The sequence below is a fragment of the Erpetoichthys calabaricus genome, chromosome 11, assembly GCF_900747795.2.
Source record: "Erpetoichthys calabaricus chromosome 11, fErpCal1.3, whole genome shotgun sequence".
Lineage (NCBI taxonomy): Eukaryota > Metazoa > Chordata > Cladistia > Polypteriformes > Polypteridae > Erpetoichthys > Erpetoichthys calabaricus.
In genome coordinates this window covers 13,218,806-13,455,219 of record NC_041404.2, presented here as the reverse complement: position 1 = coordinate 13,455,219, position 236,414 = coordinate 13,218,806, and the positions used below count along the sequence as shown (strand labels likewise).

The window sequence follows — 236,414 nt, the reverse complement described above, 5'->3', positions numbered from 1 at the left end:
ATAAAACTCTTGCACACTTCCATCAAAACAAAGTCAAGTTTAACAGCAGAACTCCCAGTGTATCATCCACTATCTCTGGTCACTTCAATCAAACGTTCAGCTTAACCTCCATTGTTTCAGTTCATTGTTTCCACCCAAGTGAGAGTTCAAGAGGATAGTGTTCATCCATTAACTCAAAGCCAACAGACCTTCTTCTGAGATACATGTACATGTATATACTGTACCAATAAGCTACAAGTAGAATAACGATTCTTCATTTCATCACTGACTCCCCTAACAGTGCCAAGCATGAAGGCACCACAGGGGCACCTTTTGTCTCCTAACCTTAGAAAGTACTTCTATGACTTTGTTAAAATGTGTAATTACAATAATCCAAATGTCATGGCGTTATGTGGCTTAATTAGTTTTGTACATGATGGTTCAAATCCATTGATCAGTATCTGCCAAGTGGCAGCTAAACCTTACAACAGACATTGCTGAATATCAAAGCACAGAGCATCACTTACCCAGGTCTGGGTGGAGACAGAGGTGGGTGTTCTCCTTAGTGTTTTCTACAGAATGCTGGTAGCGACTTTATACAGATGAATCGTTATCATCCTACTTTATGAAGGAACAAAGATGGATGTGTATGAGGAATTAATTTGATTGGATGTGAAATTTTGATCTGCTGCCCATTCATTTCAGATCTGATTGAAAGGCACCATCCATCCATCCATTTTCCAACCCGCTGAATCCAAACACAGGGTCACGGGGGTCTGCTGGAGCCAATCCCAGCCAACACAGGGCACAAGGCAGGAAACAATCCTGGGCAGGGTGCCAACCCACCGCAGGACACACACAAACACACCCACACACCAAGCACACACTAGGGCCAATTTAGAATCGCCAATCCACCTAACCTGCATGTCTTTGGACTGTGGGAGGAAACCGGAGCGCCCGGAGGAAACCCACGCAGACACGGGGAGAACATGCAAACTCCACGCAGGGAGGACCCGGGAAGTGAACCCGGGTCCCCAGATCACCCAACTGCGAGGCAGCAGCGCTACCCACTGTGCCACCGTGCCGCCTGAAAGGCACCATGCTCAATCCATTTTTACAAATACTGTTGCCTTGAAATAAAAATGAAAATGAATGGAATTCGAATGTATCACTTAATTCACATGAGCACATTATGGCCAGTTGAAAACGATAGAGATTACAATCATACAAGAGAATGTCAAAAATAAAGTCACAGTGCTGATGACCTTGCCCAACTGATTACCTACCCACTCCTGGGTTTTCTATAGTGGAGTCTGTACTGGTTGTCCAATCTGATGAGAGAATCTTACTATCCATTGATTTCAAGGCTCCCACGATTTCAGATGGCTTTTCATGGGCAGAAGGATCACTAAGCAGTAGAGCAGTGACATCAAACGCTGCATCCAAATACCATGAAGAGAACACAGAACAGAGGAGTCTTATTTACAGTTTAAACTATTGTGATACTTATATATCTGTACAAATGACTAACAAACAGAAATGCAGTATGTACAACTAATCAGCAGCTCTATCCAGACTAAAGTAGTACAGTTTCAGCACTGGATTTAAATGTTGAGACAGAAAGGGCATCTATTCTATTAGAAGGAATATCATCCCACTACTATTTTAATAGTAATCTGATTTCTCTTCCTTCTATTCCTTCAATTTCGTTGTTCCTCTTCAATTTCGTTGTTCCTTTGTAAAAGTGACAATGACAATAAAGATCTATCTATCTATCTATCTATCTATCTATCTATCTATCTATCTATCTATCTATCTATCTATCTATCTATCTATCTATCTATCTATCTATCAGTTGCATTATTGCCATCCCTAATGCCTTCCCTTCACAGTACCAAGACACAACTTCTTAATATGACTCAAAATATATTGTAAATAGATGATTGAAATGATACTTAAAGGTTGGAAACCTTTAAAATAAAACTGAAGGTTGACAATCTTTCCTTTATCCCAATCAATTACTGAAGTAAAACAATTGGACTGTAAATTAAAAGCTAACCCAGGGTGATTGAAAATACTAATTTCTGGACTAAAGTGGATGAATTGTATTTCAGCAAACCTCAAAGAAGGGATCCTGCAGGCATGGCACTTGAATTTTACTGTACAGTTTCCACAGAAAAAAAAATATTTGTACTTAGTTTGTAGAAGCTAGACAACTTAACTTGTTGATTATTTAATATTGTAGTCAGTGTGAACGTTTTTGAGGGAATTTTTTCTCTCTGTCAGATCTATGTGGTCTGACCTTCTTTCATTATCTAAAAAAAAGGTCATTAAGATTTTAATTTTCTATTTTTCACATAAATACTTTAATATCTACTGGAATTTTTCCTTCCCTTTGCACAAATAGTGTTCAGATGAAGAATCCATATTACACACGCCTAAATAGTAAAAGGCTAGCATGAAATAAAAAGCAGTTGTAATGAATACATATGCCTTGCAGCAACAGTGCTACTTGCTGGAAAATCCAGACTCATTCATGTTGTCATCAGTATGACACTTTAAGAATTCAATGCGAACAAATAATGACAATAATAAAAATAGTAATGATATGTTTTACTTATGTAGCAGCTTACCCAAGTTCATTATGCTTAACAATATACTCGTATGACCACTGTAAACATTCAAACAACCAACACTAAACACAAACAAATATTAAACGTTAAATACTTGATAAAATATAAATAAAGACAAAGTTCAAGAATTAGAATAAGAAACAATACACAGAAATAAAAGCACTAAAATTAAAATTAAAAGTGCTGGAGGAAAACCATGAAAAACTGTTTATACCATGTACCATCATGAGCTCCTGGACAAACAGAATTAACTGAAAGGGTAGAAATGTCAGTGTAAGTTAAATGTTGTCCTCAACAGATGTGTTTTAAGTTGCCTTTTAAAAGAGTGAAATGAGTTAGCAAAGTCTAGGTGCAATAGCAGGTAAGGCTCTGTGACCCACAGAGCACAGATTAGTTTGGGGCACAACAAGATTGACGGCATCATTGGACGAGAGTAGGCAAATAGGACTGTAGAGCGGCAGGAGGTTACTGATGTAGGCCATTTTTACTTGTATAGGTTAGTAAATGAATCACATATTCATTTCTGTAAGACACAGGCAGCAACTGAAGGTGGAACAGATCAGGCATTCTATTCTCAAAGTTACATTTTTAAGTGAAGATTCTTGAAGAAGAGTTTTGAAGGAGCTAAGATAATAGATTTAGAAGGAGCACCTGTCAACAAGGCATTACTGCCGTCAAAGCAGGATGTGGTAAAAGCATAGTAAATCCTCTTAGTATCAGAAAAGAAAATACACAATTCTAATGTATAAGAAAATCACATAAACAAAATGAAACATAGTACCAGAACAAGTACTTGAGACAGTCAGGGATAACTGAAAAGTTAAAAGTGGGTGGTTGTATGAAAAATGACAATTTGAAAGAAATGCAGCATAAGGAACGAATATAATGTTGGAACTTGTCCAGAGACATTTGCACTCAGTGACTACTTCATTTGATTCCCCTGCTCATTATCATTAATATCAGGCTTCTGCAAACAGCAAATCATGTTGCTTGAATTCAGTATATACAGCATGCACACATGATCAAGAGGTTTAGTTGTTGTTTGACCAAACGATACAATAGGAAAACAATTGATCCAAGTGACTTTGAGCGTAGAATGAACAGTGGAGATGGATGCTATGGTTCCAGCATTTCTGAAACAGCAGACTATCTTGGATTTCCACACAGTAGAAACTTTAGAGTTTACAGAGAGTGGTACTGTTTTAGGAGTACTACTTAAAATGTCCCACATCTAATAACAGTCCTGGTGGTATAACACTATTGGACAGTTTTGGTGGGCACAGAGGCTGCTGGGAAGAAGACAGAGCAGGCGGTCCCTTTAAAAAGGAACCTAAAAGATGCCTGGGGGATTGCGATCATCAGTCTGTTTGGTAACGCACCTCATACTCACAACTGGATTATGACTTGACCACCATAAATATGTGCTGTACTGTGCCTGCCTGTCTGTGTGAGTTCGTACAGACTGGATGTGTCTTCGTCTGAGGGAGCGTCCCAATCACTTCAAACCCCACACAGAATCAGGAACCTGGTACAATAAAACTTTAAATTGCTTTCAGAAAGCTGTTCACAAGGTGTTTCAATCACACATCCATCATCAACTGCCCTTGCTATACTGGATGTTGTTGTCAGTAGTTATGTTTGCTGTTAGTGTTGTATTCGATTAATATAATTCATTGTTAATTATCCATTCTTTGTGCCACTAATGGTGTCTCTGTGTGCAAGTGTGTACGTGCTGGGTCAAGGATGGGTGTGTTCCTGGGGTCCCCTTAATAAAATAAACAAATCACCATCTTCGAACAGTATGAATCTTAGTGTCCCCACAACCACTACAGTACAGTAAACAAAAAATATTGATTGAGTGTCCATTCTGTCAGTGAAAGCACTTTATTAAGGAGAGAGGCCAGAGGAGAAGAGAGGCCAGACTCATTCAATCTAGTATTGTGGTGCCAGACATGATGTCTGAAGGGCTGCATGTACTCAAATAACAGCTTTTTACAACAACAGTGTACAGAAAGGTATCCTTGAACACACAGTACTTTGGACCTTGCAGAGAATGGACTACAGTGGCAGAAGACCAAGCTGGGATCCCCTCATGTCAGTTAAGAACAGGAGGATGAGACTACAGTAGAACTCTGATCACATACACTGGACAACTAAAGACTGAAAAAATGTCATCTGGTCTGTTGACTCTGTTTCGGCTACAATTTACAGATGCTTTGATTAGAATCGGATGTAAATGGGATGAATCCATGGATCTGTCCTGCCTTTTCTCAGATGTACATGCTGGCAGTGATAGTATAATGATGTTTAAATGAGACAAACATTTTGCCTCCTAATATCATTTGTAGGGTGGCATGGTGGCGCAGTGGTAGTACTGCCGCCTCGCAGTTAGGAGACCTGGGTTCGCTTCCCAGGTTCGCCCTGCGTGGAGTTTGCTTGTTCTCCCTGTGTCTGTGTGGGTTTCCTCCATGTACTCCGGTTTCCTCCCACAGTCCAAAGACATGCAGTTTAGGTGCATTGGCGATTCTAAATTGGCCCTAGTGTGTGCTTGGTGTTTGTGTGTGTCCTGCGGTGGATTGGCACCCTGCCCGGGATTGGTTCCTGTCTTGTGTCCTGTGTTGGCTGGGATTGGCTCCAGCAGACCCCCGTGACCGTGTGTTCAGATTCAGCGGCTTGGAAAATGGATGGATGGATGGATCATTTGCACATCACTTGAATGTCACTGAGAATCTAAGCATTTTTGCTGAACATGTGTGTCCCTTTATTTCAATGTGCTACCCATCTAAGACAAATTGAAGTCTACATAATCAAAATACACCTCAGTGTTAATATCTGCAGAGCACCATGCAATGCATACATCTCTGTAATATGCCATTTGGAAAAAGATTCATAAAACCAGTGTTAATGTTTTTGATGCAGTACTATATCTATTGGAACAACAAAATGCAATGCATTTTGTTAATAAAAATGTTTGTGATACACCATTAATAAAGAACATCCATATCAAAATCTTTTGGAATGACAGAGATACAGCAACCGGACAGGCACACATCAGACACAGAGATGCTTAGTGTTTATTAAGGTGGACTCTCCCGTTTTGCAAATTGATACTTCCAGCATAATCATGCACAATGTCACAAATCCCAGTCTCACATCATCCGAAGCTGGTTCTATAAACATGGCGGTGATCTCAGTTTACTCCAATAGTCTTCACAGTTCTCAGAACACAAACCAAAAGGACACTTTGAATAGAGGCAGAAAGGGAGGTTTGTAGAAAAAAGGCTTAGAAATATGTCATGCTCTTGAATATCAGCAGAGCCTAAAATTCCTAAGGGATATTTCATGCACCTTACTGAATCCATGCATGTATTATTTTGATAATTTACATTAATAGTGTCAGAAGATTCATCTCAAATGTATGCATACAATAGAGGCGTAAATTAGCTGCTTAAGATTAATGTGATTCCTTAAAAATTTATATTACACTAAGCATTCTGATAATAAAATCAGATTCAAACAATATGTGTTTGCCTCATTAAACAGATGCCTATTTAAGGTTGTGATCAAAAAGATCACTCATCTTTCTTTCCATAATTAATACTGTTTCTACATTGCTAAATTTATTCTAGTCCTCTTTCTTTCTTTCTTTCTTTCTTTCTTTCTTTCTTTCTTTCTTTCTTTCTTTCTTTCTTTCTTTCTTTCTTTCTTTCTTTTAATACAGGCCATGTTTTTCTTTTACTAGGTTTCATGGTTTCTCTTTTATATTGCATTTTGTGCCACTTGCTTTTGCTTTAAAGTTGTATTTACAAAGTACATTTTACTGTTTATCTTGTTGTCCAAATTACTTCACAAGCTTAATTAAATAAAACAGCTCCATCAAATACTGGATCATTCTGAAGGGTTCCTAGGACATCCAATAAATGTACCTCCTACATATCCCGCTGTGGTAGCCTACAAATTATTTGACTTCCCGCTCATCCTTGACTGCAACGCAAATCAGGTTAGACTGTGTCCCCCTAAAGGCCTTCTCCTAATCATGCAGTATTCTCTTAAAAATAAAGGTGTGAAAATGTATCTTCAGAGTGATGCCATAGGGGAACCATTTTTAGTTTCCAATATAACCATCTACAGTACATGAAGGTTCTAGAAGAAATCTTTATTTCTTAAATCTATAACTGGTTCCATATATAGCCATGATGAGATGATAACAGATTTGTAAAATACAAATAGGTTCCTAATTTTTAAAGAACTCTTTACTGCATATGATACCAAGGGTAAGTTCAGGATTTTTTGATCTGTTAGTATCCTGTTAGGTAGCCTACAAGAAATTAAAGATTTCTGTTTTGTGCACATATTAGTCACATTTTCAAAGTCCAAAGAACCCATTTCAAATGTAAAGAACCCTTCCCAAAATGACAAATGCAAAGAACCACACAACTCCTTAAAGTGCAATTAATTCACTGTTATTTTTAAGAATGTACATAAATGAGTAAGTGGATTACCACTACCCAATGTGCTTCATTTTGTGTTATCATTTCATACCAGCATCCATTAGCATTCATTACTTTTCATTTGCTGCCTCCACCAAAACCCTTTATCTTAGTGATTAGCCATTAAAGTCCCAGGCTTTGCCCTTTATATTTTTTAAACTCATCTCTTACTGGGGGCGGCACGATGGCGCAGTGGGTAGCGCTGCTGCCTCGCAGTTGGGAGACCTGAGGACCTAGGTTCACTTCCCAGGTCCTCCCTGCGTGGAGTTTGCATGTTCTCCCTGTGTTTGAGTGGGTTTCCTCCCACAGTCCAAAGACATGCAGGTTAGGTGGATTGGTGATTCTAAATTGGCCCTAGTGTGTGTCTGGTGTGTGGGTGTGTTTGTGTGTGTCCTGCGGTGGGTTGGCACCCTGCCCAGGATTGTTTCCTGCCTTGTGCCCTGTGTTGGCTGGGATTGGCTCCAGCAGACCCCCGTGACCCTGTGTTCGGATTCAGCGGGTTGGATAATGGATGGATGGATGGATCTCTTACTGGTTTGGACTGTCCTGAGAGCAACGGCCTTGGAACCACCCTAAAAACGTGCATCTGTCCAAAGTTGCCAGGCCATCTCATACCAGGTCAATTTAGAGTCCTTAATCTTTGAAGATATATTAAGATTATTCAGAAGAAACAACTCAACAAATATCCAGTCAGTTCAGACCCTGTGATGTGGCAATGCCACCCCTCTGTGCCAACCATGCCTAACAATACAATGGCTTCATTTTGCCAATGAACTGGAAGGTTTAAGAGAATCGTGATACTGCATTTGTAGCACAAATTGCTTCACTTCCAGATTCAGATTCCTTTTACTGTCATTTCACTTAGTACAACGAAATTGCAGCAATCCTAAAGGTGCATTCACAAATAAAGGACATAATTAAATTATACTACAGTACAATATAATGCAATAAAACTGGATAATTTAATATTGCCCTTAGGTATAAAGCACATATTAATTGAGCACAATAATAGAAATAGATAATAATATAACTTGCAAAGAATTTAAACATGTACTTGTAGTGCAAAAAGTGACTGTTGTTATCCTGGTCATTGTCAATCATTATAAGTGCTTAGTAGTATTCACTTCTCATATGGCTCTGGGGTAGAAACTGTTCTTAAATCTGTTTGTCTGTGATTAGATGGACCTGAATCATCTACCAGTGGGCAGCAACTCAGACAGGTGATGTCCAGGGAGGGAAGGGTCTTTCATGATGTTGGCAGCTCTGTTGAGTTCTGGGCAGAGTTTATAATCTTCTGAAAGGCTTTCCTCTCTGCCAATGAGCTGCTGTCATACCACAAAGAAATGCATTATGAACTCTCAGTGGAAGCAGCGGTAAAATGACACCAGCAGCTTCTCCTTCAGGTTGTTTTACTGCACTGATAAAAGAAATAAAGTGCTATAATCTCTGACTGAGTGCTAAGGAACCTGAAGATGAACACCATGACTAGAGTTAACCGAGTCTGAACTGATGTGCTGTATGTCGTACTTTTGCATTACACCCATTGAAATGAGAACAATATCGAGGCCTGTGTATGTGAGGGGTTGCTCCAAGCTACAAGTGATTACTCAGCTCAAGCTTCTTGCCTTTGGCGCTGCTCCTGAAAGTTATCATTAGAATAAATCCCAGAGAGGAAAACATCTGCAGATAACAAGTTGGAGACTAACAGATTGCCTCATCTCTGAATTCTGAGAATTCAGGAATAAGTCCCAAGAGTACAGTCACGATTTCCAATTACTCATTTCATTTTCGCCACCAGATGGGGACATTGCGCTTCACCATCATGCCAGTGTTGTAAGATCAGTAAATTAAGTTTAGAATTGTTTACACTCACATGACAGTTTGGCGGAATAGTATAGGGTAAAAAATCAATTAGTTGAAATCTTTCTGAGGATTTGTTAAAATGGTGTTACTGGTTACCCATTTGTGCACTGCCTGCATTCAAATAAGTCACAAACTATAAGTATCAAGGGAATGATGCCTTACTGCACTTGGACAATTTCTGGGGCCCCAAATACATGATGCCACATTTGAGTGAAGGAGTCCCATGCAGGATTTGTTCTTGTCTTGCCTTTCCACCTCAGCCACTCTAAAAATATACAGCACTGCTAAGCACAAATCAATGTCTTTGTAGCCTTGTAGCAACTTTATCGTAATTATCTCTGTCTCTCTCAAATAATATGCATGGAAAAGTCCAATTAGTACTCCCCTGTAAATTATTCTTTACTGATACCACAGAAATATTCTCAATGGCAGATTTTATGATACAATAGAAGCAATTGTACCGTACAATAATATACAACTAAGCATGTCAACTTGTATAATATTTTTATGTACACAAATAAATATAATATAAAATGAACAAGAAATGGAATCAATATTCAATATTCATTTGAAATCAAATACATTGGGTCAGTAAACAGGCTACAGAAATAATAATGTCTCTCCATATTCACCTTGAATAATCTAGATGTGTGTGTGTTCATTTCTTTCTTTTCATCATTCAGCATGTGCTCTGGTAGTGCAAAGAAGCTGTCAGTTATGTTCACCTATTAATTTCTTTGTGTGCGTGTGTGTGTTTATGTGTGTGGGTGGGTGTAAGCATGCGCACAACCCACCCATGTATTGTATATGATGAATCATAAATAATACTTATGTAAAAAGTTTGCAGTCAATAGACCTGGTATCATGATTAAACAGAGCAGACAAAAAAAAACCCAGTTATATTAACATAGTTCAAAATGATTTTGAAAGATATGGAGAGGCAGCTGACCGGAGCTGTGGCCGTAAGGTGGTCGGTGCCTGTCGTGGCGGCAATCCCCGAACCCGCTGGTGGACACCGGCGGTGAAGGATGCCGTCAAGCTGAACAAGGAGTCCTACAGGACCCTTTTGTCCTGTGGGACCCCGGAGGCAGCTGATAGGTACCGGCAGGCCAAGCGGAATGCGGCTTTGGTGGTTGCTGAGGCAAAAACTCGGGCGTGGGAGGAGTTTGGGGAGGCCATGGAGAATGACTTTCGGACGGCTTCGAGGAGATTCTGGTCCACCATCCGGCGTCTCAGGAAGGGGAAGCAGTGCAGTGTCAACACTGTATATGGTGGGGATGGTGCGCTGCTGACCTCGACTCGGGATGTTGTGGGTCGGTGGGGGGAATACTTCGAAGACCTCCTCAATCCCATTAACATGCCTTCCAATGAGGAAGCAGAGCCTGGGGACTCAGAGGTGGGCTCCCCCATCTCTGGGACTGAGGTCACCGAGGTGGTCAAAAAACTCCTTGGTGGTAGGGCCCCGGGGGGTGGATGAGATACGCCCGGAGTTCCTCAAGGCTCTGGATGTTGTAGGACTGTCTTGGCTGACACGCCTCTGCAACATCGCATGGACATCAGGGACAGTGCCTCTGGATTGGCAGACCGGGGTGGTGGTCCCCCTCTTTAAGAAGGGGGATCGGAGGGTGTGTTCCAACTACAGAGGGATCACACTCCTCAGCCTCCCTGGAAAAGTCTATTCAGGGGTCCTGGAGAGGAGGGTCCGTCGGATAGTCGAGCCTCGGATTCAGGAGGAACAGTGTGGTTTTCGTCCTGGTCGCGGAACAGTGGACCAGCTCTATACCCTTAGCAGGGTCCTGGAGGGTGCATGGGAGTTTGCCCAACCAGTCTACATGTGTTTTGTGGACTTAGAAAAGGCATTCGACCGTGTCCCTCGGGGAATCCTGTGGGGGGTACTCCGAGAGTATGGGGTACCGGCCCCCCCTGATAAGGGCTGTTCAGTCCCTGTACGATCGGTGCCAGAGCTTGGTCCGCATTGCCGGCAGTAAGTCGAACCCGTTTCCAGTGAGAGTTGGACTCCGCCAGGGCTGCCCTTTGTCACCGATTCTGTTCATATCTTTTATGGACAGAATTTCTAGGCGCAGCCAGGGTGTTGAGAGGGTCCAGTTTGGTGGGCTCAGGATTGGGTCACTGCTTTTTGCAGATGATGTTGTCCTGTTTGCTTCATCAGGCCGTGATCTTCAGCTCTCTCTGGATCGGTTCGCAGCCGAGTGTGAAGCGGCTGGGATGAGAATCAGCACCTCCAAATCCGAGACCATGGTCCTCAGCCGGAAAAGGGTGGAGTGCCCTCTCAGGGTTGGTAGCGAGATCCTGCCCCAAGTGGAGGAGTTCAAGTATCTCGGGGTCTTGTTCACGAGTGAGGGAAGAATGGAGCGTGAGATCGACAGGCGGATCGGTGCGGCATCCGCAGTAATGCGGGCATTGCATCGGTCTGTCGTGGTGAAAAAGGAGCTGAGCCGCAAGGCGAAGCTCTCAATTTACCAGTCGATCTATGTTCCTACCCTCACCTATGGTCATGAGCTATGGGTAGTGACCGAAAGAACGAGATCGCGAATACAAGCGGCTGAAATGAGTTTCCTCCGCAGGGTGTCTGGGCTTTCCCTTAAAGATAGGGTGAGAAGCTCAGTCATCCAGGAGGGGCTCAGAGTAGAGCCGCTGCTCCTCCGCATCGAGAGGAGTCAGATGAGGTGGCTCGGGCATCTGATCAGGATGCCTCCTGGACGCCTCCCTGGTGAGGTGTTCCGGGCACGTCCAACCGGGAGGAGGCCCCGGGGAAGACCCAGGACACGCTGGAGGGACTATGTCTCTCGACTGGCCTGGGAGCGCCTTGGGATTCTCCCGGAAGAGCTAGAAGAAGTGGCCGGGGAGAGGGAAGTCTGGGCATCTCTGCTCAAGCTGCTGCCCCCGCGACCCGACCTCGGATAAGCGGGAGACAATGGATGGATGAAGATATGGAGAAGGACCAAACTGGACCAAAACCAATAGGCCTGAAGCCTGTTAAAAATATATGATAATTAATGTTTGAAAGAGATAGGTCTATTTTTTTCAGAAGTAATCGTTGTACATAGATCTCAGTGTCCGGTGTGGATATCTCAGAACCTGATTGTTCTAAAGTGTTCAATCTTTGCAGGAATATAGTCATCCAGGAGCTTGCACAAAACAAAAAGTGCATAATTTTCCAATAAAAACTTATATTTCAGACGTACAAATCAATGTTGATTTTACACACACACAAACACGAACATCATAGAATAAGAATCTGAACTTAACTCAATAGCAATTGTTTTGATTCCATCACCAAACTTTAATTTACATGGAAGTAAAACCAAAAAAGCAGTTATCAAAGCTCATTCCTGGTTACAGTATGCAATGTGGTGAGGTCAATAAATATGTTTTTTTATTTTTTAAACTCATGCCTTACTGGTTTGGACCGAAAGAACACAAGGTCCATCCTGATAGCAACAGCCTAGGAACCACCCTAAAATGTGCCATCTGTCCAAATTTGCCATGCCAGCTGAAGCACACACTCATACCAGGTCAATTTAGAGTCCCTAATCTTATTATGATAAGATATATTAGGATTATCCATAAGAAACATCTCAAAGTTCCAGTCAGTTCAGGCCCTGTGACATGGCAATGCGACCCCTCTGTGCCAACAATGCCTAACAGTACAATGGCTTTCCTTCAGTACAATGTTTTCCTTCATTCCTATAACCTGGTGCTCTGTTATATTGGTCCATCTGTCTGATCTTCCCATTCATGTGTGGTTTTCTTCTTAGATTAGTTTTACCACTCACAAATAATGTGAGCAGAAAAATAAACAAAGAAGAAACCAGCGAAATTGGCAACATATTGACTTGTCACCTCTGTTCTCTACTCACCACTTATATGACAACAAACTTTTATTAAATCAGTTTCATAGCAACATGAACATTTTAAAAAAAGAGACCATTCCGTCCATCAGTCTTATTTGTTTAGTGAATAGCTAGGCTGCCCCAATATTTTATTCAGATTCTTCTTAAAGGTTGTCAAGGTTTCAGCTTCAACTACATGTTTTGATAGATTGTTCCAGATTCTGCCAACTCTATATGTAAAGAAGTGCTTCCTGGCTTTGTTTTCAATGCACTTCCCTTAGTTTTCCACTGATGTCCTCAAGTATGCGATTCACCCACATTTAATGATTGAGGTTGATTTCTATTTAAATTATTGTTTACTTTTTGATATGTGTGTTTCTGCATGCAAAAGTTGTGGTAACACTTTAGAACTGGGGCCTTAAGGTCATGCTGCTGTGTATCTAATGGTTATCTGTTGCTGTGTAACACAAACAAAGCCTTTGTTAAGGTCTTGTTAAGTAGAAGTACACATACTTGAGACAACCCATAGTCCAAAGCGTCAGTGACTGGTGCTCTGTCAGTCTTACTAAGACCAAATAACATGATAGTTATCATCTCCTTCCATTACAGCCACTATCGGTTGTGCCTGTGTAGCCTTATTCTAAGACATTGACTGAAGTCTCGAGATTTTTGCAGCATCATATTTATAAATGGAACTGCCCTGAGGCTGTACTCAGAGAACAATACTATAGAAGAATAAACAGAATTACTAGCAAACCTAAACTGTGTATTTGTTACTAGCCTTTTCCCAGACTTTCACAGAAAAGTTAGTGCTGCACAATATTTATAAAGTATATAGTTTTACTAAATTTACAAATTACTGTTAGGGCAGCATTGTGGTGCAATAGTAGTGCTATTGCATTGCAAACAAGGAGACCAGGAACCATTCTCCAGATGTTCCATATGTGTATTCAGCATGTTCTCTCCATGTCTATGTTGATTTCCCCCAGATGATCTGGTTTCCTTCCACAATTTAAAGAAATGCAGGTTAAGTAAACTGGCATTGCTAAATTAGCCCCAATGTGTGTGTTTGTGTGTATGTGTATGTGTGTGTGTGTTTTTTCCTTGTGATTGACTGGGGCTTTCTCCAGCAGTTGTTCCTGCCTTGTTCCCAATGACTGCTGGGACAGGTTCAGTCTGTATAGTGACCTTTCCCTTAAAAACACAATTAGAAAAATGGATGGATGAGATGGAATTTACTGATACATTCTAGGGGGCTCAGAGTTAGTGATGTTCCCTCATGGATCCAGCATTCCGGATTCATCTCATTGACTGTGAGAGTTTGCATGTTCTCCATTTGTCTACATGGAAATTCCTTATATCTCACCAAGACATGCAGTCGGTCAGTCAGTCATCATCCAACCTGCTATATCCTAACACAGGGTCATGGGCGTCTGGTGGAGCCAATCCCAGCCAACACAGGGCACAAGGCAGGAACAAATCCCAGTCAGGGTGCCAGCCCACCGCAGGGCCCACACACACCCACACACCAAGCACACACTAGGGACAATTTAGGATCGTCAATACACCTAACCTGCATGTCTTTGGACTGTGGGAGGAAACCAGAGTACCCGGAGGAAACCCACACAGCCAGGGGGAGAACATGCAAACTCCATGCAGGGAGGACCCAGGAAGCAAACCCAGGCCAAGACATGCAGTTTTTTCCAAACTGACCATTAATATGTGTGTAGACCCTTGCATGGACTGGTACCATATCTTGAGCTGTTTCTGGCCTTGGATTCAGTGCTAACAAGATACTGTCTGGCCCCAATGACCCTAAATGTTATTCATTGTACTGATGTCCCACCTGCACTGCATCCTAATAACTACTAAATACTGTCACAAGGGACTCTGATCTACTGTACATTGGATAGTAAAGGCTCATGGAATGGATGGATGGATCTTATACATTTTTTCAAAAATCAGCAATTTTCAATTTTGATACTTTAATCCTAAAGTAGAGAGCTGTAAAGTCAGAACAAAGAAGTCTAAGTTAGCTAAGCAATGGGGCTGGATGATACTGAAGTGGGTCAAGTTTGACGTCTGGCTGAAGGTCATCATGATGAAAAAAGTTTGATAACACTTTAGAACAGGAACTCCTTAGGTCCATCTATCAGTCACATACTGAAGTACAACAAGCGCTAAACTAAGACTTTATTAGTGTTACCTAGCAGTAAGTGGCTAACAGATGTACAATAGTAAGAGTTTAACATTCCTACCAGCGGTTCCAATCCAAAACTCCTCACAATCTCCATAAAAGTTCCCAGTTTTAAGCCAATCACCTTTGCAACATGAGCTTAGCTTGTCTGCATTGGAAATTTATTTTGGGTGTTTTCTCTTGTTATATCATCTGCCTCTTGTGAATCACCTCTTAAATGAACTTATGGCAAAAGTAAGGTCTGTCTGCTTGATACACACTGAGCTTCTCACCAGTCATCACAATAATTCAGTTCTTAGCTTTTGTGTAGCCTTGCGATGAACTGGCACTTGTCCAGGGGATTGTTCTTGCATTGCACCATATGCTTTTTAAGATGGGCTCCAGCTTACCCACAGCTCTGCTCAGAATAAAGCAGGTTTAGAAGATGGATGGATGGGTGGATGTTTCATCAGCATACTGGGTATTATAATTGTTAAAAAGAATTCAAAAATATTACTAGCCGTCCCCCATGGCTCCGCCCATGTATTAGTGAAATAGGGCAATCTTTAAAAATCAATAAACAAACAGATATCGCTAGCTAAGCGGAGGCAGGCTACACTCCAAAATGCAGAGGTAGAGTGACTCAAATGGAGGCTGGCGTGTGAATGAGAAGGGCCCTGCCCAGCTCCCTACTCCTGACGTCACGCTTCCTCCTCCTCTCGGCTTGCAGCCTCTGTCTCGGAATAGCACAAATATATTGCTAATGCAAGTGAACTAGTGAATGCAAGGCTCTATCCTGGGTCCGCTGCTCTTCTCAATCTACATGCTTCCATTAGGTCAGATTATCTCGGGACATAACGTGAGCTACCACAGCTATGCTGATGACACACAGCTGTATGTATCAATAGCACCTGATGACCCTAAATCTCTTGATTCGCTAACACAATGTCTAACCTGTATCTCAGAATGGATGAATAGTAACTTTCTCAAATTAAATAAAGAAAAAACCGAAATCTTAGTGATTGGCAATAATGGATACAGTGAGGCTATTAGAAATAAACTGGATGCATTAGGATTAAAAGTCAAATCGGAGGTAAAAAGCTTAGGGGTAACCGTTGATTGTAATCTGAATTTTAAATCGCATATTAATAAAATCACTAGGACAGCATTTTTTCACCTAAGGAACATAGCAAAAGTTAGACCTCTTATATCATCGAAAGATGCAGAGAAATTAGTTCATGCGTTTGTCTTTAGTCGACTAGATTACTGTAATGCACTCCTCTCAGGACTACCCAAAAAAGACATCAATCGTTTGCAGTTAGTGCAGAATGCAGCTGCTAGAATCCTTACCAGGAAAAGAAAATCCGAACACATTTCTCCAGTTTTGATGTCACTACACTGGTTACCTGTGTCATTCAGAATTGACTTTAAAATTCTGCTTATGGTTTTTAAAGCTTTAAATAATCTCGCCCCGTCTTATATATCGGAATGTCTGACACCTTATATTCCAAATCGCAACCTCAGATCCTCAACTGAGTGTCTCCTTAGAATTCCAAGAGCAAACTTAAAAGAAGTGGTGAGGCGGCCTTCTGCTGTTATGCACCTAAAATCTGGAATAGCCTGCCAGTAGCAATTCGCCAGGCTAATACAGTGGAGCACTTTAAAAAACTACTGAAAACACATTACTTTAACATGGCCTTCTCATAACTTCACTGTAATTTAATCCTGACACTCTGTATATCCAATTCATTATAATAACCATTCAAAATCTGTACTAACCCCTACTCTCTCTTCTGTTTCCTTTTCCGGTGTCCTATTGGTGGTGGCTTGTGCCACCACCATCTACCCAAAGCACCATGATGTTCCAACAATGATGGATGGATTAAAAGCCAGAAGTCTGTATAACCATCAGCATCAAGTGACTCCGTGAGAACCCTAACTACAAAGAGGACTATTTCATTTATGTTAGGTAGAATGCCCAAAGGGGACTGGGCGGTCTCGTGGCCTGGAACCCCTACAGATTTTATTTTTTTCTCCAGCCTTCTGGAGTTTTTTTTTGTTTTTTCTGTCCACTCTGGCCATCGGACCTTACTCCTTCTTATGTTAACTAAGGTTGTCTTATTTTAATTTCTTATTTGTCTTTTATTCTTCTTTTCTTCATTATGTAAAGCACTTTGAGCTACTTTTTGTATGAAAATGTGCTATATAAATAAATGTTGTTGTTGTTGTTGTTGAACTATGATTCTTAACGCGATGAGAGAAGTCGCAAAATCAACCGGAATGTTCAAGAAAATGATAGAAAAAAACCTGATTTAAATCCTTTAAGTAGTTCTCTCGTTCGCTAGCTAAGTGGAGGTAAGGTACACTACCAACACAAAACACCTATATACTGCAGTTCTGTTTTGGACTCAGTCTTGTGAACAATTCGCTATCTTTAGTAATATCTTTTTGCAGCTAAGGCACATTATACGGGTGGCTGCCCCAAACCTTTATGATGTCTTATTGTTGTTCTTGTGACACAGTCTTTTCAGCAGGAAGAGGTGGGTCCAGGTGGACAGATATCAGAAGAGACATCAGAGGTGTTTATAGCCATAATCGTCCAGTCTGCACAGGGAGGAAGAAAAAAGGCATTAGGACACTCTGGCAACCCCTTCAGTCGTGGTGGAATTTCAGTTACTAGAGCTCTACAGCTGTCCCCTATGCGCATTTGCGTGACAAAAGATAAAATCAAAATTCCCCTTGTACTGTTCTCAAGAGAAAAATAAGCAACGTCCACAATGAAAGCTATGAGCCTCTGTAGCCCTTCAAAACCAATTTGTCCACCTCTGCATCTCTGGAAATTTTATTTCTGTTACTGAGTCTCTTTTTGACTTTGAGTAGACCACTGAAACCTGCCAGTAATGTTGTGAAATTCATATACGTAATGTTGTGTATCTGTGGAGATTGGAAATGAGATTTTAAAGGAGCTCTGCATCAGGAGATCATGAGTTTCCTATGGGTAAATGACCAGCGACCCGATGAGAGAGTAAAAGGATCTTTGTGTTGTTTTTAAATAAACTCAGAGAGACGGTAGGTGTGGAGTAATGCAGTAGATATAGCCCTTGAATTTGAAATATTATGGGATAGTCTGGGGAAGATACAGGTGGCTCAGGAGAAGAGAATACAGGTGGTAGCAACATATGTGATAACCAGTTGTTCAATAAGTTAGAACGAGGTGTGTTTCTCTATTAGAGAGCATCGATTGCAAACACCTCACTAGGTTTATTATGTCTTAGTATTTTGATTTGTAATGCTCTTTCCATCATTACCTATCCCTGTGTCTTTTAGTTTGTTCTAATACATGTATTTGTTCTCATAGAGAGTAATTCCTAGCCCACAATATATCTGCAGAGCTTCTAGCCAAACAGTCTTCCATTTTGTACAGAATTGTGTATGCATGTCCTACCTTAGTGAATGGACAGATATGCTGATGTTGCCCCCCTCTGTAATCAAATAAATAAAAAAGTTGTACATTATATTATGACTACCCACTTTTTGTGATTCAAAGTTAACTCAACTGCTTGTTTTATACAGTATATATATATATTTACACATACTTACAGTATATCTGTAAAGTGATAATGACTTTTGACATCATATGTCACGTGAAGATATCTTGTGTCACGTGCTACTGCCATCTTTATATATAATACACTGCAGTGGCTGTTTGTTTGTCTGTCCACGATTTTAAATCACCTTTAGCTTGCAAACCTTTTGACCTATTGACCTGAAATTTGGTACACCTATACTACGTGACGTCTACTATCCATTTGCGGGGTGATGATTGACCTCCAAGGTTATCCATCCATCCATTTTCCAACCCGCTGAATCCGAACACAGGGTCACGGGGGTCTGCTGGAGCCAATCCCAGCCAACACAGGGCACAAGGCAGGAACCAATCCCGGGCAGGGTGCCAACCAACCGCAGGACACACACAAACACACCCACACACCAAGCACACACTAAGGCCAATTTAGAATCGCCAATCCACCTAACCAGCATGTCTTTGGACTGTGGGAGGAAACCGAGCGCCCGGAGGAAACCCACGCAGACACGGGGAGAACATGCAAACTCCACGCAGGGAGGACCTGGGAAGCGAACCCAGGTCCCCAGGTCTCCCAACTGCGAGGCAGCAGCACTACCGACTGCGCCACCGTGTCGCCCTCCAAGGTTATTCCTCTTTTTATTTTTATTTTATTTTATTGTAGAATCAACTCTCGGCAGCGGCCAGCAGGGCTCTACCACCTTCACCGTCACTTCCTCTACCTCTTCATATCTTAAATCAGGGGTAGGCAATCTCGGTCCTGGAGTGCCACAGTATGTGCAGGTTTTTGTTCCAACCCAGTTCCTTAACGAGAACTCAATTATTGCTGATGAAGCACATATTGCTTAAGTGACATTTTAATGCTTCATTTTAGTGGTCTCGCTTGTTAAGGTTCTCCAACCTTAATTGCTTATTTCAATCTTAAACTGCTGCATTCAGTGTTTTAATTGCTCCTTATTAGCAATAAGATGTAAAAGACAAAGCAGCCAGCAGTTCTTCAGCTAGCTTTTTTCCAATTCCATCTGTGTGTGTTCATCATGCACGGTTTGATTTAATAAAACACTTAATAGAAAAATGTGACAGACTGAAAATGATCTGTTTTAGGCTTCAAATCATTTGGATGATATCCTTGGAAAGGAAAAAAATCTACGATATAAAAGCCTTACATTGCACAGACTAACAAGCCATAAAATTAAATAAGGTCTGAGATTGGCAATGATTGGTTTCTAATTAAGCAATTGGTTTGGAATGAAAACCTGTAGCCACTGCGGCTCACCAGGACCGACATTGCCTACCCCTGTTTTACATCTTATTGCTAATAAGGAGCAATTAAAACACTGAATGCAGTTTAAGATTGAAATAAGCAATTAAGGTTGGAGAACCTTAACAAGCGAGACCACTAAAATGAAGCATCAAAATGTCACTTAAGCAATATGTGCTTCATCAGCAATAATTGAGTTCTCGTTAAGGAACTGGGTTGGAACAAAAACCTGCACATACTGTGGCACTCCAGGACCGAGATTGCCTACCCCTGTCTTAAATCATTCTTAAGGCAGATTGAAGACTTAAGTGACAGCTTAAGTGAAAAATTAAAGAAAACATACTAAGTAATTGCAACACAAACACTGACTTAATCGGCTTTAACACGAAAAGATACTGACAAAAGAATAGAAGAAGTGGGCTGCTAGGGCGGTGAACATAAGAGCTGCTCAGGAAGCAGCAAGCGCATCAACCTTCTGAGCAAACGAATGCTAAATGTACAGAGAAAGAGTATTAAAACTATAAATGCTCAAGTCAAGTGCGCCGTTACTGGTACAATAAATAAGTAGTTTCCTTGGAGTCACTGTGAATTTGGTGACCACCTGTGAGTGGCCCCTTCAGTCTGTACTATACTATGAACTTCTTATTCAGAGCGGCAGGTGGTACAGTGGTTATTCCTACTGCTCACTGTCTTGAAACACAGGTTTAAGCCTGGTCACTGTGCATGTTTATACTGGACTATGTCTTTTTTATATATTTAATTTTAAAAATGTGCATGCTATATTATTTTGAGAATTAAAATTGGCCCAGAGTGTGCCCCATTATGGGTAGGCCTATACAGGACTGGTTGTAGCCTTATGCCCAGCTTTTCTCCTATTTGAATTAAGCAGGGCTTGACAATGGTTGGACCATGATTTATAATCACTTTGGATAAAACAAACTGCTGAATACAATTGTATGCATTTTAATAACTGTGCAAGTTTAATTCCTAATAGGTTTTCCATTTTAATTGATTGATTACTCTCTATTTGTTCACAGCATCATTAACAGAATGCATCTTCACAAAATGCTTTAAAGATCTAACAAGATTACCATACATCCATCCATCCATCCATTTTCCAACCTGCTGAATCCGAACACAGGGTCACGGGGGTCTGCTGGAGCCAATCCCAGCCAACACAGGGCACAAGGCAGGGAACCAATCCTGGGCAGGGTGCCAACCCACCGCAGGACACACACAAACACACCCACACACCAAGCACACACTAGGGCCAATTTAGAATCGCCAATCCACCTCAACCTGCATGTCTTTGGACTGTGGGAGGAAACCGGAGCGCCCGGAGGAAACCCACGCAGACACGGGGAGAACATGCAAACTCCACGCAGGGTGGACCCGGGAAGCAAACCCGGGTCTCCTAACTGCGAGGCAGCAGCGCTACCACTGCACCACCGAGCTGCCCGATTACCATACAGTATCTAGCAAATAAATGATGAGTGCTATAAAATGAAAAATCAAATTCAAATCAGAAGATAAATATACTATTGTATCCCTGGCAGACACCAAGAGGAGCTTTCTGGAACAAAGCACTCGATGCTTTCTTGTTTCTTTCTGTGTGAGACACACAGGTCTCATTTTCTACATGCTGTTTAAGAATCTCAGCTGTAGACATTATTTTTATTCTCAAGGCTGAACAATTGATTTTTTTTCCAGTAGTATTCTAATTAACTACAATGAAGGAATTTCCCTGGGGTTTTTAAGAGGAATTCAGCAGAGATAAAACTACTCATCATTCTTTCAGTTGTATGAATACTTTTATTTTTCCTTGTACGCTAAATTATTTTATCTTCATTAATTATTGAGATGTCTCCTTGATATCTTTTTACCTTGGGGTGGTAAAAGTGATGGTGGGCTGGCATGGTCCATAGAGTTGTGTTGTTAAAAGCCCTGAGGTTGTGATGAAGATATGCATGGAAAATTAGTCTAAGATGAGCAAGTGTTGTGATTGCATGCTTATTCCGTATATTGTGGGTGATGGATTGCACTTTAGCAGAGTCTCTTCTCCTCTCAGGCCTGCAGTTAGACACTAGACCAGGATGTAGCTGCAGCTTGAAGACTCACATGTTTGGGATCCTAAGGGTAGTATCCCTGTTGTTGTCCTCTTCGTGTCATTAACTGTGATAAGAATTAAGACCTCCATGTATAAGGTCATGGTTCTATCTTGACATAAAGTTTTTATTTTCTACAAGTAATAATAAAAGAGCTGGTCTTAGTGGAGATGTTCAAGTAACGTGAGGTCTTGTTCATGACTGAGTGTTGTGGGGATACTGAGCAGTAGCTTTAATTTTGCAAATGACATACCAGACTGATGTTGTGAAGCAGAAGCTAATTCACCAGATAAAGGTTTTTATTTACAGTGTACATATCAATGTGCCTCAGAAAATCCAGTTAGGTAAACACCTCTATTGGGAATGGTTTTACTGTTCCAAGTGTCTGTCATTTTTCTTTCCTTCTTAGCTTTTGTAAAATGCCTTTTTGAATAAAAATGTAAGTTGCTGGAATTTGGTGTACTCTCATGTCCAATCTGACTCTGACTTGTGCCCTCAGGTATCTCTTTGCTAAAACCTTACAGATTAGCTCACTTTGCAGAGGCCCCCTAAGCTCCTCTTCAATGTTGTGTATGCCTTTCCTCACTTATGACCACTACCTCTGGATAACTGCTCACAAAAATGAGGTAGCAAAACAAGTAGCTGAAAGGAGAATCTTTCAATAGGTTGCTGGGATCAGTTTCCATGATAAGGTGAGGAGTTTGGCTAAACAGACAGATTCGGAGTATAGAAACACTGCTAACTTGTGAAAGAGAGATGTTAACTGAAGAGATTCAGACATAGGATAACCAACTGGATACATCCCTGTTGGAGGAAGACACACATTATGCCAGATGGATAGTCGGCCTGGCAAAACAAGAAGTTGCTGGGGTAGAGCTGAGCACTGTTCTCGGGGAGAAGGTGGTGTGATCTACTCACCTCAGTGTCTTCCCACTCAGACCCTCACAATAATTGTTCTTTAATGGTTCTTCACTGGTTTTGTGGTACCTAGTACAATTCCTTGACAAAGCACCACTTCATTCTGGGATGAGTTTTTTACATATGATGTTGATTCTTTCTGCTTTAAAAAATGCCCTAATATGTAGAGGCAAAAAATTGAAATGTTCAACATGTGATAGGCTACCTAGCATGAGACTAACAGATTAAGAAAACCTGGACTTGGCATGCGTTATGGCATACACTGAGACTCCTTTTAAAATCATGAACCACTGGTATTTCACAAATCTGCTCCGATCTATTCATGGCTATTTACTGTAAGGAACCTGTTACTGATCTAAATAAATAAATCTTCTTTCTGGAACCTTCATGTGGTTGGGTCTTTTGGGAACCAATAATGAATCCCCTCTAGCAATGCTATGAAGAAGCACTCTGGCAGCTTTATTTTTAAGAGCGTATAAAAGCAGATGGACAAATTGAGGAATGATAGTAATATGACTTCCTTAGTTTACATTAAGCTTAACATATAATGACTCAAATAACTGAAATTGTTAACAAGAAATAATACTCAGTCACAAAATCAGATTACATATGTTATGAACTCACCAGAACTTATGAATCACAATCACTGATTATTAGGCTTCTTGCTGCCTACCCAAACATCCAAACCTGATTTTTTTTTTTTTTTTTAATACAAGACCACAGGGACCTGAAAAGGATTCTGTTCTATTAGGATGAAGACGAAATAACCCCAGATGTTTTGCCCACCCATCATACACACTCAAATAAGCACACTCGTACTTACTGACTAGAGCTTCCAATTAACTTTATCTGCCTTGCTTTAGGATGTGGAAGGGAACAAGTGTCCCAGTATTCACTTATGAAAATGTGAAATAATAGCCAACAATCCTAAAACTCGGAGCTGGCAGTTGTACTTGACAGAGTCTGGTAGAATAAACGGACGGAATAGACAAAATGTATAGTTACTCCTGCAATAAATCGAATTTATGCAAATTTACAATGACTTTAAAGATCATGCTGTATTCCTATTACTATTTGCATGTCGTGCTAATAGCAACAGATCTTTGCAAGATAACAAGTACGGTGAGAAACGTGGATACAATTTAGAGGCTTGAAGAAATGGTTTTGTCTCTATTCCTTTGGTATTTCGTTTCCTCGATTGTCTTTAAATCATAACCCATCGAACTTAAGGACGAATCCAGCCCCGGACAGGGCACAGTTCATCTCCGGACACGCTCAGTCATACTAGCCGATTAAAAGTCATCAATAAACTTGTCATGCGTGTCTGCGTACCAGGGGAGGCCGTACAAACTTAGCACAGAATTAGAGGCTCTTGATATTTCAGACGACAGCGCTAACCACCGCACCACCAAGTCTCTCTTTAAATCATAAATACGGCAAAATGTAAGGTTACTGGCGTCAGCCGTTTATCACCAGTATATAAAGTGTTTGGGCGCTCATTGTATTTGTAAATGGGTATATCTAGCATCGTTCCTCGCTTATTAAATAGGTTTTGTTTTGAGTGTAACACTTCTTTTGGTTTTTTTTCGAGGATGCGATTTAATTCTTTATAAGTCACTTTTTCATTTCATGTTTGGCAATGATTTGCACTTTATCTATTTAATTCTCTCTGTCTGTTTGACATACGTTTTAATAATAGGTGACACGATTCTATCTTGTCGTTCTAAATTCTGCCACAGCGGCTGGTAGCAGCTAAATCCTTAGTGGCTGTGTGAGCGAAACATTGCCTGCCTTGGCGGATGCCTGCTCTCGCTATTTAGACGTGTTTTAGCTGATGTGGTGACATGCTTTTTTTACCCTTGCATTAAGCGAATTGTATACTATAAGAAACACATTATGAACTAACAAACTGCAACCAGATCGGCATTCCTTTCTCGTGTACCATTTGAAATACCGAGACTCGTATATCTCTGTATTTACAGAGAAAGGGGAATTCTCGAAAGAAGCGCCTGAGCGAGTGGCGCTGATTGACAGAAAATCAACTGCTAGCGATTATCCTGGTAATTGATGTGATTAAATCTTGCCGTGGACATTTTGTCTGAAATAATGGAAAATTATTTTTACGATTGTGTAAATGTGAATTTCCCATCGGGATTAATAAAGTATCTATCTATCTATCTATCTATCTATCTATCTATCTATCTATCTATCTATCTATCTATCTATCTATCATAATTTAGTTTTTAAATCCGTGCTCAGCGAGACGATCTATCAGTCATGTGGTGGTCACTGGGACTTTATGTGATTGCAAGTTTAAACAAGAACATCGTGTACTTTAATAGTTTTAGAACTGCATCCAGTGGCATAGTGCTGATCCAAAGAGCTGTCCCTGGTCGCGACGCCAGTTCATTGCGGAGAACTCACACTCTGCAGAGCCGGAGCCTGAGCCTTTGAATCTACGATCCATTTTTTGGGCGGTTGGAAAGCCAGAGCATTATTAGAAAAATGGGCATAAAGAATGTGTGAATACTACACTGAAGGCGACACCTAAAGGTATACGTATACTTAACGTGGGGTGGAAACCCAGGAGTAAGGCAGCTGCGTGGAATAGCTGATTGGCAATTGCCAGATAAATGGATGGATGGATGGATGGATGGATGGATGGATGGATGGATGGATGGATGGATGGATGGATGGATGGATGGATGGATGGATGGATACACAGCAATTAAAGTTGTATTGTAAATCTGTACATAACTTCAGACTTTAAACGCTACTAGAAACTTCCATGCAAACTCCAGCGGGTGCCATTCAGTTTAAAATTAAAATCAAACTTGAATCAATGTTCAAAAGAGTTTCATTGATTTATTTACCAAATCTGCTTATATTCCTCGGTCATGGCGGTCGTATCTCCGCCTCAGCAGCAACAGGATGCCAGTCAATGTACACTCACAAAGCTTCTGTCCAGCTTACAAATGGCAATTTCTCTTTCTCTTTTCTTTTATTTAGAATCTAATTGAGTTTGTGTAATTCACATACACATTTACATAAATAATAATTACATTCACACAAAACATTTCACATTTCAAATGTAATACACAATAATATTTTTAAATCACTATTATTTTTGTATGCCACATATCCATCCACTTAAATAATTGGACAAATGTCTGTGTGGCTGTGTATCTGTGTGCCCATCCAGTTGTTATGTCTCTGTCATTCCAACAGATGGCAAACATTTTGAAAACATGTGTAATAATAAAATGTGCTACATTTGCCATTCCAACAGAAGGCACATCACATTAATTAAAAATGCTTTTACAAATTCCATACCATAACAGAACCATCCAATAGAGATTGTCTGCAGATCTCCAGTGGCAGACAACTATAGCTGCTCCAGCTGCAGTACCCTGTGATGTCATTCAGGGGTCTGTGACTGGAAATGGAAGTAATGGAGATTTGATGATGGGGGATCACAAACATCCATCCATCCATCCATTTTCCAACCCGCTGAATCCGAACACAGGGTCACGGGGGTCTGCTGGAGCCAATCCCAGCCAACACAGGGCACAAGGCAGGGAACCAATCCTGGGCAGGGTGCCAACCCACCGCAGGACACACACAAACACACCCACACACCAAGCACACACTAGGGCCAATTTAGAATCGCCAATCCACCTAACCTGCATGTCTTCGGACTGTGGGAGGAAACCGGAGCGCCTGGAGGAAACCCACGTAGACACGGGGAGAACATGCAAACTCCACGCAGGGAGGACCCGGGAAGTGAACCCAGGTCCCCAGATCTCCCAACTGCGAGGCAGCAGCGCTACCCACTGCGCCACCGTGCCGCCCGGATCACAAACATTTGTACTAATAAAATGCTTCCCATTAGTCATTCCAACAGATGGAGCAGCACAGACATTAACACTGCTATGACAAATATCATACTAAATGGCATATAGCAGAGACATATGCAATGTATTTGTCATTTAATAATAATAATAATAATTCTTTGCATTTATATAGCGCTTTTCTCACTACTCAAAGCGCTCAGCAATTGTAGGTTAATGGCCTTACTGAAGGGCCCAACAGAGCAGAGTCCCTTTTGGCATTTACGGGATTCAAACCAGCAACCTTCCCATTGCCAGTGCATATCCCTAGCCTCAGAGCCTCCACTCCATTTCAGCAGATGGTGCATCACACACATTTGTAGTAATCCATTTTATTACTACTAATGTTTGTGATGTGGCATCTGTTGGAATGACAAATGCAATTCATTTTATTATTTACATGCATTATAAAATACATTCCAATAGGTGGTGCGCTACAAACATTAACACTGAGGTCTACATCAATTATTTAGATTCCAACCTGTCTTAGACATATAGCAGTTAGTCACTAAATGCTTTTATTAAAGACATTTCTCATGTTATGGTGTAGTTTTTTGTATAAATGGATATGAATATGTATAGCTCTGCAAAAACTAAAGTGCAGGGTTTTTTTATGTTGATAATATATCAAACAGCTGGCTGCTTTATAATTCGCCTTTATACTCAAGTTCATTTCATAATCAACACTATGGAGGAATATTTTGGACAAACTTAAATAAATAAATATGAAAATGAATAAAAGTGTAGGGTGACTGGTTAACCACAAAGCAAAAAAAAAAAAAAAAAAAATTTGGAAACTGTATTTGTTAATATGTGGATGGGGTGAATAGTCTCCTTTCTTTTCATCCATCCATCCATCCATCCATTTTCCAACCCGCTGAATCCGAACACAGGGTCACGGGGGTCTGCTGGAGCCAATCCCAGCCAACACAGGGCACAAGGCAGGAACCAATCCCGGGCAGGGTGCCAACCCACCGCAGCTTTCTTTTCGTAATTTTGTATTTAAGTTCTTACATTTTCTATAAGCATCACGGTGATGCAGTGGTAGTGCTGCTGCCTTGCAGGAATTCTGGGTCATCTCTGCATGGAGTTTGCATGTGCTCCCCATGTCCGCATGTGTGCGTTTCCTCCCACTGTCCAAAGAACTGGTGACTCTAAATCGGCCCAAGTGTGTGTTTGATATGTGTGTGTGTGTGTGTGTGTGTGTGTGTGAGAAAGAGAGAGTGCATTTGCCCTGCGAAGGATCTGGCATCCTGTCCAGGGTTTGTTCCTACCTTGTACCCTATGCTGGCTGGGACAGGCTCCAGCACCCCTCTTGACCCTGATCTGGATTAAGCAGGTTAGAAAATGACATGACATATTGTGTACACATTATGGGTGATGTACTAGGGGTAATATCAGTCAGTCTTCATTTTCTATTGGGCCTCTAAGAGTATATGCCAGCTCAATTACAATACACTATCACAATCTGAATGTAATTAGCAATACAAATTAAACATAAATTAAATATTAGAATTAGTGCTCTGCCAGACCCCAGAGGGGCCTTGGAACAGTATGTACTGTTTAATATTTGCCCATCCTGGGTTGATTCCTGCCTTGTGCTTCATTGTGCCAAAGATAAGCTTTAGTCTCCATTAAACTCATTTTCTTTTATGCAGGCTGGAAAATAAATAAATGAATGAATAAAACATAATATCTTCTTTTTCTTCTTTCGGCTGCTCCCATTAGGGGTTGCAACAGCAGATCATCTTCTTCCATATCTTTCTGTCCTCTGCATCTTTTTCTGTTACACCCATCACCTGCATGTCCTCTCTCACCACATCCATAATCCTTCTCTTTTCCTCTTCTCTTGTAACTCTATCCTTAGCATCCTTCTCCCAATAAATATAATATAATATATTATGCATTCAACAAGAAAAAAGAGGACAAGGTGCCCTGTCTCATATTTATTTCAGTTTGTTTTGCAAATTCCTGTAAAGTAGCTACTGTAGAAAGTATGGACTTTATAGAGTAGAAAAACACTGACAGTTGCAAGAGGACACTCTCTATTAATTCATGGGGTGCCAAATATAAACACATTTCTCTGTGGGGATTTCCAAGCTAAAATTATGCTTAGTTCCCTCTTCAGATTCTACAAGAAATAGTAAGACATATAAATATGCCTTGTTTATGATATCAATGAACAGGCACTCTTTGTGCTCTGTGTTGTCATGAAAATATTCCCAGAGCTTTTTCCCTGGTGAGCGTAGAATCGAAAGGACCTGGCGTTTGATGGCTGTGAGCTGATCACGTGATATTCCTGTTCACCAGACTCCCGAGTGACTTCTGAATGAGTATCTGTAAGGTATGGCTCTCTTCAGGAAATGCTGTGTCAGTGCCATCCAAAGAGGAGAAGAAAAAAAACCAACGTTCTCCTGATCATTTCTTTGTGTATGTGTACACACTGCTAACTGACAAATGTGATCAGTTCATTCAGCACGGCTAGAACAGGCTTGACAGGTTACACGTGCAAACACCTGGTTGAGAATTTGTCCTGAGAACTAGCAGTGGCTAGCAGGCAAATACCATTTTGAATCCAGTGTCTGCTTGCGGTGCAAGTTCTAACCTTGAAACTGTCAGCAGAAAGAAGGTGGAATGCTGTTGGTCTGAAACAAAACACTTCTTATAAACACTGAGAAAGATCATGCAAAAACTGCATTATTCTAGTTTAGGTGTTAGTTCAAGGATGAGGAATGCAGGAAGAAATGCAGTTTATGTTCAATACTGTTAATCCTGATTTTTATAAAGTGTTTGATACTGAACCCCATGAGAGGTAAATGGATATAACTAAAATAGGCTTTCAAGGTTCACCGTGCAGAAGGGTAGAAAGTTGACTCAAACACTGAAATAATGGGTTATGACTCAAAGAATCTTTCTCAGTGATGTTACTTGTAGAATGTGGCTACAACTCCTTTTAATTTATGCACATAATCTACGTAAGTGACTAAAATGGTCTTTAACACCAAAACTATGTGGTATGGCAGACACCTTAAACTCATCATTACAGGGTGGAAGTCAAATTTGGGCAGATATGTAGCAAATGCAGCTTAATGTAAATGCAACGTCTTACACATGAAAAGTAAAAGAGTAAGACAGAATCACTATTGGGAGATCTGAAATGTGCTAGTTTGTCTCATGAGAAAGACTTGGAAGACAGAATAGACTCATCACTGTCCACAAGCAGGCTGTGTATAGAAGCGTTTAAGAGGGATACCTGGTTTTAGAGCTATAATGCCGTGTGGTGTAAAAAGTTAAGGAAGTTTGTGGTTTTGCATTGCAATGTGCTTGTGAGGCTTTATTTGTTATACTTTGTGCAAGTCTGGCCTTCATTTTACAAAAATGATACCTCTGCACTAGAAAAAGTCCAGAGAAGACTGACCAGAGTGAGACCTGTGAGAAAATATGGAAGGAGCGGAATTTTTTCCGTACATACAGGTAAAGACTGATTGGAGATATGATTGAAGCACTTAAATTTACAGTATGAAAGAAACAGGTGTATAGCGATTACTTTCAAAGGAATCCATTAACAAGAGTACAGGGACATACATTAGGTGGTAGCTAGCTAAGGTCAGGCAGAAAAGAAACAGACACATGGAATAATTTTCTAAGTAGTGAAGTAAAGAAGTAAAGAAGTAAATAACAGTTCTTTGGAGATCCTCAGCTCTTGGTTTGAAATCAGGTGAATACACTATAGAAAACACTGGTTCTGTAATGACACTTTTACTGGGTTGTGTGGTCTTGACAATGAACTGTTTCATTCTAAGGGTTCTTTGCATATGAATTTGGTTGTTTGGATTTTGAAATATGGTGGCGCAGTGTTAGCGCTGCTGCTTCGCAGTAAGGAGACCTGGGTTCGCTTCCCGGGTCCTCCCAGTGTGGAGTTTGCATGTTGTCTGCGTGGGTTTCCTCCGGGCACTCCAGTTTCCTCCCACAGTCCAAAGACATGCAGGTTAGGTGGATTGGCGATTCTAAATTGTGCTTGGTGTGTGTGTGCTTGCCTTGTGGTGGGCTGGCGCCCTGCCTGGGGTTTGTTTCCTGCCTTGCGCCCTGTGTTGACTGGGATTGGCTCCAGCAGACCACCGTGACCCTGTAGTTAGGATATAGCAGGTTGGATAATGGATGGATGGATTTTGAAATAGTTCCTAATATGTCGACAAAACATAATTTTAATATCTACTAGGCTACCTAGCAGCATACTGACAGATCAAGAAAACCTGAACTTATTATGTTATGCAATAAAATCAATAACCCATTAGTATTTCAAAATTGTGCTAGCATTCCATTCATTGCTATTTATGGAACCTGTTACACGTCTAAATAAATAAAAGTTCTTTCTTGAACCTTCTTATGGTTGGTTCTTTTGGAGACCAAAAATGGTTCCCCTAAAGGCATCATCACTCTGAAGAACCACTTTGGCACCTTTATTTTTAAGAGTGTAGGAAGTGATTAGCTATGTTGGGCTAAGTGACCCGTTCTTGTCAAAATGTTTCTTATGTTCTAAATGATACTGTTTGATGATACTAACATGATTTCTTATATAACATAAATTATACATATATATATTACTACTGTTATTAACAGTGAAGATTTTCATGATGATCTATTCATTCATCTGTATGTTCTACCCTGCTTTTCCATTGTAATGATGTGGAAGTCAAAGCTTATTCAAATAATGTGGGGCACCAGATAGGAGTAAGCTCTTTATGAGATACTCATCCATCACCTGCATGGCAGTATCACATGTACAGTACACCCACATCCACTCTCTTAGGCATTTGACTTGAACATAACAGCTATGTATTTTAGGTGTGGTAGACTTCTGATGTATCCACAGAAAACCATTGCAAACATGGGGACAATTTACAAGCACACAACACAAGTGACTGGGCCAAGATTGGTTTTACAGTTTGGAGACAAAAGCGATAATCACTGGAGTGCTGTGACACTGTAGTAATAATTATTAGCCAGCTTTCTGTTACCAGTATCCATTGGAAATAATAGGGTAGGGAAGAAATGTCTTCCTTCACCAGTCTCAAAAACATCACTGTTCTAAAATGGGATTTATAAAGTTGAATGTTTAGTTCAATAATCATTATCAATTACGGACAGAGGTAGAAATATATGTAATACATATGTTGAAAAGTTGATTGCATGTGGTGCATTGTATAATTGGATTATTTTAAAAAGGGCTATGCGTTCTCTAAATATAGTATTACTGTTACTATTACTTCTGTTACCGACGAAAGAACATCAATAACTATAATAATAATAATAATATTATCTCGAGCATCAAGTAACACTTTCAGTTATAATAATAAAGTCGGGGTTCCTTCAGTATCTTTATAAAGACTTCTGCGCCTATAATAAGTAGCATTGAAGAATCGTGTCTGTTTTTGAATATGTCACGGTATACAAACATTTTCTGATACTAAATGTATTACACGTTACTTTGTATTATTATTATTATTATTATTATTATTATTATTATTTTGTTGCTTACTTTGGCATCATTGCACTTTCTTAATGACATAAAGACAAGGCATGTGAAGAGACCGCATCGGACCTTATTGTTTCTATCGTGAATGATGCGCCCAGGTGACTTTCGCTCGTCACGTGACGCGGATGCCCGGCGGCCCACCGGGTTTTTCACGTTTAGCACCTTTATTCCACATGAGCCCGGAAGATGGCGATAAGATGCCAGCTACGTCGCAAGAACCCTATTTTAAATCAAACCACACACACACAAACACACACGCACACAAAAAGAGCGAAATTCAGCCCTGGCGCTGGAGGAGCGCAGCGCATCTCCCTGTCCCAGGAGCTCCGGACCTCAAGTGCATGTCTTGGATCGGCCTGGCTGCAGAGTCGCGCTTGGGGCTTTTCTGACGTTTCTGGAGGTGACTTGGCTGTCTCCGAAACTGAGAGGATCTCTCGGGGGTGTTTCCTCCGGCTGTCAGGGAGGAATGCGCCTCTGCTGCAGCTCACCGCTTCGCAAAACCGCACCTCCATTGCGATCGCCAGCAGCCTGCGCTGCGACCCGCCTTTGCGTTTTTGATTTTTTAGACAGCCCCCGTGTGTTAAATTCGAATGCTTTGACCTTGCTGGAAGTAGAGTGGCCGGGTTTCGGAAAGCAAAGAAGACAACAAAAGGCAAGAATGGGAGCAGATCAGTGCATTCTTCAATCAATACAGTGATCATCGCCGTCATTAAAAGAACATATTAGGAAGGATTTGCACTGCATGTTTTTGCATTATATCGGATATTTTCAAGGGATAATATACACCAAAGACTCGGAATTACATAGGACAAGACGTCGCCTTTTTCCTCCTGCGAAGGCATTTTTCCAATTTCTCTGCCGGATAACATCAAGAGCTCCATACCATGAGCACGAGTGGTAAGTGCATCCCCCTTATGGACATTTAATAATCATTGCATTACAAGTGCACGCAACAAAGGAGAATCGCGTAGTGAGCTGCGCAATGCAATGTCCAAATCATTAACTAAATTAAATTTGAGATTCGTGACTGACCAAAGGAAAAGATTATTGAGGTTAGTTTAGGTCCTTAAACCAGGCCCATACAGAACATATGATTCAGGGCGACTTCTTTCGATCCATCCATCTTCTCAACTTGCTTAATCAGCCCCAGGTTCGCAGCGCGCTGAAAACTGTCCAGGCAAAATATCAGGCGCTGGACAGGAAGCAACACTGGACGGGACGCAGGACACAAACACGCACGTAGATAGGTCCACTTCAGATTGAATAAAAGCCTTCTGTCACTTTGAACCATCACGGAGAGCGAATATGTAATAAAACCCGGGTCCGAGCACAGCTGAATAATAACCGACTTTGACTCAGTGTTCTTAAGTTGCGAATTATAATTTTAGTAGAGCAAACAAACTTCAAGACAGCCTTATGTGCAAACATGCGGGTATATAAACCTATTCGTACACTAAATTGTTATGAGCACTATACTATGCTCAAGTTTGGTTTGGGTAACGCTTTGCAGTTACACTTTTGGGGATCTCTGCATTTCTCATTGAAGACTGGGTTTGATTTGTGTTTCCACTTATTTTTCCCTGGCGCTTTCATTCACAAGTCGTATATAATATGAAGTCTCCAGAGTAGATCGGTATTAATGAGTCGTGAGTGCACTTTAAACAGGAAGCCGCACGGCAGCGGGAAATTAAAGCGCTTCGAGTTCATTTGGAAGCTACAGAAATACTGCTATTCGCCAATTTTTATTTCGGCAAAACGTGAAAATGTAACTCGAAAATAAATCATAAAAAATGTGAAAAGATAATAACTACCAAGTGGGTTGAAGAGTACCCTTTCAAATTACACTTTCCTTTGCACTTACTATTTGGTTCTACCCTTTCTTTCCAACGCCGCTTTTCCACTCGTTAATTTACTCTCCATTCCATTGTGAGACTGTACACTGCATTACTTTGAAATGTAGTTTTTATTAGCTTTGCAGAACGCTCTGTAACAACGCCTGCTATGAAAAGGCGGTTATTTACTGGCAAGCATGAAATGTGAGCTGGAAAAAAAATTACACTTTGCGTGTTTGTGTTTGTGTAAATATTCTAAGTGTGAGTCGTTTGTGGCAGTGCACACCCAATCACGTGCTCGTGTGCGTATTTATTTGTGGTTGTTATGAATTTATGTTAACAAGCCGCGAGTATAGCAGGAACGTATTATGTGTCAGAATCGATCTGTCTGCTAGAGTACTCCTGCTGGCGTGGGGAAGGTACCTGTGAAACAGGCAATGATAGATGACGCTTTCTTAGCTCTCTTTCTTTCTTAGCTTCTACCGATCTGTTTAATTGTTGCTGTGGTTTTTCGGAATTTTTCATTGTGCAGTTAAACCCGTTTAGGTGAACCGAGACAGCACTAGTATTTTCATTCCTCAGCTTTTCCTCATTCCCTTTTACAAGCGTTTACACCCACAGTAGTTTAGATTTTCTTTGATTCTCCTCAATATCTATCCCCTGTGCAGATACCTCTCCATACATGCCCATCCCTGCATTATACATCTCTTCAAGAAAACTTCACATGTTCTTAGACAATAAGTCAAGGCGCTTGATGTACACGCTCATAGCCCTAATCCTAGGGAGTGGTACAAACCATCCGTTCATTTTTGGAGCACACATTTTTCCTTAGAACAGCGTTTATCAGCTAAATAAAATAATGAACACTGTTGGTTACAAGGGGGTAAAAAAGGGTTTAATTTCAACACTAACTACACAGCTTCATGCTTCTTCCCGATCGATACCTTTTGCAGGCTGCCTCCCAGCTCCAATCTTGTTGTGCTGCAGAGGTGGCATTTCCACAGGTCACCTCCTTATTTCTGGAGTGTCTTTCTAGATTACATGTTTTGATTACAGGCTTGGCTGATTTAAAAAGAAAATGGTATAAGTGTTAACTATACATTTTGACAATTTTAAAAAGATTTTTGCTTTATCGTGTCATCGTTTGCTTACTATGCTTGATTATTATGACACCAAGCAGCAAGGGCAAGCATTGCTGGAAGCTAAAGAGAAGAACTGTGTTGTTGTGCAATATGCGTGTAAGTCGTTGTATTGTCTTGTGAGGACTGCTCTTGTGAAATTGCATTAGGAGGCCCAAGAGAAGGTGGGTTACTATGAAACAACCCTCCAGGAGTTCAAGTAGTTGTCATGGATCCCCCACCCCACCTTGAAAGTAAACATGTTGTGTGATGTCAGCCATCAAGAATACAAGAAATGCTGTAGAACACAACACTACCAAAGGCAAACAAAGGTGTTTGTGTAGATCTGTGTACTTGTGTCACTGTTCGTGTGAATCCTGCTGTGTGTGTGTGTGTGTCCAGTCATATCTCTCCACATCTGTGTTGGTGTTAGTGTGTGTTTGTACACATGTTTTAGGTGTGCATTCTGGCTGTGTTTGCAGGCCACATGTGTGGGATTTCACACCTGTTTGTGTGCATGTAATCGTCTGTTTGTGTTGGTGTGCATTCATGTCACTGCTTGTCTCCACATTTATCAATGTGTGCACATGATTGGGACAGACAGTGTGGCCCAGTGGCTAAGGCCATGTGCTGTAAGCCCACTGGTTACTGGTTCAATACAGGAAAGTGAATCATTGTGCGACCTTGAGACAGTCATTTAACATTCTTGTGTTCCATTTAAAAAAAATAAGTAATAGCAGTTGTTGTATATCTCTGTATTTATCAACTGCGTGGGCATAGTATCCAGTATACTGTATAAAGATGCTATTTATAAAATTAAGACTGCTTTTTTGCTGATGTGTACTGTATGTGTATTTATGTATCTGCATATTGGTCATTGTCACTCTGTGGCATTTTGTCTACATGTACAGTCTGGTCTATAAGTATTTGGACAGTGACACAATTTTCATAATTTTGGCTTTGTACAACACTACAATTAATTTGAAATAAAGCAATCAAGATGTTATTGAGGTATAAACTTTCAACTTTAATTCAAGGGGTTTAACAAAAATATTGTATGAGCTGTTTTTATACATGGTCCCCTTATTTTCAGGAGCTCAGAAGTATTAGGACGAAATAACAATCATAACTTTAATGACCATTTTTAAACATTTGGTTGAAAATTCTTTACAGTCAATGACTGACTGAAGTCTGGAACCCATGGCCATCTCCAAGTGCTGGGTTTCCACCTTGGTGGTACTTTACCTGTCCTTTAATGCAGCTGTCTTCAACTACTGCTTGTTCGTTGGACTTTCTGCCATCAGTTTTGTCTTCATCAAGTGAAATCAATCAATCCACTTTACCATAGGTGGACTCCAGTGAAGTTCTAGATGCATCTCAAGGATTACTAAAGCAAACAGGATACAGCTGACCACAGCTTGGTGTGCCACAACAAAGGGTTTGAAAACTTACGGTACTTAAATGGGAGATTTCAGTTTTTGATTTTTGATAAAATAGCATGTCCAACTGGGCTTAGGTCAGTTGATTGACTTGGTCCTTGAAGATTATTCTACTACTTTGTGTTGAAGAGCACTTGTTCGCTTTTGTAGTATGTTTTGGCTCATTGTCCATCTATAAGGTTATGTCTCTTCCTATCAGTTTTGCAAAATTTGGCTGAATCTGAGCAGATAGAATAGCACTATACACTTCAAGATTCATCCTGCTTCTTTGGACAGCAGTCATATCATCAATAAACACTGGTGACTGACTTCCATTCACAGCCATGCATGATCAAGCCATAAAACTGCCTCCACCATGTTTCACAGATGATGTGGTATTCATCGGATCATGAGCCATTTCTTCTCTTCTCCATGCTGTTCTTTTTTCGACATTCTGTTAATGTTGATCTTAGTTTCATTTGTCCAAAGAAAATTGTTCCAGAACTGGACAGGCTTTTAAAAAATGTTTTCTGGCAAAGTCTAATCTGTCCTTCCTATGCTTGAGGTTTACCAGTGGTCTGCAGTTTGTGGTAAACCCTCTGTCTTTACTTTCATGAGGTTGTCTCTTGATTGTAGACTTTGGCAATGATAAGTCTACCTACCAGAGAGTGTTCTTGATTTGGCTAAATGTTGTGAAGGGATTCTTCTTCACCAAGGACAGAATTCTACAATCATCCAGAACTGTTGTCTTCTGTGGTTCTCCAGACCTTCTGGTGTTGCTGAGTTCACTAGTGTGTGCCTTCTTTTTAAGAACCAACCAGATGGTTTATTTGATCACTCCACATGCTTCTGCTATCTCTGTAAAGGGATTGTTTTGTATTCTCAGCCTAACTGTTACTTGCCTTGACAGCTCTTTGGACTTCATATTGAGAGTTCACAGTGACAGCTTCCAAAGGCAAATTCCACACTTTTAATCAATTCCAGACCTTTTACCTGCTTCATAGTTAATGAAATAATGAGGGAACTGCTCCAACCTGACATTCAAACAGCTTGTGAGTCAAATATCCATATACTTTTGAACACTTGGAAATGGGCGGGTATGCAGAAAAATGGCTGTCATTCCTAAACAGCTGATACAATATTTTTGGTAAACCCCTTAAATTAAAGCTGAAAGTCTACACTTCAATCACATAATGATTGCTTTATTTCCAATCTGTTGTGGAGGCATACCAAGACAAAATTATGAAAATTGTGTCACATACTTCTGGATCTGATTGTATGTGGGTATCTGTGTGTAATGAGATTGCCATGGTTTACAGTGGAGTTAGGACGTTTTCAGACCCTTTCACTTTCTGCAGATTTTACTGTGTTGTAGATTTAATTTTAAATGGAAAAAATTGCCATTTTTCTACACTCAAATAACCCATAATGGCAAAGTTAAAGCATGTTTTAAGAAAGGTTTGCAAATGTATTAAAAATCAAAAACTGAAATGTCTCATTCATATAAGGATTCAGGCCCTTAATTCGGGACTTTATAGTAGTCTCTTTGGCATGAATTACAGATACAAATCTTCTTGGGTAAGTCTCTAAAAGCTTTACATACCTGTATTTAGGCATTTTATCCTTTCTTCTTGGCAAATTCTCTCAATCTCCATTAAATCAGTCAGGAAGCATCTGTAAACTACCGCTTTCATGCTTCTCCTCAGATTGTTTTTATGCAGTTTAAGGCTTGGCTATGGCTGGGCTAGCTGGGGCAGTCAGAGTTTTGGTTCAAAGCCACTCCAGCATTATCTTGACTGTATTCTTCAGATCATTGTCATCCTGAAAGGTTGACTGTCGCCCCAGGCTGAGGTCGCACACACTCTGGAGCAGGCTTTCTTCAAGGACCTCTCTCTAATTAGCTGCATTCATCCTTTCCTTAATTCTGATTAGCCTTCCTGTCCCTGTCACTGAGAAGCACCCCTATAGCATGCGTCACTGTAGGAATGGTGGCACCATGCTTCACTGTAGGAATGGTATTAGACATAGATACAGTTTTTGGAGGTCTGCCCAGAGAGTTTAATTTTTGTCTCATCAGACCAATGAATCTTTTCTCCTCATGCTCTGAGTCTTTTAAATGCCATCATATACCTTTTATTAAGGAGTGGCTTCTGTTTAGCCACTCTACGGTAAACTCCTAATCGATGAACGGCTGCTGAGACGGTTGTTCTTCTCACATGTTCTCCAGTCTTCGCAGAGGACGCTTTGTTAGAATGACTATTTGGTTTTTGGTCATCTCCCTGACCAATGCCCTTCTTGCCAGCATATTACGGTTTGCCAGATGGAGAACTCTAGATATAGTCCTGATATTTCCAAATTTCTTCTATTTCACAATTATTGAGGCCAGTGTGCTTCTGGGAACACTCAAAGCTTTAGAAATTGTTTTATATCCTTGCCCTGATCTATGCATCTCCTCAATTTTATCCCTGAGGTCTACAGAGAGTTCCTTGGGCTTCATGGCTTGCTTTTTGTATTAACTTGCAGTGTGAATTGTGTTACCCTATACACAACACAGTTGTGTGTCTCTCTAAACCATGTCCAATCAATCCACTTTGCCATAGGTGAACTCCAGTGAAGTTCTAGATGCATCTCAAGGATACATAAAACAAACAGGATAAACCTGACCACAATCTGGAGTGCCATAACAAAGCACTTGAATACTTACGTAAATGGGAGATTTCAGTTTTTGATTTTTAACAAATTTGCAGACCTTTCTGAAAACATGTTTTCACTTGTTATTATAGATTGTTGAGGGTATATTGATAGGCAAAATGGCAAATGTGTTAATTAAAATTAATAATAATAATTCATTACATTTATATAACGCTTTTCTCAGTACTCAAAGCACTATCCACACAGGGAGGAACCGGGAAGCGAACCCACAATTTTCCACAGTCTCCTTACTGCAAAGCAGCAGCACTACCACTGCCCCACCTGTGAGGACAATTAAATATACAACACAACATAACATGCAGAAAATGAAGAGGCCTGAATACTTTATGAACCCACCGAATACGTCAGCATCTGAGCACATCACTGTGCTTTTGTTGGTTTAAGGGGTGTCAATTCTCATTTGTCAGATCCAGTTTCATTTTCCATTATTCAGACTCAATAAATTGCAGGTCAAGGCGGCCTGAGAACATATTTGTGGTTGGACCACTTTTGACAAGATGAAAGGGAAGCCTGTCTCTTGTTGTGTAATCTTGTGGGTATGGATGAGTAAAGCTCTCGCTTTATCATGTTATGACTGTTGTGTGCAGGTAGTACCAATGTAACTGTTGGAGAAATTTAAAATGTGCACACTTGCATTGTTGAGGGTGAAGCATAGTGGGTGCTTCATAGAGGGCCCTTCTTTGAACAAGTCCTGGATATGCACATTTTGGTGCTCATTGTCTTGGTAAAGTTAGCTATGTGTGTTGTGTCCTGTATTTCCACACACATGTGGAAAGCCTGAATGTCTCCATCTCTGCTCACCAACTTATACAAGTACACAGTCGGGTCCATCCTCACTAACTGCATACATCGCACGGTATGTTATTTGCTTGGCTCAAGACTACATAATTACAGTAGAGGGTGGTGAAGTTGGCTGGGACAGAGCTGCCTTCAGTCCAGAACAAATATAACACCATTCCTCTTGAAGGCAGTTTTATTGAAAACCTGTGTAGTCCATTATCGTCTTCCTCTGTTCACATCCATTAACACTTCACTACTAGTTTCTCAGGGACGTTTTTTCTCTACAGGCCTTAAGGATACTCAGTAGCCACTGTTACTGACAACATCGTGACTATTTCTTGTATATATCGTTTTAATGTTGTTTTCACTGTCAGTTGGACTACTGTCACTAGTCTGTGGCAGACATGCAAGTAATAATATTCACACATGATGATAAACTTAAGCTTATAATGCAGAGGGTTTTACATCACACCTTATATACTAAGCTGACACTTTTTCCAAAACTAACTTATTTACACATTTTGACAATGGCAGTTAGGGAGACTGCAGTGGGAGTTGAATCAGCAACCTGATAAGTTACAGTCCAATGCCTTTGCCACTTTATCAAAAAGTAGCCAAAAGGAACGTGGGGTATCTGTTCTTGTTTAACACTCTGAGGTGCAAAAACGGCACTTAAGACACACGACATGCAGTGTGGGTCGACTTAATCAACTCAAAATTAAAATCAATTATGTGCCTGTTGCCTTAAAGGTAATTTTAGTACTTCATCACTTGTGTCATGCAGTAATTGGACTCATAGCCTCGGTTCATTTGTTTCCATTTTTTCCAGAGAGAAAAGAAAGCAGCCAGAAGCCATACTGATGCATGCTTTATCCTACTAAAGCAGTCCAGCCAGTTAGTGGAAGAAGTGTATCTGCTGTGTTTTTCTGTGTCATCCGTCTTTGTGTTTCTGTGTGCCCACACACTGTTCCTGTGTGGCATTGAGTGTGTGGCTATCTGTGTGGGTGGCTGCGGGCATTGAGGGGATTCTTGCTGAGTGAGGCAACGAGCAGTATTGATTTCTCTCCCCTTGTCCCTAAACAATGTAATTGTGCAGATTAAAGCTCCTCTCTCAGGGGAGAAGACTTCCATAGAAAATGAGTTGCGCTGCCCCTTCACAATCACTATTTGAAAAAGTGTTGTACTGAAGCATGTGAATGCCGCTGGGAATGGATCACATTGTAGAACGGGAAAATGAAATGAGAAAGGCAAAAGGCTGGGCCAAGGGCATTCAGATTCCCTGGAGTGAGGAAACTTGCCTCACACACACTGTAAGCACCTCTGGGAACCCAAGACGAGCGTATTGTCCACCAGTTTAACAGCACTGACCATTCCCACCCCTTATGGCACACTTTAGTGTGACCCAGCTTTTTTTATGCCACTCCTTTTTGGGAATTTCTTATACATTTTAAATGTTCTTGGCACTTTTCTTGTCTTAACTGATTTCACAGAATTGATTTCTCCAGCTACTCTTTACCCAAAGTGACAAAAAAGACAGAGGCAAAGGAAAATGATTTTGACTGAACCTTCTGTCCCTCTTTGTATCAATGTGGGAGGATGTGTAGGGGTCATCCATATTTGCTTGATATTGTTATTTCTAATGTTAAATAGTTGGTGTCCTTAGTCTCCCCCTTAAAGAGCCTCTGGTAAGAGATTGTCAATCACCATATTCCTCAGCAGGTCTTAAGCACTCAGGCCATGAGCCATTGATGCCCACCAATACCAATGTGGATCTAAAATGTTTTTGATAGCTTTTGCACTAGGACAGAATGCCGACATAGTGGATGGCAATGCTACCTCACGGTTCTTGGGTTCAAATTCTTGCCCAGTGATTGTTTAACTCTTCTGTTTATGTTTTTTGCAAGTTTCTCCGGTTTTCCTTCATTTTCTGTAGACATGTGTTTTTGAATATGGATGTGGGTGATTGTGTCCTATGACAGAATGTCATCTCATCCAGGCTTGTTTCTTGTTTTCATACCTGTGCTGCCAGGATGGGCTAGATTTGGACTAAGCCAGTTTAATTAAGAACAGCTAGATGGATAGTTTTTACTCTGTAATGCATAAGTAAACATAAGATAGTCTTTAGAGGAGCAGGTGTGGTAACTTGTGGCAGGGATGTTTTGCATATTTCTATTTAACCAACATTGTGTTGGCAGATTCCTAGGTGAGGACTTCATTTAGGAGACAGCCACACAGCCTTATTTGCAACTGTCTTCTCTTTTCCCACACTTTGACTAACCTTTCAGGTCAAGACCCTAAACAGCTGACAATTTTCTCACAAAGTACCGTAAGTTGGTCAGTTTTAGAAAGTGCCATGCACTGCAGTGTCTTACTACACGGAGCAGCTGGTCAAACATGTTAAGCAGTCATATATGTGACACCTTACCACCTAGGAAGTATCATAAATGACTTAAAGTTAACTGTGTTATCACAGTGAGTGCAGATGTCAGCTTAAAAACCTTGGATTCTGAAGATCAAGTTATGTAGAAAGGCGTTTAAGAGCTCCACTTACAGCTAATGGGGCAGCAGTTGCTTTTTTTTCTTGTGTGGCTGTCCTTGTTAATATAACTATAATTTATACAAATACAGAAACACACTTAATCCATGGCACTATATCATCGGTGATCCCACTCATGCACATATACACACTCTCAAGCTCACACAGGGCCTATTTACAGTCAGCCACTAACCTAACATGCACATATACAGTATGAAAACAATAGCCATACAATAGCAATAGTTAGAGCGAGTAGCCATACCACATTCACTTCAGAGCAGGTCCTCCACCTGAAGCTAAGCATGTCTGAGCCGGCCAGTACCAACCAGGAAAAACTTGGGTTGCTGCTAGAAGATGTGTTGGTGAGGCCAGCAGGATGCGCTTACCCTGTGCTCTGAATGTGGATCCCAATGCCTCAGTGACAGGGACTCTGTGCTGTAAAAATGACGCCATCCTTCGGATGAGACGTAAAATCAAGGTCCTGACTACCTGTGGTCATTACAGATCCGTGGGCATCCTTTGTAAAGAGTAGGGTGTATTGTCCTGGCTAAATTGCCCACAACGGCCTAGTCATTCTGGTCACCTAATTATCCCCTGTGTCTGATTAGTTAACTGTCTCTCACCCCTTCATCATCTAACAGCTAATGCGTGGTGAGTGTACTAGAGTAAAAATGGCTGCCATCACATCATCCAGGTGGATGCTGCACATTGGTGGTGGTTGAAGTGGCTCTCCATTCACTATATAAAATGCTTTGAGTATTAAGAAAAGAAATATATAAATGTAAAGAATTATTATTATTATTATTTATTACAAGTGGCTGCGCCCTTCTACCAGTGACGTGCACATCTCAAAATAGGGATTGTGTTGGGATGGATGAGTTGGGGTACTCCTTTATGATTTTTGAGTAAAATGGAGCTCAATAAACTGTTAAGTGGCTGTTCCCCACTAAAAAGTGTGAGCAGTCAGTGCTGCTAAATGCAGCCACTGTAGTTAAACCAGCTAGAATCAATGTGACACTCAAAGAAGCGAAGAGAAGCAGCACATCAGAGCTCAATGGCATTCACATTTAGAAACAGCAATCATCTTAAAAGAATGAATTATATGTGGGAGAAAAACAAATAACAAGGCAAGGAGCAGCAATAAAAAGAATTCCTAAGGTATGAAAACTTGTTCCCTCATTGTATTTTTCTACTTTGGCGTATTAGAAAACAACACATGTATACACTGTCCATTATTTTCCAATGTTAAATGTACAACGCCAAGTACAACTATTCAATGCCCTGCACCTTCTGCTGGTTAGAACCAATACGCACCATAATTTACTTTAAGCACTCATTGAACATCCTTGCATCAGCTTGTGTGGATGTGACTGAAACCACAAGGCTTTAATTGGCGGCGCAGAACTTGACTGTGTAGGCAGTAAATTACAGCTTCACAAAACCTTTGCACTGACTTCCTCTCTCAGACGTGCATAACAAGTAGGCCCTGCAATGGTCATTTCTTTTCAAGAGGAAATATTGTGACATCAACAGATTGAAGGTAAAAGAGGAAAACAGTTCTGATTGTAGGGACAACAAGCACGTTTGTCATCAATGAGCTGCTTCTGCTGCCTGCAAATTTCAAATTGACTTTATTGAATTTTTTTAGCGTGTAAAATGTTAACCTTGTTTTTTAAATCTGTATCGTGAGACGTTGTCAGTACTGCTGGATGAACAGAATTGTTTTTCATGGTCCTTGCACACAATATTGTCTCTCTTACTGGGTCTGATTTGTTTGTGACCAGTTACATAAAACCTGCTTGGGTTAACCTTTATCTTTCTGATTGGATGGATTGTTCCTTATTTCAATTAACACTCATTAATAGAAAGCATAGTGTAAACATCTTGCAAAATGCAAGACCCGCAGTGGTGAAGCGTTCAGGATTAAAGGAGAAATGGGAATATAGCAGAATATGGTACTTCAACATTTGAGCGAAATAATAAGAGCAGGAAGGGCATTAACAAATATGAGCACAAAACCAAGCACTGAGTTGAAAACCAAGGGAGAACAGCTGGAAATATGTGCAGTGTTGCAAGCTGTGGAGTTATGGATGCAAAACAATGAACTCTCTACTTCCTTGAAAATCTCAGTGATCTTGGAAGTCACTAAACTTGTTCTCCTAAAGCCTTTGGTTAAAGGACTACATTCCTTATTATCCCTGTCAGAAGTAGCTTCAACTCCCACCTCCGGCAGAACTTCGACCACATCCCGAGGGAGGTGGGGGACATTGAGTCCGAATGGGCCATGTTCGTGCCTCTATTGTTGAGGCAGCTGACCGGAGCTGTGGCCGTAAGGTGGTCGGTGCCTGTCGTGGCGGCAATCCCCGAACCCGCTGGTGGACACCGGCGGTGAAGGATGCCGTCAAGCTGAAGAAGGAGTCCTACAGGACCCTTTTGTCCTGTGGGACCCCGGAGGCAGCTGATAGGTACCGGCAGGCCAGGCGGAATGCGGCTTTGGTGGTTGCTGAGGCAAAAACTCGGGCGTGGGTGGAGTTTGGGGAGGCCATGGAGAACGACTTTCAGATGGCTTCGAGGAGATTCTGGTCCACCATCCGGCGTCTCAGGAAGGGGAAGCAGTGCAGTGTCAACACTGTATATGGTGGGGATGGTGCGCTACTGACCTCGACTCGGGATGTTGTGGGTCGGTGGGGGGAATACTTCGAAGACCTCCTCAATCCCATTAACATGCCTTCCAATGAGGAAGCAGAGCCTGGGGACTCAGAGGTGGGCTCCCCCATCTCTGGGACTGAGGTCACCGAGGTGGTCAAAAAACTCCTTGGTGGTAGGGCCCCGGGGGTGGATGAGATACGCCCGGAGTTCCTCAAGGCTCTGGATGTTGTAGGACTGTCTTGGCTGACACGCCTCTGCAACATCGCATGGACATCAGGGACAGTGCCTCTGGATTGGCAGACCGGGGTGGTGGTCCCCCTCTTTAAGAAGGGGGATCGGAGGGTGTGTTCCAACTACAGAGGGATCACACTCCTCAGCCTCCCTGGAAAAGTCTATTCAGGGGTCCTGGAGAGGAGGGTCCGTCGGATAGTCGAGCCTCGGATTCAGGAGGAACAGTGTGGTTTTTGTCCTGGTCGCGGAACAGTGGACCAGCTCTATACCCTTAGCAGGGTCCTGGAGGGTGCATGGGAGTTTGCCCAACCAGTCTACATGTGTTTTGTGGACTTAGAAAAGGCATTCGACCGTGTCCCTCAGGGAATCCTGTGGGGGGTACTCCGAGAGTATGGGGTACCGGCCCCCCTGATAAGGGCTGTTCAGTCCCTGTACGATCAGTGCCAGAGCTTGGTCCGCATTGCCGGCAGTAAGTCGAACCCGTTTCCAGTGAGAGTTGGACTCCGCCAGGGCTGCCCTTTGTCACCGATTCTGTTCATATCTTTTATGGACAGAATTTCTAGGCGCAGCCAGGGTGTTGAGAGGGTCCAGTTTGGTGGGCTCAGGATTGGGTCACTGCTTTTTGCAGATGATGTTGTCCTGTTTGCTTCATCAGGCCGTGATCTTCAGCTCTCTCTGGATCGGTTCGCAGCCGAGTGTGAAGCGGCTGGGATGAGAATCAGCACCTCCAAATCCGAGACCATGGTCCTCAGCCGGAAAAGGGTGGAGTGCCCTCTCAGGGTTGGTAGCGAGATCCTGCCCCAAGTGGAGGAGTTCAAGTATCTCGGGGTCTTGTTCACGAGTGAGGGAAGAATGGAGCGTGAGATCGACAGGCGGATCGGTGCGGCATCCGCAGTAATGCGGGCATTGCATCGGTCTGTCGTGGTGAAAAAGGAGCTGAGCCGCAAGGCGAAGCTCTCAATTTACCAGTCGATCTATGTTCCTACCCTCACCTATGGTCATGAGCTATGGGTAGTGACCGAAAGAACGAGATCGCGACTACAAGCGGCTGAAATGAGTTTCCTCCGCAGGGTGTCTGGGCTTTCCCTTAAAGATAGGGTGAGAAGCTCAGTCATCCGGGAGGGGCTCAGAGTAGAACCGCTGCTCCTCCGCATCGAGAGGAGTCAGATGAGGTGGCTCGGGCATCTGATCAGGATGCCTCCTGGACGCCTCCCTGGTGAGGTGTTCCGGGCACGTCCAACCGGGAGGAGGCCCCGGGGAAGACCCAGGACACGCTGGAGGGACTATGTCTCTCGACTGGCCTGGGAACGCCTTGGGATTCTCCCGGAAGAGCTAGAAGAAGTGGCCGGGGAGAGGGAAGTCTGGGCATCTCTGCTCAAGCTGCTGCCCCCGCGACCCGACCTCGGATAAGCGGGAGACAATGGATGGATGGATGGATTCCTTATTATTTTAGTGAGTCATAGCTTCCGCTGTTATGGATTCTTAAGATCTCCAAGTAGTTTTTAAAGGCTTGTGACTTTCTGTGCTAGAAGTTCTTGTGGATTCTACGTCAATTGACAACTGCTGTTAAGAGTCATTGCCCTCATTGTTCAGAGTCTTGGATTTTTCTGAGTCAAGTTCTCATTCTTCTCTCGGGTCATTGCCCTCTCAGCTTTAGGATCTTGGGAACATTGGCTTAAGTGCTCATTTGTCTCTAGTTTTACTGCTGTCTGCTTGACAGTTTTAAGGTTTTTCTGTCTCTATATGGGTTCACCTACTTCCAAAGATGACTGTTAGGTTTATATAAATGAGTTTTTCAATGCTGAAAAGAATGACTTGGGCCTAGGTCAGGGGTAGGCAACGTCGGTCCTGGTGAGCCGTAGTGGCTACAGGTTTTCATGCCAACCCAATTGCTTAATTAGAAACCAATCATTGCCAATCTCAGACCTTATTTAATTTTATGGCTTGTTAGTCTGTGCAATGTAAGGCTCTTATATCGTAGATTTTTTTCCTTTCCAAGGATATCATCCAAATGATATGAAGCCTAAAACAGATCATTTTCAGTCTGTCACATTTTTCTATTAAGTGTTTTATTAAATCAAACAGTGCATGATGAACACACACAGATGTAATTGGAAAAAAGCTAGCTGGAGAACTGCTGGCTGCTTTGTCTTTTACATCTTATTGCTAATAAGGAGCAATTAAAACACTGAATGCAGCAGTTTAAGATTGAAATAAGCAATTAAGGTTGGAGAACCTTAACAAGCGAGACCACTAAAATGAAGCATTAAAATGTCACTTAAGCAATATGTGCTTCATCAGCAATAATTGAGTTCTCGTTAAGAAACTGGGTTGGAACAAAAACCTGCACATACTGCGGCTCACCAGGACCGACGTTGCCTACCCCTGGCCTAGGTCAATAATTCCTATTCTTCCCTCATAAGGAAAGGTCTGTGCTCATCCTGTTCTCTATATGGGTTCACTTACTTCCAAAGATGAGTAGGGCTGGTGATCCACATTAATGCAACAAGACTGATGACTTAAAGTTTTGCTTATGATTAAGGTGATCGCACTTAGCAGCTCTGGGATGCCTAGGCAGAGATAACCAGAGTTTCAATAACAGGGAACAATTTATGCAGAGTTTCTTTATCAATGATTGAGTGGTTGCGCACCTCTTTTTATGCCAGCTACGCAATGCGGTGTTTACGGCCTTTTTGAGCAGCCTTTTCTTGCCAGGGAGAAATTCAAATTTCCTGCTGACAAAAGGGGTTACTGACCTATGCACTGTCTAGAGAAGACTTGTATTTTCAATAATGGCCACCTGCCAAAAGACATGCCGAGTCTGATTAACATTTTCATGAGTTTCATAACAACCAAGCAGAATTTGTGTGCACCCGTTAAACCATTCTCCGGTACCCCCAACTCTGCTAGGCACTTAGCAGGCTTTTTGCCAGCTTGAGGTTCCCTTCACTCTGTAGCAGATTGAGTGCCTTCCTGTTGCCATAATGTTGGCAAGTTAAATTCAAGGTGATTGTGTGGATTTTCCAGCCATGCCAACTTATTAAAAAAAAAAAAATCTTTCCAAATAGTTAAAACCTAAAATGTGCATTTTGTAATGCTGGCCTGCATGTAAAATATTTAGTTGTAACATGACAAATGCTTAAATGAATTTCTCAATGTATTATCTGTCAATCCATTATCAGACCAGTTTAATCGTGTTTAGAGTGGTGGGCTGGGACCTAGCAAATGAAGGCAGCAGAAGCCCTGGACTGCATGGTGTGCCAGTCCATTGAAGAACCTACACAAACACGCAAACCAAACCTACTCGTGCAGGGCCAATTTAGAGTAATTTAGAGTCCCAAATGAAGTTAGATAAAGGTGTTTGGTAGAAAAGCCAGAGTACCCAGAGAGAAACTCACAAGGACTGAGGAAGAACATGCAAATTCCACACAAACAGTACCCTGACCAGTAGAGACATTTCTGCTGTTCCAAAAGTATACATTTTGAAACAATTAATAACTTTTTAATTTAATTGGAAATATGCCATATCTTATCAAACCTGAATAATGAAACTGTGTTTAATGCTAATGTTATGTTACACTGTCACATTGGTACAGTAATTAAACCTGCTGCCTCAAATCCTGGCCTGGTCCCTGTCCTTATGGAGGTCTTGTTTTCTTACAGACCTTTAGGATTTTCTTTCTGGTATGTCAGTTTCATCCATCATCAGAGAGAAATGTAAATTACATGATTTGGAGACTCTAAATATAATGGCATCAATTGGAGACTCTAAAATGGCTCTCTGTAAATGAGTGCTTGGTGTTTATGTTTCTGTTACAGTGAATTTTTTGATGGAAGGATGTTTTGGGATATGTTTCATCTCATCAGAACCTTGTAAAAGAAAAGCACAGTAAATGGATGGATGAATGGATGGATGAATCCATGTGTAGATGATAGGGCATGGGTTGATTTGTAGCCTAGTTATGTGTTGTTTAGTCCATATTGGAAATTTGGACTCACTTCTTGCCATCAAACTCAACAGTAATATTAAAAAATCAAATTTCTTTTCATTTAATACTACAGGGAAATATATACAGAATATAGTAAGATATTATAATATCACTGTATTAACTCAACACATGTTTGCCTATTCAATGTGTTGTAGTTCACTGAACTAGTTGGTTTTGCACTACACAGCCTTTATACAGTGCCTGGGCACCCATTTTGTTGAGCTTGCATGCTAACCAGTTTTTTCATGTGGATTTTCTGTCACAGTCCAAACACATGAGGTTAGGTTGAGTGATGTGTCTAAACAGAGATTATCAAGCCTTTATTCCAAGAGTCATAACATACCACATATTTTCCAAGATCAGTCATCGTACAGTAAAGCACAAGAAGAACATTTCATTGCAGTAAATCAGGGAAGCAAAATCACAGGATACAAAAACGTTCAGACCCTTTATCACTGTACATAAGTCCCAAGGAGAATGGCAGGAAGCATCTTGGTTGATACACTTCATCCTTTCCAAAACTGTTTTGGAGATGTTGCCCTTGGTCTTTGGTTTAGGGTTCCCTTTGCATTAAATCATCTCAAAAAGGTCCATTAGGCCCAAGGTTATTTTATAGTTGACAAATGCTATAAATGAAATGAGGAACCTGTTATATTTATCTAATCTCCACTAGAACTAATGTTCCTTTTTTAAATGTACTTTGATATTGAATTTAGTCATAATTGTAATACAGTATGTAGTCCTTGTGACCCTGACCTGGATTATATAGGTTCAATAGTTGGCAGTGTGCACTGTTCTGTTTTTCATGTGATTACAGCGTTTATGTTTGGGTAACACACTAACCCAATGGCTAGCTCTGCAATCCCACAGTCCAGTGAATGTGTGTTAGTAGGATAACATGGTGATGCAGCGGTTAGCACTGCTGCCTCATTGGCCAAGCATATAGAATTATGTACCCAGTGGCAGTTGTTGTGAAATTTGCACGTTCTCCTTGTGTCTGCTTGGGCTTTCCTCCCACATCCACAAAGACAAATGTGTCAAGTTATTCGACTTGCCTAGTGTGTGTGTGTGTGCTGGGCCTTCAATGGACTGGATCCAAGTTTGCTTCCAACCTTGTGCCCATTGTGGCTGGGATAGGATCTGGCTTCCCATGATCCCATGTCATGTCATGTCATGTCATGTCATGTCATGTCATGTCATGTCATGTCATGTTGGCACTTGTCTTATCTCCCACATCCCAAACACATGTGTGTTAAGTGAATGGGCTTAGTCTAAGAGAGAGAAACCCATCAAATGACTAATACAGTTTCCAGGGTTTTTTTTTTTGTTTTGCACCCAATGCTGCCTGGACAGACTCTGCTCTACCACAGCCTTGGTCTGAGTTAAACGGTTCAGTAAATTGATAGATGGATTGACCAGAGTATGTATGATTCCACTCTGTCCTTGTCAAATTCCTGCCAGCTGTCATGGATTACCTTGGGTAGGCTTTAATAGGCAGGGTTAGAAGTTGAAAAAAAGATGCATTTCAGAACTGGCTTCCTTAATGTATCATTAACTTATGAATGGAAAAGGAAGACACATTTCAATTTCTGTTCACATTAATGCATAATATTTTTTTAAATCATGAATTGGAATTGATGTGGTGGGCATGTATATTTTTCATGGATGGGGGTTCAATACAGAGACAGTTCTTGCTTTGAGACAGTATTCAGCTCCACATAACTTTGATCAAGGAAAAGTAGCTAACAAAATTAATTCATGTGATTAGAGGAGCATAACTTCCTATAATTTAACACCAAATCTTCTTCAACAAACTTGTTTACAGTTTTTCCTTGTGACATTTCCAAATGCATCTATATCTTTAAAAATCAGTCAAAGTTTGTTTTGCTGTTGGAATTTCTTCTGTCTATCTAAATTCAAATCCTCTTTGTCCAGTTCAGTGCCTATTAATGTGTTTTGACCTGTGTCTCCATATTTCCATTGAATAACTCGATTTAAGTAACAGCCTGGATCCACTATACTAATTCCTTTCATAATTTTGAAAATTTCAGTCACCACCTCTTTGTCTCCACTTGCTAAAACTAAAATGTTCTACTCCCTAATCTCTCCTCATAACTCATACCTGTCATCCCTGGAATCAACGCAATGGCTCTTTTCTGGATTTTCTCTAGCACTGCCATGTCTTTTTTATAACCTGGAGAACAAAAGTGCACACAGTACTCCAGATGGGGTCTCACTAGTAAGGCAGTGGTGCACACACTGCACCAGCCAATTCGGATCTCAATGTTGAGATAATTTTAAGAGTGTCTGATCGTAACTGTATTGAAAAAAGGTTGGTTAGGAGTCATCACATTGTAGCAATATGAAAATCTACATGTGTGGCACATAAAATGAAGTATTCTAATTTAATGGCCACAGTACACTTTTTTAACATGGTGTTGCTTCTATATATTTTTTACCAAGTGTATAGTAAGTCCACACCAGTAACTATCTTGTGTAATCTTCATATTCTTTTGAAGTTGTTTGGCACCCCAGGGTCTAATAAGTAAAGCATTAGTCTACATAATATCTTCCATAAGTTCTTTTGTTTCAATCATACATTTTTACCTCATGGATTACTTTCATGACAAACCAAGTATACAAACATTACCCTTTTACTTTATGCAGTGTATTTTAAATACCACATTTTATATAAAGTATTCAGAATTATGTCTGACCTTTTTGAAGCAGTAGAATCTGAACCTAAGGCTCATTGAGTTTGAAATGCACAAAAGAGAAAATATGAGATGCTTGTAAAATGTCTACAAAAACACCAGGAAGTTCTATGGATTGACTGCCAGTCGGGAATTTTGTCGTTTTTTTAGTAGGGATCAGTACAGGAAACTAAATTTCCAAAGTATGAAGACATAGACTTCCTCACAATCCCACTCACTTGAAACAGGAATCTGTGCCTTTTCAATAAATCCTCCAATAAAAGCTTGGGGTTGTACTCCAAAATGCCTCCTGATGCTCCATCAATGCCTTACCTTTTTCAAAATTGTAGAAGCTTTCCTTGGATATGGACACACATAATTAGTGAAGGGAGACACTAGACAATGTGATCAAGGGTTTAAGTTCTTAGGCAGTAAGCCATGAAGCTACAGGTGCAATGGGCATCACTCTGTGACCCAACATGAGTCACCTCATCTGTCAATTTTTAGACAGTAGAAATTATTGTTCAATACAGTATCTGGATGTGGTGCTTACTATAGAAATGTATTAATTGTTGGTCATTTTATACCTGAAACATATGACCTCATGGATATCTCAGAAATAGTCTGACAGCATTACATTTCTTTAATAAATTTATAAAACCGCTGGCACTGGGGCCCAGGAGCTCTGCTCTTAAACTGTCTCTCTCTCTGCTGACATCTATAATGTACAGTTTAGGAAACTAATGAGGGCTTGAGAAAGAGGAGTAGAAGGAAAAAACATGAGAATGTGATGTCTGAGAAAAATAAATCCTTCCCCTCGGCATAGAAACAGAACTGTCTGGAAAACAAGTGTCGCTCTCTGCAGAGGCAGAGACTGGTGGCATTAGCGCCACCTCAAAGGAGGAAGAAGTGAAGGGGGATGGGAGAAGACACATGTCCAAAAAAACCTCACTTGCAGTCAACCAGCCTCTCAGCAAGAGATCCCAGGAAAACACAGAGCAAGAGAAGAGGAACTCAGAGTTACAAGTATCACCTGCTCCTGGTTTTGAGAAAGCTGAGAAAATGGCTTTTCGTGGGATCAGGGGTCAGGGAGGCCTCAGCACATTTTGTGAACAGCTGGCCTCCAGCCCTATCAGCCCATGCAATAGAGCATCGTTCCAGTCACTCAACTATCTGATGGACAAGGTGCTCCATACAAAGCTATGACATTCCTGTATGAGTCTGCCACTGTCAGTCATACTTTTTAGGATAAGATGCATCCTTTTGAACCAGTAGTTGCACAAATGACTGAAAATGAAACTTGTGGCCAGGACAAGTGCAGTTGTCTAGTGGCAATGATCAGATGAGTGCATTAAACTGTTCGAAAGTATTAAACAGGGAAGTCTGTGACCCTACAAAGTATGTCTATCCATTCTTCCTTCCTTAATCCTGCATAGTATCATGGCTGCCCTGGCAATCAAGTTAGGAAGCAACCTCTGTGAGGACACAAGTCCATCACAGGGCAACCATTGTGTCCTGTACCCATACTCTGTAGCTGCTGCCGTTTTTAACATACATACATTTTCTAGATAGGAATATGAATAACGATGATTAAGTTGGCAGATGATACCAAGGTAGATGGATTGGCAGATAATCTAGAATCAAAGGAATCATGTTATATATTTACAGCATGCACATTTGCAGGTCTGAACTTGAAAGTACAACTTATGAGAAGAACCTAGGTGGACTTGTCACAGTCCTGGAAGTGTTCAGAAACCATTAAGAAAGCTAAGAGAAGGTTAGGTTATACAACATGATGTGTACAGTACTATTCAAATCAGGTTATGCTTACACTTTATAATATATTGGTGTGGCCTCATATGGAGTATTGTGTGCAGTTTTGGTCTTTGGGCTACAAAAGCAGCACTAGACAAAAAAGACAACTCAAAAAATCCGTATCATTAAAATACATTTGATTGATTTGAATGTGTAAACTTAAAAAACTCAAGGGAACAAACTTAAAGTAAAGCACAAAAGGTTGGTTAGCCCAATGACTTGAGGAAAACTAGCAGTCTAACAAAACCTCACTTGGGTGACTGCTGATGGTGTTAGCAGAGCAACAGATATCCGTAAGGAGAGGAGAAAGCTTGAAGTTTAATCAATCCCAAGATGCTTTGTAAAGAGTGGTGCTTCAAGTGGTGTCAGTAGATTGCGAGGTGTATTGATGATCAGTGGCAGCTCATTCCAAAGCTTGGGAGGAGAAACTGAGAAACTTCTTCCATTTAAGCAGTATTGGCAATAGACAGGCCAAAGCAGAATGGAGACTTCTTGACTGGACATATGTATAGACCAGAAACTAAAGGTATTCAGGAACAGAGTGATTAGCGTACATCAAGATAGGAGTTGTACGTTTAATAAGCAAAGCAGAGGAGTAATGAAGGTGAACTGAATAATCCATCAAGCTAGAAAAATCTGGACACATTGGAGAAGCCAGATAGTAGGGACTGGAAGCCCTGTCAGGGAGAAAGAGTCTGAATGAACAGATGAATAGTATAGGTGGTGAGGAAGGAATGAAACTTGTGGATGCTGTGAAAATGGAAGCAACAACTCTGGACTGATGAAGAAAAGTGTTGATTGAAAGAGAGAATCACCTAATGTCACATCAGTAGTAACATTGTCAAGGGCAATCCTCAGAGAGGGCTTTCTGGTTGGAGAAGTGTAAGACAAGTCTCACATTAACTTGATTTTGGTATTAACAGTACATTTTTACCTTTGTGTATGTTTCAATTTTGCATGCTGATTATTGTTGTTATGTGTTATGAGACAAGACTTTACATCAGAGACATAATCTGAGCATTTAACCTTGGTATACTAAATGACAGGTGAAGAAGGCATGACAAAGCCCTCCAGGGTCTCACAGAAGGAGGTTATGGATGCATACCAGTTTGATTTCATTCCTTCATACATTCATTTTATGAACTCACTTCTTTTAATGCAAGGTCATTTGAGGTTGGAGACAACACGACAGCATTGGGTACCAAAAAGGCTTCTACTTATCACAGGACATGTTTGAGCAAGCATGCAGCCCTACTAGACACAGTAACAGAAATCAGTTAACCCAGCAATTAGTTCTTTGGCAAAAGGGAGTATCCAGGGAAAAGCCCATACATGCAATAGCCAGGATTAGAATCCAGCCACCTGGAGTTATAAGGCAGCTGCACTAACATCTGTGCCACCATGCAACCCCAAAGCAAAAACTTGTGACACTTGGCATCAAATACCCACAGCTCTTTGTGTTTAAACCTGAGCAGTAATATGAGTGACCAACCATATTAACGTGGGATAACGAGGGGCCTTGTAGATTTGGCTTTTTTATATAAGTCAAAACAATTTTTCCAAGACCTGCTCCAATGGTCTGAATGCAAAGAGTTTAATGGTAAATAAGCTATTTAAATCAAAACCTGTGGGTGTTGTTAACAGTGAAAAAATAAAAAATAACTTCCTAGGTTGAACTTTGCTGCTCTGTGTAACCACTAAGAATAAGTAGTTTCATTTAGATGACAGAATATGTTGCCAGGACCGAGGTGTCTCCATCCATTGATTCTCATCTGAAAAATAGCCATAGAATATTTGTGAAAAGTCAACTTGAGGCAGATGATACTGTGCAGTCTTCATGAATACCATAAGTAGAAAGAGGCTTGTCCAGGAGCAATCATCATCTAGATCTGAAGATTATCAGCATGGATAGGGAATATAATCAATAAAAATATCATTGCAGAGGCCATGCAAACAGCTGTAGTATTGACATATTCTGTTAAATGTGTCCATACAACACAGATGAGAGAATGTGGGTCCAGTGTGCCCTTCAAGAGGTTTATGAAGTGATACGGGAGCCAATACTGCAGTGTGCAAGTTGGCGTCACATCCATCCAGAACCGGTCCCAATAAACACACACAGAAACTCACTGATGCTCTGCCTGTAGAGTATTTCGAGAGGAGTCTCGTTTGCACAGGAAGCCAGGATTGTTTCATTTAGCTACCCCCTCAGTAGGAGTGGGCTTCAAAGAGAACAAAAATTGTTTCCTGACTCGGGCAGAGCATATGCCGGCCATGTGTGTGTGTGTAAGTGCAAGTTCTGCTTACTAATCGCTTAGACTTCTTTACACAGAGAAGGCTAATTATGTATTGCCACGTGGAAGCTGTAGAGTAGACATGCCACTAAGCTCTTTGAGCGCTAACGATCCCAAAGAGTCACAAGAGGCGGCCAGCTGACGGTGCTCCGTGGCTTACCAAAGCCTATCTCCAGGAGCCAATGGAATGACAGCTTGCAGATCTGGATTCTTCATCCTGCAAGCTGCCAGGAACATAACTGTGCTGATCATATCTTACAAAAATTCTATTTCATTCTTGTGTTTGGCTATAGAGAAATATGGCAGATCTCTGTGTGACAGGCGAAATAGTGGCTTGCGGACAAGCAGAAGAGCACACAGCAGGCGTTTTATTTTTAGATATGAGAATGAGTCGGCTTTGAGTTGACTGGTTGGTGCAAAGAGTCACACAAGAGCTCTAATCCCTCCCTTCTCTACAAACCAGAGGTCTGGACCTGCTGGAGTGCCTGGTGCCGCTGCCAAAAATGTGAGTTGGCAATTAGGGTAACGAGACTCAGGGTAGAACAGAGGCTGGCAGTGCTTCATCTTTTTACCTTTCTCAATTTGCAAATCTCACTCATTTAGACTGCCACCTGCTGCTCATCATTGTCCTGATGGGCCTGAAGCCAGAATAAGGCATTTTCTTAAACTATAAGAGATCCTCAAAAGCAAGGAGCTCAAGTTTGGATCATTCCTTGAGTCTAGGAAGGATCCCCTCTTTCAGACAGTCTAGTACATGTTGCACAGATTCCATCAGAATGGCGGCTTCACAAAATAACCATGAGGAGTTGGACACTGTGGCCAGATAAAAGCAAGTTGGCACCAAATGAAAAATCCAAATTAGGGTGAGGAAGGATCAAACACATGACTTGTCACTTATGAAACTACTCTGAATTAATGTAGTTGTCTTTTGCAACTTGAGAAAAGTGCATAGGACAAATTGGTGCCAACAAAAGAGAGCTGTGACATATACATAGAGAAATAATGTGTGCAGTGACAATTATGCACAGCTAATAAAGGGTCACTGTACTGTACCGTGTGGCTTCTAATGCTATAAACACAATTTGCTCAATAAAACCTATAACATGAGGGGAAGCACAAATAAGGTGATAATAAAAACCATGTAAACTAAAGAGTAACCATACTGTGCAATTAAAGTTGACTTAATATATGCAAGCACTTGCAAAAAGTCTAAAGACAGCATCCACCCGGATGTTTCTATTGTCCTGTTGCAGGTGGTGATTAAGCTACGCATCCAGTATCTTGATTTAGACACCTCTAGCTCTGGAGAGAAAATACTGTAATGATCATGAAGATGAGAGAGACAAAGGCAGACTGGCAACACACAGGGTGTGTAGTATGAGCCCCCATATTTGTTATTTTACTTCACAACACAACAGGCAAGTCGTTAAACCCTTGCATGCCTGTGCAAACTTCCCCTTTTAAGGAACGAAACAACAAATATACACACAAGTATCACGACAAGTCACACCCACCATGGCTTATTTCCTTTCCACATGCACTTCGATCTTGTGCCATGCTCTGTTGTGTACCTGCAGACCCCAAGGCAACTTGTCACCATGTTCTCTGGCACATAAGAATCCTTAGGGCTCCTAACTCCTGCCTCCGAGACCACTCCGTTACCCGCCGTCTTTCTGAACTCCCTCTAGCTGCACATCCAACTTCTGTCATCCTCTTAATGAAAGCTGCTGCTCACACTCACCTTATGCTGGCAGAAACGAAAGACCACCAGGTAATCTTGGTGTTCCACTGTATGGTGCTCCCTACAAAGCCCTGAAAGTGATGGGGAGCTTCTAGAGAGTTTGCTGTCAATCAGGTAGCCGGCTCCACTACGCATGTAATTGCTTTTCCCTGCAGTGTTAATGTCTGCTGGTCACTACAGTATCCACAATCTCTTTGAAATCCACAATCACATCATCACAAGGCAATAAACAAAAGAATAATACCATTTTAATTTTTTTCAGGGGATTGCATATAATGTGATGCTGCAAATCACAGCATACATTATGTTTACTGTTTTATTTCATTTGATTTTGTGTTGTCTCTCCATTTGCCTATGGTGTTTCCTCCTCATGTCATGTTTTGTTTTGTGATGCTATAAAATGCAGAGTACAGTAATTTGTCACTTTAATAGCTGCACATATTTGTCACTGAATGCATTTCTTATTGCACTCTTTTGTTGGTGTGTATTTGTCAGTGTTTTTGTTTGTCGCACACATTATTTGTCAGTGCACCATGGTCATTTGTATGCTAATTCAAATAATTCAATTGTAATGCTCTTCATTATTTTTTATATTAGATAGATAGATAGATAGATAGATAGATAGATAGATAGATAGATAGATAGATAGATAGATAGATAGATAGATAGATAGATAGATAGATACTTTATTAATCCCAATGGGAAATTCACATATTTGAATTTTTCTGGTAACAGGAGCTAAGTAGGACTCAGCTGTGAAAAGGATGGCACATTTACTAACACATGCAGCCTCACTAACTCACTTACATTAGTCTAATTCAAAGTCACCAATAAAGCAGCATGTTTTTGGACTGAAGGACACCGAGTGAACAATTAAGCTGCTCATATAGCAATTGGCAGGCAAAGCTAACCTAATAGATTGATATGACAAGTTAAGGTAATAATAACAATTAATTTTTAAGAGAGCCGACTTGGGGCATTTTACATGAAAACTTACCCTGTTGCATCCAGTGCATAATATAGGAGAAATTATGTTAGAAAGAGAGAGAAGCAAATCAGTGGCAGACACAGAGGAGAGTTAAATAAAATTCTAATATAAAATGAACATGCAGTCTATGACCCTAAACAGGACACAGCATATAGGAAAATGGCAAATAGAGATGCATAAATAATCATAAAATCTCCTAAGGAATGCCTCCAGACAACAAAGAAATACCAAAAATGTCGTTCTGTCACTGGAACAAATAGCCTGTCACCATGGCAACAGGATGCACCCTTTAATTCTCATTGCTCAGCCTGAGAGTTTTCTGAAATTGGAAAAGCCTAGACAGTGAGAGAGAGATAGAAACAGAGACCGTGAGAGAGAGAGGTGTTACTCGCTCCGGAAAATTCCTCACATGCTTCATTGACACCTGCATTTTTTACTGTTACTTGGGCAGTGAGGGTTTCCACCAACTGCTGGGTTACATGAAAGAAGGAGAAAGATCTCTTATGGGCTTCCACATTCTAGGGGTGACCCAGGCTGGGGAGGTCTGGTGGAAGGGTATGGAGGCATTTAATACCTGCATTCTACACCATGGAATCTATTTTTCTTGTTCTTTATGGGACATCTTTACATTTTGTTTTTTTCCTCCTGGGCATTAAAGGCAGGGGATAAGTGGTTATGGGTACGTTCTGTTATAGACACAATGGGCATCATAATGGTCTACTCCCAGTGCAAAATGTTCAGTCCTGCTTCTGTTGTGTACGCCAGAAATGAGGAGGAGCTGTGTACCAGGTGACATGCCAGCCTCAGTCTTGGTACACTCACATACACTGTAGAAGCACATGCACACGAATAATCATTAAGGTACGGGAACATGCATAATTTCTCAGATACACCCATTCAGATTCAATTGTGAGAACGCACAGAAACACATACAGATTTAAGAACATCTGAAGTCAGACACAGGCTAAGATATACATGTACAGATTAGGTAGGCACACACTTTCCCAGTCTTAGACACACGCATACACATACAGATGTACCTGGGAATGTAAATACAGTGCATGGATTTTTATATATAGCAATATACTAACACACCCACATGCTCAGTTACTCATAAATGTGCACAGCCATTCATCCAGGCACAGATACAGCACATCCATTCGTGCGCACACACACACATGCACATCCAGCTCAGTCACAGAGTCTTATTCAAACACAAGTGCCTTCAGGTATACGGAAACTCCACCTCCCATAGGAGCTGTCTAAGACCTCGAACAGATTTATAGGGTCTGCAATTCTTATTTGCATTTGTTAATCAACATGCAACTCATTACCATTTTCCAGAACCATGATTAGTGAGTATAACAACCATACAGTCAAAATTCTGTCTCCACTGCCTGAAAAATGTCCGAATATATTTGTCATTAGTAGACAAACAGAATAAGGAAATGTTTATTATATGTATTAGTGTGTATTTCTGTTGCAATTTTATGGTATTTCAAAAGTTAATTTACGATTCACTCTCCCATTTTATCAAACAATTATTCTACAATGTGGCATCTCGGTTTAAAATGCTCCTGTATTGTTGTAAAAATCCTTTCAACAATCACACCAACAAGTAGCATCACTGAATGGTAGGAGTGGGAAAGAAAAATGAAACACAGGAGGATCAGTCACTTCATTCTGTAAAAATTAAAAGTCTGTTTGTAATTCCCCAAAACCCTAATGTGATGCCAGCTTACTTCCCCTGAGACTAACACCAGCAGCACTAAGAAAACAGTAAACACCAGTTGACTCCACTGGTTCTTGGACTTAATGAATGCTGAAGAAATGATCGACTGACCCGCTTTCCCACCAGCTGCTCTTTCTGTCTGCATTAGTGTACCTTAGACCCCATTTTCCAGTGATAGACCTACTCAGGCCACTTCTACAGACTGCTGTTAGCTAACTAAAACTCTCACTTGGTGCAGACCTATGCTTCTTTTTGGGTGGAGACAGCCAGCATATGACAACACACTCAGCTATACTGCCCACTCCAGGAAAATCCAAATACACACATGGAGATACTGTAGATGCATATTGTCACGCACGCACATCTAGAGACCACCTTCCTGTCTCCAGTGAGGTAAGCAAAACCACACCAGAACGAGAGGTGGCTCTGACGCTAACGTTAAGTCTTCTCCTTCCTCCTCCACAGCCAACAAAAGTGCTCAAAAGGGACAACTGACCCCACCCCCTGCCCGCAAAAAAACTCCTGGCCCTTCCAGTCCCCCACATATAAAGCCAGCCCTGGTTCCCGGAAGGTATTGTCAAATACTAAACTAACTAACCCAGAGGACAGAGTTCATACTGTAAATGTCTGCCATTGAACAATCCTAATTTTGTTGGAGCTGTTATCTTTTGAGATTATAATTAAATGGAGTTACCTGGGTGGTAACACAAACTTTCTTGGCTTCTCCAAGTAGTCTGCCTGCCCGTTCACTTCTTACAATATATATATAATATATACATATGCATTCTAGGTTCCAGCAGACCCCCGTGACCCTGTGTTCGGATTCAGCGGGTTGGAAAATGGATGGATGGATGGATATGCATTCTAGAATACCACATATAGATGCTCACACATATACATATCATGGCAGCAGGTAACGGAGGTGAATGGCAGAAATGCTTTGTCAATTTGGTCACTCATAAGGGGGGACAGGGAAACTTTATAGGATGAAGCCACACTATTAGATTGTAAGGCTAGACTGGATTGGATGGTGTCAACTCGACAGTGCCCGAATAACCATTCTGTTAGTCATAATGGTGATGACAAGTTTCAAGCCAGAGAGATGGAACGCAGGTCGTCACGTATCTCCCCACTTAACAAGTCGGCACAGTCAGCCAATCAATCGATCTGAGTGTTTACCGGGCGCCCCTCACTGTCGCTAATGTTAATAAGAGCTGAGAGGATCGATGATGGATGGCTCTAGTTTCCCTGGCACTCAATTATTTTCTACTTTCTCTGTTCTCCACTGAGAAATTGGCAGGCACGCTTACCCACCGCTCCCTCTTTGTATCTTCCTCTGGTATCAAATTAAAACCAACAGCTCAGATGAATTTGTAGCAATCATTAAAACCCATTTAGAAGCCCCCAGGTCTCAGAGCCATTAGGCTTGGGGGGTGGGGGGGAAGGTAGTTCCCTTCTTAAAACGCTTTTCCATCTTATGAATGTGCACCTGTGAAAAGACTCTGATGCCCTCCACACTATAAATGCTAATTTACCTGCAGCTCCACTCATGTCTTCTCTTCTGTATGTTATCTGGGGTCAGCAAGACTGTAACTGAGTGTGAGTATTTGTACAAGTATGCATGAGATGACGTCTGTATGTCTGAGGCTATGTGAACATGTGTGCAGTTGTGTGAGCAAACGTAGTCATCATGTACGTGATGGTGTTTGCATGTATGAGGTCATGTCAGAATACACATTTGAACACATTTGAAGTCATGTAGCCATGTATTTGAGAATGTCTGGTGAGTACATACTATATGCACATTTGTAAAAGGTGTCTTAGCAGGGCCATGTTGGCATTTTTATTACCATGTGACGACATAAGTATAACCTAAAGAGCAAAAGCAGTGAGGTGAGCTGCATCTTTCTGCTAGATTTAGGTTGTGAATGTTGGCAGGGGATCCAGAGAAACGTCATTAATGTTAAAACTGACCTAATTATCATGTGTCAGTCATTTGGGCATTTAATTCAGTGTGCTCAGACAGACAGAAACCTTGATTAGCTGAACCCTATATACAGAAGTGACAATCAACGATTGACCCAGTGGCCAGGTTAGGAACATAACTAGTGAAGGAAGGGTATAGAAAAGGTCACCTATAGCAAGTATATATTATTTAAAGGTCAATGAAGAGTTTGACAGACATAGTGAGGACACTGTGAAAAGGGTTTTGGTCTTCACATGGAATTGTTAAAACTCTATGGCAGGAGCATCAAACTCAATTTTATCAAGGGGCAAAATAAGAGTTTATATACCCAAAGTGGGATGACTTACCTCAGCAAACAATCACTGCCAAATTTTCTTTATAAACGAGACAGGAACTTCACTGCTCATCACAATTGTATATTCTTCCTCACATCTCTTTTGAAACAGTCTTCCCTTGTTAACAGCTTTTCTTTTCTTGGACATTGCAGCAGGTTAGATAAGCTACCAGCATGTGCAGAACTGAAATCAGCCTAGAGTTATAAAATTTTGTCAGTGCATAAAATTTAGTGAGAGCAGCAGGAGTCAGTTGAGAATTTTCAGCTGAAGCAAAGTACGTTCATTTACACCCGCATTAACACGTGTCACAATTGAATGGCACTTGACCACGTTGAAAAAACTGGTGTAAATGTGCTGATGGTACATCACATATTCACATTCAGAGCTGGTAAGGAACACATTTAACATGAGTGGAAATAAAAATGCATTTTCTATCCACATACAACTACTGAGTCAGTAGAAGAGACAAAACAATAGTGTAGGGCGAGCTGCAGAATGGTGGCCTGTCCTGACGTCTTTAAAAAGTGAGTGGACTAGCAGCAGTGGTATGGGTGAATCTGACCTATCTCATCCACTTCATGACGCTTTATGTCACATTTTTGTCAATATTCTAGAACACTAAAGTTCTTTATGTCAGCGTACCAGTTTCCATTCTAACTACAGGTTGTTAGTTGTGCTCTGTTGCACAGATAAACATGAGCATACACTAGAGACACATTTTAGTGCAATGAGTAAAGGAAATCCGGCTAAATTATATATGAGCAATCTAGGTATGTTAAAAGGGTCTTTGAGAAAAGTAATGTCATCGCAAGGCATACTGCATGTAGCATGTTTTAAATATTAATGGAGTAGATCATTTAGAATGATCCAAGTACAAGATCCAGCCTTGAGTTTGCCCCCCAGCACTCTGTGATCTTAATTATACTGTTAGTATGGCTATGAACTACATGTGGAAGTGAAAACCTGTTAGCAGAGTCAGATTTGTATGAGACCTGCATGTGTATTTGGTAATACTGGGTGTGTCAGCTGCAGGATTGTGTATGTGTGAATTTTGATGTGTACTTTTACACATGCATGTAGGTGTTCATGTCTACTTGTGTGTGTGTGTGTGTGTGTGTGTGTGTGTGTGTGTGTGTGTGTGTATACAGTACAGTAATCCCTCGCTACTTCGCGGTTCACTTTTCGCGGATTCATGACTTCGCAGATTTTATATGTAAGCATATCTAAATATATAATGCGGATTTTTCGCTGCTTCCCGGGTTTCTGCAGACAATGTGTCTTTTTACTTCTGGTATTTGCTTCCTCAGTTGGTTTGCCCAGTTGATTTCATACAAGAGATGCTATTGGTGGATGGCTGAGAAGCTACCCAATCAGAGCACGCAGTTAAGTTCCTTTGTGCTGCTGATTGGCTCAGCGACGGAGTGCTGCATTAACCAGGAAGTCTCATCTCACTCATTCAACATTAACGTGCTCTTGCTACTGCATTCAGGGGATTATCACCTTCAATCGTCATCATTTTTACTGCGCAGCATATTCATCACGTCATATATAGCTACGTGTACTTCGCTATACAGTAAGTGTAAACTTATCTACCGATTTCATATTGCTTAGCAGTTGTCCCTGTTATTAATAGAGTAAAGGGTGGGTTGTAAACAATACAGGGAGGATTTAAAAACGTCCAAATACACGTTAAATAATTAAATAAATATGGTGTCCCTACTTCGCGGAAATTCAGTTATCGCGGTCGGCCTTGGAACCTATCTCCCGCGATAAGTGAGGGATTACTGTATATATATGTGTATGTATATAGATCTACTCTATATAAATAAAATCCTAAGCCTAAAAGTGCAACGATTTTATGTTACATTTTTATGTCACGTTTTTTGTCACGCTTTAAATTGGGCTTATTTTAAAACCTACATATATATGTTTGGTATGATTCTTTTCAGAATTTATCTAACTTTAATGTGATGTTGTTAGATTTTTCAGATTCTTATTCTGTTTTTAAATTATAAACTAATAAATATCAAGAACTCGCATCCCGCAAGACAAGACTTTGTGGCAAGAAATTTAGCCATGCCTGGGGCCGGAAATAAAAGACAAAGAGTAGGACAGCTGCTGTACAGGCTTTTAAATGTTCGAAGCGCCGTGCAAGATGAAGATCACATGGCACACCATGGCACGGCACAGCAGCAGCAGCAAACCAGCAGCTGATCGAGCAAAGAGGAGGTAAAAAAAAAACTATTTGTTTCCCATTGTATCACTGTGTAAGAGGAGATTTCGGAGGAGTGACCGCATCTCCTTGGGGTGCGTTCAGCCCCCCAATTCACAACGCGAGTGGCAGAGATGTGAAGTGGCTTGCGCGTAGCACAGGGCGGGGGGGTTGGTGAGCAAAGCAAGCAGGGGGTGAAATCCCTAGTATATATATATACTATATATAATACAGGGTGAGTCAAAATTATGTTAACACTAATGGATTATTTTTATCTGGACCACACCTTTCCAGGTCAATGGATAGGTTGTGGTGGACCATTGACATGGCCTCCAAACTCTCCTGATTTGACACCCTGTGATTTCTGTTTATGGTGTATGGTGAAGGAGCATGTGTATATCAGGAAAGTTTGTGATATCTATTCCCTGCAAAATGTGTGTCCGGGCTTTAAGTGGTACTATTGCTTGTTGGTTTTTGCGTGTTGAACATGATGGCAAACAGGTTGAGACATTGCTGTAAATCATCTGGCACATATGAAGTATGTTTGTTGAATGAACTATTTCTACCATTCAAATGGTAACATAATTTTGACTAATATATATGGATATATATATCCATCCATCCATCCATTTTCTAACCCGCTGAATCCGAACACAGGGTCACGGGGGTCTGCTGGAGCCAACCCCAGCCAACACAGGGCACAAGGCAGGAAACACACACAAGGCAGGACACACACAAACACACCCACACACCAAGCACACACTAGGGCCAATTTAGAAACGGCAATCCACCTAACCTGCATGTCTTTGGACTGTGGGAGGAAACCGGAGCGCCCGGAGGAAACCCACGCAGACACGGGGAGAACATGCAAACTCCACGCAGGGAGGACCCGGGAAGCGAACCCGGGTCTCCCAACTGCGCCACCGTGCCACCCTATATATATATATATATATATATATATATATATATATATATATATATATATATATATATATATATATATATATATATAATATACGTATATATATACAGTATACTATATATATATATATATATATATATATATATATATATACCCCAGCGGATGACTGCAGGATCCTTTGCAGAGGGGCACTAAAAACATATAGTCCTCTACTTAATGTAATTTAAGCATGAGGGTCCAGCATATCCAGCATGGCCAACAGGAGAGCGAACTAGGATTAAAGGTGTTTCTGCCTGTTGACTTAGAAAGCATTAATTGGCATCTGAAGCCCAGCCTTTAACTATACAAAGGAAGCTCACCCCAGTATTATCTCCTTTGCTAGTTTTATCCTGGCTCAGTGTAGACCCCTTCCACCCTGCATACTGGTGCCCACTGGTGCTAAGAGGTTGTCACTAATGCCATGGAGTGGTTATAGCATCTGAAAGCAGGCAGACACTGTTCTTCTGCACAATTCCTGATTTAGCACCTCTTCCAGGCCTGTCACTTTCAATGTTGTCTTGTGTGCTAGGATGCTAATGAAAGTTGCCAGCTTCTCTTTCCACCTATCCTGAGGATGAGCTGGTCCAGTAGCAGATGCATACTTAATAATTTGGCTTTTTGGATCTTTCATGCTTTTGCTTTGCTCAGATGGTTAATGCATGGCAGGCAGAGAATCCAAACTGAAAGAAAAGGCAGTCCCCTTCTGCCAAAATAATTTTTTAAGGAGTTGTTGGGGCTGGCAGCTCCGTGATTCTATGAGAAAGTTTGAAATTCTAACTTCAGTAGCTCTAATCTTCTCTTTCGGTTGTATTTATGTTATCTAATGTTATTGTATTATTAAAAAAAAAAGATCATTAACCTGCAGAGCTGAGATCCTGTGTGACTTAAGCCGGATTACAGAGTAGAGCCCTTTGGACCAAATCCCAGTTTATGCTGTGCCACGTGCCCTTTTACAGTTTGCAATTCAGAGCTTTCCAGAAACAGAGATCAGCTGGTGCTCTTCAACACACAATGGTTCATATGGCAGAATGGTGCAGAACAAGGCCTGAAATTAAGTGAGTGCATCAGCAAAAATGAGCACCATTAAGAATATCACAAAAAAAAAATTCTGTCTTTAATATTTTATTGGTGGCGGTGATCTGCAATATACAGTAACAGTCAACTTCAACTGACGTAGTTCCCAGCAGTAGACCTTTGCTAAGATTTGACTGTGTGCTGCTTGTATGTAACCTTCATATTTGTCTGAATGTCTTGATGAGTACCCTTTAGATATGTCATGTGTCATTAAAGGCACCCCCTGCCCAATTCAAATCAGGTCACAGCACATTGTACATGTATCTATCATAGCTCCTTTACATGAGTACAAATACACAATGACTCTTACATTCATCTAGTGAGAAAGGTTACTAAAATGAGTTGACAGCAAATAGCAACTTGAGACACTTCTTTCTAAGCAGTTGCCAAGACGTGTGACTTACTTCCAGGTCTGCTCTCTTCACATGGGCCAGAGTGTATTCTTGTTTACTTCTGATTTCTCTTTCTTTCTTCTAACATATCAGTAGCCCTTCCTTCCTTCTGTTATGGATTTTCAGCACAACGCTGATTTTATTTATTTTGGGTAGGGTATGTTTATCTGTATGCTCTTTAACAGGCATTCATGCTGTCTTGATACTCCTGATTCCCAGATCCTTTTAAAGGGTCAGACCAACAAGAATATTCCTGATCGCTCTGTACTCTATTCCTGGACGTGCTGGGTGCAATCAGTCCAAAACCTCAATATCCTCTAATGATACCCCATCAAAGGTGCCCATATTCATAAAATAAAGACTAGATTCCCCTGGAATAATCAGTTGCCAGTTCTTATTTTCTTTTTCATATATAGACCAAAGTTTGCATAAAGAGGCTGTTCCCCACCTTGCAGTTCCCTGGTACTCCCTATTGCTCTGAAGATCTTCTGTACTTTTCCTGAAAGGAGACGCTTATTTTTCAGGGGAAAAGAAATGCCTTTTACAAGCATCTCCTAACTTTGATCAAAAATATCGGGAGGCAATTTTATAAAACAAATCACTAGGGTCATGTGTCATTTTGTGGTTGGCCCTTTCTCAGGCCGCATACTGCAAAGTTCACCTTCTCTTAACTGACCCACTTTGTTTAGCTAGACAACTGTATACCCTCTAGTGGCCGTGCCATCCGAGACTTGATTCTGAAGGCCACACTTGATTGAACTGAAACACTCCACTCCATTTACTCTGTTGAATGTCTTCTCTCATAGGGCTACACATCCTCTCTGGGCTCCTGTTTCACTTACTCATGCATTTACAGGTACAAGGTACAACGTAATCAGGTCCCTCTGGACAGAGTTCTGTAGTGGTCTAAGATACAATAGTAGCCTTGTTTCTCCTTCCAGGTTAACCACACTAAAGTGAGTACAGGGCATGGATGGAGTAAAAGTGTGCTGTCATGCAGCGTGTTTACATGTACACACACAAACAGGTTAAAATGAATAACCCAGTTAAGGCTGAAACCTGTTTTCTTTAAAACCTGTATTTACATGGGTACGTAATCTTCTGGAGTTCTCCTTTGTCAGAACGTCCCGATTTCACAAACTGTGCAAAAAAACAGTTAAGCTTCATCACTGGCTACTGTGAATTTGAAAATGAATCCTGTGATAGTTTTCTTGTGTTTTTTAAAAATATTTATTCAAACTAAGTTTTTTTATAGGTTTCTGTTGCCAGATTGCACACAGCACACTCTTTTCTACTTGGCAGTGCGACTGAGCCCTGTGAGCGGCTTGGAACGCATGCTTCTTACACCCGGCACTACTGGAGTAATAATAACACAGATATTTGTACTTTGATGAGATAAATTATTGTGTTAGGTTACTTGCTACTTTAAAAGGTAATATGACTATGTAACACGCATTATTTTTTTAAGTATTACACTTCTACTCACGAAATTGTGCTACTGAGTTTAGCAGTGTACATTCAACTCATCAGCATAAATTTAGCGATTTCTGAAATACTGTGGCAGATTATTTCAGCAAGGAGATGGAATAAAGCAATCACCTAAACATTTGCCTGTGTAACTTTATTTTTTGAATGCTTCTACTTGTGGCAGGTGATAGCATGTGCGAAGCAAATACACACGCAGGCTGACAGAGTACAACAGACACGTGCAGACTACAAAATTCAGTGAAGGGTTTACATGGTAACTCATCGGGTAATTCGTGGAGAAATCTACTTCTGTTAACCCAGTTTTCTCAGATGCCAATAACCTGGTTTCTCTAACTAGAATATGGCATTTTAAAGATCAGGTTTCTGTGACTGAACCGGGTTATTGAAGCGCATGTAAAAGCACAAATGTGTCACACATTTGAGGAGGAAAAATATAGAAATCAATGTGTTTATTATGTTTATCACAGAAAGAAGAGATAAACAAATGAATAACTCACAGTACAAAGTAAACAAGAGGAAAGGGAAACCCTGCTGCCTTCCTGTCCCTACCAAACTTTTGTGTCCCAAGTGAGATAACTTACTGAGTTTCTCACCTACAAAGTATCACCAAGCACTCATTTTTACACCCCATCTCATGCTCTTTTTCCATTTCTCCAATACTGCCTTTTACTCTCGCAAATAAGCCCTCCTGACTGTAAACTCAGTACATTTCAGCGATGATGTAGCATTAAATAGACTTCTAAGTTTACTTCTGTGCAAGCACCTGTCAAGTGCCAAGGTCAGGGTTGCTTTTTTCTAGTTACATGAACACCAGGCTGAAGCTCAGTCAGAAAGCTGTTGGTGTTCCTGTAGCCCTTGAGCCTTGAGACGTCCTCAAATAGCCTGGGTTTACCAGGTAGCTTATGGGCAACTATTCAGATAATGTGTGCTGCCACCTGATAGCCTGAACATTTGTCTGGCCCCTACACCTTTAATATGGCTGACTTTCCTCACTAGGGACTATGTGCAGCCTTCTATTACCCGAGGGCTTTTCTGAATTCCCAATAACCCTGTTTGGCATCCCTCTCACCTTATGTAAAAGGTCAAGCAATCTCAACATCTGCTATGTTTCTTGCTGTCTAAGTAATGGAGGAGCATTACATGCTTTCATCCTGTCCACATCTCTCTCTAGTCTGCACTGGTGCCTCTTACCTGATGCCATTCTGGACCAGACAGAGTTTGTCACCCTCCAGTGGTTTCTGCCTTCACACATTTAGAATGCTAAATTGATCTCACCCTGCCAGTGGGAGTCTTTCTGTCTTCTTATGGTTTCCTGAGGGACATTATCCCTTATTTTTGCCACTTTAATAATAATAATACATTTTATTTATATAGCGCCTTTCCCATGCTCAGGGCACTTCACAGAGTCTTAGAAAAAAGAAAAAAAAACTTTGATGGTGCCCCTTGCTCTTGGCAACCTCTTGCTAATCAGACCTCTTCACATACTGAATACCAGAATGCAAAATCCTTAAAGATATTTTAATATATAAAGAAGCAGCTGTATAAGAGCTCCCCATAGGCTTTTGAGCCCCAGTTGCTCATTGCCCACAATGGCCACTTCATGCCCTATGCTGCCAGGACAAGGTCCGCCTTTTTCTAACCCTGTATTGCTGAAAAAGCAAATAGGTCAATGTGTGAATTTACTTGTGCTAATTATTTTGCTTTAAAGGAAAAAAAATAAATAACACCATTCAAAAACATTATTAGGCATTAGCTGAATGCTTTAACCACAGCAGCATTTAAAATGATCAATTTGAAAAATTAGAGGCAGAGGCAGACATACAGTACATCCTTTCATTTTGTTCCATTCCTTCACCTCTCCAGCTGGTCTGGGAATTTCTCTGAGCTAAAAACATCACCTCCTACTGGCCCAATTGAGGTATTTTCATAAATAAACCAATAATGAGTACCCTGTATCCATCTAATGTAAAGCTGGGGTTATTTTTGGCGCCTGGGATAGTAACCTAGTTTCATGTCATATCTGACCTCATTTTAACCAGCATTTGGCTACTTTTGTTATTTCTGTATAAATCTGTATTAACATCTGTAAAATTGAGCTCAGCACCAGCCAATGAACATGAGGATGCTGTAGACAGTTAGTATAGTCTAGTGGCCATAGAGCTACATTTTGAAGTTGCAGTGTTGCAGGTTTTAATCTAGCTACCCTTTTACTGAGTTCCACCAGTCAAATGTAAAAGTCTATTGCTAATAATAGAATGTGTACCTGCAATAATATTCACCATGGAAGGGGAAATTTGAAAACAATTGATTGACTGATGCAGAATTACCTTTGTGAGGTCTCACCAGCAGTAGGCCTATGTATGGTGCTGTTGAAAATTAGTTTTCCTAAAACAACAATTTACATTCAATAACACGTCCCTCCTTGAACACTGAATAGACTGGACACGTACCTACCGGTCAAAACTGAGAATCACTAAAATATCAAATCAGCAATAATACACATTAAAAGTCAATGGCTCTGTGGCAAGAGAGAGGAGGGAAATAAAAACTGACCTGTAGGTATGCTGCTGTGTGTGACACCAACATATGCTGTCTGATTTCCTGATTGCCTTTCCTGGCACAGCAGCAGCAGTAGTACCAGCCTTTCTGTGATTGTGGCGTGGGTGTCAGGTGGGGTCAGGCTGGGATCCGTTGGCAGTTCAGCACCATGGACAGTGCTACTGTGCCTCACCCTGTGCCCTAACCAAATTAAAGAAAAAATGTCCAAAAGGTATTAACTTACTTCCGAGAACAAAGAGTTCCATCTTAAACCGTTCACCATCACTGAGAAATGTAATTCTCACTGCAGCACTGATTGCAAACATGTTCATGTGCCCTAGTTTTATAATCTCAAAATATACTGGGTCCTGATATCAGAACTTTTTCTAGGGTTGAATCAGTAATGAAGACAGTGGGTTTCAAGGGTCTAGAAATGAGCACATCTTCCAGGAAAAGAATTTTAATAACTAACCAAAGTCATCTTGGATGTGCATATTGGCTTGTAGCGCTGCCTGATTTTTGTTTCCTTTTCATAAAGAGGACCCACATAACAAAGGTGCCATTCCTCTTGCCTTAATAATATTCAGCTCAATTTTGTTTTTATTTCTCCCAATGTATTTGAAATCATAAATCCATCAACCAGAATAGACAATGATATCTGGATTTTACCATTATTATTAACAGCAATGATTGTGTTGGTTTGAACATGTGCAGAGGAGAGATGCTGGGTATATTGGGAAAAAGATGTTAAAGATAGAGCTGCCAGGCAAGAGGAAAAGAGGAAGGCCTAAGAGAAGATTTATGGTTGTGGTGAGAGAGGACATGCAGGTGATGGTGTGACAGAGCAAGATGTAAAGGACAGGAAGATATGGAAGAAGATGATCCGCTGTGGCAACCCCTAAGCAGCAGAAAGAAGAACATTAACAGCAATGTGTTAGGGTCTCTATTGACTGAGCACTTTAGTCATTTTTGGCAGCATTTTTTGCCATGGGTGCCACATATGACTTCAGCATCGGCAGTTTCCAGTGCTGTGGAGCTGAGGAAAATATATTTACCAAAAAGCACCCACCCTTACCTTTAAATTTTACAAGGCATACATTATTATTTTATTATATAAAATTTAGGGATGATTATTATAATTTTCCATGTATATTTTAATGATTGAATCACATGCAGCTCAGAGTCACATACTGTAGTTAGTCAGATGAAGGGACTATCCCAGCATCTATGTAGTTTACAGTTAAATGCTTCAGCCACACTGCCTGCTACGTGTTTATGAGGCATGTCTTGCCAAAGTGACAAGAAAATAAAGCACTGTCCACTGTTGTCTACATCATTCAAGCAGCCATTGCAGCACTAAGCTTCAGCAGTTGTACCAATAATTCAAATATCGCAACAATACAAGGAAAGTCGGTTGTGTATATTATATTAATTCTCTTATGAATGTGCAAGATTTCATGCTTCTGATGCCCACCAGAATAAAATAAGCCACATTTTAATAAAGTCATAAATATTACCAACACTTATCATGCAGTGCGCTTGCACAAGACAGCTTTTCATCCTTTCATTAGTACCTTCTTCTGACAATACCATCAATCCTTAACTTACAATTTTTTATACATAAAAAATAATTCTGATGCTGAAGCATGAAGCATTTTTATGGCTAGCTGATAGAGGATATATATTTCCATGGTTTATTATGGAAGGCACTTTAATGCACAGTGCTGTTGGGATTTGCCTTGGCGTCCCGCAACCTGACTATGGAGGAAAAAATGGTTTCAGAAAATAGATGAATGATTGTCGGAAATCTAGAAGCTCTGTACTCTCAGGATAGACTCCCACCTCTTAATTTTTTTTTTTCTTCAGGTGCTAAAAGATTGGTGGCTTTCCATTTCCATTTCATTGAGTTCCAGAATATATTTCATAAATGCATAAAACTTTAGCACCTGTTTTGTACGCTTCTTGCTTTTAAGTGTGCCCTTTATAATGACATACTATATAAAACATAACATTCTCCAAAACTTCTTCATTCAATTCAAGGTTGCAGGAAGTCAGACCATGAAACAACCCTGGAGGGGATTTCAGTCCATCGCAGGGCTCACTCACGTGGATTTTGAACTAATCACTGTACCAAAGTGCCTCTCACGCATTATATTAAGCAATATGACTGTAATAATAAGTAGCATAAAGCCTGTATGGTAATATTTCCATAAGATCTACAAAAAACTGAAAAAAACATGTTCAAATATCGCACGCTAAATCGAAATGAATATCTCTATTCATCATTAATCCAACCGTCCATTATCTGACTTGCTAATTCAGTTTCGAGCTGCCGGGAACCAGAACCTACTTGGCCATATCAGGCACAAAATATCATGACAGAATATTTCTATTACATTTACACATATATTTACACTCTACATCTCAGTTTTGTTCTTTCATCCATTCACTGAAGCTGCTTAGACTAATTTCAAGGTCATGGAGTGATTGTAAATATCATTTAAATAAATGTATTTGTAATCATATAATTTTTTTATATGCAAATCAGATTAATAAATCTCATCAAACACTCACATATTTGATTTGTTATCAATTAAATCACATGTATAACCAAACATATTTCACATATTGAAGTGCACAACCCTTGTCAATGTTGCGGTTTTACTTGTTTTACTCGTTTCTCTGCTATGCTTGAGTCATAATTGCTTCGTTCTGTTCTAGAGTGTGCTAAGCCAAGTCTGTGGGAGCTTCCCATCATTCAGACTGATATCCAGGGAGTGCCTGGATGTATCAAGCTTCTTCTGCATTGGTTTTGCACATCCGCTTCCATATTTCAGCACTTCCTATGCACTTTGGCACAAACAACCTAGCCATGTAATTGAAGAGGACATGAAGAACAACTTGACTAGTAGCTAACCAAACAAGACTGACAGGCTAAAGTGGGCTGCATAATTTCTTTTATTTTGGAGGCTGTGTCTGCTGCTCCTCATCTGGAAGTGATTTTACAACAGCTTTCAATGAGTAAGGGGGATACGGTTTACAGAACATGATGACAAACTGCAAAAAGATACCCCTAAGAGCAACTCCTGATAAAAACACACAGCCCCGCAACTTTAACAAAGCCCTGGCCAAATTAAAACTTGGTTCCCAAATTTAATGCACATTGCAGTTTCATTTGAAGGGTGTTGCTGTGTATGAAGGCAGGCCTTGATGCATTCAAGCTTTGCCCACCAGAGACATTCTTCAGCTTAAAAGAAGATTTTCAAACACACCAGAAACAATACAAAGTAAGTGTGTATAGTAGGGGGCACAGTGTTATCTGGTGTCATCTATCTGATGTGTGGAAGGTCCTAAATTGCTCTTTTCTTCTGAGGCACTGCCATGGATAGCCTGGATTTTTGTGCTGCCCACCAATGCAAGCAGCCAATATGCTGGCCTGTCAGCAACTACTATGCCTGCCGGCTGTTTTTCCACTAAGAAAGGATATTAGTTGATGATATTTTATGTTTAATATGAAGTAGAAAGATGAACGCAAAAATTCGATTCTGTTTCTTGTCATTTTTGAGAAGCATTAGACGGAGTAATGCCAGTCCACATGTCAATCAGACTACAAAATGCGAGATGGGCATGGGCTTGTGAGCTGAGGCCATAGCACTAAAATCTAAATAAGAGCAAATGACCGTTTATCACAAAATTTATTCTTTCCTCTTGTTTTCCAACTACTTAATCCAGTCCCATGAGCCACCAGGCTTGAAATTATAATCAAAAAATGCTAAGAGGGAGCCCAGGCATGAAAGGAAAAGTTCAGTACACTTTTCACATGATTTCTTTTGCCCAAAGCTACTGATTTAATAGGACACAGCAGGAGAGATTCCCATCATAAACCTTTGCTTCTTCAGCAAGTCAGCACTGACGACTTTAATACTTACATCACATAAGTAATTGCCGTGTGCCCGCTTGACCGAGTCTCCAGCAGCCATTCTAGGTGCTGCTGCATTTTGCTGATTGACCAAAATTCAAAGAGAATGTTGCAGGAACACTCTTCAGCTCTCTTACCTAATAATCTGTCTATAATTTGCTTTTATCACTGGCAGTACGGTCCAGTGGTTCAGGTGCTTCACAACCCACTGCTACCTCGTTGTGCGACCCTAGGAGCATCCAACAACCTTCCTATAATGAACTGTGATTTATAATATGAGAAACAACTAATATATATATATATATATACTGTATACACCTGCGGTGGGCTGGCGCCCTGCCCTGGGTTTGTTTCCTGCCTTGCGCCCTGTGTTGGCTGGGATTGGCTCCAGCAGACCCCCGTGACCCTGTAATTAGGATATAGCGGGTTGGATAATGGATGGATGGATGGATATACATACACACACAGTAAAGATGAATGAAGCATTGATGCAGGTACCATGCATAAGTGTAAAGCAGCCATAGACAGGGCTTTGATTAAATGCAGTTGATGCCAAGGGAACCTGCTGAGGCAGCTACCTTATGAGTTAGAAGCATCCATCCCACACTTAAAGGATTCCCTCATACATCGACAGCCCTGCACACTCTAATGTCTTCCAACTTATGCCTGCCATTCTTCAGTCATGTACACACTCGAGACTGTGCTTTGAGGGTGCAACAGTATGGGAGCCAATCAAGAAGAAAATAGACTTTCATGCCATGTGCAGGCATGTCCTACTGAACAGTGTCAGATAAAATGGAAGCCTGTCACTTCACCTCAGTTAGGATTTTGACATGTTAATAATCCACGTAAAAGAGCAGAAAACACCATAGTGGAGACACCGATTCCTTGCACCGCAACAGTTACATAATCATATTGAAGTAATTTAGAAATTGCTCTCCATCTCTGCTTCTCATCTTAGGGGAAGAGGAGGAGGGCAAGCATCATGAAAAAGCCTAAATGTTCACATTAAGGATATGGCAGATATAAGCAGATGTTATGAAGCAGTGCTAAGTTCCATGGGGCCAGTAGATTCATGAAGAACCCATGCACTGTTGGTTAACTGACATTGACAGTTCATTATTTTTGCTGTTAATCAGGTGTAGGTTGACATCATGAATGTATTCTAGATAATTTTCCTCAGGTGAAGCTTCATGTTTTTACCTCCATAACTCTCCCTCTCACTCACTGTGATCAAGAATGTGTTATAAATTTCTCACCAGGAGGAATTTGGGGCCTTTGGCCCACCAGAGGAGGACTGCTAGTTAGCTTCAATGCCAATAAGTACTGGTCCTTCCTCAGAAGGGATTTGTTTATGGAATTTGTTTGGGATATTTATCACACTTCCACCAAAATAACCCCACCTGAAAAAAATGAACATTTTTTTAATCCAGTTTCAAAAAACAGATTGTCTTTAACAAATGTTATTGGGCGTTTGCATTCATTTAGAATCAAATATCATTATTAGTGGTGAGTGAACGCTTGAGCAGCAGCTTCATACAGCAGTCCAGAGAATGAACTGACCAGGTATGATATGGACAAAATAGTAAATGCAGTGCTGGGTATTCTCGGAAATGGAAGTAGTTCTTTTTTGGTTTGGAAGATGAGATGTTTGAACAGAAACAGAAATAAGTCGAGGCTAAAGATAGCAAGGAATGAAAGATGTGTATTCTTGTGGCTTTCTTGTTTCTTTGTTTTTTATTATTATTCTGTTATAATGCTCATTCCTTCATTGCAAGCCTGACCACAAATGAATGGAGCAATTTGAATGCTGGCAGCAGATGGGAGCCAGAATTATAGGCTCTGTGGGTGTAATAAGAGTTATGGTGCTCTGCTAGGTTGTCTTTGGTTAAAAAAAGTAGACTTCAGTGCTGGCCTCATGTCCTAGGCTGCTGTGCATGTAGCCATGGCCATGAAGACATAGGTCAGACTTGTAGTGGTGACACTTTAGACCTGTTATTCTAGCCGAGAGTGTGCTATTGATGGGAGGTTGCACTGCATTCACATTTACCATCTAGAGAAGGTCATGCAGAGCCCAAGCAGGTCATTTAAACTTGGGAGTCACTGTGCAAACAAGCTGTTTGGCATTCTGGATGATTATAACTTCATTGTGTATATAAACCTACAAAAGGTCATGACTGATGAGAATTTTTGAGTGTAGATTCATCATCCTCAAAAAGACATTTAAACACTTCCATTCATTAATTCATTCATTCTTAACAGAGAGCCGGTCAATCATAGGCATACTTAAAAATCTGAAAATTTATTGCAGGGCACATTTGCACATCCACAAAGAATTAAATACTTTATTTTAACTGAAAAAAAGTTTTTTTGGTAAATTATTTCTGGATGGGGCACAGACATTATAATGCAATCATGACCAATGCAGTGTTTTGATTCTACATTTATACAGCATAAACTGCTTATACTTTATATTTGTCCAAGAATAAAAACAAAAATACAGATTCCAGGCTTGTATTCATTTTGTACTTTCTACTTTTTAAATTAACTTATTAATTTTTAATTAGCAATAGCAATTATTATCAATTTTATTTTCACCATGGTATTTTAGGGTTGTCATGTAATCATGATCATCACTGATTTTAACATCATTTACTTTTCTGGGATAAATATCACGGTGATTGACAAATATCCCTATGTGGATAAAGTCTGTGTTTGCAGTTAATCCTTAGTGTTAGTCGGAATCAAAGCAGTTAGTGTCAGGTATTGCTTTGGTTTTCACCGACTTCTGTCTTCAACCTTAGATTTTGCATTTTTGCCCTCTATTAATGTAGACACTTTGATTTTTGGTGCTCTTTTGACGTTGACTTTAGCACTACTTTAGACTGTTCTTTTGCCCAACACCTTGGCTATCATTTCCTGGCCATCTTTTCTCCCCAGTAATATTTTGGGCTTCATTAGTACACTCTTAACAGTCAATTTTAAAACAGTAATAGCCCAGTGATTTCCCATATTGTGTTGACATATCTAGACAGACAGCAAATGATTGACTTTCCTTATTATAATTGATTCTTCAATTAAGATCAGTGCTATGATCAGTGAATACAAAGTCTGTACAGATGATTCTTCTTGAGCAGGGATAGCCTACCGATTAACATTTTGCAATGAAAAAATGTAACTTTATTACTGGGTACAGAGCTATTCTGTTTCAGCCTTAACAGTTTAAGAAATAAGTAGTGTCACCATCAAGAATTATAGTTCTGGAGAATACAAGATACAAGAAGTTTATTGTCATATACACAGTAAAAACACATGTTAAAACCATGAAATGAAATTCTTACTTTGCTTGCTCACCTTCATATACAAAGACAGAAAAGACAAAAGAAGTATAAAAATAAATAACAATTACAGTTATAAGATTACAAAATAAGGTGCACAGTGCCTGATGACATACCATAGCAGTTAGTACATTTATGAGATTATGAGTTATGGTTTGGATTGACTTTAATTAAATACTATACAAGTGTAGTCATCCAAAAGTCATTTGGTCGCTCAGCTTTTCATTAATATACAGTACATATAAATATGTTATATATAGTATAGCAGTGCTTTTCATTTCTGCCATGCTGTTAGTTTCCTGTCAGTTGGTGGTCATCAATCTCAATTGCTGCTGCTTGACAACTGCAATTACTTTCCAGTTAAAGGAGGTTTATGTAATAGAGAAGCTTATCTTCTCTACTACTAGCTATGTGAGGGACTAGAGCCCAGCTCAGTGGTGATCCCATCTTGCCCCCTAATGCTTCTGGAATGGGCTCTAGCTCTGAAATTGAGTAGTTTTAGAGAATCAATGAATGAATTAGTGCATGCCTGTCACATTAATTAAACAGGCCCCAGACAACCACTCATTGGAGAAAGAGTTCTCATGCCTTCTTGTAGTCCCAAGTGCTTCAGTTTTCTTTTTATGTGGTGTTTTTGCTGACTGCTACCTTCCATCTTTACCAGACATTCGGCTTGCTCATTTCCTGTTTTTGTCCTTTCTTTCAACATTCATGCTTGCTCTTTTAGATATTTCCTCCCTCTTGACCAGTTTAGTGACCATTTATATTCGTCATGGTCATAACTCTTCATCCTCTTACTGTCAGACTCACCTATTTCAATCCATACATTAACAATGTCATTAACCTCCCTCATTCAACCAAAACAGACCTCCCACTGATAGAATACAGCTGTATATGCCAAGTAGGAGTTAAAAATCTATTATGGGGAAGTCTTAGCACATATACACATTCATATTTCCACATACTATCTATACTGTATACACACATAGATAGATTCAAAAACTGGTGTCAGTGGTAATAAGGAATAATTGGAAAATTCACTTTTTATACACAACCTCCTCAACCAAGCCCACAATGCACTTCTCCCAGTCAGGGTTAATGTCACAGTCTGGACTAATTTGCCCTATCAACATCATTTTTTTTTAAACTTTTATTTTATAAAATATGTCTTTTACATGATAAAAATAAACAAAATAAAAAGATTATTTAGTGAAATATGTAAAATGTGACAGTTTTTTTTTCCTGACAACAATGCACTGTGATTTTTATCACATGACTGTTGCAGAGATTCAGTTATCAGATTTTTTTCAAAATCAACTCCTCTCAAAATGCATTTTGTGGGAACACACAGAGAGCCCCCAGTGAAGCTGCAATGACATCTCAGTGTTGTCAAAGCAACAACCATAAAATGTAACCTTTGAGACAAGGATACAAAATGTCACAGGGCAAAATGTCTGGAAAGTATGTTGAATAGAGCAGCAGCATTTTTCCATGCTTTTTCAGATGCTGCTGGACAAGCAGATAGCCATGCAGAGGAGCATTATTGTATAGTAGTATCTGCTGTAACATATGTAGTGTTCCAGTTGCAGATTTATTTTAGAAAAGTGTACATTTTCACTTCCCTGATGCAGGATACTTGTTTCAGTTTCAGACCTCACTAAACCACGTCTGATCATCTTTTCTCAAGTGATTTGCTAACCCACTTAGTCCTGAACAGGGTCACGAGGAGAAGCTGGTGCCTGTCCCAACTAGTATAGGGTGGAAGGCAGGAACAAACCCTGGACAGGACAGTGCCAGTCCCTCTCAGGGCAAACACATACACACACGCACACACTCACCATATTGTACACGAGGGCCAATTCAGAGTCGCCCATCCACCTAACCTGCATGTATTTGGACTGTGAGGGGAAACTCATGCAGACAAGACATGAGGAGAACATGCAAGCTCAGCTTGTGAACATCTTTGAGCAAAACAATTGACAGAGCTGTAATTCCATTAACTTGCAACCACAACAGTGCAACACAAAGACTAGCCCTAATATATCACATAAATACTGTATTCACATTAACAGCAAGAAGGTGCAAAAGCAGACTAGACATGCTATTGCAACAGGCTTTGTTTTTTCAAGAGAAATTAATTCTTTCGAAATGTCACATTATTTTGGATCTGCAACAGCTCTTCTCAAAAGTACTCTATAATAACAGTTTAGAAGGAGTCTCTTGTCACTTACTTTCCAGTAATTAATTGATTAGCTGTTTATTGTGGAGCCTTGTATGTTCAATAGTCAGGGATGACTGTGGAATCCTCCTTAATTTTAGTTTTGGGATATGTTATGAGAAAGGCCTAGTGTGGATTTGGGTAAGACCAGATAATATTATGGTGTGGTGCAGAGAAAAAAAATAATAAATAGTTTTTTATAATTGACGTTCCAAGGGTCCACTTCATCTGAATTTCAATATTGGTGTGACCTCAAGATAAATAAGAAAGTAGCCTGAGCCTGGGAGCATTGAAGTGTGTACAGCTTTAGGTATGTTGAAAAATTACACTCTTGTCATTGTAACTTTTTCCTCCAGGCCTTTGGAGTCATTGAGCTTTTGAAGTATAATTGAGCAAGAGTTTTTTATTATTGAAAACGTTGCTTGCCTTTGGTCTGTGTACAGCAGAAAAGGAACAATGATATACAGCAATGTAATGCATTTTAAATAATGTAGCAATAGACATGGGATTAAGGCTACATCCACACTATTATATTTTCATTTAAAAACCATGTTTTAAACCAAAACAATTTCAGTCCATATTACCATTCATTTTCAGATAATTTATGAAATTATCTCTGTCCACACTAAAACAACCAAAAACACATATGACATTGATGTGCACCTACACTGGGAAAGCATGCAGTAAAGCCTTTAAGGGGTGATATCGCCATCATCATGGTATGTATCTCAAAACTGTAGCATCTAGTAAATTATATGCCGGTATCATATGTGCATCATTCAAACTGTACTCTTTGTTTTTTCAGTAGCAGTAAATGAACAGTCAGAGAGAAGGTGAAGTGTATCAGGAATAGTAAAGAGGAATTAAAAAATGCAGACAGCAAAATAACTTGCATTTTTCTGAGGTCTTCACAAGTGAAGAAGTGCATAACCTCCGAACAGTAAATGGGACTACTAAGGAGGTTCTGAGTGATTTAGAAATTGTAGAGGGAGAAGTACTGCTCAGATTAAACAGACTGAAATCAAACAAATCACCAGGACCAATTAATATTTACCCTTGAGTTCTTAAAGAGGCTAGCGAGTACATATATAAACCCTTGACCATCACTATGCACTGGGGAAATTCCGAAGGACTGGAAAATGGCAAATATTATTCTGTTATATAAAAAGGGTGACTGGGCAGATCCAAGCAACTATAGGCCAGTACACTTAACATGCATCACAGGAATTAATCGAAGGAATTATTAAGGATAGGATTGAGCAACTTAGGGCAAGAACAGGAGTTATTCTGAACAGTCAGCATGGGTTCAGAAGAGGGAGGTCGTGTTTTACTAACATGCTGGAATTCTATGAAGAAGCAAAAAAAGGATATGATCAAAGTGGAGCATATGATATTATTTATCTTGACTTTCAGAAAGCATTTGATTAGGTGCCACTTCAGAGGTTGGGCATTAAACTTAAAGAAATGGGAGTCCAGGATGTGACAGATGGGTCTAGATGGGTGCAGAATTGGCTCAGACACAGGAAGCAGAGGGTGATGGTGTGAGGAACCTTATCAATATTGGCAGATGTTAAGAGTGGTGTTCCATAGGGCTCAGTGTTAGGGCCGTTGCTATTTTTAATATTTTTAAATTATTTAGATAGGAATATAAGTAACAAGCTGGTTAAGTTTGCAGATGATACCAAGATAGGTGGATTAGCAGATAATTTTGATTCCATTAAATCATTACAGGTGGACTTGGACAGCATACAGCCTTGGGCAGATTTGTGGCAGATGAAGTTAATGTCAATAAATGTATTACACATAGGAAGTTAAAATTTTAGGTTTGAATACATAATGGGTGGTTGGAAAATCGAGAGTACACTTTATGTGAAGGATTTAGGAGTCATAGTGGACTCTAAGCTATCACCTTCTAGATAGTGTTCAGAAGCCATTAAGAAGGCAAACAGAATGTTAGGTTATATAGCACCTTGATGTGTGGAGTACAAGTCCAAGGAGGTTATGCTTAACCTTTATAATGAACTAATGAGGTGTACTGTGTGCAGTTTTGGTCTCCAGGCTACAAAAAGCACATAGCAGCACTAGAAAAGGTCCAGAGAAGAGCAACTAGGCTGATTCCAGGGCTACAGGGGATGAATCATGAGGAAAGATTAAAAGATCTGAGCCTATACAGTTTAAACAAATGAAGGTTAAGAGATGACATGAGTGAAGTGTTTAAAGTTATGAAGGGAATTAGTACAGTGGATTGAGACTATTATTTTAAAGTGAGTTCGTCAAGAACAAGGGGACACAAATGGAAACTTGTTAATGGTAAATTTCACACAAACATTTGGAAGTTTTTCTTTACACAGAGACCCATAGACACTTGGCATAGCCTACCAAGTAGTGTGGTAGACAGTAAGACTTTAGGGATTTTCCTTGTCTAGATTATTCTAATGTTCTAATGTACAAAATGTAATTTAGAAGCATGGAGGTAAGCATAAAACAAGCAACATTAAAAGCAACTCTTCTATGCCTGCTATGCTGGAATATGATTTTCTTCCATGAATGGTGATCAATCAGTGAATGAGACATTGTAATGAGCACGATTCAATTAGGGAAAGGTTATGTAATAAGCATAAACAAATCAGAGTCTGTGTTTTCATACTTCCACATTACAACACTGTGGTTGAGTTTTCAGAATTACAGTATACAGCTGCAGAGAGTGTTTTCAAAAGACTTCATTTTGAGGGGTTGAGAATGCTGGAGGAGTGTGGATGAAAGGTGAAAAAAGAGACTACTGTCTGTGTTTGTAAATGAAAATATAGTAGTGAGGCCTAAGAAATTCTGTTTGTTTGTTTTTCAATAGATCTTCAAATACCCATTGACTAGAGGTGTAGCTCGGAATTAATTTCAGCAGGAGATGAAAATGTACATGAATCATCTTTCAATGGCTGCTCCACATTGGCCTTTTCTGGTTGTAAACTCGCCTACTCAATGTAAAATTCTACTGTGGGCTCCATATAATATAACATTAATATAAAGATAAGTACAATGAGCTCCATAATGGTGCACCAGCTTTCTGCCTTGACTCTGTTCTTGTGGGAGACTAGCAACCATTAATGATGACTCAAACACTTAGTGCAGTGGTTCTCAAACTCAGTCCTGAGTGGCTATAGATTTTTCTGCCAACCAAGTTCTGTTTTTAATTGGACGCACCCTAATTAAGCAGACTGTTACACTTCCCACTTTATGTGTTTTGGGATTAATGTAAAAAATTAGAAAATCTGCTGAAAGTGTAGTCAATTTTTAATAAAATGTACAGTACCAAGCAATTGTGCATGTTACATGGGGATAATGTATTGTTTGTTAAGACTTTCAGTATCATCTAGTTCTTCATTCTGCATTTCCAGCTGTTTTGGTTATTTAAAGCATTATTTACTAATGAGTATGTTAGTGTGTCCGACATTGAAATAGTTACAGCCTTTCAGCATTCTGTATCATGTACCCAGGTATCTGTTCTACTCATTTTTAGTTGTCATTCTTAGAATATTATTAATGGAGCAAACTGCACAGAAAAGTGGTAAATAATCAGGAAAACAACAAAACAGAGTTAAACATTAAAAGTTATAATAAACATAGAAATATTTCTAAATGTGTTGTAATGGAAATTGTTGTGCTTTTCTGAATGCAGAATAAGAAAAGAGAAGAAAAAGAAGCAAATTAAATGAGATCAATTAGAGAGAAAATGACTCACTGACTGTGAAACTGTTTGGAGCCAAAACCTGCAGCCACAGTGGGTGCCCAGGCCCGAGATTGAGAGCCACTGACCTAATACATTGGGCATAGACCAGTGGTTGTCAGATTCAGTCCTGGGCTCCCAATGTGCCTGCAGGTTTTGGTTCCAACCAACTTCTGATTTTAATTGTGCCCATAGCATAATTAAGTAAGTTGTAACTTCTGAGTTGCTGTGTTTTGGGGGCAATGTAGAAATTACAGAACTAAGTTTAGTAATTTTTTATTAAAATGTACTAAGCAGGTATATACAACAACAACATTTATTTATATAGCACATTTTCATACAAAAAGTAGCTCAAAGTGCTTTACATAATGAAGAAAAGAAAAATAAAAGACAAAATAAGAAATTAAAATAAGACAACATTAGTTAACATAGAAAGGAGTAAGATCTGATGGCCAGGGTGGACAGAAAAAAACAAAAAAAAAAACTCCAGATATAGGGATATTGTATTTTTTATTATTACATTAAAACATACAGCAAACATAAAATAAATAGAAATAAATAAAAGTAAAGTACAATAAAACAAAATAAAATGACTAAGAGTAGGGAAACCATCAGTGTCAGTGAAGGTCACTGAAAGCTAGAGAATAGAAATGAGTCTTCAGTTCAGTTTTAAACAGTTCAGTTGAGGGTGACTCCTTAATGTAATGAGGTAAAGAGTTCAACAGATGAGGTACAGCAGCTGCAAAATTCCTGCCCCCCCTTAGTTTTACACTTAGTGTGAGGGACCATAAAAGACAACTGACTGGTAGATCTAAGCTCTGTGGATGGCTGCTGTAAAACACTCAATTCAGATAAACAAGCATGAGCATACCAATGTAAAGATTTAAAAACTAGCAACAAAATTTTAAAGTCAATTCTCAAACTAACAGGCAGCCAGTGTAAAGAAGATAATATTGGAGAAACAGAATCAAACTTTCTCGGTTAAACCAAAAAAGGAGCAGCAGCATTCAGAACCACTGCAACCTATGTATCAGGGATTTGCTGATCCCAGAACACAACGAGTTACAGTAATCAAGCCAATTAAAGATAAAAGCATGAGTAGCTTTCTCAAGATCCCTAGAAGATAAAAAAGGTTTGACCTTAGCTCAAAGACGAAGCTGGAAAAAGTCACTGTTGACCACAGAGTTAATCTGTTTCTCAGGAAGCAAAATTCAGCCAAAAAAAAAACAATTTGAGCTTTGGCTGAAGGACCAGCTATCAGCACTTCCATTTTATTTTGATTGAGATCAAGAAAATTTTTATTTTGATTGAGATCAAGAAAATTGTCATCCATACAGGATCTTAGTTCAAAAAGATAATTCGGCAACTGGTAATTAAAGAGTTTCACACAGGAATATAAACCTGCGTATCATCAACATAACAGTGAAAAGAAATATTACATCAATACTTAGTTGAGCCTCCTTTTGTAAATATAACAGCCTCTAGACGCCTCCTATAGCCTTTGATGAGTGTCTGGATTCTAGATGGAGGTATTTTTGACCATTCTTCCATACAAAATCTCTCCAATTCAGTTAAATTTGATGGCTGCTGAGCATGGACAGCCTGCTTCAAATCATCCCATAGATTTTCAATGATATTCAAGTCAGGGGACTGTGACGGCCATTCCAGAACATTGTACTTCTCCCTCTGCATGAATGCCTTTGTAGATTTCGAACTGTGTTTTGGGTCATTGTCTTGTCGGAATATCCAACCCCTGCGTAACTTCAACTTTGTGACTGATACTTGAACATTATCCTGAAGAATTTGTTGATATTGGGTTGAATTCATCCGACCCTTGACTTTAACAAGGGCCCCAGTCCCTGAACTGGCCACACAGCCCCACAGCATGATGGAACCTCCACCAAATTTGACAGTAGGTAGCAGGTGTTTTTCTTGGAATGCGGTGTTCTTCTTCCGCTGTGCAAAGCGCTTTTTGTTATGACCAAATAACTCAATTTTTGTCTCATCAGTCCAAAGCACTTTGTTCCAAAATTAATCTGGCTTGTCTAAATGAGCATTTGCATACAACAAGCGACTCTGTTTGTGGCGTGAGTGCAGAAAGGGCTTCTTTCTCATCACCCTGTCATACAGATGTTCTTTGTGCAAATTGCACTGAATTGTAGAACGATGTACAGATACACCATTTGCAGCAAGATGTTCTTGCAGGTGTTTGGAGGTGATCTGTGAGTTGTCTGTAACCATTCTCACAATCCTGTGCATATGCCGCTCCTGTATTTTTCTTGGCCTGCCAGACCTGGGTTTAACAGCAACTGTGCCTGTGGCCTTCCATTTCCTGATTACATTCCTTACAGTTGAAACCTCTGAGATAGCTTTTTGTAGCCTTCCCCTAAACCATGATACTGAACAATCTTTGTTTTCAGATCTTTTGAGAGTTGCTTTGAGGATCCCATGCTGTCAGTCTTCAGAGGAGAGTCAAAGGGAAGTACAACTTGCAACTGACCACCTTAAATACCTTTTCTCGTGATTGGACACACCTGTCTATGAAGTTCAAGGCTTAACGAGCTAATCCAACCAATTTGGTGTTGCAAGTAATCAGTATTGAGCAGTGACATGCATTCAAATCAGCAACATTACAAGGGGACCCAAATTTTTGCATAGCCAGTATTTCACATTTGATTTAATTTCATACAACTAAATAATGCTTCACTAAACACCTTTGTTCGGAAAACACCCCAGTACTCAGAAGTTCCTAGGAAATAAAAGACATACCACTGTTATCTTTTTTGTTGAAAGGAGAGTAAATTATTATGCAGGCTGAGAGGGGTTCCCAAACTTTTTCATATGACTGTATACTGGATAAAATGAAATGAGTCAAATAATGATAAAAAGTCATTAACCAAAGGTTTAGATTGACAATAAACGTGTATGTTAAAATCGCCTGCAATAAGTACATTATCATAGGATAGCATTTCATCAGCCAGGAGATCAGAGAATTCAGAAATTAACATATCATTAATTCCTGGAGGCCTATAAACCACAGCACACAGCAAAGAGGAAGAGGTACACACTTCGAAAAGTTGTAGTTGTAAACTGTAGTTGTAGTTGTAGTACTAAACGGACCCCTTGTAAGGCTCTGACAAAAGAACATACTTTTAAAAACAGTGGCAATGCACCCCCCAAACAACGATGATTTTCAATCTGCTATCCCATTTGTTCTTGTAATTTAATCCATCATTTACTAATTAGTGAGTCTGACGCTGAAGTAGATGCAGCCTTTCATCATTCAGCGTCATTTACTCGGGTCTCTGCTCTGCTTGTTTTTAATTGTCATGATTAGGATACAATGAAGGGAGCAAACTATGCAGAAAAAATGCACAATAATAAGAAAGCAACAAAAGAGAGATAAGCATTTAAAACTATAGCAAAAATAGAAATATTTCTGAATGACTTAAAAAATGTAAAAATCACACTGCTATGCTTTTCTGACTGCAGAATAAGAGAGGACAAAAAAAGACCAAATTATTAAATGAGATCAGTTATTATCACTAACTGTGGGCCTAATTGGAACAAAAACCTGCAGGCACATAGGGTGCCCAGGACTGTGTTTGGGAACCACTGGCTTACACTACAGAGACAGGAGTAATACCACCATCTTCTGCATTGCAGCCTTGGGTCTCTCAAACAAGCTTGCTTGCCAATTACTTGTGCTCCCTGTTTTGATTTTCTCGTCTTTAAGGTTTTCTGTCTTGTTTTGGTCTTTGATCCTGGATTTATAAATGTCTTATTTTTTACTTGCCATGTTAGCCTGGCATAGTTGTTGTCAGTTCCTTAGATTTAAATTTATTATGGTAGGAATTGTCCATTTGGGACCTATAAGGGTTTTTGAGTTTCTAGCATTCTTATTTTTTACCTTTAGTTTCTTCCTTCCTTAGTTTTCTTACATGATTTAATTTCTAATTTCATCTGAGACTTTTTAGAAGATTACTTTTTTATTAGGTTTATTAGCCTTTCTACTTTAATTCAGTTTTCTGTGGTTATGCTTATCTTAATTTTGCATTAATGTCTTATTAAGTTCCACCTTTTTGGGACCTCAAAGAATGATACCTAAATGAAAAGCCACATACTGTCGATACAGGCACGTCTCAAGCCAGGATTTGACCCCAAACCTCAGGTGCTTTAAGTCAGCGGGGTTAACTATTGTGCCATCCTGTTACTGAATAGTCTGAAGTCTGTGCAGATTGTAGGATTTCTATTTATATAATCAACATTAGAAAATTGTTTTGTTGTGTTCTAGAATAATTTGTTACTCTAATATTACTTCTACTGAGACATATTTTAACACAACACATACATATTTGTTATCTATAATTGTAAGGCTTTCACCCATTTCAAAGTCATTATATATAAATTTGGCTAGGGGGGTGGACTACACTCCTGCATCCTGCTTTCATTGTTTGGCTGTTCAATGTTGCATATTTTTGGGAAATTACAAATTTCATAGTTAAAACTGTGTGTCAGATTAATGTGATCATTGAGTAGGTGGACCATTTATTAATAAACAAATGGAGAAAATTGTCCATAACTTTCCAAAAGGTTTCTTACATAACAAATAATATTATTAGGTTGACGCCCTTATCTAAGGTGACATACAATATTTGAGATATAGTTGGTTGCATTTCTTTGGTTTTCCAATTGAGAACAGGCAGGTGAAGTGGCTTCCTCATGGTCACATAGTGTCAGTCGTGGCATCTGAACCCATAACACCAGGGCATGACATTCAAAGCCTAATCCACTACATCACACTGAAGAAAAGTGCGAAAAGTGTTAAGAACTGGCTTTTGCCTTTAAGACTTTTTCTTTTTTTTCTACATTTCCCTGCTCCTTTATATGTTTTAGCCTATATTTTTTTATATTATTGCAGTTTTGCCCCAGTCCCTTTCCCCATAAGTATGTGTCTATTATTTTCCAGGGTTACCTAAAAGCTCTCTCTATATTCCACATGTTGTTTTTGCTCTTGCCTGAGATGCTGGCTTTTTTGTTCAGCTTCATTTTTGTGTTTCTCTCTTATTCATGTAGATTTTTAAGTTTTAGTCCATTTGTAATTATTTCCTTGACCATTTTAAGTTTGGGCGTTTTTGGGTTAAAAAATTTGATTTGGAAAGTTTTGTATTACCTTTTGTCGTACTTATTTTAGCAGTTTTCCCTTCCATTTTTCATGTTTGTCTTTTCAAGCCTCACGGTTTTTTATAGTTTGTAGGCCTAAAGCCATTTTGAAGTATTCAGGCTTTTTTTTTAACCTGATATCATTACAGAGAGGACAGACAAAAAAGAAGCATTTAATATCAAGAGAAGGCTGAAAAATAATAAAGGAGAAAACAAGTTTTAAAAAAAAGTGTGAAATATGTTGACTAAAAAGAGCCATTAAATGGATTAATTTAAAAGAGGCTTAGCCATAATGCAGCTCACACGCAGAAATACTTTAATGATTTTTCATTTTCTTTCATTTTTTATTTTAATTTTACTGTTAGATGTGAGTCATCATTAACACCATTTTTTAAGATTATTGTTTCTTGTTTGCCATGTTGAGTTTCGGTTTTTCATAAGCACCACTTTTTCATGTGTCTAGTGGCTATGGCAGTATATGGTTGCTAGGTACATGCCATATGACTTGTGACATCTTCACGGTGGCCATATTAGACAAAATGGCAATACGGTTAGTTTACAAGTTTAGTTGAAAAACAAAGGAAAGAGTCAGATAAAAAACACTTTTGAGCAATCTTTTGAATAGAATTTTCTTGTTTCTAATCTCATTTTGAATCTAGCAGTTTACTTAAACTATGACACAAGATCATCTGACTTTTATTTTTTTTCAACTATGGCTTCATTTAACTTCCTTTCTGTAAAGTCTCTAAATTCTCTGCCACTTCACTAATAAATCTGGTCCATCTGCACTTTTACTTTAGGCTCCATTAACCATTACAGGTGCCAGCATACAATGTGCCATTCCTGAGTGGCAGTGTAAGAGTGCTAGAGTGAAGTAATATATGAGATGTAATCAAAAAATACGGTAAATGTTTAAATTAAAAAAAAAAAATTACAGTTAAAAGCACATTGCCATTAACCCCTTCAAAATACTCCTCCTTGCTTCTAACACACTTATTCCATTGTTCTTGCCACTTTCTGAAGCAGTCCTCTTTCGTGTCTTTAGTTCCACTGTCTCCGTATTTTTTGATCACACATTTATAAATATAAAATAGCTACACTCTTACTCATCAACAAAAATATTATTTCCAATTTAGTTAAAAAGCTCAAATTTGGCAGGATGATGCATCTGTTTCAGTAGGTATCTGCTAAGAAAGGACATTTCAATAATTTAATATGTAAGCATGACACCCTCCTACAATAGAAAATTTAAATACCCCAAAATTTCCAAAACGCTTTGACTGATTTGATTGAAATTTGTTGACTTTATAGAAAAAAGATAATTAGACGACACATGTTTCTTATTGGCGGCACGGTGGCGCAGTGGGTAGCGCTGCTGCCTCGCAGTTGGGAGATCTGGAGACCTGCGTTCGCTTCCCGGGTCCTCCCTGCGTGGAGTTTGCATGTTCTCCCCGTGTGTGCGTGGGTTTCCTCCGGGCGCTCTGGTTTCCTCCCACAGTCCAAAGACATGCAGGTTAGGTGGATTGGCGATTCTAAATTGGCCCTAGTGTGTGCTTGGTGTGTGGGTGTGTTTGTGTGTGTCCTGTGGTGGGTTGGCACCCTGCCCAGGATTGGTTCCCTGCCTTGTGCCCTGTGTTGGCTGGGATTGGCTCCAGCAGACCCCCGTGACCCTGTGTTCGGATTCAGCGGGTTGGAAAATGGATGGATGGATGTTTCTTATTTGTCAATATTTGTTAATATTATGCTAATGTACATGTTCTGCACTGTGCTTAACGGTGGCTTTATGCAAACAAAGGAAGCAGCAGAAGAGATTGACAGCACTACTAACCAATAGGGTGCATGGACAAATGAAGAAGAGGCGGTGTCCTGAACAGAAAAAAAGAGATATGGTCACGTTCCCCATGTACAGTGAGGTGTGAAATGGAAAGAAAAAGTTCGGAGAAGCTCAATGGCTAGCAAGCTTGCTATAAACCTCAAGTGGTGGTGACAAGGTATTACTTCACTAGAAGCACAAAGGGAGAGAGAGTGAGTGAGAGACAGAGAGAGAAAGAGAGGGAGAGAAGTAGAGGTGGAAGTGGTGTCCCTAGATCCAAGACAAGGGGGACAAATGACATAAATGTAACATTAAAGGGATGTCCATGAGCTATTCTGTTGAAATATACATTCACAAATAAGCACTTTGAACGAGAAACCCGTAATGGGCTTTCCCATTAGTTTATCCTCACTTCATAGAGGGGTGTTCGTTATTCGTTTACCTCATTCTAACTTTGGAAATTCAAGTTGCTGGTTTCTCTAAAGCGAGGCAGTCCTCACATGCTCAAACTTTAAGCTACGTTTAGTTAACCCTTCAGTTACCTTCAGTTTTTCTCCTTATGCATTAATAATTCATAGTTACAGCTTCATTTAAGTATATACTGTAATAATTTGTAAATCATTATACATGTATATTAACTAAAAATTCTATACTTACTCCTTTATCCAAGGTAACTTACAACATTTGCGATACAATTGGCTACATTTTGTTTGTTTTTCCAATTGTAGCACACGCAGGTGAAGTGATTTGCTTGTGGTCACACAGTGCCAGTAGCACAATTTGAACCAGCAGCTGCAGGGTTTGGGGTCATAGGTCCAAAACCTTAACCACTACACCACACTGTTGCCAAAAATATTAGCAGTTGGTTAAAAAAAAAATTACAAATATATTGTGCACAGAAAACATACATCGCACTTCTGATACATCTGATTAATTGACAGCATTATAACTAAGGCCCGTTGTCTTTTGAAATTTCATGGGCAAAGCAGGTAACATAGCTAGTCCACCTATTAAATGAGCACTCACAGTCAAAACTTTACAGGCAAGAAAGGGATGTAAACTCATGTAAAATCATGTTAACTCTTCACATGATCCAAGTTAACATCAACAGTAGTTTGAAGCTGGTCATATAAAATGAGCTTTGTTATCGTGCCATTAGAAGAAATCTCTAGAGGACACTGATCGTATAATTCAGTCAGGTAATTTGTCTTGGTTATGCAGCACAGAGTTGACAGATATGGGGAGAAAGCTTTGATAAGAAGTGAATAGTCCTATTTCACAAAATTTATATGAAACATAACATCAGCATTAAAAATCATGGACATCTGATGAGGACAGATAAATGCTGTTGTGCAGATCCAAAATAATCAGAGGAATGTGGATTTCCTCCCACAGTGCAATAGATCAGTTACCTATTCTAAATTTCCCAAGGCTGAATGTGTACATGTGATAGAATTTTGTCTTCCCTGCAATAGTCTAGTGGTGTTGCAATTACAATGAGTGTTCATGAATGAGAAGTGCTGTACTGATAGATCAGTGTTTGTTGTGAGCTTAGACGTATAGTGGTTATGGCAGTGGCGTTAAAAAGTTAGAACTTGATTTTTAGATGGAATACAAAATGCAGATTTAAATTACATAATCAAAAATTAATGTGGTCACCAAAAATGCAGGGGTCTGTGCACAAGAAAGAATCAGGCAGAGCAGTCAAAGTACAAAAACACAAAATGAGAGCAAAGTTCAACTAATGGGCAGAGATCCAAAATCCAAATAAAGCAAAGCACAAGCAGACTAAAGCGAGGCAAAAAGTCACGAGGCTTTCTGAAAAGCCTAAGGAACAGACACTCGGCCAAAGGGAAACCAGATTTAAAATGTCACAAACTTTAGGGCTCATGTTCACTTCCTACCTTGGTCTTTGCCTTTGTGGCTTTTCATTTCCTCCACATTTCAATGATATGCAGATGTATTTAATCGATTCAATGCTCTGAAATGCACTATCATCTCACCTAGGGTTGTTCTGATGCTGGTGGGACAGACTTCAGCTTCCTGGACACTGTAAATTAATGGATGAGCATTTCCATCAGTTTCTTTCATTTTAGCAAATCTGGCTCCTGTGTTTTGTGTTTCCACTTCCTGTTCATATGATGCTATTCTGTAAAGTGCACTGTGGCATTTTCATTGCCATTTGCTGTTTGCACAAATTATATATATATATATATATATATATATATATATATATATATATATATATATATATATATATGCACAATATGATATGATTACATTGTACATTAATTTTTTTGTAATTAGTGTATCGTATAATGTACAACTAATATATGCCTATACAGGGCCTATAAAAAGAATTCACCCCCTTGGTAGTTTTCACATTTTATTGTTATACCAAATTGAATCACAATTAATTTATTTTGGCTTTTGTAACACTGATCAATAGACTCTTTAATGTCAAATGAAGTGATCTAAATTAATTAATAGTATAGAACAGGGGTTTTCAAACTCAGTCCTCGGGACTCACTGTGGCTGCAGGTTTTTGTTCCAGCCAGCTTCTGTTTTTAATTGGACTCTTGGGCTAATTAAATGAACTGTTATTTCCCAGGTTCTGTGTTTTGGGAACAATATAGAAATTAGAAAACTAAGTTTGGTAAAAAAAAAAAAAAATTAAAATGTACTAAGCAATTATATGGGAATAATGTATTTTTTCCTTTTTAACAATATTTTCATCTTGATTTTCATTCTACTTTTCCATGTATTCTTATTGTATAATTAATTAATTATTTACTATTTAGCGGGTCTGACTCTAAAGTAGTTCCAGCCTTTCACAATTTAGTGTTGTTTGCCTTGGTGTCTGTTCAGCTTGTTTTTTAATTGTAATTATTATTAAGGTACAATGAAGGGAGCAAACTGCACAAAGAAAGGGCAAAATAGAATGAAATCAACAAAAGACAGTCAAGCATTTGAATATATAGCAAAAATAGAAATATTTCAAAATGTCTTAGAAAATGTAAAAATCATGTTGCTGTGCTTTTCTGAGTGTAGAATAAGAGAAAATGAAAAAAAAATACTAGCTAAGTAAATTTGATCAAGTGTTATCAGTTGTTGTCACTGATTATGAATCTGGCTGGAACAAAAACCTGCAGCCACAGTGGGTCCCCAGGACCGAGATTAAAGATTAACCCTAACCTTAACCATGATATAGAACACAAAATAATTGATTGCATGCTTATTCACCTGCTTTATGACACCCGTAAACCATCACTGGTGCAGCCAACTGGTTTTAGAAAATCATCATTAGTTCATTAGAGATTACTGGTCTGGGATTTCAATTGATTGCATTATAAATGCTCTTCATCTGGAAGTTCCAACTTCTGGTGAGTCAGTATGGTGGCCTAACCTACACGCTGAAGACTGAAGAACACAATAAACAACTCTGTAAAAAACACAAGACGGGGATGGAGAGAAGAACATATCCAAGTCACTGAATATCCTTTGAAGCCCAGTTAAATCAATCATTAAGAACTGAAAAGAGTATGGCACAGCGGTAAGTCTGCCTACAGCAGGGTGTCCACAAAAATAAAGTGATCATGCAAGAAGAAGACTAGTGGGGAGGCCACCAAGAGATCTATGAGGCTACTTTAAATGAATTACAAGCTACAGTGGATCAGTGTTGCCTGGGTGCTTCACCAATTGCAGGTTTAAGGGAGAGTGGCAAAGAAAAAGTCGTTGTTAAAAAAATGCACTTGGCTAGAGGTTGTCAGAAGGCACATGGGAGACTCTGAAGTCAGTTGGAATAAGGTTCTATGGTCTAATGAGAAACTGAGGTTTTTGGCATAAGGAGAACAGAGCACATTATTAAAAACACACCATCCCCACCATGAAGCATGTTGTTGGCAACATGTTGCTGTGGGGATGCTTCTCTGCAGCAGGAAGAAGATGCCTGAGTTGCCTCGAAAGCTTGCATATTGTAATCTTTCTAGTTAGCCAATAAAAGGTGTCATTTTGCTTGGCTTTTCTCAAAAAAATGAGAAATCCTGGAGGAAAACTTGATGCAGTAGAAAAGAAACCTGTGCCTTATAAGAAGATTTATTTTATAGCAAGACAACAACCCCAAGCATAAAGCTAAAGCTTCACTGGGATGACTTAAAAACAAAAATGTTAATGTACTGTAGCGGCTTAGTCAGAGTCTAGTGCCCATACTTATCAAACATCTCAGAATTACTCCTAGGAATTGCACAAAAAGTATGACTGAGATAAGAACACCTACTCTCAGCAAGGAGTAGGAATTCACTTTTCAAAGTGAATGACATCTCAGTAAGAGTTAAGCCCAATAACAGGCACGTTTATTTAATAATGTATGATCCATGGCCATACTTTGAGAAGAATCACCTTATTGCTGTTATGTTTATGGAAAAAGCCACATAAAGCAACAGTTAATAAAACTAGCCATGGCTATTCTGTTTCTGATGTCTCGTTCACTCTTCCAGTGTTCCCAGTCATCTTCCAGAGTCACATGCTGGGCCTCTTTCACGATATGTTCTACAAGGATGTCTCTGGGCATCGCCGCCTGCCTTCTTTAACCTTCCAAGGGTTCAAGGAATGCAGAGTACTGGTGAGGTCTCATCTGGAATACTGACTACAGTTTTGGTCTCCAGGCTACAAAAAGGACATAGCAGCACTAGAAAAGGTCCAGAGAAGAGCTACTAGGCTGATTCCAGGGCTACAGGGAAAGAATTATGAAGAAAGATTAAAAGAGCTGAGCCTTTTCACTTTAAGCAAAAGAAGATTAAGAGTAGAAATGATTGAAGTGTTAAAAATTATGAAGGGAATTAGTATAGTGGATCAAGACTGTTATTTTAAAATGAGTTCAACAAGAACACAGGGACAAAGTTGGAAACTTGCTAAGGGTAAATTTTGCACAAACATTAGGAAGTTTTTATTTACACAGAGCACCATAGATACTTGGAATAAGCTAATAAGTAGTGTGGCAGACAGTAAGAACTATCAAAACTCGACTTGATGTTTGTTTAGAAGAATTAAGTGGATAGGACTGGCAGGCTTTGTTGGGCCGAATGGCCTATTCTCATCTAGATTGTTCTAATGTTCTGTGTGACATTGCGCTGTGAATCACCCATTCAGCTCTGCCTATCTTCAGGTTAATAAGCTGACTTCTTCTTCTACAGTTTGCACCCATGGCCTCCTGTGTGATGATACTGTGTGATCACTTGTGATTCACATATGTGTGCTAATCCACACTTGGGGCAATTAGCTTTATGTGTGTGCTGTCAATTACACCAACAGCTCAAGAAATACCAGTGATTTGCATGAATACAAGGTTCAAGAATCAAAAGTTTTATTTGTCAGACACAGAGAGTTATACAGGTACAACGTGCAGTGAAATGAAAAGATAGCCTATTGTGCAAAACAAAATAAAAAAATGAAGAAAAAGATAATGGAATTAAATTGTTAAAATAGATTAAAATAAAGTTAAAATCTGACATCTGAAACAGTAAAAAGTATAAAGTGACTGTGCAGTAAGTTAAAGTGAGTGAGCCATGAGGTTTAGGTTCTAATGTTTGTTGGTATGTCAGAGTTCAGGATCCCGATGCCCTGAGGGTAGAAGCTCCTCTCGAGTCTCTCAGTCTTTGCCATTAGGTTGTGCAGCCACTTGCCTGAATTGAGCAAGCTGAGCAGTCTGTTACTGGGGTGGGTAGAGTCCATAATTATTTTAATTGCCCTTGTTTTACAGCGTTTAGTGTAGATGTCCTGCAGAGAAGATGGTACTGACCTTAAGATGCGCTCTGCTGAACTCATCACTCTCTGCAGGTGGTGATCTTGGACTGAGCAGTTCCCAAACCATAATGTGAAGCTCTGTGTTGGGATGCTTTCTATGGCGCCGGTGTTAACAGTTTTCAAAACAGGTGGGGAGACCTTGAATCTCCTTAACTGTCTCAGGTAATAAAGGTGCTGTTTTGGCTTCCTGACCTGTTTTTGTGTTTGATGGGTCCATATCAGGTCTTCGGTAATGTGCACACCTGGGTATCTGAAGCCACTCACCCTCTCAACAGGAAATCCATTTATACTGATAGGGCTGTAGATCTGCTGCTGCTTCCACCTGAAGTCCACCACTAGCTCCTTGGTCTTGCTGACATTCAGCGGGAGGTTATGACCATGGCATAACATTGCCAGATTCTTTGCCTCATCCAGATAGGTCTCCTCGTCATGTTGGAAATGAGGCCTGAGACCACTGTGTAATCAGCAGACTTAACAATGGTGTTGGAGCTGTGCTTGGCCACACAATTGTGTGTAAAGAAAGTACAGCAGAGGATGCAGTACACAGCCTTGTGGAACACCGGAGTTGACAGTGATAGTGTTGGGGAAACAGTTGCCAGCTCTCATCACCTGAGGCCTGCCCATTAGAAAATCCAGAACCCAGTCACAGACGAGGATTTTCAGTCCCAGGTCTTTAACCTTTGTGGCCAATAAGTGGGGAGAAGTGGTGTTAAAATCCAAGCTGTAGTCTATAATCAACAATCTTATATAATTTCCCTTGTTGTTGTCTTTGTGAGATGAAGAGGGGTGCAGAAAATGTGAGATAATGCCATCAGTAGACCTGTTTGCACAGTATGCAAACTGGAGTGGATCAAAGTCCCTTGGAAGGAAGTGCAGATGGAGGCTTTAATAATCCCCTCAAAGCACTACTTGACAAGAGACGTGATTGCTACAGGGTGGTAATCATTAAGGCACCTGGATTTGTTGTTCTTTGGTATGGGTACAATAACAGATTTTTTAAAATCAGGTAGAAACCACAGACTGGGCTAAACAGTTATTTAGGATGGATGTAAACACTCCAGCTAGCTGATCGGCACATAATTTAAGAATGCACCAAGAGATTCCATCTGGACCTGGTGTTTTCCTGCAGTTCACATGCCTCAGAGCACAAAGGACATCACGCTCTGAAACAGAGATCGTAACTCCACTGCTCTGAACAGAGCTAATTATTGCACTATTATCCTCACTAACTGGCTAGTTAATTCTTAGCTCTGTTAGTGTCAAACCACACATAGGAATAATTCAGGCCGTCAGCCAGACACACACAGTGGGTTTACTTCTAAAATCCATAATGGTCTGTAGTTCCTGCCACATTCGTCTGCTGCACCACAAATAAATGTTAGACTTACTCCTTGTACCACTCCTTATACTCACTATAGTCTCCAGTCCACAATCCTGCGTTGTAAGGCATGATGCTCGCGTTGACTGCATCCCAGATGGTTTTGTCTACCCACAGCTTCTGATTGGGGAAACACCGGATTGTTTTTGTTGGAATGATGGACTTTGCTATTATAGCAACAAATCTGACAGCTACATCTGCAAACTCGTTGACGTTGTTAGAGCTCAACCGGAACGCGACTCTGTTCGTATCATCAAGCTCATCCTGTAGCATGGCTTCTGACTGAGTACACCAGTGTTTGATCTCTCTCATCACTGAAACATCATTCATGATACGTTTTGTGTACACAGAAAATGGAGGCATGGTCCAACCTGCCGAAAGCCAGTTATGAAAGCGCTTTGTAGCCTGACTTGAACTGAGGGTAACAATGGTCCAGTGTGTTTCCTTCTCTGGTTGGACATGTGACGTGTTAGTGAAAGTTTGGCATGACCCATCAAAGATTAACTTTGTTAAAGTCCCCCACCACAATAAATGTTGTTTCCAGGTGCAAAGCCTTATCTACAATAGCCTGAGGGTTTATATAAACAGAGGTGATAATAACAGCAGAAAACTGATGTGGTAAGTAATGAGAGCAGCAGATGAGCTTCAGATATTCCAGACCAGCAAAGTAGAAGTGAGAAAAGTCAAGATGTTCCTAGGATCACACCATTTATTGTTTATCATAAAACAGACACCTCCACTTTTTATTTTACCAAATTCAGCCATTCTGTCCATCCAAAAGACGGAGAAATACTCAGAGAGGGGTACTGCTTGGTCTGGTATTACAGGTGAAGCCAGGTTTGAGTCAAGCAAAGAACATTGCAGTCTCTGATGTCCCGTTTGGAATTTAATCCTGGCTCTTCCAGGAGATCATCCATCTTGTTTTTGAGTGACTGGACATTTGCTAGCAAGATACTGGGCAGAGGAGGGTGATGTAGTTTATAACTCAATCCGTTCCACATGCTAGCTGTTATGCCGCATGTGTTTCTGTCTCCATCACCGTGGTTTAGTTTGTATATTGCGTTTGTTATTGTTCCCCTCATCATGTCAGATCTCATGGAGAATCTCTCTCCTGGACACAACAGGTTGATAGGTAAATTGCCTCAAAATAGATGAGTAAACTGGTCCCCAGTATTTAAAAGTGTTCCCCTGTCATAAATAATCAAAGCGGTGGTAGTTTGTGCGAGAAATTTGACAAAAAATAATCCAAAATGTTAAGCAAATGCACAATCTTAATGGAGCGACCAGGACATCAGCCGAACTCAGCAGTGCCATCTTATTCGCTGAGTGCAGTTTGCTTTAACGTTACCTTAAATGGAGTGTGGGAAAATGTATAAATCTATGTATTACCTCACACATTATAAGGGAACTCAAATCATCCCTTTTGAAAAGCTATATTTTAAATGTGGTAAACAATGTAACGTTACCAGCACATTAATTTCAGATGACGGCACATGGCTTTTTCGTGTAAATGGAGCGTTCATGTATTGTACAAGATTTGTTATGAAAATTATGCAATCTCTGTCAAATCCAGATCTTTTTACGAGTTCACCATTGTCCAGCGTTTCCAAAACATTCTGTCTTTTCCAGAATGTGCATGCTGATCACTGCCTGAACGCCATTTTCTGGCAGCTCCTACTGAGGTAGGGCAATTCACAAGCTCTCCTAAGTCCTGTTGAAGTTGAGAGTATAAAATGCTATTACTCCTACTCTGAAGAGAAAGAACACGTTTATAATCACTCTGAGATTTTTGAGTCTGTTGGGATCATGTTCCTATTTTGAGATGTTTCACAAATATGGACTCAGATGATTGAGAATTGAGAATTTGTGGCTGGTATTGAAAAAGACTTTTCACTCAAGATCACCACACACAGACTGAAGTTGTCTTGGCTGCCAATGGAGCATCTGCTTAATGGCTTGAAGGAGGTGAATCCTTATGTGATATTATTATTATTATTATTATTATTATTAAAAATAATAATAACAGCAATATTAATAATAATAATAAATTTTATTTATGTAGTGCCTTTCCCATGCTCAAGGCGATTAAGATACAAATAGTTTCTGCATAGAGCAATAAAGAAATAAATACAGAATATACAAAGCATTAAATATAATAAAAGAAAGAATAAACAAGAGTATAATTCTAAATTCAATACTAAAAGAAATGCCTGAATAAATCACAGAATTTGTGATATAACATACACACACACACACACATTATCCTAAGCATCTGGACAAAGAGGCAAACTGAAAGAAGGGGCAGAATGTTAAGTTAATTTAAAAGCCATAACAGATGAGTTTTATGTTATTTTTTAAAAGAATGAATGGAGTCAGCTGATCTAATTCATTTCGGGAGGTCATTCCAAAGTCCCTGTCACCCACAGAGTACAGGTTAGTGTGTGGCACAACACAATTGCCAGAATCAGAGGACCTTAGTGAGCAAACACCAGCATAGCGTCACTGTTGCAGTTCGGTGCCAGGCCACTGATCAGTGACAAAAAAGCCAAACTGAATAACACCAAAATGTGAAAACTTCCAAAGTGGTGAATACCTGTATAGGCACTGTAAAGGATGTTATGAAAAAATACAAAGTTTCACATTTATAAAGCAAAATAAAATAAAATAAAAGTGTTTTGCATGGCACAGGAAGTTGAAAATTATAACGTTCATCTTTTAAAGTAGTATTGGACTCGTGGCTGTTACAGCTAGACGATTCACTAAAATTGTTCAAAAGCAAAGAGAACGGTGGATTGTACACCGTATGTTAGTTTGTAAACTGTAAACCTAGACAAACTCCTCTTGAAGTATAAACTGCAACATCACATTCAGTTTTGGTTTTATTCTTAAAAGAATATAGTAGGTCCAGAGAACAGCTTATATGCTTACTTGAAGACTACAAGGCAGGAGGAGGTAAGAGGAAAAGCAGACAAAGCTGGTTTCAGCTTCAGCAAAGATTAAATAAAGATGTGGCAGAAGGTTTTAAATGATGAAGGGAGTAAGTAAGGTGGATGCCAGCTGTTGCATTAAAGGTTTGCCAACAAGAGAGGATTGTAACAGCTGGAAGCTGGTTAAAAGTAAATTTCATGCAAATGTTAGAAAACTCTTTGACATTCAGAGAATTGCAAACAGGTGGATCCAGTCAGAGAAGCTCAATCCAGGGTTGGCTCCTGCATAGCACTTTGCATACCTTTGACTGGCTTCTCCCACACAGCCTTGAACTGGACAAAGTGGGTCCAGTCACCTAGCACTTGAAAGTAGCACATTTGGGTTCTTGTAATCCCTGTTTGGAGGCTAAAGAGCAGCTATAAATTCATACTTTTACACCATTTTATATTTTGTTGTTAAAACATAAAATGTGGTTCAGATATTCTTACTCAGTACATAGCTATTGCTAATTTTACACCACAATTCTTCTAGACTCATTCCTTGTGGGTTAAAGTCCAGTTCATTATCCGTGGTGCACTAGGCAAAATATGGAAATGAGCCCATTTGACAACAATAACATCATTTATTTAAATAGCACATTTTCATACAAGCAATTTACCTCAAAGTGATTTACAAGATAAAATCTAAAGGAAGTTAATATACAGTAATCCCTCCTCCATCGCGGGGGTTGCGTTCCAGAGCCACCCGCGAAATAAGAAAATCCGCGAAGTAGAAACCATATGTTTATATGATTATTTTTATATTGTCATGCTTGGGTCACAGATTTGCGCAAAAACACAGGAGGTTGTAGAGAGACAGGAACGTTACTCAAACACTGCAAACAAACGTTTGTCTCTTTTTCAAAAGTTTAAACTGTGCTCCATGACAAGACAGAGATGACAGTTCTGTCTCACAATTAAAAGAATGCAAACATATCTTCCTCTTCAAAGGAGTGTGCGTCAGGAGCAGAGACTGTCATAAAGACAGAGAATGCAAACAAATCAATAGGGCTGTTTGGCTTTTAAGTATGCGAAGCACCGCGGCACAAAGCTGTTGAAGGCGGCAGCTCACACCCCCTCCGTCAGGAGCAGGGAGAGAGAGAGAGAGAGAGAGAGATAGAGAGAGAGAGAGACAGAGAAAAATAAACAATCGAAAATCAATACGTGCCCTTCGAGCTTTTAAGTATGCGAAGCACCGTGCAGCATGTCGCTTCACTAAGCAGCTGCACAGAAGGTAGCAACGTGAAGATAATCTTTCAGCATTTTTAGACGAGCGTCCGTATCGTCTAGGTGTGCGAACAGCCCCCCTGCTCATACCCCCTACGTCAGGATCAGAGAAAGCGCAAGAGAGAGAAAAAGAAAAGTAAGTTGGGTAACTTCTCAGCCATCTGCCAATAGCGTCCCTTGTATGAAATCAACTGGGCAAACCAACTGAGGAAGCATGTACCAGAAATTAAAAGACCCATTGTCCGCAGAAATCTGCGATATATATTTAAATATGCTTACATATAAAATCCGCGATAGAGTGAAGCCGCGAAAGGCGAAGCGCGATATAGCGAGGGATCACTGTACTGAATATAAACAAACAAGATCAGGCAATGACATTATGTAACAAAGCAAAGGTAAGATCGGATGGCCAGGAGGACAGAAAAAAAACTCCAGTTAGACTGGAGAAAAAAACAAAATCTGCAGGGATTCCAAGGCCAAAAGACCACCCAGTCCCCACTGGGCATTCTACCTGACATAGATGGTCTAAATCAGTCCTTACTGGTTTACAGGCTTCACATGGAAGAATTTGATGATGATGGTTACGTGGACATCTGGGACACCCGCCATTTAATCCATAAATGCAGGGGACAGCATGGTACCTGGATCAGGTGGTGGTGGCGCAGATTGTCACCACAGAAGAACTGGAAAAGACAGCAGCAAATAGTACAGATTAGCACAGAACTGCAGAACCAGGAGGAACATGATAATTCAATGCCCATGTAGACTAATAGGGACTAAAATGGAGCTGCAAAAAAGGCATTTTAAAATAATGGGTTTTTAGCAGTTTTAGTAATTGTTCTACAGTATTAGCCTGGCAAATTTTGAAAGTATACAGTAGAACAGAGTGGACATTACTCAATGCCTCTGCCAAAAGATTTCAGCCAGTTCAGCTATGGTACCTATAGTAGACATGCCATGGGGTACTGATATGGCATCGCTCTTAATGTTTTCTTGAGATGCCCCTTTCTTGCTTTCCACTGTTAATAGCTGGCATGTTTACTGTGTAGCACTGTGTGTGTACAAACTGAATTGTTAGCATTCACATTACTCTCCCCATTTTTACATGAGAGTGTTTGTGGATTTGTATTATAACCTGTTAATAGTCTCATGAGAAGCAAAGATGTTCATCGATTACTGCTGATGGAAGTTCAGCCAGTGGCTTTTTTAATGAATTAAATTTTCATGTTGAACTGGATTCATTTGTCTGGAAGGTTCAAAGAGTGTCTAAACTTTGAGAATAAAGGAAAGATGACACCACATAGTCACTCCTTAGTTTATTAAGTTCAAAACAAAGTAAACGTGAAGAATGATACAGTGAGATGTACTATATGTCCAGTGACAATCTGCTTCCTCAAAGTCAGCCAAAAAGAGATGGCTGAGAGAATATGCAGTCGAGTGCTCTTCTCGGCACCAGTCACTCTGACATCCTTTTCAGCAGATGTCCAGTTGGCAGGAAGAAACGGGCTGCTGTGCCAAGCACTAAGGTCATCTGTCACTGCTCTCAGATGGCTCATCTAAGTTATTGTTACACATTATGGCCCTGCAGCATGTGCTCAGACATGCGAACAAATTAAAAACAGACTTTTTTAGTGGATGCAACTCACGAGTAGATTAGCTATGCAGGGCACTACCAGTGAAGCATTAAGGGAGGCTCATGCCATCAGCCTTTATGTGTCCTTCATGAAGGGAACCTTGGCCTTTCACTAGAATTTGTTCAGTTAGATCTCTTAGCCTTATTTTCTTATCATAATGCATTGCACAGTCTCAGTGTGAGTTTTAGTTAGTGTGTGATCATAACAGTATGGCATACAATATGTTGCCTTTTTGAGAATTTATGCCTCACTCAACTAGGCTGTGTTCTTCTCAAAGTCCATTATAACTAGGCTGTGTTCTTCTCATAGTCATCCCAGTGCATGGTCATCATAGAGTTTCTATGCAAATTTTCTTCATAATTTCCATTCCTGATTGATAGAATGTCCTAGTTTGTGATCACATGTAATAAATGTAGGCTTGCAACACTGGGTTCTTATAGAGTCTTCACTTTTGCCATTCTGCAAGAGATATCAGGTTTTGGTGATCTTCTCAGAGTCTTCCAGTCTGTGATCAGATGTGTTTTCCGAAACTATCTTGTCAGAGTCACTGAACTGCTGAGAGTATCGACTTCTAGATGTGAGATCTGCTTTGGACTCTTAACTGGCAAGGTTAACAGAGTCTGCAGTATCTTTGATATAGTCCACATCTTCTCATGTGTGATCTTGTCAGATTCACAAAATATGTCTCCTGCTTTGAAATTCCTACTGAGTTTTGCCTCTTTTCCCTGTGTGTGTTCTTACCACACTGTAATACTGTGAACTTTGCACTTGGTGTGTTATGAAGGGGTAGAATGGTGGCATAGTGCTTCATCACAGCTCCAGAAGATTGAAATCTGAATCCTGGCACCCTCTGTATGAAGTCTGCATATTTCTCCCATACCTTCATTGGTTATTTTCCAAGTACAGTAAAACCTTAATTATCTGTCAGGGGTCAGGACTGAGGCTGTGATGGATAAGAGTAGATTAGCAAACAACAACAACAACTTTTATTTATATAGCACATTTTCATACAAATAATGTAGCTCAAAGTGCTTTACATGATGAAGAAAGAGAAAAAAAATGACAAAGTAAGAATTAAAATAAGAGAACACTGATTAACATAGAATAAAAGTAAGGTCCGATGGCCAGGGAGGACAGAAAAAACAAAAAAAAACTCCAGACGGCTGGAGAAAAAATAAAATCTGCAGGGGTTCCAGGCCATGAGACCACCCAGCCCCCTCTAGGCATTCTACCTAACATAAATTACCTCAATCAGTCTTCATTGTATTCAGAGTTCTCATGGAAGGACTTGATGATGATGGTCATGTGGACTTCTGGCCTTTAATCCATCAATGTAGGGACATCATGGAGCTTTGATCAGGTGGTGGAGGCGCAGATCGCCACCACAGAAAACCGGAAAAAGAACAGAAGAGAGAGTAGGGGTTAGTACGGATTTTGGAGCCACCACGAATAGTAATGATAATTAATTGAATATACAGAGCACCAGGATTAAACTAAAACGAAGCTATGAGAAAGCCATGTTAAAGTAATGTGTTTTTAGCAGTTTTTTAAAGTGCTCCACCGTATCAGCCTAGCAAATTCCTATTGTCAGGCTATTCCAGATTTTAGGTGCATAACAGCAGAAGGCCGCCACACCATGTCTTTTAAGTTTAGCTCTTGGAATTCTAAGTAGACACTCATTTGAAGATCTAAGGTTACGATTTGAAATGTAAGGTGTCAGACATTCCGAAATATAAGATGGAACAAAATTATTTAAGGCTTTGTAAACCATAAGCAGTATTTTAAAGTCAATTCTGAATGACACAGGTAACCAGTGTAGTGACATCAAAACTGGAGAGATGTGCTCGGATTTTCTTTTCCTAGTTAGGATTCTAGCAGCTGCTTTCTGCACTAGTTGCAAATGATTTACGTCTTTTTTGGGTAGTCCTGAGAGGAGTGCGTTACAGTAATCTAGTCGACTGAAAACAAAAGCGTGAACTAATTTTTCAGCATCTTTCAATGATATAAGAGGTCTAACTTTTGCTACACTTCTTAAGTGAAAAAATGCTGAAAATAAATTGTCATATTTATTTACAAAGCAAAATATAATATAGTATTAACAAAATTAATTAATTCATATAATATTGTAACGACCAGCGTAATGAGGAAACACAAATCATCCATCCATCCATCCATCCATCCATCCATCCATTTTCCAACCCGCTGAATCCGAACACAGGGTCACGGGGGTCTGCTGGAGCCAATCCCAACCAACACAGGGCACAAGGCAGGAACCAATCCCGAGCAGGGTGCCAACCCACCACAGGACACACACAAACACACCCACACACCAAGCACACACTAGGGCCAATTTAGAATCGCCAATCCACCTAACCTGCATGTCTTTGGACTGTGGGAGGAAACCGGAGCACCCGGAGGAAACCCACGCAGACACGGGGAGAACATGCAAACTCCACGCAGGGAGGATCCAGGAAGCAAACCCAGGTCCCCAGATCTCCCAACTGCGAGGCAGCAGCGCTACCCACTGTGCCACCGTGCCGCCCCCGAAACACAAATCAGAGATACATTTTACATTTTACTTGGAATCTTCATTCCATAACAAACGGTGCCCTGTCTTATACACCATTATCAGGATTACAGAACACACCTCCAAAACAATAAAAGAAAGCTTTCCCCACCAATTACTTTATTTCATGCCATTTATGTTCCTTGTTTTCTCTATTTTGCAAACACTCCTGCTTATTGTCTCCTGACTCTCTACTCTAAACTTCCTTCTGCCGCACCTTCCTTTTTCTCCTAACTTCTCCTGTTACTCATGTCCTAAGAAGCATGTCTGCCCCTTACAGAACAGAAGCCCTTCGCCCAGTCCCATCACTTACAGCATTCATTAAACACTTTCTGCTTCCGTACAGCGCGTCACAAGCTGCCTGCCCATCACAAAATATTAACAAAACATAATATAACAGAATTTAAAAAGAAAATTATAATACAGGAGAACATTATCATTAATACATTAACATTAACCGTCAGTGGTTTCCATTTTCAACACATTATTCAGATTTGTGAAAATTACTCTTTATATCGTTCACTGTTGTTGTTCCTACTCCATAAATTGAAGCAATATTTAAAGCACTTTTGCCATTTTCTAAATGTTTAATAATTTCAGTTTTTTTGCAATAATTCCAACACCACACACTTATGTTTATCAGCCATAACAATGTATATTACATTACTTATAAGCTACAAAACGATATTAAAACTGAAGATACGTAACTGACACTGTGATTTCAAAATACGGCAAGACACGTGGTGCTGGGGAATAACACTACATGCTAGCAATGTGCAGAGCTTGCAGCGTACCACACAGCAGTAGCAGTACAGTAATAGGTAGGCACTGGCATGCGCTTTTTTTTTCGGCCATGATGGTTAACAGAGATTGACAGAAAATCAAGTGACAGATAATCAAGGTTTTACTGTACTCTGCTTTACTTCCATGAGTTGTTTAATAGCTGATTACGAACTAGTGAGCCCTGCAATGAACTAGCATCCCACTTAATGTTGCCCATTACTGCCTGGATAAGCTCCAGCCCATGAAGTTGAATTGGATTAATCAGGTTCTTTAATGTATGGATGGGTGTTACAAAATGTTACTCTAAAGCAGCAGTCTCTACTTTGTGGCCAGCATAGAAATGTATTTACAGAATCAGTGGCCCATGGAGAAGACAACATAGGCAGTCTACTGAGGTGTGTCTCTTTGCCAAAGGGGGACAAACACAGTATTTGGCCTGTGCCATACTTGATCTCGAAAGCATCCCCATTCTGGTGGTAAAAAATATTATAAGATACTCACTTGTGGCGGAGATGCATGCAGTGATAGGCACTATTTATGCAGGGGGTGATGGGCATATTAAACCATGATGAAACGTTGAAAGGGTACTCCTACCCTTGTCTCCACCTGAGTTCACACTCACAGAGTGCCACATTGGGATGGTCACCCATTAATAGCTGTGCAGGAGCTATTTCTAAACTTTCTAGCTTTTTCTAAACCTATTGTGGTTAATTTCTTGGATGAGAAAACAGATATGACTTCTTGAAAAAGCCATTTCTTTCATTATCAGATATTACAACCCAAACTTCAGAGAGTGGTGACGTGTTACATATTGGTTGAACAACTTCGCCTTTCCTTTCTTAACCATCACTAAATTATGTCAGAGGTTCTTTCACTTTCTGCCTTTCTGTAAGTGTTAATCCAGTGACTTCTTTCTCTCTTTGCTTCCAGCAGTTCCCTACCAGCAGAACTCCTACAGCACATCAAGAGGTGCCTCTGTGATTCAGTGCTATCGTTGTGGAGATGTGTGCAAAGGAGAAGTGGTGAGAGTGCAGAGCACCCATTTTCATGTGAAGTGCTTCACCTGTGAAGGTAAGACTGTGGTGCTACTGCACTGCACTTACTTTATTATACCTCCTGTTACTTGTGTTTGAAGGCCATCAGACATGCATTTTTCTGAAGTTGTAGGCATATGAGGTCTTTATACTCCAGTTACATGTCTGTGGATGTTCGTCCATTTAACTTGATTGAGAGTGACATACCGTTAGGAAAACAAATGTTGCAAAATATTAAAACTGAGAAGATTAAATAGTTGGCAGAAGAGAAAGCTGAGTCATTTGCATCTCCCTGGAGTGAATCTATGCTAGACTCCAGACAGAGAGGCCTGCAGCTTTATTGGATCATATGTATGTTATACACAGCCAGACAGAGATGAAAGAAGGCACTTTGCCTTACAGCCCATATATATACAGTATGCAGCATCTTGATGGAAGGAAAAAGTGAAAGTGTTGCAGCTTTATACAGTATAGTCAAGAAATACAGGAAGTATGTGGCAGCCTGACTAGGATTGACAGAGACAGACACAACCTCATAGGCCCCTATGTATGTTGTGGCCTGACAGGAGAAATGAGAGCAAGTACTATAGATTTGAGGTTGATCATCTGTGCAGCAAACTGACAGGAAGAGAGACAAGAAGAGTAGTGCCCTTTAGACACATATCAGCAATGCACTACATTCTGACATGAGAAGTGAGGGACGGCTTCATAGTCTTAGGAGGCACTATCAATGCAGCAGCCTGACTGAGAAGGAAGGCCACAGTCTTTTAGGGCATTATGCATTCTGCAGCCAGACAGGAGGAATGAGAGAAAGTTTGACAGGCTTATGGGTGATTATCTATACAGCGGCCTGACGGGAGGAGTGTGAGGAAGGTCTACAAGCTCAGGGATCAGTATGAATGCAGCAGCTTGACAGGTAATGTGAGAGGGAGGGCCACAGCACTTTGGACATTTGTATGGTGTACACAACACTCCAGCACAGGAGAGAAAGAGTAGGCCATTGTCTTGGGGCTTATCCAAAGCAGCTTAGCTTTTTGAGTTCCAGCTGACCTTTCTGAATTACCTGCTGAGAGTGTAGATTGTGAGTAGCTGCACAGGTATGTTAAAACGGGAACTGTTGATGCTCATGTTTTTTTGGGAACTGCAATGAGAGTAAGCATGTAATAGTTCAGAAACACTGTTATCAAAAACCAAGGTGTGAAATTGTAAATGAAGTCCAAACAAGAATTGCTAAGAGTCCTTTCCTATTGTTGTGAACTGAAGTGAGTAGTGGAATCCTATGAATTATTAACCAGAAAATAAGACACTAAGAGCACAGGACTAAGGTTGCTCAAGGTTTCAATCCACAATCTCGGACAAAGAATTTGAGCATTGCATTAGGGTTTATAATTGAGCTTTTGTGTTGTGGTACATAGTGCCTCCTGGGAGACAGCCCTTTGTAACAGTGCACCATGCCCTATACTTACTAACAAAACAAAACACTGGACAGATGAATGGAGATAAGTTAGAATTATCTGAGTCAACAAAAATTACTACAATTTGTCCCAGTACTTACTATCACTGGGGCATTATGTATTCTGAAGCCTTACATAAGGAATAAGAAAGAATATCCCAACCTTATAAGTAATTATCAGACAGGAGGAATGAGAGGGAGGACCACAACTTTTGGATAAATATCTACTACACATCACTCATCAACCGGAAGAAAGAGGAGTGAGAAGTGAGAAAGAGCTCAGCTATCTTACAGGACAATATTTATGCAGCTGAGTGACGGGAGTGTAATGGAGGGCCACAACTGATGAAGTCAAGCAATTAGTAACAGTCTCTTATTCTTTGATGTATTCCTTAATTTCTCTCTGTCTCTCTCTTTCATTCCTGGGAGACAACAAAAAACAAAAAGTAGCATTTGCCCACACCAGCATCAACTGGTCCTTCTATATTGTGGTTTCCGGCACTTAATCATGTTTTTTCCAGGTCATTTGATGTCTGGGGCCCATTGGCTGTCTTCCAGCTTTCCAGTTAGACACATGTGTGTTGCAGCTTCTGGAGCTGTCTAGCTGCACCGGAGAGGAGAAGATTTAGGATCTGCAGTCATTCACCACTTCACATTTTCTCTGTTTGTTCCTTACACCATGGGTCATTAGCAAGGAGGAAATAAGACTTGATTGGCTTGGTGAAACAAAATGTGTTTGCCCAGAAAAGGACAATTGAAAAATTATAAGCAGGAGTTGTTTTGTCTGGCGAAAGAATATTCAAAAGTTCAGAGCCAGAAAGTCAGCAATCAAAAATAAGAAACCAAATCAAGATCCACAATTCAATAACTAGCACTGTAGGAGTCAAAACCAAAGCTCAAAACAGGTGTGAGCCCTGAGAACTTTTTAATTTTATTCCAATACTAAGATGCATGCTGCCCTGCTCCTCCATCTTTTATAATAAGTCATAATAGCGCAACATATCAAATGACTTCCATGTGTCACATGACTAGCAATGGGCATAGTAACTGTAAACAGTGTGGCGTAGTTTCCTGGTATCTCCTCCACACTGTTGAGACTGTGCTGGGTGACACAGCAAACCATCTTAAGAAAGCACATGTGGTTGTGCCATCCTGGTGGAACTGGACTATTTGTACAACCTGAACTGGCTACTAGTAGTGACAAGGACACTAAACACAAAACTAGAGAAGAATCAGTCAGGAAGGATAAGGAGAGAGCAGTTGTCTGTTCCCACCACCTATAGGACCACTTACATTTTGGAGATTGTCTTACTGTTGCCTGTCCAGTGTATGTGTCACTTTACATTTGCACCAAAGTAGGTAAAGTTGATTCACAATCGCTTATGCTTCGTAACTGGACATATTAATATTGCTGAAGCTTAATTGACATGGTGTTAGACTGTGATGATTAAGTGTTCCCTTAATTTTTTTGATCAGTATATTTCTTTAAGATTCAACATGGGTGTCTTGCTGCCCTCAATGGGGGACAATGGGGGAGGCATGATATTCCAAAGGACAGGAAGCCATGGCACAAATTAGATGGCACTTCTGGGGGAGTGGACAGGAAGAAGAAGTGAGCATGTGGCACTGGGTCACAGGAGCTTGCACACAAAACAGCTTAGAAACGTCACTGGAGCAGATTTCCTTCCTAAGAAAGTGGCAGGATTAGACAGGATTTAAAGGCAGCATTGCTCGCCATTTCAAGATGAGGGGGCTCGGCACTGCTAGCCTAACATATCCCAAGACCTCTTAAGCTGATGCCTCTGCACAGCACTTTGCAGTATGAATGTGGGCTGATTTTCTGACCTTAAATCTACATGTTGTGTGCAGGTGATTTGCATGTATTTTAAAATGAAGTGTTAATAAGGGTAGGAGTCAGTCCAGTTGCTGTCTCTTATGACATTTTTTTGTTGCTAAATAATACTCATGTTTGAATATAAGGCAGCACAGCCAACCCACTCTCTGCCATGCCATGCTGTTATTTGAACCATAGGCATACAGAAGAACGCATTCTCAACCAACACCGGCCAGGTTAAAAACAAATTTGCTTCATGACACTCACATTTACCTGGGAGAATGCTAGATAAATGGTGTGAAAAGAAAACAGATATGAAAATGTTAGCCATTCCAAAAAAGACAATGTCTTCCACCGATCAGTCAAGACAAGGGACAGAAGAAAAAGAAAAAACATCTGCATAGTGAACATGTACATGAAAGGAGGTGCATGTGCATTTGAGAAGCTGAGCATGTTCGTATGCAATGGTGTGTGTCATAGTGGGAGTCTTATTGTTTATTTGTTTAAAGAGAAAGTGAGGGTATGAATATAGTTATATACGGTGCATATTAATATATACTGTATTATAAAAATAGACATATACAGGAGGACTGGCAGAGTAAAGAATCCAAATACAGAATACATCACTAACTAACTACTGCACTTACCCACCACTTACTCTGCACACTCCTTTAAAACACCATCCATACCTTTTCCTACCACCTCTGGCCTCTCTTCTTCCCACCACATAATTTTCTTCCATACTCAGTGGCCTTATAGTTAGAGGGTCCTTTTAGTGCCCAACCCATAAGTATTTCTGGATTCCCTTCTGTTCCCTCTGATATCACTTATGGGTCACTTCTGCATCACTAAATTTGAACTGGGACAGCAAGTTGGAGCACAGGAGCTTGATCATAATGCAGTATTATAGCAGGGCACTATACATAAGGTATGGCTCTCTGCTGCCCCCAACTGGGCAGAACCTTGACACACGTTTACGATGCATGTCTCTGTGCACATGTGCTATCTGTATGTGTTTAGGTATTGTAGGTACTGGGATGCGGTAATGTACTTTAATGGGGTGTATGTTGGTTGACATTTTAAATATACAGTGTATGTATGTGTACAAAAGTGCATATTTAAGTATAATTTATTGTGTGTACCTCCATTAGTTAACAGATGTTACACAAGTATGGACACTTCCTTTTCTGTTCTTTTTGTACTTATCTCTGGAGAAGTAGTAGTTCCCTCACCCTTCACCCTTGAAAGGCCCATCAACACAATGACCATTTTTAACGGAGGTCAGTTTTTTCAGTTGTATTTCCACTGCATGTCAGAGTACTTCATTATGAATGTATTAAATAACTTTAACTTGCTGGCGTTCGACAGTCATAGTCCTGCGTCTCATTCTGTGAATTTGTGCACTTACTGTACTTTAGGTCTCATTGCCATTCAGGTGTTCTTTTTGGCCCCCGATATTGTTCTTGGAAATGTTTGGTATAAAAGTGAGTAATGCTTTCTTTGCGTCATAGTGTGAGAATTTAAACTGCCAGTTCTGCCTTTCCATTTCTTCCAGATGAAATTCTTCTGCTTATTCCTAAAATACATCCCACATTTGTGCCTCATCAAGAATGGCATCGCATTCAACTGGTACTTTATTTCTTGGTATTTAGTGTGGTGCAGTGTCACAGAAGGTAGCACTGCTACAGTATGTCACAACTCCAGACGTGTGGAGTTTGCACATTCTCAATGTGTCTATGTTTTTTCTTCCGAGAACTAATGAATTCTTCCCATATCAGAAAGATACACATGTTGAGACACTGTAGTTGGTTGTTCTAAACTTACCAGGTACAGGAGAGTGTGCACTCTAACACTCTGGCTCTTTATCCAAATCTGGATATCAATTTTTCCATATGCTGTCAGAGAGGCACTGGCTCACATGGCCCAAACTGAATAAGTCATTTTGAAAATGGATAGATGGATGGATATATCCCTAAATGCATTCTCTTCTTATATATAAACGTCTACGCGTGGAAGTGTGTGTGTCTGTCCGGCCCAGAAGTGAGAGGTGGAGTCGGGGTAAGGGCTCTACCTCCGAGGAAACAGAAAACTCACTTAGCCGCTAATAACACAAGCAAGGCCAGCACGTCCACAAAACGAAACCTCAGAAGAAAGACAAAATCGCTTAGCCGCTAACATTGGAAAAACGGTATCCCTTTTACTTTTCCTCCCGCCGCTAATGCGCAAGTGAGGCGAGCACGTCGGCAAAACGAATCCTCCTAGAAGAGAGATGTTCAAAGTAGTTCCTTTCAATTACATCTCTACATTTCAATTTTTTTTCTGACGATTTCAATAGTTTCTAGGACCCTCTGCTTTTTTACAGCACGGGCTTACACAGCTAGTTTTACATAAATGGTTTCATCAGGAGTGGGAAAATATAATTAAAAAGGATAGTGTGTCCTTCAACATATTATCCTGAGAGACATATATCTAGAAGGATGCCAGTGCTCCACAGGCTGAGGCCTGTTGTGGTTACTGTGGCTCAACCTACTGCTGTTTTGGAGCATTAGTAAGTCCCCTTTGTGGTTTCCACTTTGAAAACTTAACTTTTCTAATCAGAATCATAAGGAGCTGGAACCAATTATTTTTTTACAAATGTCAAACCATCAAAATCTACATTTCCTTATACTTAACTCACACTGGGTACATTTAGAATCACAATCTAGTCTTTGAATTGTGGAAGGAAACCAGAGAGAAACAAACCATCTAAACACTTGGAAGCCATGCAAGCTGCACACAGATTAGAAGGATCACACCTAAACATTGAGGGAACATGCAAATGATAAACACACCTCACTTAAAGTCAAACAGTGTTGCCAAAGCTATGAGATGTCAGCCGTTCTTGCCATAACACCATGCCACCCTACCACATTGCTTGTGTTTGAAAATGAGGACCGCAGCAAGTTTATTAAAGCTGTTGTGAGTAAAACCCACAAATCCAGAAAAGGAAGCAGTGGGCAAAACAGGACTCTTCTACACATTTCATCTGCATGTTTTCCATCTGCCTGGCAGCTGCTGCAGTTTCGCCTTTCTTTGCACTGGCAGAGCTCTTCAAAGTCCTGATCTCCTGCTGCTCGCTTGCTTTTGCTGCTTCACTTACTGATTACTTTGGATAAATGGAGCCTCAGTTTAAACAAGCTTACGTGTAAACACCAAGAGAAGAAAAATTAGTCAGAGAACTAGTAACTTGTGCACCCTAATAACATGTGTTTCTTTTTGTGGTGAGTCAAAATATCAGAACATTAGAAACAAAAAAAAAAAAACAACGGATATTAACAAAATGCAAGTTGACAAAGAAGGGAGTGTTATCTGGAAAGAGACTGGAGCACAGAGAGTTACAAAAGGTAGCAAAAGAAATGACCTGTGACCTTAGAAATGCTGCTCAGTTCTCCGGGACTGCTTGTCCATGTAAGTGTCTGTGAAGAAGGGGCAGAGGTGAGCAAGCTCATTTTGCCTGCCCCTACATACTGCAAATAAAGAAGCTAATGAATCAGAGAGCGTAGTCTATTCTTTGGTATATAGTATTTGATGACGCTGAGTTTGAGTCATCTGGGATGTCATAGTGGATTCATTTGGCATTCTGTGGAAAGGGAGAACTTTTCTTAGAGAACCCTGTTTACCCACTGACTTCAGAATTGTTGTGTTTCCTCCTATGCTGCATCCCTGGAGTGCTCAGTCAGCATACCTTGTATCCCTCACTCTGCTTAGCATTCTGGGAAAAAGGGAGAGAAAATTATACAAGTTTTTTATATTTGCAGACTGTGTAGCTTCATTATCCGATGCACACAATAATAGATTTCCATGTTCATGTGTCATGTAGAGAGCTGGCATTAAAATTTAACTGCCTGCAAATAAACGTTTCACATTGTAAACTCATCGCTTTACGTCACATTCTGATGTTCAAGGTATTTGAGGTGAAATTTAAAAGATAGCCACCATGGCGACCCAGAAAGGTCATTTGCAGCTCTTGTACTTATGGAGACCACCAGTTGCCAGGGCAACCAGTGGGGCTGCAGATTTACCATGGAAACTGCAATCAGTTACAGCGTCACCTGATATCGCAGCCAAGCGGCTTGCACACTATGAAACAGGACCAATCTGTTTTTGCTTCTGAGCACAGGCAAGTGGAAACCATGGGTCAGGGGATAAGGATGGTGCTGACAGTTTGGATATAGCCATCTTATTGTTGTGTCATCAGTAAGGACCCTCTGTCAACCCTCTGTGTAGGTGCTGATCTCACCGACTTACATGGGTTTAACTTTCTGCCTGGGAGCTGTGTGACTAATTTAATGAGCGGAGATATTCATTCCAGTGATGGGACTCAGCTTTTAATCCTCCTGATCACTTCCATGACAGCTCAACAAACGGAAGATAATTAAACTGGAAAGATCAGGGTATTATTAGTGCCGGCTCAATTTGTTTATTGCTTTTAAAAGTATTGCCATATCTACATAAATGAAGCCTTATCTTCATTCGCTAGCTTCCAGGCATGTTTTCATTGTTTCCGAATTAAAACGCTGTTAAAGAACAGAAGATGCCTTTCTCTCGTAGGCTAGAAATGTAATATATGGAAGGCTAATGAGAATCATTTCAGTGTGCTTCACTCTGGATAGCTTATTTTCGCTTTAGCTTTAATGACCTTAGACTCAGTAATGGCACAGGTGTATGAATGCTTCAAACCTTGACTCATCTTTGAAAATTTGGTGGTACCTGTTCATGTGTAAATGCTCTCCAGGTTCAAATATGTGAAAAGCTCACCCTGGAAATTGATAAAGAGAACTAGGAAAAAGTCAGTAGGAGCTAGCATATACAAAACATAGAAAGGATTTTCTGCATCAATGTAACTTTAAACAAAGTTCAGTAGAAGGAAGAGTGTTTAAAATGCTCATGAAGAGCCAGAGTGTGTACAACCACACTAGGAATCAGGCTTAGGAGAAGACCACCAGGATTAAGGGTACAAGAGAAAATCTGTGTAGCAGTTGGTGTGATGGAGAATGTGGATAAACTGACTAGGAGTTTACTGGGGTGCAGGAGACAGCTTTCAAGAAGTTAGTATGATGGGACCCCAGAGAAAACTATTTAGTGTAAAGACCAAAAGTTAACATGGTGTAGTTGGAGAGAAAACTGATTAGAGAGCAGTGTAATGGGGAGAAGGAAAACTGACCACAAGTTAATGTAATGGAGTGTGAGAAAAAGCAGACTAGAAGTTAGTGTGATGTTGGTCATGTAATGATTATTTGAGTGAACATTGATTAGGAGTTATAGTGATGAAGTGTGAGAGCAAAATGACAATGAGCTAGGATAATGGAGTATTGGAGAAAACTGAGCAGGAGTTGAAGTAATGGGACATGAGGGAAAACAGATGGGTCAATGTAATAGAGTTAGTGCAAGTGTAATGGGGTTTAAGAAAAAAATCAGTAGAAGTTAATATGATTGGGCTTAAGAAAATACTGACTATGAATTGCTGTAATGGGAGGCAGGAGAAAACTGACTAGGAATCAGTATTATGGGGTTTGAGAAAAAAAGTATCAGTTACTCTAGTATGATGAAGGATCAGTGTGATGAAGCTCGGAGAAAGCTAATTTAGTACTGTGGGTTTTGAAGGACAGCTAACTAGGAGTTACAGTAGCTTGATGGAGTATAAAAAAATTACACAGGATTTCCTTTCTATTCCTTTACATGACAGCAGGCTGTTCTTCTTTAGGAGACTGTGTTCCTTTTAATGTGGGAAATAATATCCTTCACATCTTCTACAACTCTTTAATGGCCAGTGCAAGTTTCTACACTGTGGTGCACAGGGCTTGTAACATCAATTCAAGAGTGGCCCACTGAATCAACAAGCTAATTAAAATGGCGGTCTCAGTTATGAAATGCACTCTGGACCCCCTTGAGGTAGTAGAAAAGGAGAGGGTTAAAACAAAACTGAGTGCCATTACGAATAATGCTGCACATCCTCTTTCTAACACACTAACACTCAGAACTTTTAACCAACGTGGAACTATATCAAGAAACACTTCTGGTACTTCTTTATACCAACACCCATACACTCGTATAATCCCTCACTGCAACTGTGACTGCCAAGTCAGATATTTTCTTTCTTTTTAAATATTTTTCCTTTAAAGTCATTCCAGTGTTTGTTCAGACCATATTGTGTGTGTATATGTATGTATTTAATTCTGTAAAAGCCAAATTTGCCCCTGGGGACAAATAAAATATCTATCTATCTATCTATCTATCTATCTATCTATCTATCTATCTATCTATCTATCTATCTATCTATCTGTGGCATCTTTGTATCATTCAGATGCTATATACAGTATGTCAGCTGTGGTCTCTAGGGGGTGGTACTGAGCTAAACTCAAATGTTCCCTGTGAGGCAAAAATATATAAAAAGAAACTCTTTTTATGAGTTTTACTGGGTCAGAAAGTATGTATGTCCGATGCCTCCTTATCAATCAGATACCACAGACATTCTACATGCTAGCTTACTGCTACTTGGTGTGCATTATTTATGTTGCATCTTGCATCATGCCTTAATGTTTGTATTCAAGTAGAGTGAGCACTGAGCAAATGAATGCATTATACATGTGTGTGCACTGAAGTGAACATAAGCACAAAAAAAATTAATCTGCATTAAACCAACTTAGCTGCTTCTGACAATGAGTGCAGCTCACAACAATCAGTCAGTAGTAATCACTCCACAACAATAAATTATGGCAGACACAAACAATTTTCCAGAATAACACCACCATTTTGGGCCCAGGTCTCCTGCCTTGTGTAATTCTTTGGAATTAGCTGACGATCTCTGCAATATATAACACTGGTATCAGCGTGCTTCATGTATGCTAGGGGTGCAACTAATAATGAAATGTTACAGGAAGTGGAGTAAGAGTTAATGTAATATGACATCAGAGCAAACTGATGAGTTAATGTAATAGGATTTAAGTAAAATGAGTAGAAGTTATTATGTTCAAGTCTGAGTAAAAACTGACTAGAAGTTAGTGTTAAAAAGCTTGAGAAAAAAACTGAGTAGGATCTAATTTGGTGGATCTCAGAAAAAATTGAAAGTTGCAACAGAGAAAAGTGACCAGGAGGTGAGGTTTATGGGTTTAGGGAAAAAAAGAACTAACAGAGTTTGAGAAAAAACTGATTAGGATGCACACATAATGGGATGGCGCTCAGAGAAAACTGACTACAACTTTCCATACTGGAATAGGAGTTAGCTTCATGTAATTTGAGGAAAAAAAATCGGACTTGGAATTAGTGTAATGAAGCATTATAGAAAACTGATTAAATTTAGGACAATTGGTTTTGAGATGAAACTGACCAGGAATTAATGTGATGGCATGTAAGAGAAAATTGTTTGTGGATTAGTGGCATGAAGTTTGAGAAAAAAAGGACTGGTAGTTAGTGTAATAGGTTTGAGGGAAAAACTGACTAGAAATGAATGTAATGGTGTAATGGCACATGAGAGAAAAATGACTGAGTTAGTGTAATGGAGTTTGGGAAAAATACTGACTGGGAGTTTGTATAATGGGGTGCTAGAAGCAAACCAATTTGAGTTAGTGTAGTAAGTCTTGAGAGAAATCTGAGTAGGAGTTCACGTAATGGGGCATGAGGGAAAACTGCTGAGCTAGTGTAATGGGTTTTGAGTAGGAGTTAGAATGATAGAGCACAGAGCAAGCTGGCTAAGAGTTAATGTAACGCATTGTGAGAGAAAACTGACTAGAAGGTGTTGAGATGAACTTGTAGAGAACACTGCCCAGGAATTCATATGTTAGCAATTATTTTGCATGGCCACTGCCCTGCCCTCCTGTTAAAGAGACTGCCATCCAAACAATTATAAAAAATATTCCTTTAGCTTATCTTCATGGAATTTGCAGCTCTAGCTATCTGTCATCAAGCTCACTTCACTTGAGTGCTGTTGTGCTAGGACGTGTAGAATGTAAAAAGAAAAAAAACATCTTAAGCGATTTGAAAAAATGCGTAAGGACAACGTGTGGGAAAAAAAGGTCAGCTAGAGGTGAGGCCTGTGGCAGTGTTCACAAGGTGTGTGAAAAGGTTGATGTAAGGAAAAACCTGGCAAGGAACTTGCATATGTAGAATGTCAGAAGGCCAAGATGTAAAGAAAATGTACTAGTAATGAAGGCATAAGGGTGCCCACAAGAATGAACTTCCTATTGCGATTAATAAAGTATATCGAATCTAATCTAATGTAATGTAATCTACAAAGTCCATCCATCCATCCATCCATCGTCCAACCCGCTGAATCCGAACACAGGGTCACGGGGGTCTGCTGGAGCCAATCCCAGCCAACACAGGGCACAAGGCAGGAACTAATCCCAGGCAGGGTGCCAACCCACCGCAGGACACACACAAACACACCCACACACCAAGCACACACTAGGGCCAATTTAGAATCACCAATCCACCTAACCTGCATGTCTTTGGACTGTGGGAGGAAACCGGAGTGCCCGGAGAAAACCCACGCAGACACGGGGAGAACATGCAAACTCCACGCAGGGAGGACCCGGGAAGCGAACCCAGGTCCCCAGATCTCCCAACTGCGAGGCAGCAGCGCTACCCACTGCGTCACCGTGCCGCCCATCTACAAAGTCAAAGATTACAATTAAGACTTACTTGGCGGGAGGACACTGAAGAAGAGCCACAACATGTAAGGAAGCTCAATAGGAGCCAGCTTTTTCACAGGTTAACAAATCAAAAGGCCAGAGCTTGGCAAAAACAGGATGAGTGAAAAATCACCAGGAAGTGGAGTAATGGGAGGAAAGCTCTGGGGGTGGAGTTTATGAAAATGTTCTAAAATAGCCGGGGCCTATAAGATGGCGCACACGGGGTCAGGGTATAAGGAAACACCCACAAAGTGAGAGAGTCTAACAGGTGCCAGCTTCTGAAAGCTTGTCGGAGGTAATTTGTGGGAAAGTGCTCAGTAGGATATTGTTTTGGGAAGTTGAGACGCGTGTTACTGAAATTCCTTCATTGCCCCAACTTCTGAAGCTCCATTAAGGTCATTTACCTAAATTCAGATTGAACTGGTGTTGTTATATAAGTTAGTTTATTTTTTTTACTGACGCCCGGGTTCTTTCTTAAAAGTGATTTCACCTAAGAGGCACAGACGAAGTTAGAGTTGCTACATCACAGATCACAGTCTTTAATTCACATTTCACTTCAGCGACTGTTTGTGTGAATTTTGCCTGAAGATCTCGTCATGTCTCTGTGAGGTTTTGTCTTGAATTGTCCACCCATACCTTTTGTACATGTTAGGTGAAACTAGCAACTCTAAATTGTGCTAGTCTGGAGGTGTGTATAAGTGTACTTTACAACAGACTGGTTGTCTAGTCAGGATTCATTAATGCCTTTCACTCAGTCCTGCCAGGATAGGCTCTGGTTGCTGAAATCTGAACTGGATATTGCAAGTTTGAAAACAGATGATTATCATCGCGATTTCCAGGTCTTCTGCATCTTCCTAACTTTTAAGTTTATTTTTGCCATTCTATCATTTCTTTATGCTACATTGCTCCTGAGAGTTGTACCAGTGGCCAGTATGAAAATACTGTATAAAATGAATTGGGCTGGGAGTTGAATAAAAAAAATTAACCAACTAATTAGATAAATGTATGCCATTAATCATGATTAACTGCTTCTAACATTAAAACATGTAATTATAAAATGAACACATAAATGATAAAGCAAATGCACACTGAATCACAAAATTAATGTAGAATCAACACAAAGGAATTTTAAAAAATATTAATGGCATAGTTTAAACTTAAACAATGACCTGAAGCCTGAACTTTTAAAAAATTCTACTTGAGTAAGTACAACCTGAATCTGAATGCCTTCTTGAAAGGCTAGTTGAAAGAAGGCAATAAGAAAATGAGGCCAATGTATTCATTCTCAAATTCTCAAAGTATATGTGCCAAAGTAAAAAAATAATCAAAATGACTGTTGACTTAGAATACACTGCTAAAGACTGATTTAATTGAAATAATGCAAATCTCATAATTGGGCATACGTTAAAACTTCTGTTAAAACTCCACAAATGCTATCCTCGATTGTTCATCACCATCAGTGATTGAAAATTATACTCTACACAAGTGCTGTGTCTGCGAACAGCAATCTCCAAGCTTCTTTTTGCTTCCCTCATCATTCCCCACACCCAAAGTCCCGCCTGTTTGGACAGTTTAGCACATGTATATATTTAATGCTTTTTTGGTTGGTGGAATCGTAGTGTACCTTGGAAATTTTTTGGATTACAAAATGTTTGCCACCCCACAGGAATATTTTTGGAAAACAGTGTTCTACCTACCCCTTTGCTCCTGGCACCTTAAAAAAAGATCTCCATAGCTGCTATCTCATTTAAAAACTCACACCTTGGATGTTTATCTTGTGTTCTTTGCATTAATCAGTGACGGTACTGCACACTTGAATCATGGGTAGGGATGATCTTTACACTTCTATTTCATAGAATTGTGTCATTATAATAGGACAGTTAGCACTGTAAGCTGGCTGGCAGACCAGCGAGTTAAATACAGGGATACTAGAGACTTATTTTGGTTTAAGTGCCGCTCAAAGATAACTTATTTAGCACTTACAGTATGTGATATGACATTGAATTAATCATCTTATAGGAAAATGAAATGGAAAAAAAAGCATAATTTTTACCTTCTCATTTTTTCTCTGGCATTGCACCAGGACTGCCATACCCCCCAAAAAAACGTTTCCTCCCATTCCCCTGCTCCTGAAGTGCGACTTATCACTATGACTGGCTTAATATGAAACTTTAAACCTTTACATAAAAAAATTTATTTCATAATAGTTTTAAAGGTAGTATATAAATATGCATGTAATTATTTTGGTACAAACTTAACTTTTTTGTATTATTGTTTCGTAATGTTAAAAAAAAAAAAAAAATCAGATAAAAATGCTGCCGTGACCAAAGCACTGCCTGAGGCGTTTGCCTCATGGCCAACCCTGGATGCAACAATATTTTTTAACGTGTTACATGGGCGACATTAATTGCAAAAATTAACGCATTAACTTTCCAAGGCCAAAAAACTGACCTTGACCTTTCGGGTCAAATCCTTGTCCCAACCATTGTCATTGTGGAGTTTGTATATTCTCCCCATATTTGTGTGAATTTTTTTCATTGTATTTCAGTTTCTTATCGAAGACATGCTTAGCCACTCTGAAGTGGCCCAGTATGAGTGAAGTGTGTTTGAGTACCCAAGTGATGGGCTGATTGATGATTGTGCCCAATTCAGAGGAAAATATGGATTTTTGAAAATAGTAGGCTGGACAAAGGCGTGAAAGTCCACAGGTGCTGGAACTGGCACACAGTGCCCCTCTGAAAGACCCTATTTTTGGCACCATGCTCTTCTTCTTTGTTGTTCCTCCCATTAGCTGACTGCTCCCTCTGTGCCTGGCAAGTCTCACTCACTGTTATGTAACTGAAGCCTCATTTATTTTTTCGGAGCCTGTTTGGAAATGTGTTTTGTTGCTGATGTGGCAAATGCCTTAATAAATTTGAGTAAGCAGCTGCCTTGTTTTGTTCTGATTGTGTGGATTTAGCTGATTTGTGGTATGCTCGACTGTGTACGCATGTTATCAGTGCCATTTGTGCAGTAGGCTCACTCCTCTGTTGTGTGTCATTGTGCACAAAGAGTTGCTCTGGAATGGACTGTTCAGCACACATACTGCTGCTGAGCCTGGAGGCGCTGTAGGATTGATAAAGGAGTAATGCTTTTTATCACTGCTTTGTATCATCCATCTTCCATAACCCCCTGTGAAAAATAAATGAAAAATGCTGTGCACTGTTTTTAACTCATGAAGCAAAGATGAGGCTGAAAACCCATCTGTCTTAAAGAGCACTATAAAGGAATGCTGCAGGCTTCACTTGCAAGCTGCTTTGTCAGGGCTAGAAACGCCATCTTTTCAGTCTGTGTATTAAAGATTAACATCAGATTAGCTTTGCTGTAGCCTTCTGCCTGCTTGCTATAAGAAATTAGTCAGATGGAAGGTAACTTAAATTACAATTAGCTGAGTGATGGGCTCCTAGAGTTTTAATGGCAATAACAGTGTGGTGTCGATTGTGGGCAGGCTGTAGACAGAATGCTGAGGGGATAAAAGGTCAAACACTTTGGCTAAAGCCAAAGGTTCACAAGTTGACTGGCAGAGGAGATGACCAAGACTAGAATGTGGAGGGTCTTATAAATTTTCAGATTTAAAGTAGATGGACAAATGTGAAAGTAAAGTGTAAAACTCTGGCATGTATAAAATATAGTTAGAGTGCATGATCACTTCCAGGTTCAAGGGTGTATGGTTTAGAAAGAAGTGTCCATTAGGTAAAGAATATCAAAATAGGGGAGCAGATGTGCATGTGACATGTTGTCACAATAAGTGGGCTGAGACTTAAAAGTCTACAGGACTTTGTTGGCAGTTCATGAGAAAGAGAGAGAAAGAAAAAGGGTTAAAGTGTGCAAGTACCTGTTAGAATAATGGAGGCTATTGGGATAAGGTTTTCTTCCATTCCATATGAAATATACAAATGAGGGGTTTCATTCTAGGCTGACGTGTTTATGGAGGAGGAGGTGGGGAACTGAAGGAGATGTTAAAATCCCATTCACCCTGACTCTTCCCATTCAAGCGCTAAAATGAAGAACACCAGAAATGAGAAATGCCAAGGTGATGTTCAGTGAGAAGCACTATTGACATTCAAAGATTTTAAACCAAGCCTGACAAACAGCACAGATATGAAACAAATTATGAGTAAAGGCTTCAGCAGCATTGTTTTCAAGCAAACAGCAGTATTTGCATATACACAAGTATCATGGGGTAAAATTTCCTTAAATTCTGATGTGACAGTAGAAATATTTAAAGATATCACAATGATGAGAAATGCATCCTTATATGAGTACAGGTGGTTGTAATGCAAGTACTGCAAAAGAACACTTCATCTCAACTATAAACCAGTTAAAATGTTATTATCGACGTTAAACTGTTTTTAAAAAAATAATATTCCAGCTGAGATCACCCCTATTGCCTGCCGCAGCTCTTCCACTATTTGGAAGTGATCCTCGGCCCACAATCTCCAGCATCAGTCAGAAAAATAAATGGTAAAGTCACTTGAGCCAAAAAGGTACTTCTGTAGCCCACTGCTGTTTTCGTAGCTGTAATTTGTGAAGGGTGGGCTATTCCTACTCCATAATATGATAACACAATGCCGTGATGCTCCCCTTGCTTAAATGCAGTGTTCTAACTATTGTGCCATCTCCCTTCTTGCACCACTGTAATGGAGACTTGGTTTAGACATGGCAAATATCCATGAGTTCACAGCTTGGATGACACGTAAAGCGGAGGTCTTGACTCTCTGCGGTCATTAAAGATCCCTGAGCATCTTTCAAAAGGAGTGGGGAATTTCCTGATGTCCTGGCTAAATTGCCCACCACAGCATGGCCATTCTAACCCCCTAATCATCCCTTGTCCCTGATTATCTTACTGTCCGTCCCAACCCTTTACCACCTAATGTGTGGTTAGTGCAAGAATTGCCGCTCTGGCATCATTCAGATGGATGCTGTACATTGGTGGTGGTTGAAGTGGTTCCCCATTGTCAATGTGAAGGGCTTTGAGGAGATTAGAAAAGTGCTGTATAAATGTAACTAACTAACGACAAAGACCCAGTTGGCTGTGATAAAGAGAGTCTTGTAATGCTTTGCATCACTGTTATCTCTGGGGCTGGTGGTGATATTCGTTCCCTGAATGTCAAATACCTTTCTTAAATTCAATATACTGAGCAATGGGCTCCCCATTTCTTTCAAAACAGTAGCTTACACCAGATTCATAGTTTATCTTCTACCAGATGCTGTTCACACAGACAAGTCTTCTCACCAGCTAAGTTAAAAAGAGCCTCTGTAGTCCAGGACAATTGTGCCACTGTTGTCTGAAGAAGTACAGTCCTTGCCTCCATGAAGGATCGCATGCTTAATACCACAACGCTGCCTCCTGCCTAAAATCACTGTGTGGAGGGTGTTTCCATATCCCCCATGCCACTGTAGCCATTTTCTACTCTGTGCACTTGTTTGACATCAGCGACAACAAGTCTTGCCCTTCAATTGATATCACTGAAGTCAGTTCTTGAAGCACACTACAACAAGAAAGAGCTTCAACATCTGCTAACATCTAGCTCTCTTTCCTTGGCATTATATCTCTGTTTGATGTTAATGGTTTTTGAATAATTTTGCCTGTTGAATTTTAGTTGGTGTTTCCCTGCCTCTTCTTTCCTCACTTTTACTAGTATGAGAATGGTGTTTGCCTGTAGTTTGTACCAATAATCTACATACTTCATAAGGGATTCAACGATGGCCACTCGCATCACTTCATAAGGCCTGAAGGTTTATTATTGGTGTGTTTGTTTGGTTAACTGTAGAGAAAAGCCAAGCAAAATGACACCTTTTATTGGCTAACTGTTAGCCAATAAAAGGTGTCATTTTGCTTGGCTTTTCTCTACATTCATAATGGCTAACACGGTACAACACCCTAGTACTTTGGTTAACTGGGAATTCTAAACTGGAATTTATTTGTGAGTTTAGTTGCAAACCTGAATGTGCTTTGTGATGATCTGGCGCCACATACTGAGTTAGTGCCTACCTTACTAGGACAGACTCAACCACCCGCACCCTGAACTGGATTAAGCTGGAACAATAGACAATTGGATGACTTAAACAAAGAAGAAAACAGTGAAACCTGCCATGTTAGAAAGACAAAGTACCAAATTATGGAGTATACAGCGGACTTATTTAAGATCTTTTCCTGAAGTGTTCATTATTGCCAAAGTTTCGAGGTTGTGCCTTCCTTGTTTATCTTGGCTAACTATCCTGGTATATCCACTTCTTTGATAGTGTTTCAACAGTTTTCATTATGTGTTGTTCTTAACCTAAGATTTAGATGTTTACATTCCTGGTTAATCTCTGTCAATGTTTAGCTTTAACTCCAACTAGAGTTTTCTTTTTTTTGCTAAAGGATCATGTTCCTATTATCTTAACCTAAAGGAGACTGCAATACTAATTCTTCTCAAGCAGAAAATCACAGTTTTGTGTTTGCTTTTTATCTTTGCTCTCTGTCAAAAGGTGATTCCTCCCTGTGGTCAGTGCTGCCAGGATATAGGCCCTTGCACCCTGTATCCCTGGACAAGGGAAGCACATAGATGGAAAATCAATGGACAGATGAATGGATGTTTACCTTGGCTGATGGTCCAGTCTTTCACAGTTCTCTTCTATCTTGACACAAGTTTCAGAATACTTTGTAATCTTAAGTAAAGTTTAACAGGCCCTGTAATCCATCTTCCTTTCTACTTTAGTTTTCAGGAGTACACACTGCTTCCCGTCTCTGTTAAAATGTATTATTTAATAATTACTATTAAAATTTAAAGGGTTCTGCAGAGACCAGATTTCATTGGGTAGGAGATTTTTATTTTTAAACTAGGTCCAGTTTTCATGTGCCGACCATACACAAATTTCTTGAACTTGTATAAGTCACTTTAAGGGTCTTAAGAAGCAGGAAACCTGGGCAGAGTTCCACTGCAATGTTTTAATGCCCAATTTAGACTCACCAGTTAAGCTTATTAACAAATATTTGGGAGGAAAATGTACACAAACATAAGGAGGATGGGAAGCTCTACACAGAAAGTGACAGGACTGGCATTCAGCCTTTCTCTCCAGCTGCTTTGAGATATGAGTTGTAACAATCATTCCACTAAGTTATACCTTGATTTAATGAGTACATTTTTTTAATGTTTAACGAAAGCCAGTTTTTTACCTTCCTTTACCCTTTTATCAATAATACAATTCTCTCATTCTATTACAGCCTTCCAAATGTTAAAGTGCTGCTGGGATTCTGAATGTAACATTCACAAAAGTACACTACAATATCTATTCCAAAACCATGCAAAGGCCAGTTTATAAAGGAAAGCTCACTACCAAGTTATAAACATCTGTTCAGGCCTCCCTGAAGAGATCTGCCCACTCGCTGTCTAATAATTTGGGAGGCTCTCCGGCTTTGAAACCTACCAAAACAAAACTGAACTGTGGCCTTCAGATTGCACTCAGTGTCTTGACCACTCGTTGTCCAGCCAGGGAACTGTTATGACTGCCTAAAGCACTCAGTTCAAGTTTTCATGGCAGGAAGTAGTCAGTTGCGTTCCTTCAGCCCTCTATCAGCTAACCGTTCAGACCAAATACAACTTTACTAAACTGTATGCTACTTGGAGCTCTAGGCAGAGTGAGTGCCAATCCGGATGACTCCATAAAGGAGTTCACTCACAGCATGCTACAAAGTTTACTTGTATTGCGTTCATTTTATTGAGCATTGCATGTATTAAAAATTATATGTATAAAAAATTCCGGGCGAGGAAAATATATTTGCAAATGTAGACATTTGGCTCTGTAATTATTACAATTATTATTGTTAATATATTCATAACTTGTGAAAACCACTTAGAACTGTGTGAATGTTGCTGTAGTAGCTCTAACACACTGTGTTCAAACCCAACCTGGGCACAGTCTGGATGGGATTTGCACCTTTTCCCCATTGTCGTGTTGCTTTTCTCCAAGTTCTCTGGTCTCTTGACACCTCCAGAAAAATTAACCTTATATGATATATATATTATATTGTAAATTTCCCCTTGGGATTAATAAAGTATCTGTCTATGAGTTCCCGTGGTAGTGAGCACTAGTGTGCCTATAACAGAATGATACCAAATCCAAGCTTGGGTAATACAAAATGCTGAGTGCTTCTGGGAGAGGCTCCAGCTCCATGTGAATTTTTAATGGTTGTTTTTATATTTTCACATGGAAATATAAAAAAAAAACATCTGATGCAATATAAGTCTATGGTAAGGAGCATTGGACAACAACAAACAATATCAGAACATCCATATGTGTTGTGGTTATAAATATAACTGTAATGACGGAGGGTGGGTCTACAAATCAAATGCTTGCTCCCATTTTAGTACATGAGAGCATTTTCCAGAAACGACTTATTTAACAACCAGTAATGGCGCACTGCATAATAACAGGCAGTGAATACACCTGACTTGAGCATTCCTAGATTTCTGCTCTTTCTCGGTATGTTTAGCATTCGTTTGCTCAGAGGTTGATGCGCTTGCTGCTTCCTGAGCAGCTCTTCTTTTCTCCACCCTAGCGGCCCGCTTCTTCTCTTCTTTCGTTGGCATCTTTTCGCGTTAAAACTGATTAAGTCAGTGTTTGTGTTGCAATTACTTAATACATTTTCTTTTATTTTTCACTTAAGTCCTCAATCTGCCTCAAGAATGATTTAAGATATGAAGAGGTAGGGGAAGTGACAGTGAAGGTGGTAAGGATGAGAACGGCACCCGTACGCATGCGCCACATGGCTGCCCTGCTGGCCGCTGCCAAGAGTTGATTCTACAATAAAATAAAATAAAATAAAAATAAAAAGAGGAATAAACTTGGAGGTCAATCATCACCCCGAAACCAGACAGTAGACGTCACGTAGTATATGTATACCAAATCTCAGGTCAATAGGTCAAACGGTTTGCGAACTACAGGTGATTTAAAATCCTGGACAGACAAACGAACAGCCACAGTATTATATAAGAAGATGTTTTATTCATATTTGAGACGTTGTGAGCTTATGACTTATGAAGCAATGTGAGATTTTTTTCATGGAAGTTATGTACTGTTTGCTGTTGTTCAACAGCAAATGCACCTGTTTCTAGACAGTCCAACTTGTGGTGTGTCAATATTGTGGGCTAACCTACACAATGAAGACAAAGAATACTCCAAGCAACTTTCTGAAAAGAGATGATTGAAAAGCACGATTCTGGGAATGGAGACAAGAAAAAATTTGTTAATAATAATAATTCTTTGCATTTATATAGCGCTTTTCTCACTACTCAAAGCGCTCAGCAATTGCAGGTTAAGGTTCTTATTGATGGAATATCCCTTGCAGTTCAGTTAAACCACTCATTAAGAATTGAAAAGAATATGGCAGAATTGTAAATCAGCTAGAGTAGACAGTCCATAAAAACAGATTGATCTTGCAATTAGAAGACTAGTGATGGAGGCCACCAAGAGGCCTATGAGAAAGAGTTACAAGCTACAGTGGATGAAATTGGAGAGACTGTGCTGACAACAACTTTCTCTGGGTGTCTCACCAGTCAAAGCTTTATGAGGGAGTGGCAGAGAGAAAGCTGCGGTTAAAAAAACAGATGACCCCACAGCAGAAGATGAAATGTCAATGTCACATCATCCTGTCTGTGATGTATGTTGTTAGCAGCATCTTGCTGTGGGGATGCTTCTCTGTATTAGGCTTTGTAAGTTTTATGAGGGTAGAGGGGAAAATTAATGAAGAGAATACAGGAAAATCCTGGTGGAAATCCTGAAGCAGTCTGCAAGTAACCTGCACCTTTGGAGATGATTTCTTTCTAGCCAGACAATTACACCAAGCATAAAATCAAAGCTACACTGGAATTGCTTAAAGACAACAATGTGAATGTCCCGGAGTGGCCAAGTCAGAGTCCAGATCTCAATCCAATTGTGAATTTATGGCTGCACATGAAAAAGTCTGTTCACTCACGACCCCCATGCAGCCTAAGCAGTTTTACAAAGCGAAATGGGGGAAAAATGGCAGCTTTTAGATGTGCAAAGCTGATAGAGGTCTGTGTACGCAGACTCAAGGCTGTCATGGCTGCCAAAGATGCATCTGCTAAATGCTGACGTGATCATTTATTTTTGTGTGTTATATTTATAATTAATTTAACTATCTGTTTTCACTTTGACATTTAAAGTCTCTTTCTGTTGTTCAGTGTCAAAAAAGCCAAATTAAATCCATTGTGATTCAATGTTGTATAACAATAAAATGTGGAAACGTCATAGGGAGATTTAATAAGAATTAGGGATTTGGAGTACTGATTTCAGATGCTTGCTCTGTGGTCTTGTTTCTTTAAAAAGAAATTCCTCCCACTGTACAGCTACACACCCATGGCAAAAACCTGAGAGTTTTCACTCCCCGTTCACTTGGATTGAAGAGTGTGGAGTTTGGTCTTGTTTTTTTTCCCACTAAAGCCTTACATTCAGGAGTTCATCCTCTTAATTCTGCAAAGCTTGATGATGGGGTTTCCCTTATTGCCTCCCTCCCGAGTCATAAATTTGGAACTGCTCTCAAGTGATAAGCAGTGGTTGTTTTGTCAGACCTCTTAATAACGTGTTTGAGGATGTGACAGAATTCAGTATTAGTCTCATAAACATGATCTATAGTGCTGAGAAATGCTGACAGAATTCCTTTGTGATGGAAGACCTATCCTAAATTATATCGAACATACTCCACAAAAAATAAGACTTGAAATTCTCCCATAACATGATGGAAACAAGAAGTGGATTCTGGTGTTCAGTTTGAGATTAGGCAAAACCCAAGGACTTCCATGAATTCTTCTCCAGGGTACATTGCTTGGAGAAAGCCGTCCTGCAGCCAAACCTGATGTTATCCAATCTACAGAAAACTCTTGTTTCCTGCCTGATAAGTTCTTTCCCATTTAACTGGGAGCCAGCTAGCCTGACTGGTCCCCAGCAAAACTGTCACTCTCACGTCTGGAGTGTTAATTTGTGAGGTGAATGCTGCCAAGTCTGTGGAGTTGAATGTTCCAGTATTTTTTAGACATGAATGCTAACTGCTGGAAGCCTTTTTCCCTTTTCAGCAACTGCTGTAATGTTAATGGTTATGTAATAGGATTTGCATGCAGAAAGGAATTGTCTAATGTGTGGAAATAAAGATGTTTTTAGTTATTGGATTTTTTTGGGGAGTCATGCATGCTTTACATTTATTCCTCATAATTCTAAATGGATAACACTCTGAACGCTGGAAAGCCAGCTCTGGGTATGAATGCTGTCTGTAAGGTATTTCACTGGTTATTAATTGCCAGTGATTGCTGTTTAAAAACACGTTGAGATGATGCCCAAGGTGAAAGGAGCTATATAATTAAAGCCATTTAGGCTGAAAAACCTTCAACAAAACGCAAAGCACAGTTTTTTGGTGAGTCCTGACAGCACAACATGAAAGATGGTACAGTACCTTAAATAGGGTTACAATTCAAGGTGTCACCTTCAATAAAATACAGTATGTTTTCTTCTCTGCATTTATTTAAAACAAAACAAAAAGCTGCCTTGTCCGGTGCTGTGATGGTAAATTTCCGATGATTTTGTCAAATATGTTTCCTTTTGCATTTGTCAAAACACGTCCTAACTGTAGGTGGTGCTCAGACCTCTGCATAGCTAACTAAAATGTCGGCAGCTTGGCCAAAAGAAAGAGTTCATATAGTCTGTATAATAAGTGAGTGACCGCAGAGCATGGCGGGCAGGTGCAGTGCCACGTTTCAGTGTAGCTAGTTTAGAAGAACCAGCTGAGAGTGATTAGTGAAGTCATTTTGGATGGAATAGCTAAACTTGGACAGCAGTCAAGTGTGTTTTATGCTTCAGGAGCCCACTGGCAGCTCTGCAGCACATGTGGATTATCCAAGCTGCCGAGAACTGGAGCAGCAGTGTCACCAAGTGTGTTGTGAGCTTCAGTGAAAGAGAGACAGTACATCCTGTCGCAGAGTGTCGTGATCAGACTTCAGCCTATTGTTAGTAGAGCAGTGACATTAAAACACAAAGTTTCACTGCCTCCTCTTCTCCTCATTGAGTCCTTTTCGATTGGCAAATTTTAGACAAAGAATTTTATTTAAGACAATTTTTGACCCCAATAAATTTTACCTACAGAATGCACCTCTCTGTAGCTTTGAGCCATAAGACAGCGCCAATGGATGGCAGTGGCTAATGGGTGTTTTGTGCGTTGAAAGATTAATGAGAAGGAGCACAAGTCAGACGAAAGAGTCACAGCCTGATGAGAAATACGTAGTGGCCTCCCCCAGGATATGACACAACCAAGCAGTTTCCTGAACATTTATCTTGGGCAGTGACGACAGTTGGTTGCATGACCTCTTGGCTGACACGTAGCAGCACATGGTCACTACAAGTTGGGGACCTGATGCCAAATTGTTCATTCAATTGATAGATCAACACTCTCCCCCAAATCACTAGAGGACAACATACAGCCAGAGGCGGCCTTAGGGGTGTGCGGGGCCTAGGGCTGACCAACCCCACACGGGGCCGGTTACGTCAAACGCTGTTACCAGTATGTGTGGATTGTATAAACTTGTGCGTGAATTTAATAAAAATAGTGTTAACATACACCAGATTTTCTCATTACAGTTTTCAGCTAAATGTCTGCAAGATAACACGTAGACTTTATCAAAATATAATGATATAATCTATTAAAAAAGTGCAATTCATAATTCATGACAATACCATGACAGAGTGAAATGTGATGCGGTGTCATGTGGAAATTAGCAGGGCTTCTTCTAGAAAAGAACCCAAATTGCAAGTATACTCTGAGTCTCGATATGTAGGAAGTCATAGTCATAACTCACGTTGATGTCATGTCAGCCGGTTATCATTAGTGATACATGTTTTAGTGCATTAATATTCAGACATGTTTATGGCCTACAAATAAAATATAAATTTCAGTGTTTCGACAGGAAGTGTGAAATTAATGTAGAGGTATCATCATGAAACCTCTTAGTGGTTTACAGGTTCAGAGACGAAAATCCACTTTTCTTGCCTTCCAATTGGAAAAGTCGTTGATGACATCTTCGTAGTCTAATCTGGATGCAATGTCTTTTTCTATAATGGCTAACACGGTACAACACCCTAGTTCTATAGATAGGAGAAGCCAACCCAGCGACTACTGGGCTATACCTAGTTTTAGGAAGGGATTATACTGGCAACCCTTTTCAGGCGATGAAGGTGGACTATGGAATGTTTTCAAAGACGTACATGTACGGAATTTGACCTTGAAGAGTGATTTTAAAAGGGTTCCTCTTAGAAGCATCTCAAATATATATATATATATATATATATATATATATATATATATATATATATATATATACTGGAGAATATAACTTGATAAATCCACACGAACAGAACACGCGGACCTCAAAAGTGGGACCCCCTTAGGCACGGGGCCTGGGGCATTCGCCCCACTTGCCACCCTCAAACGCTGCTCTTGCATACAGCCCATAACTTGCTGCTTCACTCCTCATACACTGCTATGGAGTGCTGGCCTTTAAGACCTACTGAATGCTCAGTGGCGCAGAGACAACAGGAATAATTAATGCCAATTCTAGCTCAATGTCCAGATCATGGCTTGAAGTCACCCCAGCAGTTGTCTCATGCCAGAGTACCCTTCGTATCTTGAATGATGAAGGCAGTTTAGGAAAAGCCTTACTGGCTAGAGGAAGAGACCTGAATGAAGTGGATAAGAACGAAAGAGAGAAGAGTGATGAGAATAGGAGTGCTTTGAGTTGGGCATGTGAGAAGAGAGGAGGTTCAAGAATTTCTTGAATGATAGTGTCATGCTTTTAGGCTTTTTATGAGTTCTCAGTTATACTCTACACTTGCCTCTGTACTATATACACATGGGTGTTCCTGAGAACCATAAGGTGAGAGCATAGCTAAAGACCAGCAGGATTCGTAACCAGGAAACGTTTGACACAAATGTTGTAACCAAATCATGAACCAGAATTCTTTGTCAAAAATATAGTGAGCCAGAGTTCAAACTACTAAGAATAGTATGAATTTAAATGCAACACAGTCTTTCAAAGCAATCTGTAATCTTGGACACCAAAAAGACACATGGTGTTGGCTTTTATGTGGCAACATACAGCTTCCTGGAACCGCATATTAAGCAATGCAATGTATACAGGCAATGAATCTCTGAAATGATGGCATCCAATAGAAACAAAATGGAGGCACAGAAAACATCAAGCATAACATTGTTTAAATTTATAATTGCTCCAGAGACAAGATAACAGTAAAACAATGTAAGCACAATGTTCTCTGGCTTAAACAACTTCCAAAACACCTGTCTGAATTGGAGAAAAAATATATTGAATGCGTAAAAAATTCCCAAAGTTATGAAGTCAATAACAGTCTTGTGTTCATACTGCATGTTCATTTTAATAAATTTATTAATTTAGCAAATCCTTCAACTGCCTTGAATTTGTGTTTGTAAATGCTGTCATTTTGTAGTTTTTTTAGCAGCAGACTGTGATTGCTACCATAACATTACCAGAAGTGTTATTGTAGGCAGCAGTGAAGATTAATCAATATTCTCTACATCATTGTGGACTGTGTTTTTAAGATTTAAACTCAAATAATTAGCCTGTTTATGAAATATATTTTATTTTTACATATTATTATTATTGTTTTTGTTATTGTTGATATTGTTGTTGTATCACAGCACTTGCTTTCATTATACATTCATGCTTTTAATTTTCATTATTATCCTGTAACCATGTGTGAGAAAGTATTTCTTAGGCTCTGCCAGGATTAATGTGTATAAAGTGTTTTTTTTGCCCCAGGGTTTTCCAGCAAAAGGGATACAAAGCTTTTAGTTAAACACACTGTTTGGTTTAGTATATCAAAGCAAAATTACCTTAAACTTCTAAATATTTTAGCACACCCCAGCATTTGACAACCCAGGAACCATTAAACTAGACATGCTTGAGAACCACAACCACTCACCTGCTCAACTCTCTTACATTTGGATTTGTGGCTTTTCATACACCTCCAAATTTGTCTGCATGCTCTGACAGCAACAGGAGAAGGTAGCATCCAAAGCACCAAGACCACCTCGGCTAACAAAGATAGAGAGAGATACAGCAAGAGAGAATGCGCTGTAGTAACATTCACTATGTTGAATTTCAAAGAATGGTCTTCCGACTGTCCTGTAACATTATTGTGCCTTTGGTATTTAAGTTAGCGGTGTCCAATTTTCTTTCTCCAAGTTTCTTGATATTGCAGAGGAATTGTAACATGCATTTACCTAGTAAAAATCATCTTAAGAAGTTAGGACTTTGTGTGGAATCAATGATTTTGCCTTTTAGTTAGTGTTTTGTCGCTTGTTGTTTTGGTTTAACAATCTTATTCACCTTTGTCCTTTGCCCAATCAAGACTACATTTCTCTCTTACATCTCCTTGCCCATGTGGTAAGTATTTTCTGCTTTGTGGCAAAGTACAGTAGATAGCATTATTTTTGTTTCCATCTTCTTACTTTATACTCTGTGTTCTCCCTTTTGTCACTTTCTTTCTTTCTGTACTACCACTGAGTAAACTTGGCAGTCAAGATACATAAGTTGGACTGAAAATAAATGTAGTCAAAAATAAAGCAAGGGTCAATATGAAAAGTAATAAAAAAATAACAAACATAAAAGTAGAAAAACTCAGATACCAGGAGTTTGTTGACAGGAAAATAACTAAGTACTGAAAAACAATCCTGGGTGATGAGTATCAGTGCTCTGCTGGTTTGATTATGATACCACTGATTACATCACACAGCTTGATTTTCAGGACCACACCCCCTAATAACCAACCGTCAAATGAGGGCAATGGAAGCCCATAATGGTGGCGCCCATAACTAAACAATATTTTATTGTGGTGTTTTCCAAGCATGAAGTTAAATTAACAAGACCAAATTCAAACTGTACATGGAAAATTAAAGTAAAAATGAAAACCCCATGATTCAAAACTTAGATAAAAAAATTAGCACAGGCTAAATAAACATTATGTCAAAGATACAGTAAATGAAAGAAAAAGAGATGAACAAAACCCTTGCATGTTTGATTCAGTAATTGTACCAACCCTGATATGTCTGTCCTCTTTGGGCTTACACAGCTAGTTGAGAATAATACAATACTGTAATAAGCCCAGGGTCCTAGAAACTATAGAAATCGTCAGAAAAAAAATTGAAATGTAGAGATGTCAGGTAATTGAAAGGAACCATTCTGGGCATCTCTCTGCTAGGAGGATTTGTTTTGCCGTTGTGCTCACATCTCTTGTGTATTAGCGGCTAAGCGAGTGACTTTCTTCAGAGGTTTCGTTTTGCTGACGTGCTGGCCTCGCTTGCGTATCCTCAGAGATGGAGCCCGTACCCTGACTCCACCTCTCACTTCCGGGACGGACAGACACACACACTTCCATGCGTAGACGTTTATATACAAGATGTTTAGCGTGTCATTGAACATTAAAGAGCCCTTCACATAATAAAACTGTACATAACTGTTCAAATATACAGTATATGTGTAATTCACTGTGCATATTTAAGTGAATACTAAAACATTCAATGTGCACTTCCTACTAGACGTCACTGAGAACAGAGCTATACATTTACTCCCGGTTTGAACTCTGTGGCAGTACCCTGTGGTGTTCATTTACTTTAATCACACAATATTCTGGAAACAGCAGTTTTATAGATCCAGGTTTCTGGGTTTAAATCCTACACGCAAATATTTTGTGTGTGGCACTTAGATGTTCTTCCTGTGTTTTTCATTAGGTTTTCTGGTTTTCCATCCATATCCCCAAGGCTTTCATGCTACCTTAATAGGCAATTCTGAAATTGCCCTCAGTGAGTGGAAGTGTTTATAAGATTGAGCCTGTGATGGACTGGCGTCCTGTCCAGGGTATTTCTTGCCTCATGCCCACTGCTGCTAGGACACTGAATTGCATTAAGTGGGGTTGTTATATTCAGGAAATACTAACCACAGTAGCATAAGCAATTCAGCTCAAAGAATTTATAAGTAGATTACATTTTTATTCTGTTATCAAGGCACAGTTGGTGACTAAATTATCTTCCCACTTTATCTTTCATTATAATAATGTGCAATATATAATAATATAACAAAAGCTTGAAATTACACATCAAAGTGGTCTTAACAGCCAATATCTTCAATGAAAGATCAAGGTTAAAATGGAGTTATGGGTTATAAAACTGAGGCCTAGATTACAGAGGTCAAAGCACTCCCTTGGCACTCATTCACAGTCCTTTTAGATTAATAACTCTTTACTGAATTCTTGTGTTGGGTTCAGCACAATACAGCCATAAATCAAAAGCAATTCCTAATTGAGGACTGGGCTGTTTCACAGAGACCATTTCTAGCTGATACCAATAGGAGGCAGTGTTTGGTCCTGTTACTAATTTACTTTACTTTGTGTGGAGACCCGGAGACCTTGACTTAGCGACTGATTCCGTTCCTGTTAATAGGATCAAGAGAAGAGTTTTTGCAGGAGCAAGAGAAAAGGTGGTCTAAAGTTAGAAGTGTGCTTTCTAATGAGGTGACATTTGTCACTTTTACACATTATTCGGTCATTCACAGGACTACATGAAGGTAATTATACAGTACTTATAAAATACTTGCAAAGTACTAACTTGTAACTGGGGGGACCCAGGTTTGTTCAAGGTACCTTGACAAATTGCTGGAAATGTCAGAGCTTTCTGCATTTATGAGAACATTGAAAGAAAAAGTTGATGATCTTATGCAGAAATCTGCAGACTACAGCCTCTAAATGAATACACATTTGCTCAAACATATTCCTTAATAGCATATGAATGCCGTGCATCATTGTCATTCACTTTAGAGGAATAAAAACAAAATGCAATTCCAGGCCCTGTTTTTTTTTTGGGGGGTTAAAATAGTTATGCCAGTCTTCTTATAAAATCTACAGATTTGGTCATTCCATTTAGTGCTCACAAAATGAACTTTGAACTCTGATCTAATCAATAAATATTCAAAAAGAAAGGGTGCATCTTGAATAGGTCTTGGTGGGATTATCTTGTCATGAGGTCATTGGTTTTGGTACTCCAGTCATAATGACCTGTGCAAAAGACTCATTGCCAGGTTTGAACCAATAGAAAGTGCAGCCCATAGGATTTCCAAATATATCACACCGTATGTTTTAGTACTACAAAGCAGGTCACAAAAGAATAAACAAAGTTCTTTATGGGCCCTTACTGTTATTTGGCACAATGAAGTGCATCATCTGTATCTACCCACAAAGCCCCTGATCCTCAACCTACTAGTGGATCCATTTTTTTAATCTGTGCATTTAGCGGGTGGGATTACATTCCTCTCCTGTGATGTCAAATACTGCTTATGAAGAAGCTAGACACACTGGCGTAGCACAACGCTCTTCAGCTCATTCAGTACCAGTCCCTAAATATATTTATTTCAAAACCGCCTCGGTCTCCACTGAAGACAGAAACTATTCAAATAAACACTTGTCCGGCGACCAAACTAAATTGAACCTGTGCTATGTATGGACAATTTGTTGCAATTTAGGGGAAACCTTCTGTGATTCTAACACAGCATACCAGCCAGCAGGTTTCCCAGAAGGTGGGTGGGGCTGGATACCTGATTGACATGAAGATGTCACACAGGTACGCAGAGTGCAACATTCCACAAGTTTCAAGAAGGTTACGGAAGGTTCACGCTACGTCTAGGAAGATTTTAGAATCTCTGAAATTGACTTTGTTGGAAAGCTGAGAGAAAGTGTGACAGTGAAGGGTCATCAGACATCCTCATTGTGCTACATAAGGAAAGGATAGTGCTAGGGAAGCCATGTCATGGGCTTGTTTGTTATTTTGTGAGGCATCTCCAGTATTCCATAACAGTGGGAAAGTTTAGGACATTAAGCTTCAAGTTAAGCTGGGGTCGTTAAGCTTCATGAGGTGTATTGCGATGGTTCGTACCTGTTATTGGGTATAACTACTATTCTGTATGTACCTCAAGTTGTTTTACTTTGGTGTTTGTTACAATAATAATAATGAGACACTTTGAGACCCCAGTTTTATTATTTACTTATTTCTGTTTAAATAGTGTTTATCATTATTTTTACATGGGGCTGGGACTAGCAGATCACTCAGTACATTCTTATTAACATAACTCTGGTGTTCTGCAATGTGAAGGTGTGGGCATTTAGTAGAAGCCCCTTCTGTCGAGCTTTCTGCCTGGCATGATCTGCCCCACGGATGACTCTAGTAACATTACGCCAGCTCTATTCACCAATAATTTAAACAGAGGTGTTATCTTTAGTAGTTTGGCAAGGCCATGTTGTGCTAATTGCTGGTGTTTCATGGCTTTGCTTATATATTTAATGGAACTCTTCATTGTGTACTGTCTAACTAATGTAGATTTCAAATATTATGACACCAACCCATCTGTTGCTTGTGATATTACGCAACACACACATCAGTTCCTGACTGTTTTTTGTACCCTAAAAATGCAAAATCATTCATATTTTCATTTTTTTTTTCTAGCTGACAGTGACTAGACGTCACTGCAGTGCTAATTAGTGCTAAAAGGAATGCAAAAATGCTGAAAAATTATTCAGAAAAGATCCACACATTGTATACGAGAACATAATCAGGCATCAGACAAACAAACTCAATCACTGATAGGTTGCCTAGATATGGATGTCTTGCATACATGGTGGCATGAAATGGGCAGAGTGGGTCTGCCACCCACCATGCTAATCTGTACTGCAACAAATACTACAATTTCAAATCACCTTCCCTTAGACAAAATGGACAAATACATGATTCCTTACAATCTCAGTATGTAAATATGCTTCTAAATATCGGCGTATTGTTATTTGGTGTGAGTGTGACCTAGTTCAACTAAATGGATCATGAAATAAAATATAGGCACAGGTGCAGGACAGAATGCCAGGACTCAAGTAGGCACGATGGCTGCCACGTAAGAGCAAAGCTATAAAAGCCACATGCAGATTGAGCTTGCCACTTCTCCATTCAGTTAACAAGCAGCTGTTTCGAAACCCACTGAGTGATGAAGTGTTTAAATGAATCCCGCGCTTTCCAGCAGCGTTTTTTTTTCCCATCAGAAGCATTTCCCTCCCTCTTTATCATGTTCATTAAATTGAATTAACCATTAAATAAATAGAAAAAATATGCCTAAAATAAAATCTTCCTTTTCTGTCCAAATTGCATGGATCTGTGCCATTTGGATTTGTAAGTAGTGGAAAATTATGCAAGTAATTACTGACATTGTTGGGGAAAATATTATCTATAAAAAGTCAATCGATCCATTTAGTTCCTAAAATGCTTTTTTTACTTCAGCATCGCTAGGTGAAGCCTAGCCTGGCCACACTGGGTGCAAAGCAGGATCCAGTCCTGGACATGACCATCAGTCCATCACATGGCACGTTCACACACTCACATGCATTCTAGAACCCACCTACTGAACTCCGTCCTTTGAGGGCTACAGTCCCCAGCACAGCCCTTGAATGCACCTAAATGTTATGTCATGCATGCATTTTCTAACATGTTGTTTTTAATATCATAAGCATGCTTCATCCCCAGGCACCTTGGAGAGTAAACAAGATTATGCAAGCAGGTCAGTACAATAAAAAACAGAGCAAATGCACTGGCAAAGGGGTTTAGCAGTATAACAAAATGAAGTATAAAAGCCCAACAACCCTACAGTGTATTAGGCTACTGTTGTATCCTGCAGGGATAGAGACATAACTATTTTTGTCATAAAAAAACATAATATAGAGTGTTAGTATTAGAAAAAAATTCCTTGTACAATCTTTTACAGACAATGGTAACCACTCATAGCCTCTGAGACAGTGCATGGCCATTCAACAGATTGCACCAGTGGCACATCACAATAGTGGTAGACAAAATCAGAGCACAGGATAAATTGATTAATTTTTGGTAGACTTTCAAAATTAGCAGACCAAGTTAACACTGTGTACACTGTAATAGTGGCAGGGCTCACCATCCCTCAGACTGAATGACGACCATTAGAGAACTGCAACTTTCAACTCCTGACATAGGAGTGATTGGACTGAGGTCTAATCTTTGAATGGCTTTTTCTATTTTTGACTCACAAAGAAGTAGGTACCTGGACAGTGTTGGACATTAGTGAACTGCAGACACCTGTACTGCTGCACCAAGAATGTTTTTTGCAGATCTTTCATCAGCTATACAAATACCTGGATGTATTTACTTTGGTTTACCCGAGAACAATGTAATGCAGAGACAGAGCTGCCAACAAGGATTGTATAATGTTGCTGACACCCAGCAGGAAGGATCTGGGAGATGAAGAGGAACAACACCCTGATAGAATAGGGGAATTTATTCAAAAGGCCATTGCAAAGAGCAAAGCTCTGCATTCCACCAAGTATATTGGGGTGCCACCCCACCAGCAATGTCTTTGATGATGAAGTTGACAATATTATAGAGATGGGATTCCTTTTTTGGCATTGGTTATTGACCAGTATCGGCAACATACAGTAAGGGTGTCCCAAAAGTCACTATACACTTCCTTTTTTCTATTTTGTTCCAGGTATCATTCGGATAGACTTAAGCTATCAGCCTATGACAACTTAGACTTTGCAGTTTTTGTAAGCGTATCATTCCCTTAACCATGCCCCTCCCCACTTTGCCAGGTTAGCCAGAGATTTCCTGAACATCAAGTTTCCTGAACGATGGATTGGTTGAATGGGTCCCCTCGAATGGGCTCCGTGCTCTCCTGACCTTACACCTTGTGACTTTTTTTTTGTGGGGCTATATCAAAAGTAAGGTGTATGCCACTAAGCCCAGTAACCTGTCACAGCCTGAGCAAAGAATCTCCACGGCCTGCAGCGAGGTTGGGGAAGAGATGCTGCAAAACGTCGGAGAGGCTTGCGTCCAGAGGTGGCTGAAAGTTGTTGAAAATGGAGGCGCTCATGTGGAGGTATACAACTAGTCTTCAAGGCGTTGGAACGTGATGGCAAACCTAGCAAGTAAAACTGCAACGATTCCTTTGTTGATGCTAGAAATATTAATAAACTCAGTTTCTTGTGTAATTTTTATGAATTTATTAAAAGTGTATAGTGACTTTTGGGACACCCTGTATATGCTGTTGTTGGAACTGAGCACTGCCAAGAACTGGCACTGGAACATCTTCGGTGACATGCTCCACTTCTCACATAGGGCTAGTGACTCCCATATCTTCACACCGAGGTGATGCAGGGAACAGTGCTATCCTGCAACACTGAATAATGGGAGCCACAGTGTGTCGTCTCCAAGCATAGTCAGCTGCTTCTTCTGCTTGTTAGGGTCATTTTAATAAGTCAAGGAAATCAATTCACCCATTTTATGATTCAACCCACATATCTTTGCTAAATGTCTTCGAATGCTTAATCACACCTTGAGGCATGTTTCAGACTCTATAGAAATTAGATATCTACTTAAAGACAGGACAGCCGGGGGGGTCTCCTGGGACCAGGGCTGACAAACGCTGCTGAAATGCTCATTTGTTACTTTTGCATGATTATTTTTTTCTTTTTAAGTATTCATCTTATGACAGACTGTAACCGTCTAAACTACCACATTTGATTATCTTTTCAAATGTACTCACTCACTTGTTCTTTTCACTGTAGACCTCCAAGTCTCATAAACCTGAGATTTGTTCCATCCAAAAAAGAAAAAATGTTTTTGATGGGGTTTTTTTTTGCCCATTAGAAAAGCATGTCATGGCATACCAAGAGAATATCACTTCTTTCATTTGGAATGATCACAGGGAGGGGCTTCTAACGTGAAATAAATCTAAGACACAGTCAAGGTACAGTACATGCACTGAGGCCTCGTCCCAAGTTCTGATGGTCTGATCCATTTCTCTTACAGTGTGTGGGTGTGACCTTGCCCGGTCAGGATTTTTCCAGAAAAATGGAGAATACATCTGCACGGCGGATTACCAGAGGCTCTACGGCACGCGCTGTGACAGTTGTGGAGATTTCATCACTGGAGAAGTGGTCTCTGCCCTTGGAAGAACTTATCACCCAAAGTGCTTTGTCTGCAGTGTGTGCAGGTAAGATGCTGACATATACAGGGGATGTTTGTACAGACTATAAACTGGAAAAATAAAAAATCAGAAGCAGTATTGGTAAGTGGTGATAAAACACATGAAAGAAAGGGAGGGGAGACAAATGAGGTGTTCAGGTCACTTTTGACAGGCTGTATCCTCACCACTCTGATTTTCAGGTCCACACTTCAGGCAGGAGACATAGTGTCACTCTGTTGCTATGGTTCCAGTGAGGTGGCGTGACTTCTTTTTGTAGAGAGTAGTTTTGCTAGACAACACCATTGTGCCACAAACATCAAGGCTGGGCTCATGGCAAAATAATAGGCAGGGGGTAGGTCAGTTATAAAGGCACTGGTGTAAACAGAGGAATGCCATTTGGCGGTCTCACAGGAGAGAAAAGGGAGTTAGGGTAACCCTTGAAGAATTACAGTATAGAGGCAAAATGGAATCTATAATGCCACTCAGTGGTCTTGTTGCCAGAACATTAGAGAGACTGCAGTGTCACATTGTCTGTCTACAGATGAAATCACCAATCATGATGCTGATTGGGTTTCTCTCATAGGAGGCTGGCTTCTGATTCTGACTGAATGCTGTTCCCACCTTTAATTAATCTATCATTATTCACATTAAGAGTACACTGTTCACAAACAGTAGACACTATTGATAACAAAATCATGGCCTACAATAGAAAAAGGTACCCAGTTACAGCTGGTTCTACCATCTGTTAGGGCCCAGTTCTACAATTTCCAAGGATAGCACAGTTACCTTGCCATTCTGGTATAATCATCAGAATACTGGTCATTGTTCTGCAAGGTCACCACAAAGTCTATTTATGTATTTCACAACAGACATACCTACTCTTCATTACCACTGTTCATTCACGTTTAAAGTAACCACCACAAGAGGGCAGAAAAAGATATATTGAGTGCCCACCCCCATCATGCCAACTTACTTGAGTCTTGAAATATGACAGGTTTTTATAGCCCTTCTGCAGCTGTGCAGCTATTCTGAGAATCCTCAAGAGCAGCTGTTCCCTGTATATGGGTAGCTTCTCCTTGCCTGGCACAACAGCACCACAAGGGGTATCTCATATAGCCTGTGAAGAGCAGCTCCACACCATACTTGCATTTCTGCTATTGGCCGAAATCCGAGAGCTCGGCTGTTACCCAGCTTCCCAATGCTTGTCACTTGCAATCCCAGGCTGGGCCATAAACAAGACACTAATCACTAAATAAAAAGGTCAGCAGAGTGCCGCCCGGTCGGCAACACTGACCCTTGTCTCACCTTGTATGGTCATGCTGCTTACAGATGGCAGCCTGATCCTGACAGTTGTCAGATTCTGTCTTAGCGCCTTCAGTTTGCTGAAGCCTGCTTCTCAGCTCCTCAGACCTTATTAAGGAGGTGTGAAAACCGCACCCTTGGATCTTCAGTTCTGGATGGCCTAACTGTTCAGGACAGCTGACTGACTTGATTAGCCCATGCCTGCTCACTTGTAAGTAAACCCATTTAGACCATCAATGAGATGAATTTTGTCACCACTGAATACCCATATGACTTGTTGCATGGTCAGACATGCAACTAAGAATTTCACAATACTACTAATATTACCATGAGACTGTTTAGAAGACTTTGAGACTTTTTTGGAAGCCAGTTAATCAATTCAAGACTCCCAATGCTAATAAAATCAGAATTCCATTGAGACCATTCTGGAAAGGTCTAGAGCCTTTAAGCTCTAGTTGAACCACCAGAGAGATTCTTATTCTTCTGTCCCATGAATGCCAATTAGATCACTTTGATTACTTCCAGTTACTCCTGAGCTCCTGCCTAACCAGTTTGAACAAAGGTTTCATGTTTCTTTTACCTAGAGTCACATGATGCTGTGGTTACCCCCAATTCAATCAAAGGCCAGTTCAGAACCCTCCAGAGTTGTTTTTCACTCCATTTAACAAGTAGTGAGAGGTTATTGTTCGTCCTACTGCACTCCCAGGAGTAGCTATACTTCCCAGAGATCTGTTCACAGTGATTACAACCCAGCCTCTGTCTGCCCTGAGTTTCATTAGGTCCTGTCAGAACACTTCACACCTATTTCAGCTCCAGTCAGATAAAAGCTGACACACCTTTATCTCTCTCTCTCTCCTGTACACCTCTCAGACCAGTCAAGAAGCTTCCAGTCTTCCCACATTGACAGAATTGTCTACTCTTAAAGTTAGACAAGTTATGGATGGAATTTTGTCACTAGTTCAGCCAAGAATTGCTGTAGATTGAGGTGCATGTTGTTTTTTTACATGGAGATTAAAAATATGTGGCAGGATCCAAGAGGTGACATGTCAACTGGTCGGGCCTGAATTAGGCCTTACTGTTATTTATTTCATGATACCTCAGACCAGCATTCAGCAGGCAGACACTATTAGACATTAAGGGAGCTCCTCTCATTTTCACCTTGAGAGTGGCAGCTTGTGTTAGGGGACACATATACAGTCATATGAAAAAGTTTGGGAACCCCTCTCAGCCTGCATAATAATTTACTCTACTTTCAATAAAAAGATAACATTGGTATGTCTTTCATTTCCTTGGAACATCTGAGTACTGGGGTGTTTTCCAAACAAAGATTTTAGTGAAGCAGTATTTAGTTGTATGAAATTAAATCAAATGTGAAAAACTGGCTGTGCAAAAATTTGGGTCCCCTTGTAATGTTGCTGATTTGAATGCATGTAACTGCTCAGTGCTGATTACTTGCAACACCACATTGGTTGGATTAGCTGGTTAAGCCTTGAACTTCATAGACAGGTGTGTCCAATCATGAGAAAAGGTATTTAAGGTGGTCAGTTGCAAGTTGTGCTTCCCTTTGACTCTCCTCTGAAGATTGACAGCATGGGATCCTCAAAGCAACTCTCAAAAGATCTGAAAACAAAGATTGTTCAGTATCATGGTTTAGGGGAAGGCAACAAAAAGCTATCTCAGAGGTTTAAACTGTCAGTTTCAACTGTAAGGAATGTAATCAGGAAATGGAAGGCCACAGACACAGTTGCTGTTAAACCCAGGTCTGGCAGGCCAAGAAAAATACAGGAGCGGCATATGCGCAGGATTGTGAAAATGGTTATAGATAACCCACAGATCACCTCCAAAGACCTGCAAGAACATCTTGCTGCAAATGGTGTATCTGTACATCATTCTACAATTCAGCGCAATTTGCACAAAGAACATCTGTATGGCAGGGTGATGAGTAAGAAGCCCTTTCTGCACTCACGCCACAAACAGAGTCGCTTGTTGCATGCAAGTGCTCATTTAGACAAGCCAGATTCATTTTGGAAGAAAGTGCTTTGGACTGATGAGACAAAAATTGAGTTATTTGGTCATAACAAAAAGTGCTTTGCATGGCAGAAGAAGAAAACTGCATTCCAAGAAAAACACCTGCTACCTACTGTCAAATTTGGTGGAGGTTCCATCATGCTGTGGGGCTGTGTGGCCAGTTCAGGGACTGGGGCCCTTGCTAAAGTTGAGGGTCGGATGAATTCAACCCAGTATCAACAAATTCTTCAGGATAATGTTCAAGCATCAGTCACAAAGCAGAAGTTACGCAGGGGTTAGATATTCCAACAAGACAATGACCCAAAACACAGTTCAAAATCTACAAAGGCATTCATGCAGAGGGAGAAGTACAATGTTCTGGAATGGCCGTCACAGTTCCTTGACTTGAATATCATTGAAAATCTATGGGATGATTTGAAGCAGGTTGTCCATGCTCGGCAGCCATCAACTTTAACTGAACTGGAGAGATTTTGTATGGAAGAATGGTCAACAACACCTCCATGCAGAATCCAGACACTCATCAAAGGCTATAGGAGGCGTCTAGAGGCTGTTATATTTGCAAAAGGAGGCTCAAGTAAGTATTGATGTAATATCTCTGTTGGGGTGTCCAATGTATGCACCTGTCTAATTTAGTTATGATGCATATTACATATTTTCTGTTAATCCAATAAACCTAATGTCACTGCTGAAATACTACTGTTTCCATAAGGCATGTCATATATTAAAAGGAAGTTGCTACTTTGAAAGCTCAGCCAATGATAAACAAAAATCCAAAGAATTAAGAGGGGTTCCCTAACTTCTTCATATGACTGAATAATCCCTGTCATACCTAACCACCAATCACAGTCATAAAGTCCTTGCCCAGGGTTCATCAGGTAAGCATTGGCTCCTTTGAGTTAATGATTTTGCTTTTGAATTACGATTTACATGGGCAGGCACTCAAGTGGCTCAGCTCTATGCCAATATTGTATTCAGGCAATTGCAGAGGAAAGATTTTGCTGATTTTTCACATCAGTGCTGACACCATCAGAGAGCTTAAACTAATTACCAGTTGATTAATTTTGCATTTCTGGATTGGAAGTCACCATCTGGATTTGCAAATCCTTGTGTGAAGCAGAGTGAATCTGCTAGGTAAAGCATTAGTAGCCAAGGAAAGTGCAGAAGAGCAGTTTTGGGGGGTGGGGGGCTGTTGACTAGATATTAAGACCTATAGGACTTAATGTCAATACATCAAAGAAAAGGAGCCCATTGTGAACTCAAGTCTCAGCTCTCCTGAGGTAGACTACATATGTAGAAGGAATATTGGGCCTGGAAATTTTTAACATTGTTTCTCTACCATAGGGATTATGGAGGACCCGATTTTTTAATAATACTAGTATTTCAATCATAGTGTGAAAGCATCTAATAGGCTTGGAGTGAATTCAGTTGTATTCATGTTTACTGCATAAAGCACCTTGTGAAGGTGTGGTGAATGAGGTTGCTATATATAATTGATATTTATTATTAACTAATTCAAGTTGATTTGACACAAAATACCCATCGTCATGAAATGTTCAGTTTCTCACATTAGGTCAAGGAACTTCAGAGTTAATAGGAGCCAAATGACAGGCATGTCTAGTCCAGGGCATGCTGGTTCAAGATGTATTGATGTGTATAGCAGCCAGGCCAGATATGCTGGGCAGAGGAGGTTCATGCAATCCCAAAAAAGTCACTTTGGCACCAAACAGCAATTTAGCAGAGAGGTCAGAATAGGTCGGGGAAAAAAATGTGTTTATAGGAGCCAGGCTAGTCTTTAATTCAAAGGAGCTCCATGTAGTTCAACTTCTTAAGGAAAGGTCAGTGGTTATTTAAGTTATAGTCAACATGTACAAATGAGACAATCCATGCAGAATCATTCATGCGCCCTTATCAAAATTTCAGTTTTTGTTATATGAAAATGCTGAATTTCAGACCAATCATGTCAGGTATTTTTTTCCCTGTTTGATAAGATCTTGTAAGGAAAAAGGAGAGAGAGAGCCATCAAAGTTATTTCAGGGTACCTTAAATGGCTAAGGAGTCACATATTTTGGGAGACTCTGGGCTAGAGATGATTGAAACAGGCAAGTTTGTTTTTTTGACATAATTGGAAGAAACTGATACTAAAATTTGTTTCATAGATGAGTTTGCAATTGTGAAATTCAAAACTCACTAAAGAGGTTTTCTTCAGGGTTTTAAGGTTTTAGGGTGAAAAACAAGGAATATTGTTCTCTAAAGCTTTTGTGTTTATCTGTGCTTTTTCTCAGTTGTATAAAACAGGTAATCTGCAGTACACCATTAATATCCTTTCTATTTATGCCTCTCATTCCACATCACCTCGGATGAGTGCAGTGCTTTTTATAAAATATGACTTGCTGCATATTTTCCACATGAAGACATGCCAAAATGCACCATTGTGCACAATAATTTGTTTCCCACAGGACAACTCACTATATGGTAACTCAGGCCCCCTAGGCAGTTAATGAGCAACTACCCATTCCTGATCCTTGACTCCTGCAAATGAGGTTGAGGATATACTTGCTCCTAGTGCCATGGACCTTTGAGTTTCTTTTATGTCTCAGATGCATCTTTAGGATTGCAATCTCAAAGGATTGTCTTCATAATGGGGATCACACTACCAGAACAATTACAAAAGACCTCTTATGGTGATTTTTTTTTGCACTAGAGATCTTTGAATACTAAATGCTAGGTAGTCAGGTATTGGCTAAATGCATGAAAATTCTTCCAGACAAGGAAATAAGCAAACTTTTTCTTCTATCAATTACACAAGTTTTGTTGGAAACAAAATGCTATTTGAATAATGCCTTTGAGTTTTGTTACAAATTCAATTTCACAAAAAAATCTTTTTGTTTATCACTAGTGTGAAAAGATAACAGGGAGACTGAAAAAAATTTGGGGTAGCCCCCCAACCACCCATATACTTGAAACAAAAATTAAAAAAAAAACAACAATAAAAAGGTCCTTACAGACTCAGTTCAAAACAGAACTTAATTAATGGTAACAAGATGGTGTTTAATATCCGGGTCAGAGGAAGTGATGCCATTGGGGCTGGAACCAGAAATGATATTGAAACGTTCAGGCGGGATTTCCCTTGGTTGGTCTGCGGAGAGAAAGGGTTAGTGAACACTGCCACCCCCTGGTCCGGCATGTAATTACTATCTTTTGGGTATGTTGGCTGCCTCCTGTTCGCACGATAAGTCATTGCAGAAGTTTGCATTTGGAAACTGTCTCTACAAATCTCAGGTTCTCCATCACTGTCATAAAGGAAACAGTTCAGTTTAGGTCTCCTGGATTTTTCCATTTCATTGCCAGTCTTCTTTATATGACCGTTAGGACACATTTATAATATATTGTGAGAATCACCTTTGTGATTTAAGATTAAGGTCCTGGTTTTCATGACATTGATCTTCCCTTTTTTAAGACATTCCTTGATTGATGGTGTTTTCTTGCCCAATTGGTGTTCATTTTGCAACCCCACATCTCAAGAGTTGTATCAAATGCTCTAAATGGTATTAATATGTAGCAAGTGACCAGTTACTGTCCCTAATTCCCATAACTCCTTAATAGCCTCTGTGATGAGGTTTCTCCTTGCGTTAATATTTTTGGGGAGACATCTTGGTCTTTGTAATGTCCTGGCAGCTTCATATTTCTTCAAAGATTTACTGTTGATCGTCACAGAGATCCATGACAGTTGAGTAATAAAGTATTTTCCTTTTTTCTCTTTTCTTGTATTATTGCGCATTTTTAATGCTGAATATTTTCACAACTTCGGCTAAAAACTACCACTAGATCAAGGGCACAAACAGTACATTCAGTTTTCTTATGTCTTTTTTTAAATAAACAAAGTTATCCAACACTGTGTGACAAAGTAATTGCAGCCTTACTCTTAATAACTTCTACTATCTAGCATCAGTCCTTCACATGTCTTTGTTATAATTTTAGCTTTTCCTTTCACACTGCTTTAACTCAGAAACATTGTTTGGTATTTGAGCATGAACAGCTCATTTCAGGTCCTGCCACAGCATCTCAGTTGGGTTTAGGTCTTGAATTTGACTAACCCAATCCAAAACTAAAATTTTTGCTATTTTTCTACCATTCCACTAGTTATTTGCTTTTGTGTTTTGTATTGTTGTCTTGCGGCATGGCTCAACTACAATTCAGCTTCAACTCAAAGACAAAAGACCCCTTAAGAACTTTGCCTGTTGGTATGAAGTTCATACTGTGGAATGCTGTTTTGCTCATGAGTACTGACTTTTGAGGTAAGAGAAGACTGCAGTTCTTTGGATGTTTTTTAGAACCTTTTATAACTTCATTGATGATAGTATGTTGTGCCCTTGAAATAATTTTGGCAGGCCAGCAACTACTAGGAAGATTTATCACCTGGCCGTGCACCAGTTTAATTAGATTAGTCCATATAGTAGTTCTGGCACTGAATGGCCAGCCAATATTTCCAGGCAGAGTTGGTTGTAAAATCTGGCTTTCCAAAGAGTAGGAGACATATGCCAAGTACTAACATCACTAGGGCATTAGTAATTTAGCTGGCAGAGTACCCAGTATAAGGAGCTGCCACTACAAAGAAGGAAGAGGTAAGGAAGACAAGGAGAAGTACAATGTGAGGTTCACAAGGCATAAGGGTAGTCTGGATCCCAGGAGAAACAGATATGAAAAAGGGCAATAAAGAGAGAGAACCTGAGGGGGCTTTTAAGCCAGTGCCAGACAGAGCGTTGAATAAATGCCCAGTGACAGCGCTCAAGGAAGACTTGGTTCCACCACATCTTCTGTCTTGGATCAAGTGGACAACTTTTTATTCCAAAAACAAAAAGCACAATAGCTCAGGCCTCATCAGAGTCCAATATTTACAGGGATGAGGAAGTTGCTACAAGAAGCTGATAAAATACTTTGAGCTTATTGAATCTTTGTGATGGCATCTTGACTCTGATGGTGAGGGTAAAAGTAAGTGAGGCATATACTGTTCAGAGTCAGCTGAAATTAAGCCTGGCTGTGTTCAATCAGGAACTCCTATTAGCCGTTTAATTGGGTTAATGTAACTAGTTGGCGTTAACTTTTTTTCACAAATTTATATGGTTTTAAATAACCAGAACAACAGCAACATCTTTTTTCTACAGCACATTTTCATACAAATGAAGTGACAAGATGTCAAAAAAGTAGTTGCATTCAAAAAAGAAATAAGATCAGGTAAGAATAATAATTCACGAATAGTATACAAAAAATAAATAATGCACATCTACATAAGCTTTATATTATATATAATTAAGAGAAATTGAGTGCTTAAATATAGATTTTTTTAAAACTTTTAAATCCAAGTCCAATGATAAGGTCCATTGGCCAGAGTGGACAGAAAAAAAAATTTTAGAACTCCAGTTTAGCTGGGTTTCAGTCCAAAAGGCCTACCAGCCTATACTGTTCTTAAGTAGTTCTTTATTGTTTTTTAAGAGCTTCGTCTAAGAGGATTCAACACATTGGGTCTTGTGGCAGGTTGGGTTATCCACTTTCATTCAAACACCACACTTGGCTGCACATGACTTTGATCAGGTGGTGGTGGCAACTGGAAAAGAAAACAAAGAAAAGTAAAAATTAGTAAAAATTGCAGGATAATTGAAGAGTATAGTAGTTCTATGAATATCTAGTTTATTAAGGGAAGAACTAAAATGTAGATACAAATAAAGCCAAATTTTAAAAAATGTTTTTTAGGAGATTTTTTTTAAAGTGATCCACGGTGTTAGCCTGGCTTATATCTATTGGTAAAGTGTTCCATATTTTTGGCGCATAACAGAAAAAGACTGCCTCACCACTTCTTTTGGCTCTATGAAGAATAAACAGACCGCTATGACTTGTAATGATGGGGGATAGACACTCCAAAAAATGACTTTGTTCATTAGATAAATTGAATAATGTTCAAAATATGCGTTATATGTTCACTCACATTACATTTTTGTTAAATAAAATATTCAATGTCGAAAAATTGTAATATTAAAGGAGATAAGTAAGAGAGCAAATAGTTTATTTTTATTTTTTAATGGCACTGTGATGCAGTTAAAATTGCCTTAAATTCCTCCCATGGTCTGTGCCTTTTCACAATCGGATGCCACAAATGCTTGTGTACCCTGGCTGTCTCTCTGCATCACCCCTTTAGGGAATCTCAGCAGGATGAGGTGATTTCATTTAGTTCAAATCAAAATCACTTGAACTGATGTTAATTGTAGGCAAGTTACCTTTGCACATGATCTAGAATATGACTGTTCATACCTGAACTCAAGATTATAATACCTATCATTTTTTTGAAAGGCTGGCTGTGCAAACTTATGCATTGAAACTATTGATTTTTTTTATATTAATTGCTAGTAAAAGTAATCAATTTGCCTTCCATAGAGCTCAGCAGAAAACAATGAGATCAGGACACATCAATGTTTATAGAAAGTTAACAGGATACGACGGATGGAAGAGATCAATGCATTCAAGCAGATAAGCTATGTTTAGTCAGGTAACACCTTTGTTAATAGCAGCATGGCAGCACAAGGAGGAAAAAAGAGGTCTAGGCACTTCTGCAGAAAAATTACGCTAGGAAAAAAAGATATTGTACACAACCTGGACATGCTGGACCAAGAAGAAGCTCTCACATTAGCTCATTAGTGCCAGCTAGAACGTGTAGGACCAATGTCCATCAGAGAAGTGATGCTGGTCACTGTTTTTGATTTTGATTTGATCTGATTTGATATACTTTGTTAATCCCTTAGGGGAAATTGTCTTTTCGCATGACCTTTTGGGGGTCATAGTGTCAGTTTTGTCCTGTTCAAGTCAGTATTTAGTAGATGTACCTTTGGTGGCCACTACTGCCTTGAGTCTGTGTGCACAGGTCTCTCCCTGTCAGCTCTGCACATCTTCTCACTGCAAATTTTTCCCCATTTTTTAAAGCTGCTCAAGCTCGGTCAGGTTGCATGGGGATCATGAGTGAACAGCTTTTATCATGTCCTGCCACAGATTGGAACCTGGGCTCTGGACATTAACATTGTTGTTTACTCTTGGGCTTTGGCTTTCTGAATGGTGTCGTTGATTTGTGTTCCAGGAAGACGTCTTGCTGATTGAATGAGATTTTTCTGCAGGATTTCCCTGTTTTTTTGCTGCATTCATTTTATCCTTTCACCTCACGAGCCTTCCAGGGTCTGCTGCGGAGAAGCATCTCCACAGCATGATGCTGCCTGCACCAAGGTGCAATGTTTATAGCATTTAGTCTGATGGTCAAAAGGCTAGGGTTTCAAGCTCACAAAATTGACCATCACAAGTCAAAAGCTCTAAATCAAACAGAACAATGCAAGTCTATTTATTTTTAAAATTTTCTTTTAAAATGTGCGTATGCCACACTTGGTGTTTACTGTAATGGCCAAAAAGCCCAATTTTGGTCCTATCACACCATAAAACCTTTTTCCAGGCCTCTGGCACCATTAGCCAAGATGTCTTGTGTGTATTTTATAATGCACACACTCCCATACAGCTGTGACTGGTGGAGCTCTCATTGGCTTTTTGGTGACTCCCTTACTAGTCCATGATCATTCAGTTTTTGTAGATGGCCTTCTCTAGGCATATTCCCAACTGTGTTATACTTTTTTGATTTCTTAATGACTGATTTAATTGAACTCCAAGGCATATTCAGTGACTTGGATGTTCTCTTGTCTTCATCTGGTAACTTGTGCTTTTATATCACATTTTCATGGAGTTTCTTGGAGTGTTCCTTTGTCTTCATTGTGTAGCTTTAGGCCATTATACTGAGTCGCCATAAATTCAAACTCCCAATAAGGTGCATTTTTTCTGCAATTATTGAATACCAGTAATGGCGCACTGCACAATAACGTGCCGTGAATACACCTGACTTGAGCATTCATAGTTTTCATACTCTTTCTCTGTATGTTTAGCATTTGTTTGCTCAGAGGTTGATGCACTTCCTGCTTCCAGAGAAGCTCTTCTTTTCTCCACCCTAGTGGCCTGCTTCTTCTCTTCTTTCATCTGCATCTTTTCACGTTAAAACTGATTAAGTCAGTGTTTGTGTTGCAATTACTTAGTACGTTTTCCTAAATTTTTCACTTACGCTTGCACTTAAGTCTTCAATTTGCCACAAGAATGATTTAAGATATGAAGAGGTAGGGGAAGAGACGGCGAAGGTGGTAGGGATGAGAATGGCGCCCATATGCTGGCCGCTGCTGAGAGTTGATTCTACAATACAATAAAATAAAAATAAAAAGACCAATAACCTTGGAGGTCAATCATCACCCCGAAAGCGGATACTAGATGTCACATAGTATATGTGTACCAAATTGCAGCTCAATAGTTCAAACGGTTTGCGAGCTACAGGTGATTTAAAATCCTGGACAGACAAATGACCAACCATGGTAGCGTATTATATGTAAAGATTTATGCAATCAGTTATTTTGTGTTTTATATTTATAATTAGTTGTGGACACTTTGAGGAGTCTCTTTTCACTTTGACATTAAAGAGTCTTTTTCTGTTGTGAAAAAAAAAATAAATAAATCCACTGTGATTCAATGTCATATAACAAGAAAATGTGACAGATTCCAAGGCAGGTGAATATTTTTTATAGACACTGTACCTGCCCTTTGAGTCTCTGTAACTAAAACTGTATATTGGCAACTAAACCTATTAGACTAATTTCATGAAATAAAAGTATTTTCCTTTGCTTGAATTTGCTGCCTTCTGAGCTGCCTGTTGATGTAAAAAAACAAGGAATAGTCAAAGCAAAGTGACTGCATCCTTTTTCCCTTCAGGGTGTTAAACTAATACTCCTGTTTACTGACAAAACAAAAGTAATGATGGCATGCAAAGTAACTTCTTGCAACACAGAATCCTTCTTCTGGATTTTTTACTGGTATTCACTGGGAGATGGAAAGTAGCTGAGCTGATTTGCTTTTCTATTAATTATACAGAAGAACACAAAGCTTCATTAAATATGTACACTCAGCTAAAGGAACAAGGAAATGGCTTTATGTCTAAAGAATTCCTCAAGAGACTCTTACTGTTCTGGCATGCTGGACTGTGATATGCACTCTTATTTACTGTATGCTGTACATCCATCATTAAAAATAATCCAGCGGCATCTGTGGCAGAGCATTACGTAAAGTGCTTCATGACGCTGCTTTTCTTCTGAACAGAAAGTGAATGTGGGAGGGCTGCCATTCTCCTGTCACAGAAACCCAAAGCAAACTGGCTGCCTTAGCCTTTGTTATGCCATGGGCGCCCCCATGTGTGCTAATGCCATCACTGCAGCAAGCTTTCATGTTCACCATTTTTGATTTACAGCATTATGTCAGGGTTGTATGTCCTAACAGTCCATTTCACCTGGCACTTTGCTTGTGTGGATGATCAAGGTGATGAGGGAGAACTGTGGGACAAAATGGGAACCAGTGTGCAGACTAGAATATGATCAGTGGAACTGGAGGAGGCCTTAGTCACATTGAGCGTATATGATGAAGCAGGGGATGACTGAGATTTATTGCTACAAGAGGAATATAACAGGGGCGGCACGGTGGCGCAGTGGTAGCACTGCTGCCTCGCAGTTAGGAGACCCGGGTTCGCTTCCCGGGTCCACCCTGCGTGGAGTTTGCATGTTCTCCCCGTGTCTGCGTGGGTTTCCTCCGGGCGCTCCGGTTTCCTCCCACAGTCCAAAGACATGCAGGTTAGGTGGATTGGCGATTCCTAGTGTGTGCTTGGTGTGTGGGTGTGTTTGTGTGTGTCCTGCGGTGGGTTGGCACCCTGCCCGGGATTGGTTCCCTGCCTTGTGCCCTGTGTTGGCTGGGATTGGCTCCAGTAGATCCCCGTGACCCTGTGTTCGGATTCAGCGGGTTGGAAAATGGATGGATGGATGGAATATAACATGAATATAGCAGGGCTCAGAATCCTCAGTGGAAAGTGATTTGGACATATTAAGAATGTGACACTGAACTAATGTTGTTAGAGGTGACAGAGAGCAAGTGCCTGGGATAATTGTTGAGACTGAGAGTAGGCGATTCACATTAGTGGTCCTTCATGAATTGGCTTGAATTCTTTGTCAAAAAAAGAGGTTAAATGGACACCCTGGGTTCTCAGTGGCAGGTAATTTAGACATGCTGTTCTGTACTGAACTTAGTGATGATTCAGAGATGAATGAAAGTATATGCAGGGATAGAAGAAGACTTAGTCACTGTGACACATTTACTCATTTATCCAAGGTGACTTACAAACATTTGTGATACAGTTGGTTAAATTTTTTTTTGTTTTCCAATTGAAGCACAGGTCAAGTGACTTGCTCAGGGTCACACACAGGGGTGTCAGTAACAGAATTTGAACCCACAACCTCAGGGTTTGAAGTCCAAAACATTAACCACTATGCCACACCAACCTGACACTTTGGGAGACTGAAGTGACATATTTAAGAGGTAAGGCCTCAGAACACATACTGTATAGCTGGGAGGAAATTTGGAGATTTGGGGAGTGCGTGACTGAATTTAATGGTGACTGGATGTCAGTATCTCAAGTAGGAGGTGATGTAGACACACTGGGAGGCTGTGACTGATCAAGTTTTGATTTAAGAAGCGTCTGTGAGTTGTTGCTGTAAATAGATGGTTACATGAATTCTCAGGCAGTAACAGTTATCAGTGGGCAAAGATTTGGACCTACTAGATGGTAGGAGTGAATTGCGTGGTGACTTAGAAGTGACTCAGAGTCAGGGTTTGGGATTAGGGATGCCTCAGATCCAATGAGGGTGTATGAATAAACTAGGAGTCAGAACCAGAAGTACAAATCGGGAATTAATGTCTTAACAACAAGTTATAATGAACAAACTGCACACTTAAAAATAGCGGCTCCTTAATGGCAGTATGTGGTCCTTTACTATGTTCTGCGGTTCATCGTAGCTCCATTGACTGACCAACCACCACTTCATTCTGAGACAGGCTCTTTGCATATGAAGTCGGTAATTTGTGCTTTGAAAAACATACTAATATGTAGAAAAAAAACAAAATCTTTCGTGCATGGTGGACTGGAGGACACTAATAGATTAAAAATACCTGGGTTTAGCCTGTGTTATTGGATGTATGCAGCAAGACCCAATGCTATTTCACAAATCTGTTCATGGTTATTCACTGTATGGAGCATGTGACAGATCTAAATAAATTAAGTGTTCTTTCTGGAATCTTCATGTGGATGGGTCTTTTGGGAAACAAAAATGGTTCCCCTATGGCATTGCTCTGAAGAACCTCTCTGGAACCTTTTTTAAAGAGTGTTGAAATGAACTGAGCATCGACTTAGTGTGACTCAATGTCTGGAGTAGGAGGTATTTATCAGCAAGTGGAATTCAGAAATTAGAGATTATATCAATATATTGAGTTTGGTGACCCCAATTGTGAGTAACTTAATTAGAGGGCCTGACTGGGAGTGTGTGACGTAGCTAGTAGACAGCCTACGCACAAGGCATCAGAGAGTGGTAAACATGCATTGATTGGATTTGTCATTAAAATGTCACATATGCTGCATGGACTATGCTTGCTTTTTTTTCTTCCTTTTCAGAAAACCTTTTCCCATTGGGGATCGAGTGACTTTCACTGGAAAAGAATGTGTTTGCCAGCAGTGCTCTCTCACACTCGTCAACAGCAGCGAGCCGATCAAGATTCATGGACCCAGCCGTAAGTTAAACGTTTGTCACTCACACAGAATGTCAAAATACACCATGAGCAGCTCAGACTAAGCACATTAGACGTTTATTTTCACGTGGGGAAGCACTTTTCTATTGCTCCCCACAGTACAGAAAGCACCTACTGCACAGTCCAGAACATAATCCTTTTCTTCTCTCTTTCTGTTGCCGCCATTCCTCCTCCAGCAAGCTTTGTCCTCTTCTACCTGACTCTGGCTCTTGGAGTAGTGGCTGCTGGCTCCTTTTATAAGGCACCCAGAGGTGCTTCAGGTGAACGTTGACCTGCTTCCGGCAACACATTAGACCTTTAAAATCACAGATGGGCTTCATCCCCTGGTAAAAGCCTTTCTGAAACTGGAAGGTAAAGAAGGTCATACCCAACAATTAGGCTGTACGTCAAATTCCCCAAAATCAAATTGAGAAATGATCCAGTAAGTACAGCAAGAAACTTCAAGTGCTGTGACGCTCATGTCTTACTGTCCTTGAAGCCGTCCCTATGTTATCAGACTCACACACTCTTTCTCAGAAGCAGAAGAAACTTGTCAATGTTTTACAGGGTGTATGGGTACAATTTAGTGAGATCATCTTTGCCGTAGTGTATCATGTAGGAGTTACAATAGGAGGCCCATATAAACATAACACATAACCTACACTGGGCTACCCCACGTTTCCCCCCTGCATTGTTTGTCTACCCCAAGCAAGAACTCTTCTAATCATTATCAAATAGAATGAGCCAGTCACCCCGAGCTACAGTTTTCCAACAGATGATGCCCATGTTAGGATCACAAACAGAGACCTATTGCATTTGGATAGCAGAAAGAAACTGATAAAGCCAAACAGCTTGCATAAATTGCCACCTGATTTATTCACACCGTCATGCACTGATACAATAACAAAAAATCATTATGGTGAGAAGTCAACCTGGGAAGCACCATCACATTATTTCCAGCTTGGCTGTGCTGATGACAGCTTGTCTGCCTAGCTCCCTGAGGAACCCTGTATCAAGCAAGACTTTAGCAAATGAAAATGAATGGCCTAGTAACCCATGAGAAGCAAGCCAGCATTATGGTGGAACACACTTATATCACTGCACTTCTCTTTTTATTGCAGACTGTGCCGGCTGTAAAGAGGAGATTAAGCAGGGACAATCACTGCTGGCATTGGAGAAGCAATGGCACGTGAGCTGTTTCAAATGTCAGACGTGTGGTGTGGTGCTGACAGGAGAGTATATCAGCAAGTATGTATATCATCTCATGCCAGGCTGAACTGGGTATGGTGGGCAGCAGTGTGCAAGGTGTGTTAAATGCTACCCTTAGTAGTCCATGCAATATCTGATTTTCTGATGCAATATCTATTTTCCCATTGCTCTAGCACTCTATCAGTAATATTTAGTATAAGAGGGTGGCAGGGACCACAAAGCAAGTGAAAAGAAATCTGGCGATCATTTACTTAAGGGAGCTGACAGAGGAGCTTAAATGTGTGTCTCTCATCGATAATCTTGACTAGGAGGTGCCATGGATGGACACATAATCAATATTTCTATTATATAGCTCCTTAAAGAGTGAATCATTTACATTTACAGCAATATTTTGGTATCAGAATATGCTTATACATTAGCACACTAAAACAAGTGACTCGCTTAGGGTTTCCAGTCCATCCTTTAGCCAATAAGCTGCAATGACAGCCTAACAAGGGCCCTCACACATATAGCACAATCATTTCAGTCTGTCTAGAAAAGCTTCGTATATCTATGTTTTCTTAGTAAAAATGCAAATAGACACTAGTTTATGGGCGAAGATAACACAAGTGACCTCTGGGTGAGATATGAACTCACGACATTATGGATGTTTCTCCCTATCTGGTGTAATGTTGTGCAGAATCCATAAACTCTGGAACCTCTCCTCTTTGAATCGCCACTAATTCAAATGTTTAGTGCCCAAGACACAGCATCTCAAATAACCAAACTCAAAAAATACAGCCTTGATACTTTCATGTCAGAGACCAAGAAGCTGCCAAGATTTAAGTAAAACATTCTTAGTTAGAAAAAATTACCATAGCAGTAAAGTAAGTAAATATGTTTAATATTGGAATGGCAAAAAGTGGTAAGGATTTAAATTTGTGTTGAATGAAATTGCTTCACAAAAAAAAATTCAAAACAGATTGTGTTTCACAATAAGCAAATTTTGTGCAATTGCTACATATATTTTCATTTTTTTTTTTTTTTTGCAACATTTCCATGCGCACAGCTTGAAGAGGAGGGTGCAGCTTGAGATCACTTCTCCGCTGCTAAAATTCATTAACCTGGGTGTGTGGCTGATGCCAATCCTGGTTTGGACTAGTTTAAAGAGTGAGTGCAAATGGTGTTACCTCTTACCCAAAATGAGTGGTACAAAAGGAAAGACAGGTAGATGCGAGCACGTGCAGCCACCTGCACTCTTAAAAATAATGGTTCTTTAATGGTACTTTAAGGTTGTTTACTGGGTTGTGTGGTCATTGTACCGCCATACTTGAGAAAGCACCATTTCATTCTGGGAAGCATTCTTTACACGTGAAGTTGGCTCTTTGTGTTTTGATAAGCTTCCTAATATGTTGAAAAAACTGAAATCTTTAATAGTCTAGTAGGCGGCCTAGGACACTAACAGATTAAGAAAGCTTGTGTTATTGTATGCAGTGAGAGTCCTTTTAAAATCACGAACCCATTGGTATTTCATACATCTGTTACCATCTGTTACTGTTTGGATCCTGTTACGGATCTAAATAAAAGGTTCTTTCTGGAACCTTCATGTGGATGGGTCTTTTGGTTCCCCACCAAAAAAAATGGTTCCCCTGTGTCATTGCCCTGAAGAACCCTTCTGGCACCTTCATTTTTAAGCGTAAGAAGGAGCCATGCAAGCAGCAGCAGCAACACTGGAAAACAGAGTCACAGTGAATGAGGCCTCACAGTGGATTTCTGCAGCCAGACCCTTTACACATTAGAGAGCAGCCAAGGAAAAAAACAATGGTTTCCTCGCTTTACACCCCCAAAAAATTTAGAAATACCCAGAAAACAAATTTTTGTGAGTTTTGCTCTTCACAATTGCAAATTTGAAAATAAGACAAATGTGTGCAAAACAAAACTACTGTTTCACTCCTCACTATCAGGGACTAGTGGAGCTTGAGCCCAATGCACATGGACCGTCAGGGTGGGAGAAGTGCCAGTGATTACCAGCCACTTGACAATGAGTGGCGTTGAACTTACTGTTGTGGACCACCAGGGCCATTACAGCCGCCCTAACCCGACACATACAGGCAGAGACACGAGTATGACACACAGCACACGTTTATTTTCACGTGGGGAAGCACTTTTCTATTGCTCCCCACAGTACAGAAAGCACCCACTGCACAGTCCAACATATAATCCTTTTCTTCTCTCTTTCTGTTGCCGCCACTCCTCCTCCAGCAAGCTTCGTCCTCTTCCACCCGACTCTGGCTCTTGGTGTAGTGGCTGCTGGCTCCTTTTATAAGGCACCCGGAGGTGCTCCAGGTGCCTGTTGACCTGCTTCCGGCAACACTTCCGGGTGTGGCAAACAAGCCACAGCAGTTCTCCAGGCACCCCCTGGTGATGGCCACAGGCCCCAGCAGGGTTGAGCTTCTATTCTCCAAACCCGTGGCACTGCTGCACACCAGTGGGGGCTGCCCTCTAGTGCTCCAGGGGAGGTAATGGTCTGGATATGCTCTCTCCCCCTGACCTTCCATTATAGGGGCATCCTGGGTGGGCACTGTCAACATCTTGGATATCTGCTCTGTTTTTTGTCATTTTTGTATTCATTTTTTATGTTGCCCAAATGGAAGTGAAGTTTTAACATTTCAGTTTTATTTTTATTTTGTTAAATGCCATTTGAAAATTGCACAATAATAATGTCATCATTCTGTTAGATTTAAGTCTCGTGTAGTGTCTGGAAAACATCATTCATCGCAAGTGTGCATGAGACATAGTAACTGACATTTTGTTTAAGGCAGAGCATGTGCTCTATCATTGTCTAAATTTTTCTTACATATAAAGGGAAAGCTTCGCCAAAGGAAGTTATTTTTCTTAAATAAATAATTTCAATTCAGTTTCTGATTTGATCCTCACTCCTCTACTGATTCATTTAAGTTTGGTTTTCTCTTTTTTGGTTTTGATGCCTTTAAAGTTCTCCTAAATGTAACAAAAGTCATAATAATGCTTGTCTGCAGTTAATTTAAGATTACCCCTGTCACTAACAAAATGAAAAAGCTCAACTCTTTAGATCTTAGTTTTTTTAGTCTAAACAGGGATAGCCCCACATGGTACCAGTGGAAATGTTAATGTCTGAAATGCTCAAAGAGGAACAATCTCTCATAAGGTATGGTTGAAAGTGTTAGCATCAAAAATGTTCACTGGAGGGAATAGTCCTCTTAGGGTGCTGGTGGAAATGTTAACATCCAACATGCCCACTGTGGGTGAGTCCTCTGAAGTATATGTGAAAATGTAAATATTAACATCTGATGCGGTGTGTTCACTTGGGGACAGTCCCTTGAGGTATGGGTTCTAGTGTCCCAACAGTTTTCAATTGTTGTTTCAACAGGGATGGAGTTCCATACTGTGAATCTGACTACCACGCCCAGTTTGGCATCAAATGTGAAACCTGTGGCAGATACATCAGTGGAAGAGTACTGGAGGTGAGTAAGTAAAGTAAAGGAAGATTTTCTTCTTAAAGATCTGCAAACCAGTAAGAAAAGCTATTGAATACTGAGATCAGGAAGAATTACACTTGTAGAAATAAAAGGAATTGGAAAGTCAGATCTCACAAAATCAAGGTAAACCTTCACAGATGTCTAACAGATCTAATAGAATGAAACTATTAAGTACAAAGTCACAAGAAAGCAAAATAATACAAAATCAAACTCCTGTGAGTAAATCTTCTCAGTATTGAGATTTAATTTTTAAACGTACTTGGTGTGAGATGTTAAGATTTCACAAGATCTTACTGGTAGGTAGAAGGCTGATATCAGAGAACCAGACAGAACCAAAAGATCGACCAGAGTCAGCCTTTTATGAGTACAGTTGTAAAGAAGTAAGGTTTCGTAGTGTCATTCATAAGACTGAAGGTGCAGAAGATTAAGATCTAACAGACACCTAAGCACAAGCCACAAGAAAATAAGATCAGACATGTACAACTTTTAGGAGTAATGCTTTTTGATTCAGATATGGAAAGAGACTCCTTGGAGCATAAGTACAAGTTTATTGTCATGTATACATACTGTGCTACAATGAAATTAATACTTGCCTGTTTCCTCAGAATATTGCCAGAATTACAATACCAACAAAAGACACACTAAAGAAACAACAGCATATACTGTATGTACAAATAAATAGTATATATAATGTAAATATGCAAGCGCATGTACAGTGTTAGTTAGCATGATAATACTGAGATGTAATAGATAGATAGATAGATAGATAGATAGATAGATAGATAGATAGATAGATAGATAGATAGATAGATAGATACTTTATTAATCCCAGGGGGAAATTCACATATTCCAGCAGCAAAAATATTAAATTAAAGAGTAATAAAAAATGCAGATAAAAAAACAGACAATAACTTGAATAATGTTCAACGTTTACCCCCTCTGGTGGAATTGAAGAGTCGCATAGTTTGGGGGAGGAATGATCTTCTCAGTCTGTCAGTGGAGCAGGACAGTGACAGCAGTCTGTCACTGAAACTGCTCCTCTGTCTGGAGATGACACTGTTTAATGGATGTAGTGGATTCTCCATAATTGATAGGAGCCTGCTGAGTGCCCGTTGCTCTGCCACAGTTGTCAAACTGTCCAGCTCCATGCCAACAATAGAGCCAGCCTTCCTCACCAGTTTGTCCAGGCGTGAGGCATCCTTCTTCTTAATGCTGCCTCCCCAGCACACCACTGCGTAGAAGAGGGCACTCGCCACAACCATCTGATAGAACATCTGCAGCATCTTACTGCACTTAATACACAGACACCTCTGGGGCAATGCTGCAACAAAGCAAATGCTGGCAGAATCAGGCTCAGCCTCTGGTGTAGTGTCTGAATGCTTCAGAGGTCTCACAGAATCAGAGTGCTAGAAGAGAAGCCTTGTCATCCAGACAGTAGCAGACTCCTAGGTGTACAGTACAGTAAAGGTGCAGGATGAAGCGATCTGGTGGAATCAAATTCCAAAGAATACCACTGCATCATGATGGAAAGCAGCAGAAAACTAAAACTACACAGAATTTGGCACCAGCAAGTAAATGTTTTGAATGTTCAGATGAATCAAGATCAGGTGTTAGAGAATAATGATCCAGGAAAGTTTAGGCATCTCAAGCTGCAGAACACACAGATCAAACAGAAACAGGTTTCCTACGAGTTAAGCAGCAGGATTCTGATTCACAGAACTGGACTCCTATGGCCAAAGCTGCAGATCAGATTGAAAGAGTTACAGCTGTATTATACTGTAAATTAAGCAGCGATTATAATAATACTTTTTATTTATATAGCAAGATGTTCATACAGAGCAGCATCTCTCCCTACAAAGTGGTTGAACTCTTAGCTTCCATTTTGTAAAAGTCACCAATAAACCACATCATGTTACTATGAGGCATATCTGACTTGAAAAAGAGCATCACTTGGCTTCCTCTTTATTAACTTTGTTCTCATTCCAGACAGATACCACCGAGCAGAGGTTCTCAAATCCTGTCCTAGGGCCTTGCCAGGGCTACTGGCTTTCATTTCAAATTTTTTCTCAATATTTTCCTAATTTAACCACTCTGTATTTACTCTGTCAACTCAAAAATCCCCAACAGTGAAAGTTTTAGCCAGGAGTGCTTTAGTTCCTTTGAACTTATTTTTTACATGTCAGGTCTCTTGTTTCATTCAAAATATTTTTGAAAGCAGAAACACTGGTCTTTGGGGGTTATGCTGTTGTTTCTTTCCCATCTGCTTAATGGCAAAACAGCTTACAAAAAGTTATTTTGAAACAAGAAATGGTACAAAATCTGAAGCATGCAGAAAATCTACCCAGTGGAGAAATATTTACTTAATAATTTTATTTTTCTGCCTTTTTATACATATATTTGTAGCTGATTTTCATATTCCCATGTATATGTATATTGGCTGAAGTGCAGGGTATATTTGTATAATCGGTTAAGGCAAAAAAGCAAACATTTATATGTTTTTGAAAAGTTGACCCTTTTGTTATTGCTGGTTGAAACACAAGTGTCTTTTACACTGCATTTCTATCCATTTCTCTGTTCTCATGAGTTAAGATTTTGTTCTTTTGTTCTTTTTGTGTATGTTTGAATTCTATAATTGTGGTAACTCCTTGCTGGATGGGAGCCATGAACTTCTTTTTATTACCTGGTTTAGTGTGGTTTCACATATTGATGTTTAATCCCAAGAAGATAAACTCAATGACTTGCTGAATAACTGAATCATTGATAAGACATTTAAGCTGTACAAAACAACTAGTTTTTTGTGTTGTTCCCTGTATTGAAGCCCTACTAGTAATATAATTGAATTAATTGTAATTTACATGCAAAATTTCATGAACGTCCACATAGCTGTGCTGAAGTAATGCCAGGTTATTGTCCTGTTGGCCATCCCACTATGACTACCCAATAAAATTCTTAAGACTCAATGAGGCCTAAATTTTTAATTGCATAAGTAATAATATAAATACAGCATTTCCTTAAAGTAGATGTAGCCACTTTTAAGTAATGCACGATTTTTGTGTTATTCCCTTCTCACACCATACTGAACCCTGCCTTCGTTTCAGTTGAATTACTGACATGGAATGTTATCTACACTAAAGGCCTTAAAGTCAAGATACCAGCAGTAATATGTATGCAGCACTTCATGAACTTAAACTCAGACATTTTGGAGTAATGTGTTTTTTGACAATTACATCCACCATCTTACCTGAAGAAGGGCCCTGAGTTGCCTCGAAAGCTTGCATATTGTAATCTTTTTAGTTTGCCAATAAAAGGTGTCATTTTTCTTGACTTCTCACTACATTCGTAATGGCTAACACGATACAACACCCTAGTACTACCACCCTCTTTTGAAATTTATGAAACACCATTTAGCTTATATTTTAAGTTAAACCAATGGCCACCTACATGTAAAATTTTGTGAACATCATTTTAGTTATAGTACAGTTTTTATAGTAAAAACAAACAAATAGACAAGATGCAATCAAAGGGTTGAAATGAGGTGTGCAAACATATACCGTATTTACCCGTGTACCACACGCACATTTTTTCCCGAAAATTAGCATTAGAAAATCAGGTGCGCGTTATACACGAAATTTTTTTCTGTAATGTTTACTTCTTCTGCTTGGGCTCTCTCGCTTGCTCTCTCTCTCGTTCACTGGCGCACACTCTCTCACTCTCTCTCTTGCTCATTCGCTCACGCTTTCTCTTGCTCGTTCGCACGCTCTCTCTCCCTCACTCGCGCTCTCTCTCTCTCTTGCTCGTTCGCTCGCGCATGCTCTCTCCCTCTCTCGCTCACTCGCTCTTTCGTCATGCAACAAAAACAGAAGGGCATTTCGCAGAGAACATGCCCTAAACTCTTCCTATACAATCACAACGCGCGTCGTACACGGGGAAAATTTTTTTCGTGATTTTCTTTGTAAAAATTAGGGTGCTCATCTTACACAAGGGTGCGTGGTACACAAGTAAATACGGTAAATAACATCAAATAAAGCTGAAAAATTCTAAAGTTAGACTGAGAGAACAACAGTGTTTTTATATACATGTACTGTATATGGGAATATGAGTGTAGACATATGTACTTTACTGAGTCAGTACATCCATCCATCCATCCATCCATTTTCAAAGATGTTTAAATCAATTCAAAGTTATAGTGGGTGTCATAGCCTATCCCGGTAGCTTTAGATATAAACCTCTCATTCATGCCAAGCCAAGCAGTAAATCTTCAAAGTAGTTGGGAAAATTCATGTAGGCACAGGGAGAATATGCCTACTCCACACAGAAAGTGACAAAGCCAACTTGAATAAAGTGATCTGGAGCTGTTTACAACACACCATACAGTTTATTAAATATTATATATGAATTTTATATATTGGCGGAGTGGTGGCTCGGTGGCTAAGGTTCTGCACTGGTATGTAGAAGTTTGCTGGTTCAAATTGCATTACTGCCTGAAGGGATCCTACTCTGCTAGGTCCCTAAGTAAGGCCGTTAACATGAAAACTGCTCCAGGGGTGCTGTACAATTGTTAACCCTGCCCTCTGACCTCCAGTGGTCTTGTGAAAAGACCATTTCCCCTTGGGATTAACAAGTATATCAAAATACAATAAAAAATTATATTTATTATATGTAATGTTTTCTTTGGACTTCCTCCAATTCTTGCAGTGATTAGAAAGCACCAGAAGAATTGGAGGAGTCCACTAAAAACAGCTAGGACTTCAATCAGTAACCTTGTTTAATTTTACAACAAAAAATGAAAGAAAACACATACTTGAGGGCATAACTGAAAGACCAGTCACAGTTACTGTATATTTTGCTAGGTTGCTGGCTTCATACTCTCACTGTCTTGCAATGAATCAAAAAGGAGTTCCATCCCACAGCAGGCTCAGGTCCCTTTTTATAGGGTTCTGACTGGAAGAGATGGGCCTTGTCTGGGGATCGGAGTGGGGTCATGTGACCTCAGGGGATGGCTTCTCAGAGCACAGATGAAAGAGGGAGAAACTTTTAGTGACAGCCCCTCTTCTTCTTCTGGTGTGGTATTACTTACCTCAGTTGAGCCAGAAAAGGTGATCCCAAAGCACACATTCATGACAAAATATATACAGTATATGTTTTGGACTGACTTTGTCATAAAAATATATAAATTTAATGTGTGTACAGGGCAGCAGTTAAATGAATGGTGCTATTGCTTCAAAGTACTGGGGTCAGTACTGGACTTCACAAGTTCTGCCTGGGTATCCATCAAACACACTATAAAGAACTGGCTAGCACTGCTGGTTAACAGCTGCTAAGTCTTAGGTTCAGACCTTTGTGGAGTCTGTATACGCTTCCAGTGGTCTCCTGAATTCTTCTCAGATCATGTCTGTTTTCTTTAAAATCTCAAATAGATGTACATTAAGTCAACTGGTGACTCTAAACTGGCATGTTATAAGTATATGTGAGAATATTTCTGTGTGTGTGTGTGTGTGCTCTGCCGTTGGTTGGTATCCCATCCAGGCCTGCTCCCTGCTAGGATAGAAACTGGCTTTCCACACCTCTGTGTTTAAATGAATGTGTTCAGAAAATACATAATTTTAATATAATATACAGTACAATCTTTATTTTTAGTCTTGCCTGTATCTGCTGTGTATTTTTGCCCCCTGAATTTTTTTCTTTTGCCATGGTGTTTAGCCACAGTTTCTTCTAAGCTGTCAGTTGATACTGAGGGGGCAACAAGCTCTCTCAGGACAAGTGTCAGGATAAAATATGCCTTCTGATTTGCAGCTTCGAGTTCAGAAGCACAGATGTGCAGATCAACTCATTTTAATATATCATAATAAGCTGATGTATTGGCGTGGCCGCGACATTTAAATAGGAGCAAATGGCATCCATTACCCTCACCTCGCTGGTAAATTTATGTCTAGCCACGTCGTTTGCTCACATAACTGATGACAAGCAATTTCTGCCGCATCGCTATAATGATTATTTATATATGGAAGCCCTGATGTCTCGCTGGCGGAGATTGCAGAAGGATGAATGGGCCTGGTCTGTACTCAGGTGCCACAGATGCATTATAAACAAGAAGACACCAGCAGCAATATTATAGAAAGGGTTTCACTGGGCTTCAGGTGACACACGACCACAGTGGCGTAGGAATTTCCAAAGCCCCTTTACATATTCTTCTTTTAAAGGACTGCAAGTGTTGCAGTACTGCTAAAGAGAGTGCTGTATGCCTCATCGTGTGGCGCCATTCTGCTTACTAGTGTCACACCCAGTAAGTGTGCACATCGGAGGAGCAGATTGCATGTCAGGAATGTTGGAAAGAAGGCAATGCGCAGTGTGGTCTCTTGTACCCACACTATATGTCGCTTGAAGTCTCAGTGCCCCCCCGCTCCTCAGTTTTCTCCCCCGCTGAGTTGCAGATGTTGTGCTGCCTTCAGTTATCCAGCTCATCAGCTAAAGACACTGCCGCCCCTGCACCTCTTGTAAGCTGCATTGTGCTCCTGCAGGGGTGAAAGCCATGTCAGCTCAGGCTCATTTGTTTCTTCCATGATAATAAATAAGAACAGAAAAAAAAATGACTTTTGAATTTGAATTCAATGAAAAATCAGAACTGAATGTGGTCAAAGAGCAGCCTTTTTTTAATCTTGAATTTTTTTTTGGCAGGCTGGAGGAAAGCACTATCATCCAACTTGTGCCCGTTGTGCCCGGTGCCATATGATGTTCACTGAGGGGGAAGAGATGTACCTAACAGGTATTTATAATCGGAAGCTTGTAGATAGGGATAGAATGTCTATTGGGTTCAGTTTAGTGAAAGCATGTCTCCTCCTGTGTGGATGTGTGGTAGGAGGTTGACTTTGCAGTCCTCATTTAAAAATCAGACAAAAGCACTTAAAGGGCTTTCTTTTGGTGTGAAGCAAGTATTGCCAGAACTCCAAGCCACATCAATGCCACTAATCAACCTCCTGAACATCTTGATCCCTGCTGCCCTTTTCTAAAAGAGCTTTAATCCATCACTTTTAAGTGCCTGAAAAGAACCTTAATGTGGTAGTGTAAAGTGGGCACCCAGAACTCTTCTTCTTCTTCTTCTGAACAGACTTCTCTATTAAGTCAACCAATGGTTTTGCAAATGCACAATGCCAAATAAGTAGCTTCTCTCATCAGCAACAGGAACTCGGGTCTAAGGCTTGTAACAAAGAGTAACATAAAAAGTTCATCATTGCAGTGGGCACAGTATGGCTTCTTTCACAATCTTTCACTAAAACAGATGCCCAAAACAGAATTTCCTCCTTTCTATAATTCCCCCAATCATTTTTACAGAAAGGGTGGTATGCACGGGTAATGCTAGAGTGTGGTTTGCTATAGCTTAAGCTTTATCTGAAATGCAACAAGCCACATGCTATGCGTCCCAAATGTTCCAAAATATGACAACAAAATTAATAAGGTATAGGATTTCTAGTACAAGTTATAAATGAAAATGGAAGAAATACAAAAATTATGAAAAATGTAGTGTAAAAGCCTCTTTTATAGCCATTGATAATGGTCTTCTAATCAATGGATAATTCTGTGCATTATTTTTAATTGCATGCTTTCTTATCTGAACATCCCATCAAAGTACAGTAACAAGAAGGCTTTTATGGATAGATTAATAGATGTTAGTAACATAATATTCTCAAACCCACTTTATCAAATTTAGGGTTTTAGCCTACATAGATGGACAATGACAAGCCATAGGATTTGAGCTCATGATGCAGAAGGTCCAGCAGTGATGATGACATCGAAAATATTTAAAGTTTGCATCGCCATTAGTGTCGGTCGAACCAGGGGAGGCCCATGCAGATATAACCAACAAGTCTGACATTAGATATATAATACTTTTAACAGAAACTGAGAATTTTGAGTGTGCATGCCATGTCCAAACTGTCCACTAACCAATTAAGCTGAAAGACTGTGGTTCTGTACAGTCCATGGTATCAAAAGGTGAAGGACACAGTAAACCATAAGAAGCAAAGAAAGATTCCAAAATAAAAAGTAAGGCACCCTTTTGCATGTCTGTTTCATTTCCATATTCATTTCTGTGTTGACAAGTTGTATATAATGTTACTTTTCTTAAATATGTCTACATTAAAAATCAAGCCCTTTTGCCAGAGACTCTTAAATTTATTTAATTGTAGAAATTCTTCTGGTTATGTCGCCTCACTTTAACCCATATCCTATTGAAGGACTGCTTTTCATTCTTCCTATAGCTGCCATTATGTATAGAGTTTTCTTTGTTTTCTTCTTTGTTTTTCTTGCATTTTCTGTGAGTTGATGTTGTTGCTTCCAGGTAATCCAATTTTCTTTTTCATATTCTAATAATGTCTTGATTACGTTGGTTGCCTGCTATAAACTGGTCTTGTAAGATTTAGTATGAGTATGTGTAAGTGTCCTGTGATGAACTGGCGCCTAATTCATTGACTGATGCTGTCAGTCTTCAGAAAATAAATGGGATGGATATATTTTAAACAAGCTGTAACTACCATTTGAGACTGCCATGAAGCATGCAGGAAAATCCTTGACAGGATTTGTTGGAGGGCCTCATTCCTTCTGACAATGCTTCCCTTTTCTATCACTTCTTCTGTACTTGGCCCAGCAGAACCACATCCTCATCATTATGCCCTTCCTTCTCATTAACAAAATTTAAATTGTCAAAAATTATAGTGTCCACTAGAGGGAGACAGTGAACACAAGTGATGCAAGTAGGCAGGTAAATAAGGATTTAAGCACAGACAAGTTTCAATGGAAAGCTGACATAAGTAACTGGGTTCTTGGGTAGCACTTAATTCATAGCACATTGCCACTGGGTTCCTGGGATGCAACTCAGGTTTTCATCGCACAGAAAATGACCATCTTTGCTGGTCTATTCAACTGGGTCTAGAGACTAATCAAGGTTCTGACTGCAATGCGAAGACGTCTGTTCTTCTCAGTCGGTGAACCCTTCTACATATTGATAGGTAGGCCTGAGGGTGCGAGCGTATTTGGGGTTCAGTCTTAGACCTCTGTGATAAACTTACGATTTCAGCTGTGCATGACTCTTCTTTGAATTTGTATTCATGCCTTTGTGACTAGTGCAATTACACTTGTCCACAGATTTATATGTGTACATTAAAACAATAAAGTCTAAGAAAATGTCTTTGACAATGCAAACCCAACAGTCTTAAGTAATGGAGTGATCCACCAACTGACATGGTGCGCTATGTGGTGGAGCATAAAAAATAAGGAAAAATGTTGGATAAGTATTGCCCATTCAATTTCGAATGATATGTCAACAAATTTGAACTTACCATTTCAAATATATTATCAAGTCAACACCTGAAAAGGTTCAAGGTTCTACCTTTAGCTGTGCTGCTCCAGTTGAGGACTTGTTTCATGTGTTTATAATTTTCTTTCTGGTCAAACTCTTCTGCAAATGAGTTTTCTACAATTAATCATTTTACATTTAACTATTTAGCTGACAGTAAAAACATATAACTGTACCACACAATTCTTTAGCTTGAACACCAGATGGTCCTGCTTATACTCAAACAACAAGTCAGCAAGTAGGTATTGAAACTGCAGCCTTTAGGTTTATATTTTAGCACTTCAACCTCTTAGCCACATGTCTTGGAATGGCTTATCCTTTCATTTATCCATCATCTGAAAACCCTCCTTTTAATATCGATCATTGTTTCACTGGAGATTATCATGGCAACATTGGTTGAAACGAGATAAGAAGAAACCAACCTTTAGTGGGACACCAGTCCATCGACATTCATACTCAGGATTCCCAGTTGCCATTCAGCTTTGCATGATATGTGGGAGGAAACTAAAATCCACAGAAAACTAATGAGACGGTGACCAGGCCATCATACTACCCTGGCCATACCCTATCACATACCCTGGATCCTTGGAGCTTTATGGCTGCAGCATTTATCATCGAGCAACTTGACTAACTGGATTCACACTTACTTTTCAAACCTTCATATTTCAACCCTGCATTACAGGAGCGGGAATAACTCTGGTGACATTGGGTGCAAAGTAAGAATCAGCCTTCAGTCCGTATGTCTTTGGAGTGACCTATCAAGTAACATAACATCCTCACACCTGCTTAATCGAGTTCAGGTTGACAGGGAGCCTGGGCCTATTCAGGCAGCATCATGTGTAAGGTAGCATCCAAGCCTGGATAAGAAGCAGCTCCCTCATAAGGTCCACCTCACAGCTACATGAACCCACATCCAAATCAATGTAACACAAATGTCCTTGGAAAATCGAAGGAAGACCCATGTAGACACAAAGTAGATGTGTAACCTCCACACAAAAAACACAGGATTCCAACCCAGGAGACTGGATCTATTCCACCATGCTGCCCATCTGTAATTATTTACTTCAAAGATATTTCTGTCATGTTGTGATTTAGTCTTTTTTTTTGTAAGGCAGAAAGATTAAACTGGTTCATTCTTTCCCATAATGTATTTATTTTTTATCCTAAAACACATATGCTTGATCTTCTCTTGAACTTCTCTAGAATGAATGTCTTGCTGTGATGTGGACAGCAAAACTGCACACTGCTTTTCAGATGTGGTATCACAAGCACCATGCCTCTTGAGACTTATGCTAGCCACACTAAGATATACAAACTGCAAACTCTTTACTGTTTAAATCAATTCTGTACACTGTGTGTAGACAGTGACAAGTCTATTAGGGCACCTAAATCTTTTCATAGAGTATACTTTCTGACCTCAAACTCTCATTGTGTACACATATTTAACATTTTCCTTTCCCGTATGCAAGACATCACATGTATTTGCACCAAACTTAATCTTTCAGACCCCTGCCCGATTTCAGATTCTGTCCAGGTCCTTCTGTATTGATTTTCCCGCCCTGAGGTCATTTGCTGATCTGCCTAATTTAGTGTAATCTACAGATTAAATTATCCTGCCCTGTTACATGGTGATCTGAGAAATGAATATAAATGTAATGAGTAGCAGGCCCCAGCACTCATTCCTGAGGGACAGAACTTTTGAGAAGCTGGAAAGGGATTCCCACATCATCCCCAATTTGCTGTGTTTAAGTCGGTTCATTGTCCATCTGTCCGTCGCTCCCTTTGTAGCTTATTACAGTAAATAATTACTCACAAGGGCCCTTGTGAAACATTTTTAAAAGCTCAGAGTGCATTCATTTAGACAGCTAGTGTTTGTTTTTTCTTGTTACTCATAAACTAGCATTACATATGCGTCCTTAGAACATCATGTTGTATTCTGTCTTGCATTTATAATCATGTACATTATACAAGTTGTGCTAACCTCCCGGGGTCAGTACAGGCTGCTTTCCTTTAAGAAAACAAGCTTAAACATGGCTGTGTGGGTGCAGATTAAGTAGTGCTTGTCACAGCAGTCAAGCAAAGCCACTCGTTCAGCTCAGCTGCAGCTGGAATATGTCATTTGATCCTTTGCTTCAAAGACTTTGACATGGCATGTATTTACAGGAAGAAGTAACATTTAGCTCCTAACAAAAAAAAACATATGGCCAGCTTTTCACCAGTATTCAGTCAATAAAAACAATAATGAGACAAAATGAGATATTAACAAGGAAAGAGACTGTATCAGAATGGTGCACAGAAATGGAGACATACAAGTAAGAAATGATTCCAAAACCATGGAGAAGGAATGATGTAGTAGTCCGCAAAAGAGCTACATGTGAGTCTTATTAGTAATACACAAGAATTCACATGGTTGCCACATAAAGACCTATTTATCGTTATCGTGGCATGGAGTAATACAGGTTACAAAATAAGGTCCTGCAGCACATTCAGCCAAGAACTGGGCAACTGCTCCTCCAGAGAGGAAAGGTTCTGTGGATCATGTAAAATGGACTGCAACTGATATAAAGATTTACACGTGGTCTGCCAAACACAGGTCTGAGGACACATTTGACCAATTATGAATGCTGGCATCACAGAGTTATTCTTGGGAGAGCACTGTCCTGCTGAAAAAGTATGTCTGAGATCATATAGCATGTCTGGTTGTGGTGGTAAAATGCACCTGACAGCAGAAAATTCAACTGGCTATCATAAGAATTGACCTCCCACCATATGACCCCCTCTGTTCTGGTGATGTGGTGGAATGGAGTCCAGACTGCATCATTATGTGCTTTTTATTTAAGTGCTAATCAAATAGCAAATGTCAAGCAGGGCTCATCATTGAAATTGATGTGACACCAATCTATGGAAGTCAAAGCAGCTCAAGGCTGATACTTGTTTGTACACATTCAGTGATATTAAGTAATCAATGATAGAAACTGATATCTCATAGTTCAGAGCATTACATTATAATTCTTGTAGTACTAGGGTGCTGTACCGTGTTAGCCATTATGAATGTAGAGAAAAGCCAAGCAAAATGACACCTTTTATTGGCTAACTAGAAAGATTACAATATGCAAGCTTTCGAGGCAACTCAGGCCCCTTCTTCAGGCATCTTGCCTGAAGAAGGGGCCTGAGTTGCCTCGAAAGCTTGCATATTGTAATCTTTCTAGTTAGCCAATAAAAGGTGTCATTTTGCTTGGCTTTTCTCTACATTATAATTCTTAAAACAAAGTACATCCCTGCTAATGATACAAACCTTGACATGGGTGTTATAATAAAAGATATTTAAATCCACACGTGTTTGAATGTGTATGACAAGAACTTTTATTCCTTATCATCAGGCTGACTATTCAGTCTCACAAAGACCACTAATTTAGTATTATTAGTTTAATATTTCTATAAAGTGTTAATAAATATAGAATACTAGCCAAACTGGCATTGCCTGGGTGTATACTGTATGTATAATGGGTTATGCTAAGAAAGCATATTTTTGAAATATTGACCCTTTTTCATTGCTGGCTAAAATGCAAGCATCCCTTCTGTCATCGACACTACCTCTCTATCAATTTCTCTGCTCTTCTGGGTTGAATTTTGATTGAATTCCATAATTGCGGTAACATCTTGCTGGGTGTGAACCAATAACTTCTTTGTATTTCCTGGTTTACTTTGGTTTCATGAGTAGACATTTAATTCCACATTAATTAAGTAGATGGCTAGCTGAATAACTGACTAATTGAAGCGGCATGTGAAGTGGGCAAAACTACTGTTTTTTTGTGTTGTTTCCTCTATTGAACCCCTATTTGTGATGAAATGTTTGAAACTTCATAAACTCTGCATGCTAAGTAGGGTTAACTGTAATATACGTGTAAATTTCATGAACATCCATTCAGCTGTTGTGCACTAAAGTGTGGATTTTGTGGTGTTGACCTTACCATCACGACTTCTTCTTTCTTTTCATCTTTTCCCACTTCTATGCGGGGTTGAAGTGCTTGGTCAACCTTCTCCATACAGCTTGGTTTTGCAACTCCTCCCCAGTCAAGCCCTTTCCCTTCCTAAATTTTATTTTACTTTATCCATCTACCTTTTCCCTCCCTCGCTTTTTCTTCCCCTGTTCTTCCATTCCCATCACTCATTTGCTCACATGTTCTTTGTCTTTCCTCATCACATGTCCATACCACTTCAACCTGTTTTCCGGTACTTTTCTTAGATATAACTCCCACTTTTGTTGTACCTCTGATGGTTTCATTTCTTATTCTGTCCTTTTTTGTAACTTCACACATCCATCTCAACATTCTCATTTTTACTACATTTATCTTCTTCTCCTGTGCTACCTTTACTCCTCGTGTCTCAATGCCACACATCATTGCTGATCGTACCACTGTCTTAAAAACCTTACTTTTAACATTTGCATTTATCCTACCCTAACATAACCTGTGACTCTCCCAACATGATGCCACGTTTAAATTTGTGAAACTCCATGAAGCCTACATTTTAAATTACATGAACCATAATGTAAAAATCAAAATGTCATGAAAGTAGACAGAGCCTTTTTTGAGTGATGTACAATTTTTCTGTTAGTCTTCATCACACCACCACCAATCCCCCCCACCCTACCAACCATAATCTCCATTCCATTGAAACAGTGACAGGGAATATAGCCTTCACAAACCTAAACAATTTGCCAAATACATTGCCATTGGCTGAACCATGTTGGCGTGATATATTGGTTTTGGTTTTGCACCCCCCATTATAATCCTGTTTCTTGATGGATATTTTGAAAGGCCTTAAAGTTTAGATTTCAAGTTGAATCAACAGTAAAATTTCATGAACTTCAATTCTGCTGTGTTGGAGTGATGCATTTTTTGCCACCCATTAAAAATATCTTCCCTGATTAAATATTTTGAACAACATATAGCTTACATTTTAAGTTGGACCAACTGCAACCTACATGCAAAATTTGATGAAAATCTTTTCAGTCATTTTTTATGTGATTGGTGAACAAGTAAACAGACAAAAAGACAAGGATAGGATCCAAGAGTTAAAATGAAAGACCAAAAGAAGGTATTTCCACATTACTTACACTGATTATTAAGTCAATGTTTATTTTGCACCACAAGGAATTTGGATTTGATCCTTGTCCCAGTTGCTGTCACTATGGATTTTTTTCTCACCTTTCATATCTGTGTAAACTTTTCTTTCTGTGCACTGAGATTTGCTGTCACATTCTAAAGACGAGTTTGTCAAATTGATTTGGCCAGCGAATGTGCGAATGTGGATGAACATCTAGCTCCATCTGCCTGAGACCTAAATTGAATTAAAAAGGTTCAGAAAATAGATAACCCATGTTTGAGAAACATTATTTACCAGTAACAGTGCACTACATGATAACATGCAGTGAATACACTTGATTTGAGCATTCATAGTTTTCATACTCTTTCTCTGTACATTTAGCATTTGTTTGCTCAGAGGTTGATGAGCTTGCTGCTTCCTGAGAAGCTCTCCTTTTCTCCACCCTAGCGGCCCGCTTCTTCTCTTCTTTCGTCAGCATCTTTTCGCGGTAAAACTGATTAAGTCATTGTTTTTTGTTGCAATTACCTAGAACGTTTTCCTTACATTTTCACTTAAGCTGGCACTTAAGTCTTCAATTTGCCACAAGAATGATTTAAGATAGGAAGAGGTAGGGGAAGAGACGGCAAAGGTGGTAGGGATGAGAACGGTGCTCATACGCATGCGCCGCACGGCCGCCCTGCTGGCTGCTTCAGAGAGTTGATTCTACAATAAAATAAAATAAAAATATAAAGAGGAATAACCTTGGAGGTCAATCATCACCCAAAATCAGATAGTATAGTCACGCAGTATATGTGTACCAAATCTCAGGTCAATAGGTCAAACAGTTTGCGAGCTACAGGTGATTTAAAATCCAGGACAGACAAACGAACAGCCACGGTAGCATATTATATTAGAAGATTTACCTAATTTAAATTATATTAAGTATTTTGATTTTTTTCCTCGTAATCTTTATATTTTTATAATTAGCCAATGTATTTGTTAAAGTTCATATTTACCTATTATGAAAAATTATAATAAATAACCTATTTTTATTATTTTATTTTTGTAGATAATTGTAAAAGTTAGAATTATACCATTTTAAACTTTGTCTGAGTAGTGTAGTAGTGTAGAGTAGAGTTACACAGCATTAAACCTTTGACCTCACCCATCATGCATTATAAAACCTTTTCTATCCAATTTGGAGTTTATCTCTGCAGCACTGGGCACAAATTAGGAAGTAGCCTTGGACAGTCACCAGTCCATTCTAGAACTCACACACATATTCATTCAGATTAGATCAGTTTGGATTGACCAGTAATTCTAGAATTTGTGACTTTACTTTGCATGTGGAAGATACAAGGACACCATGTATACTTCACACAGACTGACCATGCCAAATCTCTTTCAACATTGTGGTAATAGAACTGAACTTCTAAAGCTGCTTTTTGTATTTACAGTCATATGAAAAAGTTTGGATTTTTGTTTTTCATTGGCTGAGCTTTCAAAGTAGCAACTTCCTTTTAATATATGACATGCCTTATGGAAACAGTAGTATTTCAGCAGTGAGATTAAGTTTATTGGATTAACAGAAAATATGCAATATTCATCATAACAAAATTAGACAGGTGCATAAATTTGGGCACCCCAACAGAGATATTACATCAATACTTAGTTGAGCCTCCTTTTGCAAATTTTAACAGCCTCTAGACACCTCCTATAGCCTTTGACGAATGTCTGGATTCTAGATGGAGGTATTTTTGACCATTCTTCCATACAAAATCTCTCCAGTTCCCTTAAATTTGATGGCTGCCGAGCATGGACAGCCTGCTTCAAATCATCCCATAGATTTTCGATGATATTCAAGTCAGGGGACTGTGACGGCCATTCAAGAACATTGTACTTCTCCCTCTGCATGAATGCCTTTGTAGATTTCGAACTGTGTTTTGGGTCATTGTCTTGTTGGAATATCCAACCCCTGTGTAACGTCAACTTTGTGACTGATACTTGAACATTATCCTGAAGAATTTGTTGATATTGGGTTGAATTCATCCGACCCTCGACTTTAACAAGGGCCCCAGTCCCTAAACTAGCCACACAGCCCCACAGCATGATGGAACCTCCACCAAATTTGACAGTAGGTAGCAGGTGATTTTCTTGGCATGCAGTGTTCTTCTTCTGCCATGCAAAGTGCTTTTTGTTATGACCAAATAACTCAATTTTTGTCTCATCAGTCCAAAGCACTTTGTTCCAAAATGAATCTGGCTTGTCTAAATGAACATTTGCATACAACAAGCGACTCTGTTTGTGGCATGAGTGCAGAAAGGGCTTCTTTCTCATCACCCTGTCATACAGATGTTCTTTGTGCAAATTGCGCTGAATTGTAGAACGATGTACAGATACACCATTTGCAGCAAGATGTTCTTGCAGGTGTTTGGAGGTGATCTGTGAGTTGTCTGTAACCATTCTCGCAATCCTGCGCATATGCCGCTCCTATATTTTTCTTGGCCTGCCAGACCTGCTAGGTTTAACATCAACTGTGCCTGTGGCCTTCTCTTTCCTGATTACATTCCTTACAGTTGAAACTGACAGTTTAAACCTCTGAGATAGCTTTTTGTAGCCTTCCCCTAAACCAAGATACTGAACAATCTTTGTTTTCAGATCTTTTGAGAGTTGCTTTGAGGATCCCATGCTGTCAGTCTTCAGAAGAGAGTCAAAGGGAAGTACAACTTGCAATTGACCACCTTAAATACCTTTTCTCATGATTGGACACACCTGTCTATGAAGTTCAAGGCTTAACGAGCTAATCCAACCAATTTGGTGTTGCAAGTAATCAGCATTGAGCAGTTACATGCATTCAAATCAGCAAAATTACAAGGGGACCCAAATTTTTGCACAGCCAGTTTTTCACATTTGATTTAATTTCATACAACTAAATACTGCTTCACTAAAACTCTTTGTTCAGAAAACACCCCAGTACTCAGATGTTCCTAAGAAATGAAAGACATATCACTGTTATCTTTTTTGTTGAAAGTAGAGTAAATTATTATGCAGGCAGAGCGGGGTTCCCAAACTTTTTCATATGACTGTATATACTGTAGTACAAGGTATTTGTGTAGAATATTAGTTTTGCTAATGTTATATGAGTATTCATAATATCATACTTGTCTAATATTACATTATCAGCTTAAAAAATAACCTTTAGGGTGGCAAAATGGTGCAGTGGTCAATGCTGCTGTCCCACAGATCCACAGCCCAGGAATTGAGTCATTGCCCAGCAGCTGTCAGAGTGGACTTTTCACATTCTGTCCATGTCAACCGGGATTTTCTCGAGGTATTCATGAGTTCTTGTCTTATTTCAAACACTTGTGGGTTAGATTAGTTAATGGCCGCATCCTGAGTTTGTTTCACTTTCCCACAGTACTCTTAGGTTATGCTCCAGTCTGATGCAACCCTGAAATATACTTGATTAAAAGTTGAATGAAAATATATTTTATTTTAATATTTACATAAAGTAAAGAGAATTCTTGCTAATTTGATATTTTTAAATGTTTTGAATCTGAAATTAGCTTTTCCACATGGTGGCTAAGCTCTTGCTAGACTGGGTGAGAAGTGTAGACATCCAGCAGAGGCTCAGAGTAGAGCCACTGACCCTCCACATCGAGAAGAGCCTATTGAGGTGCTTCTTGTATCTGATATGGACGCCTCTCTGTGGTGTTTTAATGGGCACGACCGGCTGGGAGGAGACCCCAGTGAAGACCCAGGGCTCACTGGGTCTCCGCAGTCTTCTCTCACACACAGGGATCCTGCGGTGGTGTTGGCAAGTGTGACTGAGGAAAGGGACATATTGGCTTCACTGCTAATACTGTTGTCCCCATGACCCAGCTTTGGATAAGTGGTGGAAAATGAAATGAATTAATCTGACATATGTCAAAAGCAAACATGACTTTTATGTGCTGATTTAAGCGTGCATGGAAGGAGGTCTCCAGTTTACTCTGTTTTTCTTCTCTGTTACAGGGTCTGAAGTGTGGCACCCATTGTGTAAGCAGGCAGCAAGGGCCGAGAGGAAACTCAAGGTTAGTCCCTAACATGGGGAGTGTAGGACACTAGGACACATGCCATCAACTTTCATCATATTACTTTGTTGGTGTATGGGTACCTCTGACACCTTCTTCTCATCAGACAGAAACATTGCATAGATATGATTTTAAGATTCATAAAATTCAGTAATTGTAAAAACTATTTGACCATGGTAATGGTGTGGAGGTCACCTACTTTAGCTATGAAACACCAACAGCTATGCTCACCATCTGCTTTTTTCCTTTTCCAGCACAGACGCACATCTGAAACCTCCATCTCCCCTCCAGGATCCAGTATTGGGTCGCCAAACCGGGTGATATGCGTGAGTAGTTTCTCCACGTGGTGCACAGTGCTGGTCTGCACTTGTGTTCTGCCTTGGCCCCAAGTTTGTTGCGACCAGCCTGCTATTGTTCGCGAAAATGGTGTGCATGTCTAGTCTTCTTCTGCAGAGATAAGGAGACCCCCTGCTCTTGCGCATCTTAAGTCTCATATCTCTCTTCAGTTATCTGCACGTGGAGCGAGAGTTGCTGCCCTCCTGTCCTCTTCCTTTCTCACCTTGTGTCTGCTCTCTTCTTTGTGTCCTTTCTTTAGGCAAAGGTGGAAAATGAGATCCTAAAATACAAGGATCTCGCCGCACTTCCTAAGGTTAAAACAATTTATGATGTTCAGCGACCTGATCTCATTTCCTATGAACCTTATCACAGATACGCCTCAGATGACAGGCTAGAAAGGCTCAGCTATGGGGAGGTACTGACACAGGCTTTTGCACTTCACGATCATGTTACTTCTTTTCCTTTGAAGATATTTCCTCTTTTCTTTTCCACTTGTTTTGTGCCAGAGCTCAAAACATTTTTGTGTTCTTATTCTATAATTCATGTTAATTATGAATTATTTTAATAATAACATGAAATTAGAAGCATTTTAAAAATATATTATATGTCACTTTTCTGCTAACACTAGAAATCAGAACAAAGCTGGCAATGCAGTTCCAGAGCTTTTGCCATTACAAGAAGGAAGTTACATGAATTGTATCATATGGCCATTTGTACGCAACAACAAAATTACTGCAGGTGTAAATGTACTTATTTCTGATTTTAAATTCTTTTTTAGATTTTTTGTTTTTCTCAATACTGTCTTACATTGAGAAGTGCATAGTTGTCATAGAATAAGGACTTTGTTAAGGATCAACGATTCTAAGTCATTTTGAATCTTCTATATGAGCAAATAAATTTTGCATAAAAATCAGGTATTAAATGGAAAAAATCAAATGCAAACACTCAGTATAATTTTTTGAGACCCAGTGAACAGAACAATAAACATTTCAGTGCCGCTTTATCATTTGTGTGATGGCACAGGCAGTAAAACACATTGAAGAACCAGAACCAAATGGAAACAAAATGAGAACTGGACTCGGGCTGTATTTGTATGGTTGCTAGTTCTAGTAGAAAAGTGACATTAAAGAAACTCACACTTTAAAATGTGGCCTAGAAGCACTAGAATTAATTCTTTTGCTATTGCCTCTAAAATATCTGTCACATTATACAGCATTTTCTACTTTGTAGTATGGTTCAGCAAACATTAAATGTTTCTGGTAGGCATTTTGCAATATTGCCTTTGCTAATTTAAGCTCTTATTTCACCCAAGTTTTTAGATTTTTTTTATCATTTTCTTAACTGGCCAGCGTGGTGTATAAATGGTCAGCATTTCAATGACTTCTCTAAGCTACATTTAAGTTAAACTTTGGTCAGTGTGCAGTTTGCTTATTCAGCCTGTGTCTGTATGTTTTTTTTCTGTAGGTCTTCCAGTTTTCTTTTCACGTCTTAAACACATGCGATTTAGGTTAAATTGTAATGCTAAACTGGCATTTTATGAGTACGTATGGACGTGTATGTGCGAGTGTCATGCGTGAGCTTGACACATATGGATATGAATTGACAATATAAAAGAAAATTAATTTTTAATTAAGTCTAGGTTATGAGAACAATTTTACTAAACCATTGATGTCAAAAGAATTTAAATTAAACAAATGTCAACAATGACGACACTGAAGCCAATTATGCCTCAGATTGAAAAGATAGTTTGTAACAGAAAGTCTTTGCCATAGGTAGACATTGTTATTAATCTGTTACTCAAAGGCCCCTAGAGCTAACCAAACACAACCAGACAATGAACAAGTTAATTGTTATGAGCACAGGCCTAATATACAGTGCATCCAGAAAGTATTCCCAGCGCATCACTTTTTCCACATTTTGTTATGTTACAGCCTTATTCCAAAATGGATTAAATTCATTTTTTCCTCAGAATTCTACACACAACACCCCATAATGACAGCGTGAAAAAAGTTTACTTGAGGTTTTTGCAAATTTATTAAAAATAAAAAAACTGAGAAATCCCATGTACATAAGTATTCACAGCCTTTGCTCAATACTTTGTTGATGCACCTTTGGCAGCAATTACAGCCTCAAGTCTTTTTGAATATGATGCCACAAACTTGGCACACCTATCCTTGGCCAGTTTCACCCATTCCTCTTTGCAGCACCTCTCAAGCTCCATCAGGTTGGATGGGAAGCGTCGGTGCACAGCCATTTTAAGATCTTGCCAGAGATGTTCAATCGGATTCAAGTCTGGACTCTGGCTGGGCCACTCAAGGACATTCACAGAGTTGTCCTGAAGCCAATCCTTTGATATCTTGGCTGTGTGCTTAGGGTCGCTGTCCTGCTGAAAGATGAACCGTCGCCCCAGTCTGAGGTCAAGAGCGCTCTAGAGCAGGTTTTCATCCAGGATGTCTCTGTACATTGCTGCAGTCACCTTTCCCTTTATCCTGACTAGCCTCCCAGTCCCTGCCACTGAAAAACATCCCCACAGCATGATGCTACCACCACCATCCTTCACTGTAGGGATGGTATTGGCCTGGTGATGAGCGGTGCCTGGTTTCCTCCAAACGTGACGCCTGGCATTCACACCAAAGAGTTCAATCTTTGTCTCATCAGACCAGATAATTTTCTTTCTCATGGTCTGAGTGTCTTTCAGGTGCCTTTTGGCAAACTCCAGGTGGGCTGCCATGTGCCTTTTACTAAGGAGTGGCTTCCGTCTGGCCACTCTACCATACAGGCCTGATTGGTGGATTGCTGCAGAGATGGTTGTCCTTCTGGAAGGTTCTCCTCTCTCCACAGAGGACCTCTGGAGCTCTGACAGAGTGACCATCGGGTTCTTGGTCACCTCCCTGACTAAGGCCCTTCTCCCCAGATCACTCAGTTTAGATGGCTGGCCAGCTCTAGGAAGAGTACTGGTGGTTTTGAACTTCTTTCACTTACGGATGATGCAGGCCGCTGAGCTCATTGGGACTGTAGAAGGGAACAGCCCGGACACAGACAGGCAGACACGTTGCAGTCCATCACCACACGTTTATTTACACTATTATTATACAAGACTAAGTGCACCTCACAAACCCCCACTGACTCCCAAAGTCCTGGCTTCTCCTCCAAGCCGTCTCTTCACTGCACACACACTCAGGGCCTCTCCTTGCCACCTCCTCAGACCTCGTCCACCTCCTCACCCGACTCCAGCCTTGATTGTCGGGAGGCGGACCCTTTTATAGGCAGCTGATTGAGGGCCGCACCCGGCCACCTGCCACAGGACCTTCAAAGCAGCAGAAATTTTTCTGTAACTTTCCCCAGATTTGTGCCTCGAGACAATCCTGTCTCGGAGGTCCACAGACAATTCCTTTGACTTCATGCTTGGTTTGTGCTCTGACATGAACTGTCAATTGTGGGACCTTATACAGTGATCCCTCGCTATATCGCGCTTCGCTTTTCGCGGCTTCACTCCATCGCGGATTTTATATGTAAGCATATTTAAATATATATCGCGGCTTTTTCACTGCTTCGCGGGTTTCTGCGGACAATAGGTCTTTTAATTTCTGGTACATGCTTCCTCAGTTGGTTTGCCCAGTTGATTTCATACAAGGGACGCTATTGGCAGATGGCTGAGAAGCTACCCAGCTTACATTTCTCTTTCTCTTGCGCTGAGTTTCTCTGATCATGACGTAGGGGGATTAAGCAGGGGGGCTGTTCCCACACCTAGACGATACGGACGCTCGTCTAAAAATGCTGAAAGATTATCTTCACGTTGCTATCTTTTGTGCAGCTGCTTCCTGAAACGACATGCTGCACGGTGCTTCGCATACTTCAAATCTCGAAGGGCACGTATTGATTTTTGCTTGCTTGTTTTTCTCTGGCTCTCTCTCTCTCTCTTTCTGTGCTCCTGACGGAGGGGGTGTGAGCTGCCGCCTTCAACAGCTTTGTGCCGCGGTGCTTCACATACTTAAAAGCCAAACAGCACTATTGATTTTCTTCTGCCTTTATGACAGTCTCTGCTCCTGACTCCTTTGAAGAGGAAGATATGTTTGCATTCTTTTAATTGTGAGACGGAACTGTCATCTCTGTCTTGTCATGGAGCACAGTTTAAACTTTTGAAAAAGAGACAAATGTTTGTTTGCAGTGTTTGAATAACATTCCTGTCTCTCTACAACCTCCTGTGTTTCTGCGCAAATCTGTGACCCAAGCATGACAATATAAAAATAACCAAACATATGGTTTCTACTTCGCGGATTTTCTTATTTCGCGGGTGGCTCTGGAACGCAACCCCCGCGATGGAGGAGGGATTACTGTACAGTACTTTCCAGAATGCACTGTAAAATATATTAATCAAATGTCACATTAGTCAAATTGTATACTCAATAATAACTGAGCACTTAACACCTAATACAGTATGACCAGAGAGACAGAGCATGTGCTGTACGTTCAGTATAAGCAACACAACCACCACGGAGGGTTCACAACATGCAGTCACACAATAAGGTAGAGAGAACCAGAATGATATCTCACCATGTGTGAAGCTCCCTCGATATGTGTTCAAGACATATCGTCATGGTTATTAGAAAGGTGCCTTTCAATCCAAAGAAAACTCCACTTGGCCAATCTGTTAAAATACTATGTATTTTTAAAAGCAAAACTTAAAATGACTACACTTACCACCATTTGTTTTGTGATTCTAAATATTATGTTAGCATCTGTTTTAGTAATGCATAAACCAGTTCACTGATTAATTTCTGCATCAGCCAAATAACAAACAGCCTTTTCAGTGACAGCCTGCTTACATACCCCCAAGACGCATCCAGGTTACTTTAACTTTTGTGCACAGCATAAATAACACGAATTTCATCCAGAAAGTGCCACTGCTAATACAGTTCATTCATTTGCCAAAGGTGTTTATTCCAGTGCTGGATCATGAGCAAGACTTTAATGGCAACATCTGGAAAAAAGTATGAAGACTCACTGGATGGGGTGCTCTGCTCAGTCATTTTAAGTGCCCAGTCAATCAAGCATCCTGCCCAGTCAGTCTTGCACGTCTCTTATATTTGGGGGGAAACTAAAACCCCAGAAGAAAATCTGAGGTGGAAACATGCAAACTACTCACAGGAACTTCACAGGACTCTAATTCTACCAACAGTCACCATAGTGCCAGCATGCCTCCTACTTCTAATATAAATGTAAAATAGAAATTAAGAAAAGCTTCTGTTTTCTACTAAAAGTCCATCCATCCATTTTCTAGGCATGTGTTTTCCATTGCAGACAGAAGCCTATCCAGGCAACTCTGAGCACAAGCCAGAAAACACTAAATAAATAAAATGCTATACTCTCATGTATCCATAACGGTTTAAAGGCTAAAGAACATGTGGTTTCAGTGAGTCAGTCATGTCATGTCAGTCATTGTCCAACCCGCTTTATCCTAACACAGGGTCATGAGGGTCTGCTGGAGCCAATCCCAGCAAGCACAAGGCGCAAGGCAGGAATATACTGTCCCAAGTAGCACCAGAATGCACACAAGCCCACAATAATTTTTTAAATATTTCAAAATAAAAATTAAGTATTTGAGGTATTTGTTTCATTTTAAAAATCTTATCTTGTCTGCTTCCTAGACAATACAACAAAAGTATTGATCAAGAAATCCAAATAAAAGTCTCTCTTGTGTGCAAGCAGGAGATAATTGAAATTTATAGTTTTAATTAAACCGCATTCGTGTAAGTGACAGCAGGAAGTTACACAGTAGGCTCATTGCCATTTATTTTGATTTAAAACAGAAGCAGATATAAATCTTTAAACTCATTTTACTTGTTTTTGATGGACTCTCTGCTGTCATCAAATGAACAATCAGCGCTGTTGTCCTCTTTCCTTGCTTTGGCTGTGTAAATGGCCCTGATCCAGAGTAGTCATGTTTAGTAGATGCAAGAGTGAATTTTTTTTAAAGATTAAATCACTTTTGTCACCTTGCTGTTGATATACGATGATAATTAAACTTTCAGAAAGAATTTAATGCTGAGGTGCTTGCTTTTTGATAAGCATAGAGATTAAAAGCGACAAAATTCCACCTTCCTATCAAGTAAAGACGTCCATACTGAAAAAATAAGGATAGGGCTAGGCCTGTAAACAAAATAATTCTGGAGTCTTTTTAGCAAAATGATGAAGAAATCTTTGAAATTTGGGTGAAATAGTGTTTTAATGCAACAACTTCCCAGGTTTTTATATTCTTAACATATTATTACAGCATTCGTCTGGGAAGGGCATTACAGTTATTGAAATGTGTCTCACTCTGCCAAGCTGGCTCCTCAGAAGGCCTCAGAGTGTCAGTGACAGCTTTGTTTCAGCAGGCTTTGTGCATTTGATTGTAAATCTGCCTACCCACTGTAAAATATCAACTATGAGCTAAGCACAATATTGGGGAAGTTACTGTGAAATGAAGATTTTGAAAGTGCAAAGCTTTGGTTCTCTGAGTCTTGCTAGAGTGTTGGACCACTCTGGTAATGCAGGATTATGGCATGTCAGCTTTAGACAGGAGGGTTACTGCAGCTTAACACTTGCTGCTCATCTGCTTTATTGGCCACTGAGAGTTGCATCGCTGTGATATTATGAGTTGTGAAGTACCTCTAACTGTTCTTTCATTTCCTGTGCTGCTCCCTGAAGTCTCTGGGGACCCTTTCTCCATATTCACAGGTAATTACTGTTATATGTTCTCATCCTACCTAATTTTCCTTTCCGGTGACACACCTAAAGGGAGTAAGAGAGTGAAAAGATCACAAGCATTAAATGAGGTCTGAAGACAGGAGGCCAGCTTTGAGAAATAACCAGAAAGTACAATGTTTGTAAAGTTTCAATGGAACTTACATTGTTCTCTTGTTGTTCCTAAGTAAATGCTCGCCTGTTTGAAATGATGATGGTCTTCTCAAGCTGCTGTTGTCTGCTGTTCTGTGAATGATCTTACAAAAGGCACCTCTCACCATATGCTGAATTAAATTAGGACTCCTATATCTTTAGTCTTTGATCCTTTCATATATTTCATTCCATCATAGGTTCCCACATAGATGATGTGGTACAGCCTAACAGTATCCTCATGAGTTAACAGAGGCAACATGACCCAGACTTTCACAAAAGACCCCTTGTCCCTGTTTTCAGACTGTACTCTGAGCCTTAGATCCTTATCACTGTGCTCTATCACAATCAGAGCCCCCATTTCCAATTATTAATCCATCCATCCAACCCGCTATATCCTAACTACAGGGTCATGCTGGAGCCAATCTCAGCCAACACTGGGTGCAAGGCAGGAAACAAACCCCGGGCAGGGTGCCAGCCCACCATAGGGCCAATTATAAATCATTCATTATATCAATCAAATTATAAATCACATATCATCTTAGATGTCAGTCCTAATCAAATGCTATGCCAAAAGCATTGGTGATTCATCTTTTCCTTTGTGACCACTGACTACTTGTCCCCACGTTTTATACAGTATCAAGTGTCATATGCCAAAGTTCACACAAATCTGAACCTTGGTTTCCACTGCCCATCAAGTCCAAATCAGTTGTTAGCTCTCATCTCTTTCTCTAAACATGCAATCCTGTAGCAATGAGACCACCAACTGAAACTCACAGTTTTGCTCAGATCTGCTCAGGTGCTTAATGGAAAGGCAAGTTAAATGTTCCTGTAGCTTGTCCAGCTATAGCCAGCATTCATTATCACAAGGTGGTGACATCACTGCAGATTATCTAATTCTATTATACTATACAAACTCCTGATCAGCACTACAGTTCTTAAATACAATTGGCTGCTAATAATACCAGAAGCCATTAGATGTGCTCCTGCATACATTTTGATTGTTCATGTGACTGCATGTTGTGGCAGTGCTACCATCACAGACAGCCAAATGGTTTGAGCACAGCTTTGCATCCCATTCTATGAGGGCTTTCGATGTGTTGCTGCATTTTGTGTTTTGAGCCAAACTCATCTGCTTTTCATGACAGTGCAACTAAGGACTGTTGACACTTTAGCTGGTTCCATTGGAGGATCATGACATTAACCTTCTTTTTTCTTATGATCTTCCTAATAGGACATTTACGACAGTATGGATCTGAGACAGAGACGAGCTTCCAGCCCCGGCTACATCGACTCACCAAGTTACAGTCGGCATAGAATGTCTCCCACGGTGCCTCGCTCTCCTCAGAACTATTATAGATCTGGTAGGTGCAGGAATACAGAGGCTTCTTCCCTAGGTTATCTCTAAAGCGGTGTGGCTTGTGCTGCGTGGCACTTGAAACACTGCACTCTGCTGAACAAAGCTGCTGCCCTTCAGCTCTGTGCTGACCACTCTGTTGGGCAGTAGATTTATATAGTTTAATGCTGGTACAGTGATGATAATGAGATAAGGGGGATGGAGGCTTGCAGTCATTGCCTACTGTGCCACATAGTAGTATACTGTAGACTAGAAGGGTAAAAGATGGTGATACTTGCAATATGATCTTCTTCTTAAAAGGGTTACTTGAAGATCCTCCCTTGACTTTCATTTTATTTTCATCTTACATCATATCAAAAATTTTTCTTTCTTCATTAATCTATTGGCAAGATGTGACTTGGCCCACCCCATTCAGAACATACTGTCCACTTACGTGATATATATGTCAGCCATGCCTAGTGTCTTGGCTACTTACTAACTTAAGATTTCATACCTCAACAGAGGATCCCCTAGAAGCTGCCAGAGATTTGGTTTGACAGAATACTGTATGGGTTCTTAATTCTCCATCTTATTTTATCACCTTTTCTGGCCAACTTTCTGCAGGCACTGAAAGTGGCAGGAGTTCTCCATACTACAGCCAAATCGATGTCAGATCTACCACCTCAACTTCATACCAAGCTCCCAAACATTTCCATGTGCCAGGTAGGACACCACTTTTCTTAGCACTGATCACTCCCACTTTTTGTTGTGACCAAGTTGGTGGTTTTTTCTCTGTCATTTGCATGCTTGTCATATGCCAGGAAGTGTTCTGCCTGTTTGTATGCCAGCAACAGGGCTCTCCAGTTATGGTCAGCAAACCTACTGGCAGGAGACTTTGAAAAATGAATCCACTCCAGCAGCAAGGATGTTCTGCATCATCTAGTTTTCCTAAGGAGACAATTGAAAGGGCTTTCCTACCACCTCTGAGTGTTTTTTCAGAGCTCCTTAGGGGCAGTAGCATTTCCTTGTACTGTTTCATTTATTGATTACTTAAGAAACTGAACAAATGCAATACATTATAGAAATCTAAAACTTTGAAACACATGACTGTTTTGTGATGGAGTGAAAAGGATTTACAATCAACAGTATAACCAATACATTCACAGACCACAAGAGAGTGCCTATTCTAAGTGAAAAATAGCCAGAAGGGCGCACAAACCGTACTTAAAAGTGGAACCAGTTGGATCCCCATTTATTATCATAGTTGGTGTTCAGAAGCCTACAATGTCTTTCCGCTCTTTCTGGCATTTTGCTATAGCTATTCTGGAAAGGGCTTTAATGGAGGGCCTAGATGCAGGACTGTTGGGAATACCTGAGTACTATCTTTACATACTGTATGATTGGAAATGCGGGAAATGAAAACTTCTCAATGAGAATTTTCACATGAATAGCCTTCCAAATTGTAGTTTCAATGGGACAATTGAATGATAAGTTTTTTTTACCTAAATTTGTAATATAAAATTGACCTCTTACCTTATTTTAAAAAATAACAGTCACTGCAGCCAGGATTGGAATTTAGTGAATTTATTGTATTTGTAGGTAAGTCATAATCACTTAAACTGTTTCCTTTATTTTTTATTTTAACTAAAACTAAAGGGGCTCCCCCCACCCTGCTCACTTCACTCGCCAACCCCCGAGGGTGGTGCTGGGCACCCGCTATAAGGGTATTGGGGTGCTGCTCCATTAGAGAAAGCGATTGCATTTAAAGAGATGGCATATGGAAGAGTATGCGGGGTGTGGGAAGAAGACGGTTTGGTGCTTAGCTATTGTAGATAGAAAATCAGTTACTTGAGTATTTCATTACAACTGTCTATTTTAAATACCAATGAATAATAAAACATAGTAAAAAGTAAAAAATAAAAGAAGAAGTAAAGAAGTAATACTGAATAAAACATAATAAAAAGTAAACAAAATATTAAATTACATTAACGCCCCATGAAAAATGAATTACTTTATTTTGTAACTTTCATTCTATAGACATTTCTTTTTTGCAATTCTGTTCACATATTGCTCGGGATATTTTTCACTTATTCATTTATTGGACAATTTTCTTTGTTCTTGATTTCTATTGTATGCAGCTCTTTTTTGTTCATTTTCTTTGTTTCAACATTTTTTATCAGCTCTTGCCACTCTTTTTCTATAACAATCTAAAATTTGACATTCTTGAATAGATAATTTGCTTTTCTGCCTTGCCATTATAACTGACTGTGTTAAAGGGCGAGTTAGCACTGAGAGTGTCACGGGGTGGTACAAAGAGAGGATGTGCGCAGTAGGAGTAATGATTAGGCGAGCCACGTAGAGCAGAGTGGTCAAGGCTGAATAACGTGGACACAACAGAAAACATTTTTAATGTTTTCAAGTAGCAACATCAAAATGCTTCCAGAACTCCAACCAAAAATATAACTTGAACAGAACAAAGTGGAAAGCTTTAAAACCATAAGTGATAAATTAGAAAACTCCCATTGCATATGAAAACAGCAAAGATTTGCATCTTTTATGGCATTGGCATCCTGTTCTCTAGGAATGTGTTTGGCTACTGAAAGTAGCAGTGAACAGGAGTTGGACGAGAAGAGATGTAATCAAAAATCACTCTGGGATCACAATTTCATTGGAATCAAAAACCAAAGACAAAATATTGAAGAGTTTAGCATGACATTCATAGAAAAAAGGGTTTGTTTTCCACAAACTCAAATAGGGAAATATGACAAATGGCCTGTCATGTCACAACATCATGGTCAGACCTCTGATGACCTGACCCTAACCACCTGACAAGGTACCCTACAAGTGGTAGATAATGACAGCAATCATAGCACACAAAATGGCAATGATAGAAGCCCAAAATAATTTATAAAAACTTACCCATGCATTATTTCAAAAAACTAATGTTAGGTATTAATTCCTTAACCCCAAAAATCCCTAGAAGGAAGCTGAAAATAACATTCCATAATATTAAATTTATGTGCAGAAATTAATAAACATGCGAATTTGTAATAGAATGAAAGTAAAGATTGTTATAAAAGACATGTTAGACTTCAATTCCCAGATTGTGCTTCTTCTTGTGTTCTTCAAAGATTCACACAAAATTATTTTAATTTGCAGGAAAACTTAGTTTCACTAGGCAAAAAAAACAATTGCAAAATAAATAGTGTTTCACTACCAGTGAAGTTCATACCATTACCGCATGCATTTTCATCTCATTTACAACCTTTTTTACCCTGTGCAGAAGCATGGGGGGTTTTATTCTGGTGCAGAGTGTGGGAAGGAGGATTCAGATAGAGGGCACTGACTTGCCATCACTTCTGCACTGATAAAATCGATTGGCCTCGGTTTGTGGCTGCCATTGAGCATTTAGAAGGATCCAGACTTAGGACAGCTTATAGGGTTGGGGAAAGTGAGATGATGCTACCTCTCACCTGGAATGAGCTGTGGAGAAATATGACAGTGGAAAGTGTGTGGAGCCACATGGAACAATTCTTGGAAGATCAAGATTTAGCAGCATTATCAGGGGGCAGCTGAAGAAGAAAATGGTGGTTTCAACCACAAAATAACATTTAGAGAGCTATATTCCTTACTTTCCACCCCAAACAATCATACAAATCCAAAAAGAACCTATTTTGGTGATTTCTGTGTTTCACAATTGAAAAATTGCATGTTTAATTCATTTTAAGAGCAATTTTGCAAGACTGTAGGCAAAATGAAACTTTGCTGTTTTGTTCATCACTACACCTAATAGGAAATCACTGGAGGTCACAGCCCAGATTCCAGCACACAGTTGGAGAGCGCTCCTGGTAAAACCTCACAATAATATTTTTTACATGGTCATATAACATTGCAGTACCTCAGTGGGCACCTATCTCAGAGACAGTTTGACCTCAAATAGCATTAATTTATTCCTTGTCTAATCATAGGGGCACCCGGAGCCAGAACTAATTCCATCTGTACTGGAAAGCGTGGCACTAGTCAGTCAAAGAAGATAGTCACCCATACTATACAACAATATTCATCTATACCAAAATGGTGAGGCACAAAGGCCTAAACACCAGGAGAAACACCCAAAAAGTGATATTGGATTGATATACAAAGCATGATCAGGCATTGGATCTAAACCTAGTCTCTTGGAGCTTTGTGGAAAGTGCCCAAATGACTGAGCTAAAGTCCTCCCAAGTCAGTCTACACAGTTTTTAGTCTTCTGCTGTTGCTAAAGTGATGTATCAATTTGCAAGTGAATTTTCCACATATGTGCTTTCTTCAGAGGAATAACATCTGAAGCAGAATAGTCAGTAAACGTTCTACATGTAAGTCCAAATTATAGTGTAGTGGCTGAAACACTGGATTGTAAAGCTTATAGTACAATAAAAATCTACCTAACTACCTATAAGGGTTTCCATTTAATCACCACCACTAAGTCACTTTGAGCAAGTAAAAAAGGCACTTAACCTGCTAGCGTTCCAGCTATAGAAATGTGGAAGCAGGTACTCACGATTTGCTGGTAGATTTAGATAAAAATCATTAGGTGATTCTGCAAAGATGAAGTTTGCAGTCTTGTCCAGGGGATTGTGATGTGCTTGTAAGGTTCAGGACCACTCAGCTTTTAAATGGGAATTAGATGTGCAGGTCCCACAGCAGTTGACAGAATACAACCTCATGTTGGACAAAGAAGAAGATGTTGTATCCCTCAAGTTCTAACCTAGTTCTAAGCTTAAATTTGACTTCCTTACTGTTTCTTGTGGCAGCTCCTGTATATTTACAAAGATTTTGCCTTTATAAATTATAACTAGGAGGAGCCACCATTATAAAACATTCATTGCCTAAGTAGAAGAAAGCCCTTTCCTATGCTCAGTAAGTATTTGTGTTTGTTGAGCCATATGTCTTTGCTTTTCTATGGGTTGGGGTTAATATCTGACTGAATAATTATCTAAATCTACATGAGAAAACAGAGCACCAAGGTGTATTAAATATGAAAACAAAAAGTGAGCCTGATAATAATGTATGTCTGCATGTGTGGCATTGATAGACCAGCATAAATCCACCACCAGGATACTCGGTCTTCTGAGTTCCTTTTGCTAAACAAGCATTTCAGTTCTGCTTTTTTGCTCATGAACTAGTCATGATCTTATCCCAGTTCAGTCTTGTCCACCCTGCTCAAAGCACTAAATTAGGAAATTGCAAGCCCTTCATGTCTACATCCATCCATCCATCCATTCTCTTCCGCTTATCCGAGGTCGGGTCGCGGGGGTAGCAGCTTGAGCAAAGATGCCCAGACTTCCCTCTCCCCGGCCACTTCGTCTAACTCTTCCGGGAGAATCCCGAGGCGTTCCCAGGTCAGCCGGGAGACATAGTCCCTCCAGCGTGTCCTGGGTCTTCCCCGGGGCCTCCTCCCGGTTGGGCGTGCCCGGAACACCTCACCAGGGAGGCGTCCAGGAGGCATCCTAATCAGATGCCCGAGCCACCTCATCTGACTCCTCTCGATGCGGAGGAGCAGCGTCTCTACTCTGAGCCCCTCCCGGATGACTGAGCTTCTCACCCTATCTTTAAGGGAGAGCCCAGACACCCTGCGGAGGAAACTCATTTCAGCCGCTTGTATTCGCGATCTCGTTCTTTCGGTCACTACCCATAGCTCATGACCATAGGTGAGGGTAGGAACATAGATCGACTGGTAAATTGAGAGCTTTGCCTTACGGCTCAGCTCCTTTTTCACCACGACAGACCGATGCAGAGCCCGCATCACTGCGGACGCCACACCGATCCGCCTGTCGATCTCATGCTCCATTCTTCCCTCACTCGTGAACAAGACCCCAAGATACTTGAACTCCTCCACTTGAGGCAGGATCTCGCTCCCAACCCTGAGAGGGCACTCCACCCTTTTCCGGTTGAGGACCATGGTCTCGGATTTGGAGGTGCTGATTCCCATTCCAGCCGCTTCACACTCAGCTGCGAACCGATCCAGAGAGAGCTGAAGATCACGGCCTGATGAAGCAAACAGGACAACATCATCTGCAAAAAGCAGTGACCCAATCCTGAGTCCACCAAACCGGACCCCCTCAACACCCTGGCTGCGCCTAGAAATTCTGTCCATAAAAGTTATCAACAGAATCGGTGACAAAGGGCAGCCCTGGCGGAGTCCAACTCTCACTGGAAACGGGTTCGACTTACTGCCGGCAATGCGGACCAAGCTCTGACACCGGTTGTACAGGGACCGAACCGCCCTTATCAGGGGGTCCGGTACTCCATACTCCCGGAGCACCCCCCACAGGATTCCCCGAGGAACACGGTCGAACGCCTTTTCCAAGTCCACAAAACACATGTAGACTGGTTGGGCGAACTCCCATGCACCCTCCAGGACTCTGCTAAGGGTGTAGAGCTGGTCCACTGTTCCGCAACCAGGACGAAAACCACACTGTTCCTCCTGAATCCAAGGTTCGACTATCCGACGGACCCTCCTCTCCAGAACCCCCGAATAGACTTTTCCAGGGAGGCTGAGGAGTGTGATCCCTCTGTAGTTGGAACACACCCTCCGGTCCCCCTTCTTAAAGAGGGGGACCACCACCCCGGTCTGCCAATCCAGAGGTACTGTCCCTGATGTCCATGCAATGTTGCAGAGGCGTGTCAACCAAGACAGTCCTACAACATCCAGCGCCTTGAGGAACTCCGGGCGTATCTCATCCACCCCCGGGGCCCTGCCACCAAGGAGTTTTTTGACCACCTCGGTGACCTCAGTCCCAGAGATGGGGGAGCCCACCTCCGAGTCCCCAGGCTCTGCTTCCTCACTGGAAGGCATGTTATTGGGATTGAGTAGGTCTTTGAAGTACTCCCCCCACCGACCCACAACGTCCCGAGTCGAGGTCAGCAGCGCACCATCCCCACCATATACAGTGTTGACACTGCACTGCTTCCCCCTCCTGAGACGCCGGACGGTGGACCAGAATCTCCTCGAAGCCGTCCGAAAGTCGTTCTCCATGGCCTCCCCAAACTCCTCCCATGCCCGAGTTTTTGCGTCAGCAACCACCGAAGCTGCATTCCGCTTGTCCTGCCGGTACCTATTAGCTGCCTCCAGAGTCCCACAGGACAAAAGGGACCGGTAGGACTCCTTCTTCAGCTTGACGGCATCCCTCACTGCCAGTGTCCACCAATGGGTTCGGGGATTGCCGCCACGACAGGCACCGACCACCTTACGGCCACAGCTCCGGTCAGCTGCCTCGACAATAGAGGCACGGAACATGGCCCATTCGGACTCAATGTCCCCCACCTCCCTTGGGATGTGGTCGAAGTTCTGCCGGAGGTGGGAGTTGAAGCTACTTCTGACGGGGGCTCTGCCAGACGTTCCCAGCAGATCCTCACAACACGTTTGGGCCTACCTGGCCTGACCGGCATCTTCCCCCACCATCGAAGCCAACTCACCACCAGGTGGTGATCAGTTGATAGCTCCGCCCCTCTCTTCACCCGAGTGTCCAAGACATGTGGCCGCAAGTCCGACGACACAACCACAAAGTCGATCATCGAACTGAGGCCTAGGGTGTCCTGGTGCCAAGTGCACATATGAACACCCCTATGCTTGAACATGGTGTTCGTTATGGACAATCCGTGACGAGCACAGAAGTCCAATAACAAAACACCTCTCGGGTTCAGATCGGGGGGACCATTCCTCCCAATCACGCCCTTCCAGGTCTCACTGTCATTGCCCACGTGAGCATTGAAGTCTCCCAGCAGTACGAGGGAGTCCCCAGATGGTATCCCCTCTAGCACACCCTCCAGGGACTCCAAAAAGGGTGGGTACTCCGAACTGCTGTTCGGCGCATACGCACAAACAACAGTTAGGACCCGTCCCCCCACCCGAAGGCGGAGGGAGGCTACCCTCTCGTCTACCGGGGTAAACCCCAATGAACAGGCTCCAAGTCGGGGGGCAATAAGTATACCCACACCCGCTCGGCGCCTCTCACCGGGGGCAACTCCAGAGTGGTAGAGAGTCCAGCCCCTCTCAAGGAGATTGGTTCCGGAGTCCAAGCTGTGCGTCGAGGTGAGCCCGACTATATCTAGCCGGAACCTCTCAACCTCACGCACAAGCTCAGGCTCCTTCCCCTTCAGAGAGGTGACATTCCACGTCCCAAGAGCCAGCTTCTGTAGCCGAGGATCGGACCGCCAAGGTCCCCGCCTTCGGCCACCACCCAACTCACACTGCACCCGACCTCCATGGCCCCTCCCATAGGTGGTGAGCCCATGGGAAGGGGGACCCACGTTGCCTCTTCGGGCTGTGCCCGGCCGAGCCCCATGGGTGCAAGCCCGGCCACCAGGCGCTCGCCATCGAGCCCCACCTCCAGGCCTGGCTCCAGAGGGGGGCCCCGGTGACCCGCGTCCGGGCGAGGGAAAACGCCGTCCAAATTTTTTATTCGTCATAGGAGGTTTGTATAACCGCTCTTTGTCTCATCCCTCACCTAGGACCAGTTTGCCTTGGGTGGCCCTACCAGGGGCATAAAGCCCCGGACAACAGAGCTCCTAGGATCACTGGGACACGCAAACCCCTCCACCACGGTAAGGTGGCGGTTCGAAGAGGGGTCATGTCTACATATGCAGCCTTATTGCTTTGGTGGCTATTGCCCCCCTGGTCTTTAGCTCTTGTTGTGAACCCCCTTTTTGGACTGGCTTAATTTCTTGTTGGTGTGGTCTGGATAGAATAATAGTTTACCATTTCAAATAATGTGATAGTCTGGAGGCTTGTCCAGTTCATGAGCACCATATTTCCATTCTGCTAAATATGCTTGGTCCTGCCAATGGGGGGCGGTGGGGGGCTGTCTGCTAACACTCCTATTTTTATACTCGTTAGCACTTTCTGACTGAATATGGTTACTTTTCAATAAGGACTTTTGCTGTCTCTCTGTATACCAGGTCTAGATAATGTATTAGTCAGAGGGAGAAAAATGAATGGAGGTAATATACAATGTTGCAGTTGAAGACAGGACAAACTGGGCTTTGTCACAATTCAATGGTGTCCTCTCATTTCCACGCTTCCAAAAGGTCGCATTTGACAATGGGCATTGCCCATCTCTTGTACCATGATTGCTTGCATTTGGCATTGTCTGGCAAGTTTTTCCCATTTGTTAGGGTTGCTTGCTGCTTTCTTTGCATATTCATCACACCTGGCTACCCTCGCCTTCACTGTCCTATGTCTTTCACTTATTTCTCTTTCTGTCTACAGCCTCAGGAGAGTCAAACATCTACAGGAAACCTCCCATCTATAAGAGACATGGTATCGTTCAAGCTGCTTGTTCCAGTTGCATTCCCGCTTTGTGTCTTACCAAATGCTTAGTGCTCAGCTTCTCTTTGCATGATGGGACAGTTGGGGGGATTCATTTAGTGAATGGTGCCTTAAGGATCTTGCAGCTACTGAGATGTTTATGCATCATCTCTTATGACCCTCAAACAGGATAGGGTGGAACATATACTCTATGTTGTCTTGCGTTGAATACATACACTGCATTGTTTTTTGTCATTGCTGCCATTTTTTAATTATTCAAGTTGTGGCATTTTGTAATGTGTCAAGATAATAATCTTTCAGTCCATGTCGACATTCTTATTGTATTGTGAAAAATGCAGACCAGCAAAAGACAGATGAAATCCAAAGCATTTATCAGGAGTAATTTTCAGTAGGAATGAAGGTGGAAGTTGGCCATCATTGTAACTGCAAGTGATGTAGTCTACAAATTCAATGTCAAGCACCCCTTGGGGTTCCTGAGGTTAGCATGTTGACAAAATGCAAAATTAATGAAATTTACAGATGGGCACCACCACTGTCATAATGTTGAGCAAAATAGAGACCTCACCAAGAGATGCCAGTCCATCCAGCATATATTTATAGTTGTTCATGTTCATCATCTAGATGGACTGATATATATATATATAAACTATTTCAACCATATATATATATATATATATATATATATATATATATATATAATATATATGCAGTTGGAGATCCACAAAGGGAGAAAAAACGAATCACGTATCATAAAATAGTTTTATTCCTGAGCTTTCAACCCCTGTCAGGGGTCTTCATCAGAGGATAATGCTTAGACTTACAAGAATCAAAGGCAATATATAGCAACACATTCAGTGGGGGGTGGGTGGAGGTGACTAAGTCAGTATGATCAAGGGGGGGGGGGGGGGGTTGTATAGTTTAATTAATGTGTATATGTCCTTCTTAAGTTGGCATATGCTGGGTTTATGTCCAAGTGTCTGTTGATGGCGTTTTCATCTGATAGCCAAGACTCGGCCAACTCTCTGGCACTTTTTGTACTGGCCTTAAATTTTACTTTTACGTTGTCCCAGTTGAATGTGTGTCCTGTCGATTTGGTATGTGCATATATCAAAGATAGTGCGTCCTTTCTTCTGACGGCGTTGCGATGTTCCTGTACACATGTTGAGATTCTTTTTGACGTTTGTCCTATGTATACAGCTGAGCAAGAATTGCATGGAATACTATAAACTGCGTTTCGTGTTTCGGCTGTCGATTTCTTGTTTTTAGCATTAAACAGGACCATGCGCAGATTGTTGGTGGGTTTATGTGCTATTCTGATGCCCCACTTGGTCAGGGTGCGTGCCGTGCCTTCTGACACATTATGGTGATACGGGAGTGAATGCCAGGTGGGGTGGGGGTTCTGATTTACGTCGATTGTATGCTGATTCCTTTGGCGTCTGCTGTGTAGACTCCGATTAATGAATGATTTTGAGTATCCGTTCGAGGTGAAAAGTTGAAACAGATAGCGTCTCTCATTAATTTTTGTTTCCTTGGTATTACAATGCGGGTGGACTCGTTTAAATAGGGTTTTCACGCAGCTCCGTTTATGAGATACCGGGTGGTTGCTGGCGTAGTGTAGGATCTTGTCTGCGTAGCATTGTTTGCGGTAAACACTTGTGGTCAGGGTGGCGTCACTATTTCTTTTGATGTAAATGTCCAGGAAGTTGATGTGTCGATTGTTTTCTTTTTCCATTGTGAACTGGATTGCAGGGAATATTGTGTTAATATGATTGAAGAATTCATTCAGCTGGTTCTTTCTTAATATGATGAATGTGTCGTCTACATAGCGTATCCAAATTTTGGGTGTAATCTGGGATAAAGCTATGTTTTCAAATCGTTGCATTACCAGTTCAGCTAGGAGTCCAGATAACGGTGATCCCATCGGCATGCCTTCTTTCTGTGTGTAATACTTGCCGTTGAAATGAAAGTGCGTTTTTTGGCAAAGTGATATTAGGTGCATTATGTCTTTGATGGACAGTTTAGTTCTTGTCTCTATGGTGGGGTCACTATCCAGTTTCATTAATAATGTTTCTGTGGCCAGTTGGATCGGGATCACGGTGTATAGCGATATAACATCAAACGAGACCATGGTCTCGTCCTCGGCGATGGATACGTCATTCAAGCGCTGTAATGCCGACTCCGCGCTGTTGACGGAATAATCTGAGTCGTCCGTTAAATGTTTAAGTAGTTGGAAAAGTCTTTTTGACAAGTTGTATGATGGTCCGCCTATTAGGCTAACCACTGGTCTGTATTTCAGTGGTGTTTTGTGTATTTTTGGGAGTCCATAAAATTCCGGGCAGTTAGCATCATTGGATTTCATTTTGTGAAACTTCTGTACATCCAGGCGGTTACCATTTCGGAGTTTGGTCAGAGTATAGTTTATTTTATTCTGTGTGGTTTTTGTTGGGTCGTTATTTAGCTGTTGATAAGTATTATTTAAACGAGTCCACACGCATTGTAATAGCAAGGAAACTAAAATTAATGAGAGACGCTATCTGTTTCAACTTTTCACCTCGAACGGATACTCAAAATCATTCATTAATCGGAGTCTACACAGCAGACGCCAAAGGAATCAGCATACAATCGACGTAAATCAGAACCCCCACCCCACCTGGCATTCACTCCCGTATCACCATAATGTGTCAGAAGGCACGGCACGCACCCTGACCAAGTGGGGCATCAGAATAGCACATAAACCCACCAACAATCTGCACATGGTCCTGTTTAATGCTAAAAACAAGAAATCGACAGCCGAAACGCGAAACGCAGTTTATAGTATTCCATGCAATTCTTGCTCAGCTGTATACATAGGACAAACGTCAAAAAAAAATCTCAACACGTGTACAGGAACATCGCAACGCCGTCAGAAGAAAGGACGCACTATCTTTGATATATGCACATACCAAATCGACAGGACACACATTCAACTGGGACAACGTAAAAAGTAAAATTTAAGGCCAGTACAAAAAGCGCCAGAGAGTTGGCCGAGTCTTGGCTATCAGATGAAAACGCCATCAACAGACACTTGGACATAAACCCAGCATATGCCAACTTAAGAAGGACATATGCACTTTAATTAAACTATACAACCCCCCCCGATCATACTGACTTAGTCACCTCCACCCACCCCCCCCCCATACTGAATGTGTTGCTATATATTGCCTTTGATTCTTGTAAGTCTAAGCATTATCCTCTGATGAAGACCCCTGACAGGGGTTGAAAGCTCAGGAATAAAACTATTTTATGATACGTGATTCGTTTTTTCTCCCTTTGTGGATCTCCAACTGCAAATATGCAAACCGTATCACAGACCTTCTCTTCCATATATATATATATATATATATATATATATATACAGTGGTGTGAAAAACTATTTGCCCCCTTCCTGATTTCTTATTCTTTTGCATGTTTGTCACACAAAATGTTTCTGATCATCAAACACATTTAACCATTAGTCAAATATAACACAAGTAAACACAAAATGCAGTTTTTAAATGATGGTTTTTATTATTTAGGGAGAAAAAAAATCCAAAGCTACATGGCCCTGTGTGAAAAAGTAATTGCCCCCTTGTTAAAAAATAACCTAACTGTGGTGTATCACACTTGAGTTCAATTTCCGTTGCCACCCCCAGGCCTGATTACTGCCACACCTGTTTCAATCAAGAAATCACTTAAATAGGAGCTGCCTGACACAGAGAAGTAGACCAAAAGCACCTCAAAAGCTAGACATCATGCCAAGATCCAAAGAAATTCAGGAACAAATGAGAACAGAAGTAATTGAGATCTATCAGTCTGGTAAAGGTTATAAAGCCATTTCTAAAGCTTTGGGACTCCAGCGAACCACAGTGAGAGCCATTATCCACAAATGGCAAAAACATGGAACAGTGGTGAACCTTCCCAGGAGTGGCCGGTCGACCAAAATTACCCCAAGAGCGCAGAGACGACTCATCCGAGAGGTCACAAAAGACCCCAGGACAACGTCTAAAGAACTGCAGGCCTCACTTGCCTCAATTAAGGTCAGTGTTCACGACTCCACCATAAGAAAGAGACTGGGCAAAAACGGCCTGCATGGCAGATTTCCAAGACGCAAACCACTGTTAAGCAAAAAGAACATTAGGGCTCGTCTCAATTTTGCTAAGAAACATCTCAATGATTGCCAAGACTTTTGGGAAAATACCTTGTGGACTGATGAGTCAAAAGTTGAACTTTTTGGAAGGCAAATGTCCCGTTACATCTGGCGTAAAAGGAACACAGCATTTCAGAAAAAGAACATCATACCAACAGTAAAATATGGTGGTGGTAGTGTGATGGTCTGGGGTTGTTTTGCTGCTTCAGGACCTGGAAGGCTTGCTGTGATAGATGGAACCATGAATTCTACTGTCTACCAAAACATCCTGAAGGAGAATGTCCGGCCATCTGTTCGTCAACTCAAGCTGAAGCGATCTTGAGTGCTGCAACAGGACAATGACCCAAAACACACCAGCAAATCCACCTCTGAATGGCTGAAGAAAAACAAACTGAAGACTTTGGAGTGGCCTAGTCAAAGTCCTGACCTGAATCCAATTGAGATGCTATGGCATGACCTTAAAAAGGCGGTTCATGCTAGAAAACCCTCAAATAAAGCTGAATTACAACAATTTTGCAAAGATGAGTGGGCCAAAATTCCTCCAGAGTGCTGTAAAAGACTCATTGCAAGTTATCGCAAACGCTTGATTGCAGTTATTGCTGCTAAGGGTGGCCCAACCAGTTATTAGGTACAGGGGGCAATTACTTTTTCACACAGGGCCATGTAGGTTTGGATTTTTTTTTCTCCCTAAATAATAAAAACCACCATTTACAAACTGCATTTTGTGTTTACTTGTGTTATATTTGACTAATGGTTAAATGTGTTTGATGATCAGAAACATTTTGTGTGACAAACATGCAAAAGAATAAGAAATCAGGAAGGGGGCAAAAAGTTTTTCACACCACTGTATATATATATATATATACATATAACAACATCCATGCATTTTGTTGTACCAGTATGTGCTGGCAGCAATGTTCTGAAGGCTTGTGCTGCAACACCTGATTGGGTCTCTAGCCCTTCTCAGTATAAACAGAATTGCGATGTTTATTTTCATCTGTCAGATGATGGTGTATGTATGATGGTATATTTGTGTATCTCTACAAAAAATAGAACAGGAATGGTCGAGTGCCATCCTGAGCCTTTCATAACTTCAAAACAAAACTTATTCATCACCGTATCATTATTAGCCTTTGAGATGTCAACCATACTGACAGCAGGGGCCTCTGGCAATATGAGAATTGCTTGAATAACTCCCTATGATGGAACACAGCAGTTCTTTCTTAAAGGTGCGACCTAGAGCTGTTTTTGAAGTATGAGTAATCTAAGTAACCAGTTGGGACCCTGAGGCCAGTCAAGTGGATTGTTTTTTTTAAATATATATAGTGTCTCTGTGCTGGTGAGTGGAGGGGTGGGAACCCAAAAAAAGGTTTACTGCTAAAGGCCCCAAACGTCTAGAAATGGCCCCAATTCCATCCCTAAATTGAATTAATTTGAGTAAAAGCACAAGCCATTAGCCAACAGTCTCCATTGTGAAATAACAGGCAGCAGCATTGGTTAAAATGTTTTTAACCATTGTAATATTGCAATGACAGGCACTTACATTGAAAACACTATGTTGTAATACTAGTGATGTGATTGAAATTGTAAAAGCTGGCATACAGAGCAAGTCATTGATAAGAAAGAAATCATTCCAAAACAAAAGGAAAGCAGTGATTTAGTTTTCCATAATGTTATAATCGGATGTAATCCTCCTTGCTTGCTGGTGTGTAGTGACATGGAGTCAGTAACACATCCATCAAAATTCTGTGAATGTGATCCTCCAGGAAGGTAATGATTGCACAGAAGGTGTGCTGCAGGCTGTAGATGTTGTTGCAGAATGTCCCCCACATGCTAATTCTGTCCAGGGATATAGATAAAATATAGTTTTATATATTATTATTATTATTATTATTATTATGCATTTTTTATTTATATAGTGCCTTTCCCATGCTCAAGGCACTTCACAGAGTTTAAGAAAGTTTCGAATTTTTGACAGAAAAGCACCAAGCAGGTCTGCCATGAAAGACCATATGACAGGATCTCTGTGATGCACTGTTGTGTGGGCAACCAGCTCTACTCCTAAAAAGAAGCAGAATCAACTATTTATTGTAAATAATGACTCTCCATACTATGATATTCTGTTCTGGCTTTGTATTAATTTGTTTTAGAGTGTATCACTTTCAATATCATCTCCATGCAAGAATATGATGGTCATCAGAATTAATTGAAAGTGGTATCATTGTTGAAAATGGCCCAATCCCAGAAGACCAGGCTGTTCAAGCCCAATACCAGTCTAAATGCCATTAGCAATGCCAAGTAGCCAAGAGCTTGCAAGGTCACTATGTGGTAATCCCTGAAGGAAACCACATTTCTGCATGTGGTGGACAGTCCTGTTTCTCTAAACCTGCCTCTCATTTCCTATTAAGCACCTTCATGAAACAATGTCACCAGCCTCATCAGAACTGTACGACCAATATTTGTGCAGCATATTGATCTGCCCACCCCTAGTCAGTGTATGTCATCCTTATTGAATTAATTGCCAAGGCATTCTTGGCATGCCATAAAAGCGGTATGTGTCCGGTTATAAACGTGATCTGGCCCTGTCTGACTGGCGCTTCTATATGGCAAGTTCAATGAGTGGCCCTCTAGTGGTGGTAATGAGCATAACAGACATGCCAACAAAATGATTTGCATCCTTGTAAATGCTGATCTGCCATACCAGTTTTCATGGAAATATGGCAACTGCTTTTGATTAAACATTATTTTTTGTCAAAGAGTTTAAGACTCAATCACCCGAGTGTCACCATTCAAAAGTTCTCTGAATTGCCAGAGCAATACAAGTTTGACTCCAAGCTGCTGTCTTGTGTTTGTGCATCTAAACACAAAAAGTTTAGAGATTCATTGGCACTGTTCGTATCAGGCATTCCACTCATGCTTGTGGGTTAGAAGCTTAGTCCGTGTCGGCTGCATTACTTAAGTAGATGCCAGTTGTTCAGATTCCATTTTAAGTGACGACTGAAGCAAATTCCCACAATACAACTTAAGTCAAGAAGTGTATCTCAGCACATAGAGGACAACAAAAAGCCAAGGGCAAAATGAAGTTTAAAGCCTTGTCCCATAAACCTCCTCTCCTGGCAAACCTGTATTAACATGTCTATACACGGATCCACGGCAGCAGCTTGCATGTTGTCTGTTGTGTATTGTGCATTTGTCCCTCTCACTCTAGCATGTCAATAACTTGCCCTTTCTGTTTTCTTTTCCTTCACCTTTATCCTTCTGCCCACCTGCTACACCTAATCCTGGTCACCTGTATGCTTTTGTAAGTACTTCTCTGCTCCCTTTGCCAATACCAGGCACTCAAATTGTTCCGAAGGTTCATGTCCTTTTGTTGTGTGTTTTACAATTTAGTGCTACATTATATCTAACCTCTTTGAAGCTGAGTGTGTTAAGTTGCACCCAACTCCCATTGTTCTGGAATAAAAAGCTTCTGTTCAAATCGATTACCACTGTCCTGGAGCTGTGTATCTTCATCTGAATCCTTGTATGAAGGTGCAGTGTACCAAGCAGCACCTGTTATACTAGACTTGTATGTTTTAATGCCAGCTATGCCGCAGCATTCTCTAGCTGTATATATCTTGGCCACTGGTTATCTGTTCTTGTATTGAAAAGCTTCCAATAAATGTTTATGCCAACCAGTCCCAATTGCACCTGGAACAAGATATCTCTATGCCAAACGTCTTCTGTTATTTTTCCAGCCACCTTTTAATATTTTAGTGCTGCGAGAGGCTATGAAAATCAGTATTCATTGTTCTGGAGTTGTATGTCTCTGTGGTCAAGTCTGATCTCCTTGTGCCAACCAGTGCCCAGTGTCTTAGTGCTGTGAGTGTCTGTGACAATTTCTATTACCCTGAGGCAGTGTGGCTTTCTATCAAGTGTCTTGTGTCCTCATATCAACCGGTCCTCGATATCTAGCATTGTGGGTGACTATGCAATCCATTTTCCTGGCCTGGAATTGCATGTGTGTTACCTAGAGGTGTCGTTTCTTTTGGTTTACCCATTCCTAATGGAGATGGGCATCTTTGAGCAAGATTGCTCACATCCCTTATTTGCACTGGGGTTGTGTGAGCCCATCTCTGATTAAGATGTTTAAGTATGTGTTTATGAGAGCAGCAGTGTCTCTCCTCAGCATTCATTTCAAGGCAGCATGCATTTCTGCATCATCAGGATTTCCAGATAAGTAGTTGACACCAGGAGCTTACATTTCTCATTTTTGGTAATGCCACCTCTGCATTTCCTATGTAAGATTCACAGATCTGAAGCTGGGATTGCCTTACTCAACTAATTTACGCTTGTCACTTCCCATTTGAACCTTATACTGCACACCAACTTGCCTGCCTTGTCTCCCAATTGTTTTGCCTTGCTATGATCACTTTTGCCCATTTTATTTGAAGTGCCAGTGTCTTAAGAGGCACATGACAAACCTTGGCCTGTTCAGTTTGGTTATTTGTTAGGTTTTTATATGGTGATTACATTAGTCGTGACCACTATATGCTTCACCTAAAAATATGTGCTTATAAATATCAGGAATTTTTTCTGCAGCCTTTAAGATGTAAAGATTTTAATACTCAAATATTGTCCAAGACACTAAAATACTCACATTTTCCTTAAAGTTTAAAGATCTTACAAATAACTCTGAAAGGAGAGAATTTGTTTGGGCACTGGAGGAATAATGCTGTCCAAGTCGTCTGGTAATTTGTTGTAGCACACTACTGTCTGTTGCTGAAAAGACAAGCTGAGATATCAACAGGTAAAGCATGCCTCCAAGAACTCACAGGATTTTTACCAAATCAACAACAATAAGACATGGCATGTGCCCCTTTAGCTTCAGAATGGCACCCAGGGTCTTATAGTACATACAATACAAAATGTAGATAAAAGTGACAGGCTGCTCAACCCTGACACCACTGCAGTGTCACCAGCAGGATTCGGATGACAATCTTCTGGTCTTTTTGCACACATCCGGATACGAAGAACCCCAGCCATCCTCTCTTAATGGATGAATCTACAAATTTAAAAGTCCATCACTTAAGTCACTTTCTTGTCTATTCTATGCAGACGATCATGATTTTTCAGCAATGAAAAGCAAGACCAGTGAGGACATTGTCCAGTCATCCAAGTATCCCTCAGCCTATTCTCCTGACCATTACTACCAGTCAGAATGTGACTACTACCAATACTCGGGATCCCCGAAAGGTAAGGAATCCTTCAAGCCAGCCTGAGTCATTCCTTTCCTTCCTTCTCCTTCTTCTCCTCTCTCATTCTAACTCTTGCTCTTTCTCTCTGATTGCAGCCCCCAGGGCACGCAGGTACTCATCAGGTGGTGAAGAAGATGGCTGGGACAACAGCCTCCACCGAGTATGTAAACCAGTAGTGCAGTGTCAGGGTTTGGGTCATTAGTAAAGCCCCCATTTCTTGGAAGGATTGTGGAGTGTATCTTACTTTTTACTCTTTTGATCTGTAGATCCAGAGTGGCATAGGCAGGATGATCCTGAAGGAGGAGATGAAGGCCCGATCCGGCCCCTACATGAATGACCCATGGGCCAGTGCTCGCAACTCTCGCAGCGGAAGCAAGGAAACACTGCACAGCATTGGATATGAAACATCCATGAATGGATGTAAGGATGCCAGCTTGAAGGCTTTAGGGTTGCTATATTACAGCGTAGATCTAAAATGAATTAGCCATTATGGTGTTACCCTTGATGTTCTTATTGCTACACCTATGTAGCATCAGTATGTCTTCCTAGTGTCCAGAACAACACAATCTTGAGTATAATTCATGTTAAATTAATTGACTTCAAGAGATTTTCATCAAGCTAAAGGGTATATCCTTCAGATAGTGAAGGGGTGGATTATTTTAATGATTGACAGTAAAATTTTAAAAGTGCAACTGGCAGCTAAAGTGTTAGGCTAACCCTTAAAATGGGGATGTTTTGCATGTTTGCGGGGTTGGAGAGGACACCACGCTTTGTCCAGCTGGAAGCCTGTACACAGCTGTTACCAGCTGCTCCACCCTCACTGAAATAGCATGTCTCTGGAGTGATAATGTTATGTTGAACCCTGGCCCAGTGTCCTCAGACTCAGTTTTCTCTTTTGCTTTGCAGCTCCCCGCTCTTATTACGGAACAGACAATGGTGAGTAACTCTCAGAACTTTTCTTTTTCATTCTTCCCTGCTGCCTCTGCAGGAAGTTTGCCACAACACTACACACAATGGGCAGCTACTGTATGTAATGGAAGGCCCAGGCTAATCATATCAGACTGGGAAAATAGATGCATTAAGCACTGACAGTATGGCCTGGTGGCTGAGGTTTTAGGGTTCAAAACTATGGTAAAGGGACAGATTAAAATCCAACCAGCAATTCATTGTATCCCACTGATGTCATGCCAATAGCCTGCACTATAAGACTATGGAAATATAATGACATTTACAGTGTTAGCCATAAAAGACATTATATGAATTTAAGATTGATTTAAGCTCTTGAGCATCAATGAGATATGCAGCACACAAGTAAGCAGCACCTTACATTTTCCCTTGGGCCTTTGTGGTGTCTTCAGGAGGCGTTTTTGCTCATTTTTCACTCACAAGTTATGGAGTATTTCAATTGTCATTCCAGACTCGTTTATCTCCAAATCAGCCTCTTTGCCTGGATATGGGAGGAATGGCCTCCACAGGGTAAGAGTCCATCCTCTTTTAGGATGTTTTCAGGCTATATATATCACCATAAACTAAGTACCAGACTCTATGTATCCCGTACTAATGACTAACTTCTTGTCTTTTTGTCTTGTTTTGCAGCCACAAACCGCTGATTATTTTCAGTATGACAGCAGCAATGCCGTGAACTGGGGAATGAGAGGTACAGTGTGCCACAGCAAGTAAAGCTTTTAGTAGGATTTGGATATTCACATTCACAAATGGGACTAGCTGTGTTCATGATTTTGCCCCCTTCTTGGCATGAGCTAGACACCTCCTCTGGAGAGTGACCCCTATCCCATCTCCATCTCCTAATTTTGAAGATCACTGTGATCAAGTGACCAAGTTCACTTTTTAAAATGTCTTCTTGTTTAAAGCAGTTGGTGCTTTTTCAAGTTGCAGATGTAGATCTAAAATAATACAGGAATGTATTGTCATTGAAAGAGGAGATTGCAGCCCTAGATATCAGCAAGACAGCCTCTGGAACAGAAACCTCCAAATAAACTTAGGGTTTGCTGTCATGGAAACCCCAGTGTGCCTGGTGCTTCATGGGGTGGCTGATTCTCTTGTTTATGGCAGGCTTGATTAACAGAGCAGTTTCAGCATCCATAAAAGGAGCTGCAAAACTTTAATATTTACCTCTGCTGCTTCTGGAGTTGACTTCAGCTCATCCTAGAGCTACAAAGCACAATGACAGCAATGAGGCAGAGAAAACTGGACCAGGAAATAAATGTAGATATATGGAGCCAGAGAAAGGAGAAAGGAGATGAACATGAGAGATACAGTGAAAAAATAGTAATTTGGAAGGAAACAGAAAGTAAGGGTGACAGAAAGAGAAAGGAAAAGCAACAATATACTGTATTATTCAATATTCAGTTTTAAGTTTGTGTCCATACCTTCAGCAGTCCATATTTAAGCATACACTTCAATGTCCGGAAAAAAGCCAAAAATGTAATTATTATTATTTTATTATTATTATTATTATTATTATTATTATTATTATTAATACTACATTTGTTCATTGCCTTCAACCATGGTTGTTCTTCTAGACTGGCTGTAGTTTTCTAGGTGAATAATTCAGAAGTGAGTTTCTTACTGTGTGGAGTGTTTAACATTTTCCTCCTTTTAACCTGAGTTTCCATCAGGTACTCCTTTTTCATCCAAATCTAATTAATAGACAGAATTGTAATGTCCTTGTATTGGTGATGGTGGCTGTATTTGTGTGTGGTGTCCAAACGACTACAGTATCTTACCATCAAAAGTGGTTTCTGGTCTTTTCTCTTTGCCTGCTGGATTTCTTTGTAAGTTTATTGCCACATCACACAAGATAAGTAAATTAAGATAAATGTTGATGATGATAATACATGGTGTTTCATTACTGTTAGTCACCACAGCAGTATCAATATTAATAGTGGTAGTTATTATCCATCATAACATCCTTCCATTCCTTAAGTTCACATATCCAGTGCATTAGAATTGGGCTGATATTAGTGGTATTAAAAGTATTAATAATTGAAGTGGCAGCAATAGCACTAATTTTATTCATAGCTGTAATTATGATATAAGTTGTATCAGTAATATAAGTAATTGTTATTTTTGGTAGAAGTAGTAGTAATATTATTAGTTATTATCATTTTTCATCCAGCTGTCCACTTATTATTTTCAGAGTAATAGAGGTATAGATGCAAGGCAAGAGCCAACCTTTGACTTGGCATCATAATTGTAATTAGGGAATCCATTCCCAGATGGGTTTATCCATTCCCGGGAATTCGGGAATCCCGCATTTCATTCCCGGGAATCCCGTGCTCCCGGGCATCTCACATGTGAATGGTTTTACAATGGCCGACACTTATTTTTAATAAAACTACTGCAATATGTTGGCACAAATAAAAGACTAACCTTATCTACAAGCAGTTCATGCTGTCATATAAGTACATGTATCTTTAGTTGCGGTAAAAAGAACATAGAAAGCACAACGTCCTCACAAGTGGCACAGTGGTAGTGCTGCTGCTTTGCAGGAAGGAGACTGTGGAAGATTGTGGGTTTGCTTCCCGGTTCCTCCCTGTGTGGATAGTGCTTTGAGTACTGAGAAAAACGCTATATAATTGTAATGAATTATTATTATTATTAACGTGTCCAGCGTGCGGTCGTCCATGTGAGAGTGCACCTTCATGCACAAGGGACAATGTAGGATTACCAATGCACCTAACCTGCATGTCTTTGGACTGTGGGAGTAAACCCACGCAGACACGGGGAGAACATGCAAATTGCTCACAGGAAGGACCCGGGAAGTGAACCCAGGTCTCCTTACTGCGAGGCAGCAGCGCTACGACTGCGCCACCGTGCTGCCCGTCATAAATGCAGCTGTTAGTTCCTTTCTATTATTATTATTATTATTATTATTATTATTATTATTATTATTATTATTTTCCTAAACCTTTTCATATAACCTATCACAAAAGCATCAAGCTCAAGACAGGCCAGTGTACTTAAAGTAACAAAATCAATTTAGATAAAAGGAGAATATGCAAACTGAAATACTTTCTGGACTTGTTCTTGAAATCTGGACTCTGGGTCTGTGAGGCTGTAACTTCTGGGCCACAATGCTACAGTTACTCATTTTTTGTTCAGCACTAAGAGAAAAAGCAACAATAATAATAATCATAACTTTGATAATTGTTTTTGTGAAACGTAATTTTAATTCACTGTTTCTTGCCTTTATGTGCTATCATTCTTTTTGCACCTATGCAATATTAGTTTTGTATGTCATGCTGATACTGAATCTATCAGTTTTCTTTATAAGGGATATGCACAGTTGAGGAATTGAAAGCCAGGGATGAGTATGTGAATGAATGGAGGCAGTAAGAGAGAGAGAAGTAATGATAAAGCTCTGAAAAAGAGAGGTGGAGATGTGGGCTGAAGCGGGGGAGTGCTGCATACCATCACTAGTATTCCACAGAGGTCATACTTGATTATAAGCCAGCATGATTGACTTTTTTCTAAGTAAATTCTAACCTGTCCTCCTCTCCTTTGTTTTTCTCTTTTTCTGCAGAGTACAAGGTAAGATGGCAGTTTAAGGTCTATTCTCTCAGAGAACTGGACTGCAGCATGTTTTACCATCATCTGTCAGTTGATCATTTTCTTAATTGTGAAAATGACTGAAGATCATGCTTATGAGAATCAAGCCAGACACCAATCAACATGTGTCCCCCAATTGAACTGAGAAAAGCCTTGTTACTGACTGACAAAAGCCATTAGTGTTGTGCCTCTTGAGTTGATTTTCTGTCACTATGTGCCTCTTGCATTTGTTGTAAACCAGCTCTGTGCTTTTTGTGTGTTTCTTCTCTATAGTGACTATTACTGCTTGTTTGAATGTGAATTGAGAATGTGCTATAACATATACCTTCTGTTTTATAAGGTGTACCCATATGAAATGCTAATCGTGACCACTAGGGGGCGTAACAGACTACCAAAGGATGTTGACAGAGCCCGACTGGAGGTAAGTGCTTGCACAGAGACCATAAAGCTCAGCTCAACATTTTATGCTGGAAAAGTGGGTCGAGTCCACTCACAGGGAAAGCCTTTCTTCACTGCAGACTTTATGGACCATTGGATGTTGTCATGCATTTCATTTTATTTTATTTATTCTGCCTATTCACACATCTTGATATTCATGTACAGTACCTGTCAAGTTATTCAACTTACATTCTGTTTTTTCTTCCTATTTGTAACATCCTGATTTCTGTCACATCGAAAGTCTGGTCTATCATCTTTGCCCTTTAAGTCAGGCCCTTAGCTGGGTGTGGTGTTGGTTGAACTTTTGCCGTTGCTCTCTACCTTGTTTTAAATATATGCCAAAAACCACTGGTGTTAAAGCACCATGTTCCTCTAAATCTCCCTGAGCTCATTCATTGTACTGGGTGTCTATAATTTGGTTAGTAGGAAAGCAGACTGGTGGCCGGCAGTAACTTAAGTAAAGCAGCAGTGTATCTCATTCTGCATCCTAAATGTTCATTCACAGGCACACCTGAGTGCCTTGTCTATTAAATGTGCCAGAACCATGTCTAATATAATTTCAAATCTTTAAGGACACTGTATTATCTTCCCTCCAGTCTTTGATGCAGCGATGACACCCGATCCTAATCGCACAGTGGGCCATGGCCTAAAGTCTCCAGACATAAAACTGAAGAAATTATTCTTTTTTTGCCATTTAATATTTAGTATACACAGGTCCCCTTGATCCTCAGCCATTCTATAACCCAATATGCACATTCCTTCTCAAATATTTCTTTATTGATATGTTCTTCTATAGCCATAAGCACCAGTCTATGCTCATAAATAGCATATCCCTGTTTGTAAATATGCACATCCACCCTTTTAAATGCAAACCTTCCACAACCTGCTTATGTTTTGTTTCCAGCGTCATTTGTCTCCAGAGGAGTTCTACCAGGTTTTTGGGATGAGCATGGCAGAATTTGATCGCTTGGCCTTGTGGAAGAGGAATGAACTAAAAAAGCAAGCAAGACTATTCTAATGAAGAAGCAATTAAAAGACATGCCAGCATCCCAGAGCACAGAGGCATTTCAGCTTGGAGACTGCAAAGCATTTTGCTCAGAGGTGAAGGATTTTTGCCTAACACCAGAAGCAGAGCGAAGTTACTTATGAGACTGGGCCTCTCCCACAGCCTCTGGTGCATTTCGCAATAAACGCTCACTTGGTTGCATTTTAATTTGATATAAACTCTCTCCTAATTTCTCCTTTGTAACTTTATATTACGTTTATCCTAAAGCAGAAGTAGCTGACTAGCAAGATGATGAAGCTTGGCGACCTTTACAACAGGTGCTGTGTACAAAACAGTGCTGATTTTGAAGTTGTGGAGGCATGTGTCCAATGGTCAGTAGAGCAATGGCTAAATGATACAAGGTAATTAGGAAATGACTATCAACAAATAATTACTGGAATTCAGGACATCATCTGTTTAGAACACCTCTTTCCAAATGAGTTGGTGCACATGGTAGGCCTTTGGGACACAGATACATCAGTGCTGATTTGCATGCTGCTCTGGCCCACTGTCACTGTTCTCCATTAGGCAGAGATCCACTTTGTGCTCTCCACAAGATAAAGGCAGATTGATTATGATGTTAAAAGCACTTTGGCCAAATTGTTCTGACCTGGGTGACATGCTGGATTTATGGTGCTAAAGTCCATGGTTAGACAGATTAATTTGCTGCTGTCTATGAAGGAAGGATCCACTGGTGCTGACCTTAACGGCACTATGGTCAATATGTGCTTATCGTCATAATGTCTTTCTTCATGTTCTGCTTTCTGTAGATTTTGGATTCATTTATTCTCCTTCCTCCCAGAATATCAGGAACATCAAGCCATTAGATGGGTACAGCACAAGATAATGGCAGCGCATTATGACAAGATAACCTACCCAGTTGTGTAATTTCCAGTTGTATAATTTCTAGAATGTTGTTGATGAGTTGTTCAGACACTGAAATCGGTCCCCTCAACGAGATGATGCTCTTGATATATGCGAGTCAACATTAACAATTCCCCAATTCAAAGTGGTCCAAAATCTAAAATATGGCACGTTTACTGCAACCACTGCTTGTTAAATTAACATCAAGAGGAAAACGAGTTGATTTCTGATTTGAATGCTGTTCTCACCAGTGCCTTTTGATATATTTTTGGAATGTTTTCAAAGAGTCAGGAAGCTTTTTTATTTCTCTGTATTTACTGTTCTGGGATTTAGCATCCGCACCCAAAGACAAGAAGAAAGAAACCAATTTTCACTGCAGTGTTTTGATCGTTGCACAATAGCAAATTGTAAGTTACATGGACATGGTGTGCACTCAGTATTACAGCTTCAGGTAAAGACAGATAAAGATTACCTCCCTGTGTTGCAAGTACTCATGAGATCTGAAAATATGTGACCTGTACTTTGGACTCAAATCTGTAGCTTCCTTCTTCCAGTGAAATGGTAGCCTGACCTAGAACAAGCTCCTCCAAAGCTGCTCACTCAGTACGGTTAGCATGAGTTGCTCAGTCTTGCAGCAAAACTTTAAAGGCCACCCACTTAGACAGATCTGTCCACCCAGAGGCCCTAATAGAATGCAACTGCTGAGAGAGACAGATATCTCAGCTTCCTAGACTACCCCAGTGAGGGGCTTCTGTTTTACTTTATTTTTAATGGCTTTTTCTTTGGCTTGAAGATGTTACCTTTCTGATTGTTTGTAGGGTTGCTTTTGAAAATGACAGTATATTACTTTAACTTAGAATGTTTAATAAAGAATGGAAATGGCTAATCCACTTGGCTTCGTTAGCTCACGTTGGTTCTTGGCCATTTAACTTTAAGTGTCCTATGAATCTGCAGCACAAGATGACCTTGTCTTCTCTATTAAAAGGTTTTCCATTGGGGAGTTCTTATAAACTCTATTAAGAAGTACACTTTGATGTCCCTTAACGGATCTGCAATTTTTTGGACGGAAGCACAAATTGTACAGATAATGCAGTTTGCAGGCAATTTAGACCTTTCCTGTGTTCTGCTTATCAAGAAGATATTTTTAAGCTGTACATTTTGTAATGGTATATAGCAGCCTAGCCACTGTCAGTACTGTATCAATAAAATGACCTATATCTTATATTTAAATAAATGTGTTCTTTTCATGTCTAAAGGTTCTGATCCATTTTGTAGGGGAGGGCACTGGGTCGAACACTTTGAATTGAATTTCCTTTTTCAGAACGAGAGGAAGGTCAGTCATTCTGCTACATTCCCAGCACCCAACACTCCTAGTCTTTCTCAGCATTCATTTTCAGCACTTCCTTTTCCAGACTCGGCTTTGCCCGTGCAGCTGCCCTTGGTCTCACAAGGGTGGGACACATCACAAGCTTCACACCCTGTGTAGGTCTGATCGGACTCTGGAATCTCCATTAACATAGCTCCCTAGGCATGCCTCCACTCTGGCATTGCTCCACAAGAAACATTTTATTCATACCATAGTAACAGTTTTCACGATATGTGTTTAAAATAAGGGATCCCGTGTAAAAAAAATGATTCTGTATGCAATGTCTAATAATAAAACAGGAGAACTGCAAATCGAGTTGAGAGACCATTTTTAACTGATCTATGCCATAATTCACAAACCGCAGTGTAACGGTCTACTACTGTATGGTGCTGTTGAATAAACATTTTTTATATTAATTTCTCAGCATGCAAATTCAGTGAAATAAAACTTTTTTGAATAGGATTGTTTCATCCTTAAGCCGTTTATTTTTATGTTTGCAATGTTTGATCTATATTCAATTTCAGATTTGTTTAAATGTATTAAAAAAATAAATGTCAACTTCCCTTTAATCCAAATCAGGGTCACAGTGTGCCAGGTCTTGTCATGCTAACCACAAAACAATGCCTGCCTAACCTTCTTCTGTTCATTTCTACATTACCTCAAGAAAACCAGCAATGTGTAGAGATCAGCTTTTAATCTGCTTTGTGTCTCTCATTTACCCAAGTGTTTCTACTTGTTGCTCTCAGGCTCTTGTGTTCTGCAGTCTGGTTTATTGTTTGCAGACCACTTCAGCATTGTGAGAATCTGTTACAGGAAGGACTACCAAAATAAAAATAAAATAATTCCAGCAGCAGTAGGACAGGATGTCAGATTATTTATTGAGTTATTCATTATCAGTGGCTTAACTCATCATTATAGCTTTCAACTGTAAACTGTACTCCTTTCTCCTCTGACGATGTATAAAGGAAAGAGCCAACTTTTAAAGACATCATTAGCTTTAAAAGTCTAAAAGCTCCATGCTTTTAAAAATTGTGATTCAAACCTCCACCCATCTATTTCATGAGCTCCATTGCAAACGTTTGGGGAGCTGAAGCCTATCTCAGCAGTACCAGATGGAAGCCAATTCTGGACAGGCCGCTGTTAACACAAATGCACCTCCAATCATCTGAGGCCAATTGGCTTAATAACTGTGAGAAGAAAGTGGAGTCTCGGAGGGAAGACATAAGAACACCAAGAAAAGATGCAAAGTCTGCAAAGAGGTGGCACAACTGAAAACTGTGAAACTACAACACTTCCAGCCTGGTACACTAACTGCTGTTCACGATTCAGACAGTAGTCACCATTATTAAGACAACTGAGAGCTGAATTAACTATCAGTGCAGGAGTGCAGGACTGTTGAGCTACTGGATATCTCAAGCTGACAAGTACACTCAGTACTTTTTAAAATGTTAAGGCTGATATTATTGCTCACTGGTGCCACTTTTGCAAGAAAGGTACACTGAGTTTTTCAGACAACAGTGTCTGTCCACATTTATAACAAATAGCTGTCCAGAAGTAACATGCTGTACCACACAGTCACTTAGTGTACATATCATCTGACTGATAGTAATAGAGAATTTCCATTAGAAAGAAAGAAAGAAAGAAAAAGAAATGTGGATCGAATGTAAAGAAAAAAATACAATCCAATTTAATTCTTCACAAATGCATTGAATTTTATCATTTACAATAATTATTCCAACATATATGACAACAATACAACACATAGGTCTTGTGACGGATGGCCGGGGCCTATGCCCGGCTGGGACGCCCCCGCAGCATATGTTCCAGGGGAGCAAGCATGGGAAACCCAATATCTCCCCCTGGACGCTAGATGGCAGCCTCCCTGGGTTGCAGCTGTGTCTCGAACTCCCGCAGGGTTTCATGGGAGTTGGAGTTTGGTGTAGCCCTGTTGGGTTCCACAGGCGCCACCAGGGGGTGCTGCAGCAGGAGCTGCTAGCCCCTTTTGGGCACTAGTTTCGCCACACCTGGAAGTGCAGCCTGAAGTAGGTCAACGAGCACCTGGAGCACTTCCAGGGGTGCTATAAAAGGAGCCTGCAGCCACTACTCTAGGCGCCAGAGTCAGGAGGAGGAGGACGAAACTGCCTGGGAGTAGTAGTGGAGGAAGAAGAGTGTGGTTTGGGGTGATTTACTTTGTGGGTTGTTTTGGGACTGTGTTGGGCCTGTGGGACACGGGGAAAATGTGCCCCACGGCTGAAGAAAAATAAAAGTTCTTTTTGTTTATTTTTATATGTGCCTCTGTTGTCAGTCTGCGTCGGGTCGATGCCTATATAGCGCCTTTGCCACAGTCTCTATGGATATACAAAAAATCATGTGGCAGGAGAGCACATTGGGTACAATTGCGGCCTCTCAGTTCCTGAATTTCAGTGTGATCTTGGATGTGTTGTTTGACATGGGTTTACACTGGGATGAATGAATAATTGAATGAATGGTGGATAAATGTAAATATACTGTATATATATATATATATATATATATATATATATATATATATATATACAGAAACTTACTCCCAACCATCCAAGAACAGTGTGGTGACGAACAGTGCCTTCTCCAGCATGATGGAGCACCATGCCATAAGACAAAAGTGATAACTAAGTGGCTCGGGGAACAAAACATTGAAATTTTGGGTCCATGGCCAGGAAACTCCCCAGACTTTAATCCCATTGAGAACTTGTGGTCAATCCTCAAGATGTGGGTGGACAAACAAAAATCCACAAATTCAGACAAATTCTAAGCATTGGTTATGCAAGAATCATCAGTCAGGATTTGGTCCAGAAGTTGATTGACAGCCTGCCAGGGTGAATTGCAGAGGTCTTGAAAAAGAAGGGCCAACACTGCAAATATTGACTCCTTGTATAAATTGAATGTAATTGTCAATAAATGCCTTTGAAAGTTATGAAATACTTGTAATTATACTTCAGTATACCATAGAAACATCTGACAAAATTATCTAAAAACACTGAAGCAGTAAACTTTGTAAACACCTATACTTGTGTCATTCTCAAAATTTTTTGGCCACAACTGTAGTATATAATGTTGCTAATAATACATTCTGTAAGTATATATCATTTACCAATACCACTTGATTTTGGTTCTCAGGTTAGAAGCAGATACTGTAAGATGTGAGACTTCACTGTATTGTTATTGGTTTCTTCACAATTACTACATCTTGTCAATAACTAATTAAACTAGTTGTTCCCTGCAGAAATAAATCATTAGTGCAAACACTGATTTAACCAGATAGATAGATAGATAGATAATTTGTCTCAGAAGAAAGTATATTTGCTCATAGAACAGCTATAAAAACATAGTGCAACACAATAAAAAGGGCAAGTTATTACATAAGCACAAGATATTTAACTATTCAGTTTCAGTTCAGTTCCATTTATTTTTGTATAATGCTGTTCATTGAGTGCAAGCACACATCACTGGGGAAAGTTTAAAGATAGTTACAAATACAAACTTTGCAGATTACCATCTGCATAATGAATACTGTACACATAAACAGAAAGATTTGTTTAAACAGACAGGAAACAACGTGGTTTAAAACTGATTGATATAAATGGAGCCTAGGAATATCTATCTATTAATTAAATGAAGAACTATGGACTACTGCGTTGGGTTGGCGCCCTGCCCGTGATTGGTTCCCTGTCTTGCGCCCTGTGTTGGCTGGGATTGGCTCCAGCAGACCCCCGTGACCCTGTGCCCAGATTCAGCGGGTTGGAAAATGGATGGATGGATGGACTGTGTGACTATGACCAGTTAACAATGGAAGAGAGAAATAAAAACCTCCACTCAGCAACATTCCATGAGAAAATGGAAGGTCCACAGTTGGTTATAACAGACAAACTTAAAGACAAAACAAGACAAAGTCAGAGCCCTGGAGACCTTGGTCAATTGTAAGAAATCCGTCCCCCATTCTGGGCATGTACACACAAATAAAATAATGATATTTTAACATAAGTAATGCTTTCTCTACCAAATGTAATTTTAACTGGCTAAGGTGAAGATGGCATGACGAAAGGAAGCATCACAGAGTCTTCTAACTGGCTGAATATTGTGGTGTAATGAGCAAGCGGCTAAAGGTGTTCCTGTACAACACAAGATAAAGAGGATGGCCATAATATCCATTACTGGCCTCTAACTTTTCCTTTATCCTCTTTTCTGCCACTGTCTTTACTGAGCCATTTGTCAATCCTGTAATGCCACTGGCCTTCCTGTTTAGTTTACACAAGGCTTTGCCAAGCCCAGGACTTTGTTACACCTTTAGCAGAATGCCACATAGAACCGTACACTGGAATTATGGACAGATGGAATATCCCCAGCAGCTTGTCACATTAAAGAACCTGATCGTGTGAGAGCAAAGCCTGCCCTGGACCTCTTGTACATCATGTTGTCACGCACGAGCGCATGGACAGCGGTTTAAGGACCCAAAGGGCTCCACGACAAGTTGTGCCAGGGGACAATGGCGGGGTACTAACCTCTCTTTTTTATCTTTCTCCAGAAAAAACGAAGCACCACCACCATAACTATTCCCCCTGGAAGACTGCTGATTCCACCCACTTTTGGTTCCTTTCTTACCTCTGGTCCCCTCTTGATGACGTCATTTACCCATCAATCACCACGGCTTCCCCAAAATCTTGTCACTTTCTGTCCACCCTTATAAATTGTCCACTGTGCCATTTTTTGACTGTCTGTTGTACCGAGTCTGAAAACACTAACGAAACCTTATTTCTTTACAGTATACGGGGCCTAAAAACCCCAAACCTTCACGCCGTGTCTGTTATTTCTTTACAATTTCTATTATCCAACCACTCCGGCCTACATTCTAATAAGAAATTAATCTGTTCATCCATTTTCTCAATTGACTTATTACTACAGCCCATCTTGGCAGCGTCATGCAGAAGTCAAAAGCCAACCCTGAATAGAATGTTGGAATCGTTAAATCAATTATTATTTATATCTTTGGGTCTGGAAGAAAATAAGAATATATAGGAAAACTGGTATAACATACAAAAGAATCAGGGTTTGAACTCAGAGATGTAGACTGAGAGGCTGCACTGCTGTCACCCTGCAAAATACAGTTTTGTCTTTTTTTTCTTACTCATTTCAGTCGGAGAGTCATAAGCTACCTCACTAAGTTTAAAAGAGTTTTACTAAATAACAAACTCCTGAAAACTGCTGAGGTGTTCTAAATATGCTGTCAGTAAATTATGGGTATGCATTTTTGTCTACCACTTCTACTTGGCTCTCCTACCCATTCAGCAATGTGTTTCCGTTCATGCTGGATGAAACCATTCATTCATTTTCTGAGCAACATTTTTCATTTCAGGATTACTGAGGACTTGGGCCTATCAGAATAAATGTATCCTTTTTGTCTTTGAAAAAGAATGCAGAAAACAGTAAGAAAGCAGAGATAAAACAAGCATACTTCACAGGGACAGTGACCGGGTCAGGCATTACATAGAGCTCCTCAAAAATGTGAGGCAGCAACAGAAACAACTTTATAACTATGATCCCTACATTTCATGTTCATGTGGAACTGCAGGATATTCCCAGCCAGGCTGCCCCTCTATTCCTGCATTCTTCTCATTATGCCTTCTGGCCAGGTAGGGTACTGCCCTTGACCCCAGTCAAGACACCAGCCCACCCACTCCTGCACTTACAATATGTACAAACTTTGGAGAAACATACACTTTTCCAGGGACATCCCTGTAATTTCCAGCAGAAAAATGCCAAACCACATTCTGCTCAGACTAAAAGTGTCTGGCTACATGGGTACAAGATTGGCCTGCTTGCAGTCCTGAACTTTGTGTCGCATGAAGCACAAAATACAGCAACAAAGGCCACATGCAGTTATGAAGACCTGCCTAATGAATGAATAAAGGAAAATTCCACTTGCTAAACTTGACCAAATTGTCTGTTCAGTGCCTTATTAAGTGTTATTAAAAGAAATGGAGATGTTACCCAGTGGTAAGTACTCAACATTTTTACAGTTATCAGAATTGATATTTTCATAAAAACAATTCAATTTGCATGGCGAAACATCAAATATTGTGTTGTTGTAGTGTTTTCAATGTAGTGCAGAGTGAATAGAGTTTACATATCCCTCCTTTTTGTTTTTAATAGCATTTTCCATACCATCCCAACTTTTTTGGAATTGGCATTGTTATAAAGTAGACAAGGAATACAGCTGTGTCGATGACTAACTACTTAACTACAAACTACTGTGGCGGACAGCTGGGACCCTTGCCCAGCTGGGACACCTCCATGCTGGGAAAACCGGGGGAGCGAGTGTGGCCAGAGCATTGCCTCCCCCGGAATGTTAGATGGCAGCCCCCCTGAGTTGCAGCGGTGCCTCTGACTCCTGTAGGGCTTTATGGGTGTTGAAGTTTGGTACAGCCCTGATGGGATCTGCAGGCATCACCAGGCAGTGCTATAATTACTGCTGAGCCTGGGAGAGCAGCTCTTCCGTCACACCTGGAAGTGCTCCCGGAAAGACATTATCAGACACCTGGAGCACTTCCGGGTGCCCTATATGAGGGGCCAGCAGACACTACTCCCGAGCCAGAGTCGGGTGGAAGGTGGACGAAGCTTGATGAGGAGAAGTAGAGGAGAAAGAAGGACTGAGAGATAAAGAAAGAACAGAGAGTGAGAGACAAAGAAGATAAAGAGTAAAGAAGTGTATGTTAGGGCTGATGGGGACACTGTAAATAAAAATCACGTGTGCTTTGGTATTGGTGTCATTAGCATTTGTCTGTGATCCGGACTGGAATGTTCTCACTTCTTAATCCAAATAAAGGTTGAAGATGCTTTGGGCCTATGCATGCAACAATTGGCGCAAGGCAGGAACAGCCCTGGGAAGGTAGCCACACCATTGCAGGGTCCACTCATGCACACACAGAACCTGCAAGCCTTTTGGGATTTGAGAGGAAAATCCACATAGATAAGGACAAAATGTTCACACTTGACACAGCCAATGACTGACATGGGACTCAAACCCATTACACTAAATCAGTAATGCAGCAGCACTACCCGCTGAGCCGCCTTAAATGTGATGTCAATTTCTAACTATCTCAATCCAGACCAGATAATCATACTATTGCTGGGTGACTACACACACACACACACACGCACATGCACACACACACGCACACACACGCACACACACACACACACACGTACACACACACAATCCAAACACAGACTCGGGCCAATTTAAAGTAACCAGTTCAAACAACCTGCATGTATTGGGGCAGTGGAAGGAAATCGGAGCACCCAGAGGAAACCCATGCAAATACAGGGAGAACATGCAAGCTCCACACAGGTAGGAACCAGAACACAAACCCTGGGGTCTTTACTGTGAGGCGACAGCGCTACCACTGTGCCACCATGCCACCCACCCTAAATGTAAAATACAAAATTCCAACATTGATTCAACATCACATGCAATAAGAACAAAGGCCACGGAAAACAAGTTACAAAATAAAAAGCATAAAACACAATCCAATATCATTGTCTAGAGATAATTGCACACCTTATAAAGCAAAGTTAAAGTTGGTGGAGTGTGAGCACTGGAAACCTTAGGGAAACAGGGCGGTTGGCTTGATTGTCATTTAGTATGTTTTTCAGTCAAAGAAACTATTAAAAAGCAAACATGTCATGGTATTGTAACCATTGAAATTAACTCATTTTCTGATATTGAAATTGAAACTGACTGGTTGTAGGTCTGGGTGTGGCGGTAAGATCGCTTTAAGTTAAAAACATTCAGCTGCAGAATCAACAAGTGGGCCACACACAGAGAGAATGTGTTATGAGATGTCAAATGATGCTGTTTTCAGGCTCTCATTTCATTAAAATGACATGTTAAGGTACAATTGTAACATATAGATATGTTTATAAATTATGCTGTTTGTAAACAGCACAATTTCCAAATGACACATTCTAAACTGTCTCGAACGTTACTTAGAAAAAAATAACTGAAGAGACAAAAACTTAAAGAGGAAAAATACAGTCAATCTACTGTAACTCAACAGAGCATAAGATAAAGTTCACATTTTTAGAACTACAGGCCTAGAAAGATCTTCTATTAAAAGTTCCATGTCATACTGAAATTGTATTTTTGTAAACATAACATATCTTATTGTTCAACATTAGTGGTGTACAAGTGTGTATATCAGTGCATTGATTAATAATAATAATAATACATTTTATTTATATAGCGCCTTTCCCATGCTCAACGCACTTACAGAATATAATAAAGAATGGCAGTGTATACAGTATATAGCATTGTACAAACCAGATAAATAAATAAAGAAGATTAAAACAGTGAATTCTGGATAGGCATCATGAAAGATATGTGTATCGATTCACCTTTTAAAAATCGAGGTTCACCGTTTAGCCTTCACATTTAGCTGTAATTCTAAATTACAATTAAATGTACTTCATAGCTACAACATAGGGGATGTTTTTAATATAATCTTACCTTAATTTTGATATTTGTTGACATCTGTAATATTTCTGTGCACATGTCAAAAACTTTTCAAAAAGGTTTTGCAGGTCAAACAACAACTCTCAAGGAGTAGCACTGGACAGAACACCATGAATGCTAAAGTTCATTTTGAGTCCGTAGCTGTTCTTATGCAAAGGCATATAAAAAGAGTATTCATTGTAAATAGTGTTACATTAGGGACATATTTTAAATATACTGTACATTATAGAATTGAATTGTAAAGGGTTTCTGGTTATTTCTTTAAACAGCATCCCTGCAACAAGTATTGCTTTATCTTTTGTCACTTATTGAAATCCTGGAATTGTTTGAAGTTTGGCATGTGCTGTTACTGCAATCAATGTTTTTGTTTGAATGCTAAGTAAATCAGACCAATTAAGAAAGAGTGTCATATTTTAACAACTATTTTTAATGTTGTACCAAGCTATATTATATTGTATCGTATCGCATTGCATTAAATCATGAAACATTCCTAGGAAAATTACTGTATCACACTGTTTAATCATGTATCAATACTGTATTGTATAATTAGTAGGCTAGAGGTTTATGCTAATATTTAGCATGTTGACATGTATATTTTCATTTCAGAATGTGATAAACACCACTTTATTTTTAATACAAATCACTATGTTATTTCAAAAATCAGGTCAGATATTCATTGCTGCATTAGCCAAGTGCGTATTTTTTCTTATGTAGCTATAGTTGTATTTATTGTTAATCACTGTACTCGTCTGGCACTTCCCAATTTCCAGAATATCTTCATGTGTGGTTGGTGTTGGAACACGCTATCAGCGCATGTTCCAAACCTATTTATGTAGTCTATTCTGAAATGCATATACAATATGCTGAAATGCATCCAGTACATACTGAGATTTGGGCTCATGCACTTTCATAGGCATAAACTAAATCTTCTTCTTCTTCTTCTTCTTTAGGCTGCTCCCATTGGGTGTTACCACAGCGGATCATCTTCTTCCATATCTTTCTGTCCTCTGCATCTTGTTCTGTTACACCCATCACCTGCATGTCCTCTCTCACCACATCCATAAACCTTCTCTTAGGCCTTCCTCTTTTCCTCTTCCCTGACAGCTCTATCCTTAGCATCCTTCTCCCAATATACTCAGCATCTCTCCTTTGCACATGTCCAAACCAACACAATCTTGCCTCTCTGACTTTGTCTCCTGTCCAACTTCATTTATTGAATTGACTGTGAAATCTGATGTGTTTAGAATTACTTGATTACTTACTAAGTACAGGTTTTATTTAGGATACTTATGGAAAATTGAGGTGTCTGTGAATTTGTTTATTCATGTACCACACAGTTATATCTACAGCAGTTATTTTCAACCAGAGAGCTACAGTAAACTTCCAGAGGGACCACAAGATGACTGAAAAATATAAAATAGAAACAAAAAAATTAAATCACTAAAATCAAGCCTCAGCAGTGATGCTGTGCATATTTTTTTAAACAGGCCATTTCATCAATATTCAAAATGTGTTACATATGTTATGCAATGAGTGTTAGTTTTCTCAAAGACTTAATTTAGAGTGTGTTTCATGCATAGATTGTATCTGTATATAGTATAGTGTAACAGCTACGACAAGCTGCATCAGCCTGAGGATGAATCATCAACATTATGAGCTGGCATTCCATCATACAAAAGGTTCAGAAACAGTTGCAGGGGGATTTATAAAAATGGCAACCCACATTTGAATGATAAATGGAAAAACAATTATTTTTCACAAGAAAAAAAGATAAAAATATTTAGAATGATAAATGGTAAGGAGTAAGGTTTTTTGGTTCATCAAATGGCTGTAATATTTCATAACGTGAAATCAGCCTGCCATACAACTGGAAAAGAAGGACTCACACATTAATTCCAAGTAGTGCAGACAATGGCAAACCACACTTCTAAGCACAGTGAGCTTCCTAAAAGAATAATGTACAGAGTAAGAATCCATTGGCACTCCAACAAGCACCAACAAGCATTGACTGGGTGCTCACGTTTATCTGTGCAGTAGAGTGCATTGCTAACCAGTAGTTAGAATAGGAACAGACAGCTCATAATAACCCAACAAAAAAAAGTGAAAAGATGGTGTAACTGTCAGTAAGTACTTTAGAGTTTTAGCATGATACTGAAGGTTTGGCAGTCTCATGAAGGAGATGGTGGCTTGACTTCCACAAGTCAATGTTACAAATCTGCTCACTTTTTAAAGCTGCGCAGGTCTCAGAGCTATCAGAGCTTGCCTGACTCCTGCCACTCTCCTACACAAAGGTTTTGTCAGTTCTGCTGATGTGATTGTTGTGTATTTGGAGAGAACATGTATTTGCATTTCCACTTGTGTTAAATATGTCAATAATGGAATTCCAGAGGATAATAAAGTTATGAAAACATGTCTGCAGCAACTAATTCTACATTTAAAAAATTACTTTTACTATTTTTCAGAAACATATAATCATTTTATTCTTAATTTAAAAAAAATGCATAAGCCAAGGTGAGTAGGGCGCAGCTTTTGTTGTTATCAAAAATATCTCCAGTGAAAAGATCTATATTTTAATACTTGCTGGTTATTATTTATGTCTAAAAATCCAAATAAATTCAGGGACTAGTAAAAATAACGTATTTATTAAAATACACAGGATGTTTTTGAAATGGCTTATTAATTGTATAATGTGCATTAAAATATAAAAGCAGTGTAACAGCACTAGCAGCAAATAAGCTTTAGTTAATAAATGTTAAGTTTGCTAACAAGCACCTTTCTCAAAACTCCAGCAGTACTACAAGGGGGTACGTATCATGGCCTGAGTGGGGCTATTCTTGTGGTATACTGGTGGACTTTGGAGGAAAAAGGGTGGAAATCAACTGGATTAGAGCATATTTACTGTTAAGAATGATTTATGCCCTTAATACACCAGACCCATTATGTTTTCATTGTCCAGTGACCCACACTCACAGGCCAGTGATTCACCCTTCACAGGTCATTGGCCCACCCTTACAGCCAATGGCTTATGTGGCAGACTGCTGACAAACCTTCACACAGGCAAAGGTGCAGTTTGGATGTTCATAACAATAGCCATGGACTATGAGTATGGTGGCCTGTGAAAACATAACACACTCTGTGCTCTAACCCTTTCTCCCAAAATGGCCATCTCAGATGCTTTTTTTCTTGATCTTTTTTGTGGAAATGCTTGACCTCTGCCTTCATGATATTCTTTGTTGTGTCTTCTGAAGGTAATCTTTGCTTTTGCTTGTGCCACCTGCTTATATGTTTTCCATCCATCCATCCATTATCTAACCCGCTGAATCTGAACACAGGGTCACGGGGGTCTGCTGGAGCCAATCCCAGCCAACACAGGGCACAAGGCAGGAACCAATCCCAGGCAGGGTGCCACCCCACCGCAGTTATATGTTTTCTTAGTCTCATTAACATTTCATTTATTTCATTTCAATTAATTTTTAGGTTATTTTAATTTAATTTTTCTTTAATATTTTACCTGGTTTCATTGTTTGTGTAAATATATAAAAAGCATTTATGGAGCATTTCAAAATAGATTGTATAAACTTACAACACTTTACGTCTTTAATCTTCTCCATCTCAAATTGTCAAAAAAGGTAATTTTTCTCAGTTTGGCTCAGTTTTGGGTATACAGTTCTGTAAACCATTTTGTGTTGTTGATTTTATATGTGAATGAATACCTTTCCAGTATTTTTAAGTGCCTTTCATGTAAAGTATATTTGAATCAAGACAGACATTGCGTCATGGAGTTTCTAAGGTACAGTATCTATGTTTAGGCTTGTGTGAGCTTATAATGTTGAAAAGAGTATGCTTGGGCAGGTTTGGCAATAAACATTGGAATGTATATTGTTAAGGTTCAAGATTCATCCTCTGAATAAAATGCAATACATCATCTTTGATGTTACCTGGGGTCATTAGGTGTTTTGGGTCTTTCAACATCATACACCCCCACTCAGGCGACCGAGCTAGGGTTAAAAAGAACCCAACTTGCATTGCTTCCTTTTGTTAGTTTCCTCAATATGCTCTTCCCAGGATACTTTAAGCTACAGCATGATCAGTTGTTTGGTAGCTTCTGACATGATGATCATATCTGGGCATAAAGTTGTTACAATTATGTGCTCTGAAAATCTCACTCTGTTAACCAGGTCCACAGATACAATGTGTAGCAGACCAGTGCATATTGCTGGCTGTGAGTGTGACTTTTCTACAGCCTTGACAAAAGCAATGGTCTGCTTTGGAGGATGTTGATGTTTGCTGGTGTTAATGGCGTTGAGCACCTCTTCTTGTTCTTTCAGCTGTTCCCGCTAGGGGTTGCTACAGTGGATTATCTTTTTCCATATCTTCCGGTCCTCTGTATCTTGCACTGTTACACCCATTACAGTACAGTAATTATGGCACCAGTGACATCAGCCTTTCCCAAGGGAATTTGAGCAGCTGCTGAGAAAGAGTTCCAGAGATCACTTTCCATAACACCGAGGATAGGAAGGTGTTTCATTCTTTCTCCAGGTCTTCTCACAATATACTTGATAGATAGATAGATAGATAGATAGATAGATAGATAGATAGATAGATAGATAGATAGATAGATAGATAGATAGATAGATAGATAGATAGATAGATAGATAGATAGATAGATAGATAGATAGATAGATAGATAGGTAGGTAGGTAGGTAGGTAGGTAGGTAGGTAGGTAGGTAGGTAGGTAGGTAGGTAGGTAGGTAGGTAGGTAGGTAGGTAGGTAGGTAGGTAGGTAGATAGATAGGTAGATAGATAGATAGATAGATAGATAGATAGATAGATAGATAGATAGATAGATAGATAGATACTTTATTAATCCCAATGGGAAATTCACATTCTTCAGCAGCAGCATACTGATACAATAAATAATATTAAATTAAAGAATGATAATAATACAGGTGAAAAAAACAGACAATAACTATGTATAATGTTAAATATTAACGTTTACCCCCCATGGTGGAATTAAAGAGTCGCATAGTTTGGGGGAGGAACGATCTCCTCAATCTGTCAGTGGAGCAGGACATTGACAGCAGTCTGTCACTGAAGCTGCTCTTCTGTCTGGAGATGACATTATTTAGTGGATGCAGTGGATTCTCCATAATTGATAGGAGTCTGCTCAGCGCCCTTCGCTCTGCCACAGATGTTAAACTGTCCAGCTCCATGCCAACAATAGAGCCTGCCTTCCTCACCAGTTTGTCCAGGCGTGAGGCGTCTTTCCTCTTAATGCTGCCTCCCCAGCACACCACTGCGTAGAAGAGGGCGCTCGCCACAACTCTTTGATAGAACATCTGCAGCATCTTATTGCAGATGTTGAAGGAAGCCAGCCTTCTAAGGAAGTATAACCGGCTTTGTCCTTTCTTGCACAGCGCATCAGTATTGGCAGTCCAGTCTAATTTATCATCCAGCTGCACTCCCAGATATTTATAGGTCTGCACCATCTGCACACAGTCACCTTTGATGATCACTGGGTCTATGAGGGGTCTGGGCCTCCTAAAATCCATCACCAGCTCCTTGGTTTTGCTGGTGTTCAGGTGTAGGTGGTTTGAGTCGGACCATTTAACAAAGTCATTGATTAGGTCCCTATACTCCTCCTCCAGCCCATTCCTGATACAGCCCACGATAGCAGTGTCATCAGCGAACTTTTGCACATGGCAGGACTCCGAGTTGTATTGGAAGTCCGATGTATATAGGCTGAACAGGACCGGAGAAAGTACAGTCCCTTGTGGCGCTCCTGTGTTGCTGACCACAATGTCAGACGTGCAGTTCCCAAGACGCACATACTGAGGTCTGTCTTTAAGATAGTCCACAATCCATGCCACTAGGTATGAATCTAATCCCATCTCTGTCAGCTTGTCCCTAAGGAGCAGAGGTTGGATTGTGTTGAAGGCGCTAGAGAAGTCTAGAAACATAATTCTTACAGCACCACTGCCTCTGTCCAAGTGAGAGAGGGATCGGTGTAGCATATAGATGATGGCATCTTCCGCTCCCACCTTCTCCTGATATGCAAACTGCAGAGGGTCAAGGGCGTGTTGAACCTGTGGCCTAAGGTGGTGAAGCAGCAGCCTCTCCATGGTCTTCATCACATGTGATGTCAGAGCAACAGGCCGAAAGTCATTCAGCTCACTAGGACGTGATACCTTTGGGACTGGGGTGATACAAGATGTTTTCCAAAGCCTCGGGACTCTCCCCTGTTCCAGGCTCAGGTTGAAAATGCGCTGTAGAGGACCCCCCAGCTCCGATGCACAGACCTTCAGCAGTCGTGGCGATACTCCATCTGGACCCGCTGCTTTGCTGGCACGAAGTCTCCTCAGCTCTCTGCTCACTTGCGCTGTTGTAATTATGGGTGGGGATGTCTTTCCTATGCTGGTATCAGCAGAAGGATGTGTGGAGGGTGCAGTACTCCGAGGTGAGAGTGAGAGTGGGTTAGGGTGGTCAAACCTGTTAAAAAAGTTGTTCATTTGGTTTGCTCTCTTCACGTCTCTCTCAATGGTGGTACCCCGCTTCGAGCTGCAGCCAGTGATGATCTTCATCCCATCCCACACTTCCTTCATGCTGTTATTCTGCAACTTCTGCTCCAGCTTTCTCCTGTACTGCTCCTTCGCCGCCCTGAGCTGGACTCGGAGTTCCTTCTGCACGCGCTTGAGCTCATGCTGATCACCGTCTTTAAAAGCCCTTTTCTTCTGATTCAAAAGGCCCTTGATGTCACTTGTAATCCATGGCTTGTTGTTAGCATAGCAGCGTACTGTTCTTACTGGAACTACAATGTCCATACAGAAGTTGATGTAGTCAGTAGTGCAGTCAACAACTTCCTCAATGTTCTCACTATGAGATTTCTGCAGGATATCCCAGTCTGTAGCTCCAAAACATTCTCTCAGAGTATTCTCAGCCTCCGGAGTCCACTTCCTGAATGATCGTGTGGTTACAGGTAGGACTCTAACTTTTGGTTTATAGTGAGGCTGAAGCAGAACCAGGTTATGATCTGCTTTCCCAAACGCAGGCAGCGGGGTGGCGCTGTATGCGTCTTTAACGTTTGCATACAGTAAATCAATAGTCTTATTTCCCCGGGTGTTACAGTGCACATACTGGGAGAATGCAGGTAATGTTTTGTCCAGCGTCACATGGTTAAAGTCTCCAGCGATTAGCACAAGCGCCTCAGGGTGCTGCGTTTGTAACTTAGCAACAGCGGAATGGATGATGTCACTCGCTGACTCCACGTCTGCCCGAGGAGGAATGTATACAATAACAACAATGACATGTCCAAACTCTCTGGGCAAATAGTAGGGACGTAAACTTACGGCCAACAGTTCGATATCCCTGCAGCAAGTGGAGATTTTGACGTTAACATGTCCAGAGTGACACCACCGTGTATTAACATAGAGAGCGAGTCCTCCTCCTTTGTGCTTACCACAGGTACTTGCATCTCTGTCCGCTCTAACTGTGCTAAACCCGGATAGCTCCACGTTGGCATCTGGGATGGTGTTATTTAGCCAGGTAAATGCCATTTGTAAATGCATGTTTACTATTATTATTCATATAATGTTCAGGCGCTGCAGTGGGTTGGCGCCCTGCCCAGGATTGGTTCCTGCCTTGTGCCCTGTGTTGGCTGGGATTGGCTCCAGCAGACCCCCGTGACCCTGTGTTCGGATTCAGCGGGTTGGAAAATGGATGGATGGATGGTCAGGCGTCTGAATAGCTGAAACAGTTATCATGTTATCTTTCATTTTGTGTTGAGTTGTGTTTATCCTGAAATAAGGAATCAGATATTATAGTAAAGTGAAGAGTGACTTGGTGGTGAAGTGCATGTTTAGATTTGAAAACCTATCCATCTATTTCCTTAATCTGCTTATATCAGTTCAATGTTACAGGAAGAAAGAACCTAACCTTAGCAGCCTAACCCTGCCTGTAGAGCAGAAATGAATCCTAGACAGGAAGCCTAAAAAATGAGCATCTATGAGTACAATAATGTTTTAGATGTTTGTATATTAAGGAGAAATTGAGTGTGTAGGAAAGAAACTGAGTGCACTCTTCCTTATGTTCAAATAAGCATATCAGTTTGTTTGTGTATCATGTGATACCTCTAGAGAGCACAAATGTGACTAGGTATATATATGTGCCTGTGATATATGTGTGTGTCTGTGAGTCAGACAGAGTGCCGTCGTGTGTCTGAGAACTTGTATTTGTGTGTTTTGAGAAAGGTAAAAGTGACAGTAAGAAGCAATGCAAAGTGACAAGGGTTGAAAAAAGTAGGTTTAAGAAAAAGTGCTTCTGGATGTGTAAACTGTACTATAGACCTTTCTACAAAGCAGAGCCTGGCTGATATTTAAGCCAAGGCAAGTTACAACACTCAAATACGTTTATGAAAGAATTTAATTCAGTTACATGTAATGCTATGTAAATGAATCAAGAAGTACAGACTTAATTCACTGTGGTTACTTTAACCTCCAGCATCTTTAGTTACTCTAACTTCAGTCTAGTAAATTGAGGTAAATATAACTTAACTGAGTTGCTCAGACTGGCTTTGATTGAATAATCTTGAAGCAAAGTTTTATTAAACCACATTACTGTGAATCTGCCCACCCAGCAGCAACATGGTGTGGTATCCTGATGCCTTCATATTTGATTGTTTTTTTTTCTTTGCTTAGACGTTAAGCAAAATTATTTCAAGTGTATTTCCACCAGTTATGAAAAATCTTCAGATATGTTTGTTTTGAGCTGAATGAACTTAAACTCTTAAAAATAAACGTGCCCAAGAGGTTCTTCAGAGTGATGCCATAGGGGAACCATTTTTGGTTCCCAAAAGATGCACCAAGAAAGAACCTTTAGGTTTGTAACAAGCTCTATATAGTAAATAACCAAGAATAGATGTTAACAGATTTGTGAAATACCATCGGATACTTGAATTTAAAAGGAATCTCACGGCATACAATAACACAGACTAAGTTAATGTTTTCTTAATCTGTTAGTGTCCTTCTAGGTCATCTAACATACATTAAAATTTCATTTTTTCTATAGTACTAGGGTGTTGTACCATGTTAGGCATTTTGAAGATAGTGAGAAGTCAAACAAAATTACACCTTTTTTCTACATATTTGGAAATTTTTTAAGCACAAGTAACCAACTTCATATGTAAATAACCCTTCCCGAAGAAAAATGGTGATTTGTCAAGCAATGGCTTTATGACACACACAGGCCAATAAACATTTCTTATATGAATTTCCCCTTGGAATTAATAAAGTATCTATCTATCTATCTATCTATCTATCTATCTATCTATCTATCTATCTATCTATCTATCGAACCATCAAGTGCCATTACAGAACTGTTATTTTTGAGGGTGTAAGACAACTGTGTAATTATGAGATATTCCAAAAATAATTTTTAAAGCTTAAAATCTTGTTCATTTTGCATAAGAAAAACCCATAGTAATAGAGTAATGGTAACATGACCCAAATAACATTTCTGTAAATGGCACTACTATTTAAAGAAATTAAATCAATTTGTGTTTGTTAAATATAAATACTGTATACTTGTCTTGTGACTCTTAAGAAATGTATGT

The 236,414-nt window shown here is 40.2% G+C and overlaps 1 protein-coding gene across 6 annotated transcripts; it reads left to right on the top strand.

Moving 5' to 3' along the window:
- Window positions 1–32,536: 32,536 nt before the first annotated feature.
- ablim3 (actin binding LIM protein family, member 3) lies at window positions 32,537–218,145 on the top strand. 6 transcript variants are annotated; one of them, XM_028812713.2, is made up of 23 exons: window positions 32,540–33,185; window positions 109,241–109,381; window positions 144,288–144,471; window positions 159,383–159,498; window positions 160,617–160,743; window positions 164,093–164,186; window positions 170,877–170,964; window positions 182,653–182,711; window positions 182,966–183,037; window positions 183,307–183,462; window positions 189,738–189,767; window positions 191,158–191,287; window positions 191,884–191,982; window positions 200,510–200,560; window positions 209,832–209,969; window positions 210,067–210,131; window positions 210,238–210,391; window positions 210,878–210,907; window positions 211,389–211,447; window positions 211,568–211,628; window positions 214,518–214,525; window positions 214,884–214,964; window positions 215,886–218,145. In XM_028812713.2, exons 1-23 carry the CDS (start codon window positions 33,173–33,175, stop codon window positions 215,997–215,999), a joined length of 2,070 nt encoding a protein of 689 aa, XP_028668546.1. In that variant the 5' UTR covers window positions 32,540–33,172; the 3' UTR covers window positions 216,000–218,145. The 6 variants fall into 6 exon arrangements, 1 of the variants encoding a protein (XP_028668546.1); XR_007936230.1 differs by having other exon boundaries at window positions 109,244–109,381; window positions 214,518–214,964; XR_007936234.1 differs by lacking the exon at window positions 183,307–183,462 and having other exon boundaries at window positions 32,541–33,185; window positions 209,850–209,969; window positions 214,518–214,964.
- The last annotated feature ends 18,269 nt before the right edge of the window (window positions 218,146–236,414 follow it).

Coding starts and splice junctions, on each gene's coding strand:
- ablim3 (XM_028812713.2), top strand. Junction 210,132..210,237: donor GGGACAACAGCCTCCACCGA/GTATGTAAACCA, acceptor TTTGATCTGTAG/ATCCAGAGTGGCATAGGCAG. Junction 210,908..211,388: donor TTATTACGGAACAGACAATG/GTGAGTAACTCT, acceptor TTGTCATTCCAG/ACTCGTTTATCTCCAAATCA.